Source organism: Micropterus salmoides, unplaced genomic scaffold (genome assembly GCF_014851395.1).
Source record: "Micropterus salmoides isolate LMB-PRFRI ecotype aquatic unplaced genomic scaffold, ASM1485139v1 Ms_hic_scaffold_5, whole genome shotgun sequence".
NCBI lineage: Eukaryota > Metazoa > Chordata > Actinopteri > Centrarchiformes > Centrarchidae > Micropterus > Micropterus salmoides.
Genome location: NW_024044237.1, coordinates 18,963,823 through 19,207,615, shown reverse-complemented (window position 1 = coordinate 19,207,615; position 243,793 = coordinate 18,963,823). Strand labels below are relative to the sequence as shown.

Sequence of the window (243,793 nt, the reverse complement as noted above, 5' to 3'; positions counted from 1 at the left end):
ATGCAACTTGCTTTCTGTCACATTTGTTCAAATTTGCATCTTAAAAAGAAACATGTTGAGGCCCTGCTTTGCTCTAACGAGAAGTGCAAAACTATCATCCCATTTTAACCCTTCGAACAGAAGATGCATGTTACTGATGTTTTACTTTCAATGATAATACATATAAGGTAAGCCACTGAGTCTAAAAAAGCAAAATGGAGATTTCACACACTGCACAGGCCTGTGGGCTAACTCTATAAGACTCTATAAGACTCCACCTTGTTGTACTCACCCACTTCCCCTTAACAGCCTGAAGGCAGGAAGAGAGGAGAAACAGAAGAGGAAGAGAGGCAAAGGGGGATGGGCTTATTGCTTTCATTTAAAGTAAAAAAAAATACAGAAGTGAGAAGTTAAGCAGACACCGTCAAAAAAGAGAGAGAAATAGGAGGACAATCAGATAGACACGACTAAGAGTAGAAAGTGGGTGAAGGACTACATGCAATCATGGTTCCTTGGATGAGGACCATCAAAGAGCGGTATGGTGTAGGTAAGTCAATATGTGCTCACTTGTCTGTCTTTGTTTTTGTACATGTGTGCATGCACATACATGCTGCTTTAGCGTGTGTAGCTGTTTAGGTGTGGTAAACTAGCCACGCTATGAATAAGAATGAGGAAAAATAGATGCCCATCATTTCCTGCTTAACAGGATGCGAGCAGGTGCTAACGGCCTCGATGAACTTTAGGTTGTACACACCAGATGTAATTCCCCCAAAGAACTTCAACACTAAAACCGTATTCACCGTTTAACTTCAATGCAACTAAAAGAGGCAGCAGGGGATTGTGTGGGGGATAAAATCATGAACAAAATGACCATCCTTCCTGAGCTGATGGAGAAATGAGTGGCAGTTAGTAGCCAATCTCCATGCATTGCACATTATACAGTGCACAAACACAGAAGCAAAAAGATAAATTATTCCTGAAAATGTTCATTGTGTTCAAGTGTTGAATGATTGATGTTGGCACCAAGTACAAATGCTACACTGTGAAAGCGAAACTTCTCAGTTTAGTCTGTTTATCTGGTACGTGGGTTTAATATGGCTGAGCATGTGTTGCCGTTAGATATGCAAGACAGACACAAACTTAGCAAGAATACAGATTTCTGACTTCTAATTCAGATTGTGATAGCAGAGGTTCACTGGCCTGTTGCAGACGATGCATTGATTTGTTACTTGCAATAAGTTAGGCATATAGTTTGTATTGTAGGAAGTGAGTGAAGACAATCATAAGTACTACTGCTTATAGTTTAAGATTAACAGTGAAAATTAAAATCATATAAAAGCCATTTTGATTACTTTTTTGATTACTTAATGAAGTCTTATTTTCTACACGTTTTAGACGAGAATATCTTCCTGGTCTGTGTAAGACTATAACACAGGAAGTGGAGGAAGAAGGAAGGAAGTTGTTTAAGTTTGAAGCCATGAAACTAAATACTGTAGACACAGTTGATACAGATAGTAGAAACCACATAATGTTTTCAACTGTACACACTTTGAATTTTGAAAGCATTATATATTCTAATTGAAGCATTAGTCTAAAAAAAGTGGGACATTTTCACACAGTAACAAGAAGTGACTCTGACAGTGACTTTCATAGCTGTATAACTGAGTGTTTAGGTTGGAAACCATTATATATATATATATATATATATATATTTAAAAAAAGCCTGTGTGCTAGTGCAGACAGACTACACCAGTTTCACTGCTACGCTTACTTTCTGCAACTAAATAATATTTTCAATGCACGCTTTGCAGTGAGGCAGTGTATAGTAGCTGCTGCCAAAGCTCTGCCTACTCTTTTGCCATGCCGCCGCTGCAATGTTTATTCATTACATTGCATTTTATTCCTGCTGCTACCACTGCTGCTGCTTGTACTTGCATACAGTACATCTAAGGCTGAAACTGACAGATGCCATCATGATCACATATTTTCGCAGCCTGACTTGACCTCTTTAGATTGCTTGTTTTGTCTGACCACCAACAGTTCTAAATCCAAAGGTGTAAATTTAGGGTTACTCTGTCTCCCATAGCATAAAATTGTCTTGGATTAAGAGAATCGCTGCATCAAAACTTACAAAACAAGACACTTGTCATGGCCATGTATGGCAACAGAACTATTGTCTCCAATTGATCTAGGATCTGATGCAATAGACAAAATTAGAATGCTTAATTAAATTTCACTTTTTTTGTGGCTTGTTTTAAGTAATACTTTACCTTCAACCGAATACTGATATGCAGGTCTATCTATCACATAGGTGAGACAAAGAAAAGCAGCAAATCCTCACATTAGAGAAGCTGGAACCAGAAGATGTTTCTTAAAAAATTACATAAAATGTTAAACGATTATCAAAATAGTTTTAGAATACTTCTAGCTTAGTGGATTCATCTAATCATTTCAACCCTAGCCAAAATCATTTAGCAAGCTAACCGACTTAGTATGTCCATATCCATAAATATGTTTATGGTGAACGTCAGCGCTGAATTTTCCCTGCGGTTTTTGTTTCTTTAGCCGTTGGCCTCAAACGTGCAGGGGGCAGCTTGACGCCAATGACAATTGTTGCTGATGTTACTGAAGAATTGCTGCACTTTACCTATCAAGCTAGCTTACTGCTTTAGCTAACATTCATAACATGAGAGGGCTTGGCTCTGCTAAATTGGTGTTTCTGTGCTTAGGAATTTTTTTTCATTGTACCACCATTAATGAAAGATCTATGAAATGCATCCCTCACCAGACTTACAATTAATTTTTTTTAGTAAAGTGGAATTTTGCGGGCCATGGAGAGAAGCAGCTTTCCCTCGAGGTAGGAGATACGGTCTACATCCAGGAGGTCTGTGAAGGTAAGAATATCTGAAAACATAAAAATTATACTATTATTCATTTTGTGTGTGTTATTTTAGGCGTTTTACCAGGAAATGGGGGCAAATAGCTGGAGGTTGCCAACAGGTTAAATGTCCTAAAAAGTCATATTTTTCCCACATTATAAACCAGCTGCTCAAACAAAAAGAGTAACGTTAATATTGTCAAAATGACATTAGTTAGTACTCACAGATTGTACTTACAGACAGTTGAGTGCCTCGTCATCTTGACAATACTTTTTCTCAGTTAAAATTAAATTAGCTGTTATCTCATATTTCATGGCACATTTCAGAGAATTAAAATATTGATATGAACATATATAAATAACTTTACTGTACAGTAGTAACGTTACATATACAAATATTGGGTTATTGTTACAACAGTTAAAGATTGTATGCATCCTAGGTTTCAGTCTTCCCACACACACAGTCTAGACACCTCAACATTTCAGTACTGAGCGCTAAAAGCCTTCCCGTGTACAGATGTCCCTAAGGTGTGATAGCAGTAAGATGACAGTTAATTTGTCTTTCAGGATGGTACAGAGGCTTCTTGGCTCGGAACAAAGCCCAACATGTAAGAGCTCTCACACACATAACCTGGTTGTTACGCTTTTTTCAACTTGGATATGATCTTTTCTATTTTTGTGGACAGAAATGGTGAGAGCTACCACTGACTTCTTTTCCTTTTATTTATCTCCCCCACACACATTCCTCTCCAGGGAGTGTTTCCTGCCAGTTTTGTCCATGTTAAGGAGGTGGTCGTTGAAAAACGAGGGTGAGTGGAATTAAACGTCTTCATCTGTCTGAAAAAAGTTAGGTTTTTTGAATTTGTTCTGTTGTCATGCATTTGTATATGACTACAGAGATGAAGAGGTAGTGATATCTGCGGAGATGCCCTTGGTGAAGGAGGTGACCACCACATTGAGAGAGTGGGGAAGCATATGGAAGCAGCTCTTTGTGGTAAAAAAAAAAATAAGCCTGAAAAAACACTCTTTGTGTATGTGAATGTGTGTGTGTCAAAATGTAACCTCATAAATCTTCCTGTCCAGGCGAATAAACTGATGCGTGTGCGCCAGTCCAGAGACTGATGTGGGATCTAATGGAGTGGCGTTCCCAGCTCCTCTCTGGGACTCTACCTAGTGACGAATTCAAAGAGCTAAAGCAGAAAGTCACCTCAAAGATTGACTATGGCAACAAGTATGTCTGCACAAAAACAATCACGTGTATCTTAATATGTTCCCTGCTCAACACCGTCTTTTTTTAACCAATTTTAATCTGTCACACAAGCTGATATGCTCCCGTCTCACCTAACTTCACATCTTTCTAACCACTAACCCCCCCTTCTTTCTTTCCTTTCTTCTCCCTCCTCCCTCCGGTCAACCCTCTGTCTTTTTCTCTCCTCTTTTTGCTTCCTACTACAGGATCCTGGAGCTGGACCAGGTGGTTCGGGACGATGATGGGAACATTTTGGAACCAGAACGGGCTAGTGTCATCAGTCTGTTTCGGGCTCACGAGGAGGCCACAGCCAAGATCAATGAACGCATCAAAGAGGAGCAGGTAAGGAAACGGATAAGAGAGGAAAGGACAATTACAATTAAAATCATTTGACATTGCTGTGGTTTGAATATACTAGACTTCCATGGGATCTTCCCTGGGAAACAGTTCCATTTCATGGGGATATTATAATGTAAAATCTATAATGAACTAGATCAGGATTTTGTCATTTCATTTACTTTCTTTCATTAGAAAGTAGTAAAATGAAACTATCTGTATGACAATGTCATGGATAATACATTTTACTAGCCTATCATGTCTGCCAGCAAACCTAATTAAGAATGAACTCCCTCACAAATTGGCTTGACCTCACTTCAACATCCATACAGCCTATTTTACATCTCAACATTTGTATGTTAAAGAGAGAGAATGTACTCTATGATGGTCTTATTCAGTGATTTTAATCTCCCTTACGAACCAGCAAATAGAAGCTGCAGCTGTTACATCCACAAATTAAATAACCAACACATTCATTAATTGTTAAACCTGCCAGCCAGACTAGGACCTTGAAATGAAGACTTTTGGCTAGCATTTTATCCGGTTAAACTCTCATCCCAAGTTAACCTTCTACAACTTATGTCCTATCTTGCAGTCTAACGTCCAGACAGACCACAGCGGCATCTCAGCACGGATCCAGTCTTCCCCAACCCACAGCCTCTACGTGTTTGTCAGGAACTTTGTCTGTCGCATCGGAGAAGACTCAGAGCTCTTCATGTCCCTCTATGACCCCAACAAACAGACCATCATCAGGTGTCACTTTACTTTTCTCTTTTCGCTTTAGTCCGTAGCCTCATACAGTGAGCATCAGCAGGTGTTTTCTTTTTCAGTGTATTATTTTCAGGTTGGATTTGAACCCCCTAAAAACTAAACTATCCATTAAATAAAAGAAAAATTTGGGAAAATAAGATGATGTGGTTTAGCCTCCACCGTATCCCCCTTAGTGCACATTTACTGTCTGAAATGAATAAAAAAATAATTTTGAATTCAAGTTTTTTCTAGCTCGCCTCCATCCCTCAGCTGTCTAAAATGCGTTCAAACCCCACCCCAAACACACACACTCCGGCCCACACACACTCTCCTCCTTTCTCTTCCAATTCTTGTGTCTAAATACCTCTCCTCCTCTTGTTTCCTCACATGTCCTCACTCCTCCATTGTTGAACCCTGCTAAAAGAACAATGGGGTGCCAAAAATAAGGATACAGAAAACAGAAATTACAGGGCTGCAGATAGTGACTGGCAGCGCTATGTGGTGCCTGACAGCACTGATGCTAAGCCCTGTCACTCACTGTCATACTGGCTATATCTATGTCTCAGCCACTGCAGCAGGGGGTATAAAGATAGACCTGGATCAATCATCTTTCATCTATATTTATCCACCACCATTCGATCGTCTCTTATTTTCTTGCCATTTGTCCTGATGTCTGATTGTCTTTCGTCCACTCTCTGCTTATTATGTTTGTTTAGTTAAATGCTTTGCTTTTTCGTTTTGTACTATCAGAACAGGTTACGATCTTATTTTTCTCAGCTTTGATTCACCCAACTGTACCCACAGACACTTGTGTATATGTGTGTCTTTCTTGTTGTCTATCTTTCTATTCAGTGTCTGCAACATGCTGGTATGTCAGAAAAATGCTATTGGGATTAGAAGGGTAATATTTTTAGCATCTGAATCAAAATTATTATGCAGCTGCACTGGGTAACATTAGTGGATCCACATGCCTGGCAGGGGATTGCTGAAACTTTTGAACTTAATTTTCCCAGAAATCATGTAATGTCACATCAGTATACTGTAGATAGTATGCTCATGCACAGCAGACATATCCCAAAGAGAACTAAAAGGTAAGGGAAGCACTCACTCGCCTCTGGACGGAACAGAGATAGCCTTTCTACCTTTTTGATTCATCAATTCCTGTGGGTGTAAATGTACATTACAGTGTAGCAGTGTAGTGCAGCGTTTCAGTCAAGGGGATTGAGATGATCTTTTTTGTAACTGCAATTTTTGATACTATGTGTGGGTGCATATTGAAATATTGTGTAGTGTAGCTTTGCAGAACGGTAATTTAACGGATATCCTGTGTGTCTTTTAACTCTTTTCCATGCTTGGTGCAGTGAGAACTACTTGGTACGCTGGGGCAGCAAAGGATTCCCCAAGGAGATTGACATGCTGAACAACCTTAAGGTTGTCTTTACAGTAAGTGACCACAGGAGGGCACTATCACACTGTTCCATGGCATTACAGACTGCACTGAATAGGGATTAATGGATTTATTCCCTCTTAGAAACTGGTATTATTTTCTTTTCATTTTCGCTCTCACTCTTTCCCACTAACCTTCTGCCCCCAACTCCGTTTTCCTCCATCTATTCATCCTCATATCTCTTATTCCCACTCCAAATACTTGTTCTATTGCTTTCTTTTCTCCCTGCTTTCTCTTTCTCTACCAGGACCTGGGGAACAAGGACCTAAGCAGAGAAAAGATTTATCTGATCTGTCAGATAGTGAGAGTGGGCAGGATGGACCTGAAAGAGACGAACAACAAGAAGTGCACTCAGGGCCTGAGGCGGCCATTTGGGGTGGCAGGTACTTGTAGAGCAGCCAATACAATTTCATTTTGGTCAAAGGTGCTGCTAAATTGCCAATCCAAGTGGTCAAGCATTGTGCAAGTATTGATCGTAATTGTAAGACTTACCAAATTGCTAATTCGAAAGATATCTGTGTATTGTCAACATTTAGCAGTATTACTTTTAGTAGCCTCTCTCTTAAAGCTCCAACACATTTGATGAAAGCGAAAGACTTGTGCCTCATTCCGTTGCCAGATTTCACCAATTTAGCCAATTTAATTGCCTCTTCAGTCATTTTTGCTATTGTTTCTTAGATTAAGAAGTGTTTTTGTCTGATTTTTCAGGTGCAACAGGTATTGTTAACCTTATTTATACCTGGCCAGTACAACCACATATTTTGTATAAACAAAACTAAAACATTGATGGTGACCGCTGGTGGTCCACTACCAGCAGTCACTTTTTACCTTTAAGGCTAATGTTGCTCCCAGTTGTGTGTAACCTCATATAACCTCACAAAAACAGCTATGAGGGTATGTAGTGAGTTCTGTTTTGCTAGACTAGTGTGTGATAGTGTGTGAGAGGCATCATTGTTGACTGATGTGAATCCACATCAGAAAGTACAGTATAGCATTTCCTTTGATTTTGTCATCACAGACACATTTGTTTTCTCTTCTCTGCAGTGATGGACATCAGTGATATCATCAAAGGGAAGATGGAATGCGATGATGAGAAGCAGTATTTCATCCCCTTTTTCCCGTATGTCCTATTTTCCCCCTCCGTTACTTCACCTCTTCTCCCTCTCTCCCTGCGTTCCTTCTCTTAGAAACTTAAATTTGTGTTCACAGAACCTCTCTGTAATTAAAGTAGCAACTGTATGTGAAGGTTTCGTTTTCGAGATTTCTGCGTTTTCAAGTGTTCGTGTGTGTGTGTGTTTGTTTGGCTCTAGGGTAGTCGCTGAGAATGACTTCCTCCACACCTTGCTGAACAAAGTGACATCAGCACGAGGAGACAGTGGTGGCCAAGGTACTATTCTGCACTTACAGGCATTGCTCTCTGTTTCCTGTGTGTCAGCTATATGACTATTCTTCCAAAGTTAGTGGTCCTATGCACTGAAGGTTCCCACTGGACTGTGTACGCAGCAGTCATTTATGATCATTTCTTATCGCATCCTCGTCTCTCTGCTCCATTGGTGAAAATGAAGGACATTATGCTGATGGATAGCATGCGCCCTTGAGCCGATGTTTTCATAATACTTGCCCTTTATTTCTCCCTCATCAGCCTCCGGTCTCGCTGCCCGCTGCCTCATGTTTATGGCTAGGTTTCACAGCCCCTATGGGTGACACTGTCTTCGGATAGAGTAACGCATGTTTGACTGCACTGTCATATCGCTCAGCTTTTATCTTTCCTCATGCTCCTGAAAGCTCTGGGCTTAACCTAGATATGAAAGGAGCACCCGGACAAACTGATATGGAAGGAGAACCTGAGGCCAGCATATGTCTGTTCTTAACATTGCTCACCTCTAATCTCTCCTTCCTCTCACTTTGAAAAGCTTCTGCCACAGTACACACACACACACACACACACACACACACACACACACACACACACACATACAGAGTACTCCCTGTAGGTATGTGGTTAGCCTTGAAAATGTGGGTTTGTGACATAGTCTAGATTTCACCAACTATGTATTTCCCTAAAATAGCTCACCCCTTTTTCCGGTTTCTGTCCATTAGTTCTTCATGCTTTCTCACATAATTTCTCTGAAAGCTGTGAGAGCCCATATTCTTTAGGACAAAATTTCTACGTATTAAGATAACATCTTCATCCTTTCTCCTTTGCTGCCCTGTCTTAGTCCCCTTTCACAAACAAGAGAGAAAATTTACAGTATTGATTGCAGTCTAGTCTGCAACAACAGCAGACAATTTCACATCCCTGGTTCACCTTGGTACAATTTACCATTAACATCTTAGATCAACACTAACCATTTTACACAAAGTGGATCTCGCTTTAAGTTCAGCTCTCAGGCCTTGTGTTTCAGGGTTTCTCTAGGTCCTGAAAACATGAAAAACAAAATGTTTTAAATTCAGTATTAATAGTACCAGGCCTTGACATTTCGTATTCATTCATTTTACTTTATTTGAATGTACTTACCTGCAGAGAGAAATGCAAATTCATCTCTGGATTCCTTATTTAAAAAAGCCTGGAGTGGAACCTATTTGTCTGAGTAAAGTTTTTTGAAGTATTAGATTTAACTTTCTGATATCTAAACATAACCTGGGTTTTTCCAAGTTGTTTTGTATGGTCAGCTTACCTCTTTCATGCCTTTAACAGTGTACAGTAATGTACACCAAATTGTTTGTAATTACCAAGGAGCAGGGAATAAATCTGCACCTAACAGCTAATGCATATCAGATATCGGCCAGTTGATATGATGAAGGTTCTTTAATGATGACTGACATCCTTAAATTAAATCCTACAATGAAATGTCAACTTGTTAATTTATTACGCTTTAGATTAACGACCCAGTTAAAAGTCGCAATATATCCCAGACCATATATGTGCCGGGCATCAGTCTGTCATCTGTCTAAATTTCACAGATCTTGAGATGCCCATGATAGTCAAAACACTTAGGGGCTTATCAAGAATATGTATTCTCAAGAGAAACACTGAATAGTGCTTAAAGAAAAGAAAAACAATCAGAAGCCTCACTGCTAACTTATTAATACATTGCCTTTCCTTTCCTTCTACTGCCACCCCCATCCAGGTTTGTGGGTGACCATGAAGGCTCTGGTAGGGGACATCGTTCAGATCCGGAAGGAATACCCTCACCTGGTGGACCGCAGCACAGTGGTGGCCCGCAAGCTGGGTTTCCCAGAGATCATTATGCCGGGAGACGTTCGCAATGACATCTACCTCACCTTACAGGGTGGGGACTTTGACAAATACAACAAGACGACCCAGAAAAACGTTGAGGTCATCATGTGGGTCTGCGATGAGGAAGGCAAGGTCATACAGGTGAGCAGCATGAGATGGGGGCGATGACGTACAGAACACTCTGGTGTATTTGAAAGGAAAAGGATTTGTGTAAATAGGGATTGGTTTGTGTGTGGGAGCTTTTAGGTAGAGTGTGCAGGAGTGTGTGAGTGTGTGTACATTATGTGCGGTGTTTAAGAGATTGAGGGGTTATGGGCCAGTGAGCAAGCATGACACTGATCAAGCGCTTACTCACCCTATCATAGTCAGGGGCACATAGACGTGGCTTTATCCTGGAATGAAAATCCATCTTAGGCATACATGGACGCACACACACAAACCCACAATCATAAAATCCTTCAGCTCAATATAGCACAAATATTTGTCTCTCTCGCTCTTTCCTAGAACTCCATCTGTCTGGGAGCAGGGGATAAGGCGGTCAGTGAGTACAGATCCGTCATCTACTACCAAGTCAAACAGCCCCGATGGATGGAGACAATTAAGGTGTGTGTGTGTGTGTGTGTGTGTGTTGTAGAAGGAGTTGCAGAGCTAAACTATATATATAGTTTATATAGCATTTGCATTCCTCATTTCAACTGTAACTTTCAAGAACATAACCCCCAGAATATCATGATATACCATCTTAAAATTTTTAAGGTGTGTATTATTTCATATTCTGTAATAACATGGGATGTTCTTCAGGTGGCAGTCTCTCTGGAAGAAATGCACAGAATTCATTTACGCTTCATGTTCAGACACCGCTCTTCCCAGGAGTGTGAGTATCAGCCTCTCGTCCTCTGCCTGTCTGTCTCCATACAGCCACACACTTAACCTCCTCTCCTCTCCTCTGATCCCCGGAGCATAGTGTGACACTAAAAGGACAGAATGATTGGAAGTAATTTGGAAAATGACCCAAGGCATCATTACACATAAACTTGATTATACAAATCAGCAGTCTTTCTTCCTCCCATGCCTGGATTCTCACCCTCCCTCCCCCCCTTTCTTTTTCCCTGATGTGTTTCTCCCATGACCCTCCTTCCTTCTGTTTACAAATGCGTCTCCTTCGTCTCCAGCCAAGGACAAGAGCGAGAAGAACTTTGCCATGGCCTTTGTGCGTCTGATGAAGGAGGATGGAACAGTTCTACAAGATGGGCTGCATGACCTTGTAGTCTTCAAGGTCAGAACCAAATACATAACTTACATACAGAACAAAAATAGCCAAACTCATGAACGGGTTCAGTGTCTTCTTCAAAGAAAAACAAATCCATATAAAGTCTAAATTAGACAAATTTAATTTCACTAAAAACCATTTAAAAGTGGATGTGCAATGTATTTATTGTCACCCAAATCCCATCTTCCTTGACCCCCAAATTGCAGGGTAATACCATTATGCAACAGAAATGCAGATCAACTCGAAACAGCTTTCAGACTTGAATGACACACTGAGCTTTTTATGACCAGAAAGGTCACAGCTCATTTCCTTTGTTGGACCAACCAGTTTTGGTCAACAGGTGGTTAATAACACAACCAGTAAACAGGATTCTTTGGATTCATTGTTTATTTTCAGACATGAATGAATGTTTACATTTCATTCCATTCCCCACGTGATTCTGGAGATTTTTCATCTGCATGTATATAATGGTCAGAAAGAAATGGTAGACTTCACAAATCTCTGTAGCTTACTGGGTTATTTGCTTAAAGCATGGTAAAAAAAGGTAGATAGACAGTTTGAAAAAAAGTTTATACAGTAGCAGAAGAAGAATTCACTTGCAACTGTCATTAAAGCAGACTTAAACATATAGTGAGTCTAGATGGGAGATTATGGCCTCCCAGACAGGTTGACTGAAGCCAAAGAGATTTCCTGCCAAATGAGCCAGAGCTAAGATTGAATCCCCTTATTGATTAAATGCCAAACGCAATGAAGATTAATTACTCACAGTTCACTCAAAGACCAAATGGATGGTCCCTCCATGCCCTCTTTCTCGATTATCTCTCATTATTCCTACATTCCCCTTGATCTCTGTGCCGCTCATGGCTTCAATCTCTTACTCCATGCTTTTCCACCCACTCGCTCATTATTACTTATTGGCTTTATAGAGGGCAGAGTTGAGGGTTGAAGCCTGAATGAATCTATGACCTGAAGACGGTACATTTATATATAGAGGAATGTACAGCAGGTAAAGTGTGATCACATAAAACTGATTCAGAAAATAAAAGATCAGTATGCCAAGAGAAGAGATCTCATCCCTTTTAGTCACATATCTTTTTCCCTTCTTTCCTATGTGTTCACTTTTCTGCACTTTGTAACTAACAAGAAAAATGGTTGGTCTAGTTTTTGTTGGTGCTCTTTTTTTATTTTTCTAACCTGTCCTGGCCTCACTGTTTCCAAAGTTATGAGTTTTCAAAGTGAAGATGAGTTAGGCAGAGCTAAATAAGGTGTAGCGATCACAGAGGATTACGTCTGTAGAACTGGTGACTTTGTTCATTGTTCATCATTGTTTGTCATTTTTTCCTTCAGGAACGGCCTGATAAATCACTGTAAATGTTGCAAACCCCTAGCGTCTCTCTGTCTTCTACTCCGTGATTTGCATCAAGACATTTTGACTAAATACAGGAAATTAAATTCTTGCCCCAGTGCTGCCGCTACACCCACCATCTGTGCCACCATTAACCAAACGTTGCATTACCGCTGTATCAACATTAATGGGTTAAAAATGAATCCTCACATTGTCCCATCAGGGTGACAGCAAGCGCATGGAAGATGTGAACTGCTACTTGTCGTTGGCGTCAACCCGCAACATCCATAGCGACAATCACAAGGGGTCAGCGCTAAGCCGCAGCTCCAGCAACGTCTCCGGGAGTGGAGGAGGCCTGTCAGTCAGCTCTAGAGACAGCTTCTGCATCTCCACTCTGGTCTGCTCCACCAAACTCACACAGAATGGTAGGTGTATGTGTGTTATTGTGTATGTATGTATGTGTGTGCATGTGTGTGGGGGGGTAATAATTATATAGTCCCTTTGTGTTGACATTAAGCGACAGGCCGAAACATTTTCATTAAGAACCCCCCGCCCCACCCCCTCCACACACACACACACACACAAGCTGAAGAAAGGTTAGGGCATAAATTGAGGGTGTTTGAAATTAAACCTGACACATCAAAAAAAATAGACGTTAATTAACATCTTTCAACAGAGCAATAAGGCCAGGCCAAGACGATGAATCATCGGTTGGGTGTGAAATTAGTAGAGGACAAATCTAAGTGTGAAAACACTACAGGGCCAGTGTGCATACTGTCTAGTATTGGGCTAAATGTTTGGGGAATTCAGATTTCTACATTAACTACATTAGGCCAAATGCTATTTTTAGGTTTAGGGCTAAAAGTTGAGTAAGGATGACAATAGCTGAAGGGTGAGGTAAGGTTGGGGTTAGGGTAAAAGAGACGTCCAGACAAAAAATTTTGAGTCAACAGTATGTTAATTAGGTTGATGGTGCCAGAACTACAAATGTGTGCGTAAGTGGTATGGTCATAGGATAGCAAGGAAAGGATGGGGGAACTGTGTGTTTACATAGGTTTTATTAGTGGGAAATGTCGTAATTTTGTCCTACACACTCTGGCACACAGCCACGCAAGCGTGCGTGCGCACACACACACACACACACACACACACACACACACACACACACACACTGAAGTACACAGCCACATCTACAAATGTATACACGCACGTACACTCCAGACATTAAGGTGCATCAGACACAGGTGCAGTGCAACAGCTGTTACTGAGGAAGCCAGTCCATCACTATAATGAACATTATCCTGCAGTATTAATCACCTGTACCACACACACACACACACACACACACACACACACACACACACACACACACACATACACATGCATGCACGCACAAAGGCTCTGAGGCATGCATGCACACAGTGTTGTTTGGGGCCACCCACCAGATGTGCAGCTTGGCTTGGCGAGTTAGAAATTATTGGACAGGGAAAGCAGTGAGCTTCAAGCGGGCGACCCTACAGAGACATGGAAATCTGCCCTGTGTCAAACTGTAGCAAAATTAATGACGGAACTGTGGATTTAAATGTTATGCCGAGTCTTACTAAGCTGAGGAATAGGGACTGTTCTACTTCGTAGTTGAGTCAGAGATAAAGTTGGAAGACAGGATTGAATTGAAAATTTTGATTAGGGCTGCAGCAAACAGTTATTTTCATTATTTATTAATCTATAGATTATTTGGAATGCATTTCCTGCATGAATGGACCAGTTGTTTAATATGCAAAATGACAAAAAATACACAATTTCAGTCCAAGTGACATCTTTAAAGAACTGTATTCCAAGTATATGCAGGATATATTGTATATCCAAAAGCCCCAAAGCATCAAATTTACAATGACATGAAACGGAGAAAAGCAGCAAACCGCTGATTATCAAAAGTGGCAATTTATTCCTCTTGTCGAGTAATCGTTAAATTGACATTCTTTCAGCTCTAATTTTAATTCAGTGTTACAACTAATCAACTTCTTATCTTTGGCATTATATTAAAAAACCAATGACAGGTGAATTCTGTTCAACAGTTTGTATGTATTCTGAACAACACAGAATGAGACAAGCTTTGTCAAATGTTCATGGAGAGAAAGTGAAAAATTATAATTTAGAAAATTACATTGTCAACTGGGAATAGCTTTTATCAGCATCCACTATTAAACAAGACAGCATATGTTTGTTAAGTAAAGACGGCTGAACAGAAAATGTTGTGTGTGTCTCTCCTCTCCAGTGGGCTTACTGGGGCTGCTCAAGTGGAGGACTCGACCTGAACTCCTCAAAGAAAACCTGGAGAAACTCAAAATCATTGATGGCGAGGAGGTGGTCAAGGTCAGTGGTGTGTGTGTGTTTTTGTATAAGTGTGTCGACTGACGTGAGTGCGCTCTCACCAGACATCTCATTTGTCTGTATATTTGTGTGTGTGTAGTTTCTGCAGGACACTCTGGATGCCTTGTTCAACATTATGATGGAACACTCCCAGACCGACGACTACGACATCCTTGTGTTTGATGCCTTGGTGAGTAAGTGTGTGTGTGTGTGTGTGTGTGTGTACCCGCAAATCCTTGTGTGTGTGCCAACAGATGCAGCTGACTTCTTGACAAGCTGTCTCTGTGTGTATCGAGCCTGACATCTTTGTGTTTACCTGTCCATCTTTTTCCAAATAAACATGTCCATCAGATGATTGTACATAACTTCTCATCTGGCTTGTACATGCCTACTGCTATGTAAACATGTAAGCCACTTTGTCTCTCTTCTGTCTGCCAGATATACATCATAGGTCTGATCGCTGACAGAAAGTTCCAGCACTTCAACACAGTGTTGGAGGCCTACATCAAGCAGCATTTCAGCGCCACACTGGCCTACAAGTAGGTTACTTTCTTGATCACAGCACGCTTTCTTTTATTTCATTCTGTTTTGTATGAGTTTCCTGAATGACACGAGGCACTGACCTAATCACCATGTATGTCTCGCATCAGATTTTAATAAATCTGTGCTCTGATGACAATGATCATACCATTGTCATCAGAGCACTTAATGTGAATCTGCAAAAGATATGTATATTAAAATTGACATTTTACACATAATAGAAATAAGCAACCAGAAATATAAACATAGTTGGCAAGCAACATGTAATGTGTAAAATATAATAGGAATCACGTAAATAATTGAAAAAAGTCCTTTTGCTCTTCATAAGGTCTTCAAAAAGCACTTAAGAAGAGTAAGATCGTGAGGAAGCAAAGAGATTCTCTTTGCGAATCTGGCACGGAAGACTTTATTATCAATTAAACTTACTGAGCGCGACTGGCTATTTAAGTTTACTTTAGGTTTGACTTTAGGGACATATAAGGACAGTGTTAGACTTCATGTCAACAAACATGCCATACTTCTTTTGTGTGAAAACAATAGTATCATCAAGTTTTGCAACAGAGGTCTTGTCCATCCATCCATCCATTGTCAACCGCTTATCCTACGTACAGGGTCGCGGGGACAGTGTTCTTTTTTGCATTGCAAATTTTCATGAGGCAATTCTCCCACCTCTTGGGAATTATAAATCTTTTAAATCCCATCAGATAATCTCAGTAATGCTTTGTCATCCAACCAAAAAAACAGACTGTTTTGTGGTTCCTAGAAAGTTTGACAGCTTAAAGTCCAGTACCAGAAATGTATATGTAACATTAATATGGGTTGTCCCAGTCGCAATCAACATAATCCTGTCAGGTATGCCATGCCCTACCAAAGGTAAACCTATTGTGGTAATTTAAATGCGACCTGAAGATCTAATGTTAAGTGACAAAATACTGCACTGTATCTAGCTGCCACTGGAGGTCAGTGTGTGTGTTAGCCTTTGGAGCACTTGACTGAACAGGATTAGAGTATGTTATTTTACTGTACACTCAGATAGCCAGAGTTTTAACCCTGCCTCTCTGTGGAGTAGCAGCTGAAGCACTCATGCGTGCTCCCGGAACACTTCTGTCTGCTTCTTAATCTCTCCGATAATTCACTTCACTTAATTCAGTGGGTGCTAGAGAAAGCATTTGTTTGCAGTGCCAAAGCTTCAGTTAGGAAATGAAAAACATGTCTGACTCCTCCTGCTGCCCCCTCCCCCCCAAAATATTTTCTTGTTAACCACAACTGCTCCATCTTCTTGTAACTGCTTTACTTTCTTCCTGTCTGTTCCTCACTCCATCTATTCATCTGTCTTTCCATCATCACTCCATCCCTCCCCTGCCAGTGTGTTGGTGTTCACCCTCTTTAAGAGGGTCACTGCAGCTTAACGCTTGTCAGCTCAGAGGCTGTTATGTAAAACTCTCTAACTCCCTCTCACTACATTTTAAACTCCCTATCTCTTGCTCTTTAAAAAAAAAGAATAAATCCTCCTGTGCTTGCCTTTAAGCTATACACCAAAACAAAACCAGGGAAGACTGAATGGCAATAATGTTGGTAATATTTTCAAGGCCACTCTGATGCCAGTGAGGCCAGATTAGAGTTAATTTAATTTTTAAGGGACTTTTATTGTTTAAGAGGATTGGGTAGTTTTAAACCAGTTAGTAGGTGACCCCCTGTTGCCATTTCATGGAAACAGATCCATCACAAAGCCAAAAGTCTTAAGCCTCTTTAGGGCTATAATATTGTTTAATGTGTTATTATAAATATGTTAGTATTGCATGCCACAGATAATGCAGAGGGAGATTGGGCAGAGAAATGCTAGCAGGTCATAAACTTAGACTGAACTCTGTGCCACCCACACCTCACTCCAACTGCTTAGACACACCAGAATATTTATGTGTGTGTCTAAATACGCCTGTGGGATGTGCATGTGTTGGAAAATGATTTTTTCATAGTGCATCGGGCGCAAATAAAAATGTCTGTGAGCTGTGTGAAAGGTACATCTGTTGAGGTGTGAAATACTGTTTTCCCATTTTTCCTCCTCCACCTCTGTGCCAGTCTTCCCCTCTCGTTCTTTCACTCTGTTGCACTCCGTGTTTCTGCTCTATGGAAGTGAAAAATGGAGTTTGGTGATTAACTTTCCAACCTGTGGAACATCAGAAAAGGAATGACAATTCTGATGATTTTGATTTCTTTCTTCCTTTTTCTCCTTCTTTCTCATCATTCTCTCCCAGAAAGCTGATGTCGGTGTTGAAGAGGTATCTGGATGTGTCCAGCCGAGGGGAACAATGTGAGCCAATCCTTCGTACCCTCAAAGCCCTCGAGTACATCTTCAAGTTCATCGTCCGCTCGCGCATGCTCTACTCCCAGTGAGTGTTTGTGCAACTTTTTGTGGAGTGATCATTATGATAATAACTTTTTGGACCAGTAGCATTGCTCGGGTAATTGTTTTTGACAGCTCTGTTAGAAACAGCTGTGCTAATAAGTATTAATGATGAAGTGCAGCCTGCGAATGAGAGCTAATGACAGGGCAGGGCTGCTGAATGGGCAGCCAATGAAAACACCAGGAGAGACTTATGACACCCACTGTGCTGAGCTGTGAGTCGCACCATAAGATAAGTGCTGCGCAAAAGTTGATGCTGACAGACAAGAAACATGATCCATGTGTCTTGCCTATGGGTAACTTGAGTACTGTTGGGGATTAAGGTTTAAATTGCATCAATATTTATATAAAATAATGTAATTATTATTATTTAATAGTTAATAATACAATTACAGAAGTTAAATTCTCCTCAGGGCACCACTCTTAAACAAGAAAATTGAAAGCCAATTACCTAATTCAGTCTCATGAAATATACTTTTCTGGTTAATAATTAAATTAATTAAGGATTTGGAATTCTTTGTAGGTTGTCACTATATTCATTCTTATGCAATATTAAAAGAAACCAGCAAGTATATACACAAGTATTTATTTAACAAGATAAACAAAGCAAAGCACACAAGATCAAACTAAATGCACTCAACTAAACCTAAATGACGACAAAGAGGTGTGTGTGTGTGTGTGATAAGGACAATGGGTGTTGTTGTATGTGTGCACCTTTGTTCTGCTGCCTGTGTGTTTCACATGCATTAACTCACGTTGTCGTACTATGAAAGCATGTGCAGCGGGAACTTTAACTTTCCTGCTGCATGTGTGTGGTTTTGTTAAGCCGAATCAGAAGTATGTTTATGTGATGTGTGAGAACTATGGTTATGTAATAATCTCCCCTTAACAAGAAGCAGGTTTCTTGGCAGTCGTTGCTGTGTTGTGTTACAGACGAGTGGGTGTGGCCACTCCGAATGTTCTCCTCAAAGTTAACCGCTAGCTAACTGAGTTGGTTGCAGGGACGCTTGACTTTGTGTCGTGGCTGTAAGATCAGATAGTTCTGTTCTAAGCAGGCCATGCTGGCAGACCGCTGCAGCCACCTGGTCAGGCCGGTGTCCGTCCAGAAGAAGAGCAGCGTTTTTTGTCAATGAGGTGACATCATAGGTCAGAGGTCACAAGACACTGACCAATTGGAGCTGCCAGCTGCGTCCATGGGCAGAGTTCACACATTAGTGTGACTTTCTGGAGGGTTCCTGGGAAACTCATATGAAAAAAGTTCAGTTATGATCACAAATAAACCGCTTCTTCTGTGAGTTTCTTGTGATCCCAACAGTATGTGTTTGTGTGTAGATGTGCAGGTGTACAAGACACAATCACGCGCGTAATAGAGTGCTTGTTCACAAAAGAATGCAAGGTTTACGTGTGAAATGTTTGGGGCTGCGCAATTAATCTAATAGCAATGTCGTCATATGTGATTACATAACCGCAAAATGGGTGCGATTTAATAAAACAGAAAGTGTGTGTGTGTGTGTGTGACACTCATCTCTGTGCGTTGCAGTCTGCTCATTATTTACGCCCACATTGGGCTCTCACATGTGCCACTAAAACAAATAGGCCTACGTGCAATCAAAAAAATTATTCATGAGCAGTGTGCCAATAACTTTTAAGACAACAAACTACGGTAGATACATGTAGATATAGCCCAGGTCACAATGCCAGTGTGCCAATATGTGCTCCCTCTAGCCGCCTCCTCCATAGAGCAACACGCTTCCCTTATTCTGTTTTACTAGTTATTGTTATAAATATTGTTTATCGTTGAACTTTGTTCAAGTTGAGAAATACACGTCAGCATATCAGTATTTTGTACATTTATCTTGATAATCAAGCAAGTAGATTCATAGTGCCATTTCTTCCATTATAATTGAATCGCAATTACAAATCACAATATTGTCCACAATAAATGCAAATGTGGTTGTGTAACAGAGTTGGGAGGGGATGTCTGTCTGTCTGTGTGTGTGCGTGCGCGCGCTGGTATGTGTTTGTCATTCGACGTCCACTGGTCAATGAAGGTCTCTTTTTAATCTTCTAGAGGGCATCATAGGCTTTGTCTGTTGAAATTGGTGTGTTTGTTTATCCATGTGGTGTGTGCGTTTATTTATTTATTCATAGAGTGTGCTGGGAGTTGTGTGGTTGCATTTGTGTGGTTTTCCAAGTGGGTTGGTGAGTGTGTGTGTTTATGTGGATGTGTAGGCATGCACAAGCCCACACCCATACATTTAAGCGTACTTCTTAGTGTATGTCATGGGTAATTGAGTGCAGTGGCAGGAGGTAGGGTGTGGACCCAAACGCAGACACTAACAGGAGGATTCAGTTCAACAGAAAATATTTATTTAAACAAAACTTAACTGCACAGGCTAAACGGAGCTCAGAGCAAAAGTCCAAACAAAGGTAATCACTCAACAAACACTCAACATAGATGCAAGGACGTGACAAAGACTGAAGACAATTGAGGACAATATATACACTGGTAAACAAGCAGGGAGGGAACCGCAGCTGAAATACATCAGGTAATCAACCACAGAAACAAAGCTAGACAAGGACACCAAGTACAGAAGATTACCAAAATAAAACAGGAAGTAAAGTTCACAGGAACACACAAGGACAGATCTACCAAAGTAAAACACAAAACACGGAAAGACAGCAAAATCAGGGCACGGACAGAGACGGGACCAAACAGGAGACAAGACTACAATAAAACATGGAGATATAAGACTAAGGACTAAGACTGGGACCATTATGATAAAAGTACACAGATCAGGAAAACACGAAAGCACAGGACTAAGGAAATAATGGCACTGGACTAAGAACTGAGGCAAAGAACTAAAATGCACGACTAAGACATAAGATAAGAGAGAAGACATAAATAACTAGGGACAAGGAAACAGAGGCAAATAGATAGACACGTGAAACAATGGCAAAACCAGAAACACACAGGGAAAAATACAATACAAACATAACCCAAAACTAAACTTATAACAGTGTATGTCTTTGTTTGAGTGCGTGCATCACATTATTGCTCCACTGCTCCTGGATGGACTGAGCTCCACTTGCCAGCCTCCCTTGGGTATCTCTGAACCAATGAACGTCACTCTCCTTCTCTATTTCTTTCTTTTCCTGCTCTTTCTGTCGCCATCTAACTACCTGCAGCCGACAACTTCAACTCTGCAGCTGAAGTTTTCCCATCAGATTACTTCTCCTATAAAGCCTTGTCATGCCAACAGAGAATCAGGTATCCAAGGTAGTCACTAAGTAGGTGCATCTGTACGGCTCCATCATCATCACCATCAAGAATAGCAGTCATTAATAGTTAAATAGGTGGCATTGAAGATTTATTAGCTTGTCAAACCGGCTTCGTGTTCATGCAAAGTCTATTAGGAGCGTGTGATTCTTTCTTTGAAAATATGTAAGGCACGCTGTACCTGTTTTTGCTCTTTCCTTCACCTTCTTTCTGTCCTTCACGCTCTATAGCCTACATTACTTCCCTATAGTATAGTTCATCAGTTGTATCTCTTTCTTTTTCCTTCCCCCGAACACCTGCTATTTTCTATTTCTCAGTTGTGTTATCTCCCCTCGTCCTCTTTCTTTCCATCCCTCTCCTTATCTCTAAATCTCACCGTCTCGCTTTCCTTCATTCCTCTTCTTTTAATTGTTTTCCCATGGAAGCACATAAGTATGTTTTCTCATATGAAAATACTTGCTCATCATGCGATAAGGATCTTATTATTATGAGATCCTTTCTGTTCCTATGACATCTTATATTATGATTATGTAATATTTTCTAGTAATCACAATATCTGGGGGTTATCTTATTCTTGTAATGACATCTCTCATTATTTTGAGATCATTAGTCATGAAAGGAAGACATAATATCTGGTAATAAAAGCATATCTTAATGTAATGAGAAATGCTACGCTTACAGTGATGTATAGTTGATTTACTCTGTCCATCTACTCTCTACTCCCCATTCATCACATACAGAAATCCCAAGCTGTACAGACCAAACGACATTTTGATTAATTCCAGCTTTTTACAATTATACTAGTGTGTTTGTTTAATTGTCTGCATGAATAAACTCTTCAACTAAAATAGGATTTAACAATACTGAAGGAAATTATGTGACTTATTTGACCATTCTTGCATTTTTAAAAGTTTCACATATCAGTATTGGAGGAACAATGTCATTTTTATTATACTTTTTCAATGCATCGCAGCATCGCTGGTCACTGCAGCAAATGTTCGCTCGCCCATGTGTCCTCCAAGATATCAGCATGTCAAATTTGGCCAAACCTGAGGAAATCCTGCATCTCACTACTTAATTGCAGCATTTGCAACATTTTTACTGATTGCACCAGGAGGAACTGCAATTATATATCATAACAAGGTGACATTTGTGACTGATTTGCTTAGACAGGGATTTCATAATTCATAGTGGAATTGTTTAGTGTTGCTTTGTTGTTCTCCTTTATCATTTTCTTCCTCCTCATCCGCAACTACATGCAGCTGAGCCATCCTCCTTCTGTACATTCCCTCCTTCCCTCCCCCTTTGATTTGATTCCCCCTTTATCCCTCTCTCTCTCCTCTCCATCTGTCTCTGGTATTAATTCGCTGAGCTGCTATGATGTTTGTATTGTTTAGTTCATGTGTTTTATGTGTAGTGTAGCCTTTTATGTGCGTGTGTAGATAAGTTGTAGCCTGTGGTTATTTTTACACATACATGTACATATATGTGTATACAACCTGGTGTTATCACATCAACACTGACCCTGACACATCATCTCTCCCATCACACGCACGCACGCACGCACGCACACGTTTGTTCCTCCATTCCCGTGGGGACATCTCATTGACATAATGCATTTCCTAGCCCCCTAGCCCGACCTTAACCGTCAAAACTACATGCCTAACCTTAACCCCTACCCCAGCCTTGACCTAATTGTAGCCTGAACCTTATAACCATGTCTTAACCCTCAAAAAGGAGTCTCTACGACCACAGTTTTTATCCCCATGGTGACACGAGTCCCTATCGGTTAGTGTGCATTTAGGTTGAAGTCCCCACTGGGATCTAAAAATTTCACACACACATTCATGGACACACAGGCCCGGATTAAGCAGGACAATGCGTCTGTAATCAGAACTGTACTCTGCAAAGAGCCCAGTGATAATACCTCTGTGTGTAACCGCTTAATCCATCCCCCCACATGCTAAATTCGCTGTGTGCCACATGCTAATCCTTCCCTCCAGCACTCATAACTTCTATTGTAATTAAGAACTGCACAGCTCCACTGAATCACACAGAGATAGTGAGGAGACGGGGGAAGGAAAGGGGCGGAGAGATGGATGAGAGAAAAGTTTGCTAGGGGTGCAGGAAGTAGGGATGATAGAGGAATGTGTGGGTGTTTTGCATGTGATGTGAATAGCAGCAACAAAGACAACCCAGTTCTTTATAAAAAGTCATAGGAGGAATGCTGTAATCACAGCAGCTAGTGTTTATCTATGTTTAGTTTTACCTTGCCAACGTAATACTGCATTGGTTTGCTGCATCACTATAATATTGCATTGAACCATATTATTGAAAGATGTGGGGAACTGCAGCCAATTCAGTTAATGCCCCATTTCCATAAAAACACAAGAATTTAGGTGTAATTTCACTACTTTAATCTGATTTAGAGCAGAGGAAGCCAGTCTGGGCTCGATGAAGATAACTTCAAGAACATTATAATGTCCAACTTGGAATCAATTTAAACTGTGATACAAAACAACAACTGCAGAATAGTTTACATCCCAGTGGAGTGGAGAAATAATAGAATGTTTAAAAGCCTGAAAATCAAATCTGTCTAGAGGATAAAAAAGCCTAGTTATACACACAGGCTTGTTATAGAGTCGCAATGAACATGATTGCCAAGGACAGATGTGACTACTTATATAAACCAATTTATCATATTTCATTATCATGTCTTATCCTACTAAATCTTCTTAGAAAACAATGTATAACAAAATAGTTTAAGCATAACAGGGATGAGTCAATACAAGGTTGTTGTTTTGTTGTTTTTTTTAATGCATGGATGTGAGGCTTGGCTTAAATGCTGCTACTACACCTGACCTGCTTACTAGAGGTGTGGCTTCCTGAAGTATGTGCTTTACTGCATGATGATCCCTTGGGTTATGTATGGAGACTGACAGTCATGAACTCAACACCTGGTTCAAGTGATGGAGCTGACAGATATTTATATTAAAAAGGATGGAAGCAAGCACAGTATATATTAACCCCTTATTGTTTTTGGCATATTCTGTTTTAGAAGGGTTTTACTTGGCTATTTATAATGCTTTTTATCTTATGCTGTTCACTGTATCCGTACAGCACTTTGGGGCAGTAGTGACTGGGTAAATGTGCTATATAAATAAACTTTGAACTTTGAATGAACTGTCCATTAATTTATGTCAATCTACATTTTTATTATGGTTACATTTTAGTTTATTAACTAAAATGTAGCCATAATATGTAAATATAACTAGTGTAACAGTCAGGAATAATTCAATATTTCTGTTGCCCAGAAAAAAATATATAAAATAAGGCTCTTTCTGTCTGTATTTACATCCAACTTGAGTTACTAGTGAGCCATCCTTCACCCTTTGTCTCTTATTCAACCCCCCCCCATATCCTCCACACACCCCGTTGTTTTCTCTCATTTTTCTATGTTGCCTCCTTCATCATGTCATGTCATTTTTTTCTGATGTTGGTCTCATGCTGTCTCCCTTTCTGCCCTTTTCTGCTTATCCTGTTGCATTTCCATTAATTTACTCCTGCCCTCCTAGGCTATACGAGGGGAAGGAGCAGGCGGAGTTTGAGGAGTCGCTGAGGAGGCTTTTTGAGTCCATCAACAGCCTGATGAGAACAGACTACACCACCACTCTGCTGCTCAGGGTAATCACGCGTGCTCACCTTGCACCCATACTTCACCACCTAGTACTCCTCTTTACATTCTTCTTGTCTTCACCCCATTTCTGCCCTTTCTGCTTCTTCTTCTTCTGTCCGACTCTCTTATCTTCCTGTTATTCCTAGTGTTCCAACTTCTCTAAAATAATCTTTCAATCTGATTCTGACTACCTCACTGTTCTCTTTTCCTCTCATTCCCACTACCTACACCAAGGCAGACCTACAATAAGATTTAGTCACAAAAAGTTAGGCAGACAGATAAGTGGCCCTGTGAAAAATAAAGCAGATCTTTTCTCACACTTGTGATGAGACACTGTTTGATGGCAAAGTCACCTTCTATTCACCAACAGCTTCCCAGGATTTCAAGTCAGTAATTCAACGATGTTTACTTATGGTGTGTGTGTGTGTGTGTGTGTGTGTGTGTGTGTCATCAGGTTGCTGCTCTGAAGTACCTGCCAACAGTCCTGCATGATGTTGAGAAAGTGTTTGATGCCAAACTCCTCAGGTAAGCTTACCTTCAAAAACACACATACACAAACACACGGACACACACACTAGCACCTTATCTTTGGTCTCATTCAGGGACACTGACAGTGAGGATTTATGGGAGCTTTCAGAACAGCTCAACTTTTCCTTCTGGCTTTGTTCAGTGACCCCCATCTTTCTGTCCCCCACATATTCCATCCTGGTCAAGTCCTACCTTCTTTATCAGGTGATAAAAAAAAATCTCATCAAACTGACATATACACGAGGACACACTCAAACGCACTCCATGTGCCCCTGAGTGAATTGACAATTTCAGTGAAACCATCAAACAAAACCCTTTTGAGCCTCTCCTCTTATTCTCAGCCTCCTGATGAGCAAAACGTCTTGGAATGACTTGTTTAACCCCCCTTTGACCCTGAATCAAACTTACAATACAGTGTTTAGCTCAGGAAATGACCTCAGTGTTCATACTTCACCAGTTGCGACATTTTTTTCAAACTAGACATTTCTGGTACTTTATTTGTCCTCTAACAATTCCACAACCGAACACGGATCCATTTTCTTGGAATGATCTTATTACTTTCCCGAAAGAAGTTGTTATTTGATCTTTTCTTAACTTTCCACATTCAGTTTCAAACTTTCCACATTCACCCCTATGATTTCTCCTTTCACCTTTCTGTGACCTGTGCGTGCACGTGTGTGTTTGTGGACAATTCTCATCTGCCACTTCAGTCCCTCGAGTGGCTCGACGTCAACACACCATCACAAAGGTGCTACCTTTTACACCAGCCACACACAAGCAAACACACTCGGGGAGAAAGGCGATGAGGGCCGGCAGAGTGTTCAAAATCAGTGCACATATTCTCACTTTCTGTCAAACCTTTTCTCTTTCCCTCTCTTCCGCACACATCCATTCACCCTTATTATCTGTCTTCTGCAGTTATTTACAACCACATGCACGAACCCGAGCCATCTGAACTTGAAAGTAAGGTCCCCATTGCATTCCTGATCAGTATAGCCCCAGGCAGAGTTTCCAAAAGCAAGCTGTGTGAATTACAATCACTGTGCATGAGGTGGACATCAAAGCTTTGTCTCATCTTCTGTATAGTCACATTCCGACACCTTGTAAACTCACCTGTAGTGTGATTCAAGGAGTGGTACAAGCACATACACTGTCAGCTATGCATGTGTTTTCTTGCTCTGCATGTCCATGTGGGAATAGGCTGACATTTTGGGTTTTAATTAAATTCAGCTCAGATTATTAGTGGGCCTGATAAGTCTGCACTGAGCCTCTGTGCCCCAGTGTGTCCTTGTGCCAGCTTATGCACATCAAAAGTCATACAAACCTTTTTGTTGTGTTTGGGAGCAGAGGTCGTGCATTTAATTCTTTTATACCATTACCGAAAGTGCTTCTGCAACCTGTGGCATAATTAAGGGAGACAGAGACAAAGTGAGAAACAGACAAAAGAAAAATGGAGACAGAGTGTTTGCCATTTACTGAGCATTCAATCTTTCTAAGTAGCGTCAGGGCTTGCAACAAGCCTGGTTTAATTACTCTAAAATTGAATTTGATGCGGAAGATGACTCAAACCTGTGTCTTCATTAAAGTGTGTTTAGGCTTTGGCTCATTTGTTTTCATGCCACATACACTGCTATGCTCATGTCCATGCTGCACTCTTGTACAACCATTGCGTTTAGTGGTTGCATATTTTATGACCCTAAAGCAGAGGTGTTTAAAGCTTGATTTACAAACATATGGTTGTGTTTTCGTTTTTTTTTATCATTTACATGGTAGGAACAATCAGAGCTTGGAGGGTTTTTGTTAAAATTCTAAACACGTGCAATAATCTGTAAAAACATTGTTCTTGAATATTTATTGTGCTCATTTTCAAGAAAACAAACCTGTTGCTCTTCCTGTATAACGATCTTGCTGGTTATTTATTCCACCGTCTACCGCTTTCTCTCTGCAGTCAGTTGCTGCATGACTTTTATTCCTGCATCCCCCCTGAGAAACTCCAGAAACAGAAGGTAGCCTCCATGACTGAAATCGTCAGCAGCCAACTGTTCCGGAAACAAGGTGTGTAATCTTTTCTAGTTACAGGCCTCAGCATTGAGCTAACAAATAGTGGACTCAAAGATTGTGTGAAGAACCAATCACACATGTACACAGTATCAACAAACTTGCCAACCCATTCTGTGTGAAATCCTATAGAGCATTAGTTGCTTCTTACTTAAAGGTTGAGATCACATTAAAAGGTCTATTTTACAGTGGGTACTTTCAGCCCAGCAGCAGGATTAGGCAGACATCTGTTCCTACTGTACTTTATAACCAGTAAGGGAGTCCTTCTTTAAAGGTTTTATCATGATACAGCACAGTGGATAAAAGTGTGATGCTATTACTGCAAGAGTAATGTTCCATTCACTGTAGGGCAATCCAGTAAAGCACTCTGCATAAAAGCATCAGCCAAATCGGGAAAGGACATACTGGTGTTTATGTGCATTTGTTTTTTACTGCAACATACATGCACATTGAACATGTTACATAATTTCAATCACAAACTTTAGAATTTTGAATATTTACCCTTGTTATTTGTTTGTTATAACGTAAATAAAATAAAGGATAAACCTACCTTAAAATGATCTGCTGCTTCAGCTAGCATTCAAATGAAGACATGGATATTTTAATTTTTATTGTTACTTTTAACTCCGGGGCTGTTTTAATTGGGATAAAATACACTATGGCTATGTGATATTGATGCTGTGAAACACAATTTCAGTGCTGCTACGTTCACCTCCACTGACATTACAATCAGTGCGATGGACCCTGGTCAGATACCATCTTATTACAATCAGCACAAGTGGCACCTATTAATGTACTCCTCCACTGATGGTAAAGGTCACATCAAGCCACGCTTGCTGACATTAAACAGTCTTGAGGCTAAAATAACATTGAGCTAAACAGATGTTTGTTATTCACTGGCAGTATCAGGTGGTTTTGTTTTGTCCTTGCAGTGTTGACATTCCCTCTCAATGCAGACTGAAAATGTCCATGAAGCTGAAAATGAGTATACTGTTCACGCCTCAGTATGTGTTGGTGGCGAATATAGAGAAAGATAAGTTTTATCCATATTAATGTCACAGGTGATAGCTGCTGTCTGCCAAAGGAGAAGAAGTAAAATAACATAATGTTTGAAGCAGATAAGACAGGAAGTGTTTTCAGAAAGCTGCAATTTCACTGTCATTAAAGTGTCACTTTTCACACCATGCCTCCTCTGCTTTTGAGTGATTTTCAATAGATCTGGCATAATTCCCAGGGGCATGTGATTTTGTATCATACCTTTAAGCGCACTGTTGCATCAATGATCACACACTGCACCACCCCCTACCTCTGTTCAGGCCTGTTATTTATGTGTAATTTGCATGTAGTGGGCTGATAAGTGGTAATAAGTGGTGATAAGAGGACCACCCGGTGATGGATAGAGTGGGCTAATTGTTGTACTCAATACATACTCGATAAGGGGACCCAGAATTGGGCCTCTGCAGTGCAAACAGAAAAAGTAGAAGTAGACTATGAGTGACTGTGGTAGACCAAATTTGGTTTGAGACAGAAATCGGTCTGAGTGGGACTGAGAGATGCTGGGCTGTGCTGTGCTAGGCAGATTCAGTCACATCATGGACATTGCTCCATGTGCGTGAATGCATTCTCATACACAATCCGCAAACACATTTGTATGTTTTTGCTTTAATGTGACTGATTACACCATATCTGGGTGTGAGTTGATTTGTGCGTTCTAGTGTTTGTACAGTGATGCATGCTAAATGGTTGCCTTGAATGTTGTTTTTGCCCAGTGTAGCAGTGGGTCCACTAATCAGTCAGTCGCTTCCAGCCAAGTCAGTAGCCAGTCCAGGATACAGGCCTTTGGTATTGATCCTGGTTCAGATGATTGATTCCCCAGGGGCCTTTCGCCTCGGCCCTCTGGCTGGCTGTCAACATGCTCAGAGACACACTCTGTCACCAGGAAAGGAAGGGGAGAGGGAGGAAAGCGAGGGAAACAGCAGAAGGATTAATTGGGATGACAGGTACAAAAAGAGAGTGTTATAAAGAGAAGACAAGCAAAGGAATGTAGGGCATCATGTTAAAATGCTACATATCAATTTTGGCAAACAAAGACCTCTGAATGATCAGTCTTTTATTAGACTGTCCTGCAGCCATTTTGGAAGCAAAGATTTAGAAGTTACTTTCAGCACCAGTCTGAAAGTGTTTTGAATTCATGCCAAGAGTCAATTTTAATGTTGAAATGATGAGAAGAAAACACATCAAATGCAAAAAGGATGGAGAAGGAGTCAGGGAGAGGTAGCGGAGAGACCAAGGAGATAAGAACAGAGGAGGAAAAGATGAAAAATAGAAAAATAGATGAGTACATTTGCAAAGGAGGGAGAAACAAAGAGAAGAGGGGAAAAAAGGAATTGAGACCAGGAAGAGAGGAAAGAGGGATGACATGGTGATTGGTAAAGTTGGAGCAGAGTAAAGGGATGGAAAAGATGGATGACAGAGGAGTGAGGAAGAGACAAAGGCTGGTTGAAAAAGAAGGACCAAGGGATTTGAGACAGATAAAGAGAGGAGAGAACAGGTGGATGGTGGTGCTGAGAGAAAACAGAATAGCTTGGGGAGAGTGAAAAAACAAGTGAGTTTGTGGAAGAAAGAGAGAGAGAATGGCCTTGTTTTGCTATTAAACCGTCCAAAAGTGATTAAATTTTAAGGCCTTTCTCACATGCAATCTATCATCAAACCTGCATGTACACCCCCCCCCCCCCCCCACCCCACATCCTCAGACGAAGTGCGTATTTATTTATTTGTTCATTTATACATTGGTCCATTCCATCTCGATCCCTGCCTCACCAAATGAGGGCTGACACTCAGTCTAATTGAGATGCATTTTAGCATTGGGATGCTAATAAGAGGGCTTGTATTCAAGGGTGCCATTCGCGCAGGAGGCTGAAATATGCAGCAGAGCTAAATTATATATTTATAATAGCTAATGGCTCCCGGTGTCCTATCACTGCACTGCAATACATATTTAATAACCCTACCTGGCTGTGTGACTGGCTGTGTGAGCAGGCCTGCCAAGCTCACTCTCCAGGGAAAAATGTCAAGCCACTGACAGTGTAGGAGAGGACAGATGATGGAAAGGGATGGTGTGTGTGTGAGTGTCTGTTGGTGTGAGACAGAAGATCACTTGCTGGCTCATCTTTGACAGAGAGTAAGAATGAACAATCTTAGGGATCATTATTTTTGTATACAAAAATGTTGTTGGATATAAGAAATTCTCCAAGTTCATTTGCTTTATTTCAGATGTAAATAAGCAGATCAAAAAATCAATAATACAAAAATCTGATTGGTACCATTTGCAATACAACCCTTTTGTATTTGAACCTTTCCTTGTTTCCTTACTTACTTTAAAAAAAAAATACTTTTGCTGGATAATTAGCAGCACATTTGAGTTTGCGCCACAGTTTTTTCCTCACATACTGATACTGGAAGATTTTCTGAGCTCATTGTAAGAGGACATTGTTTACTGCAAACTATGGCTGTCAGCATCTTCTTTAAGCTAAAACATGAAAACGTTTGAGTGTGTGGGGACTAAAGTCTGGATGAAAGTTGGCTTAAATTATTTTGCTCCATTTTCTGAAAAACTATGGGTCGTTTTTGAAAAAAATCAACAACCAGAAAACGATATGTCCTTAACTACCATGTACAGTATGTATGTAAGATCGTTACATACTGTTATGTAAGGTGGTCTTCTGTTGTTGTTGAAGTTATTCAGTAGGAAACAGTTGCTATTTGTGCAATGAGGTCCTGTCACATGTATTCATTTTTCTCCAACTGTGGTTTGGAATTTGTGTGTGTGTGTGCGCGCGCCTGTTGTTTGTCGCTGCTTGGCTTTCCCATGACTAGTTGCATCCATGGGCAATGTTTGAAGGGATTGGATTTTTTTTTGTACTCAAAAATACTCCTGATTTATTCAGCATACGCTCCTGGGATTAAGAGTCTTGGCAAGCACATACTGTATACACACACAAACACACACATACACGTGCCGGCACACATGCACAGATACACATGTGCATCCTTTCATACGGGTTAATCTGGTTTTGAGACTAAATTAAATTTATGAGGCACATTATGGCTCAATTTAGGCAAATTATAATGCCGTGGGGCAATCACAGTGACAGATTGAGATCAACACTGATAAAGGGGAAAAAAAGAACAAGAGATCAGGGAGAGCAAGAGCAGAGTGACAGCGGGATGAGTCTGTCATTTTGTTTGCCCACTCATTTCCCAAAGCTGGTCAAAGTCCCTGATTCAATCCACTAACCCTCTGTATTTTCTCAGCCAGGCTGTCATGTCCCCTCCTCCATCTGTACAGCTATAGAAAAGACGGCAGTCATGTCACCTGTCTTGTAGCACATATTAAACAGATTAAAGGAAATCCCACATGTTTAGTTGTAATTCTCTTGTAAGATGAATTGTTACAGCTAGGAATCTCTATAACGATCACTGTAATGATGCAAAAATAACCCATAATACAGAAAATCCGCCTGTGTATCTAATGTAAAGATTTTTTATCTTTTATCTGTCCATGTAAACAGCAGCAATGTCATTACTTAAATTGCTTGCTTTTTACTGCAGCTCATTATAAGTATTGTTGACACTGTTCACACCCATGTCTATATCTCCCCTTCTGTAATTACTTAACAGATGCATGTCAGTGCTTGATGAATATGGATAAGTGATGTACTGTACAGTTCTTATCGCCAGGATTTAATCAGTGCTGAGTGATCTCGGTTGTCCGCTCATTCTCTACCAATCAGCATTAGTGACAGGTCACTTTAGGTCTCAGTTATAATGATACTGAATCTGGTTTTCTACATCTGGCTTCTAAAGAGATCTTTAGATCACAAAGAAAGTGCCATGTAACCGAGCAGGATCTAGCTATGAATCTAAATGTAACATCTTTACTCCATGTGTTATAAAGAAATACAGTAAGATAACTTTGCTAACGTAGCTTCTTCTCACAGCTAGCTTGCTGAAGAGTCTGTGATGTGGTGCCACAAAGCATTACGCTGTTCTCACAATAAGTTTGGGATTCCAATGCTACAGATACCAGACTCGGTGTACCATTAAAAAGATTTTGAAACTGTTATTTTAAGAGAAAATTACTACTTTATGCAGCTTTAACTAATTGTCCTATTAAAAACAGTTATTAAAATATTGTGTTTTTAATAGTGGAAAGATGGTGTGTGATATACAGTATGTATGAGGGTTACCCTGAGGGTAAGGAAGTGTTTGCATGAACCACAAGGGACCTGCATTTACTGTTATGTCTGTCTCCTAGCCTTTCTCAAAGCAGCTGGTTGAGCTGTAATTTCAAAGCTGTCAGCTTTACTGCTGCTGAGGGTGTGTAAGTGAGCATTGTGTGTAACAGGTTGCTTGGTGGTCCAGCAAGCCCCCATCTGTCCATATGTTATATCCTTAGTTATATAGAGATATTAAGAGATAGAATAGAAGAGATGTGGATCGTAAAAAAGTAATAGTCATACGGCTGCCGTGTCTCCTCAGGCTGTCTCGAAAGTGCTTCTCTCTGTTCTGCTCCACTCTGTTCCTTAAAAACCACAGCATCTTTGTTTACTGCATACATCTTCTCTTCTCTTCCCTTACCTCATGCTGTGTCTTGCTCTAGTATATTATTTTATGCTGTTACATTACATTAGCTTTTGTTACATCACATTAAAGTTCATGTCACGCCTTACTGTAACTGCATTGGGATCACGTTCACACACACCCAGCAAAAAAACACCTGCCAAACCTGTCAGAGAATTATGAATGTGAAGTATGTGTTCGGGTGTTTGACAGCAGAGGAGCCATCTGCCATAAATGATTTCTGACTGTTGTTGTACAGCCTGACCTCAAATAGCTGTGTTTACTGTGGCTCCAAAAGGTTAACGAGAGAGGTGTAGTTTCTGTCATTCTTTCGGAGTCTGCAGTTTGGGAAGTTGTGGATAAAATTAAATGAAATTTAATCATTGTGGGAAATGCCTCTGTCTCACAGTCTCTCTCCAAATGATTTATATTCTGATCCATACTTGTTTTTATGGGATGATTTCGATGGAAACTGAATGCAGACAAGGACAGTGGTTAAACCAATTGCCCATTAATTCATTTGTTACAGATGTGAGACAGGAGCAAAATGACAGAACAGCCTGGTGCTGTCAATATCTGGCTTTCCACTGCATAGCTGCGTGGGGCCTCTCTATTATGATTTGAGGTTACAGCAAAAAAATAAAAAATTCTTGGACTGTTAAAAGCTTAATGATCCCCATTGGGATGCTGGGTCATTATACAGCAGCAGCAATAAAAGTTGAAGCATTCTAGACTTATTTCAATACTTCAGTAAATTGGAGTTAATATAAAGTATAAGTGAATAAAGATTTACTTGTTGAGCATATGTATCATTGTGCCAGCCTAGTAACCAGTCTGAACAAAATACAAAGCAAGCATTTAAAAACTGAAATCAGATATAGGCTTAACCAGAGACAGCAGCTTTGTGATATATAGTCCCCTCCAAAAGTATTGGAACTGTAAGGCAAATTCCTTTGTTTTTGTTGTTCACTGAAGACATGGGTTTAAGATCAAAAGACAGTATGAGACAAGAGTTCATAATTTCAGCTTTCATTTCGTGGTATTCTCATCTAGATATGTTAAACAACTCAGGACATACCACCCTTTGTTTGAACCTACCCATTTTTCAAGTGAGCAAAACTATTGGAACATGTGACTGACAGATGTTTCTTGTTGTCCAGGTGTTGCCTTTTAGGTTGGTTGTCCAAACATTAAATAGCTCTGCATGACTAGTCTAAGTTTTCATCCTTGGTTCAAATCTATAAAGACTGCATTTCCTGTTAAAGAGGATAAAGCAACATGAAGACCAGAGAGCTGTCTATGGGAGAAAAGCAAGCCATTGTCAAGCTGAGAAAAGAAGGAAAATCGACCAGAGCCAGTGGACAAACATTGGGCATAGCAAGCACAACAATTTGGACTGTCCTGAAAAACAAAGAAACTACTGGTGTACTGAGCAACAGACGTCAAACAGGTCGGCTAAGGAAAACAACAGTAATTGATGACAGAAATATCGTGAGAGCTGTGAAGAAAACCCCCAAATCATCAGTAAGTGACATCACCAACGACCTCCACAGTGCAGGGGTGAAAGTATCACAATCCACTGTTGGAAGAAGACTCAGAGAGCAGAAATATAGAGCACACCGAACCACAAGATGCAAACCACTCATCAGCAGGAAGAATCGGAAGGCCAGATTGAAATTTACAAAGAAGTACAGAGACGAGCCTCAAAAGTTGTGGAACACAATCTTATGGACTGATGAGACCACGATTAATCTCTACCAAAGTGATGGAAAGGCCAAAGTGCGGAGAAAGAAAGGAACTGCTTATGATCCGAAGCGTACAAGCTCATCTGTGAAGCATGGTGGAGATAACGTCATGGCTGCTTCTGGAACAGGCTCATTAATATTTATTGATGATGTAACTGATGATGGTAGCAGCAGAATGAATTCAGACGTGTACAGAAACATTTTGTCTGCCAATTTAAGGAGAAATGAATTGAAACGTATCTGGAGGAAGTTTATCATGCAGCAGGACAATAACCCAAAGCACACTGCCAACAAAACAAAGGACTTCATCAGGGGGAAAAGTGAAAGGTTTTAGACTGGCCAAGTCAATCACCTGACCTGAATGCATTTCACCTCCTTAAGAGGAGACTGAAGGGAGAAACACCCTGAAACAAACAAGAACTGAAAGAAGCTGCGGTAAAAGCCTGGAATAGCATTACAAATGAGGAATGCAACAGGTGATGTTGATGTGTCAACAGGCATGAGGCATGCCACCAAATATTAAATGTTATTTACTTTAAGATTATTTGTTCCATTACTTTTGCTTACCCAAGAATGCTGTGGTCTAATACAAACGGTGATATTTCCTAAGTCGTTTAACACATCTAGATGTGAATACCAGGAAATAAAAGCTGAAATTCTGAACTCTTGTCTCATACTCATCTTTTGATCTTAAACCTAAATGTCTTCAGTGAACAACAAAAACAAAGGAATTTGCCTTACCGTTACAATACTTTTGGAGGGGACTGTATTACTCTCCTATTAGAGGACACTGGGAATAAGCCTGCCCATCAGTAAAAGCAGGGAGATGGTTCACCGCAGGGCAAGCATCTGCCATTGATCTGCCTCAGTTAAATTGATCGTAAATGCCGTAGCAACTAATGCTACCAAGAGACTAATTGGTCAATCAATTTAATATTCATATAGAAGACTGAGCAGAGGAGGAAGGCAGAGATGAGGGCAATTAGCGGGTGACTCATAGACAGTGACTAATACAGGTGGAAAGAAATCATTTACACACTGTTTAAAACACAAAGAAAGAAAGAAAATCAAGCAAAATAAAACATTCAAGGGATTATCTAAACAGTAGGCCATCGACAGTATCTAGTGGTTATCTTTGCAGCAAATCTTTAGTGGTACACATGACAAACATGCCCAGTTCTGTCTGGATTAATGAGCAAATATTATAGTATACTGTATGTAAAATCAGTTATACTGAAGACAGCAGTCTTTACTGTGTTTGTGTTTACCTTGGTTTTGCTGACAGTGTTTGTTCTGTGCTAGGTCTTATCAGCATCATAGCAAAAGTCACAGTGATGCACTTTCAGGCATCATTTCCACTCTATATCACCATCATTCACTAGTGCACTCTCTCATCTGTAACTTATCAGCCTGTGCTGTTGGGTGAGCACTCATTCACACAGGCAAGACAATTTTATGCATTTCTATGAAAAAAATATTACCCCACTAAAACATTGTGAGACTGCTTTCTTGCTTTTACAAATCATACATGTCAAATATATTTTACCACCACACCTCCGTGAACCAGCGATTAAAAAAAATAAAATCGACAGTGTCGACAGGCGGGTACAACCTAAATACGAAAAGGGAAAATGAAGGGCTTTAAATTTCAAATGGGGTTTAAAGATGGAGCAAGGAAAAAAGTGAGGAAAGAGGGAGGAAGACAAATGAGGGATGGGTGGAGAGTGGATGAGAGGAGACACCCAAAGTGACACAGAGAGATGAAAAACCTGCTGAGAGAGACATTTAGTCATCACCAACCGGGATGAGAGTTGGCTCGGTCCCAGCCCCCTCTCAACTCAGAAGATTTACTTGTCATTGTGCCTCCAAACCTCCTCATTATCATCTTTTCTATCACTCTATCTTCCCGAAAGCAAGACACGACAACCAAAGGGAGGGAAGGGAGCGGGGTAGAGAGAAAGAGGAAGACACCTTTGATTTACATGCCTCTTTGAAACTGAGATTGCATCTCATTATCATGTGCTATAGTTTATTGTGTTTGGCTGTCAAATGAAAAAAAAATGGAACAGCAGGGATGAGCTGTCTGCTGAGCCATCAAAGCTGCTCTCTGTGTGGTAGCCTGCAAGCACTGGCGGCTTTCTGCTCTCACAAACTTGGTAGCCTAAACACATAAGCAGACTCTTCCACAGGCACTAAGCGATTCCAGCTCTTACACATCAAATAGCAGTGAAGCACCAAATCAGACACAAAAAGGACAATTCTTACTTGGGCACACAGACACACAGTGGTATTAGCAATCAAAGGCTGAGATTACAGCTGAATAAATACATTTCCACTTGAATATAGATGAATCCTTGAATCTCTGTTGTGTGCGTTCTGAATACGTTGTGTGTTTATGCGTCAGCATCTGTGTGGATTTTTGTGTGAGCAAGTGTGTATGTCTGCACACGGTGAAAAGTAGATGAACAAAAGTTAAAATGCATCTCAGTGTTTGCCCCAAGACCTTGATTTCCATTAGCCTGTGCCTGTTGGCGAAGCTTTCTTCCACAGCATGGCTAAATTGATTTACTGCAGTGTTGCACCAGGGGCTAAAACACACATAACATGCAACAAAATCACACAGGCAAGTGAAACATAGAAACCCAGGTGTGCATAGGAACCATTGGTGCATTCATAAATATAAATTTTAGTCATATTGTGTCTTTTCCATTACAAAATGGCATATCAGTTTTGTTTTATTTTTTTCACGTCATATCAAACCTCTTCAATTGTCAGTGAAAAGCACCAACAACTGCATCAGTTCAGATGTCTTCTTTTTCCCAGTTTACCAAATCCTTCACTTTTTCATCTCCCCCTCCTCCACCCCCTTCTCATACCTTTAGTTGAGCCTCTCAGGCAGGGTCTCTCTTTAGGCTACTTTGTTACAAAGCAGATGCCAGCAAGCTCCACCAAACAGACTTCTGCAAATATGGTTTAAGGTTATAGGATTAGGGCCATGACTGTGGTTAGACTCTGCCAATCCTAGCGAAGGATGCCGGATTTGCATGCAGCCTGAAAAGGGCTCAAGCCAGAGCATCTTTCTAGAGCACATAGCACATGTAGTACTGTTCTATACTCACTGAGAAGACGAGATGCACAGCTTTGTGACAACACAAAACTGGTGATTGGTTCATAGGTTGCAAATTATAAGTTACTTGTGAAATGAATTTGACCTGAAACAGTAAGTTAATGTGACAATGAGACAAGGCATGAGAATCAACAGGAAATATGTGAAATGAAATGTAGAGGGGTCAGTGGAGAGAAAACAAGAAGATGGAAAATGGCAGTGACAAAATATTGAGATGATGAAAAGAGAGATTGCATTGTGCACAGAGAATAGATATACCAGATTAAGAAAGTTAGATAACACACAAGAGGGAAGCCAACAGGAGGAGTGAGAGAAGGATATGCTGGCAGAAAATGTAGATTGTATGAGGAAGCTAAATGTGCAAGCTGCATTTAAGAACAGAACTGCATTTTGTCACCAAACAACCTTTTCTGCTTTTCACAGTGATTTGAAAGTCCATTTAGCTGAAATAGTACAGATAGTTAAAGTACTGAGCTAATATGATAGTACTCTTATGGTTTATTTTGAGTCAGCCAAGACATAACATCCCACTAAAATGACCTCAGATGGCTGGAAGGTAGCTCCCAGTGTGTCCTCTTGCAATAAATGTTTTAATAAGTCTAAGAAGAAATTCAGGAGGCATCCATCATGTTTGATTGGACCACTGATGGGATCCACTGTGAGGAAGCATAATTTATTTAAAGAAAAAGAGAAGTTACTCATTAGTGTGAAGGTTTTTGCATATCCTTCTGTTGGTACAAGCACACACACTGTATTTCTTCACAGAGGTCAGTGTGTACGGTTAGCCTCAGTGCAGCGTCCCAAAGCAAGTGGTCTTTGAAGCAGCAATCATTCAAATGCTCTGTTAAAGAATTACCTAGACCTGGGAGCTGCACACAATTGTAGCTGGTGGTCTTTCAAAACTGAAAGCCTGGGGGACCACGGTGCTGTTCAAAGAAGTCTTAGAAGAAGCTACCATTCATGCTGAAGCAGCAGATATTAACATTTCTGACGTTATTCCAGAACAGACAAGGTGCTTAGAAATAACCTGCAAAGTTAAAGGCGCTGTTCCGCATCAGCAACTGAAGACTATAAGCCACAGAGTCTGGAGGAGCATTACCCAGGCAGACTGTACTTGATTATTTTTTATGCTCATAATCAGGGGCTCCAGAGGTGTTTTGAAGGGAAGTAAAATGGAAACAGACAATACGCACCCTTACTGATGTGTAAAAGTAGGATGCTGAAGATGAGCAAGCTATTGGGGTGCTCGTAGTATTTATAAGTTTTCTGAATATTAAGATGAGAAGCAGCTGCTGACTGAACTTAAGGTTTTTTTCCCTGCATACTAAAGCTCCAAGAAGTGCACAGATTATACAGAGTATTCAAAAAGCAGGAGGTTCTTTTTCCAACATTATTCAAATTGGTGTAAATATGCAGTATTTGTACAGCGTCAGCAGACCCTGTTGAAAGGTCGATCAGAGTAGAGCATACTGTGTCACTGCGGACAATGAAATTGCAGCACTCTATTGTACATTACATAAAATCTGATATACCTGCTACCTGACAGTTTTCTTTAGAAAAGTAAAATTTTTATTTGAAGCATTTCTGTCCAGCAAGTAGATTCCGCTCCATCTCGACTATCTCTTTCAATCACAGTTTCTTTCTCTTCCGCATTTTGTGTGTTAGCTGAGGGGAATAATATAGACAGTGAGACAGATCGCACCTAACCCGAGACAAAATCGTGTACCTAGACCACCTTCTAGCCTGTGAAGCACTTGTGTGCATTAGTGTTCATTTTCTAAATGTGACAAACTGCTCAATGGGCAGTAATGTTATGCACAGAACTTCATTAAATGTATTCTTCTGTCATCCTGCACATTTACACGCGGTCAGGGTAGCTTTTGACCTTGAGAGTTGCTATTGTGGTTATTTTTTTACACCTAGTTCCTGACACAGTAGAAACATAAAGCACACATGTATCACACAACAGGATACCCTTTCAACTGCTCCCCCACTTGCTCTCTATTTTAGTTTGACTCCCCTGAACACGTTGCACTTACATCAGCTGGGTTTATTTCTTAGATCAATAAAAATTAAGAAGCAGCTAGCATTGGGGTCATCTCTCCAGGGAATGGAGTTCTCCACAGGTTCAATGGTAAATCCAGGAAGGCAGAGGGATTAATTCTCGAGCTTGCACACACAACAATAATGCTATAAAACATAACCCATTGTTTTCTCTATCTGAAAGGACACTAGATGATGAATTCCTGCTTTGATGGATTAAACAGATACTTTCTACTCAAATACAAAGCTGACTGCATCTAAAACACCATCCTCTGTTTTAAAGGTCACAGACCAGGAGGCCTCCCTGTTTTGCATTTGATAATTTTGATAAAGCAACATTTTTATCTGAAGTTTTACATTATATATCATACTAAACAGATTGAGATACCACTTTTCTTTCTCATCCAGTCTTTCCCTATGTCTCACTTAAAACTCCCTCTTCTTTTCCCGTTGGATTCCCTTGACTTTTTTAGGCCCCTCCTCCGTCTCCTCCTCCATTTGTTTGAGTCATTGAGAGCATTCAGTGACTCATGCATTTCCCCCACTCTGCATGTTTGTGTGATGGAGTGAGTGTTGTGATGAGGGTCCACTCAGCAGGCATACAGGCTCGGCTCAGTTAATAATGGAACTAACGAGCATCAGCCCAAATGAGCTTTTAATGGGCTCTGTCTACCTGCGGCTACAAGAGAGGGATGGGGTGGTGGAAGTGTGTGTGGGGGGGGGGCAGGAAGATGAAGAAAGAAGAAGACAAGAAAGGGAGAGGTCAAGGTAGACAAGTGGAAAAAATAAGAAGGATCAGTTACATCACAGATGACTTATATTGTATATACAAATTTGTACCTGGATAGCACATTTATATCTGACCTTGAGCTGAGTAATTTGACCTGTCTTTAAGGGTGTCTGTTTTAATCAATTTCCTGTAGCCTCAGACTGTGACCGTCTTTGGTAATTTGGCCATAGCTCTGCTGACTCCTGAACATGATCAGAGGAGAATTTTAGTAGGATGGCCTCCTTAAAAATCAATGATTTGAATTATCTGTCGGAGCGTGCCTAATCTCATCATTAAATTGTCAAATGTTATTGTCCACAAAACACTGGGTAGTTTCAGATGCCTGGTTTTATGTCAGCAAATTCTCAATAAAGTTAAAAGCTTGGAAATACATCTTAAAGAAAACGTCAACCATTGTACTAAGCACATAGAAGGTTTAGCCATGCATTTTTTAAAGCTTCGTGAGAAGCCATATTTTTATCTTTATGTTAGTTTGGCATTAAAATAAACCCACAGAAATTTTGAAAATGACATTATTTTGTTTGCAGCTGAGAGCAAGGACTGTTTAAAACTCTTCCTTGTTGGTGCATTAAGAATATTGTGGGACAGCAAACACATTCATCAGTGTGATAGTTTATAGTAGACTTTGGAAAAAATCCAACATTGTTTCATCGTATATTTGCCTAATCTTGATAGTGAGCTACCAGTCTTAACCTTGTTAAGTCTCACACGCATCCTTTGATTTACTCAGGTCTTCTTGTACTTCACATTCCCCTGAAGTACTTTTGGTCCTCCTATAATTCCCATAATTACTTTAGGCAACCCCCAGAGAAGAGCTATGAGCATTTTTACCCAAATAGAATTTATAGAGCAGATAAGCACCAGGTGTAAGTAGTATAAAAATATAATTGATGTCTTCATGTACAGTAGGTAGTAGGTTTAACTATTTATATTTGAACATTAATGAAATTGTTTTCTCACTTTAGCGGTCTTCACTTTGATCACTTTGTTCTGTGTTCACTGGGAGGCTGTTGAGCCCAGTTCCATTGCCCGCTTGCTCGGCTCAGATTCTAGTGCTCTTTCTGGCGCCACTCCCCTTGCAGCATTCTCCACTGGGTTTTTTGCCTGAGTCCTGACATCCTCTTCCTCCCGGCTGTCCAAAGCTCCTGTGTTAGTGATGTAAAAAAACACCAACACTCCCTCATTGTTTGAGCTCCCAGTCCAGCCAGAGTCCGCTAATAGGACTGCTAACGGAGCTAACAGGCTAATAGCAAAGCCATGGATGTAGACCTAAAAAGACCTTCTGACTTCTAATAATACATCAGTTAGTAGAGCCTAAAGTTAGTAGCAAAGTGGTGACTTCTGTGTTACAAGAGAAAAAGTCTGCGTTGCGACAATTCTGATACTTCCTGGCCCTAACAACAAGGCACAGCTCCCAGTTGTAGTTTGACTTTTTTTACTGCGACTAACTGACCAATCAAAACTTGGTCGACTGAAGGCCTTTGCTTACCAAGTCTGTATTTTTTGCATGCGTTTTATTAGACGCAATGGAGTCGTCAAGCAGTGAGGATGATTTCGTCAGTACCTCTGTCTCTCGGCCCATCTCTCTTCTCTCCACTGTAGGAACTTCCCTAGGCTGTTGCTTCTCTCTGCCCGCGTCTTGCATTTGGAACTACGGCTACCTGCAACCCTCTCTGTGTTCACACTGTCGTTCTCCCTTTCTGTCTGTGTGCGGTCTTCATCCTCTGTTTCATCCTCCTGCTCGTCATCATCATCATCATCCGCCTGAATATGTGAGATATATATATATATATACACCTGACGCGTGCAGTGCTGACACTGCTACTGTGATGCGAAGTAAATGTGATTGACACAATATGAGGTCGTATTTATATCTAATCGCACAACACTTTTAGATGAAAAATATGGACCTGGTGTGCAAAGGACTCAAGACTAATTGATCGGTTCAGTCAACTTTTAGGTGCCCTACTTTGAGATTAATTACTGATGATGCATTGCATGTGTGACCAAATTAACTAAAGATTAGAATTAATCAGAGATATGTGAAAGAGAAAATGTTAGGCCATGGTGATTGATGTGTTGGCTGCGTGGCTGACAGAGCAGCGGACATGAATGGGACTGTAAATAGACACTTGATTGATATCACTCCATTGTGCAGTCTGGGATTAGGGTTGAATTTTTTTACAGGGTGCAGTGGCATCATTACTCATAGCTGCGGGGGCGCAGCTGTCTCCTCAGGTGCTGCATCAATTGATGTAAGGGTCCAGGGTTCAGCTTTTGAAGTGTTTTCAGAGAGGAATCGCATTAAAGTAAATCTTGACGTTGGGATTTTTGATGTTTATGTTTAAACTGGGAAGTTTTCTTCCTGTAGTTTAAACAGTAGTTGTGTGTGTGTGTGTGTGTCTGCTTATTAAACCTGTCATATTTAACCATGCGTGGGTTTGTTTCTTCAGAGTGCCGTGATGTGTTGTTACCCATGATGCTGCGGGAGCTAAGCGGGGCACTGGCCAGTATGGCTGACGGGCCTCATGATGAGAGGAGAAATAGTCTGGAGCTGCTCAACAACATTCTGGAGGTCCTCAGCAGGGACAACGTGGTAAGACAGACAATTTTGTAGTAAAGAACAATCACTGCCCAGTTCATACTTGGCATTATACTGCATTCTGGAGGATTTAAAACTGGTTGTTTTTAGGGATTTTCTTGGCTCAAAATGAGGCAGAGGTGGTGCAATCCTAATCACGTGCACACACGTGCATGTGTATCGTGCCTTCAACAAACTCTTTTTACAAGCAACGTATTTCAACAGTTTCAATAAATGAATGATTGAAGAATCACATAAAGCATATTTTATAAAATGGATCAAAATAAATCAAATCAAAAATAACATTGGGTCCTCTTGCAGTGTAGTTGATGTGAATTCCTGGACATTAAATATTCATCTGCAGTTTTCTGTACTGGTCCCAGTAATATTTGTTCTTGTTCATGTCACATGACAAGATTAAGCTATGTTTGAGACTGAGAACGTGACCACAAATATTAATATACTGAATATCTTATATGCGGAAAAGAGTTTGATTCTGCTGGCAAAATATTTGTTTTTGAAGCTTTTAAAAATGAAATGAATGGATTAATTAATTGAATTATTTTTGAAGTACAACTTAAATATACTTTTATAGGACAGACTATAATTTCTTTAATAACTTATTTTGTTTATTTCACTTCATAATTTAAATGATTTGCTTTTCTCAGTGTATGTCACCGGTGTGTCATGTTCTTAGACGTAGGTATTATAATATCGTGTTCTACAGACATCTGTTTGAACATTTATATTCGATTAAGTGGGAAAAAACTTTGAAATTAAATTAAAAGATGACTTTACGGTATGTCCAGCAAGGACATCAATTAAACATCAAATGGCTCGGAAAAGCAGTTTGGTTTTCTTAAGTGATTATTTTAGCAATGGTTACCAGTGGAAATCCCGTGCGCTGCGCTGACTACGATACAGCGTCACCAAATCAGCGTAATGCCGCAATTGCAGTTACAAATGACAGAAATCCACAAAGTGCAATGCTTGCTAGAAAATAGTGGTTACCATGAATACATGTTTCAGAATTTAGTCAAGACCCAGAGGCCTCATAATTCTCACCCTGGTTTGAAAGTAGACAGTACTGACCACATCCAATATGTAAAGTCAGGTTGCTTAGGCTACATTTGTATTATGTGTAGTGTTAACATACATATGTTTTTGACTGCGCTCAAGGACAAATTGGCTGTTGCATTTAGCGACACTGCCAATCACAGCTTCTATTTGAGGCAAGATACCAAGTTCTTATTTTTTTCTCTCTGTACATTGCCACATCCAGGGAGCAAGGCCACTTGACCTTTGGTGTTGTCAATTTTAGACGGCACAAAGGCCATATGCCAGGACAACAAGGACATTAAAAAAAAACAATGATTTTAAGTCCATGGAAGTAATAATTTAACTTAATGAGGATAAGGGCTCAGGGTGATTTGATAATGCAAATTACTTACTTGTCCATAATCATAACCAGTAATGCATAAGAACGAGTTTAACTGAAGTCTGAAAGTTTACTTTAGCACGTCAAGCTTTTTTTAATGTCCCGCCCAGGCTGTGATTAGTGGACCAAGTTTCCAGCGATATAATCAAATGCCATTCGGGAAAAAAAAACAGAGCCTAAGTGGTCACTTGCTAGGAGGGAGCAGCAACACCAACAGTTTTTTCTGGACACCATCTGCATATATAAAAAGATGAAACAGGTGTAGTAAAAAAACAAAACAAAACAGGCAAATAAACAAGATAATAAACATGAGATAGTTACAGTTGAGGCAGACCAATCAGGAGAAACTCCTAAGTGCATCTTTTTCTCTGAAAATATGAAAAGCTACCTTATTACAAAGCATTATTAATGGGAAAATGTTCCAAAATGACCCAGCCCATGAATTAGAAGACATTTCTTATAGCATCATAGACATATCTTTTTAGCATCACTGTATGAATTTGAACTACCCATGAATTCTGTGCCACCCCAGTGCAACTTGTCTCCTAAAGAGTAAAGTAAATTGCCTTAAGCTGTTTTGTCATCAGTCATCCAGTCGTGCAGTGAAGCAGGCCTTGACCAATTACAATCTAATTGATTTTGTTTCATGCGTGTTGCTGCATGTTAGTTTGTTGAAACAAAATCCAGTTAGCTCCTGAACTAAACACCTTTTAATACACGCACACACAGAACAAATACATCAGCAGTATCCGGCCGAGGGCTTTTTAATTGCTCCTGCAAGTTGTTGACAACCTCCTGAGTCTTTGAAGTGAAGGTATGGCTTTTTTCCCCCACCTCTATTTATTTGGATAGCTCTAATGAAGCATGAGCCAAGAGAACAGAGACAGTGAAAGAAGAGAGATAAGTAATGAATGCAGTGGGGTGAATTTGATGAGATGAATTTGCGTCGGTTGAGGTATAAGAAACGCAAGCAGACAGTGGCCGAGTGTCAAAAGGACATGACAGGTACAAATACAATCATGTACCAGTGACGCATAGCCTCATACGGGTTCTCTATTAACTACATAAGGAAGAAAGTATGCTATTGGATTTCTTTTAAGTCTCAGTACAGGCTCTGATATTTCATTCTGAATATAAATGTACTTATTAAAGTACAAAGAGTGCAATCAAAGAAAACACATAGACACATGCATGTTTGTTCCACTATCCCCGTGAGGACATCTCATTGAAAAATGCACTCCCTCGCCCCTTACCCTAACCTTAACCATCCCAACTACAAGCTTAACCTTAACGCTTACACTACACTCAACCTAACTGTAGACTGAACCCTAGAACCACATCTTAAGCCTCAAAAAGCAGCATTGCAATTTCAAAGAACGCAATTAGCTAATCTTGAAGACGGCGATAAAAATGTAGGTTAATTATACAGTGCGTCTGATCTGTTTTTAACAGTCATGCAGTTACAAATTCATTCGGTTGTCATCCTTGTGTGACAGATCTCCTCGCCAATCAGAAGCCCCATGTGCCTCCTGTTACGGTCCTACTCACCAGTTACAGTAGGCACAGGGCGTGTACATTTTACAACAACAAACAAAACTAGAGGAAAACGTGGGATAAAGGCACCAGCCGAACAGACACAGGCAGCTGAGCTGCGGTTTTGTCCGGCGTCAACTCACACAAGTGTTTCACCGTTTATCCTATTTTGTGTGCTTCAACTACGGATAACTGCTCACTATGAGCCTGTTCCGCTCTCTGCAGGCTAATATTACATGTCCGCATGGAGCATTTCAGAATACGAGCGTTTTGCCTGTCTGATTTTGCTGACATGTTCAGATTTTGCTTATTTGTTCAGTTATCCTTGATTTTTGTGCTTCTACTATGGTTAAGTAGGCTATGTAGTTAAATTGTTTCTTTTTTTGTCTGTTTTAACTGTGTTTATTGTTGATGTACGATCGTGAGTCTGCAAAGGGTGTTTTATTTTGAAAATCGACCGGATTCTCTATGCTGTTCTGTGTCTGTCTTACTGCCTGGTTCGTCTGGTCAGTGCTGCTTGACGTGGATTCCGTCAAAAATGGACTGGCAGTGAATATTGAACTTTATCAATTCAAACATCAACCGCAAATCGAATCGTAATCGCAGTATCTGGCAGAAAAAATTGCAGTTACATTTTTTTCCCCAAATCGTTCAGCCCTAGTGGGGACCTCAGTTTTTGTCCCCAGTCCACAGTGATACGAGTCCCCACGGGCTTGCATGCAGTCCCCACAGAGATATAAGAACATGAGACACACACAGAAGCACACACAGAGATGTGTTATTTGGCTAAAAAAGCAAACTAAAACTTTCAGAGGAGAGCAGAAAAGGCTAAGCAGGGGTGATGAAAAACAGGACAAAGGGTTAACAGCTAAACAGACGGATGTGAAAATGTTCATTTCATAGACAATAAGGTAGAGGGATTTTACAAGAAAACAATACAGGGAGCTAGAGAGATGAACAGATGGAAGAAAGACAAGAGAAGTAAAGGAGGAAGATGTAATGGGAGAGGGTCTCACCTCCTTGCCCTTCACCTCTTAATTTCCTCTCTCCTTTGTTTTTCACCCAACTCTCTTTTCCTCATTCTGAGTGTTACCTGTTTAAGTTCTCTCCACAGATGTCCCAAAAACTAGAGAGAGATGCGGAAAGAGAGACAGAGAAGGAAGACGACACAATAGACAGATGCCCATGTCTGTGTGAGAGTTTGTGTTGAATTTATAAGTAACTTCGTAACTTTTGTGCGTGTGTGTATGATGAAGGGAGGATACTAACAGAGAGAGTCGGAAAGACATGGCTCGCCAGAGTTTTTCCGCTTTTTTCTTCCCTCTACCCACAAAACAATGTTTTCTGTTTTTCTTTTTTATATCATGTTGCCAGTAGAGATGATAAACCAGTCTGGCTACAGTTTTGAATAAATGAACAGAGTATCGACTTCTACATGTTTATGCTCTGCAGGAGAGAGAAGGAGATAGCATTGTGTTTTATCTCTCGTCTTCCTGCTCTGAGACGGCGTCTAAGAAACTCTTTCCAGGAGACCAAAATACCTACAGTGAGCCCAAAAGATTTAGGCTTATTTAGGATCAACAGCTGCACCTCAACCTAACTACATGAGAGTGTGTGTGTGTGTGAGAGAGTTTGAAGTAGATTTAAATAAAAATGGTCTGCGAGATAACCATAGACTGTATAAAAAAATAACACGCATACACTTTGGTTGTTTATTTTTTCCATGTCACGCTGTGGCAGTCAGTGGATTTAATGTGGTTTAATCATGCCTACCTGATCCTCACCAGGTCCTTCAAACCCTTTTTGTCATCAGGCCCACACACACACACACACACACACACACACACACACACACACACACACACAAATACACAGCAAGACAAAGTTGTACACATGCACACGCACACACAGTTGCACCCTGCATGATTAATGCTAAGGTATGTTTGGATGTAGCAGATGCTTCACTACTGAGGTACTAACCCCAGGCAGGTCTGAGTCAGCTTCCATTGACTGGCCTCATTGTAGCATTGTGTGTGTGTGTGTCTGTGCTTTGTCCTCTGTAGATCGAGCCATGCCTCTGTGGAGGTGCATATTTTACATATGCGTAGTTCGTTTTGAGAGGGTGATTTGCCCTGTTTTTATGTTTGTGTCATTAGTCTTCACAGGTCATCAAACAATTACATTTTTTTCTCTTTTTTTGTTAACATGTAATGGCTTATTAGGGCGTTAAAGTTCAGGTTTAGCAAGGAGGTGCGAGAAGCTAAATGACTGTACGTAGAGAGACTAAAGAACCAGTTCTCTGCAAAGGACGCCACTTCTGTCTGGAGGGGGTTCAGACAGATCACAAACTATAAACCCAAAGTCCTCCATTCCTTGAAGGATTCTCGCCTGGAAAATGAGCTGAACCAGTTCTACTGCCGCTTTGAGAGTCAATCGGACACCATCCCCCGTGACTCCTCCACTCAGCTTCACCCTCCCTCCTTCACCCTCCCACCCACCACATCTTTCCCTCCCTCCTCAAAGCTGGCCAGCTCCTTCCCCTCCCCTCCTCTCTCCATCACAGAGAGAGAAGTCAGCGGCCTTTTCAGGAGGCAGAAACCCCGCAAAGCAGCTGGGCTGGACTCTGTCTCCCCATCCACCCTGAAGCACTGTGCTGATCAGCTGTCTCCGGTGTTCACAGACATTTTTAACACCTCACTGGAGATATGCCATGTGCCAGCCTGCTTCAAAGCCTCCACTATCATCCCTGTCGCCAAGAAACCAAGGACCACTGGACTAAACGACTACAGACCCGTCGCCCCGACCTCTGTGGTTATGAAGTCCTTTGAACGCTTTGTGTTGTCCCACCTAAAATCCATCACAGACCCACTCCTGGACCCCCTGCAGTTCGCCTACAGAGCCAACAGGTCTGTAGACCTGCAGTTAACATGGCCCTTCACTACATCCTCCAGCACCTGGACTCCCCAGGAACCTACGCCAGGATCCTGTTTGTGGATTTTAGCTCTGCTTTTAACACCATCATCCCGGCCCTGCTGCAGGACAAGCTCTCTCAGCTGAACGTGCCTGAGTCCACCTGCAGGTGGATCACTGACTTCCTGACGCACAGGAAGCAGCACGTGAAACTGGGAAAACATGTCACTGATTCCAGGACCATCAGCACCGGTTCCCCTCAAGGCTGCGTTCTTTCCCACCTTCTCTTCTCCCTGTACACCAACAACTGCACTGTCAAGCTCCTGAAGTTTGCAGATGACACCACCCTCATTGGGTTCATCACAGGTGGGGATGAGTCCACCTACAGGTGGGAGATCGACCATCTGGTGACCTGGTGTAGCCAGAACAGTCTGGAGCTCAACGCTCTGAAGACCGTGGAGATGGTCGTGGACTTCAGAAAGAGCACAGCCCCACCCTCCCCCATCATCCTGTGTGACTCCCCATGTCACCACTGTGGACTCCTTCACCTCCCTCACCAAGAAGGCCCAGCAGAGGATGAACTTCCTGCTGCAGCTGAAGATGTTCAGCCTGCCAAAGACTATGATGGTGCACTTCTACAACGCCATCATTGAGTCCATCCTCACCTCCTCCAGCACCATCCGGTACACTGCTGCCAGCGTATCATTTGCTCTGCAGAGAAGGTGATTGGCTGCAATCTTCCTTCTCTTCTGGACCTGTACACCTCGAGGACTCTGAAGCGAGCAGGAAAGATTGCAGCTGACTCCTCCCACCCCGGACACAAACTGTTTCAGACTCTCCCCTCTGGCAGGAGGCTGTGGTCCATCAGGACCAAAACCTCTCGCCACAAAAACATTTTCTTCCTGTCTGCAACTAGCCTCATTAACAAGGCCTGGGTCCCCCGCTGACACTCCCCCCTTGCAAACGATACAAATGTCTCTGCACATTTAAATACTGTTTCATCTCGTGTTGGGCACAGGCACGTCGCACATATTTGTTGTTGATTGTTGATCTTTGTTGTTGTATATTTTTATGTTGTCAGTTTATATATTTATATGTACACAATAATATCTTCCATTGCGTTACTTCTGCACGGCACAGACCCAGAATAATGCACATGTATGTTCTTCCATTCCATATTTATGTATTTCTACATTTATTTATGTTGACTGTATGTTTGTCTACGTATAGCACCTTATCACCATAGCAAATTCCTCGTATGTGTAAAACACTACTTGGCAATAAAGCTCTTTCTGATTCTGATTAGCAGAGGCATGACGTCAATATTTTGCCTTTGACAGCCATTTTCTGTATTTATTTGAAAGTTTACAATTCGTTCTTATTAAAGGCTTTTCCCTCATGTATTGACAGGTTTTTGTCTATTCAGTATTAAATGAATAGAGATCAAGGTTATTAAAATGGTTAACATACAGCAGGGCAGGGCATCTAAATAATACTGATATTGTAATATGTTTGTAATATAGAGATATGTTCTTTTAGAGTGTGTGTTACAGTTAAGTGGCAATAATTTCTGAGCTTACAGCATTTGAGTGCTTTCGCTCAACAAAATCAGACAAAACAACTCAACAAAACAGTAAATCATTCTTATTTCATCTTATTCTTTATCATATTCAGATTAATATTTTGAGTGTTTCCTTAAGCACCAATAGTGATCCCCACATTCGATTCTCATGTATTGATAGTTAGGTATTTAATTTAGAACATCACAAAAATGGCATTACTTCCTGTGTAAAGGCTCTACCGGACTATAGACAGTAGGTCCAACCATATAATGCGCCAGTCTTAATGTTGATCAACCCTTGGCTACGCAGATGACATTGTCATTTGATTTGGGACAAGTTTAGATGCATCCTGCCCCCTATGTTTTCCTCTGGACAGATGGAGTAAAAGAAAATGACACAAAAGTGGCTTCAAAGGGAAAGGAAAGATAGGAATAGAAGTCTGCACAGACAAATCTACATGTCCAAAGCCTTTCAAATGTCCACAGTGAAGGTGATTAAGTGGATGTTCTGGTGAGGCTCATTTTCTGAAAAGTGAACAGACTTTGAATTTCAGTTTCACAAAATTTTATTCTCGTTCGTGATTCATTTGATCTGCCGTTCACCCATCCAGAGCCAGAGTTAAACTTTGGACTGTGTGTGCAAACTTTCAGTTCATGAAAGGGGAGAACATCTGCACAAACAAAACCTGACGCTTTTCTGTTCTGCATCTGTGTGTGTGGTTTTAGGCCTGTAGAAATAACAATCTTTTCTTTCTCTCTCTATTTTTCCTCTCCATCCTTCTTTGTCATTCTTTTTCTTTTATTCTGCTCACTGTCTTTGTTTTTCTCAGGGGGAAACATTTCAACATATCCAGGACATTGTGGTGTCTCTGCTGCGGATCATCAATAGCACGGTCATCACAATGGGTCGAGAGCACGCCTTAATTGTAAGTACATGCAACTTTGCGTAACTGCCATACTGTACATGCTGGAAGTTCTGGAAACAGATGTGTCAAACATTGCAGAACCTTCTCGTGTCTTTTTCTTTCTTTGCCTGCTGTTGAAAGTGGAGTAATTAAAAAGGCGACCCTCCATCCACGCTTCGTCTATTATGTAATTTCATTCTAAAGCACAAAGTATGTCAACAACAGCACATTTTGTTTAAAATACACACTTTTATTGTACATACAAGAGGAAGATCAGGAAGAGAAAGGGCATTGTGGGAGTTCACACACTGTTATGGTTAATTAGTAAGTGTGGTGTCATTCAGGGTTCTAATTGGTGGCAACTTGTCACCTAGAAGCAGCTGAAATTGGACCGGTTAAGCTCTAAACTGCTTTGACCTAAGCAGTGTGCAGATGGTGTGTGTTTATGTGTGGGCAAAATAATAGTGTGGGTGTGTGTTTGCATCAGGGATCAACCCATACAGAATTGGTACAGATTTTTAAGTTTTAATTTCTGATAATGAGAGATGTCTGCCGGTATATAGTTATTTTACAAATAATTTTTTGCTGTTGTCTAAAATTTCTAAATGGCTTAACGTACCTTGACCTGATAAAGTATATAATTTTTTTGTACATACGGTGTATAGTCCTGCAGAGTATGTTTTTAGCATTGATTTTTGTTGCTCTATTGTAGCTCAATGATTCAGCTAGCAGCAGCAACGTGGTCTGAAAGATACAGAACCACTTTATATCAATGGAAATTAGGGCTGCACGATTTGGAGAAAAAGTCATATTGCAATTATTGTGGACAATATTGCGATTTGGTTTTTAATTTATTAATGTTAAGTATTAACTTGTCAATAATCATATTGGTCAACATTTAATGATTTTCTGCAGCACGTCAAACTTTATTCTAATGTCCCGCCCCATCCAGGCTGTGATTGCTCTGCTGATGAGAAGTGACTGACATCGGCTTTATAAAAAGTTGATAAACAAAAGGCAGCAATTAGCTCACGTTAACTGGCTAGTGATCCAAAGCCAAACCTTCTTTATCTTATCCCTGTTTTCTTCTTTCTTACCGCTTTAGCTGCCGACGACACGTAACGTTACTGTAACGTAACTGTCTCTTTCACAGAGTGACACAGGCCCACCGACTTTTCTCTCGCTGCTCCAGTGGCGAGTCCGGATATGATTTGAACGATTAGCGGCAGGGCCGGGAGGGGGGTTCCGGTAGGTTGTTGTCTTTAACATTAACGTTACTCGCTCACTGCCCATAAATTACTTTTTGTGGTTCGTATTTACCTGTTTTAGGGGCACATGCAAGAGTCTGGTGTGGGCGGAGACAATGAGCAGAAGCAGTGCAAACTGAGAGGAGAGTCTCTCCCACACAGCACACTTTTTTTGCTTAAATCGCACACTTTTTGCGGTTATGTAATCGCACATAACAATATCGTGATTGCGATTAGATTAATCATGCAGCCCTAATGGAAATGATTATCTATGGTAAGTTAACATGAACAAGGTGATGTTTGGTTTTGGGGAATAATGTTTCGAAAGAGATTGGACAGATTTTCTGTTAAATTTACTAGGTAACTTACTGTACTGTACTAATTTGAAATTAAGAAAAACTCCAGACATCCACAGCTAGTTTCACAGTAATTCATAAGGAGTTTATAGTTGCGTTATTAGCTCAGACTTTGCAAATACTGATACATCTTTGAAACATGAAAACAGGCCAGAAGCTAACTGTGAAGTGATAACTGGTCTACCCCTAGTTTGCATTGGCTCACGAGTGTGTGTGTGTGTGTGTGTGTGTAGGGGGGGGGTCCTTTAAACAAGATTGAGCTTACATCAAAACACTTCCATTTTGGATGGTAATAAAGGAGAGAATCAATCACTCAGACAACGTTGACAGAATTTTTAATCATCTGTCAGTCTGTGATCAGCTGCCTATCACTTTGTCTGTTAATGTATTCTTAATACAATCTCCACCGTGCCCCAAAACCTGATATCCATTCAGCGAGCTGTCTCTTAGTTTCCAGAGTGCTCATCAGCTTGTTTTCCACTCGTATCCTTTAGCTCTTCAGTTGTTGCTACATTCAAATTTTGGCTGTGACGCCGTCCAAAGACACAGTATTCCAGTGTTAAATTCCTTGAATTTTCAGAATCACTCCAATTCCCCTGCTTATTGCTGTAATTTAGCCAAAACTGTTGCAAGTATTCATTCCCAGCTGTAGGCTTGAATCCATCCATCCGTTCATACATCTGTCCATCGGTCTAGACAGCCACTCAGCCAAGTGACAAACAGTACGCTCGTTTGTCATCCAAAGTGTCGATGCTTCATCTCCCTGCTTAAATGGAAAAACACTATCCTCACTTTGAGTCAAAAAGTTAATCGCAAATTAGCCGCTGAAGTCTGGTTCCCACAGAGAGAAGGACACGAGGAGCACATTCTCAATCTCCCTTAGACAGAGAGATCTGAGAGGAAATTTCCAGCAGCTCCTTTGGTTGTCTTTTGCTTCATTATTCCTGGTCCCCTGGTGTATTTTGTGAGCTGAGGATGGATTGCTGTGGAAAAGTGCCATTTACAAGAATTCAGCTTGGAAAATGCCCCAACTGACTTTAATAACACTTAAACAGACTACACATCCACAGGACCATGGGAGAGATGCTTTATTCCAAAACTTTGGAGCCTCCTGAAACATAATCAAAGCCCATATGTCATATGGCCAGAAACGTTGTTGTGGTTTATCCAAAGCTTACAGCCACCAGAAACACTTCTTTCGGAGTTTCTTGACACGGGACTTAGTACTGGTGCGGCTGGTGGAGGAAGGGGCTGGCGTGGGCTTGGTTTGAGTGGTTGCAGGCACATCATACTCCCCATCCAGGGCCTCCATAACCCCCTGTAAGCGTCCCTCCTGCTGTCGGAAATCATGCTCCACACTGGAGAGGAGAGAAAGAGATGGCAGTTGAAAGGGAAGGAGGCAGCTCGATTTTAGAGGTAGTGTCAAATCAAGGCAAATTTATTTTTACAGCTAATTTTTCACAAAAAGAGATTAGATGTGGGGGCAGAGAGAAAGAGAGAGACAGAGGTGTGAGGACAAGTGGAGGTCTACTGAGCAGAAAGAGAGATTAGAAAGAGAGGGATTGAGAGAAAGGTGAGCGAAGGACTTTTGGTGACATTAAATTGTAGTCGCAAAAAGCTGACGGCCTCTTTTTAAAGATATGTTGTATTTACGCATTATGCAGTTTTATATGGAGATGTAAAATCATTTTGTGTTCTTATCTCGGATATATGCACCTTCAGCACGCGTGCACACACACACACACACACACACACACAGATACTTTCACACAGGCCTCAACTCAGCACTCATTTCACGTCCATAGTATTCTTCTCCGCTTCATGCACCAATACATCACAGGCTGGGGGGATGAGAGAAGTGGGAGGAGGATGAAAAAGAGAGCAGGAAAGAAGAGAAGAGGAGAGGAAAGGAAAGTAGAGGGGCGTTTGCAAAATGGAGGAGCTAAAGGAAGGAGCAAGTGAGGAACTTTCAATTTTTTTTGCTTTTCAGATGGGTTCAAAGCAGACCCTCTTGGCTTTCTTTTTCTATGCTTCTTTCATTCCTCTCTCGCCTCTCTCGCACACCTTTTCTCACCGTCTCTCTGAAGTGTCCACCACTGCAAGTCATAGTGTAGTAGACTTTGAGTTTCTCTCTCCGTTTGGTTACAGTGTTTTTGTGTGTGAGATAAAAATATGTGTGTGTTGAGTTGGATTTTAGGGGTGGAGCAGCATAGGGCCTGGCATCTGGAGTTAATGAGCCACATGATGAGGCAAGGAGAGCAGAGACACCCCCCCCTCCTCTTCCAGTATGCCAACACACACACACATACTGTACAAACGCACATGTGCTCTCGTGACATCCAGCGTGTGCATCTTCCACAACAAGCCCACGGCTGCGTGACGGAGAAAAAGGGAGCATGCACAGACTTAGGGATGGAGAAGGGAAAGAAACTGACTCTCTTCAGGGAGATGGAGGGATGGATAAATGAAAGGAAGCGAGCTTTAATAACACAGGGCAGAGAGGTCACTGCAGAATAAAGTATTGAAACAAAAAGAGAAAGGGAGGTAAAAGACGAGAGGATGAGTGCCACTGGAGATGAGGAGAGGGGAGTGCAGAAAGGTCTTTGCTCCCCAAGAAAGAGCACAGGGATGGAGGGAGAAAGGGAACGAGTGAATAGAGGAGAAAGTAAAAGCTCTGGTGGGCACAGAGGAAAGGAGATGGCTACCATGAATAAATGATAAAGGAGATGTACTATGAATTCACATACACACAGGCAGACATTGTTCAGACACACACAATATATATAAAAGAAAAGTGGCACACTTATCCCACATTCACTCAATTTATAGTCTAACTTGTTTTAGAGCTTTTCTTCATCAGGTCTCTCCTTGCCCACACACTTCACTAGGTTTTACTCCTCCCCCCCTCAATCCACTCTAACTATATCTCTACTGCTCTTTACCTACCCCTTTATCTACCCCTCTCTCACTATTTTTCATGGGATTACGGCACGTTGGGAAAAGCTGCTGCTCTTAATTCTGCCTTCAAGCTGTCACCTTCAGCATCTTTGCAACTGTGCGCTTGACTGTGTACTGTTTTTGCATCTATCTTTGCTGTTGGATTTTCAATTTAGTCATATAGTGGTCAGGGTTAGAGTTTAGGTTTTGCGTGTATTGATGTGTTATAGAATACAATAATTTATGCGTCTTACTGCTTGAGGGTACTATGAGTAGAGAGAGATTACCTTGAGGTGTTAGGGGGGTGTGTGTGTGTGTGTGTGTGTGTGTGTGTGTGTGTGTGTGTGTGTGTGTTTGTGTGTACGTGCCTGCATATGTCTGTGTGTGTGTGTGTTTGAGCTGTTTAAGCTTTGGGAAAAAACAAACAGAGGGCCTGTCAAAAGTTCCTCTCCTTCTTGTCTCTCATCATACAGATTAATTAGGACTGACAATGGCAAAACATCTTCAGGCAGCCAGCCCACATCAAAACCCCTTTTTTCACCACAAATCATTTAGATGGATGTATCAGTCCCACGCATAATTCGTCCTTTGCATGTGTGTTTCTCTCTTTCCCTATCTCCCATCCTCTTTACCCAGAATCCCCTGTGAGGGTTTGATAAGACTGTTACTGTCCAATCAAACAAATGGAGCCCTTGTACTCCTTACTTTTGTGTGTGTTTGTCACAATGGAAACTTTCGCTGATATATGAGAAGAAACATGATTAGGAAGAATGTTCTTCATATCTGTCCAAGACATTAACATCTATCACATAGCGTGAAATGTATTAATTTCTTTGTTTCTCGGAATGTATGAGCGTGTGCCTGCAAGTATCCATATGAAATGCGTGCACAGACGTTACTAATAAAATGGGAGTCTCCTTTTTTGTTGGATTAATTGGCTTGTGTGAATGCATGATTATATTTGCACATGTGCAAGAAAAACAATGGGAAAGTGGATCAGGAAGGAGCATCTCTTAAACTGAGCAGAGAGAAAAGAAGCATGATAATGATGTGATAAGTAGCAACATACTCGTGAGAGCAGGGTAGCCTCAGGCCCACAAAAGAAATTCCCAAAATGTCTGAAGATATTTTAATTCAAAGCCTTGAAAAGTAATGTCTTACTTACTATTATGAGGTTTTCTTTTGTGTTTGTATGTAATGATATGTTTCTTTGCACTGCAGCACTCTTGAATTACAGAGTAGGTGTGTGAGTATGTGTTCATTTACATCTGTGTATATCCGTATGGATACATGGGTGGATCAGTATGTTATCATGTGGCAGTCCTTTCCCCTTGGTGTTCATTACAACTTGCGGGGCCAAGGATCCTGCTGTGGTAATTAAGATCAAGGGGAGGATAGAATGGGATGCGGAGGAAGAGGGAGTTAGAGAAGTGTGTGAAGAGATGGAGAGATGAATCAACAGAGGAATAGAAAGTAAAAATACAGGAGGGATGCAGAAGTGGGGCTGCTGGAAGGCGGGTGTTTTCGAGAATTAGGGAGAACGGGAGAGATAAAGGCCCTGTAAAATGTGGCTGTATCCCTTGTGGCCTGCAAGGGATGATTATATATGATTGTAAAAAGCAGAACTAGCTTCAAGCATTGCTTCGGCTTGATACATGAACACAAAAAGTTTTGGACCAAAAGAAGGTTTTGATGCCAGATTATTCCATTTACAGCAAGTAAATATTTCTCCATGAAGCTACCGTATATGTGAAAACACACATTTCCAGCTTATGCAAGCAGTGCAGAGAAAGAGCAGAGGCTTGGAGGTTGGGATGGAGTAGGGTGATTATTGCTTTGGAAATTGACAGATGGAATGAGGCAAGGATGTACAGAGGAAAGTAGTTTAATGGAAAGAAAGAGAGATTTGGCAGGCATGGGATGAAAAGATGGAATGATTTACATAATGAAAAGATGAGAATAAGAGAAGGGAGGTGATGGGAAGATTCAACTGTAGTATGTGGTATCAGATTTTGAGGGCGCAGCAGCTCTGTACGTTACGAGGATCTAAGAATGCAATTACTTATTTAGGTCACACGCACACACAAGGGATGAGTGCAACAGGAAAGACTCATCATTTAGCTGCTGAATTAATTTGCTTGTTTGCACTGAACATTCTCTTTGTTTAAATAACTTTCATGGAGAGAGAATCCTCTTTTAATCGCTACAATACTGCATGTATTAGTTTCAAGATTGATGCGTTTTTCATCTAATTGGATTTATTGTATGAGTAGTACAGTTATTAGAGTGGGAGAAGAGGGCAGAGACGGCAGCATACCAGCAAAAAGGCTAATGAAAAACAAAACAAAAGAAAGAATAAGTGGAAAAACCTGAAAAAACAATGGGAAAGGCAACAAAAGGCATACAGCTTTCTAGGAGGTGTTTCAGAGCTGTTTATTATGCTCAAGGAAAGAATGAGTTGTCAGTGGTGGGTTATGTAATGCAGTAAGCTCATTATCTTGATCATGTTACCTGTAGATGATGCAGGCTGTCTTTTGGCAGGTGGGGCAGTTGTTAATGTCCTGACCAGTTCTGTATGAGCTGCGACTGCAGAAACAACAGATGTAAAACATTCACACATACTCGCAAAAGGAGTATAATTGAAACACACCTGTGTACTTAAACATCTGACGTAACAAATACCTCTACTTATATTGTGTTGTTATTTCAGTTCTATAGTAATTACACATATTTGTTTTAGTCTGCTTGAAGAACATGCCCACCTTGACGTTTTTGTAAAATTTTGGCTTTGGGTAAATTGATATAAATAAATATTTATAAGCCACTGAAAATTACATTTTTCATAGACTTAATATTATACACTGATGTTAAGCAGCAGAGCAAGAAAAGGTAGAATTTGCAATTTTGCACAAACAACAAGCCTAGCTTTTCTTGAGTGGAAAGAGCATCGCTCTCTTGACTACTGGTGTCACAACTTATTGCTCTCTCCACTTAAACATACAAAGTGCAGCAACACCAGCTGTGTTCTCTGGGTGTTGTCAAAGGGCATAAAATAGCTTGCAATGTTTAGTGCATGTGATGTTCCCCAACAGGGGAATCCAGGACATTGCCTGAATAGTCCTGGTGGGTTCTAACATGCTTGCTTTGCATTACAGGTAGGTGAAAATAATCAGTAAGCATTGTTTGTAGTGACCCTGTGTCTGCAGTGTCTGGGTAGGTCTAGTTGGAACCCAAACATTAAATGGCAAAAAAAAATTGGTGTGCATTACAAAAAAATGATCACATGTGCAAACCGTGTTAGCAAGGTTGAAGACTACAGAGCCGTTGGGTAATAAAAACATCCGACAAGCTCATGCTGACTGCCATGTAATTAAAACGCTTCATTTTGCCAAGATATTTTGGCTGCCCCTTTACTGAACTGTGTAGATGAGGGAGAGGCTGATTTATGTTGATAAAACAGACATTTTAATTACATGGAGAGAGACTGTGTGACTGGCATCATTTTTTCTCCCCTACCAGTCTTTTTTTAAAGACAACAACAGTAAGAGAAGTCAAGTATTTGCTTCAGGAGAGGGGGAAAAAAACAAGGAGCTGAGCACAGCGACAACCTTTTAGCTCAGCCGACATTTTTATCACAGCGGCCCACTTAGAGTACTTTCATTTCTGGCACAGCATCAGATACATGTAGTCCCTCTTACATGCTGGTTCTCTTACTTTTGTCTCTCTTTTAGTACTTTTCTCTCCATCTCTAAATTGCTCTCTCTTTCTGGCTCCCCCTTTCTCTTTTGTCTGCCTTTCTACCCCTTTTTACTGTGACCCCTTTATATTTCTCACACATGAGACTTAAGCATCATCACAGCAACTGTTCACACACACATTGAACGTTATGACTACCTAATATTGAACAGTCACACACGAGGTAGGACAGCATGTACACGGAGTTTAGGAGCCTTATTGTGCAGCTTAAACATTAATTTTATTCTTCAATGGTAATCGGATAGGGATTAGTCTGGAGCTAGAGACATCTGTTAACCACGAATGAAAATGGAGGGATGGAGCGAGTAAAAATGTGTAAATAGGTGGAGTTAGAAATATGGTTTTGAGATAACAAAAATGGGGAGGAATTGGTTTCAGGATGTTTGGGAGGAAACAAAGAATCAATAGGCAGGAAAGATTAGGAAGAAGTAGGAGAAAGGGGTTGAAAGTAAGCTTGGGGCGAATATGTGATATAAACTACAGGAGAAGAATTACTGACAGTAAAGGTGGAGGTGTTTGAGGAGGTAAAGGATGGGGAGCGATTGAGGGCGGGGGGGAGACAAAACAGAGTGACACATGCCAGTGAGGGAGAGTGATGGACAGGTTGTTGGATGGAGAGAAGAAGAAGATCAAAAAGGGGTGAGAGGGCAAAGGAGTGATTCAGTTTTTAGTTGGAGACATGATTCATGTGTGGGGGTGGAGAAAGAAAGATAGGGAGAGATGAAAGGTATTAATTAAGATTGGAGGAAAGAGAGGTGCGAGGGAGGTTGGAGAAAGGGATGAATAGCTTGAAGCAGGTTAAAGAGCCTTGGAGAAAGAGGAGGGTGTTGATTGAAATGGAGTACATAGAGCCAACTGAAATGTATAAGGAGAGAGACACAAAGGATGTGGAGCCAGGAAAGGGAGATTTACGAATACAAGAATGAGCAGGAGAGAGAAAGAAGAACTGATTAGTTTGCTTTGGTGGACAGTATGATGTCTCCTATGGACACTGTTAACGTGGGGAGTGCATACCCTATACGGTATTTATGATTATGGAAAGAAGTAGGATCTGTTAGCATTGACTACAGGCTGGCAGGTATCATATATCCCTACAGGATTGGATCACACGCACGCACACACTACAGCAATTCTCCACAGGCTTGACATTTAAAATCTATTACAAGGACTTGAAAGCCTGTTGGTATATATAACTATAAAACCTCAAATATACTTTCTCCTTAATCCTGTACACTCCCTTGACATTCTCTCTTCTCCCTCTTTTATCACTTTAGCTCACTCTTTCTCACACTCTTACTTAAGCACTTTGCTATTGATATTCATATGTATCCATCTTTTTTCTTAATGCCTTATCTCTATTTACATCCTTATCTTTACCTTTGCCTCTTTTCGCTGTCTGGCTTGGTGTCAAACCCTCTTTTTCCGTCTCATTTCACACTTCACTTGTATTCGTCCATCCCCACTATCTCCCCATCTCTATCCCAAGTGATTCCCCCCTCTGACTCCCTTCTCACCCTTCGCTGAGGGCCTTGCTCTTCTCCAGGTCTTGAATGACGTTGAGAAGCACCTTGATCTTCTCCTGATTGGACTGTAGGTTCTCCTCCACACTCTGCAACTGCCTCTCCAGCCTGTGTGGTGCGTTCCCCGCGTGTCCCCCCAGCAATCCTCCTGGAGCCCCATTACATTGTGCTTTCATATGAGTCTTACAAGGCAGAGTGTGGTCGTCAAATGATTTGCTCTTCTGTTTTGCGTAGTCTTTGAATTTGATCCGTTCTGAGGATGTTTGTTTGGGTGTGTTTGTGGTCTCCTGGGTGCTTTTGGTTTGCGCTACAGGTGTGGTCGGTTTGGAATGAGTGGGTTTAGGAGAGTGTTTTGGTGGGAGAGGTGGGGTGTTGGTAGATTTTGAGTCGCTGTGAAGGGAGGAAGCTGGAGGTTTAGAAGTGATACGGACCGAGGTGTGTTGGAGTGTTTGTTCATCAGCATGCTGAATTTTAGCCAAGTCATACTTGTGTTTGTCAATTGAAAGTGGTTCTGTTGCTTCTGCAGATGGTGTGTGTGCTCCTTGTGCATCTGTGGTAGCTGTGGTCCTGTCTGTGTTGTTGTGCATCTGTGTGTCTGTTGTTTGTGTGGCTGAGTCCCTGTAATGAGTAAAATCTGCAGAACGTGGCCTTGTCTGCTGTTTTGAATCTTTTGCTTTGTTCTGAGATGTGTGGTTGGAATGTGAGCTGTGTGTTTTTGGTATGGTGTGTGAGAGCTGTGGTACTTGAGCATTCTTTACTGATGTGGGTGTGGAGGTGTTTGCTGTGTCTGTGTTTTTGGTGTAAGGGTTAGGGTCTTTACTTGACTGGTTGGGAGCCGCAGACGGCATCCGTGGTGGATTAGGTAAAGTCTGGCTGGCTGTTATTTGATTGGCAGCCCTCCTGCGACATGCACCTGTGCATGGTGTAATCTGTGATCGTCTCCTCCCACATGTCCCACAAAGGCGGGGCGGGGAAGTTGCCATCACTCGACAGGGCCGTGGTGGGGTGGCGTGCACGGTTGTACAGACACTGCCCGTCTTTAACACAGAGCGGTGGCCCTCCCCTCGCAGAGACTGCACCCTCCTCCTCTCTTGAGTCGGCTCCTTACTGTCTGTGGCCTCAGTACAAACCCCTCCCACCACTTCAGAGGCTACCACACTTCCATTTATATACCGAGCTGTCCTGTTGCCTCTTGTGTCCTTGGAGTTTGTCCGTATAGTTTTGATCTGGCAGTAAACTCCACTGCCTGACCCCTGTGAGCCCATGTCCTGTGTCAGGCTGTTAATCTCGTTCTGAGATGTCTCCTTAGATACTGGCAGACTATTGCTGTCACTTTTGATGACTCCCCCGGTGTCCACGGTCGTTGTTTTGTCTGTTGCCATGGTAATTGGCCGATTCGCATTGGTTGGTTGGCTGGCGTGTTGTTTGATAGAGGGGAGAGTCCTCAGTCCGGGAGATGTTTGCACCCCAACACTGCACAGCGGGCCCCATCGCCCCCCTGCCAGGGGAACCCCCAGCGCAGGCACTGGATTGGTTGGGTCAGCCACCCTCCTGCCCATACTCCTCTGCAGGGTGGCTCAGCCCCCTGAGGAGCTGAACGGGTTGGAGGCTAGTAGTGACATTGGCCAGCGTTAACAGGATTATATCCAATAGAAAGCAGGAATGTTTCCAGCTTTTGTTTACCCAAATTAATTTGTGTGTTTGTGAGGCAGTGTGAGGGTTTTTATGTGGATGCTGGAGACAGGAATTCAATATCCAATAAGACTCTGAACTCTCAATGTCCCTCCATTAATGACCTTTTTTACTACTTTAGCTGCTTCTGATTGGACATCACTGTCAAGGCTTTTCGCAGTCTCTAACCAATGGCCTGCAGATGATGAGTTGGATGGATACTCTGGGCATTGCGGGTTTGTTCTGGAGACAGAGAGAGAAAAAGAAGAGGCAGTGAATGAGAGAAACCTCAGAAGAAAGGAGAGAGGCAGGGAATAAATTGTGAGATTGGCAAGAAGACACAGACATTAGGCACGTAAAGCACCACATAAAAGCTTCGACCTCCACTGAATGCACACGCTGACCAGATCGATAGAACTCTATCAACCTCTTATTAGACCAGCAGGCGGGTGGGAGTTACGACGGCAAAACTCTCAATCTCATCAAGCTGTTTCTCTTGAAGAAACAGAAAAGACTTAAGGGTCATAGTATATGTCTCTATAAAGTTGCAAGTTGCACACGCACCCCAGGAGCTTTGTCAATAAATCTTTATAAATTTAGGACGACAGATGTCATTGCAGTCTTTTATTACGTGATGACACAGTGTGACACATTTCAAATGATGTTGGGTTTGCCTCCCACATATGTAATCTGATGATGCATCACGCCTTGACATCTCTCATGGAGGCACTTTGGAAATCTGTCTAATGAGTTCGGCATAATGTTAAGCTCTGTAACATTGTTTCTGCCCATCCTCTCTGTTTTTCAGTGGGGTAGACAAGCATGTTGCCTTAAGTCAGTGTTAATATGCCTTATACTTCCTTTCTTTAATTGTTTCTTAGGCAGCAAAATTCATATTAATGCATAGCTAGGTTATGATAAAGCCCCGGTTTTGTGTTAATATGCTTTCTCACTTCAAATCACTGAGTCCGAATTGACTCAATATAAATGTCACACTGTGACACTATGATTAGCTGATAAGATTGGGGCATGATAATATATTCAGTTGGTGCTTTGGTGTTTTTTAACAGGGGGGATGGCCCAATGGGAGCACTTCACGGATACATGTTGCTGCTTGTCACTTTCATCATGGTGACACTACTCTATAGAGTATAAAAGCTACTATTATAGACTATTATAGATCCGAGACAAAATTGACAGAAGGGCTGTCTGATACTACTGATATTTCATAGCCATGGTGGGGGCCATGGATTCTGACTTGCACAAACCTCAGTCAGATCAAGGAGTCAGGCATATCAGCAAACACTAAACACCTTCCCCTGCACTCTCTCTGCTACTAGGGGATGGAGAGAGGGGATGGCAGGTTAAAAAGGGGGATTCATTTGGGTAATTTTCCTAATAAGGGGGATATTAAAAAATTGGGACATTGCAGCAGCCATTATTGGCAGGGTGCAAAGTAAAACAAAGATTACATTGAGGTTGTTTAAACTAAAATAATTAAAATTTCCATGCTCTTAAATACAGTACAAATTGTTTAATTTGTACTGTATTTAAGAGCATGGAAATTGGCGGGAGCCATATTTGTCCAGTTAAAAATTAGAGTTCACTTAAGATAATGTAATCACCTAATCTTATACATTTAGCTCCAGAGGGTAATTGGCAGTGCTGTCAGACATTTCACTTAATTTATTTTCCACATTTATTAAATCAGACACCTGCCTAACTGTGATTTGTAAGTTCAACTCGGGGAGACAATATGCCGTTGATTCCTGAATATTGGTGCTCTCTAACAGATGTCTATTAAAGCAAATGACAGAAGAACTGGTCACAAAAGATCATTTGTGCATGAAATTAGGCTAGGCTGAGCTTTATGTTTCCATCAGTATTTTGTTTTTTCTCCTACCAGTGTTGTCTTTTCATTGCAGTCAGTGTGTGATGTTAAACCAGCTGGCTCACACTCACACACACACAGAAAGAGAAAGAGCTTATTTTATGCCAGCTGGTGCAACATCACAACACAGATCCTTGCTGTATAGGGTCAAGGTTGAAAGTGCGATCATTTTCAAAATAATTTAAATATAGACATTTTCAGAAGGTTTAGAAATATGCCTGTCAGCAGTGGCCCTGTAACAGTTAAAATATGTTCTTAATAGTGGACGGGCACTAACTCTCTGACTGTGATGAGTCTGACTGCTGCACTAATAGTTCATATGTATTCAGGATCAGAGTCATGCACACATTCACTCATACTGATGCTCTGTGTGACCTATATCAACCCATTTTCAAGCCTGATGTCACATGCTGTTTTGACATCATGAGCAGAATTTAAAAAATGGCATTTTAGCCCCTTTAATCTCTTTTCCCTGTCAGCAAGTGTCATTAATATTGTCAGACTATTTGGACTTTCAGATTCCATTTAAAATCATTAAATATTAAAACTGAGTGAATGCAGTTTATAATGCTGGTGGGCCTGCCCATGGGGCCGCATTATAGAATTAGGAACTGATTAGATGTAGGCTGTTTTTAATCTGCATCCCTATTTTCTGAAACTTTTCTACATTTGTTTGCGAAGACGGTGTGCAGTTTGCTCATGACAAAGCTCAAGAGATTCACTGACAGACAGTGGAGTTTTGAAATGTAAGGTCTGTGCGTAAGGCACTATAGATCGAAGGATTTCTGTTTCAGTGGCATGTTGCTGCTATTTAGCCTAAATGAATATTGTGAAAGTGTGTTTGGCTCAAGGCCTGCTACACTGCCTGGGAGCTAGCCAGGGGGTCACACATAATTGACAGCCAAGAATTTTTATGATCGGTTACCACAGTAACTATGGTTACCATTGTCTTGGAGAGGACCAGACAGGTCTTGACCCAGAGGTTGCACTTCCTTCCCGGTTTGTGTGGTATTTTTTTCTTTTTGTTGTGTAAGTATGATGTCTTTTGTTTGTGTGTGTGTGTGTGTGTGTGTGGGGGGGGGGTGTTTACTATATTTGTGGGAACAGGAGTTGGCAGTGTGTTTATTCTTTTCCCCAAAAGTCTTTTATGCCCCACCAAATACAATTATGATATAATTTCAAAATAAGATAAGTTTAATTGAATTCACATTTCAGTGTTTAATATTAAAAATATACATTTACAAACCGTTCTTAGTGGAAAACATATTAAAGCTAACATAAAATTCACAGTGTGGCTCTGTGAGGAAACACCCCTGCTTCCCCCTCCCAACACACTGGCACGTTAGTATGTGCATGAAATGATTTTGAGTTAGCGGGAGATTCCTGGCGGCAGTGCACATATCAAAACAAAGCAAGCAGCTCTAAACGCTCCAAAATGGATTTTAGAAAATGGTTCCAAACCCCACTTGTTTTCTCCACGCCTATGAACCTTAACTCTGAATCTCAAATGACTGTAAGTACTTTTACATCCACACGTCGATAAACGAGTCTGCTGACCCCATACAACAAGATAAAGACAGCCCGGCTAGTTTGTGGCATCACGAAAAGCTTAAGGCCCACTGTGTTGACGCTACTCCAACTGGCCTTGGTATTTGGTACTTCTACCGCGACCTGCGAAAAGTCGTTCTCTACCTTAAAAAATCTATTCTCAGAACACAGGAGCATGCTTCACGCCAGACTAATTCAACGTTCTCAAGAAGTTCCAGTTAGCTCACAAGCGGCCTCTTCAGCTCTTCTAACTGTGAGTTCAATGTAAAGTTTCATGAAGACCGGTTGTTAGTGTATTCATCGAACTGGTATTATGTAGCCTACTTTATTTTCATTTACATTTTTAAGTATGGATCATGTTTGTTTCATTGTACAGCATTTAGTAACTTGGTTTTGAAAAGTGCTATACAAATAATTATAATAGTTATAATAATTACTGTCAAAGTACAGGTCAAGTATTTTGTGTTGTTGTGTTGTGATGGGACTATCAAATTAGTATTTAGTTCATTTTTAAGATAATTCTGTAAAAATCCAAATGACATTACAGATCTTTATTGTAAAGGGTGTAAACAATGTTTTTCATGCTTGTTCAAAGAACCATCAACAATCAGTGAACATGCACCTGTGAAATTGTCATTTAGACCCTAACAGCATACAGACGGTAGGCTATTAAGGCCATAGTTAAAAACTAAGAACACTAGAGAAGACTGACTCTGCTCATTTGCGTGAACATGCCTTAGGCATGCTGCAAGAAGGCATTAGGACTGCAGATGCTGCCAGGGCAATAAATTGCAATGTCTGCACTGGGAGATGCCTAAGAAAGCACTAAAGGGAGACAGAAAGAAAAGCCGATTATCCTTGCAGTGGCAGACACATGTAACAACACCTGCACCTGACCACTGGGTCACACCAGATACTGATTGCTACTTTGATTTTGAGCCCCCCTTTGTTCACGGACACATTATTCCATTTCTGTTACTCATATATCTGTGAAAGTTTGTTCAGTTTATGTCTTAGCTATGTTCATACAAATTAACACATAATAGGTTTGCTGAAAATAAAAGCAGTTGTAAGTACAGTTACATTGTCTGGACTTGCCTTCCTTTTCGGGACAAAATGCAATTCCCTCATTAAATTTTAAGGTGAAGGTTTGGGTTAAGGTTAGGTCACAATAGAGATGCATATGGTAGAAGGTAGGCAAGTAGTGGTTATGGTTAGGGTAAGTCTCCAGGAAATTAATGTAAAGTGATGGAAAAATGAGAGAGAGTGAGTGTGTGTGTGTGTGTGTGTGTGTGTGTCTGTGTGTGTGATATCTATTTGCAAAGCAGGCCTCAGCCAACGGTTGGATGAGGTATGGTGAGATCTGGTATTTGCAAAAAGAAATTGCACATGATAATGATATTTTTCCAGAGAGAAACAGAGAGAGAGAGCGCAAAAGGGGAAGCAAGAGTCTGTGTGTGCAACGGAGAGTATAAGGACAGCAGATGTGCGTGCATATGTACATAAGTGTGTGCGTGTGTTTGAGTGTGTATATGTGTTCTCAAGCAGTTTGCCTTGGGATTCAGACTAAGTCAATTGAAGGAAATTTCACTGCAGCTCATTTCCAAGCATTTGTCTTTCCACCAGCAGCCATACCAGACACCAGAGCACCTGCTGCTGCGTGTCCCACCCCCCCCCCATGCTGTCACCACGTATCTTTGTGTGTGTGTGGGAGTATACGTTTACACATGCGCCTGCCTTTTCAAGTCTCTCTCTTCACCCCTGACCCGGCAGGCTGTCAGGGAGAAAGTGACACCATCTCCTCAAAAATCAATTTCTCTGGTTCACACGCCTCTCTCTTTCTGTCATTCTCTTGCTCTCTCTATCTCTCTCTTATTGGATCTTACTGAGTACCACTCTCCTCTCGCTGCTCTTGTCTTTCACTGTTGCCTGTGTTTGTTGTCGCACTTTTCCACTCACCTCCCCCTTTTCAATCTCTGTCATGCTGTCTTTGATTTGCTGTGTGTTTCTCACTCCCCTCCCTCTGTCTCAATATTTAATCTTAGTCTCTCGCCCACATCACACCTCTGGCTGTGCAAAATGAAGGGGGAGGAGAAGGGGAGGCAACTCTGTTGGCTGGGGGATGAAGGGGAGGCGACGAAAGAGGAGAACAGGGGAGGCTGCAGCACAGGGAGGTGCAGAAAGGTGGTGGAGGGATAAGGGGGAAAGAACAGATGAAGGAGGAGGATCACGGAAAAGATGAAAGTGATGCGTGTGTGTATGTGAGTGTTTTGAGTGTGTCAGAGGATGAGATGTAAAGGCCCATTTTTCTAAGTCGAAATCTCCAAAAGTGTCTGATAGAGTTCGTTAAAGAATAAAGAGAGAAGCATGGAAGGAGAGAGATGCGTGAAGAGAGGAAGAAGGAGATCTGGGAAACGGCACGCCGCACTTGCCAGTAATCAATACGCACTGCAAGTGTGTTTGAGCATCTGTCACCACACACACAAACACACACAGCCATTAAACACTACAGGCAGTTTCTTGACAGGGTGCAGCTTTTATGAAATCTGTTTATACATGCAATGAGTTTAATTTACCAGTTGGTGGGTTTGGGCTGTTCAAGAATTGTCTACAATGCAGGCAGTCTCCATGCGTGTGTGTTTGTGTGAATGCGCACCCACGTCTTTGCAGTGGTAACAGAGCACTGAATGCTCCAGCGAATCGAGTCCCTTGTCATTTCAAGGTGAGCCTCATTTTTCAACTGCCGATTGACGGGCCCTGCGTGTGTGTTTTTAGCGAGACTAGACTCGCTTTACTGCTCTGTAATCACACTCCTTCTCTCCCTCACTTTCTCTCGCCCACTCACCGCCAGAACAAATGCAGCACTTTAATTGCCCTTTGAGACAGTGGCGCAATGCATTATGGTTAGTGTAGTCCAACCAGAAAAAGAAAACTTATGTTTTAGCATTTGATTTTTATACATTGGAGAATTTGATGTTTTATTACCACTATTTCTCTGATTATCCAAACCTTTGAGACTGTACATTTCTTTCTAACACTTAATTCTGTCAGGGACAAAGAATGTAGAACAATTTACTACAATTGTAGTTGGCAGGAAAAGGTTCTGATCTTGATGGCACTCTCCAAATCAATCTGAATAAGTATGCAAGAGTTCTTTCAATGTTAAGAAATAAAAATACATATTTTACATTTCCATAAATATGAATCACAGCACAAAATCAGACATAATTTCAAGACGGCTAGTGCAGGCGTTTGTTGATGAATAATTTTAGGAAGACATTGGAGTGATGTCAGCACAAGTAGCCACAATGATCTGCTGAGAGATCCTCTCTGCCTTGTTTTAATATGATTGATGGTTGAAAAAGACTGCTGATATGATCAGCAGACAAGCTGTCAGACAGGGCAGTTGGACCGATCAGCTCATTACAGGTACAACTTCACTTGCTACGCCTGAACAAACATGATTCTTAAAAAGAAACTCTGCTGTAGAATTACTGAGAATCCTTTCTCAGCTCTTTAGAAATAAGAGGCAGCATGTGTTTGACCCGTGAAATTAAGATACGTGTGTAATAAGTACAGTGAAGAGACTGAGAAAAGGGTCAAGTTTTGTGTCAGTATCTGTAGCAGTAGCAAATACTACTATTAGTATTTGTTTCATTTCTGCTTGTAACTTACTACTTGTAATAGATTAACTGCACGGTTAATCTATTTTTGTTTTGTTTCCAAAACTGGTCTCTGGTTTTATATTTTTTATCTTATGGTTTTTATATTTTACACAACATTCATCCTTACACCTTAGACAGGAGGAAGAATCCAGTAATGATCATCAAAACAACAGGAAACCTGCTCTGCTTTCTGCAGAATGTTTTGTTCTGCATTTTAATTGGTTACAACTGTATTTTTCAGGGACATTGCACTTTAATCAGCAATTCAACTGACGAGCCAGAAGCCACAAAGGCTAATGTTCATATCACAAAAGCCAAGCATCTCAGCCAACCCTGCATAATCCAAGTTTGGTTCCCATAGAAGCATTGTTTGGGGCAGATTGTGTGTGCCTCACTGATAGTAAGGACTCAAGTGTCTCTTCAACGCGGAGACAGTGCAAACTTGCAATATGAGAGCCTAATGTAGGTTTACTGCACACACTCATATACCATCAATTTTATTAAGAACAAAATAATAGAATATGAGCCCTTCAAAAGATTTTTTTTGTCATGGCACCCTGAGCCACCCAAACCCCTATGGTGCTTATCAATTTTAACTGTTTTAGATTTAATTATTATATTATATTATATAAACTGACATAAAATATGTTTATTCACAATGAATACAATTAAATACACTAATCTCTATAATGTACTTTCATTTCTTCAATGTTAAAATGAACTTATATTTAAGGCATGCAAGTACCTGTTTTCTTGTCTTGTTTTCATGTACACCAGAAGTGAGAGAGCCAGATACTGTTGGTAACTCACTATATCACAGCTGGTTGGCTCAGTCGTCTCAGAGTGTGCTGAGGGCTGAGATATATCAGCATTTCTTTGAGCTCTGTTTACCGTTTCAAGTCTTTCCATTGCTTGTTCTGGCGGTCACTTTTCTGTCTCCTGAGCTCCTGAAAACACCAGTTGGAAAGCATGATGTTACACACACCTGCAACTATGAGTTATCATGTCATTAGCTGCGGCATAACTGCATGTTAGTTTTTAATACAGTGATTTTGATGTTCATTGCTTTTTTCTTCTGTTATGATAGGTAACATAAAATGTACTTAATGTAAATGTTGCAGATTTTTAAAAAACAAACCATGTATTAACAATGATATGATCAATCTTTTAGCGCCCCTGGTCGTCTCCTAGGCTCAACTTGCGCTGCTCTGTAGCGCATTGGGTTCACTATTAATTTATGTTTCAACCTGGCTTACCATCTTTGTTATGCCTATGAGGACTTAACTTTGCCCCGAACATGAATGAGAATCGGGATTCAGAGTTTTGCCGTGATGCGTTCATTTTCTGATGACGAGTAATGTTCTGGGTTTAAGCTCGAGACCCTCAAAGCTACAGATTGAGAGCCAACACTGTCAGTCCTTGCCTGTGGACAAACCCCGCTGAGTATATGTACCTTGCCATGTGTAAGTGTGTGTGTTCATGTTGGGAAACAGTGATGCAAGTAGACAAAAGTGGGAAATGAATTTAGCCAGAGATTACTTAATTCTTCATTAGACCCATGAGGTAGGCTGGCCTGAGCTTGTAAGCCTTTTCTCTGAGGAACCCTCAGATACAGATAACAATGATGTTAATTTCAGTCATTTGAAAGGGTTTGAGCAATTTCTGTTGCACATTGCCTGCATTAACATTATCAGTAGTCATACTTGCATGTTTATGTTTTAAGGGATTCCATTCATTTAACATTTTAGAGGAAATTTCAGAATATAAATTAATTCCCATGTTCATTTGCACTTCCACACTTTTTTGTATATTAATGAATTAATTGAGGATGTGTTTATACCTGTCTGGGGCTCCTCTGCAAATCCAGTCTGAATCCTTTTTAGTCCCTTTTACTTGTTTATTAAGGGATAAATGGGGCATAATTCAAAGCGAAGTTGTAATCCAGTCAGAGGGCCCTCATAAAATTAAAAGTTAAATATGTTTGGTTTCATGTGTAAGCTTATTTACAACCAGTTTGGTACTTATAACAAGAGAAGTAGTGAAATATAGACCAAGACCATGTCATTGGCAAATCCATCTGCCAGTTTAATTAATTTGCTTTGTTGGTGGCTAGAGGAATGTGTCTTGAGCAGCAGAGCAGAGAAACTAATGTAAAACCGAATATTTATGAGATAAACACGATAAAGTGGAAAGTTACATCCTATAAGCCAACAGGGTAAAACAAAGTGTCTAAGTTAAAGGAGGAACTGTGGATGCATGACCACACACGCGTCTTATCAGTGTGACTAATAGTATGGATTTTTTACTCAAACTTTATACTCTCTTCCTCTGTCTTTTAGCATCTTCTTCCTATCACCTTTTTATCCCCCCTTTCCACCTGTCCTCGTCCTCCGACTTCTCTTCTCTCTATCCTTCTGTCATCTCATCTTTCTCCTCCCTGCCGTATCACTGATCCTGTCCGCATGTCCCATCCATTTCTCCTTTATTTACCCCCTAATCTATCTCTCCTCCTCTAATCTCTCCATCCTGTTGCCCCCGCTGCCCTCTCTCCCTCTCCCTCATCCATCTTCCTGCCCTACTGACTTTTTAGTCCTTTTCTCTTTGATTCCATCTCATCACATGTTCACAGTCTGTCTAGTTAGCAGAGCGGCAATTGTGTCACACACACACACACACACACACACACACACACACACACACACACACACAAGGATACAATCACAAACATACACACACATTTCTTTTGACTCTGCCTCACTGCGCCAATCTCCCTTAACCTTTATTTCTCTTTATCTGTATCACCTGTCATTCTCTGGAGAAAAGGGATCTAATTAAAGTCAATGCAGTATGTCATAACCTATTGATTAGGTTTCCCTATCTGTAATTTGCAATATACCCCTTCAAATGATCTCTTTCTGTGCTGCAGTTGTTATATAGGCACTGCTCTGTGCCTGTATGCATTAATTGCTAGACATGTAAACAAGTTTAAGCTAATTTTACAGAGTCTTGAAATTAGGTTTTGGTTTGTTTTGGGGGTTTTTTTTCACTTAAAACAAATATACAATGCTCCTAAATATTGAAAAAGAAAACAGCAACATTACTAGAAGAAAATCTAAAGTAATAACGCGCATTCATTAGAAAATTTAAGGAATCTTTAGAGATTTGATTAGTACTGAATCGAATTCCTGCCAGCACATGTCATCATTCTTTCTTCGAAGGATGGAAACAGAAATGCACTTGGCAATATTCTGATGCATCACTAATAAGCACATATCAGGCTCCCTATACACTTGAGCATTTAAAAATTTTTTAGCATTTATTCAAGATATGTGCTTCCATCGCTCTATAAGTCTGTTATTTATCAATATTTTTAATGCTTTTCAAACAAACGTGCACTTGCTCTTCAACATTTCTAATGTGATTTAAACAATGACATATCTGTAAAAAAAGATATTTAAATAGGAAAACCACATAAAAGGCAACTACATTAGAGGAAATAGAGACTGAGATTATTTCCTTTCTCTGTTTTTGACTTGCTGGCGTGTTTGTCTGAGCCAATGAACGGTTTGATAGGACACACATACACAAATGCACAGAAACAATATGCACAAACTGTCATTTTAAATGAAGATCTTAACTGACCTGAATTTAACCTGTTGAGGTTGTAGAAATGTTAAGTGCACATATATGCATATGGGGATACATATTAAGGTCACATATATCCACAGTGTCAGTTTTAGATCCCTGCACACATTTGCTTGTTCTCACAAAGGCACACACAGGCACACATGCACTGGGGTAGCATTAGTATATAAGAGAAGGGTTATTGCAATATAATCCCATATTAAAGCTACACTAGCTGTTCTGACGATTGGTTTAGAGGCTTTTCATAGCAACCGGGTAACAGAGACACACACACTCTGGCACACACACATACATAAATCGACAGAAGCATGTGGAATGCTTGTTAAAAGCGAAACTTATGAACGTAGTTAATGTTGCACAGTGAAACACACAAAATAAGCACTACACACACACACACACACACACACAAACACACAAACACACAGCACACAGACATAATCATATGCATCAAATCCTACTGTGACAGATGGAAAGGATTACTCACCTGCCACACACACTGACTATCCACATGTACTTTTGATGCTGTGATCACACTACTACTTTAAACAAAAATACACCTATATTTGCTATGAACAGCCTTCCTGAAGTAGAGACACTTTTGTCAAAGCTACTGAGTCTGTAGGAAACAAGACATCCAGCCAAAGATACTGTGGGTTTTTAATTTGTTTTTGTGGTACAGAGGTTAAACCTAAGGATTTTCTCCAATCGTCCAGTTGGCTTAGCCATACAGTCACCATTACCTCCTTTCACATTCTGACCAGTGTCTTAAATCTTGAATGAGCTGCTTTGAAAATAAAGTACTAGCCGTGGGCTACGACGCTGAAGAGATTCCTCAGAGGGACACACACTTACTGGACACACAAACTGACTATCTTTTCTAACAACTGTCTGTCATTGCTTTGCTCAGTCCCCTACCTTTTCTTATCCTTCTCTTTGGTCTGCATGCTTCTCCTCTCCCTTGTTCTCGGTGTCTCTCTCTCATCTCTGATAGTCCTTTAGTCCTTAGTTGCGCTCTCCGCCGACTCTTTACCGCTCTCTATCTCTCTCCGTCTCATTCTGTTGCTGCTGATCCTCGCATGCTCGAGGAGCCCGGTGATCCACCCTCGTCTCTCTCTCTCACTCTCTCTCTCACTCTCTCTTCATCCCTCTCTCCCTCCCTTTCCGCCCTTTTTCTGATCTATCTCGATCTCATTTTTTTCTTACGCCACCTGCAATTCTCACTCTCACTCTTTCTCTTTAGCTCTCACCTATTTCTCAAATACCATCACCCTGTTATTAATTCCTCCATCATCTCTCTCTTTCACTCTGTCTATTTCCCCATTTCTCTTTATTGGTGGCTAATCCTGTGCCATGCCCTGGTTTTTGTGTCTGTGTGTGTGTGTGTGTGTGTGTGCGCCTGCATTGACCCTGGCATGGTCGTAGACCCAGGGAAACTTTGGCAGCACAGAAGTGTCTGCTCCTGGGAGTCGAGCCAGGACACAAACAAACACACACGCTGGCACACACAGAAACACACACTCTTGCTTTATCAGTCACTTTATTTATATCTTTGCTTTTCTGTGTGAACACAGTCTACTAATGCCTCTCTCTCTTGTTCTCTTGCTCTCTCTAACTGATAGCTTCACCTCAGTCTCCTGTTTGAGCTGTATGGTTGCTGTCCTCCCTCTTCATTGCCCCACTTTATCCTTCTCACGCCATTCTCTCCTCTTCTTTTATCTTCATCTCTTAACACTCATCTCATCCCCCGTGTTTGACTGTCCTACCTCCCACCCTCCTTCTATCTCGTTTTCTTTCTGTATCTGCTTCTGTTCATACCAGCTGAGGATGATGCTGCTTTCTTTCTTGGGGCAGACGAGACAAAAAAACCAAAACAGATTCATTAAATAGACAGTGAGATTAAACGCCATATGACATCAGGTTGTAATTATCCTTAATTATGAGTGCTTTGTCTTTTGTGCGTGGCTGGAATTGTGTGTTTGCAAATTAATTTCCTCATTCGTCACGCATGAGGAAAGACGAGAATATTTTGCTTGTATTCACTTCTTTTACAGGCTAGTTTAAGATTTTTAATTTGAGTATTAAGTCAGAAATCGGAGTTGTAGGTTTGATTACGTTACAGCTTAAGTTATGTGTTAGCAGTTAATAATTGTACACAAATGAAGCAGAAGATCTCACAAATATATAGTAAAAGTGTTTCTTTTGTATGCAAGGGGTTATGTAGTTGCATTTTGAGTTATGACTGTCAGTGACGCGTTTATGTTTGTATGGACAATGAATTATTACCCACAGTGTGTTTGTGTATGTGTGTTCCCTGAGTGGTCCCTTGATGCAGTGTCCACGTGAATGTCCCTCCTGACCCATCCCCCATCTGAAAATAACTGGTGATGTATGCACCACTGCAAAGTGGTTGACTCACCTTGCGTTGTGTTTCAGTTGACCTCTGGTGAGACGAGCAAAGGGGGTGTGTGTTTGTTTCATGTTTTTATATCTCGGTGGGGACTGAATGCACACTAACCCATGAGTGCTCATGTGACTGCGGGGACAAAAATAGAGGTCCTTAAGGTAGAGACTGCTTTTTGAGGGTTAAGATGTGGTTTTAGGGTTCACGTTACAGTTTGGTTAAGGTTAGGGTTAGGGGCTAAGGATGCATTATGTCAATGAGATGTACCCACAGGGATAGAAAAACAAATGTGTGTGTGTGAATTTGTTTGTGCACTTTACATAAGCAACCAGGAGGCATAGCAACACAGGGAACGTTCAGAAATAATACACGTGTGCACGAAAACATACACCTATAACGAAGCATGAGTTGAAGTTTATAGTTGTGCTGAATCTCTGAGGTCTCAGTAATTGAATTTTCAAGTGGAAGATGTGAAGAGAAGCTTGTCATTTCTCCATTATTCATTATTCTTTTCCCCTTGACCTCTCTTGCTTTCTCCTCCTTATTTTTATCAACTGATTGTGTCTCTTTGTACTTGACTGGGAAATGGGTATCTGAGGACACGTTGATCTGTTTTCTGAACAGTAAACAGGTGTACGTGTTCACATACACATTGGAATGCAAACCCCCATGCACTCACACAGACATCCATGTTACCCCTTTGTCTTTCTCTGCCTCAGACAAGCATACAGCCATATCACACTGATGCAAACAACAACTCTAATTACTCCTCTGCACAATCAATCTCTCTCTTTCATCCCACTCTACTTTCCACATCAGCCCCCAAGTGTCTGAAAAACGTGTGCGAGTGTATGTTTGTGTGTAATAAGTGTGTGTGTGTGTGTGTGTGTGTGTGTGTGTGGTGGGGGGGCGGGGTTCAGAGAGGAGCATGTGTCTGTGGAGGTACAGTGAGGAATGCTGCAGGCTACCAGTGAGACTGTGTTTTTGTTCTATCTTCTATTTTGAAAAAATTATAAAAAATCACAGTTGAGAGCAGCGAAATGACATCCTACCTGGGGGGACACCGCATAAAGAGCAACAGGAGGGAAGAGGAGAAGAAAAAAGGAATGCACAGGCAGGATATGGACCTAAATAAAGTGCTGTGAAAGGGGTCAATGGAATTGATATAGAAGTATTTGAACATAATGTATGTTTATTATCCCCCTGAGCTTTAAATTGAAACTAATTATTAACTAATTATATTTGCTTCTGTTTTGCTGTGTGAATGACTTCCTTTCTGTCTACGTACTTGTCCTCAAATTAAGCTAAATGTCTTGGATTTTGGCAATTTGATAGGTGAGAACATACTAGTAGACGCTAATGTATGTACCTGTTGGATTTCTTACTCCACTGTTGAGTGACAGCTGTGACTAACTAACAGATTAAAACCTAATGCTTTAAGTATTTAAATTAGGGCTGTCAAAGTTAATGCTTTAATGCTCTGTCTTAATTTAAAATTAATTATATGTTAATTATATTTAATTGCATCAGTTGGGGTTAATGAACTTTAAACTGAGAATTCAAACTTGGTGACATAAAGATGGGTCTATGTAACTTTTGAATAGATGATGAGAAGACAATTTTTCACTCCCAAACAAAAAGTTACATTTAATATGTAATGAAATTCACTCTTGTTGTATTCAGTACACATTTGTTCCTACAGCCTTACTTTGACCATTAGCTTATGGTAGCAAAATATAGCAAAATTCATATACATATTGCTGCATTAGTTAGCTGACTTTGACTTCTCTATTTGTGATATTATTACAGTATGTTGTAGCAGGTCACATTAATAAACATTTAAATGCCAGTTATTATTTGTTCCTAGAACCAGTGTGTTTCAATCACTGAGGATGCTCTCTGCATACCTATTGACAAAACCAGGTTGAGTGCAGAAGTAAACAAATCACAGCTGCCCTGCAGTAAACTAGGCTGCAGTAATGGTGTGTTTAAAGCACCAGTGGACATCACAGTGTGATGGCTGTCAGAAACTCGGTCAGGGAATGTGAGAAGGAGGGAGTCCTTTATTTAAACAGTTTATTAAAACTAAAGTTAACACAAATGAGAAATGGGATGTGGACATCAGCAATGCATGTGTGCTGTTGAAGTGTTGGAGGTGCAAAAGAAGGTGGTGCAGGGTAAATGGCAGCTATAGGAAGGGAGAGAAAGATTGAACACATGGGTCCGTTTGTATAGCCTGGAAGGCCCAGGTGAACTAGGGCCCAATCCCAATGTCTACACTCAGACAGACTTTGAGGCGCATTCCCGGGAAGTCCGTGAGGGCTTAGGGCTGTCCCACTGTCAAATTGTCAAGTGCATGACAGCTCTCTCATGGACATTTTGAGCCGTATTTAAACACTTTTCAGAGGTCCGCATTTCTGCTAACTTTGCCTGGGAGAATTGCCCACAGTTCATAGCGTTATGACGTGACACACGGGGGTTACTAGGGTTACCAGGGGACACCTGGAAGCGAGAGAAATATTGCGTCAAATCTGCCTTATAAGAGAAGAAAAACAACAACAACTGTAAACAAACAAGCATGGAAACCAACACTGATGCTAAAACTGTTAGAATTCTTCTTAACATACATTTAAGATGGTACATAGAACACATGAGGTCAGAGGAATGCAATCACCTTATTACACACTTAGTTTATTCAACTATTTATTTTAGTTTTTGCTTAATGATGCTGTTTTGACCAACAATAGTGCATTGATTATTGACAAATATACATTGACATTTACCACTCCTCCACTCTGTAGGGCGGGAGCCTGCAGGACTTAAAAAAGTGTGCAACGTGTTTCAGCATCGTCAGGGTAACGTGATAATGTGGAAAAGTGCTGTTCCGTTCCTGTTTACACGATTTTGAGCCCTTGCAGCCTCTTACGCCAGCATAGCCTCCAAGACAGTGGGAGGGGCGTCATATGTATGACAGGATTTTGCTTTTTAACTGCTTTTACTAAGAAATATATCCAGAAGATAAAATGCCCTTGGGAAAAATCTGAAACACTTTTCAAACCTTTTTCAATGCAATTGAGTCCGGTTTTAATAGACAGCTGGACCTCCTTTTACCCACAAATCACTGAAACTACACTGTTGACCAACGACCACTAAAGACTGGCGTCTGCCTGTGGTGTGCCTGTCAGCTCTCGCTAGCTAGGCTGGGTATTTACTGCATGTTTCCTGGCTGAAATTCCACTTTTAAACTTGAGGTCAAACATGAACATTATTGTCTTCAAACGAGTGTCCCTTGTCCTTCAGATGTAAGTAAGCTTCTGAGTCTTGACCTGAGGAGTCTGCCCTTCTGTGTTCAACATACCTTGATAATGACCCCAGAGGTTCAATACCTGTGACTCCCTGCCAGTCAGTGAGAACTGACAAAGCCACTTGGGTGAGAGGCAAAATGTCTTCAAGTATCTTCAATCAAGTCCAGTTGCTCTTGACTTTTTAAAAAATTCTCCTTGGATTGTCAAAGAGAGACAATTTGATCAGCAAGTGGATGATTTGCAGTGAAAGTTATCTATATTCAAACTACTGCTGTAGGGTGTTGAACCCGTTTTGATTTTAATTATCATATGACCTTTTCTCTTGCCCCAGTCTCAAGATAAAGTAACCCCTTCTTCTGGTAAGTCTGTACAATTAGCAAAATCATCTGTATGTTGTTTGTTTAGTTTGACACTTTTGTGCGGTGTACCGAACATTGCAGCTTCTAGGGGTTCCTAGCAAGGCTTAGTTTGTATAGGGTTGGATAGATAAATGGAGGGAGAGAGGACGAGGAGTAGAAGGAGGAGGAAGGGAGAGAAATCCCAGACCTCGCCAGCATCTGTGTCCTGTTTTGTCAGTAATCTCTTCACTGTTGCGTAAGGCCGTCGCTTCGACCAGCCCTGAGCTCACTTGCTCGCTCTCTCTCTGCCTGTCACACACACACTGTAGTTGTCAGTATTTTTATTAATATACACAAAGTTCATATACCTCCCATGTGTCGTTGCGTGTCATGCAATGTGTTGATGAAACACATTCATGTGTGAGGACACAGACAGTTGTCGATTGACAGATATCTGAGCATTTGTGCTTGTGTGTTAGAGGGTGTTAAAGGAGATTGAGAGCATAAGTCCTCGGAGAAGACCAATTACACTCAAGTAGGGCAATACAACACGTGACCTACACTTCAGCACAAACACACACACAAGGCACACACAAACACAGTTCACATGAAACTAGAAAGTACTGAACTCTAGAATAGTTTTGGTGAGTGAGGGAATGTGTGTTCTTAATCCTATTACTGATCATCCCTTACACACGAAGGAGGCAAAGAAGTAAGAGAGAGAGTGTGAGAGGGGGTAAACAAACAGAAAGAAAGATCCAGAGTTCATTTTGTTACTTTCTCCTGTCTTTTATTGTCTGCCTTGTGGGGTGTGTGTGGTTTTTGTCCATTTACTGCAGTGTAATTACATAATTTAAATGCTATTATGTCAGGAAAATGATCAATTACAGTAGTTTTCCATGTTGAGTTTTACTTCCAATGACAGGAGTTAATTTTAGTGACTAAGACAAAGAAGTTATTAACTGTTACATATGGTGCTCACTACTTTAGTGTCAAACAATATTGATCTCCCAGCTCTTTTTAAGGGTGAAAGATATGATGGGAACATGGGGGGGGGGAGAAGTGGGAAAGAAGGGAAGAGAGATTAAAGAAGGGAGTGTGCTGACAGGGTCTCCGGTGACACTGCACTGCGAGAAGAAAGTTGCGTGGAGGATGGGGATGTTATGCTCTCAAACACACACACAGATACACACACATTCAAGAACATAAAGTACTCATCCCCAGTTACACATCTATGTAATGAAATCTAACTGAAAACACTTCCTTTGTCAATGTCTCTGTGTGTTTGTGCGTCTTCCTTTATATTTGTTCTAACACTGTGCAAGGTGAAAATAGGTTTTTCTTTTGCATACATGACTGAAAAAGTATGATTTCTTATTAGAATGCAGGAAAGCACAAACACACTGCACATTTTGATCAGATGAAAGCTTTCACCACATTAGATGCCATTTATCTTTCATCTTCAATTAGCCATCCGTCACCCCTTATCCATGTGTCCCTGTTCTGCCACCAACTCAGGAGGATAATTTTACCCCAATCCTGGCCGCTAAAGGCTGGACATTGACACTGTGCTCTTTACTGCTCCTGTTGTCCATGAGGTGCCCCGGCCCCTTGTCAGGATCACCCCGCTGGCTTTCATTGGTGTGAGGGTCATGCTGCTTCGTTGCAAAATAAAGATGGCTGATGGAAAAGAGAGAGTGGGAAAATTGAAAAAGAAAAATGTCATAACTAACAGGGCCACTTTACGTTTTGCAGATAATTTATCATTTTCAATTTTCTTGTTTGTATGTTCTCTCTTTTCTAGAGAAATGTTCAATTTAAGCTTCACCGTGTTTCATTTTAGGCTCTCAATTGGTAATTTTATTGGCTAGACAAAAATATATAAAGGGCAGAGAGAGAAATGATTCAGAGAGTAGACAAACATGTTTACTACAAGAAGAAGGAAGTGGAAGGGGCTGACGGTAGATGACTGAAATTTGACCTTAGGGATAGTATCGTATGTTTGTAATATATTCAAAATAGCAAGCCATTGAATATTTTTGTTCTCTTCTGGTCAGTACAGTTCAGTTTTTGTCTGTTTTCTTCTCCTTCATTGCCCACTGCCCCGCTAACTGTGTTACTCCTCGCAGTCTCTGGTTGTGGAAAGGTTTGTGCTAAATTTTCCATGAATTGTGCTGTAATGTAACTCAAGGAGTTCCTCTCTGCCTGAGTAGTATTCACACACACGTAAAACCTGAAACTTGTATAAAACCTACCTCATTCTTTCATGTTTGTCTCAATTTCACAGTTCCTCCTAACCCCCTTCTCTTCTGTCTCTTGACTCTCTTAATTTTTATCTTCTATCTCCCTACTACTAGTTTCTCCGTGTGTTTTTGTGTACTCACCTTGGAACTTTATGTGTTCGGTTTTGACATGATTTTATAATATATCACCTTTTGATATAATGTTTTTACCATGCCTTAAAATAACTCTGTGTAAACGGTCTGCCCCTTTGTGTTGACACTGAAGTTGAGCATTCTGTGAGCAGGACATTTGTTTGTCAAAATTACCACTCTCCCTGGTCATATAGTTCTCTCTTCCTTAACAAAAAGTAAATCAAATTACATGTGTTTAGAGTGATTTCCCCTTAAGCTGTTTACACCTTTAACCATTTGCAGTTACAAGGAAAGCTTTAGATTAGATAGATAGAAAAATGTGTTCATAACGTTTTTTATGAAATCTATGGATATAATTTAGAAACTGCAGAGGTTGCCAGTCTCTTTCTGGCAATGGTAATTTGTTTATCATGATAATGCTAATTTGTGAAAAACAGTGGGGTAACTACTTGTTGATGCAAACAGTGTCTTTAAAAATAACATCACGACAATGTCCCTTGTCTCAGAGCGCTGCCCTTTTGTTCCAGGTCCTGTAGGTATGTGATGATTTTGATGCTGTTTGGACTTTATAGATTATGGCTCAAGTTAGCAAGTGACCGAACTGGTCTGAGCTTTCCTTTGAAATTCTCTTTAGGCAGCCTTAGACATGGTGCAGTAATAAATTACCTTAAGAGATTTAAATGTCTTTGGCTTTAGATGTATAGTACTCAGTTTAAGCAGCTACACAGTGCCCAAAAAGTAATGGCGCATCTCTTTCTCTCCCTCCCTTTCTCTGTCTCTCTCTCTCACACACACACACACACACACACACACACACACACACATTTTACCTTTATAGTCCAGGGTGGTAGCCTGCATGACAGCTATCCTCAGTCAGATGGATGATCGTCACTATGCTACCTACATAGAAACCTTCACTGGAACCTCTGATCTAGTGGTAAGTACGCACACACACCTGCACATGTCAATTAAATACTCACAGATGGTCAGATACAAGAAAAACACTCCTCTTGTCCATTTCCCTGCAGGACTTCTTGATGGAGTCCTTCTTACTTTTCAAAGACCTGATTGGGAAACATGTGTATCCCTCTGACTGGATGGCCATGATCATGGTACAGAACAGGTAATACAAGCAAACACATACACGTACACAGACCTGAGATTCGAACCATCCACCTTGTCCCAGGTCTGCTTCTCTAACAATCGGCCGCAACTACCCAGTACGACCTGCTATTGTGACATCAAAGGCTTGGTGTATGTGTAATTTAAAGGATTGTTGACACCCACAGTGCCTTGGGCATCCACACAAGCCCACACAGGGATAAGTTAGAGATGGTAATGCTGCAGTGATGGTAAAGGCTGATGTGATGAATGTGTTTGTGTGTATGAGCTGATAGAATGAAAGCCATTGGTGTATTTTTTGTGATGTAAGCTAGAGGGAGGCTACAGATGTGTCAGAGGAAAAGAAAAGGCAAATAGGTAGGTGAAGAGTGAGGCAGAGGAAAAGACAGGCTGATAAGGAGTTTGAAGACTGGGGTTGGGAAGATATGTGCTGCTAGAGAGAGAAAGAAAACAAAAAACGGGGAAGGAGAGGGGGTAGAGTGTATTGAGAAAACTTCTACTTTGAATCTGAAGCAATATTAGAGTCTTATCTGAAATAGCAGTTTAAAGCTAGAGCAGCTGTCAAAGCTGTAATTCTTTGATAAACAACAACAAAATTTGTGATCACTGACAGATTCTCATCTGTTTATTCTCAGACATTACTTTTTTCCTTAAGATGTTTCATTTTTACATTCAAACTCCTGCTGGACAAAGTTATTTATTAGTACTGATTTACATTTGATACAATTCTACTTTATTGGAATACTTTGTTTGTATGTGTACAATAAATATGTGTGTTTCTGTACATTAGAGTGTTCCTGAGAGCCATCAATACCTATGCAGACACTATGAACCAAAAGTTCCTCAATAACAACGACTTTGAAGTACAGGTAAGTGGATTTGTGTGTTTACAGGCTTTGTCTCATACTGACAGTGTCAGTGTAATTTACTTGTGCTGCTTTTAACGTGGATCTCTATTGTTTCTCTCTACACCGTTTCTCACTTTTCCTCGCCATCTAGCTGTGGAATAACTACTTCCACTTGGCCGTGGCGTTTATTACCCAGGAGTCTCTGCAGCTCCAGCATTTCTCATCTACCAAGAGGAACAAGATTCTGGCCAAGTGAGAGAGGGGCCATATAATTTCCTTATTTACCACACGTACTCTCCCTGCTCTAATGAAACCCTCAGTGATTTGTGATCTATTTCAGGGTCTGCATTTGCTGTTTAAACTCCCACAGCCTATTTAAGCCGCATGCTGCCTGTAGATAGACATTCAATTTAGTACATGCTGGAACAGATTAGCAGATTAGTGCAGCGTTATCTTTCATACTGGGCTGTCGAAGGTGAAAGTAACGGTATTGATCAAGTTATTTTTTCTAAACCTAGGGGCTAATATATATTTTTTTCTGTCTCTCTCTGTATTTCAGATATGGAGATATGAGAAGACTCATTGGCTTTGCTATACGCGATATGTGGTACAAACTAGGTAAGAAAATGTAGGTTATACAAGATTGTTGACTTGCTACTTCTGGGCATGCAAACATGTGGGTACACCCACATGTGAAGACAGACCTGTGTGTGTGTGTGTGAGAGAGTGCGGGTGGTTGCAGGTGTCTATTCGCTTTCACTTCATTTCACTAAGCAATGGTGGAATATCTTTTCAGTACAGTATGGTAATAAGGGTTCACAATGTCAGCACCATTTCACATAGACAGACATCTGTATACTCACTCTATAAATAAAATTCACAGTATTATATATTCCTTTCACGAACTGGGATGTTTTGATGGATAGAGGCCTGTGGAGCCATCCTGAGGGCAAATGCTGGAACCGGTGGTGAGCATGGGAAGAGGGGTCAGATGTGATTTTACCTGTCCATTTAATTTTGTGGGTGTATCTTTTAGGCAGTCACAAGATCTGTTTCATCCCTGGCATGGTGGGTCCCATCCTTGAGATGACTTTGATACCGGAGGAGGAGTTGAGAAGGGCCACCATTCCCATCTTCTTTGATATGATCACTTGTGAAAATGCACACACTGGAAACTTCCACAAGGTAAAAACCTACACATACATACAGATATGTGTGAACATGGAATACATAAAGTTAACATTTCTACATGCATGTGTGCAGAAACAAAACATCAAGAATTCAACAACAAGATTTACTAGCAAAAGTCACATTTGCAAACACAAAATCCACACTTGCACCGTAATTCTGGTCCACACACATTGTGCTCCTCCATCAGGTTTCCTGTGACGCTTCACACAAAAGTAAAAGAGACACCTTAATTATGTTGGCATAATTGATTTCTTCTAGTATTCCTCCTCTCCTTTGCTTTCTCGTCTGCTTTTGGTGTCCCCCTTTTCTTTCTTTCCCCCCCTCTCTCTTTTCTTCTGCAGTTTGAAAATGAGATCATTCTGAAGTTGGACCATGAAGTGGAGGGTGGAGGAGGAGACGAGCGATACATGCAACTACTGGAGACCATGTAGGCCTGAGTATTAGAACATACCACAATAACAGCAGCCAAAATTCTGATTGTGTGCGGATTAATTAATCATTAGCTCACGACAGGCCGTGGTATATGCTTATTATATTTCAGTTAAGGGACGTTGTTCGGCCCGACGTGAAGCGGAGGATTACTTTTATAAAACGGTTACCAAGCAGGGCAAAAAGAAAGTAGGCTAACAGACGCGCTACAATTTGACTTTATTTCATCAACAGACATTTCTTTATGAATACAAAAAGTTATCCCACCAGGCTGCCGGTAGGCTACATAGCGCATGACGGTTGTTAAGCAACATACATCAAAGGCTAGAATTATTAGAACTATTTATTTATATTACTAAAAACTGTCCAGCGTCAGTAGATTGACTTTGGTAACTTGAACTTATATGATAATATGCGTGATACAAAATAATAACACTTAATATTATACCTACCATAAAGGGCGGAATTGTGTCTCTCCTTGAGCAATAGCCCACGCCATTGAAACTTAATCTTTGTTGCAATATCGCAGATATCTGGTGCAAGTAGTGAACTGCTGTGTGTGTGTGTGTGTGTTTGTGTGTTTTCGTGTGTGTGAGAGAGGGATATGTTGAATCACGTAAAAATATATAGAAAGATTTCTCTCACTCACACACACATTCTTATTATTTATTTATTTATCTCCACTGGTAAAATGCGATCTGTATCAGATCTGTATCATATCGCATTTTAATACCAGTGTAAATAGGGCGTGAGTCCCCCACGAAGCTCAGATTATAACTGAACCCTGTTTGTTGCGGAGTGATACGGATCTGTGCGAAGGAATTCGACATTATACCCATTGTATACGTTCATTATATCACAACTATGAACCAATCAGATTGCTTGATTTGAGCTACCCGTTTTATAAATGTGCATTTAAGTATGTAAACAAGTACATAAGAATAACAGTAAATTCATAGTACTGCAAGAATTTGATATAACGTGATAATTTTCATGACACAGAAATGGTTAAAATGAAAATATCTTCACCGTGGCATGGCTTTGCTATTGTCCCAAAAAATTACTGAGTGGATTCCTGTTAACCCTCTAAAAGTAAACTTTCGACACATGTCACTGGTCTCTCAGCAATAGATCACAAAACATGCAACACTGAATACCAAGGCAAAATCCTCTGATGATTAACTTGTTGATGCTTGTCATGCCAGCCTGCTGGACTGTGCCGCCGAGAAACCCACGCTGAGGCCACAGGTGCAGCACTTTGTCGCCTTGGTGAAGGGACTCCTCATTCGTCTCCTTGACTACCGCACCGTGATGAGCGATGACAGCCGCAACAACCGCATGAGCTGCACTGTCAATCTTCTGGTGAGTCCCACCTTCTTTGAAGCTTAGCTGGCTGAGTTGTCCTAGCCTTGTCCTTCAAATTCCTATGGCTTGATCAGCTTGATCACAAGTTTCTTCCCCACAACGAAGGTGTTCAAGTGGGCTTCCTGAAAGGGCAGCAATGGGTAGAGGACTAAGTAGGAAGTTGGGTCCTTGAATTTCACCATATTGCTGTGAGCCTTTCCTCCATAAGAATTTCATAATTTTTTGTTTTCTTCATGTTTCATTCATGCTCCACGAATCTTTCAAAGTGCGTCACCATGAATTCTTATTTATTGACACTAACTTTGTGATTCATGTACAGTGCTTTATGGCTGTATCATTGAACCCCACAGCAAATAGGTGTTGATCTGAGAATCACACACACCAACACACACATACACACATCAATAAACTCATTATTAATTGAAAGACTAATGTAAGAAGAGACTACTAAGTGAGTTAGTTCCATACAGCCCTCAGTCAATAAGCCTCCAAAAGAGCCACACTGATTGCAGAGTTCATTATGAAACACTGATTTTATGTCTTTTCTTTCATGCCAAGGTCTTTGTATTCCTTTTCCACATTTAAGTGGCGATTGATCTAAAGGAAAAGATTAATCTCTGTGTCTTGTCTCTGACTGTTTGCAGAGGATTGCATCAGCTACTGTCTGTTCCACATTCTTTCTCTTATATGATCTCCTAATCAGATTCTCCCCCACGATATTCTGAGGTTTAGTAACAGATCCCCGATCGACCCACCCTACGATTGTCTCCACAGCAGATTCAATCATATAATTCCTCATCTTAAACTCTGTCTTCCTTCTTTAATATATGTAGTTTTGATATGAATTCTTTCCTAGAATTTTCACCTTTGAAGACATTTCTGAGATGCTAATGTTTAGCAGGGTCAATTAATGATAAATGGATATGAGTCTGTTTGTATCTTATAATTTTATTTTCTCCCTGAGGACAGGAGGCTGTTGGCACATGGCAGAGATGTTTAGCCTGAAGCCTGTGGCAGCTGCCTATTAGCTATTCACTTTCATTTGGCCAGTTAAAAATCTCTTCTGCTGGCTAGCAGGCAAAAGTGCACTCTCCTATCCTTGCCCCCCCAGGCTCATTTCATTTAGGAAGTTAACATGCATACACACACAGTCATGCAGATGCACTTTCAAAGAAACACAAATATACATGCACAAATTAGGAAACATACACACACTGCTCAGGCTGAAGTTAGATATGTCTTTCCAGTAAAATATTTTCTTTCAGGAACACTTTCTGCTGCTGACAAAAGCATGTTGGTATTGCAGATATCAATGGATGGGGATTTTTAAATGGCTACCATTTGGTGTGTGGTCAGTTAGGAAAGATGCACAGAAGGTGAAACTATAGTTCAACTGTAGTTGTTTCATTGTATGTTAAGAAGATGTGTGAAGGCGTAAAAATATCTGACCTTCATGTAGCTGGGCAGCCTTCAGCAGGAAATTGGCTTACTTGAGAAAAATACATTGATATAAACAATGATGTATCTGACCTTTGCAAAAAAAATAAAGCAATTAGATTTAAATATGCATACAGTATGCTTTGGCTTCACTGTGAATCACACAATGATTGATCTTGTTTTTTGTGTGTGTTTGTGTGTATTATTGTGTCTGCTGGCTCATGCTGGTGATGGGAGGTGGGGTTACATCAGTTCGTTCCACTCCTCTGTTCTCTGTAGATGTCATTAAACTTCATTAAACTGGGAGTTTGTGCTGCTTAACTAACAAGTGCGCATGCACACACTCCCACACATTTACACAAATCAGATGTACACAGTATAACATACATACAGCCATTTAGACAAACACAAATACAAAATGACAAATTTACAGTCAGTACAGCACTTCAGAATGGTGTTAAAAACCTCTCACATACACACTGACACTAACAACCCCACTTCTCCTTTTGATTTTGCAGAACTTTTACAAGGACATCAATCGTGAAGGGATGTATATCAGGTATTTATGTGCTGAATTTGACATAATGTACATTTACGTGGTGCATGTCTGTGTTTTATGTGCAGGCATGAGTGTGTCTGAATGTGTGTGTGAGGTCCATAATCTGACAAGGGATTATATGAGTCCCACTGAATTAATGTCAAAATCCACAGGATCAGCTCTTGGTCTGACTGGGGGGAGAGCAGAGAGAAAGAGGGACAGGATGGCCATGAGGGAGGGAGAGGTGGAGATACAGAGGAAGACAGGATGATGGCAGGAGAGAGAGAGAGAGAGAGAGAGGGAATACAGATCCCGTCAAGTCCCATGGTGCATTTCTGGCGATGGCTTATAGACATAATTAGTTATCTTTATGTGTGAATGTGAGCTCAACTCTGTGGTTGATTAGCTGCCTCCGTCAATCCTGTTGAGATAATGGTAATATTTAGCCAGCTTACTTTTTAATGTTAGCAAACAAATATAGTTTAATTCAAGTACACATTTAAGCACTATGTATGTGTTATGTAATAAGCCAGAATGTTATCTTACACAAAGATCTAGCTATATTACTACAGGTCATTCATTGCTGCTTATGCTATGGCCTCAGCCCATATGGAATTATGGATCATAAAATTTGTAGCTTAAGACCCCAATCAGACAGAGCCCAAAAAAGAGCAGCTTGTTGCAGCAAGTCTCCTGTCCTTAGCCTAACTCTGATTTTGCTGTGAAGTAAACTCACAAATCTGATCCGACTGGACAATAGGAAAAAAAACACAAATTCCGTTGGGTGCTTTTCTGCTGCAAGTTGAAGTTTTTTCAACTGGAGGCTTCAGAGCTTTTCTGCAAAAAGGCAAGGCGCTCAGGTTAAATTAGCAGCGTACAAAATGCGTACTGCATATAGAAAACAAATGGGAAAAGATTCCTCACTGCAAAAACTACATATATCTACAGCTACATGTTCACCATCATTTGTAGAATTTGGATGTAGCGTGGAATTAGAATGCATCCATTCTGCCAAGTGTACAGGGGATTGTTCATTTAAGAGAATTTAGAAGCCACTGCTTTCTTGCTTTGTCATCAGTGCCTTAGCAAGAAAGTCCAGCCTCTGGCCGTGTGGCTAAATGTTTTCTCCAGACAGACTGAGACGGATAAAGAACAGGATCAAAACTAAAAACAGAAGCTGTAAAAGAGTAAGTTGTTTCACTAGCGGCCCGGTGTTCCCATCTTCCTCCGTGTCATGCTTATAAAACATATGGCAACAAAACATCTGTCAGGGCATTAAAAAGACATACATTGAATTGTGCTTTTGTGTGTACGAATGTGTGTGTGTGCTCTTGAATGACCTCTCTATGTTGTATACATATTTCAGAGTATGTATAGGTGTGTGTGTGAGTAAAAATAGACAGATTAAATAAAACATTAGGTGCATCTCAAGTCTCTTATTTGCCGTTTCCCCGCTCCCTGCTCGAAGTTGTTCTGGTCCGCCATTTTACAGACCGTCCCAAAGCTGATATTTGTGCACAGAGGAGTGAGGATCAAGGAGCGATCACCGATACACCCCTTTATTATATATCTGTTATTGATTGGACGCCCCTGCAAATCATGATTTGATAAATCACAACATCACTGGAATTTTATACTGGAGTGAAGACTAAACTCAAGTGTACCACTCCAAAGTGTTATAGGCCTATACACAACAACAACAAAAGGACCAAAACTACTTATTTTATTTATCTGAAACATTTTTTTGATTTCATTTTTTTTGCATTAACTTATATTATGGATACAGTTAAAGTCAGAGATAGTCTGTCAGCAAGAAACAGTTTTTACATAGTTTATTGTCTTTTCCTTTCAGCCACATGTGAGGCTGACTAAAAGACACTGTGACCATATTCTGGGTGATTCAATAATGAATTCACAATCAGAATATCAATAAATGCAGATGCAGATAATGAATAAATAATATAAATGCATTCTGACAGTAGAAATGATGCTGTGCCTCTGAACAGGACACAGTATGAATACAGAATGCAGGCTGTTCAAGTGCAGGTGTTCTGGAGGTGATAAATGTGAGCCTTTATTAGTATCAGCACAGTGCACATGTGTACAGTCTAAGGTGTAGAGACAAACTCCATCAAAAGTCTTTCTGGCTGTTAAAGCCGACTGACAGCTGATCCAGCTGCAATCAGCTGCCGCCGTCATCACAAACGGGCGTCGCTTCACGTGAAGCTTCAGAGGAAAGGAAGTCTCATTTCTCTAAAAACATATTTCCTCTTTTCTTCTCTCCTCGCATGGTTTCCTTGTGTCTCTCCATGCATCCCTGGTAGGCAGTATTAAGACGCAAGGAAAAGACGCAAGTGAAGGAAACGTGGATGCAATTAAGAGACTTGGAAAGCAACCAGTGACTCACAAGTGATTAATGCTTGATTTGCAGGCCTTGAAGTTGCCCAACAGCAGCATCTGGTGGATGATGTATAAGTTGCATATCAAATTCACTTGACCTCTGTTATTTACTTAGTTTGTGTGTGTGTGTGTGTGTGTGTGTGTGTGTGTGTGTGTGTGTGTGTGTGTGTGTGTGTGTGTGTGTGTGTGTACACACGTGGGCGTGCTCAGGTACCTGTACAAGTTGAGGGACCTTCACCTGGAGGGTGAAAACTACACTGAGGCAGCATACACATTGCTGCTCCACTCTCGCCTGCTCAAGGTAGGACACGCACACATCTATAAAAAATATATTTTGTCGTTTAATGCTGGACCCAGCGACTTAATCTGCCTAATCACTTGTCTGTCTGCCACGAGTGAGACAGTCTTTTATTAGCTAAAAAATGGTTGCTACGTCTCTGGCCTCCAAATGATGAAGCTCCGAGGTTAGTTTATGGCATGGCGTCGGCCACTGTGGCTTCATCACTATGGGGATTGATGCAATAAACGTGTGTGTGCGCACGCATGTGTCTGAGCGTGTTTGACCTCTTTTGTCTCTACATCTCTTTTATGGGACACTTAGAGGCTCACAGAGGGGGACAGAGGACGAGGGGGTTCTCTCTCTCTCTCTCTCTCCTCCTCCTCTCTCTGTCTAGTGTCATTATATCAAATCAGTTGCACTCTAAAATGCTTTTTATAATCTCCATTCATCTCCAGTGGCAGTCCTGTCATACCCGTTTCATATTATTGGAAAGAGCAGGCTGTAAAGCAGAGCATGCTCTAATCCTCATCTTCCCCATATTCCTGAAGTCAGTTTTGGAGATTATTGTGTACTTTCTGTTTGGTTTCAGTGCAATTTATGTAAGAGAAGATTAGCTATTGTCTCATTTATATAATAAATGAGACGGTTTTTGTGCACACTCTGCTTAGGACTAAAACTGATTTATTACAACAAAGAAACTCTAAGCTTTAAGTTCTCCTCTGTTGTTTCAACATCATGATAAATGGGACAGTAAAAAACAGAGTTGGTTGCGCTGCAATTTTTCTTTTCTTTAGCTTCATCAATCAAAAAAAATATACATACTGTATCTCACTTTTTGTCTCTGTCCTTTCCTCCATATCTTTGTCTTCCCTGCTGTCGACATTCCAGTGGTTAGACGAGACGTGCAACCCCCAGTTTGAGTCCCACGGCTCCCAAACCCAACGGCAGCTCAAAGAAACACTCTACGACACCATCATTGACTACTTTGACAAGGGCAAGGTCAGCATTGTACAACATGCTTCAACTAAGGCCCTCATACAGTAATGTGATGATCTGAAAAGTGTTGGTCAGTGCTCTAACTCATCACTCTGGAGAAAGTATTGCCTTTAGAAATTACAATTAATGACAGTTGAGCTTTGCTAAGTTTTTTTTTACTTTGGGATAAGAAAAAGCCCAGAAAATCTGAATTCAGTACAGACTTTTATTTTTGAAATTGTTCCTTTCCTCTATACCTACTTTTTTTGGGACAGTGTTGCAATCATGCAGTCATAATCTCTGAACAGTATGTTGTTATAGTCATTTTGCATTCTCCATGAGTGCTTTGTGTTCTCTGAAGCAGTGATAGAGACATTTCCCTCCTTTCTCTAGAGACCTGGAAACAGAGATTTTCATGAGATGAATTCCCACCACGACAGCTGCTGCCGATTTATTAGCAGATGGTGTAATGAAGGACGCTTCTTTCTTTCTTTCTGTGTGTGTATGTGTGTGTGTGTGTGTTTAGATGTGGGAAGAGGCCATCACTCTGTGTAAGGAGCTAGCTGAACAGTACGAAAACGAGATCTTTGACTACGAGTTACTCAGCAAGAGACTGGTAATACATGGCATCTCAAACCTTCATTCTTTATTTGCTGCACAATAATCATGATGTCACTTTTCTGTATTTTCTACTCTCAGCCCTTTTCTCTGATTGCTCTTCATAGATGTTATAGGTGTAAGAAGGTATTTGAAGGAAAGGAGGAGGAGAAGTAATGTAAATAAAATAAAATATTTACATTGGTCAAATCACTTTGTCTTTGGCCTTTATACAATAAAACCAAATCTAGCTAAATTGTTCAGCAGTTCTAAAGTTCTAAATTGCACAGAGTAATACCCTTTCTTAACCTCAGAACAGATCGTTCCCAATAAGAAGTTTCCACTCTAAATTAGTCATCTGCATCTTAGACATTACCAACAACTAAGCACAACCTTTGATCAATGTTTAAAAATTAATACTTATTTGACACTTCAAATTCTCCTTTTAAATATTTTGTTTTCTGAAGATTTGAGCCACAATTACCATATGACCCCAAAAGTCCTCATTGCCAACCATCAGCAACTTTAAACTCCTTGTAACCCTTCTTTATTCTCTCAATCACTCTTCTGTTTCTTTCATCGCTTGCTTTGACACCACAAGAGAAGTGATTCCCCCCATACTCAAATCCTAGCTTGTTCTTTAGCACCACCTTCTCCTCTGTCTCCCCTTCACTCAACTCTTCTTTTCCCCTCCCCGCAGAGAATTACACTCTTCCCTCTCTCTTTCAATGACTGCAGCAATGGCTCTCTCAGCTAATGCTGAATTTATGTGGTTAAATAAATGACAGACAATGCCCTTGGATGCCATGCACTTTATTTCTTTCTATATCTATCACCCTCAAAGGCCCGGCATTCTGCAGAGGGTAGCTATGTCATTGGCGCGAGCTGATAAAACTGCTATGGCTTACATCTCCCCTCTCTCTCATGAACACATCCTCTGCCTCTCTCTTTGTCGCTGTCTGCAGGAAAAACAAGCCAAGTTCTATGAGAACATTATGAAGATCTTGAGGCCAAAGCCGGACTACTTTGCAGTGGGTTACTATGGGCAGGGCTACCCTCCATTTCTCAGGGTTTGTGTTTACACACATATTCACACATCCACACATTCCCAGTACAAAGGGGTCCATAACTTTTTTCCCCCATTATCAGCACTGAAGCTAAGAGATTTAAAATTGCAGCAGTGGACAAGTTTCTAAACAAACCAGCAAGATAGTAAACAGACTGGGACGTAAAGTACCATATGGGATTGCTGTGGATCTCAGCAAACTGCAGCAATAAAATGTATTCATTATATTTGTTCATCTGCTGTGGTAAGGAGTATAACATAGGCAGTAACTCAAGGGAGGGAGCAGGGAAGTGGAAGGAGACCAAGTACAGGAACACTTTTGTACCTTGAAGAAGATATGCAATGTGTATGACCTCTTGGACTGTCCTATTGAAGAGAATTGAAAGGAATATTAAAAGAAATCCCCAATGTTGCTCACAGTATAAATAGGGGCTTAATCATTTTATTATCATTATTAACACCTATTCATTTGCTATGGCTTCAGAACAAGGTGTTTATCCACCGTGGCAAGGAGTATGAACGCAGGGAGGACTTTCAGAACCAGCTGATGAGCCAGTTCCCCAGCTCTGTGCGCCTCAACATTACCACCATGCCAGGGGACGATATCAAGAACTCTCCACTTCAGTGTATCCTTCTAGTAGCATAACACACACAAACGAATGAAACTATCAGGGTACCTTTTACCCAGAAACGCAATAAAACTGCACTGCACTGCACTTTGGTTGTACCTTTTGTTGTACCCGTGTATATTAAAACCTAGCCACTGGAGGTCAGACACATCCCTGAATGATCAATTTGTATGTTCTGACACAAAGATGTAGAGACACACCATCATGCAGTGATTTTATATTCCTGAGTGATCTGAACCAGATATCCAGTGTTTCACAGTGCAGCCAGTCCTCGAGATTCCTCCTCGCCTGAAGAACAAACCTGTTCCTGACCAGATTATCAAGTCAGTCCGCTAAACACCTTTAACTGATATTTTCATAAAGAAAATGTGAATGTCTGTAAAGTTAATGAAAAAGAATTGGCATTTCTGATAATGTCATATTTCCTCTTTGGCAAAGGTTTTTTCATTTTCTTTGTTTGACTTTAACCGCTGTCTCCCTCTTCTTACACCATGTGCAGCTTCTACAAATCCAACTATGTGCAGCGTTTCCAGTACTCCAGACCTGTGAGGAAAGGACCTGTGGACCCAAACAATGAATTTGCTGTGAGTTTTTTTATTTTTATGAAAAGATTTATGACCACAGGGACCTGGAAAATCTTTTAGAAGCTTTTGTGTGCTTTGCTACTTGTACGTTGCATTGTTATCAGTCTGAAAAGATGAGTTCCTGTTATATAAAATAATAGTATTTTAGAAGAAAGGTTGAGGTATAATTAGATGATAAGACATCATATTATGTTTTTAGATTTTAGATGAGGAGCACATGAGATAAAATATAAAATTCAGGATTGTGCAGTGATGAATAAAGTAGAGAAAATTGATGATTTATTCTCCCTGCACCAGCAGGAATGAATTTTAACTTATTAATAGGATGTAAATTGAAGGAATTGGAATTTAATTGTTGACAAATTAACTGTAAACACAAGACAGAAAAGTTGCAGTATACAATAGTTGGAAAGGGAAGGGAAAAAGAACTGCAAATGCAGAATCTAAAAAGTTAATTGCACAAATGAAATGAAAAGAGAATATCACAACCCAGAATAAAATTAGCATGCCATAACCAACAATTTACATTACAGCGGCACAGTGATATATAATTAACCAATAAAGTCCTGAGACCTATGCTAGCATAGAGGAATCCTGACAGTCTGTTCATGTGAAATCCATGTGCAAGGCCACAGACTCTTAAGACTGTGCACATTAACTACTGATGAGTGGATGGCTTTCTGAACAATGTGTGTGAAGGTTCTCAGTCATCCAGGTCATAGTTATCCAAAGAAGGTTAAAGTCAAGGGCAACTGTACGTGGTTGAAGATACTAGAACACGTTTCGTCCCTCATTCAAGAGACTTCTTCAGTTCTGAAATGACCAGTAGAGAAACTCAGCTATTTAACATCTGTGGGGTCGTTTGTCAAGATCATCGATACCGCTGGTTTGTTAGCGCTCCTGGTTGTTGTAACAACAGTCGTTATGGTCGTTAGAACCACCTGAACCACCTGAACGACCATTGTTGGCATCTTCACCTGAGGCCAAGAGATAATGTTTGTTAAGTTTCCTGGGAAGTGATGAAAGGACAGCATTGTAAGTGGGGGATAAGTGGTGGCGTAAGACCTCCTCCTCTGTTCATTGACGACTTCTCAACCTGGGTGTAAATGGCTTCCTTGACACCTCGTTCAAACAATCCATTCACACTGTCTAATGGTGCGTTCCAGTTGACATGGGAAGTCGGAATTTCCGAGTTCAAAGGTCAAAATTTCAAAGGGAACGCCCCCTTAAGTCGGAATCCCGAATTCCCAAGTCGGGAGAAGCGCACTACCCCAACTTCGTGATCCAAGATGGCTGTCAGGGTATCAACAGTTAGTGAAAGCTGTAGTTTATACTGTTTATTAGCACTTCTGTGTACTTGTGACTCATATAAATGTTCGTACACAAAGTGCTGTCCAACAGCCGTCTGTGGACGCCGTCAACTCGGGTGTCGTCATTCCCAGCTCCGACCTCCGACTTCCGAGGTAAATGGAACGCAGCTTAAAATGTTCACCTGATGGTCCTTTATCCTTGTCCTTCTGGCTGTTTCTGGTATTTTCAACCAAATCCAGTTGCCCTTGACTTTAACCTTCTTTGGACTTCTGAACAATGTTTCATTGTCTAATACTGTAATTAGTCATTTTATCTTTTATTTTTACTATTCAAACTTTGGTGAGTCGGTGCAACAAAGAATGGGACACAGACAGACAGAATATTACAAACACATGCAAGATGTGTATGAATGTCTACAAAATCAAGATTTAATTTCTGGGTGGTGATGGAACATTGGATAAGATGCCTTTAGTGTGGGAGACCCGGGTTCAGTCCCACTGTGAGACATCCATCAGTGTGTCCCTGAGCAAGACACATAACCCCTAGTTGCTCCAGAGGCATTCAACATTACATGTCACAGTTGTAAGTAAGCTAAATGAATAAATGTAATGTAATTTGGACACCGCTGTTTGTTTAGATAGTACAGAATGAAAAACATGTATGAAATGCATTCAAATGCTAGTTGTCCAAGTATTTTACTACACCAACGGAGCAAGGAGGAAGAGAAAGTGCCAAGAGATCACTCACACCTCGGACAAAGCAAAACCTCACCCTCTCAAAGACCTTGGGAACTGCTTTAATTGTGGTGAGCCAAATCATTGGGTGAGAAATTGCTCATATGCAACAACCCAGCTAAACAGATGAAATGCCAACAAACCCCATAGCCGTAACAAAAAAGTTTACATACATATATATATATATATATATAGAGAGAGAGAGAGATATGGATATAGAGAGATAGATATAGAAATTTACATCCTATAATATTAATGAAAAAATTTTGACATATCCTTCCCTATGTGGAGTCTTTAAAGCAAGCATGTGAATGTATTGTATAGAGATATTCTTTAATGTAGACGTAGGTTCTCAAACTGTCCTGAAGCATGAACTTTCAAAGGAGCTGTCTCTGCTTCTACAGTAAAATAGAAAATTTAAGAAAATCATCTCATTCTAATGTGACCTCAGCTGTTCAGCTACTCCGAACATAGGGAGAGGCGGTCTACTTTCCTCCAAGTGACAAACCGTGCCACAAAATCCAGGACTGGATTTGCATCATGACCCTGAAATCCAGTTGGTCCTGACCTCGCCATGTCCTGCTACCACAATACAGCAGTCTGGTATTGAAGGATAATTTTGGTATTTTAAAACCTGTTTTCAGATATTTTGCAGTTGAAATGACTAGTAGGTACAAGAAGTTTTAGAGTCCGTGCAGTAGATGGCTTCAGCCAACAGCCGCAAACCGGCCACAGTGGCTGCAATGTATTCCTTCGGGGCAATTGTGCCGGTCAAAATTACGTTGACAAAAAATGTACATTTTTGTCACTGGTGTCTAACAACATCATGGAAAGGATCCCTACGAGTGACTTCCAGTGACACACTTTGTTTTTAAGAAACAGAAGTCTCGTTCAAGAACAATTCTCCGGCGTTTCCTGCAACAACTCGACCTCTCACAAAATTTCAGAGCGAGAATTGTCCTTCAGCAAGATCTCTGTTTCTGGTTAAAAACAAAGGGTGTTACTGGAAGCACTACGCCTCATCACCAGAGAACAGCAGGATTCCTCTTCACCCTGTGGGATCGCTTCCTCATCACTTCTGGTGCAGTAAAATGCAGGTTGCATCCTGCAGAAGGACACCACAGTCCCAGAAGAAATTGTAAGATGGCCAAAACTAACTAAGAAATACAGGAGCAAAGCCACAGAAGAGGAAGGACCAAAGAAAAACTGGAATAGATTTTACATGTCCCACAGAAAAGGCTACAGATGCCACATACGGGACCTATACATTTTAATCAACACAAACAGATCTTTTGTCACAGTGAACTGTAGGGCTGCCCCCGACAAAATATTTTCCTAGGCAACTAGTAGTCCTTAGTTCAAGCTATTAGTTGACTAGTCGTTGCACATTTATGATATTAATTTAATTATTTAAAACTATACTTTTGAGGCATCAGAAAATAATTTGAGTTCCAGGGTTGAGAATGTTATGAATGTTGATGTTAATTTTAACACCATGCTACATTACAGAGATATACAAACCTGTAAAAATTTGCCTTTAAAATATACACTTTACGAGGGGCACAAAGGGAGGTGCCTGTTAAATGCTAACGGCAAAAGCGGTAATTATTCTGAATGTGTCGGAACAACCAGCAAAGAGACTGGACATTTTGTTAATTTATTTCAACACAGCATAACATCACACAAGTCTCATTGTTCAAACAAATAACTTTTAAAAGAGCAAATGCTCGCTGACTCATCAGCATGATGGATGATGTGTAGCCTAAGTGTCTGCAAAGAGTTTAATACAAGATGTGGCATCATGTTATTAGTATTCAAAAGTTGTAGAGGGTCATCTAACTGCTGTGTTTCCATCCCTGTGTTTTAGTCCATGTGGATTGAACGCACAACCTTCACCACTGTGTATAAGCTGCCAGGGATCCTGCGCTGGTTTGAGGCTACAGACATGAAACATGTAAGTCTGTGAGGGCGTGTTTTCACTCCATGTTTGACTTAAATGTTTGCTGTGAGCTATTGTCTCCAGTTTAATGCATTCCCCGTCTCACCACCGTTTTTTTTTTATTCTTTTTTTAGCAAAATTTTATGCTGTACATCCCCCACATCCCACCCTGAAAATCCTCCTCCCTTACTTCGTCGGCCCCTTCCCTTCTAGCCTTAATTATTCATTTCTCTCACCTCTTTCCCATTGCTCTTTTTGCCACTCTGCTTCTCTGTACAGACCACCTTGTCTCCGTTGGAGAACGCCATAGAGACCATGGAGTCCACCAATGAGAAGATCCTGACCATGATCAACCAATACCAGACTGACTGGAGCCTCCCCATCAACCCTCTCTCCATGCTGCTCAATGGCATCGTGGATCCAGCTGTCATGGGCGGCTTTGCCAAGTATGAAAAGGTAAACTGTGAACAATCAGCCCTAGAATCCACTTGCAAATACACTTTTCTAGGTTATTTAATGACCATTGTACCATTAAATAAAGCTCCCAGTGAGAGTTAAACTGAGTTTGATTATATTTGAGTCTTTATTGCTATTTTATTGTAAAACATGACCAACCAGAGCTTACCACAGAGGTTCTTACACCATATAAAATGTATTTTTGTGCTGCTATTATTCCTGTATATATAGTATATGGAAAGTAGAGTTAAAAATCTATTATGTGTATTTCCACTATCACAAGTTTACAATGATTTTCTCATTTTTTTTCTTGTAGCAGCCTTCATTTTTATCCAAACAAGCCCTGATTCATTGTGACCGTGGATGTAAAATCACTATCACAGCACTGTTTTTTAAAAATGTTTTATATGAAGACTGGGCCACTTAAAAGTTATCTGAGCCGAAGAGAGTGCTTTGCTGCAAGACTCATCTCTCATGATGAATTTACTTGAATTAATTTAGTGTCAAAAATCAGTATCACTTCCTGAGGCTCTGAATATGATCAGTCCAAATTACACTAAATGCAGTGAACTTATTGGAGTCTGGTGTATTCATAACCCAAAATATTATTAGTGTTCACCCTCAAACACCATTCAGTGTTATAATATAGGATAAGATCAGTGTGCTTGTGCTGTGGGAGGAAAAGTCAATTTACAAACTGCATGAACAGGTGAAACGTATAACGGTGATTCCTTAAAAGGATTTTTATTATTTCCTTGTATCAGGCGTTCTTCACAGAAGAGTACATTCAGCAGCACACAGAGGACAGAGATAAACTGCTGCGTCTCAAAGACCTCATCGCATGGCAGGTACTAAACACCCTAACACACAGTCTTGAAGACATGTACACCCCACGTATAGTTGTGTTACTTTTATGTCGTCTTTCCGTTGACAAGATAACATTTTTATTTATAGATCCCGTTACTAGGAGGAGGGATCTCTCTCCATGGGAAGAGAGTGACTGATGACCTGCGTCCTTTCCACGAGCGCATGGAGGAGTGTTTCAAACAGCTGAAGAAGAAAGTGGAGAAGGAATATGGAGTGAGAGAGCTGGTAAGTTTTTTACTGAAACATGGTGTTTCTCTGTAGTCCAAAACATGTTATTTTCTGCAGGGCTAGACACGGCCACACACAGTTACTGTGGTAGAGCTGCATTAATTAAGCTGTAAATGAACTGATCCAGGCGAATTTTAAAGATCAAAGTACTCACCAAAGCCTCTGAGTGTTGACATGGGATTTGTACCTTTTTAAATTTCTCTACAACTAGAACAGGGTTTGGGTGGTCTGACTGGGGCTAAATATGGTCATTAACTTGTAAATTGGCTCTGCCCCTCAGGCAAGAGATTAAACTAATCATAAGTAAGAGTGATTGTGTGTTTGTAAGAGTAACTTCACTTTGCTTTTCTTGTTTTCTCTAATGATGTACTTCCGCTTTGTTTCACTGTCACTATCTATGAACTGTCTTGGTTTTATTATCTTTTTATCTGGACATAATACAGTTCAACTCTCTATTTCCAGCCGGAATTTGATGAGAGGAAGTCCAGTCGTCCTCGCTCCATGTTGCGCTCCATTCGTCAGTCCATCATTTCAATCTCCTCATTGCAGGGATCTGAATGTGGGACTCCAACCAAGCTCCATGCAGACAGGTAGCATACACAAGAATGACACATCTTATCTACAGGATGCATACATACACTATACTGTAATAAAATGGAACTGCAAAGATGTATTCCTCGTGAAAAAACACTTGAGAACAATGTAGATATGAAAATCAACATTAAACCCCTTTTAATTTAATCACACCCTTCCTGCCTCCTCCCAGGGACCTCACCCCTGAGTCTCCAGTCGCCTGGACCTCCACCCTGCCGCGCTCCAGCGGCAGCGTGAGTGCAAGTACAGTGGAGGAGATAGTGGTGACAGTGGGCGATGCAGAGGTCAAATTGAGGAAGAGTAAGAAAAAGAAAAAGAGGAGCAGCATGATCTTCATCTCAGAGGAAAGAGAAAGGACAAATACACTGGACTGCAAACGGGTGAGAATGAGCTTTAGTAGATTTAATAAATCACGGGAAACTGAGGAAGGGTGGAGAGAAAGAATGGAAGGGAAGAAGTGAAAAAACAAAGTCAAGGGATGTTTAAGTAATGGAGCCGAGTATCTGTGGAAGTGTTGCCGCTGAGTTTTGTGCGATCTCTGTCTCCCTCTAGCTGTCCAAGAAACAGGAGTTCCGCAGTGACACCAACTTGTCTGACCCGAATGAAGGAAATGTATTGCTGACCAATGCCAACTCCAGATCCCTGCCTGCTATCACAGGTGGCTAACATACATAAATCCACATTGTGCTGCATAGTGTACTAATGTAATAGAGTTAGACCTATAAACCAAGTGCCCATAAAGTCAAAATACAGTCATGTCCTGAGAGGAAGTACTGTTTTTTTTTTCTTTTCTTTTCCTTTTCTGGAAAGGGGACTGTAAGGAAAAATACACACAAGGTGATGGCAGGAATATGCCTTTTTGTAGTCTTGTGTATGTTAAAACAAATTGGCGAGCTGGGGAATATTGCAGTAATAGCTTGATCTCTGATGCAAGATGGCAAATTCGTGAATCAGTCATGTCGATAGTAATTTTTTAGCAGCAGTTTCATCCAGTTTATAATTTATTGTTTCAGTTACATAACCCTGTACTTCAAAATAGTGCATCAGACAACTATCCACTCATGTTTCTCTGGCATCCTGCCATGTTGGACCAGGCCACCTTAGCCAGCGCTGACTACCTCTGATTTGCACCGCTGATTACAAGCTGTACAGCCTCACTGAACATACACACGTGCCAGAGCACACGGTTCATCAGTAGAACAGCTGCAAGAGTTATACGCCAGATAATCGTCTTGCTGCAGGAAGAGGCAGAGTTTTTGTTGTAAGCTTGTAATCATTGAGACACAAACACTACAGTTGTTTCTGTGTATAGGTCTGTCCTTGGCGGTGGTGGGGGGCGCAGAGGAGGTGGACTCCGTCAGAGCCAGGAGGGACAGTAAGAGCATGTCTGTCAGTGGTACCTCTGACCGAACAGCAGACAGACGCTCAAAGGGCGTCATTAACCTCCTCTTTAAGTCAAAGGTGAGACCAACAGGTTTAATTCAGTCCTATAGAGAAACATCAGGAAAACATTCAAGAATCAGTATTACATTTGGGGTGATTGGTTACTTTTGGGGTAATACTCTTATCCACTCTTTTGCCGAGACTGAGAAGAGAAGACTGATACCACTCCCATGTCTCTATGCTAGACAGAGGCTACAGCCAGGAGATGGTTAGCTTAGCATGAAGACCGGAAACAAGCAGAAATAGCTAGCCTGGCTCTGTCCAAAGGTACAAAAACATACACCTACCAGTTCTTCTAAAGCTCACTAATTGAGACTTACACTTAACACTGAGAGAGCCAGGCTAGGTGTTTCCCCTTGTTTCCAGTCTTTATAATAAGCTAACAACATATGCTGGCTTGTTTCATATTTATCATACAAACACGAGTGGTATCAAGCTTTTTATGTAACTGTTATTAAAAAAGCGAATAAGTTGAACTATTCCTTTAACAGAGGTTGTACTGCAGATTTATCACCAATATCAGTCTTTATCTGGATGTGGCAAATATAAAAGATCAAAATCTACTGATTTGCATTATTTGAACATTTATTCACTCACACAATCTTCCAGGTGAACATCATGGACATTTTTTTATTACATTTTTCCCTTAACAAAGAGTTAACGTTGTGTTTATATTATGCACGTTTGTTTGTTTCAACAGAGCTCCAAATCAGATGATGTGAAGCCCAGTGATTCAGCCAAAGACGATGCCAATCATTTCTGAAATCCTTTATATTCATGTCCTTTTTCCTTTACTTATTTTTATGCATTTGTTTTACAGAGGAGTTCACATAAACCTGCATACAAAACCAAATTATGTACTTACTCACTCAGTCAGTCTGCCTGTCTGTCTCTCAGTCTTGCTGTTCCCTTAATATAATTGATTTTACCTATCAATAAAGGCTATTTTTGTGCCATGACCTTTTTCCTGGTAATTCAAACGATTCCCAGTGAAGCTAAATGGCACCTTACAGCTTTCAATCAATTCTGCTTCTACAAGAACGAGCAAACACAAACCATCAAGCCGACGTGCTTGATTAAAAAGCTTCTTATTATACGGTATTCAGCATTGTTGTGACTGACTGAAGTTAATGGGGAGAATAATCATTTGATAAATTACAAAGGTTACCGTGTCCTCCCGAAAGACTTTAAACAGGTACCCGCTGCCAAAAAGCTTTGCCGCTTATACAAATACAAGAAAGTCTAATAAATTCAGACATAATAGGGAGCAACAAACTGTCGAGCCTACTGTACAAATGCTACAGCATCTATAATGTGCACCCAGAGTTTAGACAAAAGTGTTCAGTAGTTTTCCATCTAAATTATATTGTATATTAGGAACTAGGAAGATTCACACTGATAGATATATTCTTAGATCATACCATAGACACTGGTGGCTCTTTTTGGGGGGTCACCACAACATACTAAGTTTGTGAGAATGAGAGGTGCAAGTTCTCCCAAGGTTATAGATCACTGTCATTTGTAATCCGTGTTGATGTTGCTAGATAGTGAGGAGGACTGAGTGAGTGAGTATGAATAATGAAAGAACAACCCAGGCTCTGAGGAACTCTTGTGGGCCAGGGGACAAAACAACCTTTTAAGGTGATGAGCTGATTTTCCCTCTTCTCCTGCAGCAGAATAAACAATTTGAGGGGGAGAAACACTGTAGCCTCCAGGCCAGTGCAAAGCTTTCTTTTATGACTTCTGTTATCTCGCCCTGACTCATCCTGCAAGTCCATGCTGGCTTATTCTGAATCCATTCAACTACACCCCTCACAGTCCTGACAGATAGTGAGGAAGCGAGGTGGGCAGGAAATTAGCTCATGTCTTACTTTGTTCATTGACTTTAGTGACATTTTAATAAAGACATTAAGATCAATTGTTAAAAGATCAGACAGGCTGTTGCATGTGATGAATATGAATTAGTAGCCACTGCAGTTGATGAGGAGTTAATGTATCACCTACATTGGTAAAAGGTCATTATGTTAGAAAATATAATTTAGAACTTTAGTTTTAATGATTCATACACCTGGATGAATATCTTACATTTGCCCGGTGGTGGTTTTATTTCCTCACGGTTCTTCCTGCACTCAGAGGGTCATTAAAAACAACAGGGACATTTTTCCTCTCCCTTATTAATACCGCCATTATCTGGTGCCACATTGACCACCAGGTTTCTCCACTGTCAATTTAAAGTTACAGACTAGCCTTTTAAAACTCATGCAAAGTCCTGAACAGCAATACTTCAGTTTGGAGTGTAGATCTTATGATTAAACCATTACTCCGTGTCCACAGAGTGATTTCAGCCCACAGACACCTATCTCACTTTTGCAAAAAAAAAAGGGATAGATTGGGTTGGCGGGTTAGTTAAATGATATGCTGTAGATTCTCACATGGAATGAAGGTGCTGCATCGCTTGACTGACCAAGAGAGTAATTCCCATCTGAAATACCAAGCCTGTCCTGGAAAAGGTACAAATTTACCAAAATACTGATCAATAAAAGTCTCTGGAATGTAAAGGGAGAAATGTGGAAAAATATAAGAAGTATGCTCACGAAGCCATCAAAGATTTATTTGAAAAGTTATTAAAAAACATGACTCATTAGTAATGGCTTGTGGCGATATTCATCATATTCATATTAAAGTTAATGATCCTGCTCTGTGGTTTCTTTGGTTTCCAGATGGAAAATATGTCAAAACCTCAACACACAGCTCCTGCAATTATTGTAAATGTTACTTTTAGCCTCTGAGGGCACAAATTCTTGTAATTTAGTTTGAAGCTTTTATTGGAGCTGTCATTCTGTTTAGTTACTCATGCGCCATTCTAATTGGTAGGACTTATGTACTCAGATGGCATCTTGCCTGTTGTATTCTGAAGACCTGTCTTTGCATCCATCTTATTTGCATCTTTAAAGCAGCTCTGTTCTCAGATCTGTGGGTCAAGTGGTCAGACAAATTATCACATAGCCAGTGTTAAGTCTGTTAAAAGAACAGAATATATCCTTGCCTGTTCAATTACAGTTAGTCATTATATCAGTTTAATAACTAATAAGCATATTGAGATACTGAATCCTCAGAGCATCATGCCGGCTTTCAGATGAGGAATATATCAGCAATAACTGCTGGGAGTTAGAGCGAATAAGCATGTTTTGTTATAGTGCGATTTAGAATATGTTGAAAAGAAATGCACAGTCATCAAGTACACATTGGGTACAGCTGTATGTATACAAAAGCTTAATAGGGTTAGATTAGAAAGGTAAAATTTGTTTAACAGAAAGTTTCAGACATCCCTGTGATTCCTGAGTTTTCTGTAAACATGTAGAAAAATACCTTTTGTATTTGTACCTGGCTGATGTTTATCCATTGATCAATATATGAAAAACAAATTAAATCTGTAAAAATAACCCTAAAGTTAAGTCCTGGTTTTACACACACATATAGTTTTTCCGAATAAACTGTTATAAAGAAAGTCACAACCCACTGTGATGTCTTGCGAACTGTAGACAAGGTGCAGGACTTGTTGGAACTAAGATCTATTTAATTAATTTCAAGGAATGTAATATTGGTAAAAATGTGCAACTGCTTAGGTAAAATGTTCATTGAAATAGAACATAGACACATTGCTTCCTTTAGCTTCCATAAGTCATGCCCCACAGTGAAGGGTTTTTCCAATATCTGATATGATCAAATAAACTGGCAGACATGCACATATGCATAAAAATATGGAGACTGTGGACAGACTGGAGGTTTGAAAAACATGTCGATCAAGACATAAACTAAACTGTAGCCCGCTAGCTCTTCTTCCAGAAAGCTAAAATCATCAAATAATTTAAAGAGTTGATGCATTTGTTTAAAGTTATTTGTGTAGTAGGCAAGAGTACTCTCAGGGGATAGGAGTAAGCACAGTTCAACATGAAAATGTTTTGCATGTATTGAGGATGGAGTAAAATGGTCAGTAAATTAGAGATACACTCACTGTGAGCTTTTCAATAGCTAAACTGAGCACAGCTGCATGTAGCACTGCTGGGCCTGAGATCTGTAGGCTGTTCAGTGGTGTTGCTGCTCCCCTCTCCATCAGCCTGATGAAAGAGTTGGCTGAGCAGCTCCTATCTTTCAGAAATCATGATGAATTTCATGATGAGCAATTGATGGCAAAGTAATAAAGGGGGTAATATGAAAAACAGTGAGGCTAATATCTAGAGCAGTGGAAGCAAGCTCATTTACAGCAATTTCAAGCAAATAATAGATTAGTGTCAGAAACTTCCTCTTAAGCTTTGTTATTATTGTTGAAATTGTGAAATTGTAACATCATGTGTCACAACAGCTGAGCCTGTAGAGCTGAGGCTGGTAGCATCATAATGAGTTGTAGTCATGGTCCTTGTCCACTAGGGGGCAGTAAAATATTGATGTAAGGCTGTACTTAGAGTTGTTTCAACTATTCTCTGATTGGCTTTTCTCCCTCCAAAGTTAAACTTACTCACAAGGACAGTTTTCTTATTCCAGCAGTTTGCCTATGGTCAGCAGTGTTTTTATCCGCTTCGCATTTTCACAGCCAAGGTCTTAAAATGTAATCCAGTATTGTGTGTTTGTGTGCAAGTAAAAGATACACAATGAGTGTGTCCTTGGTGTGCTAAAGAAACACAGCCATTGTAGTACAAAATATTAAAGTAGTATGCAAAGTGAAGCAGCTTTCTCAGTGGTACACCAATTAGATTTTTCCTTATATGGTTTTGTAAATTACTCGGTAGTTGTTACCAAACAGGCTGGGTGAGATTTATGTTGTGATATAACTCAGTATGATTTCTACATCAGGTTTCACCCATGGCAGAGGCTGACTAAACTGCATAACACAGCAGTTGCTGTTTACGATTAGCTCTGGTGTTAAATTGTGGTTATTGCTACATTTAACAAAATTGTCCAGGATGTGAGTAGAAACAGTAGACACTGTTAATACTATGCCTTTAAGAAGTGCTTATAAATTACTTTAAAATTGACTTGTACCTGATACTTAATTGAGTCTATGCAGAATAAAAAGAAAATAGTTTCAAGTGTTTTACATGACAAATGCACAACATTCGAGTATATCACCCTGTGTTTATCACGTCCAAGTCACTTTTATTTAAATTCTTTTTTATTCTGAGAATTGAAATTCCAGCTCCAGCCTGTAGAGTGCAGTGTTGAATCTTCTCTCTATGGTTGATGGAGGAGGCCGATGCATTAGGAACAAGCAGTCGGGTAGCCCACGCAACTCCATAAATCAAGTCTGATAACGTGCAAGTTATCAGCATCCTTCTCCTCTTCCCACCCCCTACTCTTCTACTGTCAGTTCACTTTCCTCTCCCTGCCTCCTTGTAATTGTCTAGTTCTTACTTTGCCTACACTTCATCCCTCTCTTTACTCTTTCCAGCAGATTTTGCCCTCCCTCTAATACCCTCCCTCCATCTCTCTGACAAGTTTTGCAAACAGCTGATGAGGGAGCAGAAAGTGGTACAATGCTGCTGTGAGTTTTAATGGTGCTACTTGGTAATCCTTAATCTGACAGCTCATCAAAGCGAGCCATGCTCACACTCACCAGGATGCACATGAGTGTAATGTACCACATGTAATCTGTGCCTGCAGGCTCGTGAGTATGGGTTATCTATATGTTTAATATACTGTAGCACATATACTGTATAATACATGGTTCAGACTAAAATTGCAGCGACAGTGTGCTTGAATGTGTGGTTAATGGACATGAAAGAAATGAAAGTTATTACAATATTTGCAGACAGTATAGTCACAGCATTACTGTACTGATAAAACCACAGACATCCATGTGTCTGCTTTCTTAGTGATAACTCAGTGTATTATTTTTATTTTTATTGTTTTAGATTTTTGCAACTGTCAGGTTAATATGTTCCATCTCACCTCACTCACAGTACAGGAACATTAATTGAGAAGAAATAGAAACAGATTTTTATTTTTTTTTGGTGCAAAACTCTGTTTCATACGGCTCCCTTCCTGTCAGATGCTAACTACAGTGCAGTATGTGTGGTTGAGCATCCACGACATGACCCAGCCAGTATTCCACATTCTGTGAATGGAGAAAATGCAAAACAACCCACTCTGGATCTGATGGAGTTCTTGTAGGATAATTTTCAATGTGTTCGCCAGGCATCAACAGCCCTGCTTTAGGAGAAAGGCCTATAGGCCTAAGACATATAGGCTAGTAAAGTACATGTATTCATGAAAAATCATCAAAATAGAAAACCTGATGTGAGAGCAGAAACGTAATATTTGAGATTCAAGATCAGAGTCGGCCATTCTGTATACTTTATCCTAAAGTGTATACCAGCATTTATTCCATCTGGTATGCAGAAGTAAGCAGCAATTTGTAATCAGCACAATTCAGCACCTCCAGTCAGGCATAAACAGCACTACAGCCCATTCATTTGTGAGTAATCAGGATTTGTGGCAAACGACACACTGTGTAATTATTGAACATTCGTGGCAAATGAGCTGGGGCTCTGTTTTTATTGACGGGAACCTAAAGGAATAGTTCAATATTTTGGGGAAAATGCTTATTGACATCAAACAGTTAAATGAGAAGATCGATACCACTCCAATGTTTATGTTAAATAAGAAGCCATTAGCCAGTTAGCTTAGCTTAGCATAAAGACTTGAAACAGGGGTACAGGGAAATAGCTAGCTTGGCTCTGTCCAGTCAAATATAACAAATATAAAATAAAATAAAAAGTATAATATTTACCTAAAGGTGTATTATGTGCAGGACTATTTCTTGGAGCCGAGCACAGTGTCTAGGGTTGGCAATGTCAGTCGGTCATTTGGTCCGCCACTTTGGCCCAGACTGAAATATCAACAGCTATTGGATGGATTGCTGTGAAAGTTTTTATATACTGCTATCCTGTGAAATACCTCAACATCTACTGGTTGAATTGGGACAACATGTGGTACACTTATGGTGCCCAGACAATTTATCCTACTTACTTTGGCAATCCCCTGAGTTTTCCTCAAATGCCACCAGGAGGTTGACATTTTAGATTTTTTATTTTTTTTGAAGTGCTGTGAATTTGGTACACATATGTAATGCTTAGCTTGAAATTTGTACTTGTATATACACGTACAGTATGTGATCCCCCCTGTTAAGACTTGATTAAATCCAGATACTAATCAGTATTCAGTGCCAGTAAATATACACAGCATGATGTAAGGTTGTATGCCAAAGTTAATATGCGTTCTTCCCAGAGCAGTATGTCATGCCTAGTCCAAAATATGCCTCTTGTCTGAGCATTTTAGACAAGCTATAGGATACAATACATGAGATAGAACTGCAGCCAAACTATTATTCGGTTCAGATCTACAACAGAAAAAGTTTTGCTGTAAATACTACAGCAAGAATGAATGCATTAAACATTAATAAAAGCTCGTGTGAAATACTACAGAGGGGCAGAGTGGATGATGAGAGAAAGTTTCTTTCTTGCTTGAAATGTAATGCCGTAATTCACATGTGACAAAATCTCTTGTTAAAGAGCCGTATTAAGGCACATATCCATGACTAAGACCGTGAAAATTGGACCAGATCTCGTGGCTCAGCCAGCCGAGCTATAGCACTGCAGGCAGACAGAGTCAGACATTTAATATCTACCAGACAGGAGCAGCGAGGGCCGCGGCTCTTCCTCAGTTTGATTGGATGGATCGCTGGTGGCTGGATCTGAAAGTTTAAGCAGATTCATGTCATCCTGCAACATGCTTTAGGAAAGTGAAACTAACAAGCATGACATTCGCAGGTGGGCAGGCAGCAGCGGAGAATGATGAGGGACTTTGATATCTTAAATCGACCACCTAATTGGTGACAGTCATACTGTATGTGAAACTGCAATGTGCGGTGTCCAAGAGTTGTGTGTGCGTGTGTGTGTGTGTGTGTGTGTGTGTGTGCGCACGCGCTCTTTGGCACTAAGTTTTCTATCAGATATCTCCTTGGCCTAATGACAGTCTGTGTATGTCAGCAACATAATGGCTGCAGAGAAGAGGAAATGGAGAAAGGGGAAGATGGAGGGAGACTGAAAGGAGAGGATATTATCTGTTGGTGGAAATACGAAATAGCCCATGGGATGCTTTGTGTTGAGAACTTTGGACTGAGATTACATTTGTGAGTGAATCAAAAAAGCTTCGTAGATCAAAATAATGAATGTTGTCTCTTTTCTCTTTCACAAACTTAAAAATAGCTTCTATAGTCTTTTTTCTTATAGAGTCATACACACTTTAAAATATTTCCATGAAAGATGTTGAGTAACGCAGCGTTAACCCTGTCAGTGTTGATGCTGTGACCTCTGATGTACATTTACATTTATTTATTTAGCTGACACTTTTATCCAAAGCGACTTACAATTGCTACGTCATGTCCCCTGTCAGAGGTCGCACGCCTCTGGACTAACGAGGGGTTAAGTGTCTTGCTCAGGGACACATTGGTGTCTCACAGTGGATTCAAACCCGGGTCTCTCACACCAAAGGCAAGTGTCTTAGCCACTGCTCCATCACCCCTTCTGTACCCTCTGTCAAGGATAACGGTTACAAACCTGTCTTGTTATGATCAGGACCTCAAGTTACCAAATGAAAACCCCTTAAGGGACTAAGTAGTGCTGAAGCTGACAGCCTTTGGGGGCAGTCAGACTCCCCAGTGTCACACGTGTGGAAAAACCTGCCTTGTCTTTGTATTTGCATTCTGGAAGTTAAGCAAATATTATTTAACACTTTTATTTTTGTCAACACTGTCAACTAATTGGAATCCTCCCGTGTTTTACTCCCCTGTGTAGACAAACTTCCAGGTTTACACCAATCACGGGTCTCTATTGACCAATTGACTCGTGCTCAGAATATGTGATTATTAGTGGACTGTACCCTGGGAATTGTGGGGGTATTACAAAACAACGAAAAATGGCCGCCATTGTGTAAAACAGACAGGATTGTGTTGCACAATGAGGATGCCACTGGTCAAATCCACTGTTCCAGCTTAAATACAAAGAGATAAAACAAAACAAATCTCTCCTTTTCATAATAAGCAAGTCTCATGTGTTCAAGTCACATTAACAAGCAAACAAAATATAAATATAAAATTTACAAGACACACAAACATATGCAATAAAACATAAGAATAGAATAACACAATAGTGATATTATTTTGTGTACAAAAAAACAGGTAATAGCAATCTTACAATTAATTGGGGGTTTTCTATAAATTATATGAAACATTTTCATATGGAATAAAGGATTTTTTGATTCAGAGGGTTGGAATTACCGTCTTTCCAACAAAGTGGCTGCCATCATTGCTGATCTTAGAGAAGTTTTAATGTTTTTGGCTAGGGTTGGAAGATTTTGGGGAGTTAATTGGTTGAAACTTCTCTGTTAAAAGTTTGTAAATCAAATTGCACCACTTATGTGAATTGCCAGCTAGCACAATGTTAGATTTAAGAGTCTGTTAAACAGCGTCTGCATACAGTACAGTAGCAGCCTTTGTCAGGACTTCTCTTAAAGGCATTGTATGAAAATTTTGGCCATTAATGTAAAACAGTTCCAGTGATCCACAGGGGAAATGAGCATACGTCTCTGGGGAATCACCCTGGGTATCTGACTGTCCACCCACTGATTAGGCAGTTGTCACCAGAGGCCTGGTTTCCAAGGTAACCACCCTTCGTCACCTCCTGTTCTCTCTCGCTTCCTGCTGCTCTCCACTCTCCTGCACTCTCCTTCTCTTTTTCTACTCAAAGGGCAAGTGCTTGCAACCTCTTGTGCATGCAATTGTATGTGTGTGTGTGTATCTCCATGTACACGTCTGTATGCGAGTACGTCTGCGGCTGTGGGGGTGTGTTAGTAAGAGCGTGTTTGTGTTATCAGTCATGCAGAGTGGCCACTGTCTCCCCTGGTGATGGATTGTGATGCCAATCTGTCGCAAAAGCTCACAACAAGTCTGTCAGTACTGAGCTGGAAAGACAGAGAAGTTCTCAATTTACCCTTAACTTTTTACCTTCCTTCTTTCCCACCATTTTCTTTCTTACAATCTTCATTTCCTCCTCAGACTGTTTTTCTTATCCATTTTCCATCCATGTTTCTTTTTCCGCATTTCCTCTTTTTTCCCTTTCCACTCCAATGCCTTCCCTCTTCCATTACAGGTATATTTTCCCGCTCCTTTCCACTGTCTTCATGCTTTATGTCTTTACATCCATCTTTTCCTCGCTTGCTTCAGTGAGTCCAACCTGGTTTGTATGTGTGACATAGAGGCTGAAGTTTGCATCAGCTTAAATTCACACACATTGTTCCTTAAACTGTACAAGAGAAACAAACTTGTGGACCTGGGCACAGACCTGACCTGTACTTCTGCAGGTGAGAGTGAGACACGCTGCTGAAAATAATTACAGCCTGGCGAGAGATGGAGAATATGGAGAGAGAAGGAATTTGTATCACGGTTTGAGTTCTTAGTGACATCCTTTCAAAAAGGTCCAGGACATCCAGATCCAGGAGTGACGGTCCCTAAGCCTCAGAGACCCCCCCAACCCTCCCCTCCATCTGTGTGTGCTTCCCTGCCAGATTGATGCTGAGCTGGGCCCGGCCCCATATCAGAGCAATACAGACCTAAACTCATAGCTAACCACCTGGAACTGTGTGCACTGTTCTTCTCTGGGGTCCCGCTGCACTTTTTCTTTTTCATTCTCTCCAAACTGTTGTTTGTTTATCTTATTACCATATTAAAATTACATTTGTAATGTTTGCAAAAAAATGTGCCAGAGAGGAAGAAGAAGTTACAGCAACAGCAATATGAATTTGCAAATGTGATGAGTACAGAAAATATAGGAAAAGTCATTTTAAATCTGAGTTGTTGTGAATGCAAAGTACAGTATGGGCTCTGCCTGCTTAGCCACTGGGCCACCCGATGCCTGCCAATCACTTTGCCTTTCACCAATCTTTATTGCTCTTTTGCTCTCTTTCTCCATTCTCTCTCTCAGCAGAATGCTAATTGATGTAAGAGTTTATGAAGGGCTGGTATGTCCCGCAGGATGGCTGGTCCTCCGTATGAGCCTAATTAAACACAGCTTTCTCATTGGCGCCCCTCCTTCTTTTCATCCCTCTTCCTCCCTCTCACGTCCCTGTGATGCACAGTGGGTTCATTAATTACTCTGGAGCTTACAGATCAGCATACTCTGTCTCAATGTCATCCAGTGTGAGAACATACAAACACACATGGAAATCTACACAATAGCACTGATGCTCTGTTGCATTATTATTCATGTAAGGCTGCTGACTGAGCTATTGTACCTTTTTTTTCACTCGAGCCAGATGGTTTTCTCTTGCATTTTCCCTAAGTGTGTGTGTGTGTGTGTGTGTGTGTGTGTGTGTGTGTGTGTGTGTGTGTTTGCCACTTTGATGTGAAGTGTGTATCACAAGGTGCAGTCACCATTCCCTGTTCTCTTCCAGACTGATATCTGACAACCCGAAAGATAAAAGGAGGAAGACGTGGGACACAAAAGAACAAAGACGGTAAGCAAAAGAGAGGTTCAATTGCTAGCATGAGTAGAAAACACTTAAGACTGAGTCATAGTTTCAGATGTTGCAATGAAATATATGTAAATTAAAAAACCCTGCTAGAAACAAGAAACAAGTCTTATTGATTAACTTTGTATCAAGAAAAACTACGAATATGTTAGACAACGGTGACTATATAAGATTTCATCTCGCAAAAAAATCATACTATGGAATGTCACCTTAAATAATTTAAAAGACCGAGTTTTAAGCCTGTTTAGCTCCACGAAAACATCCCCATTCAATGGGTCAACGCATGTTAGCCCTTCTCCGGACCTGGATTGGATGCAGGTTTACTTTCACATAAATGGCTTCCTCGAGGAGGATCCTGTCTGTTGGCTCAGGAGCAGTGTGCTCTTGAAAAAGTTGATGGTGAATCTGTGTTCCTCCTCAGAACAGAACAGAAGTCATTGTATCTTGTTCGTCCTGGTGATGGATTGCTGAAGATTCTTCACTGTCTGACTTCTTGATGCATGCATTAGCGTGAGTGAGCGTAGTGAAAGGGGAGCAAAATAGTGGTCTTGTTGATGTTTTACAGGGTATACTACCACTTGATTTGCCAATCTGTCTCAGGGCACCACTGCAGAGTTTAAACAGAGTGCTTGATATGATTATAAAAACATACTGTAATTTCATATCAAGTGAAAAGATAATGTCACTTAAAGATATCAACTCAGAGAAACTGATCTGTGTGTTTTGCTCGCCACCTAAAAGTATTTCATGTTTTGTTCATTGTTATTCATGTTTGAAATTATACACTTTGGTTAGAATCATATAGAGAAATTTATGAGAACTTACATGAAAGTTCAAATACTTTAAGGGAATGCAACTCCCATGGCAGGATAAAAAAAAACAACATGTAATTATCTGCTCACGCTGTCAAAATAATAAAATCTTTGAACAAATCTCCCACCGAGAACAAATGCATTACTGAAGAGAAACCACCCTGTGTAAATTGATATTAATGCTTCAAAAAGTAAAGCAGATCGTTGGTTAAATCAGGAGTAAAGAGGAATAAAAGGAAGACTCAGGGGGAGCTTAAAAAACCCAAAACCTTGAAAGAGCTGGCTCATGTTGGGATCAGCAGGGGCTTCCCCAGAGACCTTGTCTGTTTTCTTCAAGTCTCTTGCCAGAGGTGAAGTTGTGATGCGCTGCAGTGGAGCATCTGAAAGGTCCTGCTGAGCGGAGTTGGTTATTTCAGAGCAGAGGGCTGTTTTCACACTAATGCAAGGGAGACCAATCAGATGATACAGTGAGTTAACCCGTGGACATTTGCAGTGATAAAAAAATCATGCTGCCATTTTACCATGGAAAACAGTTGAGATGCTTAAAACTTGGAGAGTGACAGCACCAGCACAGCGCAGTTACACGTGTGCTTTTCTTGTTGTGTCTATAAGTCAACATATTTGCTGTGAAAAAGTTCTGTGACTTAAAGCTGCAGCAAATACTATTCCTTGTTGTCTACTTGAGATAAGAAGGAAATAAAGAAAAGTCTCAAGCATGTGTCAGAGTAAGTTATCAGCTTTAAAACGTGGGAAGAAACTGGTGATGGAGGAGGAGATAAAAGTAGGGTAAAAGGGATCAAAGAATGACATGAAAAAATATAAATGGTAGGTGACAGAGACTGTGTGAGAGAAACAAAATACAGAACATTTTTTGGAGAGGAAATGTGTGTGATGAAGTAACATTGGACCGGGCAAAGAAAGATAGACAGTGAGTGAGAGATGTGTGTGTGTGGTAAGGAGGAGAGTAAAGGCGTAGCAGGACATTGGCCTCTTTGAAAGCAATTATCCTTGGAGCAGGTGTCGTCAGATTGGTGACAAGATATGCCGGTCCTTGCTGACACATTTCGGGAACACCGGATCAAATCTGTGATCTGGCAATGCACTTCAATTTCAGGCCCCAATAAATAAAATAATACCACTCTCACAAATAAATGAATAAGGCCGGTCTCAGAAGCTATGAGGGCAGGTGGTAGAGAGCCCTGTGGTCATCCAAAAGGAAAACAAGCTAGCAGAATGCTTTCTAACAGAAGTCATGACAGAATGAAAGATGGAAAACCCACAGAGAATGCACGGTGAACAGAGTAGTTGAAGGAAACTTTTATAACTCCAAGTTTGAATAAGAGACTTGGAGACATATACTGCAAATACATGATTTATTTATTTTCCAGGAGATTGCTTAAGTTTTCAAGGACTCAGGGTACATTCGGCATTTGGTGGAAATGATGGTGTCAAAAGTCAGACAGGATGAGATTAGAAAAAGTGGACCTTGCAAAAGGAGGAGCAGAAAGAAGGTATATTAATAAATCTGAAATGGGGCCTGATCAGTTTCTCCCTGGGACCAGCTCAGATACACATGTACCTATACTTTGTTTGGATTATCAGTAAACTCATATTACATTGAACTCTATTGGATTTAGGTGTTTCATTGAAATGATTATAAAGGTGTGTGAGAGGATCCAAAGGCATCTGGCCCAGCTGAGAGTTTTTTTCACCAACAGTAACTAATGGGGACAACAATTTTTCAAATTGGTCCAGTATTGTGCAAATACGCTGCAGTCAGCAGAAGTGAAACAGGGCTACAATGCAATCCTTCTGGGCAATTGTGTACCGTCAAAATACGACCACGAAAGTGCTTGTTTTTGACCGGTTCATATTGTTATTATAAGTGTCTGACAACATTATGGAAAGGATCCCTACAGAGATACACCATTTTAAAAGAGAAAGATCCTTTTTGTTTAACCAGAAACAGTCGCTAAATTGCTCTGTTCAAAGCCACAAGACTCCACTGACAAAAACATTTTACCTCTCTGGTCTACCGCTACGTTGGTAGGTTAGTTTCTTTGTGTTGTTGTGTGTTAAAACACCAAACTCACACAATAACACAAACTAATTGATCAAGACGGCAGTAGACCAGCAACCTCCCATGTTCTGCGAGGTAAAATTGCTGTTTTTGTCAAGGTAGTCTGTAGGCTTTGAAGAGAGAGATGGCCTTGTTTACTCTTAACAAGCACTTTAGTCGACATACTTTGAAGAATTATATGCAGAGCGGCTGCCCAATGCAGAGCGGGCTCATTCAATACTGGACTGATTAAAAAATTTTTGTCGCCATTTGTCTATTAGACACACAAACATGGGGGAAAAGGGTTTAGGTTGACAAATACCAAAGTTACTCTTTAAATATTCACAACAGTAGAAGTAGTAATATAGTATTTGTTCCCCAGATCAGCACAGCACAGCATATGTACCTTGACTTCTTCTTTTGTCTACAGTATATGACGTTCCGGCGTTTGTTACGAGCTTCAACTTACTCATGTTAAAAGACATGACACAAGGCCGACGGGTGATGCACTTAAGGCCCAGTCACACCAGAAAGTCACACAGAGAACTTTATCCAAGCATCTTTGTTCAGTAGGTGGAATTAGAGGTTTTCTGATGTGATTACTCATAGGTGAGCTAACGCACTAGCAAACCAGAATCATGCTAGCACTAGTCAGTAACAGTGGTTCTCCAAGCTTCTGTCTGTTTTCTCTGTACTGTGTCATTTACTTCCTCCCCGTTCAGTACAGAATAACTAAAGCTCTATCAAGCTAGCTGTTACTCTAACAGGTGCAACAAAGCTAACAGAGTGAATGAGCTATCAATTAAGCAATCTGTACATGCTCACACAGTCCTGAGAAGATGTCTAATCAGCCATAATTGAAATTACCTGTGTGGGTGTGCAATAAGTGTGCAGTGTTATATTTAGTGTTGTTGCTATAGGTATGAAGTTTTCCTGCTGTTCATCTACAGTGCTAGAGCTAGTCAGTGGCAAAAGTGTTTAGCAAACCCAGCTGAAATCACTCATGTTATTTATTTTGCTGCTACAGGGAAGATAAACTGGTGATGAGTGGAAGCTGTCTCCTGAATTCTGTTGCATTTGCCAAGTTGGGAAGTCTTTGGTGTGTTCATGAGCTTTTAAGCCATAATGAAGAAACAATGTAGACACCACAAAGAAGATGTGTTGTATTTAATTGTTTAGAGAATTTAAATTATACGTTAACTACTGTTTCCAGTATGTGAGCAATACTGACATGCAATATGTGAAAAGGTAAAGGTACTTTATTTGTCACATACATGTAGCAAAATTCATCCTCTGCGTTTAACCCATCGCTGAAGGGAGCAATGGGCAGCACTGTACAGTGCCCGGGGACCAACTCCAGATTGAAATGCAGTGCCAGGTCAAACACAACTGACTGGAGAACCTACCTAACATGTTTTTGATTGTGGGGGAAAACGGAGCACCTGGAGAAAACCCACGCAGACATGGGGAGAACATGCAAACTCCTGCAAACACTAAACTGACACAAACACTTGTGAAGCAAAGTGTGCCATCATTTACTTTCATCCGCCCTGTTATTGCGGAGTATGACATCAGCTTGGAAAGTCGCTTAACAAAATGCTGTTGTTGTTCTGACTTGAAGGGTCGTTCGTGTTCCTTTTTCCTGGTGGGAACTAATTATTCCAACACCACGTGAATGCAGGGAGAACTGTCAAGAAGCCAAGAACTATAGTGTCACAGAATGTCATATGATGGTATTTCCAAAAATACAGTCTTGCTCATGTTAGCTGACAGTCAGAGAACATTTGTGGTCTGACAGAAAGAAGGTTTGGCTAGTACCACAATGTTTATTGATGGTTGTCTTTAAGATGTTAAAATGGAAATAAAAAGACCAGTAGGCTATTAACTGGTGTTTTATCTAACTGTAATTAACTACATTTAAAAATGTCATTATCTTTGTTGATGATTTAGTTTTGTTAAGTAACTCTGTTTACATTTAAATTTTCTGAATGTAATGTTGCTCATGGCCTAACATATGTCAATATGTTATGTTATCTGGTCTATCCAAATGTGACCAGAACCATTTGGTCTGTGCCTTTTGATAACACCCCTTGGAAATTGAAAATGAAGCTTTTGCAAACTAGTGTTTGTCATGCAAAATGCGTGTGTAAGCAGTTTCACACAAAACAATCTATCAGCATAATAAGATCAATAACTAATTTGGTCTGGAAAAGCACATCCCTTGATTGGATGCGAACAGGTTATCTTGACATGCCTATTGGAACAATGTGAACTGAAGACCATTAAATGGTTTTTTAAAGGTTTCATGCACCCACAGGATACAAAATTAGCTCAGAATTATTTGATTTTTTATCTTCAATTCATATGAAAAGATTAACCAAAACCTCCAGCATTCAAAGAGTTTTATTGACTTACATTATCATCGCTATCCTCACCAGAACTTTCATCTTTCATAATTAGAAATACTCAGCATAAGCAAGGAAATAACATCAGTAGATGAGACGCTGCATCCTCTGTAGATCCCAGATACAAGCCATGTTGTACTGCACATCAATAGAGCTGACGTTCATATCCACTAGTGGATCAGAACTGCTGTGACAATGCGAGACAGATTGCATCGCTCCCTCACTCGGCTCCTTATCACAACAGCCACACTTATCTACTCCCAGTGGAATGTTATTAGAAGCCTGAGTGAGCAGCAGGAAGAGACAAAAATGATTGGATATGCAGAGAAGGAAAACTATGAGAGCTGGATGGATAAAAGTTTAAAGCCAAAGTGATGAATAAGGGAATAAAGTGCTGATAGTGGGAGAGAATACAGTAAACCTGTCACAGTTTGCTCCTCAGTCCCTCTCTTCAACCACACAGATTCATCCCCGGCTCTCTGCCTTGCTCTTGGTCCCTTTCTCTGGCTCCCCAGACCTGCTATCCTCTAGCTCTCCACAAGATGCCCTCAGACTTTGATTTCTTTCCCTATCACCTGATTGCCACACCTGTTCTCCCTTCCCTCGTCAGCCCTGCAGTTACCTGGCCTACTCCTCCCATTCCTTATATACCAGTTAACTTCCCTTGTTCATTGTCCAGTTTGTCATCTATCTAGTTTCCGTGTTGTTGTTTTTGAGTTTTTGTTACCTGGACTGGCTACCTGCCCATACCTGCATGTAAGCTTATTTATGGACAATAAGTCACTGAACTGCATGAGTTTGCCTGTTTTGTCTGCCTTTGTTAATTCGTTAATGGCCTCTCTTTCACATGCTCCCTTGGTAGAGGAAAGTCCCATCTTGTGTACATGTACCAACAAATATGTAACACAGAATCTTCAAACAGAGCTGACTATACCGAATCATTACTGTCTCAAGCAGGCTCAGTAGCTTTTAGCAGTGAGCTCCCCTCACTGGTGATTGAAAGCACCATTATCTCAACAGTAATACACAGTATGTTACTTCCAAGTTAAAAGCTTGCTGAAAGTCCACAAAAGCCACAGAAACAATCAAAAATGTGAACACTTTATTGTAGATAGTTGGTGAAATCTGCATGTCATTCCCCCATCTCTTTCCCTTTCGTTTCCTGTTACCTCTACTTATAAAAGAATAAGAAAAATAAAAAATACTCACAAAAGGGAGGTAATACTTTATTATCAGTATTTAAAATCAGTGAAAGTAGTGAAATGTACATTTATTCTTATAAAAATTATTGTATTCATACATCTAAAACAATAGTCACAAGTAATACCATCTTAAAGACTTCCCTTCAGTTTCAATCCAGTCTCCATGTCTTTAATAGTAATTTACATTTGACAAAGCTAAATGCTTCCTGTATCACTAAGGTACCCAATCCTGAGAATCCTGGATTGTCTGTGTGGTGATGAGTTTGTGTGGACATCACAAAACAACTACAACTCTTTATTCTTGAAGCGGCCAGTCCCTGGGGCTTGGCATATGGGGTAGCCAAAGTCTGCATTTCGACATTGGTTGTTGTATGTGGGAGGGGGGATGCCAATTATGACCTTGGCTGAATCCCATATTCAGAGTGCTTCCTTTAGGTTAATATAGGTATACCTCTATATATATCTTGCAGAATGGCTGCTAGCCCTGGTACAGCACAGGTACCCCCCCTACAGAGACTCTGCCAGTCAACAGCAAAGTCATACAACTTTCACTGTAGCTTTTAAAGCAATTCTAAGTGATGGTTCTCTATTTGTACTAAAACTGCTATTTATATTAAAGGGTCACTACCCTGCATAGTGCCAGCACAGGCACTTGAAGGAGTAAAGGAGAGCCATGGCCCCTGCCAGGCAAAGGAGGAGGCGTGTGACAGCGGAGCAAAGGTACAGAGTCCTCGTGACAGGGCCTAGTGAGAGAGAGAGCAGGAGGAGACTGGAGGTGAAGCATGTAGTAGATCAACCTCTAGGGAAGGAGAAGGGAGGGAGGGTCATTTACGCTGGGGACATGTACCCACCATTTTTTGAAAGTATTTTTTAAAAATGTTCTGAAAAATAGCACCAAGAAATATTACTTAACAAATAAAAATGCTATGACAAAGATTTATTTGCGCAATAAGCCTGCAATGCATATAGAAGAAACGTCTGCATTGTCCAAAAAAAGTAACTTAGCTAAAAAAAGATTACTGCATTATAATTATTATATTTTTATATTCTGATAGTCTATGTCACCTGCCACCTGAATTTTGTGTTTCCCTTTATATCAATGATATGAATCAAAATGTCTCCAGAATATAGGAAAATAAGTGCTTAATGCTCAAAATCTTCTGAGGGAGGACCACTAGAGACCCCCTTATCAAATAATTTAGCAATAAATATTTTTTCAATATATTAGACCTATTAAAATATATTCTTGTCTTGTTCTCATTCACTATTCTCAGTCACCAGAGGCACAATAAAGGCCCTCTGGCAGTCCAGCAGAGGATTGTTCTCTGTGGTCTGAAAAATAATCTTCCGTAATTGAAATGTAACTGCAGTAGCAGCAGTGCACTTTTTTGTATTTTAAATTATTTCCTCTATTACTCTAAAGATTTTCAAATAAGCTAAATTGCGGAAGCTTATGAGTGTGCCTGCCTTCAAGTTTGTGTGTGTATGTTTGTGCAAAAAAGAGTGTGTATGTGAGAATGGGAACAGAGGGACACAACGTCCTGGTTTATGAGGCAAATAAAATCAATCCTCCAAAGTGAAGTAATAATAAAGTAAAAAACAAACAAACAGTGGAGCTGTACAGCAGCTGCCAAGTCAAATTGGAACTCTGTATTGTATGTGTGCCCCTCTTGACTATCTGCCTTGAATTGCTTTAGTCCTGCTGACGCTAAAGGCTTGTCAGTCATGAGCCAAGAAGTAAACAACAGAGTAGTATGTTCATTTTTCTCGCTGTCAGGTTTTAATAGAGTGGGAGGGTTGTGACAATGGAGGTCTTATCAATCCAACAAAGGCAACACCTGCCTTACAAAATCTCATTTATCCCCGCAAAACGTAGCCATGTAAGGAACACAATGCAGTGTGTCCTGAGAGTGTGTTTGTGTTTATATCCCTGTGAAGGTCAACATGGATAGGAAGATGGAGAAACGTCCTGAGAAGTGAGGACATTTAGCTGGTAGGGGTATCTAAAGGCTTTTGTGCTTCAGATTAGAATTAGTTGTAGGACAACAGTACAAGTAAGTTCAGATCATACATGTACACCTACACACATTCTTCCTGTTCTCTTGAAGGTCCAGTGTGTAATTTTGAAGAGGATCTATTGACAGAAATGCAATATAGTATACCTTACTATGTTTTCAGTGGTGTATAAAGACCTTACGTAATGAATGTTTTTATTACCTTAGAATGAGCCATTTCTGCATACACCGCGGGTCCCCTAACATGGAAGTCGCCATGTTGCACCGCCATGTTGCGCCGCCATGTTTCTACGGTAGCCCAAACGGACAAACGGCTCTACAGAGTGCATTTCGTCACGACGTTGAATACGTATGAAGAAGAAGCCGTAGGACTAGTCGTTGTCTGGTTTGTTAGAAGTAAGAAGAGAAGGGGTATTTGGACAAATAGAGGACCACAGGTATTATTAAGAGCCAACAGAGCATATCGGCCACTGTAGCTTCTCCTACGCGCTAGGAAAGGGAGGGGTGAGCGGTTACTGATGATGCATTCATGTGGTGTTGAATTATGATTATTATTATTATTGCAAAAAGAGGTATAAAGTGTACATTGGACATAAAGAAGTATTCAGAACAGAATACAAAAATATAAAAAATTTGCCAAGGTTAGTCCCTATTATATAAAGACCATATGTTGACAGTTTTCACAGGTTTTTTACTGCTGATTTATGAAAGTGGAATTTTGCTATTACATTTATTATAAAGCAATTCTTTTCTATGACTTTTATATGTAGCCAGGTGAACCAGGGATGCAGAGTACTTTTATTAATAGATATCTTTAAAACACTTTTTCTGTCCAAACAACCAAGTTCCAAACGACAAAACATTGAAATATTGATAAAAACAGGAGTATTCATCAACATTCCTGTCACCAAAAGCACTCCCATGCTTTATGGGCCTGTAGATTGAGAAAGGAACATCCTACAGTGATGGGGGTATCAATCGATCCGGCTTGAGCAGACCTTTCATTTGGTACCCTGCATGTCTTGACATCTCCAATCGACCACAAAATGGCGAAAAACACCGTGTGTTCTCAAGCGGCATGTTTCATCTCTGCAGAAATGTCGAGAGCAGGCAGGCAGCTTGCAGGTATTGCGCAATAATCAAGATGGCGCCCGCTGAGACTCGGAGCAAAAACATCTATGGGGGCCCCCATCTACTATTCTTTGATCAGATCATTCCTGATTTGAGGCATAATTATGCCAATTGTACACAATTTTATTTAGGCAAAGTAAGCAAACTGCTTGTGTTTAGACAACATTTAAAGGATTAGCTTGACATTTGGTGAAATATGATTATTTTCTTTATTGCCAAGAGTTCAGTAAAAATATTGATGATGCTCTCATGTCCTCTTCAGAGTTCAAAAATATACCTACCAGCACCTCTTAAGCTCATTAATTAACACACTGTGTTTTGTTTGTTTAATCCATATACAAATCAAAATGCTTCCGGTCTATGCTAAGCTAAGCTAATTGATATAGATAGACATGAGACTGCTATCAACCCTCTCATCTAAATCTTGGCAAGAAGGTTTATTAGCGTATTTCCCAAAATATCCTTAAACTAATGAGTTTGGCTTGTTTTTCTTAAATGTAGAATAAGATTTCTGTATTCCTCAAAGCAAGGTACTGTTTACGTATTATAATAATTATTGTTTTGTTATCATTACTCAAGCTCATGTATCATAGTTGCAATCGCATCAAAACACTTCAAACAATACCCACTCCCACTTTTTTTTAACACACAATCGAAAATAGTTTGTTTGTGTCACATTAGCTATGAATGAGAAAAACCTTTTATGTTTTATGTACACTATGTCTGCATGGTGATGTTTGAAATTAAATACATTAGGCTATGTATGTACAATACAAATGCACATGCTTTTGAAAACTGCAGTGAAAATGTGGTTTGTATAGTATTAACTGCTCTGTGATGTAATACTGCAAACTAAGTCGCTCTCCAGGACAACGTGAATTTACAGAATGATGTCTTCACTTCCTATTTCATAACAACCTGAAACAAATATACTGTAGTACCTTCATGTTTGTGTCTTTATTAAAGTGATATTGGTGAGGTATGAGGGAGAAAGTGTGCGTGTGTTGCCTACCTGACGGTGATAATGGCTTTCACAAATTACCTGTGGGTCCTCATAGGGCCTGATAGCTGGTTAATCAGCTGTTATATTCATCTCCAGGGGGTTTATGAGCTCCTATGATTATTACAGTTGATGTGTGTGTGTGTGTGTGTGTGTGTGTGTGTGTGTGTGTGTACGTACATGCCATGTAACTTTTCTATAATGCATGGTAATGACTGCAATATGATTGATTGCACATTTCCTGTTAACCTTTTATATCCTGCAAACTGTGGTTTGTGTAATGTCTCAATGTGTTAACACCCACCCTGTTAATTTATTTCTTGTTACATTTCCTTATATTTGTCTGCTTTCCCTCCATTTTCCTGCATGTGAATAATGAGATTATCAACAAAATCACTGTCACATCACAGGCAGGCTGTTTTGATGTTACTCATTGATGACTATGGAACATGTAAATATCCTATAACACATCTGCACGCTGGAAGGATGCAATAATGGATATTAGATATTGTGTAATCAAGGTCAATTCCCCACGTCCAACAAGTACTGTAATCTAGTTTACTGTGTTCGTTGAACCACTAGTCTCCCACCTCTCTCTCTCTTCCTATTTGTCTATGTGTGGAGTCTGCATACACCTACATGGTATGTATACAGTGAATGTGTCTGTTCATACCAGTGGATACTCTTCTTCGCCATGCCCATACCTACTGCATTTACTCAGTCATTCTTGCTTTGTGTGTTTATCTCTTTTTTAGCCCCCATAAATACAAACAAGTTTGAAGTAACACAACATATTGTGGCAATCAAGACAGCCCACTGTTATGCACAAGCTCAAAGCTATGCTCCAGCAAGACAGTTAGATCGACAACACACCTGTGGGAAATATAAATACAGAGAGAAAACAAAGTGTGTTTTGAACAAGGGTATTTGGAGACAAAAGCCAAATAGAGACAGAGAAAGAGGAAGCAAGTGACTTGTTTACAAAAGCATTAGTATTCTGTATGTGTGCGTAGGCATTTTCTGATTTTACATTTACAATGTGTACACTATGGGTCATATGCTGAGACAGGCTTTATGTGTCTGCAGTAAACTAGCAGTTATCCTAGCTGCAGCCATGACACTCCTACCACAGAGCTCAGCTGACATTGCGTTGTCTAAGCTATCAGTTGATAGTTTACCAATACTTTGCTTTCATATTCCTCCTTCAGGGAAATTAAGTCATTTCATTAGCTTACCTTGGGGAACTGCAGCTTGTAGTTCACAATGAATACTGCTTTGTTCTGCAGTTACATCAGTGTGCACGCTAGGAATTATCAAATGTTTAGTTATGCACTTAGACATAGATATATATATATGTGTGTGTGTTTGTTATTTGTCTGAAAGTAGATATAATTTATAAGACTGAGCACTTTCAATTACTCATTATACATAAATGTACAACGCTGTGATCAGGAAATGAGACCTGGGGGTGTTATTGGTAATACTGATGCTGCTCTCTGATGTCTTTCACTCTGTCTCTTTCAAATCAGGAGATATGCCCCTTTCATCTTCTCTGCTAAACTATTTCTGTGCCTTGTCTCATGTCTAAGTAATACAGAAATCACATTAAACCCAGCTATGCTTACATTAGACCAGACAGACCAAGGCTCTGAGTTTCACTGGGATAGCTCTGTGACATTTATTCAGTGTGTTTTATGCTGGTTTTGAAGTATTGCAGAAGGCTAAAGCTGAAGTCTCTATGTTTATTTACGCTGTAGCCCGTTACATCAGCAAATGTTAATGGCAGGGTGGTAATCAGGCTAAGGGCTTATTACTATGGGCTAACTACTACTACTTCTGAGCCTTTCTGCAGCCTGAGCTGATAGAGCTGTTTTTTCACAGGCTCTCTTTCTCGACAAGTGTACATACCCATATTCAGCTAAAGGAATTATTACGTTTAGCTGACGCTTTTCTCCAAAGCGGCTTACAACTGCTGTAAGTTACAAGTCAAATGTTGCATGCCTCTGGAGCAACTAGGGGTTAAGTGTGTTGCTCAGGGACATAGGTGGTTGTGTCACAGTGAAAATTGAAGCCGGGTCTTATCCACTGTGCCATCACCACAAATAGTTTCACGTTTTAGATATGGTTATTTGGTTTCTTGCCAAGAGTTAGACGAGAAGATTCATACCGCACTCAAATCTGTATGCTAACTATGTAGCTAGAGCAAATTAGCTTAGCTTAACATGAAGACTGGAAAGAGGGGAAACCAGTTAGCCTGGCTGTATCTAAAGGTAAAGAAACTGTCTACCAGCTAGGGATGAAAGAGTATGAAAATTTCATATCACGATAATAGTGACCAAAATTATCACGGTATTCTAAAAATGTGCCAAAAATTATGAAAATGTACTGATACACACATGATAAACACATTTTATATTGAAAACTACAAATACAATTTACATTTTGTTTGCATAAAAAATAAAATAACAGCAAATACCTTTTGTAAACATATGAAAATCAAAGTGTGCATTATCAAGATTTTATATTATATAGGTAATACAATGACCCCGTGGAAAATTACATGAAAAGAAAATCTTTAGAAGACAAAAACTGACATGAATACAGAGGAGTCTGTAGCGTTTCTAGATATGCTGGTTGGTTGACTAACATGTTATCATGTGTGGTGGATGAATAGACTCTGCCGACACACGACGCACACAGCAACAGAACAACGTGTAGCGTTTTTACAAGAGCAGCAACACTGAAAGCTTCAGTTTACACGCTGTTAGCACGTCAGAGAGACAAACCAAAGCTAAAAGTTAACTCACCCTGCGTTCACTATAAGGTTATTTTCTTCAAGTTTCCCTCAGCACTCTCATAAAAACTAAAATACGACCAGACTGCAGCGTTGTCTTCCGCCGTGTTGTCATTGACCCAAACAAACCCACGTTGCATTCTACACATGCGCGCCTGCTTCTGGGAGACGCTGGACAGTGTGAGATTATAACAGCGCGGTTAACCGTACCCGGTTATCGTGGTAATTAAAATGTGTATGGTAATAATAACCGTCGGGAATTTTACCATGGTTTACCGTTAAACCGGTAATCGTTTCATCCCTACTACCAGCCCTCCTAAAGTTCACTAGTTAAAGGTTCAGTGTGTAATATTTCTGAGGATCTATTGACAGAAATGCAATATGATATCCATAACTATGTTTTCAGTAGTGTATAAATACCTTACATAATGAACCATTATGTTTTTATTACCTTAGAATGAACCATTTATATCTACATAATCACGGGCACCCCCTTCTTTGGAGGTCACTGTATTGTCATTTTCTACCTAGCCAACAAACAAACTGCGCTACAGAGCGTGTTTTGTCATCACGGTGTTCTTCTGCTTGTATAATTCCGCCAGTGTAGACGCCCATCACTGCACTGAATACATACATAGAAAAAGAAGAGGGAATAATAATTCTACTACTAATAATATGCAGTCTCTGAGTTTCTGGTTTATTAGAAGTAAGAAGAGAACTGACATTTGGACAAATGAAGGAGCACACACGTTATTTAGCACAAGAGCCGACAGCCTGTGGACCTAGGAGTTGGGACAGATACAAACAGCTGATGGCAGAAATCACGGATATTGTGTTTTTTTCCAGATGGAAGGCTATAATGTGATGTTATAGCCTACAGATGTTTTCAAAGCAGTGCTGAAGTTGTCTGTTTTCTGCTGGACAGGTAATTAACTTACGTTTGTCAGACTTTAGCGATGAAAGCTGTTGTTTGGAAGCTTTAGCTTGAAACTGGCCATAATCACCGAGAGACGTGATGTGTTTCCCCTGTCAGTGGTGTGAAATATGTAGTTACATTAAGTTCATGTTGCCTACTTATTTTCCAGACTGTGGTTTGGCTTTGCTGTTTATACTAGCGAGACAATCAGCTGATCAGAAATGTTAACTGAAACCATAAGGTTAGCTTACAGCATGGAAGCATCAGCCATCTAAGCATGTACTGCCCTGGTAGAAAAATCATGTAAGGTTAGTTGGATTGGTTTATTCTCCAGCGCTGGCTTTGGCTTGTGGTGTAAAATATGTAGGCTAGTTGAATTAATTTCATGTTAATCTCTCTCCAGTCTGTTTTGGTTTAGTGGTTTACCTCAGACAATTTGATGACTAAAGCTGATCACTAATTGGCAATGAAACAGTAGCTTACAGCCAGCCAGCTAAACTTTTACTGCGCTGATAGAAAGAATATGTAGTTGGATTGTAATTTAATGTAGTTATTCTCCAGCGCTCTATCATGGCTTTGTTATGTGGACAGAAATGTGCCGTTACCTTCCTGAGACAAATGGATGATGAATATTATTGGCAATAAAACGGTACCAGCAGGGAAGCTCAGATCAGCAGCTAAGCTTCACATTTTACTGCCCTGGTGGAAAACAAGTATTTCTTTTTACTGGTAATGGTGATATATAACAAGACCGTGTGCCCAACAAGTGACCAATAAGGAATACTTTCCGAATTTGCATTTAAAAGATGTGTTTTTACACTAGCGAAGTGTAGTGAAGGCTAAGTTTCATGTCTCTTAGCAGATGCTTCAATACAAAATTGTTTGCGGTTCAAAGCTTTTTGCTGGTCTCACAACGTTTACGGAAGACCATGTTCTTTGCATCTCTGAGTGTGACACAGCTAAGTTAGGCCTAATGGCAGTATTTACAGCTGTGGAAAGAACGCTTCTCTCCTTTGTTCTTCCTTTAGCTTTTTGCTAGCAGCTGACTTGAGCAATATTACGTCTGGTTTCGCTGATCTGCAGCACGGTCGCGCATGTTATATTAATATGCGAAATGAAGCACAAACAAACAGATCCAACTCTGAAATGGCAGTTTATTATTATTAAGTCAACAAGAATTTACACACAATGGGTTGTCTTTTGACCAGCTACCGAAGCGCTTTTGCCCCCTGGCTGCGTGCGCATCCAGTAGTGTTTGTACAACAAAATGCGTCTTTAGGCTCCTGGCCATGAAATAGTCCCACACATACATTAAACTGCAAATTGTTGTTTTTACGTTTAGTCTTTTGTACAGATTTAAAAAATTTGATATTGCGATACAAGAATGTAAGTGTATTTCCCAAACCTTTCCAATTGTGCAGTTGGGTTTTAATTATGTGGCCTTTACCCAAAGGGCTGCAGTCCTACCTTTAGCTGAAATCTGGTTATTCTGGTTATGTGTGTCTGAATCCTACACATTGTTTTGACGATGGAAAGCATAACTGAAAAAGAACTAATTATTAATCTAACAACACTCAACATTCAGCTGATAAACTGTAACGTTTTTCCAAATAATTGACCAATTTGCCCTGCAAAGGCCCTGAAAATGTATCTGCTTTTTACTATGAGTGGTGGAGTGGTGGAGAGGTTCTTACATGGTTTTTAACTTTGATGGTTGCATATTTAATCATATTAAGTATAGAATGAAAGTAATAAAAGTTTTTAAAGGGGCTTTCAAAGGGGCTTCAAATGTAATCTTTGGGTAAGAGTGTGGACATATTTAGGACTTTGAAAATGAGCGTTTTTATCTGTTGTGATGGACACTTATAGCACAAAGTCCTACAGGCATACATTTCCTGTTGGAATTTCTTTTGTGACAGCAATTAAGTAATCAAATACCTACTTGACAGAAAAGAAATAAAATAAATTATATGCAGTTTTAATCATGGTTTGATTACCCTCGTCAGTCTCTATGCAGGCACCGTGTCTGATAAGAAATGCCTTTTAGGCTCACAGGGTACCCATGGAGATCTGGGCAGCAGATTTAATTGAATGCAGAAGATGTGTGTTTTAATGGTCTAGCAAGCTCACTTATGTGTTATGGAGGATAACCCCCCACACATAGAAACACATCCTTGCATGAACACATAGAAACACACAGAGTAACTATGGCCACCAGTTTTACTGTAGGCAACTTAGTGATTTCTCCCCTTGTTAATCTTTCTCTCTTTCTCTCCCTCTCACCAGGCTGCTTTGCCATCTATAAACATGGTTTTAATATGAGCACACTCTTTGTTTGTGCAACCCTGCCCAATTTCCCATTCATATTTGATCACTCTTCATGTTTAACTGATAAAGGTAATTAAGGCTGCCAGCTAGCTTTGGCTCTGGTTCAGCAGCAGAAACTGGAGCTGCCTGCAGCAAACACTCCTCTCCCGATGAGAAATGGGGTTTAAAAGCACGTTCTACTCAGTGGTTCTCTAGCATAGTCTTTTTTCTATTTGCTTTGGGGTTTGCTTCATCAAATAATCTTTGTTGAAAATTAAATTCAGGGAAATGTGCTTGCACATGGATTTCACTCAAGTTCAACTGATGTCAAGGTCTCCCCGTTCAGGGTCTACTGTACTGGATGTCCCTGTATACTAATCATGTATTATAAAATGATAATTACAGTTACTCACAATGTTGCCATGGGGATGTTATTGTGTGTGCTATATGTTTGTCAGGATCCATGTATCCAAATATCAAGAGGTGATAAAAAATCATATGTATAATTGCATATGTACATTGGATAGGGCAGACCACATTAATTGATGCATTGTTAAATCCTACACAAAAAAAAGGGTTCTTTCTATTACACGATATAGCACACACAAGTCTGTCAATGCATTTTGAGACATGATTAATGGTATATTTTATGTGCATGTTGATGTATGTTTCTGATGTGATGTGTAATACGATGGTGCAGGATTTGATGTGTGATTCGATTGTTTTAAAATATAAACACTCTCTGAAATAAAGCAAATTACACAGATTTTTTAAAAATATACTCAGATATTTTATACCTCTTTACTTAGCTGACATTCTGATTGACCTTAACCATACTTGCAACCTCTTTACTTAGCTGACACTCTGATTGACCTTAAGCACCCTTGAGGTTAAGGTTAATCAGAGTGTCAGCTAAGTAAAGAGGTATTAAGGTATAAAAATAAATAATGAGCATCGCTCTCATATTATACAGTTTGTCTTTCCTGGACTAAAGTGAAAAAAGAAATGATAGGAGATCAAAATCAAATCTTTGCACACTTATTTGCTTATGATTTTGTCAGCCTGAGCTTCAGTACTATATCTTAGGAAACTCAAACATATAACCAGTCACTACTCCAAATATATGTTGATCCAAGTCTTATTCCAAGAGCCTCGGTTCTTTTAAAAAAATCAATATTTGGCTGGAGCTCCATGGTCACATTAGATACTTTCTGATGCATGTTTACCAGCATGCCTCTACAGGTGTTAATATTAAGAGTTTGAGTTTTTTCCTTCTAAAACTTCTTCACTGAAATTAGCTGATAACATGAGAATCCAGTTAAATTGAGCTCCACTCAGACATTTACCTTTATGAGGAAGGGGAAAAAATGTTGGTTCTGTACATGCAGTGTTGTAAACGTGCTCATGTCTGTCTTTGGTATACAGGTGAGAGGTTTTTAGACATAATTTACTGGTCATTAGGTACTGCTCACCAGTAATGCTTGTCTGAAAAAGGTACTCCAGAAGACAAAAACAGCAATAGAATCAAAAGAATCCTTGTATAGATCTTTATGGTAAATGTATTTGCAATCAACAAAACTAGTGACACACTTCGACATGAATCCTCATCAGAGCATTGATGGCGGCAGTAATCTCTTCTTTTAAACAATACATCATGTGATCACGAATCAACAGAAAACACTTGATTGTGGTCCTATCACAAACAGTTTTTATTTGTCTGTCGATAAGGCAGGGCATAAAAAAAAGTTTTTCCCTGTTGAACTCTTTGTTTTTTTTAGGGGCACTGTGTATTTGTTGTTAAAATGCAGTTTGTTGCAGCAGGGGACTGAGAGTGGCAGTTAAATTCCAGAAGTGTCAGAAACAGAAACATGGGATATTTTTCAGTGCAGATTGTGGTGACTTCAACAGCTGCTGTATAACTATTAGTGCACTCATATATAGCTGCATTTATCACCGTGGAAAGGCTGTGATTGGGTTCTTGTGTTCTTTGCTTCTAATGTGTTTCCTGTCTCACTTGTTTAAAGTGGTTTCCCAACTTCTTCCCTTCAGAGTGATGAGGCTACATATACACTGCTGCCACTTGTCTCATGTCCATTCTCACTTAATATGTTCTTGAGTGCGGGGCTCCCTCACTGACACGTCTCTCTCTAAAGGGGCTATTTGTGTTTATTTTCCCATGGGGAAGTTTGTACTCCTTTTACTTGTTAATTAAATTTGGCTGAAGTTTGAAATGGAGAGATGGGAGAGTTAGGATGGGTGATGATGAGACAAAAGAGTGAATTTGTGGGGGAAGGAGGAAAGGACAGGTTGTGAGCGGCTGCAAATCAAAGTCTGTGATGAGCGCTAATGAAAAATTATTCCGGCTGAAAATAAGATTGGACGGGAGACAAGACACTGCAAATGGTTGTCTTATCCTCTCTTTAGTCATTCCTCCCTCGTTCTCCTCTCACTTCCTTTCTCCATTACCATAAAGTCTTTCCATTTCTGCCCTCCTCCTACTCTCTCTCTCTCTCTCTCTCCCTCTCATCCCCCCTTTGAAGGCCAGAACCAGATAAAGGGAAAAGTAGAGGCAAGCAAGAAATGAGGGTTTCCTAATACCCCTGAATGTGCTATTATATTTATCGTGCCTGGAGACCAAGCTTGACAAATTTAATTAGCTCTGAGGAGAGACCCTGTCATTACTTAGTGTAACTCCAGTACCTTGAAAAATATGTTTCTGTTTGAAAAGAAGAGCAGCACTACACTTCCTCTTTTGATGTAGTTTAAAATCTTCTCTGTGTTTCTCATAGAAACATCTACATAGCTGCATAAGGGAACAGTGATAATTCAGAATGGAAATGTACTGGCTGCTAATAACTCCCATTGTAGGTGAAAGAATGGGAGGATGGGGTGGTACCTTATAGTACCTCATATATTTCAATATGCTTTAGTAATATCATAAATTAACTTGCCCTTCATCTTCTGCACACTTTGTGCACTGTAATGTGTTATAAAAAGATGAAATTGTTTCTTAAAAAATAAAAAACAATTCTGTGCCCCTAAGTTTTTGTCCTTGCCCCTAGTCACAGAAGGGGGAAAAAAAATTACGATCTTGCACTACTTATTCTTTCCCATAGGATTTGACAATGCATCCTGCATAATTATGTGAATTCACAGATTTGCATGACTTCACCCCTGGGTCGACTTTAAATTCTGGAGCCAACGGACAGCTTTTTGAGTTACAATGCTGGCCAGATAGACGGGAGGGGGCAATGCCTGGGAATTTGTTTTTTTGCATCAAGGGATTTCAAAAGGGTAAAATTACATTCCACAGCCGGCTGCCAACTTGGCAAAGCCCAAAGTGAGCCAACAGACCAGGGGGTGTACATGCTTCATTTCACAAAGAATTAGGATGACCACGGGGCTGTGTGGTATGTGTCTGTCTGTGCGTATGTCTTTTTGACAACGTGGTGGGGGTTTATGTTTCAGTTGTGTTATCCGAATTGAAGGTCCAAAGATGAGGGTGTTGAATGCTGTACAGACTGTAAATCCCCTTATTGAGCTATATAATTAAAATTAACATGACCTTATTTTGTTGTCAGCAAATGGACAACTTGATTAATTATCTTAGTTTCCCAATTGGTGTATTTGGATCTTGTAGGATTAGAGACTAATGTCGCAATACCATGATAGTAATCATGCTTTCATTGGATGTGTGAACATTTCCGCTAATTGTATATTTCACATCCCAGCAGACTGGGTCTTCTTGAAAAGAGTAAAAGGGGCCTGCAATCCCTACTGTACAGCCTACAATCTCTGCACAAAGAATTAGTCAGTAGATGACACATGCTACTGTTGTAGGTATATGCAGGAGAAGCTAAATTAGCATGTCGGGTAATTCACAGTGTTCAAGTAAATAGACACAAGAGACAATTCATTATTTATTATGTACTCAGTGATTCTGAATTACCTGGTGCCCTCGTTGCCACCCTGGAACCAATTTAAAAGAGATCCAATAAGGGAGGTGCAATTTTAACACAGGCTTCTTTCTAGCCATGGGTTGAGATCATAAAGATAAGAGACATCTGTTGATCCTCCTGCAATATTCAGTACTTTATATATGTCCTGGAACTTTTTATGTAACTTTAAATTATATAGTAAATTAATATCTGTGTTGTGCAGAGCAAGAAACAAGATGCAGAAGATTAGCTGTTCTCTGTCTCATCTGTCTGTTGGACTGAACACAGCAATTTAATGTATGAGCTTGACTAAGACACAAAAGATGAAGTGGACTAAAGTTTAATTTTCAGCTATGTAGGGGCAGCCTAAGTTAATTAAACTCTGAATCTTGTTTAACACAGTTTACATAATTTATTAAGGCTAATAGAGAAAGAGAGAAAGAGGAGGAGTGGGAATTCTCTTTCATTTTATCATCCTGACATTTATTTGTATTGTTTTTCATCGCCAACAACCAACAACTTATACATTTAACAAGGAACAAGTGACTGATCCTCTGACCTCACAGCCAGATTTAACATAGCTTCAGGGTCGTGTGCAGTCAATTTCTGGTTCTTTTTCATATGCAAACCTCCCATTGACCACAAAATAAGCTGTTATACATTCTGACCTATATGATACCATAACATAAATATGTACATTAAAAGTTATTGGTCTCAATTACTTATGGATGCATAATTAAAATAACCTTTATGGCCTTTTAACTGTGAGCAAAAATTGTTCAAAATGTCCTTTTAATAACTTAGTGGATCTTTTACAAAGCTGATAAACGTATGTGTGTCTTTTACATATTTGTTAGGAAGTTTTACATTATGTATTACTTAGAAACCATAAATATTTACTTTTGTATGTAATGTCTGCTTAGTTTTGGGAGGCAGGAACAGTTTGTCCCTGATAAATGCTGCTGTGTGGTACAGAGGATTAAATGATCTCTCTTCTCGAATGTGTGTGTTTTTGTTCACCCTCTGTTCATCTGAGAACGACGCTTTTCTCTTTTAAAATGTCACAAGTTTGACGTCCTACAGCTCCAACCTCTAGAGTCATTATTACTTGGCTCCTGACTTCTCTGTCAATCAATACAACCTTATCACATTCTGTGTGTGTGTGTGTGTGTGTGTGTGTGTGGTTGCCATGAAATAGATCAACCCACAACCATTTAATTTGCTCTCCTTCTCACCTCCTTCTCGCCTCCTGCTTCTCTCTGACAGGGTGTCACTTATGCAGACTGTCTGATGGGAGGTGAAAAATGTCATTTGAAGTTCAGTTTTAGGTCAAAATGTACAAATTGGAGTTATGTAACATTTTCACATCAGTTTAGAGAATGGGGGCTTTGTTTTTGTGCAATTAGTTTTAACCCTAACCCTTCCTTGTGTATCAGGTCTTAGTCTTGATTATATTTGAGATGCTGTGTGGTTAAGTGTGCATGTGGATAAATGTGTGCGCGTAGGCCTGTATGATACTCCAGGTTGAATGGCAGCCATGTTTTCATGAAAATGTGCTCACTCCCTGGGGATGTTGAGTAAGATGGTGGAAATAATTTGATTCAGCAATGACTGTTCAGAGCCACCAACCACCCTTGCAGACAAATACACAGCTATATACACCTGTGCACATCCCTTTCTTCCTTTCCAAGTGTCACTGAAAGACTGTGATAAGAGACAGTTGGATGCATAAGAGAAGAAAGACAAGTGGCTGCAGTGCGCCATGATAGATAAGCCAGGCAATTCTCAGGCAGCTCCTCATATCTCCTCTTCTGCTTGATTGTGGGGACAGAGTAACCTTTCAGGAACCATACCCCCACCTCCTTCTCCATTTTTATTTTCAGTCTCAATTTAGACTTTACTACTGAATCTTTAAATACAGTGGGGAAGTATCTGGATTTAATTCCTCAGGCCTTGGCCGTGCTCTTCGATGCTATTCATGAATCACTAACAATGTGTGAGGCGATCTCATTGTCAAGAAACTTGGGGAGAAGTAATGTGGAGCGAGGTAGTGCAAGTGGAGGTGGTGGTGAGAGAATGAGACAACAGAAGTGAAAAGATGAGTTTTTGTAATTCATTACAGAATATAATCTTCTTCCATTAGTAAATTGGCGCAGTTTGCTCCTCCCCTGTTGACGTAGAGGAAAATAAGATTGAGTGGAGGGAGCAGATGAACTGAGCAAAGTAAATTGGTCGTGATTTCATTTGGGAAAACACCTCCCAGCTTCCATTACCTACGAATAAAATGTTTAATTATTATGTATCAGGAGAGTAACGGTTATCAATGGAATCAAGATAGTTTTCATTCCTTTTTTATTCCCTTGAACTTTCACTACTAAAAGGGAGTTTTGTTCTTGTTTGTGTACATAAACCTTCTTTTTCTAATTTTTCTGTTTACACTGCCTGGATTTGACTCCTACACTGCCCTACAAAGGCAAAGCGCAGTAACTACACATTTGGTCAAAACTGAGTTAAGACTTGAAATGGGCTTTATGACAACTGTTCTGTCTTGTGACAAAGTCTCCTACTTTAATTTTGCCCCGTTTCAGAGAAACAAGAGAGTCAAAATTGCAGTAACTATAGAATCCAAGCTAATACCAATGCAAACCGCAGTAAATGATGTTACTGTGTCCTGGCTTGTTACAGTAACTGCAAAATCCAAGCTAAAACCAAGGCAAACCGCAGTAAGTGATGTTACTGCGCTCTGACTGGCTTTATTTTCCCAGCTTTGACACCTCAGATACTGCGGTCTGCCTTGGTAGCCTAATCCCGAATGGGACTGTAATACTGTTTGCCCCCATCGTAACACCCCTCACACAGAACCAACAAGCCAACCAGCAAATGTTAGCTTACACCATAGCACAATCCCGCAGTAAAATCAATGTTGAACTTGCATTAAAATGCAAATATCCAAAGGGTAGTAAGGAGGATAGCAAAATGTAAACATCTAACGTTAGCAAGGCAAATGACAGCTTTATAATCAGTTAACATTAGCTAACTAAGTTGGCTAGCCAGCCACTTGCAAATCAGACAAACATTACCTGCTCCCTTGACGGCATTTCCTCTGACAGCGTAATCATAATCTGATTTATATTCGCGTTGATGTTTTTTGTTTCTCTTCACATTTCAAGCAGCTATTCCAATTGTTGTGACAGAGGTTACTCCTTCAAAAGTTAGCTGGCTCCAGGAAAGTTACGTTGGGCCACACAAGCACACAACTTGCTTGTTGTTCTTCCATTTCATATTGTTTGAATTGAGTGAATTTTTAACTACTGTTTTAAAAATAACCTTGGTTTGTTATAAATTAATTTTTAATTAAAATCTAAAATTCTTATGCAAACAAACACATCGACAATTATATATTGTGTAAAATGCTAATGATGGTTAGGGAAACGAAGACAATGAAGATGACATTTTCTTCAAAAGAGCAAAACACTATTTGTGGTAAAGGGGCATTGCAATAAAAGACAACTTAATTATTAGGCTTACTACTAGGCAATTTCAACATTAACAACTTGCAAACATGAATAAAACTATTAAAGCTATTAAAAACAATCAACATATAGTAAGAAACACAACAAGAAAGTTGAATGAACACATTTAGTTTGTAGATACTGTACTTTGCCTTTGCAAAACTGTTTTAGTTGGTTAAAGTCATCCAGAGGCAGAGTGCAGTATCTGCTTTTTGAGGGTCAAAGGGCACATCAGTGGTCTTGGTATTTATCTATAAAAAATGTCTTCCTAAGAAGGTATTACATGAATGCATTACTACTGATCTAACCACAACGTTTGACTGGCTAATCTCAAAACTTTAAAGGCATTTTTCTGTTTCAGTGTTTGCATAGTTACTGCACTTAGCCTTTGTAGGGCAGTATAGATCACTGTATATGTTGTCTGCCCAGCCTGTCCTCACCAGATAAACGGCTGTATAGATCCATTATTCAAGCAGATAGTTAAATAGCATTACTGACTTATGTCACATGATTTAAGTGATTACGTATTACGTATTTTTACCCAAACCATTATGCTTTCCTAAACCTAACCAAGTTTTTTTGTTGCCTACCTAACCAAACAGCTACAGTTTCACAATGTTAACCACATCATGTGACTTATTTATCATAGTTAGGGTCCGATACGCCTGTCGGTGGACTGGTACTTCTACTAGTCATATACTGTATGTCAATTTGGAGAATGGTCATTTTGGGGGGCCTTGACAATAAACCTATTTTGTTGTATAGGTATAATTCTCACATTCTTAGGTTATTTCTCCTGGTTTATAACTTAAATGGTCTAAACCTTCACAGCGCGATTTCATCCATATTTTACCCAACACCCTGCCTTTGTTCACCGTTATCTTTTTCACCCTTCAAACCCTCTCCTTTCAGTCTGATGGCACATTGAGGAGAATGAGGAAGATGAGGAGAAAGGGCAGACTGTATGCCATGTGAGTGTGATGGACAGAGAGGAGTCTTGAGGGGAAGTGCAATGGAAGCTGGAGAAAGAGGGAAAGTGATTGAGAAAGAAGGGACAAAATCAGGAGAGTTGAAAGGAATGGAAACCAAATGCTAAGCTTGTGTGTTTGTGTGTATCTGACTTTACTTTGTGTGTTTATGTGACTGGAAAGAAGAGTCCTGCCCCAGTCTATGGATGAGCACCTGAGCCCAGTTAATTGCACAAGCCTCCATTTCCTGTTTGCTTGTGAGGGCAAACACACATACATAAACCTCTGTTTCTTTCTTTCTTACTCTCTGCAAATAGAGAAGCTGGGAATAACCATTAAAAAAACACGTACGTTTAAGTTTACCAATCCTTTTTCTGAGTGATACAACCATTTCTCTCCTGATAATAACACAGCCAGTACAGAGCACCTATACGATACTAGTGATCTATATCTCCCAAATTTAAAATACCACATTGTGTTTTCTATAAGATAACCTACAGGCTAGATTGCACTGGCGCTATACAGCTGAATCGTCAATCCTCTGTGACTAAATGAATGCAACAGATAGCAGAAATATTACATTTTATAATGACATTGACAAGAAACTTTATTTAATGCTGTCTATATCTGATCCACTTAACAATGTCAGTATTCGCACCAGTACCTACTTTTTTAAAGTTTGTTTTAATGTTACATGCTCTTTTATTGCTTAGGAAAGCTCTTGTACCTTTTAGGCTCATAAAACCATATTCCAAATCTAACAGATCTCAAAAATGTATTGTATTGTCACCTAACTTAACACATGGCTTTTTTAAAGTTCCTGGAAACTAGTCATTTTTGAGATACAGAGTTTTCATCTGACACCGTCAATTTGTTAGTTGGTATCAGCTCCTGTCTTTTGCTCCATTGGTACACCTCCAGTATGGAAACACACACCTGTCCTGTTTAATGAGCAGGAACCTCGAACCGAGCAGCAAGTTGGCAGGATAAATGATGCTTGCATTTCATTGGGGAGATGTTTACTTCGGTAAAAACACATTGAACACAGTGTGCTGATACTGTGCTCTCCCTGCCTCAGACAGAGGAGTCTTCATCATTACCTCTCACACTGTGCTCATAAAATAAGACAAGTGCACACAGTACAAGCTGGTGTACACCTATACAGACTCTCCTTGTATTCTCCTGTCACTCGTGTTGTAACTTTCAAACGTATTGCCGTACAACATCCCAGCCACCTTCAGCCCTAAAACCTAAAGTTTATCTAGTCAAAAGAATATGGCTGTTTCTGAAGACTTTATATAGCCTTTTTATTATTTAGCTGCCATTACATTCTTTTTATCTTTCTATCCAGTATACAGGATTCCAAAAACATAAATCTATCTGACTGGGCTACAATATACTATGCAAATTGCTAATCATATTTGTTTCAGCCAGAAATTCTATTGTGTCTATATATTTAGCTAGATGTGGCAGCTCCCACAAGAATCCAAGAAACATCCCAGGGAACCCCCATTGTAATCGCCTAGTAAACATACAAATCTATTTAATACAGGATTCAGATACCTTCTTGACATCATAGCATTAGCCAGAGAAGTGTGGAAATGTTGGGGGGGAGGTGGAGTTTGCTGTTCCCTTCTTCTGCCCAGATTTCCCTGGTGGTGACCTGTAGTCCATGATATGGCCTGTTTAAGAATGAATTCTTGATCATGTTAGCAAGACACGGAGTTAAAGCTAAACCTGTAGCACACAGAAGCGTGTTTGTGATATCATATTCTCCATGGTCTCAGTGTTTGCATGTACCATTTCATTTTCAAGCATAGCCCTTCACTCTGTTTCATTTAAATGCCTCAGGCTACTGGCATGATCATTAGCTGACAATGACAACCAATATTTCACATAATTTAAATGCCTGGGTAAAACTAGACCTCTCATTTGAAGGTTGTGGAGCACTGACTGATGCAGTCAGGCCACTAGGTCAGTGTATGTGTGACAGTTATTTAAGCTTGGCAATAATAATGGGGTCTTTTCCTGAGAATATTGGCCCTGCAGGCTTTTGCCATAGTATTGATGTATTTAAATATGGTTGGCTGTATGCAATAATTACAATAATGTGACATGTGGTTAAAGTTGAATATCAATACATTTGAAATTTAATCATCTTTTAGGAATTTAATCATTTAGGTCAATTTGATTGTTTATCCGTGTATGACTTGTCAGTTGATGCCTTGAGCAGATGATAGACACGCATGACATGAATTATGGTGCTAGGATGGCCCTGCTTTATATGCTAATTAAACAGCTTTAAAAGCAAGGCAGCACAGATGAAGCATGCTAGGAAAAATGCTAATTCACATACAGCCAAACATACAGTCTGTACATTCAGTAAAGCATACAGCATTAGGGTTGTGGATGGGAGAAAAGCTATTAGTTGTTGCAATAAAAATATTTTTACCAGCTAGTGTCAAATCAAGAGATGTCATAAGATCGTCCTTTTTCATTTTAGAAGGAACTTATCTAATTTTGTTGAGTGATAGCTTTTCATAAGATCCAATTTCGCTGTAGATATTATTCTACTCAACTAGCGAGGGAGCTGTAAACTATTAGAAGTAATGCTTTGTGCAGTTTCCTGAGAGGTGTGCAGTCTGTTTGCAGATCACTCTACAAGTTAAAGCCCTTTCAGGGGTCGAACAAAATACAGTAAAGGGCAGTTAGAGTCTTGAGACTGATTGTTTCCTCCTGATTTCATGTACCAGTGACCATGAGTATGACCTTTCATTTGTTGTGAGAAATATTTAAAATACTTTTTGACTCAATGTAGCCCGCAGTGGGGCGTCATGGTGGCTGAGTTTTTAAGATACATTACCATGTAACCACAACCTAGGATGATTGTGACCATTGACTTTCGTCACGTCATCACTCTTCCCGGTGTTTCCTGTCTCTCTACTGTAATACTATAAAATCATGATGTAAAAATTTATCAAAGCCCAGTTTGAATAGATATCCATGGGTATTTTTTTTACCTGCAAATCACCATGCTTACCAAGATGTTTTCAGCGTCTTGAAAAGAAATAGTAAACTTCAATTTTAAGAGTTCTGTTGTTTGTTGTTTTATATTATCTAGTTTTCATATGTCTTATTCATGAATTAAATGCATTTAGGGGGCTGTTGTTTTTTACAACACCACTAGCTGTCATGAAAAAGCACTCACTCTTAACACTACAGCCTTGTGTCAGTCTTCTTCACTTCACAGTGTGAAAAAGAAAATGTAGCCAGCCACTTCATTCTCTCAGGACCTTTTTCAATTTACAGCTGGGATTTACCATGGCTGTCAGTGCTAGGGGAAACTGAGAAGAGGGGTTTTGGCAAAGAAACCTGAGGTGTTACAAGCCAGTATTAAGGCTTGTGTGGGTTTACCACGAGGCTGGAGGCGGATGTGTTGTGAAGTCATTTACAGCTCAGAGAGAAGCCCTGTTAACTATAACCCCTAACCCAAATGTATCCATTCAGTGATTCAGCTGGCTCTAAAAAAGTTGGTGGTGTGTTATTTTACTGAGAATACAACTGGGGTTTCATTATTGTTGAATATAATGGATTGAAGGGGTGTTTTCAGGGTGCAAAGACAGAATGTTGGAACTTTCTAACTGTGATGGATGCACAGAAGAGACATCAGGACTAAACAAAGGGGGGTTGCCTTTTTTGTTTGTGTTGAGTCTATTTGGGATGAAGGTGAGTCTCTCTGCAAAATCCATTCAAGAATAGAGTGGTAACTGTTTCTCAAAAAAGTACTGGCAAAATGTTCTAAAGTTATCTGCTTAAGTTCATTGTCTATGTTTCCATTTGTTTTCAGTATAGTAGCCACTTGTTGCATCAGAAAGTATAATAAAGTGATTTATGCATTTAGTATAGACAACAAACTACTTATTTAAGTTATGGAAAGAACATTGTCTTTGTTAAATATTGAGAAAACACTGCCTTTCTGTGTCAAATTTGGGTGCTTTGTACTTTACCGTTACATCAACCTGCATAATGAGAAACAGTCACACTGCTTCTTATTATTAAACACAATGCTTACCATCATTGAATCAATCACAGATTTAAGTGTTGAAGTAGCAGTAAAAAGAATATTTTATTCTTTAACTCCAATCAACACACCATTACAAGCTCACGGCTCAAAAGACAGGTATGCTACTTATAGCACGCCTATAGAGTAAGTACGCAGTGTTCCTCCTACGGAAATAATTAAGTGGCACTCAAATCAAATAAATGGAGGAAATACAAATTTACATACCAGTGTTGAAGGCGCTGGTGTTGTTGACTTTGAATGTCTTTACCAAACAAATTAATGAAAAACCTTTTATGATTCTAATTGCCAATGTTGATGGTGTTTCCTCTAATTCTTCGTGACATGAGAAGAATATTGTTAGTCAGAGTTTTTTATGTCCTGTAGTCAGTGTACATTGTCTACAATGGATATTTTGTTATATAAGATTTTTGATCCAGTTCCTTTAGACATTCTTTTGAGTAGTTTACTTTAGTTTTTCCCTATTTGAATTTTATAACATGTCCTCATACCTAAATAACGAAACAGCTTGTGTGTCAATACCTCACAAAATGACACATACAACCGTTTCCTCAAAAATGACACAAATGACCATTGGAAAGTACCAGTCCAGTGACAGGCCAACAGGACACTATGCACATTATGTAAGTCACATGATGCATGTCTCATGATGTTAATTACATAGTTAATCTTGGGAAACGATTGCAGTTTGGTTAGGTTTAGACAACAAAACTACTTGGTTAGGTTTAGGAAACATTGTGGTTTGGATTACTTTAAAGATGGGTCAGAAGTCCCATGTAAATGGCATGACTTAAATCACATGACTTAACTCATGTTACATAAGTCAATAACGCTTTATCTGTACACCTTCATTTAAATTCATCCTAGGTGGTTTGTTTACTTAGTAGGGGGCCTTTTACTCGATGTCTCTGTGCCTTTAATGTTTTTTCCCCCACATACATACGGTGCTCCAACTGTAGCTGCTTAGCCTCAGTCCCAGAGACGGTGTTGATCCTCCCAGCATAGGTCACTGGTGAGGATAATTGACGGCAGGTATTACTCCAGTGATCTGCTCTGCATGGAGGAATGAAACTGCATTCCCCACTTCACATGGACTACTAGTCGGAGTCTGAGATGACTCTCACCCCCAGAGTGCAAAAATCAGCAGCTGCCCCTCTGTGAAAACACTCTTCTCAATTGTCACCAAGTGACACACAAATGCACATTCACTACTTGGTTTTAGACTCACCATTATTATTTATTATAATAATGTCAGTTGTCATTTTGTCTTTTGGCCCTCTGGTGGCAGTATTCACTGGGCTGAACAGAAGAAATAAAGATTCACGACAAGAATCAAGGCTTAGTGTCTGTTTCTCCCTTTGTATTGCACATTAAATTGATGTGTTTAATGTTTCCCCTGAATTCTTCCATCTCCTGAATCTTTGCATCTTCCAAGGCCAGGTAGGATAACACTTGCACCCACACGCCTGGAATGGAATGTATTGAATTTACCGATGCAAGGAAAGTGCATATGGATTTCTTTTTTTATATACATACAAGTATAATATTATGAATGAATTAATGAATTATTAATGAATTTTGTGCAGCAAGTTAATATTAGCAATGCTCATTGGTTGTAAATAAAATGTATGTGTATAAATGTATTAGATGTATTTGGGCTGCATTCTTATATGACAATCCTGCAGTGAGTGTGTATGTTGTTCGGGCACCCATGAATACAATTATGTGTTTATACACTTTTGTTTGTGCCCCAATTCATCGTGAGCTGAACTCAAAGATCTAAGACTTTCTCTATGTGCACAAAAGGCGTATTTCTCTCAAATGTTGTTCACAAATCTGTTGAAATCTGTGTTAGTGAGCACTTCTCCTTTGCCGAGATAATCCATCCACCTCACAGGTGAGGCTTATCAAGATGCTGATCAGACAGCATGGGTATTGCTCAGGTGTGCCTTAGGCTGGCCACAATAAAAGGCCACTTGCAGTTCCATCACACAGCACAATGCCACAGATGTTTCAAGTTTTGAGGGAGCGTGCAATTGGCATGCTGACTGCAGGAATGTCCACCAGAGCTGTTGCCTGTGAAATGAATGTTCATTTCTCTGTCTCCAAAGGTGTTTCAGAGAATTTGGCAGTACAACCAACCGGCCTCACAACCACAGACCACATGTAACCACACCAGCCCAGGACCTCCACATCCAGCATCTTCACCTTCAAGGTCGTCTGATACCAGCCACCCGGACAGCTGCTGCAACAATCGGTTTGCATAACCAAAGACTTTCTGCACAAACTGTCAGGAACCGTCTCTGGGAAGTTCATCTGCATGCTTGTCCTCATCAGGGTCTTGACCTGACTGCAGTTCGTCGTGAGTGGGCAAATGCTCACAATCGATGCCGTCTGGCACTTTGTAGAAGTTTTACCTTCATGGATGAATCCTGGTTTTCATTGTACAGGGCAGATGGCAGACAGCGTGTATGGCGTCGTGTGGGTGAGCAATTTGCTGATGTCATCGTTGTTATGGTATGGGCAGGCGTGTTCTATGGACAGCGAGCACAGGTGCATTTTATTGATTTTGAATGCACAGAGATACCGTGACAAGATCCTGAGGCCCATTGTTGTGCCATTCATCCTTGACCATCACCTCATGTTGCAGCATGATAATGCACGACCCCATGTTGCAAGGATCTGTTCACAATTCCTTGAAGCTGAAAACATCCCAGTTCTTGCATGGCCAAAATACTCACCAGACATGTCACCCAATGAGCATATTTGGGATGCTCTGGATCGACAGTGTGTTCTAGGTCCTGCCAATATCCAGCAACTTTGCACAGCCATTGAAGAGGAGTGGACCAACATTCCACAGGCCACAATCAACAACCTGATCAACTCTATGAGAAGGAGATGTGTTGCACTGCATGAGGCAAATGGTCTTCACGCCAGATACTGACTGGACCCCCGGAACCCCCCAGTACAGTGAAACTGTACATTTTCGAGTGGCCTTTTATTGTGGCCAACCTAAGGCACACCTGTGCAATACCCATGCTGTCTGATGAGCATCTTGATATGCCACACCTGTTAAGTGGATGGATCATCTCTGCTAAGGAGAAGTGCTCACTAACACATATTTTGACAGATTTGTGATCAATATTTGAGAGAAATAGGCCTTTTGTGTACATAGAGAAAGTCTTAGATCTCTGAGTTCAGCTCATGATGAATGGGGGAAAAACAAAAGTGTTGCATTTTAATTTAATTTTATTCAGTGTATGTAAATAATAAATGGCAAATACTGTACACACTGTATGGAAGTTTTGAACAATTCATGCCATTCAAAATGATTTTTTGTGCAATAGAAGTGACTGTGAATATATGTATGTAATAACAGAAGAAACAGACAAAAAGAAGTATTTTTTCTGAGAGCATTTATTTGCATGAATTTGCATGTTTTTTTGTGTGCTTGTGTACATAATTGCATCGGTTTGGATCAGCGATTCAGACACCTGCACACGACTACACACACACAAAGTGTCTGATATCTTTAATAAGGGCCAGTTGGCAGAATAATTCAATACATGTTTTGCCAAAAGTCATTTATCAAACCCTGACAAGCAGACATAAAAGTTTTAAACACTTCAGTGCCTCCCCCATTGCTCTGTACCAATAAAATATGCATAGGGTATGGATTGACTCCAATATCTGCCTACTATTTCAATCTCAGTTGTAAAGGATCTTGCTGGTTGGAGTAGGAATGGCAGAATGAAGTCAACATAAAAATTAAACTGTAGAACAGATTTGTAGGGAAAAGTCACTCTCATCTGCTGTTCTCAGGGAAGTTCTGCCCCCATTCATGGCATGACGTGTCATTGATCAAGTAACCAATAAAATTATCATGAGGTCAATGGAGAGTGTTAGTGATTGTGGCCTTACTACTCTGACACACTAAGACTGATTGGCCTTAAAGTCAATAGGACAGGATGCCAAGTTGCTTGGTGACCTTGTTTACTTGTGACCAACTATACTGCATTGTTCTATTTTTTAGTCTCATTAAATAATAATAATAATAATAATAATGAAAACAAAGTACAAAGTGCTTCACAGAGACAAAACCACAATGAATGATAAAATACAAGAGGGCCATAAATAAATAATAAAATAAAAACATTAAAATAAGCAGGAGAGATCAAACAAGAAAGTAAGATATTAAAATGAACAGGTAGCTCATAAAAAATCAGAATATGCTTTATTATTTACCTCACTAGGTAGAGCATCTATGAAAAAAACATTTTTCCCCTCAAGAAGCCATCTCACAGCTAAATATTTGTCCACCAATCCCACATTTGGTTAAGATTTCGATGTTGAAGCCAAAAATGATGACCAGCTGACTGAATGGTATGTTTTTTGTGTCTCTTCATGATTTCAAAAGTCTATTACTTTAATCCTTGATATGTTGATGTCTCAAAACCACTGAATTTGCATATGCTCTTCCAATAATCTCCAAAACAATGTTGCCCCAGAGCGAGTTAAATATGCTGGTTTTCTAATACATAAAGGCTATTAGAATACAGTAAATGAAAATGAAAATGATCGTAATAAGTATTTACTTATTTTTTGTGCAGCATGTGACCAATTCCCAGAAAACTTTGCTTCCAGACCAGATGAAACATGGACAAGAAGTGAGACTAAACAAAATGAGCTGACAGCAAAAGCATAGAGAATTGGGTGTGAAAAGGGTGGAGACAGGCACAGTGATGAAAAAAACTGACACCGGGACCCAGTGGATGATTGTGGTCATTGAACTCTCTATGCAACCGTGTCTCCTAAAAGTTATTTTTATTTACAACATTTGCATAAGAACATTTTGCAGGAAATACAATGCCTCCCAGATTAAATGTTTTATCAACATAATAATGAAACATTTGCATTTATTTTTATAATAATATATTAGCATACAATATTTATGATATTTATTTACTCAGAAAACAAAGTTCTTGTGTCAAGTCCTGAACTTTTGAAAATTTGAATATTTTCTGCTGTGTCAAACTGTCAAAATGATTTTTATGTTTATGTAGACAGCATTCATGTGTGTCATTTGCTTGATCTGTCTACATGCTACAGGTATGAGCTTCAATGCATGAGAGAATTTACTACTATTTGCCTTTCTGCCAGTGTGCTTGAACATACATTGGGATATGGAGCTTATCTCTGTTTTTAAATATCTCACATTTTTAAAATATGTTTTTCAAGGCTTGGACTGTGTGTATTTAAGCACATGAGAAATGTCAGTGAATTCAATTTTCAATTTTTCAATTCAATTTTATTTATATAGCGCCAAATCACAACAACAGTTATCTCACAGCGCTTTTCATAAAAGAGCAGGTCTAGACCGTACTCTGTGATGATATTTACAGAAGCCCAACAGTTCCCACCAAGAGCAAGCACTAGGCGACAGAGGCAAGGAAAAACTTCCTTTTAAGAGGCCAAAACCTCGAGCAGAACCATGGCTCAGGGTGGGCGGCCATCTGCCTCAACCGGTTGGGGGTGAAGAGAGAGAGAGAGAGAGAGAGAGAGAGAGAGAGAGAGAGCAGGAGAGGAATAGAGAGAAAAAGAGAGGGATGTAAGGAGAGAGAGAGGGGAGGGAGTAGTAGTAGGAGGAATAGTAATGTGGCTTTACATTATGCACATTCATTTGTGATTTTGCATTTTTCTATGTCAATCCCCATCTACTTAAAATAGCGATTTGTTATCTAAAATGTAACCCATGTAACAATATATGCTGTTGGGAGATGTTAATTGACAGATTCCTAAAAATTGACAGATCAATGCTCAAAATCCATTCAAATATAGAGCATTTCTGTGGTCAAAATGTCAGTGGTGGAGGCCTGCTGTTCTCCACATACATGAGGAGAATGAAGGTAATGAGGACTAGGTAAACCTCAGGCCCTTCAGTGTTGCAGCTTTCCTTCTTCAGCCAACACCATAAAACAGTCCTTGTTCTGATGGACATTCTGTCTGGATGTCATAGGTTTGCTGAGGCAAACACCTGTGAAATGTTGAGCCAGGACTGTGAACATTTATTCTATAAATCTTTGTCTCTTCCAGAGGAAGTGATAGCTGGCATCACCTAACTGGCACATCACCAGAGCGTGGAACTACCCCCCAACAACATGTTCAACACATTAGACTGACTTAGCTGCCAGAGCGGTTCATCAGAGAGGTGCTGGCATTTCTAACAGATACTGCAAGCAGCTAGCTGGTAATGTTACAGATGAGGGGAGGTCGCTGAATACACTGTTCTGATGGACAGTTAAAACAGGAGGAAGGGAGTCTGCTGTCACAACAGATCTTGGTGTCTCTATTTTTTGTGCTTCTGATTTGCTGCTGCACTGTTCTGTGTTGATTGAGACTTTCAAGCATGTAGCTTTTCTAAACACCACAATCAGTGATTTCCTAGCAGGAGTTCTGCCTGCGACAGACAGTAGGAAACTCCTGCTGTGACACGAGTGATTAGGGTGAGGCCGGAACATTTCAACCTATAGAGAGACCCTACATTACGAGTTATTCCATTTTATTCAATATATTAAAATTAAAAAAGGAGTTTATTCTATTTTGAGAGTTTGAAAATCTGTAGTGGTTTACTTGCACGAAGCAGGAAGATTAATGGACAACTAGAGGACTACGTAATTGGTACACTTACAGTATAAAGAAGGTAACCTGTGTCTTAGTGAGTGTTTCTTACAATGGTACTACTATAGTATAAACTTGGCTTGGCTGGTTGTCAAAACAAAAATATAGCCTGGATAAAGTTTTTTTCAAGTAGCTTAATGTAGCTTTGAAATCACACACACATACACTCGCAACAACCATTTCCACCACAAAAGTCCAAAGCACTATGACAGAAGAGGTACAATGGCAGATGTTTACACACACACACACACACACACATACACACACCGATAGTCAGCCTCTCAGTGCCTCTTGACATTCACTCAGGACTTCATGTACAGTGGTACACAGTTTCCCACAATTCTCATTAATCCTTGTATTATCTGCTGGGTCAGACTTTAGATGGACTTTGATAATAGATCACTTGGTATGAAAGCCCAAGCCAGTTTTTTACTGGAAGCTTGCCAAAAGTGAACCCACAGTCTTGAGGAGTGGCTTGTAACAGTTTTGAAGTGTAATTCAAATAGTCATTTTCATATGTGTAATTAATCCTGCAGGGCTGCTTCACTGGTATTTACATTTGAATCGTATCTGTTATGTTCAGCAGCGCTGACACGGGAAAACCGGGGATTTGGACCCAGGCGCCAAACACCAGGCAGAACATATGCAGTTTGCAGAGTTTTTTTGATCAAAGGTGGAACTTACAAGTGTGTTGAGGATGGCAGTCCAAAACAAGGCAACACAAATCCAGATATGCAAGCAATAATCCAGGAATCCAAATACCCAGTCCATAAAGGTGGATATTCCTAATGGACACGTGAACACAGGTGTCATAACCTGGCTCAACAGTAAGTGACAAAAGCGGGAAACCACACAGTCTGAAAATGATAATAGATATTTTAATAAGTAAATTAAGCAAAATATACAATTGTAGGTGTCTGTCAGATCAGTATGTATGCAGTGTATGTGTAATTGGAGCGTATGGGTGTAGAACACAAAGAACCAAACAGAACAGAATCAGTCGGCAGGCCAGGAGAAGAGGGAGTCAAATCATCAAGCAGGCTCCTTTTATAGCCATCTGAGCCCCGCCTGCTCAGGTGTGTCGCATCTCACCAGGTATCAACTCCACCCACCAATTACCCAGATTAAAGGGACAAAACACAGCAAGATACAAACAACAAGAGAGGGCCCAAACCAGGGGCCGTCACAATCTGACTGCTAAACATAAACTGATTAGTATGTGTAGGTACCAAATCTGGGCTTACTGCCGGATCTCTATCTGCACATGCGCAAAAGTGGTCCTGTCTGTCAAAGAAGGTTACCACAAATGTGCCTGTTCATAATTACTCGTGTGTTTTTGTCTGTTCTCACCACAGGGTGTCAAATACTGATGCTTTCAGAAAGGCTGTTATTTGATCATAGTATTTGATGTAAAAGGTACCTTGCGGTGTGTGTATGAGACGCCCTGTCTAGACCGGAAGCGCTAGTAGCTAGCTAGGTAGCTAGCTATGTTAGTATAAAAGGCATTGACAGCTTCCCAAAACCCCTAACCCTAACCATCACAGTGGTGTGTGCCTAAACCTAAAGTGCAATTTATACTTCTGCGTCAAATCGACAGCGTAGGCTACAGGGCTACGCAGAAGCTATGCTGTCGCCTGACATGCTCCTCCTCCAAAATGTAACTACACGTCGAGTTGACGCGGACCGTAAGCTCTGTGATTGATCGGCTGGGTAGCCTCACAATGCCTCCGAGCCGACCGGAAGTACCCCGTGCTTTGAAGTAACATTTACTAGCGGCCAAAACGGCGGCTGTAACACAGTGAATCAATATATTTGACCATCACAACCCGAGCGAAATGACTCTTTTCGCTATCAGAATGTGATCCATTCGGTCAGTAACATTTGAAAAGGCTACACCAGCTGCACGTATACAATTTTACCCCCATTTATGTTAGCGGAGCACTAAACCGGAAGTTAGCCTGCTCGGCCGGCAAAAGTCAACACAGTGGACGCTGTTGCGCTACTGCCGACTAGCGTTTGGGGGTGTAATTGCAGAATGACGGACACACCTACGCACAAGTATAAATGCATGGCTATGTGCGTACCTACGCTGTAGGCTACGCTGTAGACCCTACGCAGGAGTATAAATGAGCCTTAAGTCAGCGATTGTATGCATGTCGGCTGGGAACAGACCAACTAAATACCCTAGTAAGGAGGTGATAACGAGACACAGGTGAACAGACAATCAGGGAGCACACAGACAAGAAGCAAAACACGTGGCAGAATAACTTCAAAATAAAACAGGAAACACAGGAAATAAGAAACACAAACACCAACCTCCCAGAGCACTAAAGATGTGAAAATCTGACATTAAAATATTATATGGGACCATAGTTTCATAATTTCCCAAAATCAAAATTTTGTGTTTCTTTTATTTCTGAAAATATTTAATTCAGTTGAGAAATTTTAAGCCACTGAATGTTCTGGTGACGGTGAGGAGCAGGTTTGTGACCAGATCAGATGCATGTCGAATCCGAATGGAAGGAGGATAACATGCATAGGCACCAGACTACCAAAGAAGCACTCGGGATAGAGCTGTAAATGAAGCTGGTGTCATGAAACCTTGTGCATGCATAGTAGAAGAACAACCTGTGGCTAAAATGCGTAATAAACCTTATTTTGGGGCCAAGTTGTCAAACTTTTTTTTATAAATGCAGGGCTTTTTTGTCTCTATGACCGTTGAAAGTGCAGTTTTGGCTCTCTCCCCATTCATTTAGATAGGGGCTTAGTCTTGTTAGTCCAAAATAACTGCCAGAGGCGTTACCAAGATGGCTGCCGACTGGTGGGACATGCCTATGTAAGGACTTTGGTAGCGGTCAACAGGTGAACACATCAATCTACAAAGTTTGTCTTCCTGTGTTTTTGTAACTAACAGATAAGCAATTCAGTGAATATGGAGAATGCATTTTATTTAAAAAGGGATGTGTCCATGGGTTATTGGTAATGGTTATTATTTTATTTAACAACACTCAATAGCATTGTGTTTTTCTAGAATTGTTACCCAGGGATAATCTACAGACCACAGGAAGTATTTTCTACCCAAATGTAAATGCCAGTGGAAACAGTTTTTGATATGTATTAATGTGATTTGTTGTGATCTGTGTGTATGTGTTGGGTGCATAAATACAAGATCAAAGAGCTGCGTTAGGACTGGTCATTGTCTGTGTGGGGGTGCAGGAAGTCTCCATCTTGACTAATATGTCTCTGCCTCTAATTACAGGACCACACACACACACACACACACACACACACACACACACACACACACACACACACACACATACACAAGGATAGACACTAACAGAACGACATTCAAACACTGTTTTATCTTCCTCTTTATATGTGAAGTCAGTGACCTTAAAAGGCTTTGTGTTCAGGTTTGTATAAATCTACCAACCAGCAGGCAAGGATTCGATTTAACCTAAGGTAAACGTACCACTGAGATGTGGGCTACTTTAGGTATTAACTGCTTTTTCTCTGAAGCAATAACAAGATTATGTCAGTACCAGTAATTGGCATACACCAGGTGGGCATGTTAACCCCTTCACTCCCCCAACCAACCTCCAACTTGTTAGAGTCTCTCTCTCTATCCTCTTTTGAAGCACGAATTCAAAACAAATGGGTCTGCTCACTGCAAACTCTACAAAGAAAAGCAGACATTGTTTTAATATTCAAGGTAAAAAGTCAGTTATGTGTGCTTGGTCGTAAGTAAGAACATTTGAGTTACCTCATCTGTGAGATAACTCAAATGTTCCTAGCAGCAGTAAAATCTGTATCGAAGGTTAAAAAAAAAGTCAGACAGATTTGTTGGGGTTTTTTGTTCTGGATAGTAAATTAGAGCATAACATGTAATCATTTTTGCAGCCCAATACAATGTGTAAGTTGAGCTATTTTGTGGTGTTGCCACTTGTTCGTTGTCTTCCATTTTGTAAAGGGCTGGCTCCCTGCGCGCGCACTCTCCCGGTGCTCTAATTGGCGCGCGCACTCTTGTGTAAAGGTGGAGCCTTGGCACATCGGCTCGGAAGAAACTTGTGCGGTCAAAACTTTGACAAACATCGTTAAATGTCTGTCACATAGCTAAAAAATATTTAAAGTGCATGTTGCTCAAGAACTCTCCCAATGTCTGACGAGGCAGAGGAAAGCGACAGCGGCGAGAGAGGGCATCTCTCTGAGTCTCCCTCCCCGCCTCTGTCCATCTGTCTTCCCCGAGGATCTCCTTCCTCTCCACGGCCCCTGGACCTCTTCTCCTCCGCCTCTCCTCTGCTGGGGGACACAGACCCGCCTTACCTCGCCTCTCCGGAGTGTCTTCACCCGTCACCAGAGAGCCCGGAGCCTGGGGACTCCCCACACCTCACAGCGCCAAAGTTCCAGGGCACCGGGGACACCGGCTCTCCGTTTCGTTCGCGGTACGGTGTGCGGATAGATGCTGCGTGCGACCACTACGATGAGCCGTTCCCCAAGTGGAGAGGACGAGGAGCGGTGAACGCTGAGCTCGTTCAGCACCGCGGACAGAGACTCCAACGGACTCCGGAGCTCTCGGGCCACGGGAACCACTACTCTGTTGAACACGTCGACACAGAGTTCAACTCCGACAATAGGCAAACGTGAGTTATCATTTTATATTCACCCACAACTTTTTTCATCTATCCAGCCTCATAATAAATAAGTAAAGTGACCAGTTTCGCGGCCTTGTTTAGTACAGGCGCTTATTTGCAAACTGCAATTTGCAGTTATGTAAAGAGGCTGCTGAGCGATAGTTTAGACATGACAAAGCTATTCTGGGTTGAGAGAATTTAATCAAGAGCAACTAATCCACCTGGAATGTCAACAGTTAGAGGTCAGTTTTGGAGAGGGTGGAGAAAAGCAGCCGTTTTTACCTGTATTCACCTGTTAGTGCAGCTGTGAAGCAGTAATGGAGACTGTGCTTTACAGGTTCTTCATGGTTCGGGCTGTGATGTACAGTAGATTAGTGTTATTTGAAGATCATCATGTATTTTTCTGTCATGCACTTTTTAACTGTTGTCCCTTCTAAAATAAATCTTTGCAGAAGGTGCATTAAGTCTGTATTAACTAAGTCATGTTTACATTTTTTTTGCTGTTATTTTTACTTAGCTTGTGTTAAAGGATGGTGTTTCTGCCTAGGATATTAGTTTCGTCATAACTCGGATGTCTCTTTCCCTCTCCCACCTCATTCTAATAATCTGACTGTGTGTGGCAGTTGTGGTCAGACTGTAGCTGTCCCTTGTGAATGCATTTACAGTATGTACAGCATGTATACCTAAGGAAGTGCAGGGTATGTGAATTAATTAGTGTGTCTTTTGGGGTTTTCCGGCTACAGCCCTTATGTTGTCTTTGTGTTGGGAGAGAGCATCTTGATTGGTTCCGGTGCATGAATGCATAAGCAGAAGCCTGCAGGGACTGTTTGTCTGTGTTTTGTGTTGGTCTTAGTGAGAGGGAGACACTGGGGCAAAACCATGTGACACTGAGCTGGAGCAGACAACAGAAATCAGCTTGCACAGTACATCCCCCCAATGTCACACTCATCATGCACACTAAACATGCACAGAAAACCCTGATTGTCAACCTCCTTGCCATTTTGCAAATGTAGTGTCCTATATGCAGGACACAAATAGTGACACTTAATGGATATTCATGTAGAATTGCCCGCTTAGCTGTGACTATCAGATTTTGGGAATGGCAGGCCTCAGAGTTGGGTCTTTGATCTTCCCTGGTCTGCTCCTTTGATATATCTTAAAAGGCCTTGCATGTAAAAAAAAGCATGTATGCTCCCACCGATGCTTGACAAGGTTAAATGTTGGATGCCTTTGTGTGTGTGTGTGTGTGTGTGTGTGTGTGTGTGAAAGAGGGTAAGTGAGGATGAACATGCCTGTTTCTCATTACCACTGAAATATGGTAAGCGATTCACCTTTGATCTTAAAAAAATGGCAATTTACTGCTTGAAAGAGAGTGTGTGTGTGTGTTTGTATTTGATAAACAGAAGGGGAAAGAGAGGCATAGAGAGAGCTGAGAGTGTAACTCTTCTTAAATATTCTGCTCATGTCTGTGGACTGATAAAGTGCTAATTCATTAGTCCCTTCTGTAAATAGAGTCAAAACGTCTCTCATTATGCTCAAAATTTGGTTTTTAAACTTGACTCATCTTCTTTTCTTTTTCTCTAGTTCACCGGTAAATTACCAAACCTAGTTGACTGCTTAACTGAAAATAATGAATTTGGGGACCCAACCGTAGAAAGTTCAAGCTGTAGAAGACACCAATTCAAAACTGATTATAAAGAGACAGACATTGAATGAGATTTTCATTGAGTGCCAAAGCTGTTGGCTACTGAAAGTGTTTGTTTTCCAAAAAGTGTAAAGGTACTTTCTATGTGCTAATATTCATCGATCTGAATAATACTATGTTGACTGCAAAAAGTAGTACATCTTGAGTTTTGCTCGTTTTAGATAAGTAGTATTATCACTTACACAGCAGACTGTCATTCAAAAAAAAAATCACAAGTTTCTAGATGTGTTTACTTCTTCCATCCAGGTACGCTTTTCATTTAGTTGAGTGCAACATTTTTAACATAGGTAGTCGGGTACAGTGGGCACTGTCTTCTTGGCTTGATACCTCAACAACAAGCTCATGATAATTACTCTCTGGCTGTCAGCTGAAATTTGAACATAAGTTGTTGACCGTTGTTTATTCATGCATTTAATAAGCTGCTAATCATAAAGTTTCAGAAGTCAGAACTCTTCAATGGCACGTAAACATACAAAAATGTAACTCAAATTGAAGTAATATGTAGTATAGCTAACTGATTATTTTTCTTTAATGGGTTAAGTATTTTACATTAATATGCTTGCCAATATGATTTATTCCAAATACAATATCATTGATAGGAAGCTAAGCTGGATAAGAGAGGATTTCTGCAATAGCGTGGTGTAATATAGTTGAAATCACCGGTGGTGCAAGCTTCTCCTTTTTCTTACAGTTTTGTTGTTAATAGGAGGGGGAGCTACTTCCTTGGACAGGAGCCCCAAGTGATCGGTGCAGTGTGTGCTTAGGGATTAAAAACTGTTAAAATATGGCGGGTTGCTTCAAACAGTCCATTACCACAAAAGCAAATGGTGTGTGAAAAGGTTGCCAATGCTGCTGACCTCACTACGAATCATGACCATCTCTGCACCCCATTCCGACTTTCAGTTCATTATTTTGATTCTCCTGTCAGTAAGGTTGAATCCACACTCCTTTTACACAAGCTGACGGTATGCTACCTGCTTAATGTGAAATGGTGGAGAGCAGAAGTAAGTGAGGACAGTCAGAACATCGAGCAAGATATATAAACCCAGATATTTTTTCTTGGGTGTTTGTGAATATTGGGCTCACATTCAACAGGTAGGCTGAGACGAATATATTGGGGTTGGGTGGAGCATGATATAGGTGCATTTTCTAAAAAATGGTAGTTAAAGCTCTTCTTGCTTTAGCTGTAGTATAACATCATGTTCTGCTACACCCATGTGGGAAAGAACGTCTGGTGGTCCTGGTTGCAACAATGGTAATGTGTGAAGAATATGAGCAGACATACAGTACATATACACAATCCCTTCTTCACTCTCCTTTTTCTTCTCGTTCATCTCTGTCTCTTTCTTTCTCCCCCGCACACACACGTGCACGCACGCACGCACGCACACACACACACACACACGCACAAACACACTCTTTCTCTCCATCTATACATCTCCATTGTGTCTGCCTCCTCCTGTCATTGTGACTGTAATTCCATTCAGAAATGATGCAGGTAAATTCTCTTTCAGTTCAGAATCACAAATAGTCAGAGATTGATGGAGAGGAAGATAGATAGAGATGGAAAATGGCGATTAATTACGTGACTATAAGGTTATCTAAACAGGCTTGCAGCCAGACTGTCCCCTCATTTATAAGGAATCCTCCCAATGCTTACAAAATATGTCCGTGAGAGTGTGTATGTGTGATTGTGTGTGGACATGGGGGCTTAGGGAGATATTAGGTACATCCTACAGCAAAATGCATTGTAGTAAGTCAACAAACAAACAAACTATAGCCTTAAGAAGCAAATACCTTATATTGTTATTAGCTGCATAAATAAAAGGCAGTATTCACTGCATGGCATCACATTTTACAAATGATCAAAGCTCTTGAAAAATCATCTCTTCTGAGAACACATCCTCTTATAACACCTCTAACCCCTAACCTCTGACATGCACTTCCTGTGTTCTTTTTCTCCTTGCAATTTTCAAAAAGCTCATCCATTTCCCTAAACTCTACACACAAATCACATCATTTCTTATTGCCTACACCCTGCGGTCATTTAGAAAGCATTAACATTCAGTATCGTTCACTCATATCAGCAAAGCTTGAGCTTTAGCACACAACTACCAAGGTGGAAACACAAAGTATCGTAATTGATAACACACCAATCAGAACCTTCAATAGAAAGACAAAAGGTCCAGAGTCAGTTCATTCAGTTTTGGATTAGGGAGAGAAGGACGTGTAGGAGGAGCAGAGAGAGGAGGTTGACGTGGAGGAGGAGTAGGGATATGGGGACGAGGTGAAAAGGAAGGGGAAGGAGGTGGAGGAGGATGCAAATCTCCGGCTTGTCACAGACCAAAGACAGGATGTGGGGCAGGATAATTTGTTGTTTGGTGTGTTCAATTCAATATTCAATTCAGTTAAATTTTATTTATATAGCGCCAAATCACAACAACAGTTATCTCATAGTGCTTTTCATAAAAGAGCAGGTCTAGACCAAACTCTGTGATGCTATTTACAGAAACCCAAAAATTCCCACCAAGAGCAAGCACTAGGCAACAGAGGCAAGGAAAAACTTCCTTTTAAGAGAAACCTCGAACAGAACCATGGATCAGGGTGGGTGGCCATCTGCCTTGACCGGTTGGGGGTGAGGGAGAGTAAGAGAGAGAGAAAGAGAGATAGCCATAAAGAGGGAGCGAGGGATGGGGGAGGGGAGGAAGGGGGAGCAGTCTACACAATATAGACACAGAGGTACAGACAGTAAATGTAATGTTGGTACGGACTGAATGAATAATGGTACAGATATTTATAGTAATGTTTATAATAATAATCATAATGTTAATGATAATAATAACAATAATAAAATAAATAGGACTACTAAAAATAATTGTAGCAGAGAATGTCGAGCAGGAACACAAGGGCAACAGGTGACTCGCAACTACAGATCCAACTCCACAGCTCCAGAGCCAGAAACACCTGCAGAAAGTGATAGAGAGGAGAGGGACGAGAAAGCACAAGACTATGGGAAAGAGAAGAAGTGAAGTTAGTAACATGCGTTAATGGGATTAGGTTGCATAAAGAGGGAGAGCATAACTAAGAGACCTGAGCCAGCCCTAACTATAAGCTTTATCAAAAGTCTTAACACTATGGGAACGGACTGACCCGGTACGGGGGACGTAATAAATTTTCGCTGTTCTAGCTGTTTTCCGCACAAAAACACGCTTTGTATCAACAGAGATCGTCTGGCGGGCCGCCATCTTGGTGAGGTCGGCTGCGGTCTTAAGTTTTGTTTGTGTCACCAGATATAAGTGCAGAAGAATAGTGTAATTTGGCGGAGGCGATCTTTATTGGCCTCTGCTGGCGACCCGTAGGAGCTACACGGACATGCAGGATATGCCTGAAATCGTTTCATCGAGACGAACAAAATCTAAGATCTGTTCTCAAGCTGTGGGCCTGTAAAGCATGGGAGTGCTTTTGGTCATATATATTGACTGTTTTTATCAATATTTCAATGTTTTGAAAGCTTTGTTATTTGGAATGTGGTTGTATGGAGAGAAATAATGTTTTGAAGATAACTACCAATAAAGTGAACATATAAAATATGGCAAAAACATGGACATTTGCCTGGTATATTTTTTAAAGATTGTGTAATAACTGTTGTATATCAGTTTCTTTTCATCAAATTTACAGTTACAGTTGTATTCTAGGTGTATTAGAAGATATTGAGGTGCATTATAATCTACCTTAGGATGGTTTTGATGGTTTATTGCATCATAATAAAGCTTTTTTTTACCAGGCGACGATGAAAATATTATATTTTTTCCGTATTTCATATCCATGTAGTCTGTAATGGTAAAATAAATATGTTAATCTACAATGGATTTATATTGCTTAGCTTCTGACCAGAATGGAGAGGAGACTTATGCATCTAGGCCTAATGGTTGAGGAGATATTACTGATTTATTTTGGGTATGTTATTTTAGGCATTTTTCCTAGAAATAGGTGCCAGGTACCATTAAGCCTACTCTTAAATGTGTAGATGGTGTCTGCCTCCTGAACCCAAACTGGAACCTGGTTCCACAGGAGAGGAGCTTGATAGCTGAACGCTCTGGCTCCCATTCTACTTTTGGAGACTCTAGGAACCACAAGTAACCCTGCATTCTGGGAGCGCAGTGCTCTGGTGGGGTAGTAAGGTACTATGAGCTCTTTAAGATAAGATGGTGCCCGACCATTAAGAGCTTTGTAGGTGAGAAGAAGTATTTTAAATTATTTTATGGATTTTACGGGAAGCCAATGCAGAGAAGCTAAGACAGGAGAAATATGATCTCATTTGCTAGTTCCTGTAATTCTGGATCATCTGAGGAGCCTTAATGGACTTTTTTGAGCAGCCTGATAATAAGGAATTGTTATCAAATTCTAGGCAGTAATCTAGCCTAGAAGTAACAAATGCATGGACTAGTTTTTCTGCATCATTTTTATACAGGATGTTCCTGATTTTTGCAATATTACATAGGTGAAAAAAGGCGGCCCTTGAAATTTGCTTAATGTGGTAGTTAAGGGACATCAAATATAACTCCGAGATTCCTCACAGTGGTGCTGGAGGCCAGGGTGATGCCATCCAGAGTAACTATATCTTTAGATAATGCGTCACGGAGGTGCTTGGGCCCCAGTAAAATAACTTCACATCTGAGTTTAACATAAGAAAATTAAAGGTCATTCAGGTTTTAACATCCTGAAGGCACATTTGGAGTTTAGCTAACTGATTAGTTTCATCTGGCTTGATTAATAGATATACTTGAGTATCATCTGCATAACAATGAAAGTTTATGGAGTGTTTCTAAAGGAAGCATATATAAAGGAAGCATATATAAAGTGAACAGGATTGGTCCCAGCACAGATCCTTGTGGAACTCTACAACTAACTTTGGCGTGCATGGAGGATTCATTGTTAACATGTACAGAGATTGATCTGATGAATAGGACTTAAACCAGCTTAGAGCGGTTCCTGTAATGCCAATTAAATGTTCCAGTCTCTGTAATAGGATATGATGGTCAATGGCATCAAATGCAGCGCTAAGATCTAATAAAACCAGTACAGAGACAAGTCTTGGTCTGATGCAATTAGGTCATTAGTAATTTTCATCAGTGCTGTCTCTGTGCTATGATTAACTCCTGACTGAAAATCCTCAAATAAACTATTGCTGTATAGAAAGTCACACAGCTGTTTGGCAACTGCTTTCTCAAGGATCTTAGAGAGAAATGGAAGGATCAAGGTTGGGCTTTTTCCAGAAGCTGTATAGTACACCAAGGAATACAGGAATACAATTTTGTTGAGTTCATCATGTGAAAGGGTTTTTGAGGGTGAGAACCACAAACGAACATTATTTATAACCAACCCTTGTAGAATTGTTTTGAATTTATCTCATGTGTGCAAGACTGTGTTATAGTGTATGTGTGTGTGTGAAAATAGGATGTTTTGGGAATTTGGTGAGAAAAAGAGGCACAATTTCAAGAATTGTCTATGAAGATTCTCAGTCATCCAGGTCATAGTTATCCGACGAAGGTTAAAATCAAGGGCAACTGCACTTGGTTGAAGATACTGGAAGACGTTTCGTCCCTCATCCAAAGGACTTCTTCAGTTCTGACTGACTGGCAGGGAAACTCAGCTATTTAACCTCAGTGGGGTCGTTGGCCCGGGACATCGATACCGCTGGTTCGTTAGTGTTCCTTGTTGCTGTGACGACAGTTGTTACAGTCGTTAAGACTACCTGTGGCCAAGACTGAACGACCATCGTTGGTATCTTCACCTGAGGCCAAAAAAAAAAAACTCTAATTACACTATATGTTAACTTACTTCTTTCCCTAGATATTTAACCCATTGATGCCGTACATGCTAATAGCTCTCACTAGTATTTATTGCTGCTAGTATCTATTGGCACTTGTAGATCTCCTACTTTACTGATGCTTTATTGTTGCTTATATGTTGTTACTCAAATGTAAGTTGCTTTGGATAAAAGTGTCTACCACATGAGCAAATGTAAAGTTAAACTGATGGTTAAGGTTGTGAAATGGCACGTTGTTAACTTTGTGAAATGTTGCAATTTGATGAGGTTTAGGCACCAAAACTATTTGGTTAAGTTTAAGAAAACCTAACCAACCACATGGTTTGTGTTAATAACGTTAAGTAACGTTACTTAGGTAGCATAACTAAAACACCTTATGTTGACTTTTTGTTTCACATGGGAAACAAACACTGGTCTCCTTGGTGAAAGTCCGGTTTCTGACCCACCCTCCACCTCAACCACGCACCTATTTTTAGCATTCAAAAACGATGCTAAAGGGCTTCACACTGCAGTCAAACTGACACTGTGGCCTTGACTATGTGTCCAGCTTGTTGTGCAAATCGAAAATAAAGAGCTGCACTTTAAAACGCACACTGACAAACACACACTCTCCCTCAATCTCTCTCTCTCTCACACAATCATACACACACTCTCCTACGGTGATTTGCATTGGTGAGCTCTCTTTATCTTCTCAGTTTCACTTCTTTTGACGCCCCGGGGGAATGTTTCGATCATGAACAGGTTTCCATTTTCACCTTTTCCTTCAATGTCCTTCTGAGCTTATACACACAGACAAGCAAATTAAGGGAAATTATAAACCTGAATAACAACCTAACCAGGCTTTATTATTTTTGGCATTATTGTGTATGTGTCATTTGTAAGGTCACTGCACCAATTCAGATAACATAAAAGAGCAGAAATGATATTAAAAATCTTGGGGCAGTCTTTAGTATGGACAATACAAGTCAATTATGCTTATTCAAGCTGGTGTGATTCCTTTAGTCCACTCAACAAGAACTGTTTCAATTGCGCTTTGAGCTACATGTTATCATTTTAGCATTTTAGAAATTAAACCTTTAGCCTAAATTGGTTATTACATACTGCAGAACTAAACTGGGTAATCATTTTCATTACTGAATTCCCATTCCCACTTTTCATTTCAAAACCTACCCATATGCAGTATCTCTTCCTCCACTCCCACACTGTCACTCAACATTTCTTCTCCTCTAATTTTTACAGCTTTGGGGAACATCAAGCCTTTTTCAATGTGTGGGTCAGAGTCTCAGGCTGAGGAGAAGCAGACATTGTGACAGCTCTTTGTAACTCTAAAATACAATAGGAGGAGCATTTTCCAGGAACAGGGCTAATTACCAGGGCTTCTGTGAAAGGTAAAGATTTTTTACCTGCTCTGTCCTGCTGGGATGTGACCGTGTGTCACTAGAAATAGTGTTCCATTTAAGAAGAAAAACAAATTAAGACATACTGAATAGTAGCAACATGTTAATGTCTGTGTGAAATGCATGTGTCGATGCAGATTCACCACTGGCAAAAGAGTCTCTTTGGATGACCACTAACTCATAGTGTGAGTCGTGCCATAGCCAATTGAGGTGACAGCTTCATCTCTCGCTTGCCAATCAGAGCTTTTGACCTGAGATGGCCCCACATTGAGCTTCGACCTTGGTAGCGGATCATTGATCTGGCCAGAGACAGATAAATCAAAGATGTCTTGGTGAAGCTTTCTCTTGGGTCAGGGGAGAAGTCTGTGTTAAGCACTGTCCACGTAAGACAGTAATGACTTTGTTAGTCTTGTTACACCATAGTCAGTTGTCTTTTCCTCTTGCCTCCATAATTTGATCTCAGCTTTTCTTCATCCTCCATCCTTTACTGTCTCCAGGGTGGAAGCCATGCATCGCCGGCACACCACACTAAGAGAGAAGGGGCGTCGCCAGGCAGTGCGGGGCCCAGCCTACATGTTCAATGAACGTGGCTCACCGCTCACTGCGGAGGAGGAGCGTTTTCTGGATGCTGCTGAATATGGAAACATTCCTGTAGTCCGCAAAATGCTGGAAGAGTCCAAAACCCTTAACTTCAATTGTGTGGACTACATGGGCCAGAATGCTTTGCAGCTGGCAGTGGGCAATGAGCACCTAGAAGTGACCGAGCTGCTTTTAAAGAAGGATGGTTTGGCTAGGATCGGCGATGGTCTGCTTTTGGCTATCTCCAAGGGTTATGTTCGAATCGTTGAAGCTATTCTCGCACACCCTGCTTTCGGTGGAGGCCTCCGACTGGCTTTGAGCCCTCTGGAACAGGAAATGCGTGATGATGACTTTTTTTTTGCTTATGACGAGGATGGAACACGTTTTTCACATGACGTCACGCCCATCATCCTGGCTGCTCACTGCCAGGAGTATGAGATCGTCCACATCCTTTTGACAAAAGGGGCCCGCATAGAAAGGCCACATGACTACTTCTGTAAGTGTTCAGAATGTGTGGAGAAACAGAAGATTGACTCTTTTAGTCACTCACGCTCCAGGATGAATGCGTATAAGGGCTTGGCCAGTGCAGCTTACCTGTCACTCAGCAGTGAAGACCCTGTGCTGACCGCCCTTGAGCTCAGTAATGAACTGGCAAGACTGGCCAACATCGAGACAGAGTTTAAGGTAAGGTCGTTTCAGTGTTTTTCCCAACATCTTTTTTGTTAATCAGTATTTTCCTTTTTTTTATCCCCGCACTATTTAATTCCCGAAAATACACAAACATACTGTTTTAAATGTGTTGGCGAAATGTTGACAGAAGATTACGCAGAGTGGTGTAAGGAAGGAAGGTGAAAAAGAGGGAAGTTCTTCTTCAGAAGACACACACAATACATTTGATTTAAAGACTTGAAAGAATGATAAAACAGGTATACCGTAAATGTGTGTAATTTATCACTTTATGTATAATTATAGTCGCATTCACAGGTTCTATCTTTATTTTTTCATGAGTTTAGGCAGATATTTGCCAATGTTTCAACCCTTTCCTGCTAATGATTCAACTTAGTCACTAGAATAGACTTCCCAGTGCACTCCCAGCTTTATATTACTCCTCTGATCTACCTAATAACAATGCAATCTCTCCTCAGGGTGTGATGAAGATTGTTTAATGAAAAGTGTGAGAGATTTTTGAGAACTTTTGGAGGAAAAATACTAAGATAGACTGTGTGTGGAGAAAATGAAGTTGCTCATATGTGTAATAGTTTATGATGTTGTTTGATCCAGCCACTACACCTCATAGCAATCCACACCAAAAGAGGAACAGACACATTATAGACATACTTGGGGTATATACCAATGCCACCAATTGACCAGTATTATAAATATAGTATATATATATCCTGTAATATCATGTTTTAATAAAAAATATATATAATCATAGTTTATAATCACAGCTTGCTTAAAATCATTAATTTGGAGTATATATTATAGGATTATGATATACATTTTAACGAACCTTAAGTTACAGGTTTCACTTCAGAGTGGCCAACACTGCTCAGCTCTCATTGATACATAATTACATGATTACATAGTGAATAATTTTTATAGTCAAGATTATTAATAGCATGCGTGATCATTTAATTGAACCAATTAAAAAATAATAGTCAGTCAACATTGCCGGTTCTTTGCTTATTTATTTTTACCCTCCGCATTGTGTTCACTTCTGTCTGCCCACCTTTGTGTTTATCATTGAGCCTTTCTGCTTGTCATTCTGTTTCCTGTCTCCAGACACGTTAATAAGAAGGGCTCACCTGAGGGACCAGAGTTGTGTTGGAGCTCATCTGTCTCATTACCATCTCATTATCACCACCCAGTCTTCTCTCTTTATTTGACTCCCTGCCCATCTTCCCGTCATCCTTTCATTACTTTTAAAAATCAAATAATGTTAAGACAGTCTGCCAATAGCCTTAAACAGTCCTGTTGCACATGAAGAAATCAAACATGGGGAATAAACATTGAGGCACCACATCACTACAAAGAATCTAACATGAGAACGAATTAAACATTACTTTATGTCATACCCAAGCACAAAGAATTTAAACATGAGATTTTCAATGATGATACCAAAGCCACCATGTTTTTGAAGTTTGTGTTCCAAAAACTTCAAATGTCTGGTATGATATCAATATCAAAAGCCTACAGTATTTCCCTCATGATGATGCAATGTTTTCCATTTTTCCATTTTCGTTGTTCTTGTTTTCTGTTCTGTTATACTTTTTTAGCGCTAAACAATGTCTGTCACAATCAAGTCAACATTAGTTTTCTAAATGTTTTGTGTTTCCTGTGATGGACTGGCAACCTGTCCAGGGTGTACCATGCCTTTCGCCCAATGTCAGCTGGGATAGGCTCAAACCCCCCCGCGACCCTGTACGCAGGATAAGCGGTTGACAATGGATGGATGGATGGATGTTTTGTGTTTGTATCATCTTTGTTAAATCAATCTTGTCACAATCTCTAATCCCTAATACTGCCCTTCAATGATTTGCTTAATAGTTGTACAAAGAGGTAACCTGAGCTCATAAGTGAAAATGGCCTTAAGGCCCGGACACACTAGGATGGCAACATTGGCAAAATTTTGCTGTGCAATAAATTAATTCCATTGGAATGGAAAAAGTCCAGTGTGTAATATTTAGGAGGATCTATTGACAGAAATGTAATATAATATACATAACTATGTTTTCAGTGGTGTATAAAAACCTTACATAATAAACTGTAATAAGCCATGGGTCACTTACATGGAAGTCGCCATGTTGCGCTGCCATGTTTCTACAGTAGCCCGAATGGACAAACTACTCTACAGAGTACGACGAAGGAGGAAGAAGATGAATAAGAAGTAGTAGCAGTAGTAGTAGTAGTTGTCTGGTTTATTAGAAGTAAGAAGAGACATAAAATCTGGAGAAATTGGAGGACCACACGTATTATTTAGAATTATAGACAGAGCTGTCAGCTACCACAGCTCCTCCTACTGTGTTGGAAATGGAAGGGTGAGAAGTGACTGCTGATGCATTCATGAGGTGTCGGAATTATCAGATTTTTTTCCTCCTTAAATCTTTATTGCAAAAAGAGTAATAAAGTGTTCACAGGACATAAAGAAGGAAACAGAACAGTATACAAATGTATAAGAGGACACAGATAATAAAAACTTAGCCAGTGGAAGTTGGATTTAGAAAATTAAATTGATATAATGTACAACCTCATGGAGGAAAGGTACAAAGTTTTTACTGCTGAATGTGGAAGTATATAGGGGACTAAATTACAATTATCATGCAAAATGTAATCCCACAATAACATTATCATTTTCCACATATGTGTTATTTGGGTAAAAATTATCATTTTCATTTTCACATACTTGTGTGAGCATTCTAGGACCATAATAAAATGAAAATGGAAACAAAATTTGACATTTCAAGACTTAGTCTGCTCTATAGTGGAATATATTCAAATACAATGAGTGAAACAGCGCCCCCCAGTCTATTGCATTTACATGTCCATGTGCTCATGGTCTTTTTAGGTCAAAATTAAGATTAAAATGCCATTTTCTAACTATGTGACAATGAAAATGGAAACAGCATTTGACATTACATTTTCAAAGACTGACTCTGCTCTATAGTGGACTTTATTCAAATGCAATGAGTGAAACAACGCCCCCAGTCTATTGCATTGCATTCACATTTGCAAGCAGCTTTCCAAGGGACACAATGAAAATGAAATCTGTCAGTCCGCTCATCAAGGGGGGTCCTCAGTAAAGACTTCACTTCCTCTTGAGTTGGAAGGCCACTTCAGGTTCTCATGGTTCAGTTGTGTATCTACCATTACACAACACTAGGCTGTAACTTCACAACCAAATGAAATCTATCATTCGAACAGCTCAAGGATGGATCTATACCGACTTCAAACTTGGAACCTGTAAGTTGTGCCATTTTTATGTAGCCTTTCTGTTTTTTTGAACACTTGCCTGTTGAACTTGGCGTTAGCATATTCTGCAGCTAATGTGGCTAACTGTAACGTCAAGCTGTTTCTGTTGTGTATTGTGACATTAAGACCACACGCCGTCGCCTGTATGTGTGTCTGTTGCTGCAGTAGCCTATGTAAGTTTACCTGGTCGATGCATGGCACGTGCAAAAGACGTTAACTTGCTCATACCCGAAAGCTGTAACATCAGTGTCCTGCTGGGCAATGTCAAGCCCAGGCTAATACAAACCCATTCTCATTCAGAGATATACTTCACATTACTGCAATACTAGTATTAGTGACAATACCGCAGCTCTGTCACAGTTAATGCTATAGGAACAGTCAGTCTGTCTGTCATATCAACTACATAGCTGTAATAATACAAACTTGAGATGATATTATATATAAAAATGAGTACACATAGTCAAGTGCAAGCAAACACCACTTTCTCACCCACTGGCACACACACACAACCTGTCAGAGTGCTGCTAGTGGCGCACGTATCAGGACCTCCCTAACATTCAACATTTATCTTCAGACATCTTACTTTTCAAGACAGCTCATCTGGACACACACACACACACAGCTGCCACATACCCTTAGGAGAGACAGAGAGAGAGTGAAAAGAAGGTGGCCGAGGGTGTCATTTTGTTATTTTAATCGCTTTTTACCGATTTTGTTCTTGGGTCAGTCCAATATTAGTTTAAATTAGGACACACAGCGACAGAGAACGCAGAAAAAGAGGTACACTGAAGGTGGTGAATGTCCACTGAAGTGCAGTATTACCAACCCTCTTTATCCCTCTCTTCTTCTCATCCCACCATCTTACATCCCCTACCCCAACTCCCCCCTCCATGCTTGAGGTTTGGCTCCTGCCCCCTTCAGTTCGCTCATCTGTAACTATTTTCACTCTGCTTCACACTGCTGTGTCTCCATTTTCAATCTCACAACATCATTCCCCTTCCTTTATCTTGGCCCCCGAGGCACAAACCACATACCTTGAAATGTGATTTGATTTTCACATATACTGAATGTGTGTGGTGTCTGTGAGTGTCTGTTCTTGGTGTGTGTCTTATGATGCAAATATCATTGAGTAATAAAAGCAGTTTTGCACTTGTATTACCCTGAAGCCTTGCCTTTTCCTGAATGTAAACAGTGATGAGATTGTAATAGATTACTTTCCCAACACAGCCTAAAGGTAACACACACTGTTTCCTTCATGTCCCCAAAGGGCCAATAGATGCTTGCTGCCATTGCTTGATGCCCAGAATTGACTTTTCAATTTGCAGATAGTGATAGGCCTTTTTATCAACCTTATGCCTGTTGGGTGAGAATTTTTTTTCTATGAAAAATCCAAACCTGATGGGCGGGATTTTAAAACTTATATATTGCAGCTGTGAGTACAAACACGTTGTGACTGCAAAAAAAATGATAACACCATTTTATATTCATGACTGACACTGTTCACGTCATACTAGAAAGGAACTCCCTCTCTAAAAGGGTCAAACACTGGAGGAATGCAAATGATGTTCATGGTCACAATGGGTAACCCAAAATATAGTAAATGCTATACAAACATACCTAATTATTCCATACAGCAAAAGTGTACCCTAAGGCAAAGTGAGAGTAGAACTGGTCATTGTTTGATTTTGCTGGGGAGACCATCAAAAGTGTAGATGAAAGTAGGCATTATCAACACACTGTAATGGTATGTTTGAACACAGAACAAACAAGGAGGGTGAAGAATCAGTCCTTAGGGACTCTAAACCTGCCAAAAGCTCCAATCTGCTGACTGTTTCCCTGCTCGACCAACTGTTGAGGAACAGAACAAGGCATGAGGGCGAGTGAAGGCAGTGCAAGAAAGAAGGGTAAAATTTTAACTCTGGGCCACAGGGAAGAGGGGCAGAGAGTTGAAACTGGAACAACTGGTGAAGGACCAAGGGGAGAGAGGGTTGATAGGGCTGACAGGAACTCTAGTGAAGTAGGCAAAGCAGCTAACTGCCAGGGTCCCAGAAGTCAAAGCTCAATTCAAATGATGCAAACACTTGGATGAGGAAGAATGGAGCCCCCCAAGTCCCAAAAGATTATGTTTTTTGTTTTGTGCCCACAAGTTATTTTCTCGATAGAAGATAGAAAATCCTCTTTTAGGATTTTGGTGGCTCTGTAGGATTAGGGTGCCATTTGTATTTATTTGCAGTTCTCAAAAAGTGCAGCTACAGTTTTAGCTTAAAATGGCAACAAAAAGGTGTAAGCAACAAGAGTGATGTTTCCATTAGAAAAACAGATGGAAAACACACACCCATCTTTGTGAAGTGCTGGCTCACAGGAAGTCATTAAAAAAATGTGTATGGAAATCCACATTTGTACACTTGTATCATCTTATAAAGATCCAAATTTCAGTCAGTAAGTTCAAAGAACCATTCTAGTTTGTTGTTATTGTTTTCTTATGTTCCTGAAAATGTGAATGTTGACAGTATCCTGTTGATTGTGAGTATAAAGTCAGTGAGGTGACTGTTGTTAGACTAAAGCAAGGTGTTTGCCAAAATGTCAATCTTTTTAAGTAGAAAAAAGTGTTTTTGCAATTAAATGTATACACATTTATCGATTTTGAAAACATTGGCAAAATAAAATGCAAATTAGTGTTCCCATCGACAACTAATGCAAATATTCTTAAGAGAGTGCAACAAGACTGCAACAGGAATTCTAAATCCATGGCATTCCTTTGTTGCTTCCCACATAGGAAGACAATTATATGCAATCACTGAATGAAAGGATCGCTCCCCTGTGTTCACCTTTCCTCCTTTTCCTTCTTCTTATCTTTGTGGTGTTTTTCTCAGATCTTTTTATTTTTTGTCTTTCTGGTAAAGTGGTTACTTTGCAATAGTTGGGATTTGACTATCAGGCATTTCCATTAAGTTTATTTATGTGCAAATTCAAACAATGCATAAAATCAGGTGGATGGGAATGTACTGAATGACCATTTGAAATCAGCATAACAAAAGCAAAGTGGATCCCTTATTTAGCTTTATATTTTCCAATGGGAGAATACTGTGAGAATGATTATTTTATTATGACAGTGACAGCTTACATCAAATTTGCTTGGCTGTTAAGATAAAACAAGTCAAGTGGACTCCCTTCGTGGGCAAATATCATTTATAAAGACAATCCAGCAAAAGGTCATGAAGCAAATCACAGTATCATCCTTTCAGTTTTACATTGGAGCCATATTATAATTGCAAATGAAAATAAATGTCTCTACATTTCTGACCAAATAACAGTGTGATATCCAAGCTCATGCAGGTAAGGACCCAAGGGGGGCAGCTGCAGGCACAGTCACGATTTGATAAATCTTCCCTCTCATGATGCTTGCAGTTATAGATTTGAAGAATGTTGCATTGTCTAAAACCAGGTGTTTACATTAGTTGATGTTTAAATTCTGTTTTAAGTTAAGTTTCTCCTCTCTCTGCATCCTTGTCCTTTCTTCCATCTTTCCTCTCTCCCTGTCTCTTCCCTCCCCACAACTATTCACCTCCACCCCTGACTCATGCAGAATGACTACCGTAAGCTGTCCATGCAGTGTAAGGACTTTGTGGTAGGTGTGTTGGACCTTTGTCGGAACACAGAGGAAGTGGAGGCCATATTGAATGGCGACGTGGACCAGTGCCCTCCAAGCCCCTACAACCGACCCTGCCTCAGCCGTATCAAATTGGCCATCAAGTACGAAGTCAAGAAGGTAAGAAGACCAAAAATAACTGATTATTCAACCATCTACTGTATGTAAAGAACTAAGTAGTTTCAAATGCATGTATAGTTAACATTTCGTAGTGAAAATTTTGTTCACATGCCATGAAATTACACAACATGTAAAACCTGAACCTACAGCATTATTCTAAGACCATCAACAATATATTGTACATACTGCACATTTTCGAGTGGCCTTTTATTGTGGCCAGCCTAAGGCACACCTGTGCAATACCCATGCTGTCTGATCAGCATCTTGATATGTCACACCTGTGAAGTGGATGGATTATCTCAGCGAAGGAAAAGTGCTGACTAACACATATTTTGACAGATTTGTGAACAATATTTGAGAGTAATAGGCCTTTTGTGTACATAGAGAACAGATGAGCTGATCTTTGAGTTCAGCTCATGATGAATGGGGGCAAAACCAAAAGTGTAAGCCAAGATAACCCTGATGATCTCACTATGATATAATTCTGGTTTATTTTAATGTCTTTGGTAAGCTACTCCAAAGCCACAGATGATATTATACAACTATTTGCAAGCTAAGTTTTACTGTCCATGACAACTAAACTTAATAAAGAATCACATCACATTACAAAATTCCTGTTCATGTCCTGTGTTATTTAGGATTATTTGGGTATATAATAATCTATGGATGTTTAAAATTATAAACTGCAATGAATGAACTGAATTTTAAATATTTCTTCAAAAGTACGTAAATTAGGCAGTACACAGCCTTTTCAAGCTTTGTTTTTATCCTGGAGAAGAGAACGTGACCAATACACAGAGAGCTAATTACACAGGAGACAAGGAGAGAGGGGGGGATAGATTGCTATGGAAACCAGGTGGATCATGTAGTGCATGTTGCTGGACACAGGCAAGGTTAATGTAATGGGTCAGTGGGTTGATAGATTGCACAGGACCCCAGTGGGAAACAATTTAAACTATAATTTAGTGAGCAATGTTTATAGGTGTGTGTCTTTTCCCTCTGCACATAGAAATTATTGAGTGCACATACAGTATACACACTGTGTGTGTGTGTGTGTGTTTTGAACAGCAGATGGGAGCAGAAGATGTCAATCATCAGCTCAGATATATGGTTTATAAATGTGATGGCCGAGTCTGATTGGTGAAGAGGTGGGAGAGATTGATGAATGGAAAAAACAAAGAGGCTAATGAAAATCAAGAGAGAGCAGATTCGACCAGAGGCAACCTGTTGCTCAGATCTTGTAAACGAAAACAATATACAAGAACAGGGTTTGATTATTACACTAGTTGACCTCCTACTGAGCATTGATTGCTCTGTTGTCCACCAGTGTTGGGCAAGTTACTCAGAAATTCAAGAAAATCCAGTTACTAGTTATTTATTACTCCTTAAAAAAGCAATAATATTACTTTACTTATTACTAGGTAATAAAAGTACCTACTTGCATTACTCTTTAAGCCACTATATTACTTTACAGTGTTTCCCACAGAATGTTACAAAATGTAACGTTTCATAGCACCACTCTCTCCCGATGAGTCCAAGCTTCTCTGGCAGTAATGGGGTTTCTTTCTATAAGTTTTAGGTTGCTGTGCTGCTTCAGCAGATGCTTCAATAAATTAAATGTAGAATTGTTCTCGGGTGAAAGCTTTTTGCTGGTCGCAGAGTTTACAGTAGACGACAATGTTCTTTGCATCTTAGACTGTGACGCAATAATGGCAGTAGCTATTTACAGCTGTGGAAAAAACGCCTCTCTCCCTCACTGACCTGAACAACATAAGGTCCGGTGCTGCTGACCTGCCGCACAGTCGCACATTCATGTCAAGGATGGCGCATTCAGTAACGCAGGAATGCAGTGTTACTTGGATTAATAACTGTAATAATATTACTGTTGTCCACATGCTTCCTACAGCTGGAACAAAAACATCCATCATCTCCCTCCTCACCAGACCAGTGGTTGCTTTCATTTATCACTTCCTTTCTTGGAGTAAAGACATCAACAGATGCTGAAATGGCAGACCAAGCCTTATCTAATAAAGCCAATATGCTTCAGTAATTAATGTAAACACTCAGTAATTTTCTGCCTGCTTTCTTTTGCATACTGTATGTTAAATTGATTTCCCAACCTGTTTGTTTATATTTTTTGTTCTGAATGAAGTCAAGTGGCAGCCAAATGTGTTGTGAATAATACATTTTGATTGTAATGAATAGACAATAGATGTTCTCCAAATAGAACAACAGGTTGCACACTCAGATACTTATGAATATTAAAATAAAGAGGTGCACCTGAGGCCCTCTTCATGGATATAGTATATTTTGACCTTATTCATTTTTTCGTCAATGCAGTAAGTGTACTGCATTGACGTAAACACAAGAAAGAACAATGTGTAGCATTGTAGCATGTGTAGTATTTTTCATGATAAATGTAGCACTTAGAGGAAAGAGACCAGTGTGCTCTTTACTATACAGAACACCTCCTTCTTAGTATCTGTTTTCTAATTTTAAAAACACAACACTATGCCATTCCATGGTATTTCAAGAAAAGAAAAACTGAATTTTCAGAGTTAAACAACAAACACCTTTACCACAGCACCATGGTCTAACTTGTGATTCAGTGGTGGAAGAAGTAGAAAATTATTACCACAATGTAAAAATAAGGAATTAAAGTAATTGTACTTCTAGGTGAAACTCCATATGTATCACCACCAACGTGTATAAAACAGACCATTACTAGTGCAGAATGGCACCTTTCAGAGTGTCATATATAGATGTTTTTTGTATTATTGGATCATTATTATTGATGCACGAGCTTGTTAGCAGCAGTTGGTAAAACCTTTAATAAAAGGCTCCAAATTGGTTTGTCAGATCAGATTTTTATACTCAATATACTTTGTTTTTTTTGCTAAATGTTGAATCCCTAGATAACAAACCTCTGCTGTCTGCCTGTTACATAAGCCACATTCTATCTGTTTCAATGTAGCCGCCACAGAAGTATTGTGTATTCCAATACCCACACTACCATACTATTTAGTATTCCAGAAAAGGATTTAATATTTCCTAATACATTGTCAAATGCAGTATGCCAAAAATACAAGAATGTCCTACTGCATCCGGTCACATTTGGCATAATGCACCCAGATTTCTGCCTATATTAACCCACAATCCTCTGCGCAGCATGAGTATGAGTAAATTCAAGGCGCAATGTTATGATGATGTAGTATGTTCCTATAGAATGCATGCTGTATGCAACAGTACGCGCTTTGTATGATGTGTCACTTCCTCTGATGATGTGTCACTTCCTCATTCCTCATTTTGACCAATACGGCACACTGATAGAAAACAACTCACCTCATTGGTAGGGATGAAATGGTTATGGTTTGTCTGTCTGACTTGTTAATTTTCTTAACAGTACATACAGGTGTTTGGGGGCAGTGACTAATCCACCATCACTTATCTTCTTAGGCCACACCCTCCCTCATTAAACAAATACACATCACCTGATACGCTTAAATCCAATAAGCATTCAACTTTATACAGCCTGGAGTTGTAAAATACGCATAAAAATGATGAGATGATCAAAACACTTGCTAGCCTAATAATTGTGCATGCAGTGTAGAATGTCGTAGAAAAGTTGAAAGTAAAGGTTTCATATATTTTAGATTCATTGCCTATAAAGTCAACTATTTCAAGACTTTTTTTGTTACGGCTTACAGCTCATAGAAATCAAAATTCAAAATATTAAAGGATTTTAGAATAAAGAATTTATAATACAGAAATGTTGACCTGAAAAGAACTCCAATGAGCTGATTATGTTAAACACCTGCAAAGGTTTCCTGAGCCTTTAATCTCTCAGCCTGGCTCAATGAAGTTCAAATGAACTTTTCCATGATATTCTGCACCTGCATGTCGGTCACAATGCATTGGTTATTTTAAATACATATTGCCATGTGAAATTCAGGTATTTTTATTATATACAAATTCTACAATATGGGATGTAGTGTTACAATGTTTGCGTGATGTGTTGCTGCAGTATAGACCACTCAAAGGATCTGTAAAACAATCAGAAAAAATGAAGTGATTGAGAGAGAAGAGCAAATTACTTTTGCTTCTGTGAAAATGTCCCAACTGATGGGTGTTAAGGTTGCTAATTGACCTGAGCACCCATCTCCTCTCCCTTTATTCTCCATTGACTTACATTTCTTGTCCTTGTCTCCCTCTCCAGTTTGTTGCTCATCCCAACTGTCAGCAGCAGCTAATGACTATCTGGTACGAGAACCTGCCTGGTCTGAGGCAGCAGTCAATTGGTGTGAAGTGCTGGACAGTGCTGGGGGTCACTGTAGGTCTCCCCTTCCTGTCTATCGCCTACTGGATAATGCCATGTAGCAAGGTATGAACACACAAACAAGCAGAAGACACAAACTCTGCCTTGTCCCCAGACCTTGAGATCTTTGTCCTACTATCACTGTTGAACCAATTTTATCACACACACAACCCTCAAATGTCTGGCCGTTTTCAAACATTCCTACATACCTCTATGCTTTAGCGACCCGCCACTTATATAATGTAGAATAAGCTTTATATTAATAGAATACTGCTTGTAAAGTTTTCGGAATATATTATTAACAATAACAAACTCATTTGCCTTTTTTTTTTTTCTATTTCAGCATAGCCTGTTACATTTCATGTTTAAACTGTAGTATCTTACACAAAGGCTAGTGTAACGTCTCATAGACTGACACCTTCCAAACCCAAATTAGTCAGCACAGTAATCAGAAATCAAAGTCACTTGCTGGTGGCCATTGGTTGTGCGTAGTGTACGGATGGACAGATGTGGCATCTCCAGTGTCTGAAAAAACTTGTATAGATGCATCAGCTTTTGAAAGGTTCTTGCACCTCTTTTCTCCAGCTATGTCCAAAACAGCTGAAGGCCAAGGACTTTCCAGGAAAAAACTTAGATTTGAAGATTTTCTGGCTGCTAAAGTTGGAAATTTGGCCCATTAAAACTACTTGCATGTTTATAGCAGCAAGGTTGAGGTAACTATATAAGCTTCCCTATCAGTCCTAACTTCTCGTAGGAATGCTACTTAAATGGTAACTTGACATAGTCCCATTCAGAGCTCATGTTGTCTGAGCTTGCTTTGTCATTGTCATGCTCCAGTTCTGCTATGAAATTATCTGATTAATAAATGACACGAAACTAATTTGTAATCATCAGTATAGTCACAGATATGTCTTAATTTCCAGAGCTATTGATAAACCCACAAATATCAAAGTTTTTTATTACTGTGTCTGTATTTATCCATAGTAACAACAGACAACAGCGCCATCACAAGGCCAAACAGGAAAACACAACATTTTCTGCTATTAACTTGCATCCAGCATACTGCAAATAAAAATATAACACTCTTACATACAACTAGTTCTCTAGCTACTCTATAAACGTTTTAGAGAAAACTCATTAGAAACAATGCATTTTCATATTTTGACTCTGTAATACACGAGAGTTGAGTGCTTAATTTAATGAATTAGACACTAGCCACTAAAGACCCGAGGTATGCATTTAAGGGTTAAGCGTACATGTTGCTGTTGTTTCTATGTATTATGACCTCTGAGAAGAATTTTCTTATTTTATGTTGTATCACCTATTTTTCTTGATACTGTATCACAGTATGTGGCAACATACTCCGTCTATAGTCTGCAAGTAGACCCAGGCAGCTTAAAAACTCATTACACACCGGTAAACAAAATTGTTGGATGGTTTCTTTGTTCTGTGAGCCTTCGGGGGAAATAATGTAAAGTTTGCCCCAAGGGTGAGATAAGTCATAAATCAGAGTTTATCCTATGTACAAAGGCCATTTTATCTGCTTGGACTCTGCCTTGTCAGGCTCTACATTTACAGACTGGTTCAGCTTCCACTATTTTCAGCTTTACTTCATCATCAGATGTGCTTTGTGCTAATTGCTAACCTGCTAAAAATCCCATTACAGTCCTGTTACAGTGCATTAGCCTTGCATTGGGTTTGCTAGTATAACTGAACTAAATGCTAAAGTGATACTCCATCCAAAATCTAATGTATGTTTATGTCACTCACTGTAGAGGTGGCTTGTAGTTTGTAGCATGCTCTTTACAGTAATAGGACAGTTTTAGTAAACTTGGTTTTACCTCAGTTACAATAATGACAACTCTAATAGTGAACCTGTTTTATGGCTTCTTGTCCTCACACATTCTCACACACAAACCTTTCAGATTCATTAAAGTTCTCTGAGGATCATAAATATGTGGCCAAATTTTATTGGCAATCCATTCACTGGTTGTCATGGCATTTACCTCTGGACCAAAGTGTACAGACAAAATGACTAGCATGACCAGAAACATTACAGATTTCATTTTGTTAATATTCCATCAAGCAAATTATAATCTTTAAAGTGACACAATATGACAGACGCCACATGCACATGTGCGCGCTCACACACACACACACACACACACACACAGAGGAGCTGTGTGGAAATCTGCTCATCAACCTGGATAATTCTCTACCTCATGATCAAGTGGTATGTGTGATTGCATGTGTGTGATTGTGGGTGGGTTAGGGTTAGTAGACAGAGAGGCAGCTGATCTCAAGTGTGTGAGAGAGGATGGAGAGCATTAATGCTGAGAGCTTCTGATCCCAACACCTGTGTATGTTAATGTTTGTGTGTTTGGATGTACGTGCACATGGATGCATGATGTGCATGATTACATTTGCTTGTCAATCAACTAACCGGCAGGCCTGAATGTCGCAGTCTGCCATTTTCTGACGCACCTGAGAGAGAAGGAAAAAAGGTAGAGAAATAACAAATTAATGTAGGAACAAAAAACAATTAAATCAAACTAATACCAGATAGACAAAATGAATATTTATGCATGCTTAATAATGTTATGGCAGATTAACAGAGAAAAAAAGGTATATTAAATGTATATGATAATGAAATAGATAAGGACAGAGTGAATCAGTGAAACACTACAAGACACAGGTTGCAGAGAGAAAGTTTTGTTGTTGTTTTTTTGATTGTTGATTGACCTGGTGCTATTCAAGCAATTTTGATCTGCTCATCTCATCACTTGCTCATCTCTTACAGCTTATAATTTTCTCCATTTTTACGCCACCACAACACATTAATATCAGAAACCTAAACCATATTATGTTTCATCAGCGAGGAGAGATGTAGAAGATATTTACATTTAGTAGCTCAAAAGTAAGTATTTTTATTATTATTATTATTCTGACACAACATAAATGCACATACAGTTAATTTATCATTGATGTAATTACTGGACATTATTGAATAGTCCTGCTGTACTTTAACCCTTGCCAATGAGGATGCAAACATTGTATTGTATTTTGGTGGGAGAGTTGTTGCTGTAATCTGTAAAGTTAATAGGTGATTGCATGTTTTATGGCTGATTTAAATCATCTGTATTGGTAAATGGAATTGTGTATCTGTGTGAGTTACGGAGAGATAAGTGAAGAGAAGGATCTGTAGAATACCCCAGAATCTATTGTAATTTAAATACAAAGTGGATATCAAATATACAGGATGTACAGTATGACAGATGGTCTTATCTAGATAATTAATTATTCAGAGTGGGTGCTTGTCTGCACACAGTATACATCAGGCTTGATTCTAAATATATTAGTAAAAATTAAAGGATACAGCAGCTCCATTTTGGCCTTTTGAGATTTGATTTCACACTAAACCTCTTTTATTTAATCTGCATGCACCTGCTGCCAGCGGCCACCATTTCGTTGGAGGAGAGAAGAACAGCTCTTGTCACCATCACAGTGACAAATAGAACCCCATGGGGTTTGCAGTCCTCACAAAGCAGTAGGCCTGATCAAGGATGACCGTCTCATTTAAGCTGAGGGGTGAAATGGATCAGCCTTATCAGCACAGCAGATGGAGGAAATGAAGGAGGCAGATCCATCCCAGCGGCAGGAGGAGGTTTAGAAGAGGTTTTGCAGAGTTAAGATTTACCAGACAACCTCTTCCCACATGGTTTAGTAGTGTGTGTGGCATGTGTTACTGTGCTTGCAGAGAGTGGAGATATCCTGTGGGTAGTTAATATTGAACACAGCAGGTTTAGCGAGTGGCAATGATCTCAATGATGTCTGTATGGGGTTAGAAGTGGAAGTGTGTGTGTGTGTATGTGTGTGTGTTGACGGATGTGCATTTGTGTGTCTTGGCATATTTCTGTGCAATTAAAAAAGGTGGTCTGTGGTGGTGGCATGGTTAATGCTCCTTGTGCAGCAGCGTTCGCATTACGTTCTCCCCATATGGTGCATTGCCACATAACTCTGCTGATTGTTTGGCATCTAGTCATTCTGACGTGATGTTGGTGTGAAACTGATCGTGGTTACGCATGCATGAATTACAGCAGCTGCTGTTTGCCTGCTGAGATGGATGTGTAATGGTGCTTTTCAGATTTTGATCTCTAAGGATCTCAGGAACTCTGCAAAAAGCATGAGCACAGTTTCACAGTCTTGGTAAATAAAAACATTTTGTTTGTCAGTAACTGTTCAAACAAAATACAACTCAGACATATACAGTATCTTCAGCCTGATTCCCTAACACAAAAACTGATTTTGCAAGCTGTTGTCTTTAAGGTGATGTCAAAGCTCTTGCATGTCACTGCCAAGTATGCTAGAATAGAATGACAAAACACATTGTTAAGCATTTTTACAAGTACTTTTGTCATGTAATTGTGATCAATAGTAAACTATATACACTTGTGTAGAAAAGTTTAGACGGAGTAGAGTCCAGTGGTCCAGTGGATAGTCTTACAACTCATGGGACGTAATGTTGCTACCGCCACCGGTACAGATTGGACAAAATTCCACAAATGTGTAAAAAGGAAGTCACAAATGTAACGTGACATGCAAATTGACAGGAAATGATCCACAAATTTGAAAAGACTGTCTGTGTAAAAATAGATCCACAAATGCATAAAAAATACTTTGTATGTGAAATTTAAATATGTGTACAGAGTAAATTGTACATATTTAGCAAATTGCACCGTTTTTTTGTGGATATGAATTTACACAACACAAATGTAAAAAATAATGTTTTGAGTAGTGAGATGCTTGTGTATATTTACAAATATTAAAGTCCAATAAAATCTTCCATACCCTGTGAATTGTTTGACAACTAGTAGCGCTATGGAGAGTTGTTTTTATAAGATCGCAACACATTCCTGCCAGTGGTCTCACATTATTTCACATGCACAATGCACCAAGAATTGCAGCAATGCGCTAGCAATGGCAGGGAAGAAGAAGACTGTCAGTGAGGAAAACATGGATGTAAACAATGCAGGATTTAAAATGTTTTAAAATGTTTAATGTTTTAAAAGTCTGCTTTGTGAGTGATTCATGAGACAGTGATGCACACAATGTGTTTTAACATTTATTTATTTACAAGTTAAACTCTACAGGGGACCTTTAAAGCTGCTATCAATGTTGATATCTTAACAATAGATCAAATGACAATGTTTAATATGAAGGGTGACAAATCCACAGATAATTATCACTAGAAAGTTTAGATTCACGCTCATCAACCTCGTTTCCAGATGCGCTTAACAGTTGTTTTCAGGTGAAAGGTTCAGATGAACTAACTGTACACCACCTGTCCAGCGCCAAAAGACAGACAAATTTAGCAATTAGCTGGTGGCCACAGTGGAGCTAGATACTATTATTAGGAGTTGGTGGAGACTGAAACTGATCAAAAAGTAGATTGAATCTTGGATCTGTAAATAAGGAACTGTTTGCCAAATTTGCTTTATAAGGTTTTAATATGTCAATACTGTTTTTACAGTTTGTTGCACTGGAACCAACTCTGTAAAAAAAGATTCTATAAATGCACGTTTAAACAAATATTACTAATATCTCTTTAACCTTCACTCATCAATTGCTCCCTAGTTAGTATGTGTGAACCACACTGGAACATATTAGAATATCCTCAATCTTCTCACTTCCAGCTTGGTCAGATCCTGCGAAGCCCATTCATGAAGTTCGTGGCCCACGCTGTTCCTTCACCATCTTCTTGGGCCTGCTGGTTGTCAACGCCTCCGACCGCTTTGAGGGTGTCAAGAACCTGCCCAATGAGACCATAACAGACCACCCACGACAGGTGTTCAGGGTCAAAACCACACAGTTCTCCTGGACAGAGATGTTGATCATGATGTGGGTGTTGGGTGAGTCGCCTTCTCACACACAGCTGTGGCGGTGTTTGAAATTCTGCACAGGTAGAGCCAATTACAATGCAAATAGATAAGATAGTCACTGTCAACGCAGATTCTCCATCATGATAACCTTGACGTGGCATGTAAGAGAGGCAAGACAAAACGTTTCCTGGTGGATTTTCTTTTTAAATTTTGTTTTTGATCAGTGTGGATTATTTTTTTAACATGCAAGCAAGAAGAGTTTAAGGTGATGTTTCTACCAAGGTTCAAATGTGCTAAAATATGTATATAAATAAATATGTGATCTAAAATATATTTTAATAAAAATTCAACATAGCACACCATAAGTCAGTAAAGTTCCTGAATAGAGTCTGGGAACTTTTTTGACCAACTTTGATATGAGGCAGAGTTAAAGATTAATGCAGCACCATACCAACCAAGTGGATGAAAGCCAAGGTAATAATTGACAAGTCATTCTCTTTTATCTTCCAAACATCAAATAGAAGTTTCCTGGTTGGATGCAGCACTAGCCAGACCGAGTCCAAACGATAAACTGGAGAGAAATTTGGAATTTGACCTGAGATGTGCTGCTGAGGAAATATCAGGAGGAGGGATAGAGAGAAAGAGAGATGGAAAATAGATGAGAGCAGTTGAGGGAGATGGGTGAAAGTAAAGGAAGGGATGGAGTGTATGGAGTACAAAAAGACCAGCATGAAGAAACAGGGAGAAAGACAGAGGTGACAGAAAGACAAATGCAACAGATAAATAGCCCAAGGCAATATTTGTTAGACCTCAGCTGCTTCCCATCTGCTGATGTTCTTCCTTTTATATCTACACAAAACACACACACACACACACACATATATATATATATATATATATAATAACATTATGTGAGTGGTTTGTGTATGTTGGTGCACATATCGTTCTGTTTTTATTTGCTTATGTGTAATGACACCATTCTTTTCCCATCCGCAGTTATTTTTTGGCAGCAGGTGCTTGTGTCTGTTTTTGTGTGTGTGCAGTGAGTGGTGGCTTTGTGAAAGCAGGGTAATTGTAATTCCAGCAGCATGTTTTGAAGGCCCAGTAATTGTTATAGATATGATACTGATCAGGGGGCTTTTTCAGTAAGCAATTGTCTCCTTGTTTTGGCTCTAAAAAGAGGGTGACAGAGTGGTTGCAAGGCTTTCCACTAAGTGTGTGTGAGTGTGTGTGGTATCGTGCATCTGCTATAAGTGGGGATATCTGAGTGGTTGAGTATAAATTATAAGCTTTGTTGTCAACATCTGTGTATGTACATGTATTAACGTGTTTATGTTTGAATGACTGTGGGAAAGCCTCTTTATCTTTGTGTATTTGTATTTATCTTGTTTGTTTCCAGTCTTTCCATGTTGTATCCATGTATTTATTTATGTGTGTGTGTGCGTCCTCCTTTCTCAGGTATGATTTGGTTAGAATGTAAGGAAATCTGGAGCGATGGGCCCAGAGAGTACATCATGCACCTTTGGAACGTTCTGGACTTTGGCATGTTGTCCATTTTTGTGGCGTCCTTCACGGCACGCTTCATGGCGTTCCTCAAAGCGTCCAAAGCCCAGCAGTATGTGGACATGCATGTACCAGACGAAGACCTCAGCAACGCCTCGCTGCCTGACGAAGTTGCATACTTCACTTACGGTAAGCAGTTACTCCACTCCAAAACTATGTATATAACATCAGTAATGTTAGCAATAATACATCTGACAGGGATACGCAAAGATACATCAAAATGTCTTTTAAAATTAAATACCATACTGATAAGGAGTAGCAAATCACAAGAGTTTAAGGGTTTAAGTAAATGCAATACACTCATAATAACAAGTAAGCATGTATACACACACACAGGCAAACATGACCTCCACTGATGAGCAAACACAGTGAACAGTTATTTTGCTTAGAGGAGCAGTTACACCTGTTTTTTTAATACCTATCTTCCCTACTCTATCTGCATTTGTAGGAAATATAGTGTCATAATATAAAAAAACTTGTGAAAACTTCAAGATCACAGAACATATAAACTTTTGCATCACTTTCAGAGCCAAAACTCCAACATATTAAACCTGCTGCAGGCTACTGGACTTTACACTTGTTAGTGGCCTGCTAAGGAACCTTCATCAGTGCTGTCATCTGGTGGTCTGACTCGGTCATAACACATTAGTAAATAGACAAAGGTGCATGTTACTGCAGTGTCAATTATTATCCCCATAAGCTATTCTCCATATCTCCATATCTACACTGAAAGGTCCACACATTGTGTATGATGTATGTCCTCCTTGTCCTAGATGGAACAGCAAATTTGTGCAATGGAGCCTTTCTTTCTTTTACTTTCTTTTTGTGTACTTAATGTCTTTTGTATCTCGTTTTCCCATCTAACTCAATTATCCTTTCTGTCAACATGTCTGACCGTCTCTCTTTTTCTGCCCCTCCCTCTTCTTCTGTCCCTCTGTCCTTACTTCTCCTTGGACACTCTATCCCTTTATACCTTCCCTTTGCTGTCCACCCGTGTCATACTAAATGCCTTCCCTCCTCACTCCACACCCTTCTTCTGTCATCCATTAATCCATCTTCTACCCTCTCCTCGATCAAAGTACATGTTCCTAAAAGCCAAGATTATGCTCTTTAGGACCATCTCTCAACCAAAGATTTGCTCTGTTATATGGAGCTGATCGCTGAATGGCATCAAGCCAAAGGAATGCAGATATATGGCACAGTGAAAAATACTGTGATTAGTGTTGTAGTACTCGAGACCGGTCTTGGTCTTAAGACCACTTTTTGATGGTCTTGGTCTCGTCTCGGACTCGACCGCCTTTGTACTCGGTCTTGTCTCGGACATTGAGGACGCGGGATTTTATTTCAAGACCAGTCAAGACCATAACTTTGGAAATATCAATAAATTGCTTTTGCATTGTCTGATTTGTTAACATCCTAACTTTAGTAGAAGTAAAACTCAAATGCAACCAATAACCCTAATTAATCATGTGTTGTTCCGACTGTCACCCCTCCCCACGATGCTTACATTGATTTCAGCTCTTAGTGTTTGTATGTCGGTGTTTTAATGGGAAACTGGATCTTTCATATCACTTTGAGAAGTACCTTTCTTTCCACATTTTATTCCGTGCCATGCAATGCAGGAAACTGGAGCACAACTGCAGCTGTGGATAATTATGGGCGGTTATAAATCCACCAAAATTCATTTTGGGGCTCCTCTATACTTGCATACCTGATGCATCAGATTTTATTCAGTATAATTATGTTAAAATGAAACTGGGTCAAATCTGAACCAGGGACCTGTTTTATTGTCCAAATGGGCAAATAGCCAGTTTGCCTCAAAATAAAAAAACTGGACAATAATCTTTGACTTTGCAAATACAATACAACAGCTTACTCTTGTCTTTTTCTTTCTTCTCCTCCAGCCAGGAACAAGTGGCGCCCCTCAGACCCCCAGATCATCTCTGAAGGCCTGTACGCCATCGCTGTAGTGCTGAGTTTCTCACGCATCGCCTACATCCTGCCAGCTAATGAGAGCTTCGGCCCACTACAGATCTCACTGGGGCGCACAGTCAAAGATATCTTCAAGTTCATGGTCATCTTCATCATGGTGTTTGTGGCCTTCATGATCGGCATGTTCAACCTGTACTCATACTATCTGGGAGCCAAGTACAATCCTGCCTTCACCACGTGAGTTATGCCCAGCTGCGAGAGTGTTTTGGCAAATGTGTGTGACAGTTAGAAGGTCGTTATGTCTCAATATATGTGCATTTTTACATGTACATCTTTTTCACACTCTACCAAACATGCACGCTTCAAGGCAAATACAGTGGAACGCCATCATGGCCCTATTCTGATCGTTTTATGTCAGAATTGAGTGCAAAGACAAATAATTCACGTAAAAAGTATCTGATTTGGGTCCCATGTTACTATAATTGCTAGACAAGGCTATATATCAATGAAATCCCCTGGACAAAATAAATCGTCACATGTCCTCCTCGATGAGACTGTTTGTTGGGTTCATTAAATTCATGGTTCTTCATCAGTGGCAGGGATCGAACTTTAATCTTCCCTCAGGCCTAATGCTGGCACTCACAATGAGTGCATTCTCCACAATGAGGAGAATGCTGAGTGGGATGATTCACTCACTAAAATATTTAACAAACACTGGTGATTTGTTGTTTTATCTCACAGCTTGAACAGTTAGTAATTACAAGTTATGGTTATGTAACTGGGTTTTTCCCCTACTTTTTTTTATTTCCACCCTGCTGTATCTCCCATAAGCACAACTATTTTTTTACTTTTTAACTATTTGAAAATTAAAGTGGTAGTGAGATGGCAGGTGGCAGTGAGAAGTGTCAATGGCAGATTCTGCCTGAGTGTCATGAGTTGTAGTTTTTCCCTGTGGGTTTGAGTTTTTGCCATTTGTTTCTGGTGTCCTTCTGTTTACCTGTTCTTCTCGTTTCCTTGTCCTTGGTGTTTATGTCTTGTCTGGTGTTCAAGCTCATAGTCCTGCGTTGATTTCATATGGCTTTGGTTTGAAGTTTGGTTGTCTAGTTGTTATATTGTTTCTTAGTCACTGCCTTAACTCTTGTTCCTGCGTTTTAGTTATTTGTGCTTGTTCCCAGTCCTGTACCTTAGTTCATGTTAAGTGTTCACTCTGGTCTATTGTGTCTGTTACCCCAGGGATCCCTCTGCATGTCTGTCTTTGTTTTCCCCTTCTCTCTCTCTGCCTCTCTCTCTGCCTGCCTGCCTGTCCCTCGTTAACCCTGATCTCTGTCACCTGTGTTGCTCCCGCCCTGCTCGTTACTCCCTGTGTGAGTATATATACCTGGTGTTTCGGTCTTGTCTTTGTTGGTTCATTACTTTCTATGTTTATTGTCACCCAGTGTTGCAGTTTGTTCTCATGTCTTCAGCCTTACTTGCCATGTCTCCCTGTTACCCTGCTCATTTTTGGATCTCTGTTTGGACTACCTTAGTTTTTGGATTCTGTATTCAGCCACTCACCTGTAAGTGTGCTCGTTTTTTGGTTCGTTCATTAAAACCCCTTTGTTCTGTACCTCTTCCTGCCTTGCGTCCTGCGTTTGGGTCCTCCAACCTGCCTCACCCACACCAAACCGTGACGCTGAGCTGTGGGATAAATGCCTCATAAAATGTAACCTTGAAATGACATGCAAATGATGAGGCAAAACATCTCGACTTATTGATTTATTTATTTATTTTTTAAATCCATTGTATTTCAGATCAGTGTGGACGTTAAAGTAACAGGGGAGCAAGATGAGCTTTTGGAGATGGTTAGACAGGGTCTCAAAAAGATTTCATGCCAGTCCAAACTATTTGGCAAAGTTTCAATGAGGCACAAGATTTTGCCATTCCCACTGACAACAAAGGTTTTCCCATTGTTGCCAGGGAACAGTCAGAGAACTTTTTTGCCGAACTCTGATCTGAAGCAGGATTTAACACACCAAGAAAGTGGTTGGCAGTGATATTGGAGACAATTAGACAGTTAGAGTACTAAATGACAAAAGTCAGCCATCTATGTGTAACAAAAGCTCATTATTATGCAGACTTCATCCCCCAGTTAAAACAGTGAATCCATCAAGAATAGGTTCACATTTTCATGACAGTCTTTAAAAAAGTGTTCGCATGCCATATGTAAATATACTCCTTTCTTTACCAGTCATTAAGCAATCTCTTCCTAGTCCTTGTTCTGGCTTCAGCACTCTGAGTCAGACAAATCAAGTGGGACAGACCATTGTTGCATTTGATAATTGAAAATCATCCAACTGAAATGAGAAAGGGGATGATAACAACACTCTAAATGTGCTTAAGTGCTGCATTTAATTTTATTGTCAGGGTCATCCATTTCAAATGGTCAAGAGCACATTTTAACTGAAGAGTCAGATTGCACTTAAAGGCTGCAGTGCATAAATACATCCATATAATGGTTTAAAAATATACTTTCACTTGTTTTTTTTATCATTATCCACATCAGCAACAAGCAATTCAAAGTTTATTTTATCAATTTTACTGTAGCATTTGTGCAGACACCTGCTTGTAAAGCATTCAGTTCATCAAACAAGTCCCACACCACATCAATCTAAACACAAATGCTTCTTCCTCCTCCCTTCATTTTAGCGTATCCGTGGGTCTGCGTGCTTATTCTCTCACATCAGCTGCAAACACAGTGAAAGGGGATCTTTCACTGCCATTGTCTGATATTTGTAGTAAAGTTATCCATCTTGGGCTGCTGGCAGAATCTTTCACCAAGTCTGTTTATCATCATTCATCTCAAAATGACAACTCTCTCTGAGGTCTCACCCCGTCGCACATCGTTGTTCATTTTCTCAGAAGAAGACATCAGCAGATTTAAACAGATGACATTACACCTTTTCTGCACAACCCAATAGTGCAAATCATGCTTTTCAAGTAATTACACTGTCATATACTGTTCATTTTTTTAACTAACCAGAGGGGTGATGTATATGTAATTGAGGTTTTTCATCTGGTACCTTAAGGTTCACAGTTCCTAGTTGCCTGCACTAAAGAAGTCACAAGCAGCTCTGTCTTTTTGCAAGTTTGGGAAGTAGTCATTCCACTAAATTAGAATCAATACACAGGTCAAAACCAGTCTGTCCATTTAGTAGAGCATGGTGGTCTTGTTTATGCTCTTTTGGATAATTTACTTTAAATGTTTTTCGAGCCAGTGAAGAACACGTAAAAAAGTCAGTTTAGAGTGTGACATGAACTCTTGCCCTCAGTAAATTTTGTATTTCCAGGCTTTCTAACCATGACAGACTGCTGCCAGATGTCAACATATAAATCTTGCACAGCATATAGCATAAACCTTGTGCTGCAGGCTTGTTTGGTGTTGCTGGTTTGGAGGACTCCCAGTAGACCACACAGCAGATTGAGTTAGTGTGCAGAGGTCCATTCAAACCAGTCTTACCCTAAAGACAAGTTTAGAAAAGGTTTTCATTTCAGACTTACAGAGACAGACTGTTTTAAAGGAGGGAGAAATGTAGTGAGGGCACGTCGGTGTCAGGTGTGACTGTACAACAATGGCAAATTGTTTACAGTGCTCATGAGTCAGGTAGGTAGGGCCCCATAGCAGTATTTTGCTTAGGCCCCCCTGGGAGGTCTACTTTCCCATGCTGACTTACCCTGCACCTGTGTGCTGTGCATACAGAGTAGTTTTTCTGCTCAGCCCCAGCACAGGAGTCTTAGAGGCAGTGAGTTCTGCTTGGCTGCCCACATGGAGCCAAAGATCCAGGAAACGTGATGAGCAGACAGACAGGGCAGTGGCATGAGACAGAGCTGACAGAAAGGCAGATAGACAGGTGGAAAAAGCGTCTAATGGAGTTGAAATGGACAATCAGGGGAGACTGTCTTCACAACCCACGAGTCAGACATAATGAAGACTTCTCAAAAAGGACAAGTACAGAAAAGACCCCAGGCTCTGCAGATGGAAGAGCCTTATCATCACCATTATACACTCATTTCCATCATGAGTGTATGATCCAGCTCCTTACATTGTCCCCTTATCACTTCTCCTCTCAGCTTTAGAGATCAACATCAAGGCTGATTTCAAAAATCGGCGTTAACACAGCCGTGGTAAAAATAGAAACTACTCATCTTAATAACAACCTCTGACTGTATTTCTTGTCAGAGTAGTTTTTTGGGCCAGAAAATGTCCCTGCATTTCTGCTTCTAAATAAGCCACACTGTTTTTTCCTCTGACAGTTTTTCAATGGGCTACTCTGTCAATGGGAGCTGCATAGAGATGTTTTTAGCAAACCCCTTAAACACTGTTGTTGTTGTCAGTCTCACCACCAGGGGTCAGTGTGGCTTTAAATCTCAACCTGTCTGTACAGTGGCTGATGGAGCAATTGCCTGGACTGAACTGTGCAGACAGGAAATATGCATTTATTTTTTATCTAATTTTTGTTGTGTCAGTCTAATCAACCCTTTTATTCCATGTTTTGTCTATAAATGCCTCGTAGAATGTGCAGTCTGTGCACTGTGATGCATTGTTGGGTCTCTTTTGTGTCTGTGAAGGTTTTTCTTCCTGTCTCATTCAATTAGGTGCGTCTGCGATATGTTAATAATAGGCTTTCCTATGCTCTGTGCAAATTGTGAATTTTCAAAACAATAATCTCTTTCTGTCACCCAGCAGAGAACATGTGCCTGTATAGGTGTGTGTGTGCTGTGCTCAGTTCTGTGTGTGTACGAGTGTGTGTGTGTGTGTGTGTGTGTGTATCGGGGCTATGTGACTTAAGCTATCTGACAGGGCATGTTTGATGGAGGGCAGAAGAAAGGGCTGGTCTGATAGATCTGATACAGGAAGATGAGGAGGGAGCCAGGTGGAGGTAGTAATGACACCCAAGCTGGGGGGACAGAGGGAGGGATGTGAGGGGAAGGAGGGTGGGGTATGGCGGAGGAGTGAGGCGGAGGATATCACTCTCTCTCACACACACACAGACTCCTTCACACAAAACTCACACACATATAAATACACATAAATGCACAGCTGGACAGGGCTCAATGAAGACTCAGCAGTAATAGCCACACATACCCAATCCCTAGAGGCACGAAGACTCAGATGGCTATCTGACTCACCCAGTAAAAAAACATACACTCCATATGCTTTTTGTCGAGTACCCACACAGTGATGTTCTCAAATGTGCAAATACACTTAAGCAGGACACACACACACACAAGGGGCATGCACATTCACACTTCCACTCTCTCTCTTTGTTTGAATGTACTATAACAGGTGCTTAGGTGGTCAAACAAACATTTATGTGCAGATCAGTTCACACACACACTTATCGGGATTCTGATTTGGTCAGCGCTGGTGGAGCAGTTTACCATGTTCTAGTCAACCATGCATGACAACACTGCAGAGAGGGAGAGGACAGATGAGGTCAAGGCAGAAAAAAGGAGAAATGGATGAAATAGGAAAGAGTTTTTTAAATTGTCACAGGTCAAGGCTGTGCGTATTTTGGGACAGAGCAAAAAAAATCCTAATAATCATTACACAGACACTGAAGTGAAACTGTGGAAATAAACAGTAAGGAGATGCGTCAACTGGGAAGATGAGAAGGATGGGGAGAGATGTAGGGAATGATGTATGAGAAGATACCCGCAGGGAGAGATGCAGATGCAAAGGAGGAGGGTGTTTTTGGCTTGGCTGTTTGTTCAGGGAAAATGAAATAGACCGGCCAGGATGCATAGACAAAGGAGGAAAAAGAAGGGAGGGAGAATGAAAGAGGATGAGAGAAGGTCAAGCCGAATGAGCAACAGACAGAAGCACAACCACACAGGCTTAGCACAGATTTAAGGTGCACACGTTTCACAAGTAACCATTTGAAAAGGTAGGAAGAAATCAGAAAATAACTCGTATCGTTATATCGTATGGACAGTATTCAGATTGTGTCAGATGTTAATTTTTTCCAGCAGATTATTACCTGTTCACTTAATGGCTATTTATATTCCATAATGTGCCATTTTATGTTATGTTGGTTAGTTGCTCTGGTCTTCTTTTCATACCAGTGCAACATGATTGAATTGAAAGACATAATGAGCGCTGAGACAGTACAAGCAAGATAGGAGGCATATCAGATTACAGCCAAGGACAAAGCCATGTAATGCAATGTAAATGGAGAGAGACAGGGAGAGAGGGCAGGGATGCAAACAGAGACACAAGAGAGGAGTGGAGTGGATAAAGAATGGCAGAAAGAAATGCAGAGATGAAAATGCAGGCTGAAATAGTTGAAGAGAAGAAAAGTTGAAGCTGAAGTGAAGTGTCGACAGGAAGCAGAAAACAGGTGTGAACTGTGGAGTCTAGAGTAAAGGTTAGAGTTGGAACGTGGTGGCGGTATCCTAGTGAGAGAGGACAGGAGGATAAGAGGTGGCTGAGACAGCCGAGAGTGACAGACATGGTTGAGACAGAGTCAGGGTGAGCAAAAAGAATTGATTAAGAATTGAAGGCAAGGCAGAGGTGTTGTGTCCAGCCTTTCCCAGTCAAGCACAGCTGAATGTCAGGAGACACAATTACAATTAAGACGAGACAGACAGAGGGAGAAGAGAGAGACAAAAAAACTGTATGACCAATATGAGTATTTAAATGTCAGTGCTTGGACCAGTAGCTTTAGTGTTTAAGCCAATATTAGGTATTTTTCATTAAATTCTTGATTTATGATGTCATGCATTCAATTACCCTCTTGGTGAAGTGAAATTCCTCTGAAATACAGTAGCACTGAGACCATCATTTGGCGCTCAATCTTACCATTGAAATTCATTCCTTTAGTGGAGTTAAAAATCTCCAGATCAGGGAGATCACCCCATGTATGGTCATGGACATGCTTCAGTACTCCTCATTAGTCCATCACATGAAGAATTCATTAACTATAGAAACATTAATAATTGGCTTCTCACTAAGCCACTGCTTTCCATTCTTGCACATCACATATGCAGTTTATCAGTGGTGGAATGTAACTGTGTAAGTATTTCAATTTTATGTTTCTACTCGACTACATCGAAGTAGCTGTTGTACATTTTACAGCACAACATTTGTTTGACAGTTTAATTACTAGTTACTTTTCAGATTACAACTTTTCATACTCTTCCAGTCCCTTGTATCTCCAATTCTGGTGATTTTGAATGTGACATTTACAGATACTTTCAGACTGAAAGATTAAGTGTTTCTTTATGGGTTGAAAGTGTTGTCTTACTTCTTAAGATGAATAAACAATAAAATAAAACTTGGATTAGCAGGAAACTGTATTGCCACAACGCTGAAAACAGCATAATGCATAATGACGAGGTTATTTGTACTTTAGATACTTTAAGTGACGTTTGCTAATAATACTTATAGTTTTACTTAAGAAAGGTTTTGAATGCAGGACTTTTACTTGTAGTAAAGTATTTTCACAGTGTGGTATTACTTCTTTTACTTAAGTAAAGGATCTGAATACTTCTTCCACCACTGCACTTTACAATAATAGTGGGATATAACACTGAAAAAAATCATAGACCCATTTAGTTATGTCACCTCACTTCTTCTTTTTAACTCAAATAGCTCTGACAAGTTTTGGAATTTGAACTCAACTGTATGAGTTTTGAGAAAGCTAAACTTGCATTAATTCATTGTGTTGACTATTTGAGACTTTTGTCATGTTGATTGAACATATATAAGTTATCAGTTGATTTCTGGGCGGGTGATGTGTCCCTGGGCCTGGGGGCCCGTTGTCTCCTCTCCTCACCTGGGCCCTCTTCAGCAGGGGTGGGGCTCCCGCTGCTTCCCCCTGCCAGCTCTCTCACAGTGGGGGCATGTGAATGGCTGCTGGGCGTTTAGTTTGTGCATTGGAGTCCGGGGGAGGCATTTCCTCGTTGGCTTGGAGGGACTGGTTTGCGTCCCTGTTTTGCTTCGTTGGCCTCGGATCCATGCTTCCCCATTTCTCTGTCGGCTAGTTGAAAAAACAAAAAAAAAAGGAAAGAGTGCGGGGATTGGAGCAAGAGAAAAAAATTGTCTAGGTGCTGCGTCTTTTGAGTTTGAGGAAAAACATTTACATAATCAACTAATTATTAGGGTTTAGCGAGTACTCAGTTGAAACGAGTATCCGGTAGAGATACTTTTTAAAAGTATCATCAGAGTAAAATGTGTCAATATCTATTTTGTTATAAACTATAAATATAGGAACCTTTTAAAAACAAAAATCAATTACAATTGTGATCAAAAACATTGCTCTGAAGCTCAATTCTGAGGCTGTTCTATAAATAGATATCTAATAAATATAGCAAGTTCTGATACCAATTTCAGGCTTAAGTAACTTCCAGTTAGTCCCGCCCACTTCTAGATTAAGCCCCGTCCATTCTGAGTATGGATGCAGAATATTTTATTTGTTTAACAGATACAGATAGAGATCTCATCCCTACTAATTATACACTGCAGATAAGTCATATATTAAAATTCCAACCAAAATATAGACACTTCTGTGGTAAACAAGACTAGTGCCACCGGTGGAAAAGGTTCCTGACAACAACCTTAAGGCCTTTTCAGAAAGGAGTTGATATCTGCTATTATTTTCAACTTTAACTGCGGTGTGAACAGGTACACTGACAAACTGCACTGCTGCAGATAATAACACAGGGGTGCTGTTTTCATGGTCTGTCTGCAAGGCCCTTTATACATGTAAACTGAAACAAATTTGGAATTTAAATCCCTTAACTTGAAATGGAAAGTAGTAGTAATTTAATAAAGTTGAAACTATGAGTTAGAATGACTCAAAGCATGAAGTTAAAGTTGTAAAAAATTCATTTAACTAAAAAACAACATTGAGACAACTAGAACACTGTAGTTTTATGAACTTGAATTTATGAGTTGAAACAAAGGCAATCTTCAAGTTGAGTAAACTTGCATTTTCAAGGCAGCAGGTGAACTTGCATTTCCAAGATAAACTAACTTGAAATGTTATCTGAACTTCATAATGTGAGCTGAAAGAGTGTAGAATTGTTTGTTAAGAGAAAGCAAGTTTCCTTGAATGGACAATGTAATATAATGTAGATAGTTGTTTTAACTCACAGTATTAAGTTCAAACAATAAATTATCATTAATCAAACAAATTGTATAACGTAACATCATGAGTTTAAACAAAGCTTTTGTTAAAGTTGAGTTTTCTCACATTTTTAAGGCAGCAATTGAACTTCATAATAGTTTTTGAAACAATGGGTCCCTCAATTCAGACAGAAGTAGACAAAAAGAGGCTTAAGTTTTGTAGTCTGCAGCCATCAATTTTGTCGGGTGAAATTAATACTGTCCCCAGCAGCTTTTATCAGCTGTAGGTAGTTAGCTCCATGAGGTGGTTGAAAAAAAAAGTCTCTGGCTGAAGTTTTAATGTTTCCAGCTAAATGGTTTTAAAACCAGAGTCCCGAGAGTAAAAGCATTAAATATGCACACAAATGCTACATACATAATAATGAAGCTTCAGCTGCATGTCAAAGACAAAAAAGTCAGCGTTCTTATCAGTGGATGATCCATGGAAATAAAGTAACAGCAATTGAAATTGTTGTTATTTAATGTAGAGCTAGTAAACATATAGGATGAGGCTATTTCTTTTTATTGTAAGCTTGGTTGCTTAGCTTCCATACTTTGACAACCAAGACATGTATGTTATAGATTTAATGTTTCAGGAGAAAAGGCTTTAAGGATGTGGACTAACCATTGTGTCTGACAAATGTAGCACTCCGGGTAATAATATCTTGGGTAACGAGTTTCCAATCCTTGTGTTGTTGGTTTTGGAAAGGCAAATAAAGACCCCCCCAAACTCAGTGAGCATCGTCTCACTAAAGCCCCATTCAAAAAGCTTCAACATGTGGAGAAATCCAAAGCTTGCCTAGTTATAGTTGCTGAGCTGTTTTAGGGAGGGGTTTGGCGAAAAGTCCATTGACAGTTTAGTTTGTAAATGAAAAGTGCAAAAACATTTAATTAATCCATTGTGACATTAATCGTTTGACAGGCTGAAATCAGAAGTTATAGTAGCCAAAATCAGTCCCAACATGTACATTTGTGCTGCACATTATGAAAAATAAAGACAACAGAGACTAACAGAGAGACAGACAGCGAGGGAGCAGCAAAATTTAAAAAAAAGTTGATCCAAGCTTGATTCAGTATCAAAACACTCCTAATTGCTCGTCTTGTGGTGTTGTATTCCCTGCTTAATAAGATTTCTCTCACTGCTTGCCTGAAGACACACACCAAAACAGCTTCCTTTTGTGTTGCTCTGTCTGCCTCATTTTGTATGCCACTGTCTGTCACACAAATGTACACACACTCATAAACAGGCACACTCAGGAGACACATTTTTGTTCAGTTCCCCTTTTCTCTTTCCCTCTCCGTCTTTTTAGTTCTCTATCAAACTCTCTATCGCTCTTCTCTCACACAAACACGCACAGACACATGCACGCAAGCAGGCACGCATTCATTCATTAAATGCCGAGGGGGGCACGGCCCCTGTTGTCACCATGGTGACAGCTCCTTGAGTGCGACAGATAGAAAGTTAAACTCAATTTAATATTTAAAGATGTTACGTCTATATATGCCCGTCTGTCTGATTACTTGTCTGCCCGCAGGAGAGGAGAGGAGAAAAAAAACAAAACAGAGAAGAGGTGATCAAGAAGGAGAAATGTAATATCTTGCTAATGACTGAAGGGAAGAGAGACAGAGCAGAAGGCCGGGCGCAGCCGTTCACAAAGTCTATATATGCATTTACATTTACATTTGGGCAATGTGAGAATATTGCTGCAGATTAAACAAAGAGAGGGAAATATATCAGAGGCAAAAAATAATGGAAAAAAGAAAAGTATAAATCAAAATAATAGATTGAGTGACAGAAATAGCTAAAAGCTGTTGGGATGAAAGATGGAAAGAGCATGAGAGAGGGAGGGAGGGTGATGCGGAGAAAGATATAAAAGCAATGGCAACAGGAATATAATGAGAAAATGGGCGAGAGATATAGAGAAAGCGAACGAGAGGCAGAGATGATAGCGAGAGAGAGAGAGGAGCTAAAACAATGACAAAGCCAAACAGAAGGCGTCAAAAGGAGGGGTGGAGAGAGACATGAGAGTATGTCTCTGGGGAGAAGAGGTTGAGTTGGGTCTGTCTGTGATTGGGTTTAGACTGCTCCTGCAGAGCTGAGGTGACTCACCAGTCTCCCACACACACAGACGTGCATGATGTTGTGTGTGGCGTGAGTGTGTATATTTGTGTGTGTGGTGGAGAGAGAGAGAGAGTGAGTATCAGAGTTTTTTACTGTCACTGTCCCGCAGGGGTGTGTGTGTGTGTGTGTGTGTGTGTGTGTGTGTATTAAACCATCATGTTGCATGCAGCCTATTGGGAGCTGCCACTCTTAATAACAGATAATAACACACTGTCCATCGCCATCTCCAGATGCCCACTGTCCCTGCTGATTCACTGCCTGTTGTACAATGCTGTTATAAAAGACAAATCTTCCATTATCCAGAGCATCACAAAAGAGCGTGACCAGTACCTGTCATCAGCAAAAGACAAATGTGAATTTATCAATGTTGCTCAATGATCTCCAAGGATACATTTTAGATGTTTCATAATTGCACGTTATGCAGTTTTTCCTAATTGCACTTCCAGGCATCTCACACAGATTTCAATTTTCAGAATTAAAAAAGCTGAAAAACAGCGTGAGCAAAAACAATTTACGGTGCACAGCAACACTGGCTGCCCATGCATCAACATTATCTAGTATGGAAAAAGTCCCTCTACTTTCATATATACTTATATCCATCTGTATTAGTATAGAAGTGAGGTGGTGTAATTTAAGTAGCTGTGTCGTGTTCATTTCACATATTTCTGTGAGATTATGTATGTAAGGATGGGTTCACTTCCACTTGTGCTGCCAACACAAGTTAACAACAATCGGCCTAGGCCAACAGATGAACAGTGTATATGAATAGTCCGTTATGTGGTGAGTGTGTGTGTGTCATTTTAATTGTGTGTGTGCGTCTGTCCCTGCGAGTGTCTGGTTTAATGGCACATTAATGTTGCCTGGAACAAAGCCCTTCATCATTATCTACACTCACATTTGGGAACATGAAAATCTAAATCGAGTGAGGATTTCACACGGGTGGGAAGTAGACAGATATGAGACAGAATAATTTGATTTAAAAGATAATTGGGATATAACATAATCGAGACCAGATCATTGGACTCATTTATTATTTTGTTTCATATTTCAAAGCCACGGGAAAGCATTTTTATCTTGTAAGAGAAGCTCCAGATAAGTGACTAGACATTATTTAAAGAGAGAAGGCTCGAAATAACAGGTTTTCAAGGCAAGTCCGCCAAAATCACCTTCTTCGACTCTCCTGATTGAATGATAGGTTGGTGGATGCGTGTGATGTGAATGAGTGAGAAGATGCGCTCTCTTCAGTATTATAAAGTATAGAAAGTGTTGAGTGCTGTTATCAGCTGCAGCTGAGTTGATATAGGTTGGGACAAGGCGAGAGCATTTGTCATGTCAGAACAGAAGTGTGAACCCTGCATACTTTGCAAACTCGCAAAAGGATCAGTTGCTCATTTTCAGCCAGCACTAGTTCATCTGTGTGAAAAGCTGCTAAGACGAGGGACTTTGGGTCCCCTGGGTGAAAGACCTCCACAACATCCTGATGCCTGAACTGGGCAAGTTTCAATCCAAAATAGATGCTTTTTCTTGCAAAACAATCATGCTAAGACAATTGCTCTTGCACTCTTAGATCCTTGCTTGCCCCTCAAAACATGGCTTCAAATCTTAAGTATTTGTATATGATTTTAAATATTCATAATGAAATATGCAACAACGAAAGTGAAGAAAACATCTTTAGGGATTATTTATTAAGAGCTTAACAGTCAAAAGTTGGACTAATCTGCTCCATCAGGAGTGTGTGAGTCTCCTAAAAATTACTTTTAATTTGCAGCAGCAAATATCTTTTGCCGGAAACATAATGCCTACCTGCTATCAACATAATGAAATGTTAATAAATATAAATGGTAAGTCACAAAATGTTGATACTGACATTATTAGTAAATTGTTGACCATTAGTTTTCCACCATACTAATATAATATCAAATACAAGCCTCTTGTAATGACTACAGCATTATTAACCTTTCTTTTACAGTTATGTTTAGGCAATCACAGCACTTGGTTAAGGGTAGGGAAAGATCGTGGTCTTGGTTTAATACAGAACACACACTCACACTGTACGCAAAACCCCAGACTGTGGAGTCCAAGTCCTTCAGTAAGAGTTGACAAAAATCTGTCACCGTGTTTTTTGAATACAGTCTATGATCATGTCCTGTGTTAAACCAAATCGATTCTTTTAAGTTACATACGTAAGTTACGTCACATGACTGTGACTTACTTAGGCCTACTTATTTTAACCGAAACTATGATCTTTTCCAAAACCGAACAGAGTAGTTTTGGTGCCTGAGCCTAACCAATCTGTAACTGTTTCCCAACTTTAACGATGTGTTAATTGTTACCATAACAACGAAGTCCGGTACACCTGTCGCTAGTAGTCTCCAATGGTCATATATATGTCATTTTGGTAGTCATTGTGTGTTGATAATATAGGATATACTGTATGTTAGCAGGTGAGCTGATTGTCAATACACATTAACATGATGAAATCAATGAAAATGGGATCTTTTACATGTGAGCGACAATTTGAAGTTCATCTGGAAAAACGTCTATTCAGAGGTTAAACAATACATACATGGTATGTCCTGCTATTCAGCTAAAGTTCACAGATGCACAGGGAATAGTGACTGCAGGCAGAGGCCAAAAGGTTGTTCTATGCAGAGAACATAGAGAGACTATGAGAGAAAACACACAGAGATAGTCTTTAAGGTAAAAGGGTGTGTTTTGGTTTCTTCCTGAAAAGTTAAAGCTGAAGTACTCAGAGGAGTCTCTGTTTTCATGTGTGTGTGTGAGAGAGAGAAGGGAAGAGTCTGTGCCTCTGTGTGTTTGTATCTGTCTCTGTGTTTTTATGCATGTGAGTGTGTTTTCTCTCCCTGTGCCTTCACCTAGCTCTCTGCTTGGCAATAAAACTGTCATTTTGAAAGAACTTAAGTTGGAAGATGCCTACAGCTGTAGACCAAGAGCCTACAGATCTTCTTTCCCCACAGGCCCTTTCTACCAGCAGCCCCTCTAGCAATCCAACTAGCCCCCCCCCCCACTCGTCATCTCAAGCCCATGCTTGCCACTCTGTCATGTACATGTCTATTTAACAACAGACATGTACCTGAATGTCAATGTTCTTGCAGCTTTGTGCTGTTTCACTTCGCCTCACTCACTGGGTCAGTGTCAGAGAATTATCCCCAGGCTGAACGGAGATGTGACTGTGGACCTCAGGAAAAAGCGCACTACATTAGCAGGGCTTGATTTATCATATCTAAATGTCAGGGTGAAAAGGCAAGCAGGGCTTCAGAACACATTTCAACCACAACTGTTGTCTGGTTTAATGTTTGGTTTAAATGGTTTAATGGTTTAATGAACCATGGGTTTAAATGTTTAAATGTTTCTTCATTTATCTTATGTCTTTAGATACAGCCATGACACCCCCTAAAATACCAGATACATGTTCATTTTAAGTTTTGGAGTAAAAAACAACCTTTATTGTGTTCCTATTCACCACAGGACAGTGCTACAGACTTTTTGACAGACTGATTTCTATAAACTCTCAAATGCTGACACTGAATAATTTCCAGCTATTTGTGGATTTTGCAGAAGTCTAACATGTTTTTTTATACAGTCGTACTTTTTCCACCCTGCACTGTGAATGTTTACATGGTGTGTTCAATAAAAACATAAAAACCGAACAGAGTAGTTTTGGTGCCTGAGCCTAACCAATCTGTAACGGTTTCCCAACTTTAACGATGTGTTAATTGTTACCATAACAACGAAGTCCGGTACACCTGTCGCTAGTAGTCTCCAATGGTCATATATATGTCATTTTGGTAGTCATTGTGTGTTGATAATATAGGATATACTGTATGTTAGCAGGTGAGCTGATTGTCAATACACATTAACATGATGAAATCAATGAAAACATAAAAACATATAATTGTTTGTGTCGTATTAGTTTAAGCAGACTGTGTCTATTGTTGGGACATAGATCAAGATCAGATCACATTTTATGACCAATTTATGCAGAAATCCAGGTAATTCCAAAGGGTTCAGATACTTTTTCCTGCAACTGTATGTGCAGTGCAGTATGTGTGTAATGTGAGTGTAGGTGTTCGTGTGTGTGTGTGTGTGTGTCTGAGAGAGATAAATAGGAGAATGTGTTCCCATTGGACATGACTCATCAGGTATTTCATCAGTGCCACCTCATAAACCTCACAACATTAAAATGCATCCTGTATGCAAGTATGTGTGTGTGTTTGTGTGTGTGTGTTTGAGCAAAAGCAATTAGGTGTTAACATGGTGGGACTGTATGTGTGTTCACTGTCATGTCCTGTTTTCTTACTGCCTTATTTTCTCTCCCTTTCCTTGTAGGGTGGAGGAGAGTTTTAAGACTCTTTTCTGGTCAATCTTCGGGCTGTCTGAAGTGATCTCAGTGGTGCTGAAGTACGACCATAAGTTCATAGAGAACATCGGCTATGTGCTGTATGGAGTCTATAATGTCACAATGGTGGTCGTCCTTCTCAACATGCTCATTGCCATGATCAACAGCTCGTACCAGGAAATAGAGGTACATAAACAAGGTGGTCAGTCAATATAGAAATGGTATAATGTTGTCAACAAGTCAAAAAGGATCATTGTTTGATCGCCTCTGTGCCTGCAGGTGGATTAGAGAGTGAGTTGAAAATACCTTGAATATCAATACAGTGGCAACAAACAAAAACACAGAATACAAAATAAAAGCAGTAGTCTCACTGGAAAGTTTTTTTTTTGTTGTTGTTGTTTTTTTAAAACTGTCCTGCCCAGCAGCCTAGTATAGAGGAGGAGCTGGATACCATATTGTGCCAGACAGATTTTACTTTAACTAGAGAGTATAAATATACTTTTTTTAATTTAAATTTCTTTGTCACTGGGCCAGACAGGGGGCAGACATGGGGATGGGGGACACAAACACCACACACAGACAGACAGCATAGAGAAAGGACAACACCTGCAAGGGAACGGGGATGGGGGGTGGGGACATCAGGAAATAGCAGAAGGAAACACCAATTGCAGAAAGCAACAAAAACTGCAAGAGAATGGGGGGGGGGGGGGGGGGGGGCGAAGAAAAACAAACAAACAAAAAACATAAACAAAGACAGAACAGAAGCAATAAACAGCTGACATAGGAAGCCAGCTGAAAGAGAAATGAAAAAGAGACACAGTAAAGCAAAATAAATAAACAATACAGCACAGCCATGAGAGCTGGAATAATAACAATTAATTTAAATAAGTAACTGAAAGAAAAGCATCAAGAATAATTCTACCAGGGGCCAACCTAAATTAAATTTGTTTGTGTGTGTGTCTATTTGTGAGACTGTATGTGTCTGTGTGGGTGAATGTGTCTGTATGTGTATGCGCGTGTATGTGTGTGCGCATAAGCCTGTTACAGAATGTAGGTCTTAGTGAGAGTGCGACGCCACAACCGCGCCGCAATAACTCCGGCAACAGGCAGACAAGAACCCCAGTATCCAATAGGAGTGGCAGAAAAAAAAATTGACTCCCAGACGCACCACGATGCGTATGCGGAAGACCCCGACCGAACCAACAAATGATCATCCAATTGCCAATCGACAACACAATGCCGTCGGAACGCAAAAGGCGGAACCTGCTGAAGAGTGGCGCCCGGGCCGACAGCAGAACACACGCAACTGAGACCACTGGTCTCCCACGCTGCGGAAGAACAAAAACGGCACGCAATCATCAACATCAGTGCGCAAGTGACAACCCCAACCCACACACTGCGCGAGCACGTTGACACCCAATGCCAGGCAGCCCTCTGTGTACGAGGCCTAGCAAACAAGAGAGAGCAAGCGGCAGAACACGACAGCAAAAGCCAGCGGAGAAAAACACCAGCAGCAAATCCCACCCGGCAGCAAACTGCTGTCCCCCCAACCGCCAGAAACGTGAAGGCCACCAGTGCCAGCCAACATCACCCACGCACAGCACACCCTCTGGCCGCCATGCAACGCCAGCCAAACTAGCAACGAGGCAGCCCAGCAGCCATCCAGAGAGCCATCACAGAAAAAAACAATGCATTGACAATCGCCCTATAATCCCATTGCAGCCCTCCGTACCACAACTGGATTGACCCACAAAGCGCCCAGAGATCCCCCACCCCCAGTAGCCAGGGCTCCCCGCGACCCCCCAAAGCACAAAGGACCCCAGACCACCTGTCCCAGGGAGAGCTGCGCCCCGCCCCGAGGGCAGGGGGACGCAGCGGGAGCCCCACCCCTGCCGAAGAGGGGCCCAGCGAGGAGAGGAGACAATGGGCCAGGCCCAGGACACACCACCCGCCCCAGACAAGAGCAGAAGTCTGAGTCCCGAGTCCCCAGATCCCCGGGTCCCCACGCCAGGGGTGTCACAATCGCTGGGCCCCCCACGCAAAGGGAGCCACAACCCACCCCAGGCCAGGCTAGGTGGACACCAACCCCACGGCACCCCGATGCCCCAGGGGCAGGACACGAGGCCAATGAGACCCCCCCACACACACCTTCAGTCCCCCCCTGTCTGCCTCTGTAAATGCATTGTATTGTGTTGGATGCATGTCACGGTTTGTGAAGTGTTGTATGGTGGAGTGGAGATAAGGTGCATGGTAACTAAGGTGCAGTTAAAATTGGAGGGTAGTTGCGATACAGGTACCCCACAACTGTCAGCTAGTAGAGCCTCCCAATGTGCCCCTTCCACCCCCAAAGCCCTCTGCGTCTAATGTTTAATTAAAATTGAGGGGCGGCCAGTGTGGGAGGAAGAAGGGCGAGGCCGCAATAAAGCAGACCACCCACCAAACGCCCTGCAGCAGTCTCACTGGAAAGTTGTTACAAAGGGCAATAATCTATACTATGTAACAAATATAGTACATACAGTGTTACAAAAATTCTACAGAAAATGTTTTGAACGACGTTTGAAAAAGTCCAAATGTGAGTGTGGCAGAAGCCTCTTGGTAACCCCAGTACAGACGCCAACTCAGGAGCTCGTCCAACCAATGATTTATTTCACACCGCACACATATACACTCCACATAAAGGACTTCGCCGGGCCGGCCATGGCAAAGTAAAAGTAAATTCCACACATGAATTGGATATGTTGTTCAGTTCTCCAAGACAGAACAATGTAATCTTTTGGTGTTAAAAGTTGGTCCCTATAACTCTCATAATAATTATAATTACATTATAATGTAATTATAATGTAATTATAATTATGGTAATTAGTTAACCAGTTTAATTTGATAACACGATCAGTCCAGTAAATTTTTTCTCTAAGGTTTCTGCAGTCTTATGCCATTTTTTAAAAGTCTTTACTCATTGCCAGCCCTGCTCAAAATGCACAATCTGTCCCTGTCTGCAGGAGGATGCTGATGTGGAGTGGAAGTTTGCCCGAGCCAAGCTGTGGCTCTCCTACTTTGACGAAGGCCGCACCCTGCCCGCCCCCTTCAACCTGGTTCCCAGCCCAAAGTCCTTCTACTACCTGGTCCTCCGCATCAAGTCCTGCCTGATACTCCTCTGCAAGGCCAACAGCCGGCGCCATAACAACGAGCTGGAGATGGGCATGCTCAACTCACAGGCCAAGGTCAGAGTCAGGAATTCTTACATTGCTTCCTAATCTCCTGATGAAGTACAGACACAAACTAAGAAATATGTTGTTATTGTCCATACATTATTCTATTTGACATTGAACAGCTACTGGACTGATATTACTGCTGACATTGTGAAGAATGGTTAATTAATTATTTTCTAAACTAAGTTGCAGTAGCCACTAAATACTGTAATAGGCTATGTTTCTCTTCATATCACTAATATTATCTTTTCTGAGTGCTTTGATTCAACTAATCCTACATTGTGCAGGAATTTGGGGGGGAGCCAGTAAATACAAGTTAAATACTGACAACTTGCAGCTTATTTTGCTTGCCTCCCATTCAGCAAAATATTCTCAGACAACATGGAATGGTATTATGAACTGATAGTTTACACAGAAAAAGCAACTAAGAAACAGCCATTTTAATACAGTTTGTTCATCTCAAGTTTACTCTCTTTGCTTTTGTGTATATTTTGCTGCAATGGCCGACATACTAATTACCAGGAGTTTACTTTCCTTCCAAATATTCCTCTTTTGCAGGCTCCTTCCAGGCAAAATGATGCTATGATTTGCCATGCAGCTTCAGTTAATGGACTGTTGAGGACAAGCTCACTTGGCGCTCAGTAATCTTCAGTTGACTTGTCTGTATATATAGGCCTGGTCTAACTGTAGTCTTGTAGTTTAGACTCAGGAAATACAGTACATGGTATTCCCACTGCAGGCCTGGGATACAACTTTAGCTTTGTTCATTTCCTATTTATAGGATTGTCCGTCTAAATAAAATCACTGTAACGAAAAGAAAGAAAATAATATACACCATTTAACACAGAATCAATTTTTGTGCTGTCCTTGTCCTCAGGGATTTCCTCTGTCTGATTCCTCGGCTCAAATTGTTCACCTCAGCGCCTTGGCTAAGCTATTAGTCAGGCCATTGGATCTGCCAACGTCTGCTCAAATATCTGGGCAGGTTTCTGATGGGGACAAGATGGGTTACACCCTGCTGCCTCTGTGAGCTCCTAAAGTTCTCTTCAGCTCTGACAGTTTAGATGCAGAACCAAGCAGGTGTAGCAAACTAACAATACATAGTGGAGCTACCAGCAGAGTTTGAGGAGCGGGACCACAAGTCAAACATGTCACCCCCGGCATTTCATTAAATACCCACATGTCCCATCTCCTCTTCTTCAGTCTCGCATTCTGCACCCCTCCTGCCCACCCCTTTCTCTGTCCGGTCTCCTTATCTCCTTCTTCCTGTCCATAGGGTTATAGGGGGGTCTGTCATGCCAGGATGCTACAGCGGATTTCCCTATTGTAGTTTCCCCACAACGCTTTCGAATGTCTATTCAGCAACAGCAAGCCTCGTACATCTTTCTGTTCCGATCATAAATAAATTATTTAACCGTATCTGTTGATTGTGGTCCTTGGTAGTGAAAGCGGTAAGATTTAGGGAAGACAGCATGGTCTTTCTGAATCAGTCTTCTTTTTTCCCCCTCTCAGTCTTTTGATCAATGTGTCTCACGTGAGATATCCAACTTTGAGAAAAGTGACATGCTGAATTAATGCTAAATATGCTAGTTTCAAAGCAGCATATGTTCATAAAGATAACTAAGGCAGTGGGTGGTGAAATACCAGTTTTAATGACTGGACTGTATATTTAATTGTGTATGTGTGTGTGTGTGTGTGTGTGTTGGTATTTGCCTGCAATGATGCTCAGACCCTTTGACGAATATGTCTTTCATATAGTCACAGTATTTATGACAATTAATTTCTTGCCAAATGCAAAGAAAACTCAAAATAGTATCAGTTAAATGGAGGCAGCAAAGGGCAACAAAGCAGGTTATTGATAGGGACAAGATCACAGACAACACAGCAAAAGAGGTTTAAGCTTTGTCAGTTGGGCTTTGGAAAACCTCAGCATAAAAGATCTGTTTCTCAGATTCACATGAAGCTGTAGTTGTCATCTGGTTGTGTGGTTCAGTAAAGCAGTATATATAGTCTATATAGTATATATATAGTAAAAGTATATATAAAAAAATTGCATCTCTAGCTATAGTGCAGAGCCAGGTTAGGACCCAAATGGAATACACAAAAGCAGGATGCAATGCAGGTGGTTAATTTAAACCAACAATAAACTAAACAGGCTCTCACTGGTACATGGCAAAGTCCAAACAAAAGTGAATCCAAACTGAGGTAAGCAAATGCAAAAGCAGGGTAATCCAGAAACGCAGGGACAGGGCAGAACACTCAACATAAGACAACAGACAGAACTGAAACCCAAAACACTGACTAAATGACAGATACCTAACTGATAAAAGAATAAACTCACAGAGAACAAACGGAACAGATGACAGGACTAACATGCAGATACAAAACCAAACCCTCAGAATCAAAACCCAAAAACATAGCACTCAGGACAGCATCGTGACATAAACACTATTTCTGAACATTTTTTTCTTTCTGAGAACACAAGATGAGTTTCCCTGCAAAATGAAAACTAATGTGATTGTAAGTTCAATCAGAGCACAAATTAATGTGAATAGTCTCTACCGCAGGTAACTGAAATCCTAGATTAAAAATGACACTTGATTGATTCCCTGTTACAATAAATTGAGGTTTGGTTGAGATGTTGTATGATGAACTTCAGTAATGTTTTTTCTGTTATGATGAATAGTATTTTAGAATGAATCTGTTTTTAATTTAGTGCAGACACACTACGTGCTCTGTATGTTTATACAGTATGTTGTATATTCATAATTCTGAAAAATTCAGCAGCTCTCAAAGAGAAATGGATTATTTAACATTGATAACAAAACATGATTAGTTTTTTCAGGGCTTTCAACTTAACTTTGTCAGTTATTCTTTAGAAAAAGCAAACATGTTCATGTTGTACTTCTGTATTATGTTGAGATATCTTCAGGCCTCCAGGCGCAGCTTTAATGCGTATAGAGGAGCAGCTGGTTGTGTTTGTCCACACTCAAAATAGGCAACGTTGGAAAAAATAGCAACACCTTCCCTTCAGGCCTCCCTTCCCAAAGCCACCCAAAATACATTTCCATGCGCAGTAAGTACACGGGTGCACAGGTAGGTAGGTAGGTAGGTAGGCCAGCCAATCATTTCATTTGGCCGTGCTTATTACAGTCCTGTGACAGTCACAGATACCAGATTATTTTGTCAGAGCATTTGATTGATTGATTGCTGTCGGGATATAAAGAGTATTTCAAAAAATATAACAAAAAAGGCATCAGAAATAAATTGCCTACCCTAGCTTGAAGTTAAAACTCATTTTGACACTGTAGTGCTAAAATGACATGCACGCTTCTAAGCAAGGTCATGGACATGGAAGGTATCTAGAAGTCAGTTAATAGAGGTTTCCTCTGGTCAAGTGAAGCTGTCAATTTTTTTTCCTTCTCTTTGAAGACATCTGTGAGCGCTAGATACAAACAATAAGCATTATTGTTTTGTTTTGGCAGTGTGCTGCCTCTTCTTACACCCTTTTCAAATGCTTCCATTATTGAAGATCACTGAACCCTGAAATGTGACGTTAACACTGGACTGTTGTTTGTATCCCACTGTTGCAACAGGATGAGCGCCTCAGATCTTATCCACGCCCGGGAGAAGAGTTCATGCACAGAAAATCTAGAAAACACCCAACACGATACCAGGTAAGGCAGTGAGCGAAGGATGTGTAAAGAATCTCAAGAACAAGAAGGGAAAAGAAAGAATAAAAGGAGAGACGGAGAGCAGCATTCAGGCTGAGGAAGCTAGAAACAAAATGACAAAAGTAGATATGTATAACTGCAGAGAGAGGAGCTGGCTGGACGGTGATAAAGGATGACAGGAAGAGCGATGGAGAGAGAAAATGAGAGGGATGGAAGAGGTAAAGAGAAACTGATAATAAAGACAGATAAGGAAGAGGCAGGAAGGTACGGAGATGAGGGAAGAATTTAACAAGAGTTCGGATGAAAGGGCATCCACTAAAAGGAAGGCAGGATGGAACAAGTGAAAGGGGGAGAGGAGGAACAGCAAATAGAAAAACAGAACAGAGTAAGGATGAAAATGCCTCTAATGAGCTGTTTGAGAGAGATCGAATGCAGACACTCTGTAAATGAGCCCAAAGTACCACACTGAGGAGGGAAGAGATGCTCTCCTCTGTAGTCTGCCCTTCACCTTTGCCATTAGGGAATTCTCACTTCCTTCACTGGTCGACTGCGCTATTGTTGTTGTTGTTTTTTTCCACTTCCAGCACACAAATGCTGCAGCTGCAGGACTTCCCTACTCTCAACATTTCACGCACAGTCTCTGAGACACAGTGCTGTGCTGTGCTGTGCGCTATGCGATGTCACATCGCCTTGTCACCTTCTCTCTATTTAATCTCCTCCTTCCCTCTCATCTTTGTAGAATATCATGAAGCGTCTGATTAAGCGATATGTACTAAAGGCTCAAGTGGACAGAGAGAGCGATGAAGTCAATGAAGGTAAAAATTCATCATTAAGGGCCACTCTTATTCAGTCGTTATTTGCTTAGGGCATGTTTGTGCCTGAGAGTATCTACTGTTATCGAGAGACAAGACGTAGGAGTTATTGTGTGTGTGTGTCTGTATGTGTAAGAAAAAGTCTATGAAATGAGGTGTGCTGTGCATCTTCCATACATGTCAGTATTTGTTCATGTTTACATGCCCTGATTGTTGCTGCGTTATAGGCGAGCTGAAGGAGATCAAGCAAGACATTTCCAGCCTCCGTTATGAGCTCCTGGAGGAGAAGTCCGAGGCCGCCGGAGAGCTGGCTCTGCTCATCCAACAACTTGGCGACAAGTTTGGCAAGAACACCATGAGACACTGACAGGACTCGCTAGAAGGGGAGAGAAGCAAGAAGGGAGGAAGGTGTGAAAGAGGGTGAAATCAGGAGGAGGTGGGGGCAGACAGCAGGGTCATGGTAGGTATTTTTAAGACTTTGATAGCAGAAGAGGGGGAAAGAAGGGAGCAGGGGAAACAGGATTTTTAGAAGATTGACAGGGAAGAAAGTGAGAGAGTGAGAGAAATAAACTGATTAAAATTTTGCTGAACGCAAGAGTTTAGTATATGCAACGACCAATTAAGGAGGAATGTAAAAAAGAGGATAGCAGTGACTGCAAGTAAGCAGGAGGCCAAAGGGTCAGAGGGCACGTATACTCAGTTGGAGGGGGTTTGTGTTGACAGCTGAATTCTAATTAAAGGCACCATCTTCAGGGAATGAGAGAGGAGAGGAAGACAGAGGCTCACAGACTGGGTGGGAGTTAGAGGGAGACCAATGAGGGGGGAAACACAATCACTATGAGATATAAAGAGGCACCACAGAGCAGGAGCTGAGGCGGTGATGCGGCGATGAGGGCCCCCACATCCACTGCACAGATATCAGTGCATCTCCAACTTGGAGGAGAGAGAGGGTAGCCCAGAGATGGGATGACAGAGAGGGAGGGCTTGAGAGAGAGGAGGGACGAGAAAGAAAGGCACAACAAAAAAGACTTCCACTGTTATTCACACCAGAAAGGCTGGCTTTGCTTCTATGTCTTCACTTTGCCAGGACAAGCATAGTGACGCCTGTTAAGATACTGTGCACTCCTTTATACACCAGGCTATCTAATTAATGCATTTTCCATCCATAATGTACAACTTATAATCAGGAGTCGAATGATTCAGGAAAAAGTGGGAAACAGTGTAGGATTTATGCATTTGAAAATCGTTCAAGCTCACTCAAAAATGTAGCATTATCCTCTTTGTAATGTTGGTCAGAGACTTTTGTATGTCCACATAACACACAGTGTGTTGTATTGACATACAGTATTGCAGCTCCATGTGAATTGTCTCCAGGAGATCATATGTTAATAAAGAATTGACATTGTAGAGTTTAAAAATAGTTAAAAGTGGCAATAACATTACTCCAGACAGCGTGTCTCTACCTCACTCAGAATTATTTAAAATACAATATACCAAGCGAGTACACGTTACCAGAAATGTTGCAAGCATACCTAACTCATGGATGTACAAAAACAAATAGCAACATTTCACATGATACCTCTCTCCCTTTGTTTAAAGTCTCATGCATATTTGAACAACTTTAAGCCAATAAACATGTTAAATATGACAGATAGTCATATCTGATCTATCTAGATAACAAACAGAACAAAAAGTCTCTGTGCGACACATTTGCTAAAATCGTAACCAGAAAGCAACGTGTCCTTGAGGAGTTGTGTTTACGGCTGTAAAATGCAGAAGGTCAGTGCTTATGAGAAGCACATGAAGGCTTTAGGGCAACTATACTTTTGTGAGATGAGAAAATGAGGGAGATGGAGACTTTTGGAACAACAGTGTAGTCATTTGACTATAAAACACTTCTGCTGCAGAAGCTGTGTGGAGTAATTTTATGGTCTTGTTTTTCTTTTGGAGACTTATTAGAGATACCGCTACACTAGCTAACTGACTGTGTTAAACTTCACTAGTGATTCGACTGACGGGATGAGTAGGTAATAGCTGAACTTTTGCTGTAACTAAAATATAAAGAAAATGGCATATCAATAATAATGCACATGATAAACTGCTAATTCTGCCTATTAGAAATTAGAATCTTTTTATTTGTGCTAAGTGAAAACTGTATTCACAACAAACAACTATTCAGATGTAGATACAAATGGGGTGCTAAAGATTATGTTGACCTGTGGGTTCAGCCAAAGTGTATGTTGTCCGCTGCTTGTGGGAAACAGCAACATCCAACGTTCATACAACACTGGTCTGCATATATTTCAATTAAAAAACTACAAAACTTCATAAATTACAGTTTTGGTGTTTTAAATGTTTAATCCATGGATTGAAGTGGTTCCTCTGGGGACTATGCTGTGGATTCAGATCATTACATACATCATACAATTCACCCCTTTCAAAACCATTTGGTTAACATAAAACAATTAAATATTTTCAAGCTAAAACACCACATTTTTATTATTCTATTATTGTGTGGATGCTATCAAATGTCTTTACCCCCACAGGTGAGAATCAGCAGGGGCCTACTGCACCAATTAAAACATTTAGAGCTCTGTCATTATACATCTTTTGTTATGGTGTGAAAACAAACCAGATCATCATTATCAGTTACAGTAAAACTTCACCTTACAATACTGTGATGAGTTATTTCCAAGACAAATATATTTATATTTGAATCCTTGCAGGTAGCTTTAAGCCTAAACTCACTAGTAGGTGTAGTAGGCCCAAGTCTGAGTGAATATTCTAAATCAAAAGGATTATGTGGCATATGTGGAAAAGTCAAACTTTTTAGAGATATGGTTTTCAACCTACAGTGACCAAATCTAGTTTCAGATACACAAATGTTGTTTTGTCAAGATTTTATATAAAGAAGTAGTGGGGCGTTTGTCTTTATTTATTTGTACTGTATGTGTCAATGAGTGAAAGAGCAGCTAACTATTTTCTGTGTGCACAACCAGGCTAATAATGAAAAGACTCCCAGATATTCCCACCACCTGAAATACAAAATTAACTGAAATACTGTATTTTTAAATTGTACGCAAGAAATATTGATTAAAGCAAATCTTGTACTGTATATTGTCATATTTTTGATCCTTGAATGAAAAAGAATAAACTCTAAAGTGGTTGTTTAATCATTGGAGTACTCTTTATATTTGTGCTGAAAGGTGGTTTAATGAAATTTAATAAGTCTAAATATTCAGCGTTTGTCCCCAACAGCAGCCCTTGGTCGATGACAGGCGCTGGAGCAAAGCCAAACACGTGGCTGCAGTGTTGCTCTGCACTCTGGCAACTGTATATACACACACACACACACACACACATACACACACAAATGTACACATTTAGAACAAATGCTCTTTAAACAAACATTTGAACAGCGGGAGGACCCAAACTGAAAGTTATTTCCCAACAGGGACACTGTCACCGACAATTTAATGACCTAAAAACTTTAACAGCAGAAGGCAATACAAGATTTGCTTTGAAGCGTCATTGGTTTCTTACATAAACCAGCATCCAGAACTGAGTATGTCAAGCATGTTTGTATTGCCCAATTCCACATATAATATCTCAGAGCTGTCTACAACAGCAATTGTAATAAACACTGTCTCACAAAATTCAAAGATCCAAAACTACTGTGCAAAATAATACCCAATTTTTAAAGAGTTAAACCAGTAGAGCCCAAGAAGAATCTCAAAGACTATGTACAAAAAAACTTCATGAGACTTGAGTTTGGCCAATCAGGGATGTTTAACAGTGCAAATTCCACTCTGTTAGTTGCTGGCTCCATGAAATAACTAGCAGATATATTACAATGGCTCTGTAACCAAAACTTCAGCTAGATTCCTCTAAAGGTAAAGGTCCAGAGTTCCTACAAAATCTTAAAAAGGGTGTGCAAATACAAACTTAAATTCTGCACCAAAATAAACCAGAACACATTTCTAGGTCAGTCAGTGCTCCGCCGTTAGGATATGAGCGGCTTGGCTAGGCTAGCAGATGCATTACATCCTAAACTGGAGCCCAAACCAATCCTAACATTCCCTCCATCCCCAAAGTACAAGTGCAAACCCCCTCTTGTAATAAGGAACTATAGTTCAGGAGCACACAGTACATGCACACTACTGTTAAAGCATTACATGAGGTTACTGCAGACTCAACATGCAGTATGTTTTAGAGTGGCATTAGCTAAAAAGGTTCCTAAAAGCCGAAGAACCCCTCTGTGACTGGGAGATTGGCTTTTCTGTAAGAGTCATGCACCTGTGTGTGTTTGTGTGTGTGTGTGTATGTGCATGTGTGTGTGTGTGTGTGTTAACCTCGCTAGCATACTTGGCATGTCAGAGACATCCTGAAAGCTGCCCTCTAAAGCAACACTGTAAACATTCCATGTCCAGATGTTTTTCAGACCTCAGCTACTCCATACCATTCATTTGCCACTTTCTGCATTGTTTCAGGCTGTCACTGAAAGGCCTCCTTTTATTGCCTAGTCTGCCATTGCACAAAAGCCAAGGAACCCAACGAAGTTGTCATTAAAACTTCCCTTACATGTCGTCTTTTAGACTATATATGACAAGGGTCAACATATTTTGGGTGCCTTTAATTTCAGTGCAATTCTTTCGTGGCCATTTTTTTGAAACAACGCTGCTTTATGCAGAAAGTGTTGTGTCAAGAACAGGGATATTTGAACATCTAAACTGTACAAACCTTGTACTTTTCTTCTCCTGTGTAAGTGTTGATGATGTAGGGTAGTAGGTGGTGAAGAAGATCTGTTAGCCTTCCCCGGTGAGTACTGCTTTGAATGAAGTGCTCACACATGAAATGCTGCTCTTCAAAATAAAGTTTTGGATTTTGCACTAAAGTTTCACTTCAGGGAGAGGGTTCCTCGATCGTGACCATGCACTCCTCCAGAATTTCATGAGTCTGTGAACTCATCTCTCAGCATTTTCACATAATTATTCAGGTTGTAAAGTATATTTTTTGATAAAAGTGTTGGCAAGCACAGCTTTAAGGGAAAATGCTACAGTAACCACAATTACAGGCTTGGGTACATTCAGAGGAGCGTCCCTTCCACATCACGTTGTTGAGTCTGATGTATAACCTTTGTCACATTCTCTTCTTCTGTTGCCTCCACTCGTCCTCTCTCCTACCCATCACTCACTGCTGCACTATATATGCAGGCCAATAAAGCAGAAATACCAAGAGAAAGAACAATTTAACCCAAGAAATGCTGTACACTACAGCATGCGCACACACACATACATAAACAGCAGACCCTTATTGGACTATCTCCATAGCAACAATGTCAGTCTGAGAGAAGTTCACAGGAAATTCTGTTATCTGATTCCTTGAGTGCTCTCTGTCAGACTTTTGATATGAGTTTTGGCCTTAAGGGCGTTACTCAATAACACGCTCCACCAATTGGGTGTGTATTTGTGCATGTGTGAGTTGTACATGTGCTTCTGTTTTAACCAGGAGATCAAATTTTATGGTATTAAGTATATCTGTTCATGCTCAGTTGTGTTTAACCCGTGAACTGATATTAGCCTGTGTGTTTGCATAGAAAACCTTGAAGACAAGTGTGTGTGTGTGTGTGTGTGTGTGTGTGTCTGTCTGTCTGTCTGTCTGTCTGTCTGTCTGTCTGTCTTGGAGAAACATAGTATCACTGACATCCTTTCTCTGGAGTAATTTGTCCCAGAGGCGCAAGGCATAGTACTGTTTCCAAGCCCTCCCTCCCTCCCTCCCTCTCCTCCTCTTCATCCTCCCTCTCTCCATCTCTCTCGCCTCCTCCATCTGTCTTTCTCGGTTTCTGACTCTCCTGGCAGAGCAGTGAGCGATGAGACATCCTGCCTCTGAAAGACACAGGGATTCCAGGGATTTGGAGGAGATATTAGACTCCCTCTCCGACTCACCTATCGCCTTGTGCCCGGAAGCCCCCTCATGAGACAAACAGCGTCCACTCATATACTTGCTTGCTTGTATAAACACATGCATACATGGCAGATTACCCACACTCGAATATTATTAGAAGCTTGAACAAACGTAGGTGGGTTCAAACACATTACACACACTCACTCACTGAGGCGCGAATACTCACATATGCATGCACGCTCACACACTCACATTTTAACAGTGAATGCTAATTTGTTTGTACACAAACGCTTACACACATATTCATGAAGGCATTAACATGGAAGCAAACTTAAACTCAAACGTCGCTCTGTGCCTCTTGCAGAAATGTGTGTCACATTTTTTAAACACACCCACACACACAGATACTGCTCCTATCCAAGGCATCAGCTACCCCCTTGAGCCATCAGTCGCATTAGAAGAAATCTCTTGAGCTAATAATGACAAACCCTCTTAAATTGTAGAGCATCATAACCATTTATCACTAAAAAATACAACCTTCATCACAGTCATAATATCATCTAACCTGCTCCAGACCCTTTTTTTCCTTCTCTGACATGACAGCCTCACAAGCCCATAGTGCTGAGACCCTTTTTAAGAGTTCCTATCATTGGTGAAACAGTAATACCATATTTTCTGGAGCAGTCAGAGGGCTGATGGAGTAGAGGAGGAAAGGGCTATCGGGGGGCTAACAGAAGAAAGGACTTTACCAATTCTTCAAAGCCACAGCGCACCGGTTGATGATGGATGGAGGGATTGATGACAACACCCTGAGAACCACCCAGGTGGCTCAACTGGCCCGTGAGGCATCGCTGAGGAATGAGACAAAAGGCGGCCATGAGTGCACTCATAATTGCAAGTGGAGCACATTAAATTACACGCACACACAAGATAAACGTGTCAGGTGTGCATCTATGACAGCGTGTCATAGAATAGTATACTCAGCCTGTTTGAGGTTCAGACCTTCTTTTGCAGAGTGATTCATAGAGCCTGATTACTAGGAATTGGTGCTTCTTGGTGTATAAGTTAGCTTAATCAATCATGCAGTCTTTGACCTGCTGTTTAAAGTAATCTAAAGCACAATTAAACCTTTTTATATTCCATTGTGAATATGCCTACCTAATTTGGACCAACTCAGCCCAACTCCTGTCTTGACGTAGCTCCAATAAGATGTATTTATTTACTGGGCTTTTGGATGTAATTCTGCTTCCAAACTGTCACACAGTAGTACAAATATCTAAATCATGTTTTTCCAAATTTGCCACAACTGAGTTAAGTTCAATACGTCTGTCTCTCACTCAACAGACTAATTAACTCCAGCTGATGACAATTGCTCTAGGCGTCATCATTAGAGAATATGCAACATCTGAATAGCTGAACATTGTAACTATCATTGTATATGACTTCTTGGTGTTCACTTCAAATGTCTCCTGTGAGTCTGTTTTGAGTGTGCACAGAACCATGCACACCAGTGTTCTCATAATCGGTCTCTCTCTCTTTGGCTCGTGTGTTTTAGTCTAGAGAGTCTGTCTGGGGGTTATCACTGTTATCATATGCTATGACATGTCTTTGTGTGTGCGTCTGTCTTGGCAAGCAAGAATTGACATGAGCCCACCTGCCAGTGAAGCAGTGAAAAGCAGAGATGGATAGACTCTATAGGCAGTATATTTGGTTGTCTGCTAGACTCATGCCTGTGCAGCAAATGACATCTTTATACTTGAATATTGTAACTGTCATTTTAACAAATATTCTACAATATTTCAGTAACACATGAGAATTTCACATACCGGTAATAGTACCACTGCATATACCTGTAGATTTGTCATGAAAACACCTTCTGAGTTTGCAAATGCATAGAATCTGAAAGCAAGCATATACCTATTCAGTACATCATCATCACCACCTTGTGCATCATTGCAGCTTTGTGTCATGGCATTTATCATACATCATTTTCCATCATTATGTACACACATGTATATTTATATATAATATATATATAAATATATATGTGTGTGTGCATGTGTGTGTGTGCGTATATATATATGTATAGACTCAACAGGTGCTGCTACAACATTTCCTGGATTGCAAACATTCTCCCATTCACTCTCTGGACGAGTCGTGTGCGAGTGTGAAGGGAGAATAAGTGAGACATAGAGAGGAAGTTATGTTTATAACAATCCCAGCACTGCTGCTCGTCATATACCGCAACATTTCCCCTCAGAGTATTTATGTACCTTCAACATAGTTTCCCTTTTATGGGCTAGCCATGGCTGTTGCACCACTCTTCATCTTCTGAATCACTTTGCCTTTCTTTCCCTTTGTTCTGCTGTGTGTTGGCCTCTGTTGTATTTTCACCCTCTCTCACTCACTCATCCTATTTTTTGTTTGTTTCCCCACTTTTTGTAGATCTGCTGTTTGTTTCTGTCTTTCTCAGCAACAATATTCTTCTCTATGGCTCTCTGTTTGCCTCTGTCCCCCTGTTGTTTTCATTTCTTTTTTTCTCAATGTTTTATCTGTCTGTTTGACTCTTCCTCCTCTGTGACCTGAGTGACCCTGGAAACAGGATATTAGTAAGCTGTTTCTGTCCATTTTTCTCTTTCTCCCCTCCCCTCCCCATCCAGACTTGGTCTACAGACAACAAAAAGGCATACTACAAATACAAATACAATCATGGGGGATCAGAGATTATGTCTTATAGGGAACACTGGTTCTATTATTTCCCACTTGGTCTGTTTAGTTTCCCTCCTCCTCCTGCACTCCCTCTGCATCCATTTCTTTCATGTTTTGAGTGTCTAGGGCTTCTGGGGTGATTGCATGGCTACTGGACCAGAGACCCTCCCCACACTCAGACAAGGTCCCATTTACCTGGGGCACTCCCTCCCTTCCCTCTCAAAGCGTCCTTCACCGATCATGAACACACCCTCCCCCAAAATGATTCGCAATTGAAATTCAGATTAAAAAGAAGATAAAAGAGAAGCTAGCCGAGTCTCAGCATCTCAGCTCCTCTCTTGTTGTTTGTTTACTGTCCTCAAGATCACACTTAGAAATACCCTGGTGGCCTATATTGGCTGAGTCGTCTTTGTTCATAGAGCTGAGAGACCACTTGACCTGCACTGAGATCTCTGCCTACATTGTGTGCATATACATATATATGTGTATTTTATCATATACTGCAATAAAATAAAAAGTGTTTTCTTAAACTTCTTTTTCCACCACTGACTGTATGTTTTCAGGTTCAAATATATTTTGGCATCACAAAATATTTGAATGAATGTAATGTGCTTATTTATTGCATGCATGATTTAAAATAGTCCCTTGTGTGCATGTGTGTTTCACTAGTGACATGACAGCTGCTGCTCATTTCAAGTATCGATTTGTAATTTTTTATTGCGAGAGAAAGTAAATTCCTCTCCTTTTATTCCTCCCTGAGATGAGAAGCAGCATTTCGTGTTCTGGCAAGATAATCAAGTGACTAATTGTAGAGCGTCTGATTTCTGCCACTGGATTCGTTGCGTTGGCAGGGAGAAATTCTATTTTGCTGGCTGATTTTTCCACAGAGGTTAAAGAGGAGATGGTTATAAGAAAATGAACACAATTACAGAAAACGAGAGGGGGGAGAAATTTGCGTGTCACGTTTGTTGTTTGTTTAAGATTCTTGTTGAAAATCAGTCAAGCAGAAACTGGAATTGTATTGACATAAGAGATAAAGGAGTCCTAGCTGCCTGTGTAGCCATTAGAGATCACATTGTCTGTGTTGTGTGATGTGTGCGTTTTCGCTCTTTCTCTCTGTCTGCCTCTGTTTATGTAAGTGCAGTGAGCAGTGTGTGTGTGTATACAGCTGCTTGTGGTTCATGTCAAATGTCTCTTGTGAGTCTGTTTGTGTGCACACATGCATAAGCGTGCACACCAGTGTTCTCATAATCTGTCTCTCTCTTTGGCTTGTGTGTGTTTAAGTCTAGAGAGTCTGTCTGAGGGTATCACTGTTATCAGATGCTATGTGTATGTGTGTGTCTTTGTGTATGTGTGTGTGTGTGTGTCTTAGCAAGCAAGAGGGGACAGTAGCATTGTTTTTTATGAGCCCGCCTGCCAGTGGAGCAGTGAAAAGCAGGGATGGATAGACTCTATAGACAGTATATTTGGGTGGCTGTTGGACTCCTGCCTGTGCGGCAAATGACTCCACTGCACTGTGGAGCTCATGCTGAGGAAAGCAACAATATACTCTTTCATGAGGCAAAACTCTGTAGACTCTAGCAATTTTGTCTCAGGAATTAGCAATAATGCCTGAGGAGAGCACTGCTGTGAGTGCAGATCATCACTGCTTTTGTTAGTGCTCTTTACCTCACCCTCACTTGACATGGCATAATTATAGGTGACTAAAATTTTATGATGTAAAACAGTGGCAAAAGGCTTTGAGGGAAGATTCTCAAAACGTTGATCCCTTCCCCCTCCTGGAAATAATGGAAAATAGTAGTAATAAAATAACAACCACTGAGCAGACCCAGTTTTTGTGTGTCTGTATGTGTGCATGTGTGTGAATGAGAGAGTCCTGTGGATGGTGTGTGTAGGCTACACATGCATAATCCCTGTTGACTCGCAGGGCCTGCCATTTGCTTTGGTTATGTCTCATCAGCAAGAACATTGAGCTTCTTTTAAGTACTTTACCCTCTTTTTTCCCATCTCATAAAACAACATCATTAAACTCAGAAAAAGAAATCCAAAAACTTTCACTTTTCTTGTTTTTCTCCATTTTGAGCTCTCATGCTTCATAGATGAGTTGTCTTTTTCCCCCCTTTTTTTATGGATTAAAAGGATTAAGAAACAGAAAGGGATGGGAGAAAGGAGTGTAGAGAGAGCGGAGGAGATAGAGAAGGAGGGGAGAAAAAGTCATGCAGAGATTGAGAGAAACAGGAAAAGAGATGTGAGAGAATCAGAGTGGCAAAGACGAGGTGAAAAATCATGTGCGAAACGGACATGAACAAACACATAGAAGGAGAGAGGTCATTGTTATGTGTGACATGCTGCTTGATGGTGTCGAGGAGGGTGAGGGTGGCTCCAATAGCTGAGACCCTTAATGAAGTCTATAGTGGTGGAGATTACAATTCACCACTCCTAATAAAATTTACATTATCACGGGTTACAGCTAATGAGCAAAGCCTGATAACTATTCACAGATGAAGGCATCAGTCAACACACTGTACATGTCGTAGTATATATCAGCCCTTCTCACCCTCCCTTTCTTTCTTACTGAACCGCATCACCTGATTATGCTGCGTGAGTTAGGTCTGTTACCAACTTCCCAATGGAGTTTTGCAAATACAACAATGTACTTGATGTACTTGAAGGCACTCACACAGATTTTGGCAAAATCGATCAGATTTCCTTTGTGGGTCTTTGGATTTGCCTTTGTGCCTTTCTTGCATGTGTGTATTTGTGTGAAAGTGTGTGTGTGTGTGTGTGTGTGTGTGTGTATGTGTATGATGGGGATGAGGATAGCAGCAAGCCCGTGGCAAAGCAGCAGTGCATCCAAAAAGCAATAATAAACAGTAATCGCCTTAGCCATCACAATTATTGCTGTCCCTCTACGTATGTAAACAAGGCTTAAGGCTGTATTTAGATTTCCCATGTGACAAGCAAACTCCACCTAAATTTGGTCCTCTGTAATCCTATTTATTGTTGAACACAAAGTGGATGTGGAAAACCAAGGTATTTGATATTTGTAGTTTGCCTCAATCTTTTTCTAGTCTGTTTAGGTATAGTGCATGTGGTTTACAGTATTTTTGCTGCACTATATCTGTGTATTTGTGTTTTTGTGTGTGTGTGATCCCATGCCCTTGCTCTCTATGCCTGACAGCCATTCTGTTGTGACAGAACAGGTGCAGATGAATATGAAACGGATCGGTAGAGCTTTTAGGGTCTGGCCCTTTGTATGCATGCTCATGTCTGAAGCATCATGTAAGAGCAAAGTGGCCTCCAATCTCCATCTTTAGCTCCTCTTATTTTTAGTGTCTAGCACCAATGTTAAATCTGTTTCACAAAGCACATTTATTATTCTAAATACACCCACTGGGCCTAGTGAAATGCAAGAACAGTTTTATTGCTCTTTGGGCTTTTTTTTGCTAAAGAAAATGGACAGTTGTGCTCTGATATCCAATACTTCGAATGACTTAGGCACTATTGACTCAGACAACAAAGTACCTGGTAGATCCTTAAAATGCAATCACCTCTCTGAGTTCTTACACACACTCACCAATCTCACACTTTTTCCTGTTCTCTCCTCACCCCAGTGTGAGACATTCCCCACACTGGCCTAGAAATTGCCATGGACCATGGTTCTCTCATAACAGGAGAAATAGACTCTCTTTACAGTAGGCCCATACACATCCCTGTCCGGTGACGTGCCTCCAGCGCCCCCAACCCCCCCACCTCCCCCCTCTCCCCTTCCTCTCTCTCTCTCTCTCTCTCTCTCTGACATACACAGGCAACCCAGGGCGAAGAAGGGAAGCTGTGTTTTGTCCCTCATTAATCCTTCCTTTCGTCTCATTTTAGTCATACTGGATCGATAATCCCGTAAGGGCAGACTGTCTGTAGCATCTCTCCAACACGTATCGACCCAGTACTGGATAAAAGAACAGGCAGAGCTGCGCCCCGTACGCGCAAGCAAAGGCGATCTTGTTGCACTACGCACCACGGCGCAAAAGCAGACATTTGTGTGCGCACTAGCGATTGCCTCTGAACTCCACCACATCTGGCCGACCGCAGATTCATTTGGATATCCCCACAGCAGCCCACCATAACGCAGTCTGCACATATCCACGCGCATGGCAGGACGATTTGGATTTAAACGCCAACAAGTGGAATTGTGCTCTTTCACCGGGGCTCTGATCATGGATTTGACCTTTTCGATTTAATGTGACGGGAGACGCCGCGTTAATATCCCACTCAGCGACATATGGTCCGTGGACACAGATTTGAAGATATCGACCCGCCGTTTCTCCAAAGCGCGTCCTCGGCGGGGCTGGAGCGGACAGGACTGGGGACGCTGAGGAATGCGGAGCCGGGATTTTGTCTTTTCCAGCTCACCTGCGGAACTCTTCGCAGCGCATACCAAAGTGAGTAATTCCCAGAACTAAAACAACGTGCTTTTAGTTCGTTTAACACTGCTGTAGGATTCCGGGTTTCCACAAAGACCAAAATCATAAGGTCCTATGGCACCTTAAGGAGTCTATACATAGCAGTCACTATGATCTGATTTGAACATACAGTGTAGATTATCTGTATCACATGATGGAGTTCATCAATGACCTTGTCAGATATCAAGATATTTTGGGATCACTTTTAAAATCCTTTAAAATCTATCCTAAAAGGCACAGCACACAGGAATGGCTCCTGATCTTTATATCGGTGTTATTCTAATCAGAAATAGGACACCCAGACTGAACAAACACGGGGTCAGTAGGCTACATAACCATCTCCCTGTCTTTTCATCCTGCAGCGGACCGACGCAGCCGGTGAGCCCGCGGGGCGCCATGCTGAGGCAGATCCTCCTCAACTCCACCAACACCCCAGACTTCGACCTGGTGCTCATGGCACAGTCCTCCACGCACGCACCCTCCTCCCTGAACGCCTCCCACGGTGGCTCGGTGAGCGTGGCCGCTCTTCTGAGACCCACCTCAGGGCGAGGGGGAGGCGGGCTTCGGGAGGGCGAGCTCCACAAACCGGACCTGATCACCTACATAGTAATGTGCCTGCTGCTCTTCCTCTTAGTGTTGCTAATTGTGTTCTTCATCAACTGCCAGCTCCGGAACTCTTTCTTCGCCTCCATGCCATATGACAGGTCGCTGAGAGAGGCCCGGACCTCCTACAAGTAGGCTAGACCCCCGGAACAAATCTCCGGGACTCTGTGCTCTTTAATGAGGCTCCTTGTGGGGGTTTAAAGACTGGTCACCCCTGAACTGCTGCTGCACGTACTGGACACATGAAGTTGTTGCCTTTATCCGCTGTCTTGGACATTTTGGAAGGCCTAAATTACCTGGAATCCCCAACAACGCCTAGCATGAATAGTCAGGCCCACAGCCCCATCCCAAAAAGATAGCACTTCAGTTCATGGGGGGGCGTTTGAGAAAATGAGTGGTGTATATGTGCCTACTGCAGGTGGGAAGATAACGGTATAACTCTGATCAAATTAGTCACTCATATTTTCTGGTAATTAACGACTGAAATGTGAAACAATCCATCATCCTCTGCAACCCCCCTGTGGCCCCCCACTGCACTTCGGAAACAAATAGTTTATTCCTTTCCAGTACGCACCCCCAAAGCTTGTATTAATAGTTGCTTATTAATCTGACCTGCAACGCCTGCGGTTTGGATCCAAATTCACAGTATTTTACACTGGTCCTGATAAGATGAATCCGTTTTTTTTCTCCATTAAAACGTGACTTATGGCTACAGTAGTTTGTATATAAAATATTTTGTATGACTGTAACTAAATTGTCTTGTGAAATGATGCAATCAACACACAACTCCCCTTTTGTTCGTTGTAACATTGTGATTAAATGACAGACTGTAGGCCTATACCCTCACATAAAGATATTCAAATACACTTTGAAGTGGCAGTCTTTTCGTCTATCCACCTGTTTATGAATGGCGATGCGGGAGATGATGATGTAAAGGGCCAACTGTTAAACATTTAATACGCGTTCTTAGATGCCATAGGGCCACCAGCCTTATCACTTTTAATTAACCTCTCCCCCACAATTTATAGCGCCAGTATCCCGGAGAATCAAGACTTGAGGCTGAAGTTTATTACGAGTCCTGTGCGATAACCATGTTGTCTGTTACAGTGCCACCGGTGATGCGCAAATCCTCTCCAATCGTGTTGTTGGAAAACATCTCTAACATACCAAGACAGACAGATCTTTGTAATCCTGTACCTAGAGAGTGTGCATGCGTCTAATGTGTGTACAGAGGTTTGTGAAGTAAGAGACACACTGCATTTTAAGTACTGGACATTATATCTAATAGGCATATCCTATTATTTATTCAGTGACTCCTGAATGCTTCATCTGAAAGCAAAATTCCACCGAGATGAGTTAAACACAGTGATTATTGTTGCTTGTGGTGCGTAGATATTATTTGGATCCTAGAAGCGCTTAAATAAGACATTGAAAGTGGGGCAAAAGGCCACATCTACCTTCAGTGTGAGATTTATAATGACCTACTAAATAGGCTACATGCTCTACCTCAAGAATTGGGTTGATTTAGTCAGCATATTTAGAACAATAGGCCATGTGCCTCCTTAGTTCACTAATTTACGGCAATTGCATTCAGAATCAGAATAAGAATCACAATCAGAATTACTTTATTGATCCTCGAGGGGAAATTCTGTGTCACAGTTGCACACATTGCACAGTAAGGCAAAAGGAGTATCAATAATAACAGAAAGTTGGTATATAAAGAAGTATATAAATATCAGAGTAAAAATATAAAATACAAAGAAAATATAAAGGAGTGTGGATATGGTTGTATGTACAATATTTACATTACATTAAGCTGACACTTTTAACCAAAGCGACTTACAATTGCTAAGTCAGAGGTCGCACGCCTCTGGAGTTAACTAGGGGTTAAATGTCCTGCTCAGGGACACGCCGGTGTACGTGTCACAGTGGGAAATTGAACCCGTGTCTCGCAGACCAAAACCATGCATTTTGTCCACTGTACTATCACCACCTGCGCCATTATTACCATAATTAAAAGATTACGTAATTATTATGTAAAGCTAGACATTGCCCTGTAGCCTATATTTTAATGTTCTTTTCCCACAGCTGTAACCGCCACTCAGAGCCAATTGCATTTGTGAATGCAAACAAATCGTTTTAGAGAAAAAAATAAAGTAGGCTACATCACAAGTGCTTCCTATTGGTACATTAACTTTGCTTGACGTGGTGTAGTAACTCTGATGACGCCTGCAACCGCTTGGTGGCGCCCCAGGTCTGATTATTTGTTTGCACAGCCTATGATTACAGTACAAAATGGCCCAGGTCACACATGTTGAAACATCACATTTAGAAAACACAAAAATATCTCCCGTTCAATAAGGAAGGTAAGGTTAGGCCTAATCATTACCTTAATTTAATTAATCATTGTAACACTTGCACAATGAAGATCTGCCTAAAGCTACACCAACCGAATTCCTTTCTAGATATATGAGATAAGGTGAATTGTCTGTTGTCTGAAATGTCTTAGCTACATCTAGACACACATTAGGGTCACATAGAGAAGATTTTGTAATGTGGCAAAGTTATATTGTTCGCAGAGAAACAGCAAAAAGAGCTGTGGAGAGAATAGCCTTTATATTTTATGCTTTATGAAATTCTTGAAATAATAGATAGCCTAATAGGCCTTCAAAAGACTAATCTTCACAATGCCCTCGGAAACCTGTCTTCCTACATCCAGTAGCCTATGAACTTTTGGTAAAACTTTAGTGTGCAGGTGTAGGATGCCAGAAGTTACTTTTAAACTCGTCTGTAAACACGTCTGTAAGTTGTTCACTTGATAACTGCATAGCGCTGAAACCTACCAGTAGCCTTGGTAAGCCTACAAGCTGAATTAATCTTCAGAGGCTGTGCTGTCTGCTGGTGGTGAGTTATTCTACTACACTGGTCATCTAACACTGGTTCAGACTATTTTTTCTTCTCTTTTTTGTAGATTTTATGACACACCTATGACACAATACATTGTTACGTCATACCCTGTGTGTAAACTGAGGTCATGAACACTGGCGCCATGGAAACGCTGCAGTGGTACTGTGGACATTGTTCTACAGCATTAGTCAGCAGTTAGACTAGTCCTCATTTTACCGGGGAGCTCTGTAACTCTTTGACGGAGCAGTTGATCCCTGGACACACAGCTCATGCCAGAGCTGTCAGTTAAATCCTCTCAGGTGTAGTTGCTGAGCGTAAGCTCCTCCCCAACCAGCTCTGACCGGACTGTCAGAAGAACAGGAAGACTGCCGTAGAGCTAAAAACGTAGCGCTTCCTTGCTGTCATTTAGGGGTTAAGTTAAAAAGTTAACTAAAGTTGTAGCAGTTATGGAAACTAATTTGGGAGACACCGTCGGGCCAAGTCATCCGTAACACCAGCTCGTCGCCCGTATTGTAGTCGCCGAAACCACTTGTGGAAGTAGGAAGAGCGGAGTTTTTTTTCCCACGGAGACTACCTACTGTAGCAAGACAAGCTAGCCTTGCTAAAGCTAACGTTAGCACAGTTAGTACCGCATACTTTCGGGACTTAAAATTAACATTGTTAAAGCGTTGCTTGGTGTTACACGTGGATACTGGTGGGAGAAAGTTCTTATTTGTATTTTATAAACTCAACAGGGTGTTTACGGACTTTTCATCCCGAGGACTTGGTGTTGTGCTTTGAATTTCCCTCCTTCTGTGAAAGAGACAGGCGATTTAGAAAGGGGTTCGTTTGGTGTAATTTAGTTGGCTTTCTACCAAATCATTAGCAACATTGTGCTAATTGTGGGTAGTTAGCCAGGAGACTAGGCTAGGCCCAAGGGAATCAACAGTTGCATTTTTAGAAGTTGAGAAACATCGTCGGAGGAATCATTTATTTTTTTCCTTTTTTCTGTTTAAGTGCAGTGAGATTACTGCCGCACGGGTTTATTTTGACTCCCCAATTCAAGGTAACGGATTAATTTATAAATATGGATCCCCAATCGGGCAATTCTGCCTCAGCTGCAGCTGGTCCCAAGAAGGACAAGAAATCAAAGAAGAACTATGAGGATGGAGATGGGAAGAAGAAATTTGTGAGTATCCCACAGGTTTAACTTGTTGCACTTTTCTGATCTCTTTGGGTATGTGGGCTCAAAAGTGTTGCACCCAACTCCATTGATTTCCCCCCCCTCTCATGTTTCAAGTGAAGCTACAAAGAAACAAATGCCACCATACCAGTAATTAGTTTGAGTCCCTAAAGCTGTGCACCAGCTGTCAATACAGCTTGAAATGTTACCCTGCAAGATTCACGACTCAGGTCAAAGTAAGTCAGCAAATGAGGAAGTAGCTGGCCCCTCCAACTTTGAAGACTTGCACTTGCACTGTGCAAGTTATGCAGTGCTGAGAAATTGCAGCACATCAATAAGGATCAGCGTTATTGGCCAAGTATGTGTACACATACAAGGAATTTTACTCCATTTTTCCATTGCTGTCCGTGTACTTACACAGAAATAACAGACATAACAGCTAAGAACAAGGACAACAAAGCTGAATAAATAAAGGTAAAAAAGAGGACTATTACCACTACTACTATTCAGAGTCAGAGGTTTTATTATTTTTCAACATTTGACTAACTATAGAGACCCATCCATTTCACAACCACATATCCTAAGTTATATTTTTTTTACAGAGAAGACTATGTATTTCAAACACTATATAAAACGAAACCATGTTACTAGAATTGTGTCAAATGAATGACCTAACTTTCTGTGGTAAGGTGTGGCATTGGCACATTGAATTCTTTCATTGTGACTTAAATGCAATGTCACCTGGTGTCTACCAAGCATGTGTGGTGATTCAGTCTGGTGTCTTGATGGGAGCAGAGCTGTACAAAGTCATCATTAGTAATGCTTGTCATCAGCCATGAAAAAAAACCTCTCGCGTAACTTAACCCCTTAGCTATCTCTAGCAACAGGTGAAAACCGATATTGCACACGCAAACAGTATCCATAGAGGATGCACAGAAAACACATCTGGTCACCGAGTAAACAGTTCCTACACACACACACACGTGAACACACACACACACACACACACACACAGAGATTGTTCAGGCTTTTTGTCAAGAACTTTTTCATGTAAATAATACCACATGGGTATGAGACCAAGTACGTGTATGCCAACAATAGTAGTAGGTTGTTGTAGTCAAACTCTGTCTTTCTTAAAGGCATGGTTTTGGTGACAAGAACTGGCACATTGGGACAGTCACAGTCTACACTAGCATACAGTCAGTTGAGTAGTGAAAAGCAGTCCATACTGTAAATGTATGCTTTTGCGCTTTTTCAGCCTTTGGAAACACACACAGAAAAATAGATGAAAATAAAGTAAGTATATTATGAGTACATGTCTGTGTGTGCGGCGAGACTGCCCACCTTAGAACGAGGCATGACCTTGAATTAAGCATGCCACTAACTCTGAAATTTGAACTAGGGCTGGACGATATGGCCAAAAATGTTAACACAATAAAAAGTTACATATCTTTCGATATCGATAATTATCACAATAACTATCAAATCGTTATTTTTATCGTTGAAGAAACCTGAAACTCTTCTTTATGGTCAACACTTGATGCCAAACAGTGGATCACTTCACAGATCTGAGGTAGAACATTCAGAACAATTATGATAAATCTTTGTCAACAAAGTAAAGTGAGTAAAGCAGTGAGTAAAATTAAGTGAAAACCTTTTTCAGTCCTTTTTAAAATAAAAAAAATTAAGTCCTAATTTGTGTATGATTTAAGTGAATAAATCAAACATTTATTGAATATTTACTAACATTTGTTATTTTATTGAAAAAAAATATATTGTGAAAGTTATTGTTTTATTGTCCAGCCCTAATTTGAACCCTTTCTGGCAGAACATTTATTATACCGCAGTCAAGGGTTCAGACAGAGGGGGGTGTAGAATAATGTGTGGCGTACTTGATATACAGCGTGACATTGTCTCTCTCAACTATCTTGTCTGCTGCATTAACTTATCTATGTCTCCAATGCTCTCCGCTTTTGCCTCTTCTCAGACATACCAGTGATAAAAACGTGATGTGATATGTACGACTTAATGACGTGGGTGTAGTCTCCAGTCGGCTTCATATTTAAATAAATTGAATTGAATATTTGGAATTCCAGCCCAAAATCATCCTTGTGGAATTGTGTCTCCATTGTGTCGCCTGGGAGTGAATGAATGTTATCGGGTTTTAGTCATCATATGTTTTTCTAGACACCGTCACAGTTTTTGGATGATTCTAAGACGGGATTGATAATTTTGTAATTTTTTAATACACTATGTTGTTGGAACATATTGTATCAGTGTAATGCTCCCCTGCCGTGTGTAACTGTCTGTAAACCTGAGCGTGAGTCTGTGTGTCTCAGTTCACACACACAGGAATGTTTAACGTGACTTGCTGTGCTTACAGGTACCTCTTTAGCTGAGCATGATATTTAGCTTTGAGTCAAAAGCATGTAATTTTAGCTGTGCTCTCTGAAACGCTATCTGTGTTCTTCAGGCCCTGAGAGACAGAAGGGATCAGCATCAATGAAGGTTGTTGACATAAACAGGCTGGCTCAACCCAGCAGTCAGGCGTTGTGTGGATTAGCCAGGGATCACTGCCTTGGACAGTTGTTTGGGATACAAGGTGAATTGTAGATCACAGATTCTGGCACTGGAACATCTTGTTGCGTTTGGCAGGTTATCTGTTGGTGGAAGGTATGACTTCTCTCAAGTAAAAGTAGACTATTTTTTTTTGAGCATGGATATGAAATATTAATTATCAAGGAGACCAATAATGACCAGTACCATGTGTTTGATTTTGAGACAGTATTGTAGAACTTTTTTTATGGCATTAATGATTATAGGATTGTGAATGTGTACTTACAATAAGAAAATGTATGGAAAAAAATATTTAGATGCATAAAGAATGGTTTTGTAATTGGATTGTAGCACCCTGAATCGAAATCAAATTCCCAGAGATTCCCAGTTGTAGTGTCTTGATACAGAACTTATTGCCGTATTGATTATATGTCCCACCCCTTAACCAAAGTAATGCATTTGTGTTCTAGCTTCTGAGGAAAACCACAATACACTCGAACACTATCAGTCACAATGAAAGCAACCAAAATCACTCAATTAAATTATGTGGCAGACTTGCATGCAGCGTTGTATCTGGGGTTGTGCCCAAGTCGTCGCCAGTGAACCTAGGTTTAAGTGTTTAATCCACGTTAACATGTTTATCATTAAAGGTCTGATAAATAGCAAAGACAAGTGCACCCTCCTTCAAGCATGAAATAGTGTTCTTGCGTTTGCAGTTGTGCAGCGGTGCACCTACTTCCTGGGGGAACCACCTCAGCAAAAGTTTAATTTAAGATAATACTGTGAATTAGGCCAGACAGGTCATGACTCTTTAGTCACAAAGTAAAGTAGTTAAAAATTTGCTTTGGTGCACAGTGGGTCTTTTTTGCCCTCTTTCTTTTTATGCTTGTCTGGTTTATTCCCCCAATACACACACATACCTAGGCACACACAGTTTCCTGTTCTCTACATCTCAGGTGAAGAAGAGCATACTGTGAGCTGAAGAATAGGATGACTGAGTGCCAGCGTGAAACTGGAGTGCTTAATGGACTGACTGCTAGTGGCAGGGGTCTCTTGGCTCAGAGTGAACGGGAGTATTTTAGAGAGCAAGGGAAAGCAAGTGAGCCATCAGTGACCAAGTACTGGGGGATGCAGAGACTAGTGGTAGATGGATTAATCAGTTGATCACTAGCAGAGACAGCGATAGACACATGGAGAGAAGAGTGTTTGACAGAAAGCATAAGAGAGTGGGAAATAAGCCCGAAAAGAGAAATGCAGAAAAGGAAGACAAAAAATGTTGAATCACTCTGAGAAGGAAACATCTTCTGCACTTCTCTCTATGGCTCAAACTTTCAAGAGTGTCAAAACCCAAGTCAGTGATTTAATGTCATGTGTTGTTTTGCTGTCAAAACTAAAAAAAACTCCTGGCGTGACGTAACTGATGAGATGTGAGCAGCACAGAAAGCCTTTCTGCCATTGTTATTCAATGTGTATTTACCCTATAGGTTGTTACCTTGATGAGATGTATCATACATTAACATGCAAAGACTTCATTCTTAGATGCTTCAATTTTGCAATTTTAAATACCTAGCTTATAGCAGTTGTCATTTACTCTCACGTTGGACCAAAATCCTGCCCAGACCAACAGTAAGTAGATGGAATAAAGACACTTGTTGGAATAATCTGCCATGGATGAGCAGAATGATTAACATACATAGTGGTCTATGCTGGCTCTGTCCTTACTGCACTTTGCATATCAAAAATGGACAGCTGTTAGCTCAGCTGATGACTGTTTGGTTTGCTTTGAAGCCTGTTCTGACTGGTTGTGAAAGCTGAGCTGTCTACCAGTTTGTTGGGGCAGGCAGACAGAGGAATGCAGTTACTGCACCACTGAAATACCACAGGAAGCTCACCTTTACCTGGGTGGTTGTTTGATTCAGATGTGTTTTGTTTTTTTTAAATCTCAGATTTCGACTTCACAGCTGAGTTTGCGCCTTTTGTCTTCTGATTATAGTACGTCAATTACCTGATGACTGTATAGTTTTGAGACATCTCACAGATGGTTAGTCAGTGGATCCATGTAATGGTGGTGGTCCTAGCATGTTGCTTCAAGCAACAAAGTCTCCATGCTTCTAGTGATTATCCCTCCACCACCGTTAACACAAGCAGGGAATTTCTTTGTAACAAGACTGTAAGAAAATACCCACTTTAATTTTCCTCAGACTGCTAAAGAGTCACATTAGCCTAGGTTTGTGCGATATGCAGTATATAGCATGCATTGTAGGTCTGGGCGATATGGACAAAAAGTCATGTCCCGGTACTGTTAGGCAGAATTCCGGTATAAAATATATATCGGTATTTTCTGCTAAGCGGGCTGGGGAGGGGGGTGCATTTTTTGGGGAATGTTTTTACTACTTTTAGTAACTTAGCTTGTTTGTTATTTCACAGTTTTAATTATACTTCAGTCTACATCTTAAGTATCACTCACTTATTGAATTTGCCTCCTTCAGTTCTCTTCCCACACACAGACATAACGTCTCCGCTGCAAACACGTCAGCGTTCCCCGCTTCTTATGCCATTTTTCCATTACCAGGACCAGCTCAACTCGCCTCGACTCGGTTTGGCCGTCCTCCGTTTTCCATTGCAGATAGTAACCAGAGATAGTACCCCTCAATCTAGCTGGTCGTCATAGCGCACAACTGCTGCGACGTAATATTCAATGCGACACACACACCAGGGACGCACACACAGCTGTCTCTTGATTTAAGTTAAAACGTTTCAACATTACTCAGTAAGTAAAGACAGATAAGACGGAGGTGATACGAAAAAAGTTCCTGGTAGCAGGTACAAGTACAACTTCTACACAATGGAAAACCAAAAGAAGGTGAGTAGAGTCGAGGCGAGTCGAGCTGGTACCTTGCAGTAGAAAAGGGGCTTTACCATCTCTCTCTCCCTGTATGTCCGCTTCGTGACTTTCTCCATCAGTAGTAGGCTAGGCTATATAGTCACCGAAAAAAAAACAGAACTTGTCTTCTGGACTTGCGGCGTGTTGACGACATAGCCTATCAAAACAAAACCAACGTGGTAGCTAACGAATAACATCTGATTGGTGTGTTCACTGTTTCTTTACCTGGTCCGTTCTTGTAAAATATCCACAGTGTCGCGACTTGTAACGTATAATCACTGTGTTTCTTTGATAAATGCTACAGTGTGTCGCCTAACCTGGGCGGCCCTCTTTGTACAAGCCAGGACTTTAACAGTGTCGACCAGCACTGTGTCTCCCTCCATGTTTTTGAGAGATTGTGAGTAGACGGCTGCGTGCAGAGGGAGGGGCGGGGCTGCACGGCGAGGGAGAGAGAGAAATTATATCGGTATACATGATATACCGCCCAGCCCTAATGCATTGGTAGAAATTTGTCCACCGGTAGAGTGTTCACCCTTATAGAGATGCACCAAATGATCGGCTGGTGACCGTAATTGACTGATTTTTAGCTAAATGTGCACTGGCCGGTGACCAGGGCCAATCATCGTCATATATCCGAGTCTGTGCCGGTTACAATCTATGATTTCCACGCATTGTGCGCTGCATGATGTTTCATATCATGTGCACAGTGGCACAGACAGTAACCGACTACTGTCACAGCCACACACGCGACCTGTCGTCAGAGTGAAGGTTCTTAACATTGAGTGAAGAAGACACAGCGCTTGAAATTTGCAAGAGCTGTAAGACCATAATAAGACGTGTTTCCCTAGACAGACTTTACTTGTGCGGACCACCCAGGCTGCCAAAGTATAGGCTTTTTTGTCAGAGAAACGGAGAGAGAGAGAGACTGGTATTATGTTAGAAGACGCAGACATGGTGGATATTTTACAGGACGGGATCAGGTAAAGATATCATTCGGCACCACGTTGGTCTTGATTGTTTCGATTGGCTAAATAATTAACAACAAGCCTCCACCACCAGCGACTCATCTGCTGCTGTAAAAATGGAATCGCAGATGAAAAAATCCAAAACGCAAGTTATTTTCTGGATGACCTCATAAAACACACTGCTGAGGAAGAAAATCTACAGAGCAGATACAGGGAGAGAGAGACAGGTATAGGGGTGGGTGGGTGGGTGTGTGTGTGTCGTGTGTCTAAAGGGAAAAACAAGGTGAGCAGTTTGTGAGGAAACCCTTAAATAAGGTAAGTAAAGTATAAAATGGTGAGATAAGAAATAACTTACTAGAAATAAGGAAATGTATTCTTTCAAATATTTTAAAAATAATGTGCAATTATAATCCAGTCCCCACTAAAGTTATACTTTTAATCTGTGGGAAACACTGCCATACTGCAGTTTATTTATTTTATAAAAAAGATCTGTCCATTAGCCTAATCTGAAAGATTTTTTTTTTATTTTGAGATGTGTTTGAGTGAGAGAAGGTCCTGTAATCTGGGGCAGTTTTGGAGACAATGTAAAATTTCCTTAATAGTCAATGTTTTATTATGAATATACAATTAAATGGACCCCATGAAGAATAGCCAATGCTTAGGCTGGTGGTAGTGGGGATACATTACAGAAAGAAAGAAATTATTTAACTTTAAAGAAAAGTTACAAGAATATATGTGTATGCTGTCATTTATAGTTCTTAGACTGAAAATTGGAATCAGCAGGTCAGACCTTTTTTTTTTTTTTTTAAACAAAAGAAGATATCAGACCAGATAATTACAACCAGTGCATCTGTAATCCATTAGTGTCCCTGCTGTATATTTGGGTCAGGCTATGTAGCAAATCAAGGCTGGATTCTCCCGTGATCTTGATATCGTGGTTTCTTCTGAATCCAGCAGCCTCGCAAGGTAACATGGTTTGGGCAGTTCATCTTACAATTACTGTATCCTGTTACTGTGATATAAAATGACATAGCCATATTGCCCACCTCTATATTAGCCCTCTGAATTTTGGAATACATTTTTTAGGCTTAGGAGTTATCAAGGTATTACGCTCCCGCTTGCTGCACACAAAGGGAGGCACGCAGTATATTAACGGGGCGGTCTAGTGGCAATCCAGAAAACAATTATCGGCACCAATACTGAAGAGTTACTCATTTAATCTGATAAATAACTTTAATCAAATTGAGGATTTTGTTTTAAGATTTGTTTAGGATGATGACAGACATTAAAAGCTTCATTTGAATATCTCAATAGTAGAGGTGCTCCGATCAGTTTTTTCTGGGCCGATCACCGATTGCTGAAAGCAGTATCGGCCGATACGATCACTGGGTCTATTTGGACCCTTTTATTTATTATGTAGCATTATACAGTATACTGTGTATTTATTTAATTGGTCCTAAAAACAATGTATTAAGTGTAAAAGTTAACAGATGATAAAGTATCATGACAACTGTTTATTTTATTGCCAGGAAACATGGGCAACAAATTCTGCTCAATCTGTTTTAGAGACTTAAACCATAGCGGCATTTGCCTGGTTACTGTGAACATCTTATAGCTTAACAAATATAGCTTTACTGTGGAATAAACTTCAAAAACAGAACAAACAGCATCTTTAGAAATTTACTACAACCATAAAAACTGCAACAAAAAAGGCTGTAGCCAAAATATTTAGGAGATAAAGGAGCACAGGCATCATGAGTCGATGATAAACTGAAGTAGCTGCTTTTTGTTCTGGAAAGCTCAGGCAGGTTCTTAGGGATTTAGGGGGAAGAGAGAGGAGCAAATAGAGGGAGAAGGGCTACAGAGAGGAGTCAAAACTGCCTTCAGTGAGATTTGAAAATAAGGAAAATTTAAATAAATAAAAGTAGGCTACAATGTAAACTTCATATTATACAGTTAGTGTATATTGTTAATATTACAGTTAGGCTACTATATTCATTCTAATAATTTTATAATTTCATATGGTTTAGTAGGGTATAGGCCTTATATAATTTTAGTGGGTTGTTTTAATTTTTTAATCCTTGTGCACAAAGCACAGTCTACATAGCCTACTGCCACCGACTTTACCAGAGGAGAGAGTAGCAAACACTTTAAATACGGCCAAAAGGTTTTTATTTGATTTTCATAAAGGTTTAAAATACGGGAGATTTACGGGGAAACATTTAACGGGAGGATTCTGGGTGAGAATGGAAAAATACAGGAGAATCTCAGGGAAAACGGGAGGGTTGACATCCACACTGCTACGTTTTTAACGAAAACGATCTTCTCTCGTCCACAGCAGCATTTTAGCTGCGTATCAGAGTTGATCTCCGCCCGTATTAAAACGACTGAAAACACACATCTAGTGGCCGTTCAGGTAGCCTTCACTGGGCATGCGCGTGCCAGTGTAAACATGAAGCAGATGGTCTACTCCGCAGTAGCAGACGATTTAGTGAAAGAAGAAAGTAATGCAGACGGAGAACCAGACCGGGCATTTTTTTTGCATTGACCGACAACGAAGTGGAACTGTTACACGCAAAAACTACAAAATAAAAGCGTGCGATTTGACAGGAAACGCATTCAAAAATTATAAAGTTTAATCACGTCGACATAGGGGCAGGGTTTTTGTCATCGATTTATATTTAATTATTTGGTCAACATTGTAACGGGAAACTAGCATGCTAATTCCTTAAATATAGCATATTGATTTGAGCCTATTATACTTAATGTGCCAATGTAGCAACAAAGCCTACTGTATATCGCTTCAATCATTCAACTAGTAACAGTATCTTTTTTACAGGCACTATTTATTTATTCTGTCAAAATATGACGTTAACTCCGTCCATACAGCTAGTCACATCCATTCAGAGAAAAACATCGTCGTTGATTAAGAGTGTAACTTAGTCTCTCTTCCATTCATCTTAAAAGAAACACACACACACACTTCTCATTCATAATTTACCTTTGAAGAGTAATATACTATGGCATTTTACTGCTATCAGCTGAATTTAATAGGAAAAACAGTGGAAACTGGACTACAATTTGAGCTGCGTGGGAGTCTGTAGTATAACGGACATTACCGGCGGGGTTTAATAAATACTAGAACCCGGGACAGAGACTTCATTGCTCATTACGTGGTCAACACTTTCTCTGACACACAGCAGCCCACTACTTGCCCCAGATGTGTGTGATACTGCAACAAAGTTTAAGTTTTAAAAGCCTGAAACAAACCAAGAAAGACTATTGCTCAAGGAGAGACGCAAACCCGCTCTTTATGGTATCATATTAATTATTAATCATGTCGTAATGACATTCGTGCGGTGCGCAGCATAGTTCGTTTGGAAAACGTGTTTGTGTTTGTATCTTATTAATATAATGTACATTTGTGATTAAAAATAATGGTTATAGGTAAATGAATTACTGACCCCCACAGATGCATGATTAAGAGCTCAGACCGTAACTAGAACCCTGCTGGACTATGTCAACTATCAAACTCTACAATCCGTAAAAATGAACACATGCAATACAACATGTATACCTGTATCGATAATTTTGTAAATATCCACTTTTTAAAAATGCATGGATGTTAAACATCTCACTGCTCCAAAACAGCTGATTCAAACTATCAACTCGTTATGAATCCTGAAGCTGCTTCAGTCAGCTGTGTTGAAGCAGGGAGAGAGTAAATCATGCAGGACAGGGGGTAACTTTCTCCAGGAAAGGGATGGGAAACACTGTCGTAGTACATAAACTTCAATTCAACTAAGCTCAATTCATATTGCCAGCAAAGTCTTTGCACACTGTTTAACGTTAAGTGTGAGAAGCTACACCGAACGGTCCAAACGATACAGATTTTTATTTATCTTTTTTTGGACAAATAACTAACCAGAGCGTCAACATGTTAAGACAAATGCAAACCTATGCCCTTGCAAAATGCTTTACAACAATGAACACACTGTAGCTACATACAGTCTATGTTTAGCTTATGTTATCCAAAGGAAAAAAAGCTAATCCTGCTACTTCAGGAGCTAACGCTAGCCACCGTTGGCGTAGCTGAACGTTACCTATGTAGAACGACAAATAACCTAACTTACAAACGTGTAACATTCTGTAATTTGTGTGATTTAGATGTACAATATTGACAGCAGTAGTTATTGACAGCGAACATATACCAAGAGCAATGCATTCAGACTTTACTCAATGTTTTGGATAATGCTAACCAGTCACCTACCGCTGTTGCGATGTGTAGAGTAGTGAAACAACCGAGAATGCATCATGTTACGTCCTGTGGGGAAGTAAAAACTGACTGGCCTGACAGTGGAGGTCTGCAGTTGGACCTCTCTTGATCGATCGGAGCACCCTGTCTCAGTAGAATGTAAAATGAAAAACACATGTGGTGCAGCACTAAGTAGGCTAATTGCATATTAAACATTGTAGGCTTGACAGTGTCGTAGATGCTACAGTGACTTATGTCACCAGCAGACCAGCTTTTATTTTTTTCCTTTAACACAAAAACCATCATACCGCATTACCCTGGAGAAATGTCAGTAAGGTATGGAAAAAATAGATGCTGTCCAACCCTCTTTTTTATGTTATGTCCTACATCGAACTGACATTGAACAGTGGCAGGAACAATGAATGATTGTTGAAGAGCGGGTAAAGAGAAGAGTTAAGTCAGTCAACAGCCAACTTATACTGTCAGTGTCTCAACTCTCTCCCGTCCTTGTCAGATGGTGCCGCTTTCTATATTTGTGCTACTTGTGTGTTGGATTGGCCTGGAGCTATTGCTTATTTACCACATTTGGTTTCACCTGCCCAGATGTTTGTCGAAAGCCCTTCACTAGGTGTAAAGTTCAGTTTGAATGAATAAACAGGCTAGTTCAGATAGTGGTGTTTCACTTGTTTTATTTACTTTTATGTATTATCTTTAAAATAAACTGCCACCTTTAGTTGGTGTATTTCTGGCACTTTCTTGCAAAGTTAGAGAAATGTGGCCCCCCTTTTTTTTTAGCAGAGTTTGTCTGTTCTTCAATGAAAAGTTATGAAAATATGACGCAACATATTAATTTTTTGTTCAAAGTGCTCTGATCTCCTGGGTGTTCATTTATTGTTCACACACTCATTTTGTCAACTGTTAAAATCTTACTTCTCCTTACTCTTTCTAGTTGTGTATGTGCACTTATAAGCGCATGCACGCACACATACACACTCATACAGCTATGTGTTTCCACCCTGTTATAGTATTTCTCAAATTCTGAAGGCTGTGACAGGAAGTTGTGCAAAAATAGCGAACAGGATGCTTCCTTATTTGTCCCCATTATTGCTTACCCTTATCTTGCTCCCTCTCTCCTTTCCATCCATTGTACAAAGAGGTACCACTGGTCTAGTGAACATGTTTACACTCATACACACAGCCCACTCTCAAATCTTATGAGGCCTGGATGCCTAAGAGGCCTGGGTAATGTGAAAATATGGAACAGGGTTTATCATTGGAGCTTGAAGTTGGGCACACAATGTACAATTTTAGAAATGTTGTTGTTTAATTCCAACTCTTACTTACAAGTAAATCCTCTGTGATAGAAAGCCAAAGCTCACAATTTGTGTTTACACTTCATGGTCTGAAAAAGAAAAGAAAGTCCATTTGGCACCTGTGGACCATTCTGGCTATTGACAATTGTCAATATAGTTTTGTTTGAGAGCTCAGAGGCAGGTAGAACTTTGTTTGCTAATGCTAACAAGATGGCTGTTAAAAGGTGTGGTTGGTCCATTTTGCAGAGAATTGGTGATAGGCTTGCTACGTTTTGATTGTTAGCTGGCGTTCTGTCACCATGGCACTTTCAGACGCTCTGTTTCTTTGTGGTGAGAAAAGAAGAGCACTGATCATGGGGAATGAACTTGTGGCTCTGCTTCAACTCTGCGAGAGTGTGACCATGGCTGACCAAAATTTCTGTCAAGAAGTTAATCTGTCCTAGCCCCTGTACACTGCACTGCAAACGATGCCTGACAAAGCTGAAATTCGGCTTGACTCTAAAAGTCGTGTTGCTCGGGTGAGAAATGGGCTCAAATGGTACATTATATGCCCAGCCTTATGGACAGGTTTGAAAAATTCCAGACTGGAGATGGATGACGGTTAGGGCTGAATGATTTTGGAAAACAATCTAATTGCGATCTTTTTCATTTTTTTTTTACCAATATTGCAATTGTGATTTAATATGCTGTTATTTTTTAAGCTCTTTATCTTCTGTATTATTCAAAACAGACGAACCATAAATCATTGTATAGTATGACCAACACAATATTAGATAGATTAAACATACTGTTCTTTACTGTGAGCCAGGCCTATATGTTATGATGAAATTAGGTGATGCGTGAATTATTATGAGCAATGGTGGAGAAGAAGTATCAAATTATTATAATTTCAGAGAAATATAATTTGTCAAGTCTTAAAATAATATCATAAGATTAAGTAGGCCTACCTACAGATGACAAGAAACACAAAGTTCACCACACTTACTGTTATACAGTAAGCACTCAACACAAAAACACATTTCAACCACAGAGTAATGAGTCCTTTTTTCAGTTCAAATCTCCACAAGAGTCCATCTCTCAACAAAAACCTAGTTTTCTGGATCCCAGCAAGCAAACAAAAAAATACTGCGATTGAGTTTTAATACAGAAGTTGTCCAACGAAAATAAAACCAAGCGACACCTCTCGCGTCTTAATAGACAAGCTTAGTGATTCTCCGACAACACCGGAGCTCCTCGTCCATGCTGCTGGGAAGCAGCGTACTGGCTGTAACAAGGCTGTAACTCAGGACAGACTGGTCCTCTTTTGGACTAGTGAGGTTGGTTTGAAATGCCGTCACAGATATTCCCTGAGCTGACTGGTGACTGTCTGTGTGTGTGTGTGACACACCGCGTGCGCCGATCGCCACAATGCGCTAACCGTACTACATGTGTCATTCTGTTGTGCATTTTCTCTGTCCGCCAAAGTGTCGGATGGCCTGACGATTTCACCTCCCACACCACTGCCATTAGTTTACCGTGTGTCATGTGACCGTTTTGTAATTGCAGCCTTTGCGATTAGAAAATCTCGTTTTATGATCTCGTGAAATTACATTACATTTATTCATTTAGCTGACGCTTTTATCCAAAGCGACTTACAATTGCTCTATATGTCAGAGGTCGCACGTCTCTGGAGCAACGAGGGGTTAAGTGTCTTGCTCAGGGACACATTGGTGTCTCACAGTGGATTCGAACCCGGGTCTCTCACACCAAAGGCAAGTGTCTTATCCACTGCCCCATCAATCCCCATAATTATTATTTTATTATATTATTATTTAGATATTATTGCAAATGCAATTAATCGTTAATGTCTAGGGCTGCAAGTAACGACTATTTTGATAGTTGATTAATCTATTGATTATTGAAACGAATAATCGACTTTTTTAGGCATGTGCTAATTAAGAGACACAAGGATAAAATAAATACTGCTTTCAAAAATGCATCTTTTAATGAATGTTTCTGCTGCAGCAACCGAAAGTTCCTTTGAAATCAAGTCCTGATCTCAGCAGCTGATCTGCTGTTTAGTGACTGAGCAGTTTACACGCCAGTACTGCAACACACCGGGACAAACTGACACCACATGCAAAGGAATAACGTCTTGCATTACATTTGCCGAATTTACAGGGGGGTCAATAATTGTTATAATTAATTAACGATTTTATAGTAGACAGTGTTTCACAATGTTTATATATTTTCCCCTAACTCAACAATTTACAGAACTCAGATTTTTTTTTAAGGGAGTTTGGGGTGGATTAGCCGCCGCCTCACGCATTGACAGGAGAACCGTTTTCTCTTCTTTAGAAAGTATGAAATTGTCCTGTGTTGTCTAATCTTTCGCACTCAGCAGCAACACGTTCTCCAGCTGGGAACGTCGCCATGATGCATCGTTTATGATTGTAAAGTCAGGGCGCATCTGGAATGTGAATGCGGCCGTTGTGTATCATAAATGCACTACTCTCAGCGCCATTAAAAATCAATTAAATTGTCCAAAGCAAACTGTATAGAAAACGTTACAGCTCATAGCGTGAAGTAACACGGCTTTAATGGGAAGCTAGTTCGCTACCTAGCTTACCGAGACGAGTCATCATCCACAGAGCAACGTTACATGCCTCCTCTTCAGATCCTCCGTTTTTTCCAGGAAAGCTCAACTTTGCAGACGCTGCAGTTAAAAACCTTTTTGGCTGAGTGAAGAGTGAAGTGCTGCCACACTCTGGAGGTTTTAGGTGGTGAAGGTGTTACTGCAGCGCTGATGTTGTTGTAGTAACTTTACTGTTCACATCACTTTAGTCAGTTAAGCTGACGGTGTCGTTACAGCCCGATGACATCATCAACAAATTATTAAATTTGTTGGCAACGAATTTAATAATCGAGTTTTGTTGACTACATCGATTAGTTGTTGCACCCCTATTAATAATCAGATAAATCGGGACATTGTTTGCTGTTGAGTAGGGTTGGACATAGGGCTGGATGATATGACCTAAAATCAAAATCACGATAATTTTCTTTTATGCCCGCATACTTAACTGACAAGGTTTATACTGTAAATATGCTTAGCTATGAAAGGACATTTTTTCGATTATGGATAACATTATGTTGATGTTCACATTACAAAGACGTGTTCCACCTATATTTGGTGAATCGCCCTGCTGAATTATGACTGCAACTACTAAAATTTCATGATCATTAATATTAATGCACTTCTAACATTAATGATTTTCATGGTAAACTCAGTGCTGGGTTAGCTTCCTCTCCTCATTCTTAAAATGACAGCTTCGTGACAGGTGTTGTTTTAAGAGCAGCGAAAATCAAACGCTTCTTGTGTGTGTGAACGCGGAGCCCTTTTTTACTTTGAGAGTGACAGAAGGTCCTTTAACCATATTTTCAATTCCCTTTAACATAATTTGGGTTGTGCTTTCTAACTTTGTAACTGTAGCATCAAGTTTTATGTTGTAAAATAAGGATGACTGTGCTGGCTAAGATATTTTGCAGCTGCCAGTATGCGTTTTCAGAAGTGCTTGTAAGATGGTAGAATGGCTTTACAAACCCCCCCCCCCCCCCCCCTCCCTACCTGTCTGACATCAGATTAGTGTGTGGGCTAAAATTGTGCTACCTTATGAGACCCCATGTATGAGAAATCAGCTATTTAGATGGTTAGCTCTCCGAATTCTGATTTAGGAATTTTGTGCATCAACGAAAAATTTGCAGTGCAGTTGCAGATCTTAATAGACCCCTATTAAGATTTGTCCTTTTTCTCCTATTTCAGTTACTTTTATAACTTTTATTATATCACAAAATCTGTTTTTATTGACCCTTCCTGTGAGACAAGCCACCAATATCGTTCTGTCTTTTTTATAACGAGTTTGCATGTAAGCAGAGCTGGATAGACAGAACTGTAGACTCATCCTCAGAGATATGAGAATGCTCTTGACTGTGTGTGTTGCCTATGTTGTGTATCGGGGGCTTAGTTAGGATTACAGTGTCAGTCCTCCTCTGTGAGTCTTCCCAGTCTCCCGATGACAGATTACAGATAATCTCAGACTGCTCATGGGCCTACGTGCCGCTCTCATAACTGTCGATGTGTGGAGGAGAGTAGTCTACTCCTGTTACTAGGAATGGAGCAAGATGTTATGTTTAAGAACATTAAAGACTGTGGAAGAAAATTAGCTTCTGGACACACATGCACACCTTGCTGTGCCTTGGCAAGGAGTGAAGGAAACTAAGCTTAACCTTAAATCTGTCATTACTTATTATATCACTATGTCAGCTGAGGTATAGCATAGGACGAACAGTCCAGTGACGTGTAGATGGAACTGTGTCAGACCACAGGCAGTAGCAATAATATTAAATATGGATAAATCCTAAATAAAGCTTAGCAATATTGAGGTTCTTTTCACCTAAATCCTGTGCAGTACTTCTTGATGGACCTACTTTAAAAATGTTGTGCACA

General features: G+C 40.4%; 5 protein-coding genes across 7 annotated transcripts in view; 4 read left to right on the top strand and 1 right to left on the bottom strand.

Annotated features, from left to right (window-relative positions):
* Positions 1 to 483: 483 nt before the first annotated feature.
* LOC119888509 (dedicator of cytokinesis protein 2-like) lies at positions 484 to 104,253 on the top strand. Its single transcript, XM_038699091.1, is given in 52 exon segments — positions 484 to 526; positions 2,790 to 2,873; positions 3,425 to 3,465; positions 3,611 to 3,666; positions 3,755 to 3,851; positions 3,941 to 3,965; positions 3,968 to 4,088; positions 4,313 to 4,448; positions 5,038 to 5,195; positions 6,554 to 6,635; positions 6,887 to 7,022; positions 7,684 to 7,759; positions 7,950 to 8,026; positions 9,771 to 10,021; positions 10,385 to 10,483; positions 10,682 to 10,754; positions 11,053 to 11,156; positions 12,719 to 12,920; positions 14,771 to 14,868; positions 14,966 to 15,055; positions 15,304 to 15,404; positions 17,661 to 17,795; positions 24,665 to 24,773; positions 25,220 to 25,290; positions 27,242 to 27,348; positions 43,132 to 43,274; positions 51,532 to 51,627; positions 83,100 to 83,198; positions 83,290 to 83,384; positions 84,174 to 84,252; positions 84,383 to 84,483; positions 84,791 to 84,849; positions 85,268 to 85,416; positions 85,764 to 85,849; positions 87,057 to 87,213; positions 89,172 to 89,212; positions 91,802 to 91,892; positions 92,760 to 92,870; positions 93,373 to 93,462; positions 94,409 to 94,513; positions 94,994 to 95,135; positions 95,380 to 95,461; positions 95,638 to 95,722; positions 99,635 to 99,721; positions 99,986 to 100,162; positions 100,927 to 101,010; positions 101,117 to 101,254; positions 101,720 to 101,847; positions 102,024 to 102,231; positions 102,404 to 102,509; positions 103,164 to 103,312; positions 103,995 to 104,253. Coding segments are annotated over 52 exon segments (5,523 nt in total). The 3' UTR covers positions 104,058 to 104,253.
* On the bottom strand, positions 51,836 to 75,091 carry LOC119888510. Of its 3 annotated transcripts, none has more exons than XM_038699092.1 (5): positions 74,758 to 75,091; positions 70,943 to 71,144; positions 61,417 to 63,336; positions 58,658 to 58,732; positions 51,836 to 54,567 (listed from the first exon to the last, which is right to left on the bottom strand). In XM_038699092.1, the coding sequence occupies exons 3-5, from the start codon at positions 62,979 to 62,981 to the stop codon at positions 54,384 to 54,386; spliced, it is 1,824 nt and encodes a 607-aa protein (XP_038555020.1). In that variant the 5' UTR covers positions 62,982 to 63,336; positions 70,943 to 71,144; positions 74,758 to 75,091; the 3' UTR covers positions 51,836 to 54,383. The 3 variants fall into 3 exon arrangements, with proteins under 3 accessions (XP_038555020.1, XP_038555021.1, XP_038555023.1); XM_038699093.1 differs by having other exon boundaries at positions 71,089 to 71,144; XM_038699095.1 differs by lacking the exon at positions 70,943 to 71,144.
* A 50,116-nt stretch (positions 104,254 to 154,369) lies between the features above and the next one.
* On the top strand, positions 154,370 to 212,705 carry LOC119889312 (short transient receptor potential channel 7-like). Its single transcript, XM_038700236.1, is given in 13 exon segments — positions 154,370 to 155,338; positions 164,759 to 165,524; positions 172,399 to 172,581; positions 176,798 to 176,962; positions 182,590 to 182,635; positions 182,638 to 182,805; positions 184,234 to 184,467; positions 186,243 to 186,507; positions 201,888 to 202,083; positions 204,897 to 205,118; positions 208,703 to 208,783; positions 209,520 to 209,595; positions 209,820 to 212,705. Coding segments are annotated over 13 exon segments (3,027 nt in total). The 5' UTR covers positions 154,370 to 154,853; the 3' UTR covers positions 209,960 to 212,705.
* A 9,303-nt stretch (positions 212,706 to 222,008) lies between these two features.
* On the top strand, positions 222,009 to 224,134 carry LOC119888938 (small integral membrane protein 32-like). The gene is made up of 2 exons (XM_038699738.1): positions 222,009 to 222,644; positions 223,028 to 224,134. Exon 2 carries the CDS (start codon positions 223,062 to 223,064, stop codon positions 223,401 to 223,403), a length of 342 nt encoding a protein of 113 aa, XP_038555666.1. The 5' UTR covers positions 222,009 to 222,644; positions 223,028 to 223,061; the 3' UTR covers positions 223,404 to 224,134.
* A 2,205-nt stretch (positions 224,135 to 226,339) lies between these two features.
* LOC119888931 (protein diaphanous homolog 1-like) overlaps positions 226,340 to 243,793 on the top strand; it is a 97,339-nt gene continuing 79,885 nt past the window's right edge. Inside the window, 1 exon segment of the mRNA XM_038699733.1 lies at positions 226,340 to 227,343. Within this exon segment, the coding sequence (XP_038555661.1) occupies positions 227,242 to 227,343 (102 nt within the window). The 5' untranslated portion in view covers positions 226,340 to 227,241.

Coding starts and splice junctions, on each gene's coding strand:
- LOC119888510 (XM_038699092.1), bottom strand. CDS start 62,981: ATGGGCAGGAGGGTGGCTGACCCAACCAATCCAGTGCCTGCGCTGGGG. Junction 58,733..61,416: donor AGCAAGGCCCTCAGCGAAGG/GTGAGAAGGGAG, acceptor TTGTTTCTGCAG/TCGCAGCTCATACAGAACTG. Junction 54,568..58,657: donor ACAGCCTGCATCATCTACAG/GTAACATGATCA, acceptor TCTCCTCTCCAG/TGTGGAGCATGATTTCCGAC.
- LOC119888938 (XM_038699738.1), top strand. CDS start 223,062: ATGCTGAGGCAGATCCTCCTCAACTCCACCAACACCCCAGACTTCGAC.